Source organism: Vicugna pacos, chromosome 17 (genome assembly GCF_048564905.1).
Source record: "Vicugna pacos chromosome 17, VicPac4, whole genome shotgun sequence".
Lineage (NCBI taxonomy): Eukaryota > Metazoa > Chordata > Mammalia > Artiodactyla > Camelidae > Vicugna > Vicugna pacos.
Genome location: NC_133003.1, coordinates 20,569,860 through 20,845,783, shown reverse-complemented (window position 1 = coordinate 20,845,783; position 275,924 = coordinate 20,569,860). Strand labels below are relative to the sequence as shown.

General features: G+C 43.6%; 6 protein-coding genes, 1 long non-coding RNA gene and 2 pseudogenes across 18 annotated transcripts; 5 read left to right on the top strand and 4 right to left on the bottom strand.

Annotated features, from left to right (window-relative positions):
• LOC140686568 (protegrin-2-like) overlaps positions 1-473 on the top strand; it is a 1,966-nt pseudogene extending 1,493 nt beyond the window's left edge.
• A 13,312-nt stretch (positions 474-13,785) lies between these two features.
• Positions 13,786-15,643, top strand: LOC140685424 (cathelicidin-6-like). The gene is made up of 4 exons (XM_072940794.1): positions 13,786-13,983; positions 14,619-14,726; positions 14,863-14,934; positions 15,542-15,643. Exons 1-4 carry the CDS (start codon positions 13,786-13,788, stop codon positions 15,641-15,643), a joined length of 480 nt encoding a protein of 159 aa, XP_072796895.1.
• A 4,411-nt stretch (positions 15,644-20,054) lies between these two features.
• Positions 20,055-21,910, bottom strand: LOC140685367 (protegrin-2-like). The gene is made up of 4 exons (XM_072940864.1): positions 21,713-21,910; positions 20,952-21,059; positions 20,737-20,808; positions 20,055-20,141 (listed from the first exon to the last, which is right to left on the bottom strand). Exons 1-4 carry the CDS (start codon positions 21,908-21,910, stop codon positions 20,055-20,057), a joined length of 465 nt encoding a protein of 154 aa, XP_072796965.1.
• An 18,931-nt stretch (positions 21,911-40,841) lies between these two features.
• CDC25A (cell division cycle 25A) lies at positions 40,842-61,238 on the top strand. Of its 4 annotated transcripts, none has more exons than XM_072941194.1 (15): positions 40,842-41,303; positions 42,300-42,373; positions 43,529-43,571; positions 44,067-44,103; positions 44,593-44,691; positions 46,942-47,061; positions 49,345-49,479; positions 49,988-50,062; positions 51,040-51,213; positions 54,417-54,515; positions 56,033-56,095; positions 56,190-56,288; positions 56,746-56,876; positions 58,974-59,085; positions 59,310-61,238. In XM_072941194.1, exons 1-15 carry the CDS (start codon positions 41,134-41,136, stop codon positions 59,448-59,450), a joined length of 1,572 nt encoding a protein of 523 aa, XP_072797295.1. In that variant the 5' UTR covers positions 40,842-41,133; the 3' UTR covers positions 59,451-61,238. The 4 variants fall into 4 exon arrangements, with proteins under 4 accessions (XP_072797295.1, XP_072797294.1, XP_072797297.1 ...); XM_072941193.1 differs by having other exon boundaries at positions 44,590-44,691; XM_072941196.1 differs by lacking the exon at positions 46,942-47,061.
• Positions 61,239-88,556: 27,318 nt separating this feature from the next.
• Positions 88,557-94,329, bottom strand: LOC140686745 (uncharacterized). Its single transcript, XR_012060634.1, has 3 exons — positions 94,244-94,329; positions 89,658-89,829; positions 88,557-88,703 (listed from the first exon to the last, which is right to left on the bottom strand). It is a non-coding gene; the product is annotated as an uncharacterized lncRNA (long non-coding RNA).
• Positions 94,323-240,763, top strand: MAP4 (microtubule associated protein 4). The gene is given in 20 exon segments (XM_072941191.1): positions 94,323-94,550; positions 150,104-150,345; positions 161,214-161,282; positions 189,924-190,046; positions 191,646-191,759; positions 194,482-194,616; positions 195,179-196,276; positions 196,967-197,093; positions 199,100-199,112; positions 199,114-202,450; positions 225,473-225,579; positions 226,422-226,637; positions 228,691-228,892; positions 229,421-229,480; positions 229,602-229,894; positions 231,360-231,473; positions 233,342-233,434; positions 236,971-237,052; positions 238,626-238,738; positions 240,536-240,763. Coding segments are annotated over 19 exon segments (6,732 nt in total). The 5' UTR covers positions 94,323-94,550; positions 150,104-150,122; the 3' UTR covers positions 240,749-240,763.
• LOC116284062 (U6 spliceosomal RNA) lies at positions 147,869-147,961 on the bottom strand (annotated as a pseudogene).
• LOC140686631 (uncharacterized) lies at positions 214,294-216,121 on the top strand. The gene has a single exon (XM_072940837.1). It carries the CDS (start codon positions 214,544-214,546, stop codon positions 216,119-216,121), a length of 1,578 nt encoding a protein of 525 aa, XP_072796938.1. The 5' UTR covers positions 214,294-214,543.
• Positions 240,764-243,650: 2,887 nt separating the features above from the next.
• Positions 243,651-271,599, bottom strand: DHX30 (DExH-box helicase 30). 9 transcript variants are annotated; one of them, XM_072941184.1, is made up of 24 exons: positions 271,362-271,598; positions 269,411-269,592; positions 268,619-268,725; positions 267,619-267,673; positions 263,088-263,183; positions 261,982-262,010; positions 256,058-256,188; positions 255,317-255,427; positions 251,155-251,456; positions 250,577-250,697; positions 249,721-249,870; positions 247,943-248,095; positions 246,830-247,666; positions 246,480-246,555; positions 246,289-246,393; positions 245,861-246,036; positions 245,474-245,680; positions 245,305-245,386; positions 245,044-245,237; positions 244,764-244,923; positions 244,491-244,648; positions 244,293-244,396; positions 244,075-244,214; positions 243,651-243,977 (listed from the first exon to the last, which is right to left on the bottom strand). In XM_072941184.1, exons 3-24 carry the CDS (start codon positions 268,641-268,643, stop codon positions 243,724-243,726), a joined length of 3,666 nt encoding a protein of 1,221 aa, XP_072797285.1. In that variant the 5' UTR covers positions 268,644-268,725; positions 269,411-269,592; positions 271,362-271,598; the 3' UTR covers positions 243,651-243,723. The 9 variants fall into 9 exon arrangements, with proteins under 9 accessions (XP_072797285.1, XP_072797284.1, XP_072797288.1 ...); XM_072941183.1 differs by having other exon boundaries at positions 269,411-269,505; XM_072941187.1 differs by lacking the exon at positions 261,982-262,010 and having other exon boundaries at positions 269,411-269,505; positions 271,362-271,599.
• Between the last annotated feature and the right edge of the window lie 4,325 nt (positions 271,600-275,924).

Sequence of the window (275,924 nt, the reverse complement as noted above, 5' to 3'; positions counted from 1 at the left end):
CCCATCCAGCTTTGCTGGGATGGGCTTGTGCCCCTGGGAAGGCCCTTATCATCTCTGGAACCAGTGTCCTCATCTGTGCGTGGGTGAGGTGATATGCTCCTAATGTCACAGGCAGAGGTGAACTGGGGACCCAAGTTTCCTGGAGTCCACCTGGAAAGTGGTTCAGTGTAGAGAGAAGGGCCTTGTGATTGTGGCCCAGTTAGTACAAGAAAACTTTCTTTTGATCCACAGGCCCGGAGATCTCGCCCGCTACCCTTTCTATCGCCGAGGATACCACGGCAGAGTTTCCCTCCGCCAAATTTCCCTCCGCCAAATTTCCCTCCTCCTGAGTTTCCTCCACCAAATTTCCCTCCGCCAAATTTCCCTCCTCCTCGGTTTCCTCCGCCAAATTTCCCTCCGCCAAATTTCCCTCCTCCTGAGTTTCCTCTGCAAAATTTCCCCCCACCCATCTAATTACCCCTGCCAAATTTGCATTCCCATTCAGCCCTCCAAGATTTGCTACAAGAAGGTGAAAGATTTACAGATAACTCGTGTATAAGGGCATTTAGCGAATCAGAAGCCCGGGGAGACTCCTAAGGGTCTGCTTTGCCCTGGGTCAGGATTTGAAGAATAAATTCCTGTGAAAACACTTTGCTCCAGGCTTCAGTTTTACTTTTCTCCCCTCCTCCGACTTACCAGGACCAAGTACTTAACTGTGGCAGGCCGTGGGCGCTCGCGCCTGCGTGCGTGTGTGCATGTGCGTGCGTGTTTTCATGAGGTGGGAAGCCCATGAGAAAGACGGTAAGACCCCCAGGTAGGGGCACTACCCTCCTGCCAGCACAATTCAGTTCCCTGGCCCAGTGGAATTATCTCGCTTTTTGAACTATGAAATGGCTTACTTCTAGGAACGGAACTTACCCGTTAGATTCCACTGGTTCTCTGAGCTAACTCCTGATTGATCCATTTCTCTCATTCCTGATTGGTCATTTCTCTCCCTCCTGATTGGTCCATTTCTACAAAGCTTGTTCCTAATTAGTCAACTTTTGTTATACCGTATTCGCATATGATGTTGCAAAGTGTAAACTGGCAGCCTATAAAAGCCTGTGTAAACCTACAGACGGGGTCCAGAGCTTGGAGCGTTAACTCCTTTGGGCCCACTGGTGTGATAAACCTGAGTTCTCCAACTCTCGTGTGCTGTTTGGTCTCTTGCCCAGATCCAGGTTGCTGTCACAACTGAGATGTAACACCGAGCTGTAACACTTTTCCTGCAACATTTCTGGAGGCCCCAGCAAGATTCCAACCATGCCAGCCCATTGAGTGGCCGCGGTGGCGGAGCAACCGCCTGGAGTTCGGGAACTCTGAAAGCAAACGAGGAGGCGCACCACCCAACAGTATCACGGGTCCTCCTTTGCAGAGGTGATCCAGTCCTCTGGATGGCTGTGCCCCAATGGGACTCACTAGAGGGACAGACCAACTCACCAAACAACACGACCGAGCAAGGTAGGAGCCCTGGGAAACATCCATATTTAGGTAGGGTATTCAGATTCTGTAAAAGTGAACAAAAGAGGAGACTGATCACCTCCTCCAGGCTACCCATCTGATGGTATTCTGAATAGGGAGATCAGGTTATGCTCCCCGTGTGATGGTACTCTGGACAGGGAGATCAGGTTAGATTAGGTTAGATTAGGGACACCCCGGTGATAGGGAGGGAAATGTGCAAGTAATCTGTGTTTGTGTGTGTGTGTGTGTGTGTGTGAGAGAGAGAGAGAGAGAATGTGTGTGCGGCCTGAAAAACATGCAATCAGGTTCGAGTTTGTAGCTCCATGGCATTCTGCTGCGGAGTTCGAGTGAGTCCCAACCTGCAGTTCCGTGGTGACCTCATATGGCTCGTGGTGGTATCCGCCCCTCGCTGTATCGATGGAAGTCAGCGGCTTATATTGACCCGCCAAAGCTAAGAGGCACCTTCGTCCTCATGAGGGGAGCGGCCAGGCGGACTCAGCAAAAACCCTCCCTTTGTCTCGTTTGCGACACTGGCACGGGGTGGCTACACAGGGAGGGAAAGTGACGTAGAACAGCCTATGAGTAAATGACCCCTGTGCCCTCGGGAACTAAGACGAGATTATTTTTAAAAGTTTCAGACACGACCTTGTCACCAGTCCCCCAGAATATCCTGTCGCAGTTAATAAACCAGGCTCAATACTACCTTTCTGTCTAAAATTAAGACCACAAGACCTGAGCTAGAGGGACCCACCCCAGGACTGGCTGGAACCCTCCTTTGAGGTCCTCCTTTTTGGTCCATTTATTCTGCCACCAGCCAGCCATCCTGGCCTCATATTTTGTCAATTCAGGCTATAGAAAACACTTTATGCAGGGACCCCCCCAGAGCTCATCCAGGCCCTGGGGAGTCTCAGGGTTACTTGCCTAACGTGGAACCCTGACTCACTGGCAGCACTTGCAGCCAAGCAGATAGGTATTCGGCCCAGTGAGGCAGCGAGGTTTTTGAGAACTCCACAGTTTTGAGGGGTGGAAAAAACAGAGATACTGGGGTCACAGTCCTCGGTGCCAGGAGCAGACCCACACCTATAGGCCATAAAGTCTGTCAACTAATAATAATGGGAGCCTCAAAATCAAAGCTGACAGTTCTGGACTGCATGATTAAAAATTTCAAAAAGAGTTTCTCAGGAAACTATAGAATTAAAATGACACCAGAAAAATTGTGCATGTTGTGGGAGTCAGAGTGGCCCGCCTTTGGATGGGATGGCCCCCGGAAGGCACACTCGACCTGCCAGCTGGCGGGGCCATATACTGGATAATCACCACGCCCCCAGGGCACCGCGACCAAATCCCATATATTGACTCTTGGCTAACGATCACCCAAACCTTGCCTCCATGGGTCCAGGTCTATGTGAATGATCAAGGACAATATAAGATCCTCGTGGTCCCGACGTTAAAGATGAAAAGGAAGGACACAACGAGGCCAGTCCTTCGTGGGAACCCTGAAGGACTGCCAATGCTACCGCTGCCATATGTTCCTCCTGCTTCTGCGGCTCCACCACAGCTGCCTCTCCAGACGGTCCACCGCCGCCTGTACCACCACGGTGGCCCTGGGCTCTGGGCCGGGAGCCCAAGGGGTGGAAACTCCATTCGGCCCTGCAGGCCGCCCAGCCAGTGGCTACCCTCCGGATGCCTCTCTGGGCGACACAGGGACCCCAACAAGTTAATGATGATGGCTCCGTGCAGCCCAGCCACTCCATCCTGTACTACCAGCCTGTCAGTACAACGGATCTCCTGAACTGGCGACACCACACTCCGCCACATTCAGAAAAACCCCAGGCCATGATTGACCTCCTAGAGTTCATCTTCCAGACCCACCAGCTGACTTGGGATGACGTTCAGCAGCTGCTCCTGACACTCTTCAATACTAAAGAAAGAAAGCAGATCATAACAGAAACTAGAAAATGGCTACAAGAGCAGGCCCCAGAGGGAACTCTGGATGCGGAGGAATGGGCCTGGAACGCAGCCCCAGACGCAAGACCAGAATGGAACTCTAACTCCCAAGCCGAACGGGAGGCTCTGCGGACATATCCGAGAGCCCTCCTACATGGGTTGCGAGCCGGGCCAAAGAAACCAACCAACACGTCTAAGATCACCATAATCCAAAAGCCAGACAAGCCCCCCATGGGCATCTATGGGAGACAATTTGGGAGCCCACAGAGATGTCATTCATCCGCTGTAAAGGACACCAAAAGAGGAAATGACCCCATAAACAGAAGAAACCAACTAGCAGATCAGGCTACGCAAAGAGCGGCAAGTCGATCATGCCATGCCAGAGATCTTGGGGCCATCTCAAAGGTTCGACTGGCACCCAAACTGCTGCCAACATCTGCAGCATACAGCCAAGAGGAAAACTCACGGGCCAAAACTAGAGGAGCCAGCGGAAAGGAAGGATGGTGGGTGATGCCTGACAAACGGATGTATATACCTGAACGATTAGCCCACCAGGTGGTCCTTCAGCAACATGAGCTCACCCATCTGGGAAAGAATGCCTTAGAGGCCCTGCTGGAACGGTACTGACTGATCCCTCGGCTTCCATCCCTCTGTGCCTCAGTCTCACAGTGCTGCCCCGTATGTGCTCAAACAATGCACACCAGGGGTCAGCTGGACCAAGAGAAATCCAGTGGTGTGGCCAGGCTCCTTTTAAAGATATGGAAATGGGTTTCTCAGAAATGGGGCCCAGCAGCGGATACAACTACTTGCTGGCTGTTATCTGCACCTTTTCAGGATGGGTAGAAGCATACCCAGCACGGACTGAGGAAACAAGAGAAGTAATAAAGGGCTTACTCACAGACATTATTCCCAGATTCGGGTTGCCATTAACCGTAGGGTCAGACAATGGACCCGCATTCATGGTGGAAATAGTACAACAAGTGGCAAAAACACTAAACGTCCGCCGGAATGTACATGAGGCCTACAGGCCCCAGAGTTCAGGCAGGATAGAGCGCATGCGCCGGACCCTAAAACAGGATATAACAAAGCTCAGTTGAGAGACTCAACTACCTTGGACCGACACCCCTCCCATGGCTCTCCAGTGGGTACTCTATGCCCCTTGGTCCAAGATGGGATCCTCCCCTTTTGAAATCCTACATGGGAAACCCCCTCCCCTAATGATACTGGGAGAAAAACTTAGAGACGTGGGAAGCTTAGAACTTCATAAGCAAATGCAGGGCCTCGAAAAAACTATGCAGAAAGTCCATAGGTGGGTAACTGACAGGATCCCAGTCTCACGGGGAACAATGTTAAACCCATATGAGCCTGGAGATCAAGTCTGGGTAAAAGATTGGGAGAAGGAGCCCCTCGAACCCACTTGAAGAAGCCTCTACCCAGTTTTGTTAACCATTCCAACAGCTCTTAAAGTTGCAGGTATCACCCCGTGGATTCATCACACCAGAGTAAAGAGGGACGCGCCACTGCGAGACGAGGACGCCTGGAGAATCAACCAGGGCCTCGAGGAGCCACTTGAAATGAGGACCAGAGACACCCGCCTCACCTGCCAGAGAGCTTGCTCTAGCCACACCCAGAAGCTGGCTAGTGAACGCACGGCAGAAGCCCGAGGCACCACCGATCAAGACATAAAGTGAACTGCCGCCCCGACTTTATTTGAGTAATGAGTATTGCTATATTGCTAGCTGTAGGACTGATAGTCACTGCACTCCAGGATTGCAACATAGGCCAGAATCTAATACTAGCTGTACCCTATCTCTCTACAACAGGAAGCCTAATGGTCCGTCAGTGTCTGTTGTAGGAACCATACCTCTCTGTTTAAAACAAACAAAAAAAGAAACCTCAGTCCCTCCTGGTACTTGTAAAAATAGTTGCTAACATATCTGTTTCAATGATGGGGGTTCCAAAGGGACCCGTTCACCGATTTGCACTTGGCAGGGACCTTCTTCCACCCCCAAAATCCCCGGCCCACACGCTCAGGGCTCTTCCATAGACCTGGTAAGGACTGGGGAAAAAAATAGACATAGGCCCACGCCTTATAACCGGAACCCTCAGTTAAGTCCCTTATTAGGCGAGGTCCATTACCATATTAATACTACTAACCCACAACTAGCAAGTGATCGCTGGCTCTGCCTGCGGCCTGGTCCCCTGCACCATGTAGCCAGCCTGATGGTCTCTCAGATCTAATCAAGTTTAATGGTCAGCCTGGGTAGTCCCCAGACTCCGCAGATGTAAGCCCTAAGTCAGTTAATGTATGATTGGCCCATACAGCTCTTGACTGCATCTACAACCCAGGGACAAAACATTCAACGAGAAATCTAGCCACTGCCCAGTGTGCCCAAACCCATAACTGCACAGCTGTTTATGGTTGTATGTCTGTCAAACCCTGGTGCACACTGAGCCCAGGAACCTTTTTTGTATGCGGGACACACACCTAGCGGTGCCTGCCAGCCAGTTGGACAGGTAGTAGCACATTGGCCTTCCTTACCCCTCAGATGGACATAATACCTAATAACCAGAGGCTTCCCATACCCCTGATGGCCCATACTCAATCAAAAAGGGCCATCCCACTGATACCACTACTCACTCGGTGGGAATAGCAACTGGAGTAGGCACAGGTACAGGAGGAATAGCCTCATCATCCTACTATTACCAGCACTTACCTGCTGAGGTCACTGAAGGCTCAAAACAAGTGGCTGAGTCCTTAATGTCTCTACAAAACCAGTTGGACTCCCTAGCAGCAGTAGTCCTACAGAACAGGAGGGGTTTAGACTTGCTCACTACCGAAAAGGGGGGACTCTGTCTCTTCCTAAATGAGAAATGCTGTTTCTGTGTAAATCAATTAGGAATTGTCAGAAATATGGTCCAACAACTACGAGATCGAGCTGAATGCAGAAACTAGGAATTAGCAAATTCCTGGGCACAATGGAACAACCTCTGGAGTTGGGCCTCCTTGCTCCTCCCCATCCTTATGATTCTTCTAGCACTGCTGTTTGGTCCCTGCATCGTTAAACTCGTTACCCATTTCATTAGCTCACGAATAGAGTCACTAAGGCTACAGCTACTAGTTACTCAGTATAGGCCTCTGGACCAGGAAGAGCCCAGTGATGAATCATGGGCACCACTCTAAAGGGTGATGCTCAGTACATATATTAGAGAGCATCGAAAGTGGAGAATGGCTGGACCCCCAGGCAGGGCCACTACTCTCGTGCCAGCACCATCCGGTTCCCTGGCCCAGTGGCTATACCTCACTTTTTGCCTCTGAAACAGCTTACTTCTAGGAAAGTGGAACTTACCATTAGATTCTGCTGATTCCCTAAGCTAACTCTTGATTGATCCATTTGTAGTGCTTCATTTGCATGAAGCTCACTCCTGATTGATTATTTCTCTCACTCCTGATTAGTCCATTTCCCTCAATCCTGATTGGTTATTTCTCTCACTCCTGATTAGTCCATTTCCCTCACTCCTGATTGGTTATTTCTCTCACTCCTGATTAGTCCACTTCTACAAAGCTTGTTCCTAATTAGTCAACTTTTGTTATACCTTATTTGCATATGATGTTGCAAAGTGTAAACTGACAATCTATAAAAGCCTGTGTAAATCTACAGACGGGGTCCAGAGCTTGGAGTGTTAACTCCACTGGGCCCGCTGGCGTAATAAACCTGAGTTCTCCAACTCTCCGAGTGCTTCTTGGTCTCTTGCCCGGATCCAGATTCCTTTCACAACTGACCTGTAACACTGAGCTGTAACACATTTTTCTGTAACACCACCACGTCCATCCCAACCTCTCAGGCCCCTCCGAGCCTCTGCTCTTCTCCCATCTCTGCACCTGATCCCTCTGCTTGCCGTGACCTTTCACCTTATGAAATCTGTGACTCCAAGCAGACATGGCACTTCCTCTCAGGGCTCCCACAGCCTCAGGAGGTCCATTCTGACTTGACGTCAGTGACTCCCTGCCCAGGACCCTGGCTGAGACACCAGCCTGAAGTGGCGAGCATGGGAGGAGAAGAGAACCCAGCTGGGAGAATGAATAAGCCAATGAGAAAGAGGAATCCAGAGACCATGAAGTTAATTCTAATCTCGTCTCCCATGGAATGGCTCTGTGTCTGGAGGTGTAGTTCTTGTTCTTGGTTGGCCTGTGGGTCACTGGGAGATTGGATGGGGCACCTCGGAAGCTGACAGCCTGGACAGATGGTGCTGATTGCACACTCAACCTTGGAGAAGGAAGGAGAGAGGGGTTTCTGGGCAATCTGGCATCACAGTTCAGTTGTTGCCCCAGTAGCCTCTTGGTCAAGCTGTATCCTTTGCCTAAGTCAGAGGAGGAAAAGGAGGTGATTACAAGGAGAAAGTCACTACTTACCCACGGTGACTAGATATCAGGTCCCCCTGAAATCCTCCCTGTGCTTTCCTGCCTCTGCACCTTTGTGTTTCCTAAACCTTAGGACTGAGGTTCCCTTCCCCATCCTTCCACGGGGACAGGTGGCTGATTAAGGAAGAGGTCTGATAAAAGAGTCAACCCAGAGAAAGAAGTTGGGAATGAAGGACCCAGAATTGCCCCATAAACAGCAGCTATTACTATGAACAGGGCAGAAACCTGCCTCCAAGTGCTCATTGGGTCCTTAGGCTCTAGAGTCCAGCAGTCTAATCATTGGTCGGCTTCTCACCAGCTGTGAGTTCCTTGGGAAAATTCTGCCCTGGTAGGAACTCTCAGCAGCAATGAGCTGCATTGATTCCTGTACTATGTCCTTGACCAGCCGCATGAGCTGTGTACTTTCTGAGGACAAATTTACAGAGAGGAAAATGGAGGCACAGGGAGGTTGGGAGCCTCTTGCCGCAAAGTAAATAGCAAGCGAGTGGCAGGGCTACGGCCGGATGTTGGCCACTGGCTTCAGTGTCTGTTGTGTAGGCAGTGGAAAGAGCGCTGGCCTCGGAGTCCAGCCCCAGCCCTGCCACTTCCACCTCTGAGGCCTCACTAATCCCCTTCTCCCGTGTTCTGCTGGAGCCTGGTCACCCCTTCTGAACAATGGGAGTTGCAACAGTCAGCACTGATACGTGCCTGTATGAGCGTGTGTTTAGAACTCTTATTTTTTTTTATACAGAAGACTTCAGTGAACCGGTAAACCAGGGTCGTGAGTATTGTACTTCACAGACTATTGAAACCTCCACTATCTGAAACTCCTGAAGCAGCTCCTTGGAGCCCTTCTTGCCATGACTGTATTTGGGGGGCCAGGGGCAGGGCCAGCGTCATGACTGTGTCACCAGTGCAGTCACACAGGCCCCCTGTGCACAGGAGGCCCTATACTTGGTTTAATGCTCTGTTCTTGAGGTCTTGAAATACTCCATACTATTTGAGCAAGGGGTCCTGCAATTTCAATTTGCTAATTATGTAGCCAGTTCTGGCCACTGGTGATGCCACACTTCCCACAACACATGCAGGAGGCGCTAGAAGCTGATTTCCCTGTGTACTTGCCTAAAAATCCTTGAGACCTTGCCCGCAGCCTTGAGCAAGCAGAGGGCAGGGGAGGGCCCAGGAAGGGAAGGAAGAGAGCGGGAACACAAGGCAGAAGCAGACCCCAGAGCAGCCCTTGGGTGCCCAGAGTGCTGTTGGACTGAAGCCCAGAGTTAGAACTGAGTCTCCAAAAGCAATGGGCTGCAGGAGAGATGCAGGGCTGGCCAGGGTTGGGGGTGGTGGGGTCAGAGAGCGGGGACCAGGGAGCTAGTCTGAGAGAGAGGGAGGCCCCAGATGGGGCCATGGGAAACTCCACACACGAGCCAGAGCTCTGGATCCTGCCATCAACCCTGACTTGGTCAAGACCTCCTCCCAAGGCCACACCCCAACCCTGCCCTGGACCTGAGTTTCCTCCCTGCCCAAAGGAGACTGGGGGAAACCCTGGCCGCCCTGCTGACAAGAGTGCTGTGAGCTCAGAGGAGGTGGATGCTTGGGTGTCCTTTGTGCCCTGAAGGACCACATGCACAGGCCGCATCCTTGGACTCAGGTGGCCAGTCCTTGGAAAGAAACACACTTCAGTGAGGTTTCTCATGGCACACAGGTGACCGTCATGGCAGGACCTCCTTCCGCCATGGAGGGACCCCCCTGCTTCACCAGCTGCACGGACAGCAGGGGATCAGGCTGGTCTCCTCTTCATATCTTGAGTTTCACACCAACGCAGCATGGCTCCCAGCAGCCCCAGCTCTACCCTCCACAGTCCCTGCCACCCACCAGCCTTCCCAGTCTCCATCCCCCTCCAGCCTGCAATCTCAGCTCCCCAGACTCTTCCCTTGTTTGTTGTTTTAATCCGAGCTCCGTTTCACAAAGGGAAGAAACTCCTAGGGAGGGAGGTTTTGCTGGAGACATGATCAGTGGTTCTCAGCTGGTGTGGAGTGGTCAGAAATGTGCCTTTAAAATCTCCTAAATTTCTTTTTAGAAATAAGCAAAAGCAGGTGAGACCTGGATCTGCTGAGTTGGACCTGGGATCCATCTGAGTGGTGGGACGGGGAAAATGAAATCTGTGGAAATTATATTCTGATCTCCAGTTTGTCCCTCCCCCAGGAGTTGGTCCCTTCTCAAGTCACTTTACAAAGTGCATGGTAGATGTCAGAGCTTCTGGAGGGGCTGTTTCTACCTTCCCTAGGCAGCACGAAAAGACTGATTGATCTACACTAAGAACAAGCCAGGCTGTGGGGAAGGACCACAGAGCCACCTGGGGAGATGGAGGGGGTGTGCGCCTCGTGTGAGGTGCCCTGTCTGACTCCGTCCTCCTGGAATTTAATGTCTGGATAGGCTTGACCTGCCTCCTGCCTGAAGCACACGGCCTCCAGGAGGCTGACCTGAGATCCTGGGCTTTGCAGGTCCTTGTCCTGGTAGAGGGGTGGGAAGGAGGTGCCCTCTGTGATGTACTTGAGGCATCCAGATCCTCAAAGGGGAGAGAATACCCTCTTAGGCTCTGGAAACCAGCCTGGCTTCTCTGCACCCGTGTCCCCAGTAAAAACCCACTCACAGGAATGGTACCCATGCCCACCCGTCTGCCCCACATCTGGGGCTGGGAGCCTGGTCTCTTCTGCAAAGCTGGGCATCCTCCCACTCAGCCTGCACCCTGGCCCAGCTCAACGTGTCATCCTGCTGGGACCAGTTGGTTGGATGTTTGCCGTCCTAGTTGATGGTGAGATCGAGCCTGGGCCTGGCTCAAGCTGATGTCTGTGGCCAGGGAGGTGGGTTCAGCTCAAGCCAGACTCTGGAACAACAGCAGCAGCAGCAGCAGCAGCAGCAGCAGCAGCAGCAGCAGCAGCAGCAGCAGCACAGCCCCGGATGCCCGCCGAGTCTCCTGGCTGCAGTGTGGCGGGTGCAGCCTCTGCTTGGTCTCCTGTCCTCCCAGGGTGGAGTAGGGCTGCCCTCCTGCCGGCTGCCTCCTTCTCCAAGCCCCAGGCCTGGGACATCCCAGCCTGGCTGAGGGGTTTCCAGGATGACTTACCCTCGTGGTTCTCCCCAGCTCCTCACTTCACGTGAAGTGGTCAGTGGGAATGAGGAAGCTGACCCTGCGTGGAGGGTCCTGATACTTACCCCCGGCCCAAGTCCCCACCCTCACAGGGCCCTGGGGAGGGCAGGGGTGAGCCCAATCCCTCCCCTTGTGCCCGTGAGAGGGACAGCATGGCGGGTCAGTGGGAGGCATCGGGTCCATGTCTTGAATTTGCCATTTTCCGGGCAGAGACTCCTTGTTTGAGTGATTTACTTGGGTCTCATTTTCTCCATCCACTGGCCAACTCAGAGAGCTGGCAGGTGTTTCCCACAGTTGTAGGAAGGGCAGACTGGGGTCCAGCTTTCATTCCCCTGGAGTCTCGTGGACAGAAAGGCTGAAAGGGAGGAGCAAAGGAGCAGTGGCCATGGAGGACCAGTGCTCACTCCTGGAGGTTGCTGGGGTGACGGGTGCATGAGGATTTCTCAAGGACCAGATGTGGAGTCAGGGGTCAACCCTCCAGGAGACAAGAGCTGTGGGGTCTTTCCAGAGAAGACCTCCACTCTGATAGATGTGATGAGAAACCAGGAAAGCCAGACGCTGGAGGCAGGGACGGCACACCCCCATCCAGGGAGTTGCACCCTGAGAACCTGGCAGGGGACACTGCAAGGACGCAAGGAAGGATCGGGAAGGGGACTTCAGTATGAAGTCTGAGCAAATGCAAAGGTGCAGAGGAGGAAAGCACAGGGAGGATTTCAGGGGGACCTGGTACCCGGGCACTGTGGGTATTGCTAGGTATTTTCTCCTTTAATCACCTCCTTTCCCTCCTCTGACTTGGGAAAAGGACACAGCTTGACCAACAGGCCACTCTGGCAACACCCAGACTGTGACACCAGGTTGCCCAGAAGTCCCTCTCTCGTTCCTTCTCCAAGGCTGATTACCTAAGTAGCAGCATCCACCACAGCTGTCACTTTCTGAGGGGCTCCGCCCACTTTCTGAGGGACTCGCTCCACGAGTCCCATAGGCCAACCAAGTCCCTGAAATATCCCAGTCCTCACAGCCACAGGGTCATTTCATGGCCTCTAGATGCCTTTATCATTTTGACTTATTCTCCCAGCTGTGCTCTCTCTCCTTCCAGCTTGGCCACCCCAGCCTAGAGTATCAACCAGACCCCTGACTGGCTGTCAAATCAGAAGAGACTTCCTGAGGCCGTGGGAGCCAAGAGAAGGAGGTCGTTGTGTGGTTGGAGGTTAGATAAGGTTAGGAAGGTCACGGCAAACAGAGGGATCAGGTGCGGAGATGTGAGAAGAGCGGAGACTTCAGGGGCCTGAGAGGTTGGGATGGATATGGTGGCCTGACACAGGGTCCTGCAGGGCTGGGGCTGCGGTCCATGGGGACATCCACATCTAGACCCTGACACAGATGTCTAAGGAAGGAGATGAAATGGCCAAGTCAAAGGTTTGATGGACCCTGGACAATGACAGGGAACATGGACTGTGGTGTGCGTGGAGCCTGGAGCCAGAGACGGTGGAGTCTGGAGGTTGTGGCTACACTTCAGAGGAGAAGGGGGTGTTGTAGGACAGGACAGGGGTGACAGGGGGACAGGGAGTGCCCTCAGAGGAAGAAGGAGCAGGTGGGGGCTCCCAGGCTCTCAGCGCAGGGCTCCTGTGGGGGCTACCAGCCAACAGCTCCAGACAGCCGTATGCGGACAGCCAGGTGTGTTCACGGGAGTCTTGACTCAGAGACACAGACCAGTGATGTGTGTCCCTGATAACTGCTATTTGGAGAAGGGATGTGCCCAGGAATGTGTGAGGACTGGGAGGAGAAGCAGCTCAGATGCACCTGTGGAAGCCCTGCGTATTATGAGGAGGGTCCTGGAAGGAGTCAGAACAGGAGCTGCCAGGGAGGTGGGAGGGGACCGAGAAAAGCAGAATTGGGGGAGAAAGGGAAAGAGGGCTGGCTGTTCAGGAGGGCTGAGGGATCCCCAGCACCTGTGAAGATAAGGAGAAAGCTTCAGCACTGGCCACTGGATCCAATGAGGCATGGCCAGACTGCAGTGGCCTTGAAAGTGAGGGAGGGCAAAGAAATGGAGTGAGTAGTGTAAGAGACTTTCCTGAGGCTGGGCTTGGAGAAGTGCCAGGGCAATAGGTCAGGCCTGGTATGGGCTAGAGATGGGACATTTTAGACTGAGAAAGGCAGGGGAGAGGGGACTGATGGGGACTGATGGCAATGGCTGAGGGCTGGGTCCACAGAACAGGATGGTGTGGCCTTGAAGTATCCCTCGGGAGTGGGTGAGTGGGACGGGCACTAGATGGGGGTGGTGCTGTTATCAGTTCATCAGATGATAGCTGAATACCTAGTGGGTTCCAGGAGGGCCTAAGGCTGGAGGTTTAGTAGTGAATAAAAATCACATGGGAGGGGCTGTTGAGGGGGCTGTACTGCTTAGGGGCAGGGAGACAGATCAGACAAGGAAGCACTCTTTCACCCTGATTCTGAGGAGGTCACAGTGAGGAGGCAGAGAGGGTGTAGGACACAGCCTGGTCCCTCCGTCTCCTGGAGGACTCAACCCTCCTGAGCAACCCTGCCCATGACACTCCCCATGGGGCCCAGGAGAGGCCAAGAATTTTCAGGGAGATGGAGAAACCATTTCTTCACCTTCCACAGGGGGCAGACCTCACCCACCGCCCAGCAATCCCCTGAGGCAAGAGCGGGGCCTGAGGCAACTCCAGCTCACACCCTGGCCGGGGACAGGGATGGGGCAGGTGGGGAAGGCTCCTGCTTGAGCAATTGCATCAGGCCCAGGCTGAGCATAAAGGAGGGTCCTGTGGGCTGGGACGAGGCAGACTCGGGGACCATGGAGACCCAGAGGGACAGCCTCTCCCTGCGCCGCTGGTCACTGTGGCTACTGCTGCTGGGACTAGCGGTGCCTTGGGCCAGCGCCCAGGCCCTGAGCTATAGGGAGGCGGTGCTTCGAGCTGTGGATCGCCTCAATGAGCAGTCCTCAGACCCCAATCTCTACCGCCTCCTGGAGCTGGACCTGCCGCCCAAGGCTGTGAGTCGGGGAGGGGCTGGGGAGGGAGGCGTCTCCCGCCAGGCTTGGCCACACTGTCCCTCCCTATGCTCACGCTGTACCTCCTGTCAGGAAGGCACCTCTCCCTCTAAGTGGGATCCCAACTCTCACAGAAATCCTCCCAGAGCTGGGTCCCCTCCCGTTGTGAGAGCCTTCTGCCTGGCATCTCTGCTGTGGGAACAGAGCCCTGACAGCCCGCTCAGGCTCCAGGGCCTCCTGGGGGCTCCAGGGATACGCTGGGCTCACTGGCTCTGGGATGTGACTTCCCTGCTTCCAGTCCCCTGTGCACCCCATTGTTTCCCCAACAGGGAAGGGCTATGCTCAGCCTGGGGTTCCAGTGACAAGGTCTTTCCTTGCAGGTATCCCCTGACTTCCCTCAGCCCCTCCAAGAGGGAGGTGCCCCTCAGGAGAGCGGGTGTGAGGTCCCCTCCTGCTCCCTGTGTACCTGGGATCCCAGGACCAGGCTGTGTCCTCCTCCCCTCTGCACCCAGCCCCCAGCCCAGGGCCAGGCACATGGGACAGGCTCTCAAAGGGGTTTGTCCTGCTGGGGACAGGGAGACAGGTCACCCAAGGAAGCATGAGCCTGAGCCAGTCTCCCCACTTTGATCCTTGAGCAGGACGAGGACCCAGATGCCCCGAAGCCTGTAAGCTTTATGTTGAAAGAGACCATGTGTCCCAGGAGGACACAGCAGCCACCGGAGCAGTGTGCCTTCAAGGAGAAAGGGGTGAGGCTGGGGGCGCTGGTGGATGCCTCCCAAGGACCCAAACAGGAGGCTCCAGGAGAAGGCTTGCAGCCCCTGGGGTGAGGCTGGGTAGTTATGGCTCAGGGGTTCCACTGTGACCTGGAATATCCCCTTCCAGCTGGTGAAACAGTGTGTGGGGACAATCACTCTGGACCAGGTCAAGGGCCAAATGAACATCGCCTGTGATGAGGTGAGTGAGTCCTTCCGGGCTGCAAGGGCTGCTAGTGGAGGTGGTGTGTGGAACAGCCTTTGGACCAGTTCCCCTCTGTGCCATCCCTGTAGCGGCAGGAGAGCCCTCCTCCCCTGGCTCCCCCTCACCCGAGCCCCAGATCTCCAGGCTGGGCTCTGCAATCCCTTAGAGCAGTGGTTCTCTCAGTGGGCTCCCCACCCAGGACTTGTCAGAAAGGCAGATTCTGTTTCCACTGAGACCTACTGAATCAGAGTCTGGGGTGGGACCCAGCAACTTGTATTTCAACCAGCTGAAGGGGATTCTGACTGTGCTAACATTTGAGAGGCACTGACTAGAGTAATGGGCTTTCAGCCCCTGCTCCCCTCTGGTTTGCTGGGATGGGCTTGCGACCCAGAGTAGCCCCTTGTCATCTCTGGACCTCGATTTCCTCATCTGTGTGTGGGTGTAGGGACTCAACCACATGCTCCAAAAGTCACAGCCAGAGGGTGAACTGGGGACACAAGGCTCCTGGGGTTACCCAGTTAGGGGAGGTGCCCAGGTGTGGAGATGTCTGGTCTCACCTCTGGTTCCATTCCCCATATGTAACCCGGTTCTTTCTACTTCACAGCTCCAGAGTATTGGGTTTTTTAAGAAGGCACGTAAAAAGCTTAAAAACGCCTGGCGGAAGGTTGGCCCAATAGTTGGCCCGTTACTCAATGTATTTGGGTAAATCGGGAGCCCATGGAAGAGCCCTAAGGGTCTGCCGGCATTGCCTCAAGCTACTGGACTCTGAGAAATAAAGTCTTGTGAAAGCAACTTCCTGCAGACTTCAGTTTCATTTGTCTCACCTCCTCCCATTTACTGAGACCAAATCCTTAACTCTGGAGCTGTCCTGCGTATGTGTGTGTGTGTGGGCGTGTGGTCACTCGAGTGAACACAGAGATGGGTGAAGCAGTTGTTCCTTCCAGGAGGGCAGTGGGGGAGCCACCAGGGCCAAAAGGTCCAGGAGAGCATCTCCATTCTCAGGGCCCCCACATCACAAACCAGGACATGAACATGCATATATGAACACTGATACCAGAAAAAATGGAATATATTTCATCTCAACCCTTGAGAAGGGAGCTGTAATGGGCCCATGGCTGGGAAGTCTGCAGGCCTTATCAGTGCCGTCTAAATTGATTCACTGGTGAGAGTGTCAGATGTTGGCCCATGAGACCTTCTAATCTTGTGACAACAAGTTACAGAACCTGTCATGAATGGTATTGAGCCTTAGGCCACTGCACCCTGGCTTCTTAGTTTTCCTTGACAGTAAAACTGGGTTGTGAGTTCCATTGGGAAATGATGCCTACAGTGTTACAGGTGTGCAAAGGAGGGGGCCTGAGTCCAGCATGGGGGAAAGGAGGGTGTTTTGGCATGGTAGGAGTGAGGAATGACACTCTGCTCAGTGTTCTAGGTGGGCATGCAAGGGGTGGGCCTGGGTGGGATTGGAGAGATGGACAGACCCAGGTCCTACACTGCAATAGGGAGCCAGGGATGGTTTTAGCAGGAGAGTCAATCTTTCTCCATTTTAGCCGCCATCCTGACTTCTGTGTGTGTGTGTGTGTGTGTGTGTATTCATGTGGGGTAAGTCGTGAAGGAGCCCAGAAAGGACCTGTCCCCCAGGACAGTGGCCAAGAGAGAGGAGAAGAGACAATGGAAGGAGGGTTGTACCAGAGGCTGACAGTGTCAGGCTGACTGGGGTGGGGTCACTGCAGAGAGGATGAGGCAGGTTGATTCTCTGACAGGTGGACAATGGGGGGCTTCCTAACAGCAGGGTCACGGGCTGCTCAGTGTCCTGGTGTAGATATGAGATGAGTGTGGGGGGAGGTGACAGTTCAGTTTTGACCCCATTGGTTCTGAAGTGCTCAGGGGGATACTGGTCCCTGTGCAGGGCACTGGGTAGTAGGTGCTGTGAGCACCCTGCCCAGATCCTGCTCACTGGGCGGTGCTCCATCCCCCAGCTGATTGCAGTGTGGGACATGGATGCTGATGGCCCCCAGGTGCCCCCTTTCCAGCTTCCTTCCCAGCTTCCCCAGGAGGTGCCTGGGGGGTTTTGTCTCCTCTGCCCTCAGCCTGTGGGTGGTGACTGACTATGAGGGGACATCAGAGCCCAGCCCCTGCCTCAGTCACTCCTAAAGCAGGGGTGCAATTCTGGTTCCTGGGCTTTTCTAGGTGAGGCTGAAGCTGGGCTAAGGGGGGATCACCTCTCTGCTCAGCTCCTTCCTCTGCCCAATCCTGCTCTCCTCCCCCTCCTCCTGACCACACCCCTCAATGAATCACATGACTCTGAATTCCCAGCTCAGGCCCTGCTTCTACAGAACTGGCCTAGGATGGCGGTGGAGCTGTGTGGAGCCCGGCCAGCTCATGCCAGGTGGTTCAGGTGTGGGGCCTGACGTGGAGCTGAGAGAGAGGAGGGGCGGAGGTGTGCAGGGTAGGGGTGCGGGAGAGGAGTTGGGGCGGGGCAGCGCTGGCAGCCAAGGGGCCCTGAGGAGTTTACAGAGTGCTCAGAGTAGCACAGGAGGCCGAGAGCCCAGGGCGATGACTCCTAGTGGTTTCCCGGTGTTTGTGCAGATGTGGAGGCCACGGACCTCAGTGGGGGCAGCCTCAGAGATTTGGGGGCACAGAAGCCCCACGCAGTGAGGGCAGGAGAAGCAACAGGTGAGGAAGAGGGGAGGCCATGAGTGGGGACACATAGGGGCTTCTCCTTCCCCCAGACCCCCGCTGTGCCAGGGAGGGACACTGGGCTGTTATCAGGCAAGGTCCTTGTGGACTCAGTGCTTGACTCCCACATCTGAGGTCTCAGGAGTTAGTTTGGGCTCCACAGGGGGAACAGGGCACTGCACTTCACTCTCAGTGGGGCAGAAAAAGAGAATTCTGAGGAGTCTAGACATCGGAAAGCCATTGCTCTTCTGCCTGTGTGGTCTTGCACTGAGAACTGACCTTTCTGGGCCTCTGCCTCTTTATGTGTAATTGGGAACCACATACTTTCAGGGGTTGTCAATGGTTTAGGTAGAGAAACAAGGTCAAGGACCTCACAGGGGCTAAATCTGAATAAGGGAGGGTGAGGGAGTCAAGGAGACCATAACCAGTCTGGGTCAGTGGCAGGGCACAGAGCTGGGTCATCTGTCAGAGCAGGGACCCAGAGAGACACCTGGAATCCCCAACAGAGCAGAAGGAGATGAATAAAATGCAGCCCCTGCACCCACAAGACTTCTCTGAGAACAGGAACTGTCCTTTCCCTCTGCACTAGCCTTTCCCATGAGGCCATTAGAAGGTCAGCAACTGGCATAGTACGGGGAGACCCTCCAGACTTCCTCCGATATGACTGAATGACTCCCGTGGCAGTGAGAGCCCAAAAGTCCTGTCCCCTGGCTGGTACCCTAGGTATCATGCCTACTGTGCCTAATGGATAAGCTGGTCCTGGGGAGGTGGTTTTCCTGGTAGCAGTGTGGGTGCCCTGCCAGGGAAATAAATGCTGCTGCTGTCTAGGGACACTGGGCACTTGCTGGAGCTGCTCTGAGATCACCCCAACTGGCCGTCTGTGGGTACTGCAGGGCAAGCAGGAAGGCTAATGCGGGGACCTGGAAGGCACTGTCCCGGCTTTTTCTTCCTGCCTTGGTGCCTTGGCCAACTGCAAGCTAGCAGCTGGGGCTTGCCTGGGAGACTCCATCCTCTCATCTCGGTTTTAATTGGATCTCACCTCTATTGAATGGGATTTTGTTAAAACTAAAATCAGTTTTCCAGAACATTGCCACCCTAAATTACTGTCAGTAAAACTGAGAACTAGCGGTTACATAGACTTGTTCTGTGCTATGACACACGGGAAACTGAGACACAGAGAAGTTATTTCAAGCTGAGATCGTAGAGCTGGCTCTTTCCCCTTAAATAATTCCATTTGTCTTTCTTAAGACTAGGGGTAGCCTCTTGTATAACTCCAGAGCAGTTATCAGCTTTACATGTTCACATGGACACAACACTTCTTCCTTCGTGCTGGCCCAATCCAGTTGTGTCAGTTGATAAAGCCATGCACTTTACAGTACTTTGTCACCATCAGTACAGAATCCAGCCTAGGGTCAGGTGTTTCAGGAATTCGTAAGTTCCTATTAGCCTCCCTTACTCTGGAACACTTCCACAGCCTTCTGAATATTTTACTCTAAACATGTTTGTGTCTGTGTGGGTGTATTTGTGTATGTGCGTATGCAGAGTGGGGTTGTTGGGTATTAAAATGTCACAGTGTCTGTAATGTGTGAGGTGTTCTGTGCAGTGTGTGCGGGTGTGGGTGTGTGCAGAGGTGTGTTTGCTTGTGTATGTGTGATGTATATGGTTCCGTGTGGGGTGTATGACTGAAGCAGAGGCTGGGCTCTGATGTCCCCTCATAGTCAGTCACCACCCACAGGCTGAGGGCAGAAGGGACAAAACCCCCCAGGCATCTCCTGGGGAAGCTGGGAAGGAAGCTGGAAAGGGGGCACCTGGGGGCCATCAGCATCCATGTCCCACACTGCAATCAGCTAGCGGACGGAGCACCGCCCAGTGAGCAGGATCTGGGCAGGGTGCTCACAGCACCTACTACCCAGTGCCCCGCACAGGGACCAGTATCCCCCTGAGCACTTCAGAACCAGTGGGGTCAAAACTGAACTGTCACCTCCCCCCACGCTCATCTCATACCTATACCAGGACACTGAGCAGCCCGTGACCCTGCTGTCAGGAAGCTCCCCATTGTCCACCTGTCAGAGAATCAACCTGCCTCATCCTCTCTGCACTGACCCCACCCCAGTCAGCCCAACACTGTCAGCCTCTGGGACAGCCTTACTTCCATTGTTTCTTACCTCCTCTCCCTTTGGCCACTGCCCTGGGGATAAGTGTCCTTGCTGAGGTCCCTCACCATTCACCCAACATGAATTCACACACACAGACACACACACACACACACGCATATCACAAGGCCTCCCAGAGTTAAGGATGCAATCTTGGTAAGTGGGAGGAGGGGAGAAAAGTGAAATTGAAGCCTGGAGGAGGTTGTTTTCACCAGAATTTATTTCTCAGAGTCTAGTAACCTGAGCCAAGACAGGTGGACCCTTAGGACTCTTTCCTGGACTCACAATTCACAAAAACCAGCTGGCTATACGGATGACTGTCGGGACATACTTGATCGCCTTTCTTACTATCCTGCCAAAACCGACACTCTGGAGCTGTACATGGGAAGAAACAGGTCACTTGTGAGAAATGAACCCAGATGTAAGAACAGAATCTTTCCCATTTACACACCTCCCCTACCTGGGTGACCCCAGGGGCCTTGTGTCCCCAGTTCACCCTTTGGCTGTGACTTTTGGAGCATATGGTTGAATCCCTACACCCACACACGGATGAGGAAACCAAGGTCCAGAGATGACAAGGGGCTTCCCAGGGTCACAAGCCCATCCCAGCAAAGCTTGACAGAAGCAGGGGTTGAAAGCCTTTTACTGTGCTCAATGCCTCTTAAACTTCAGCACAGAATCCTCAGGACGACTTCTTAAAATACAAACTGCTGAGCCCCACCACAGACTCTAATTCAGTAGGTATGAGTGGGGCCTGAGAATCTGCTTTTCTGACAAGCCCTGGGTGGGAAGCCCACTTAGAGAACCACTGCTCTAAGGGATTCCAGAGCCTGAGTGGGAGATCTGGGGCTCCAGTGAGCGGGGTCCAGGACTTGCCCTGCCCTGGATGGGACGTAAGGTAATTGGTCCAAAGAATATTCCACACACCACCCCCACCAGCAGCCCTTGCAGCCCAGAAGGGGTCACTCACCTCATCACAGGTGACTGCCAATTGGCCTGTGATCTGGTCCAGGGTGACTATCCCCAAACACTGTTTCACCACCTGGAAGGGGAGACTCCAGGTCAGACTGGAACCCCTGAGCCATAAACACCCAGCCTCACCCCAGGAGCTGCTAACCACTCCCTGAAGCCTTCTGTTAGGGTCCTGGGGAGGCACCCACCAGTGCTCCTAGCTCCCAACCTCACCCCATTCTCCTTGAAGTCACACTGCTCCGGTGGCTGCTGTGTCCTCCTGGGACACACGGTCTCCTTCACCATGAAGCTCACAGGCTTCGGGGCGTCTGGGTTCTCGTCCTGCTCAAGGATCAAAGTGGGGAGACTGGCTAAGGCTGATGCTTCCTTGATGACCTTTCTCCCTGCCCCCCGGCAGGACGGCCCCCTTGACAGCCCCTCCCATGTGCCTGGCCCTGGACTGGGGGCTGGGTGCAGAGGGGAGGAGGACACAGCCTGGTCCTGGGCTCCCAGGCACACAGGGAGCAGAAGGGGACCTCAGACCCTGAGTCCTGAGGGGCAGCTCCCCTTGGAGGGGCTGAGGGAAGTCAGGGGACACCTGCAGGGAAAGACCTTGTCACTGGAACCCCCAGGCTGAGCACAGCCCTTCCCTGGTGGGGAGACAATGGGGTGCACAGGGGACTGGAAGCAGGGAAGTCACATCCCAGAGCCAGTGAGCCCAGCGTATCCCTGGAGCCCCCAGGAGGCCCTGGAGCCCCCAGGAGGCCCTGGAGCCTGAGCGGGCTGTCAGGGCTCTGTTCCCACAGCAGAGATGCCAGGCAGAAGGCTCTCACAACAGGAGGGGACCCAGCTCTGGGAGGATTTCTGTGAGAGGTGGGATCCCACTTAGAGGGAGAGGTGCCTTCCTGACAGGAGGTACAGCGCGAGCAAAGGGAAGGACAGTGTGGCCAAGCCTGGCGGGAGACGCCTCCCTCCCCAGCCCCTCCCCGACTCACAGCCTTGGGCGGCAGGTCCAGCTCCAGGAGGCGGTAGAGATTGGGGTCTGAGGACTGCTCATTGAGGCGATCCACAGCTCGAAGCACCGCCTCCCTATAGCTCAGGGCCTGGGCGCTGGCCCAAGGCACCGCTAATCCCAGCAGCAGTAGCCACAGTGACCAGCGGCGCAGGGAGAGGCTGTCCCTCTGGGTCTCCATGGTCCCCGAGTCGGCCTCCTCCCAGCCCACAGGACCCTCCTTTATGCTCAGCCTGGGCCTGATGCAATTCCTTAAGCAGGATCCTTCCCCACCTGCCCCATCCCTGCCCCCGGCCAGGGTGTGAGCTGGACTTGCCTCAGGCCCCGCTCTTGCCTCAGGGGATTGCTGGGCAATGGGTGAGGTCTGCCTCCTGTGGAAGGTGAAGAAATGGTTTCTCCATCTCCCTGACAACATCTTGGCCTCTCCTGGGCCCCATGGGGAGTGTCATGGGCAGGGTTGCTCAGGAGGGTTGAGTCCTCCAGGAGACGGAGGGACCAGGCTCTGCCCTACACCCTCTCTGCCTCCTCACTGTGACCTCCTCAGAATCAGGCTGAAAGAGTGTATCCACCACACAACCTCCAGCTCCTGGGCCTCCTGGCCCCCAGGAGGCACTCAGTTAACATATGATGAACAGTTGGCAGCGCCACTTCCATCTTTGCCTTCCCACACAGCTTGTCCCCAGACGCCAAGGCCACACCATCCTGTTCTCTGGACCTAACCATCAGCCAGTGAGGGGCATGACTGCATCTGTCCCCACTCCTAGTCTTCTCTGCCTTTCTCAGAGTAAAAATGTCGCATCCCTAGACCCCAAGAGAACTGGCCTGTTGCCCTAGTCCCTCCCAGCCGAGCCCGAAGAAAGGTCATGTACACTATTGACCACACTTCTCTGTCCTCTGTCACACCCAGAACCACTGCAGGATGGCCAGCCTTCCCTGGATCCAGAGGCTACACTCCAATATTGTCCTTATCATCACAGGACTGTGGACTCTGTGTCCTGTGAAACAGCCCCCTTCCACTTTCTCCCCTGGTGTCCCTCTCCTGGGTCCCCTCCCACCTCCCTGGTGGCTCCTGCTTGGTATCCTCCCAGGACCCTCCTCGTAGTACACAGGGCTTGCACAGGTGCACACGGGCGGCTTCTCCTCCCCGTCCTCACACATTCCTGGGCACATCCCTTCTCCAGATGCCAGTTATCAGGGACACACATCACTGGTCTGTGTCCCTGAGTCAAGACTCTTGTGAACATCCTGGTTGTCTGCACGGGGCTGTCTGGGGCTGTTGGCTGGCAGCCCCTATGGGAGCCCTGAGCTGAGAGCAGGGGAAGTCCCACCTACTCCTCCTTCCCCTGAGGACACTCCCTGCCCCCCCACCCACCCCTGCCCTGTCCAACCACCTCTCCTCTGAAGTGTAGCCACAACCTCCAGACTCCACCGTCTCTGGTTCCAGGCTCCCGCCATACCAAAGTCCACTCTCCATGCCATTATCCAGGGCTATACCAAGCTGCTGATTCCAACATTTCACCCCCTGCCTTCAGGGGCCCAACACCTCCAGCAGGTTCAGGGCTGGAGTCTTGCCACCTCCCATCCTCCTCAGTTGCAGCCCTGCACACTCAGGTGTCAGGGGGCACATCCGCTCCAACCTCTCAGGCCCCTCAGAGACTCTGCTCTTCTCCCATCTCTGCACCTGATCCCTCTGCCTGCTGTCATCTTTCACCTTGTGAAGCCTCCTCTGACCTCCAACTAGACACAGCACTTCCTCTCTTGGCTCTCACAGCCTCAGGACGTCCCTTCTGAGTTCACCTCAGTGGTTCCCTATCCAGGGCTCTGGCTGAAACTCTAGGCTGAGGTGGTGAGTGTGGGAGGTGGAGGAGCCCAACTGGGAGACACAATGAGCCAAAGCAATAGAGGGGCTCAGAGACTTTGAAGCAAATTCTATTCCAGTCTCCCACAGAATGGCCATGAGGACTGTGGTGGTTCTTGGAATCAGTTTGCCCTCAGGACTCTTGGGGCCTTGGACATGGTACCTTACAAGGTGTCAGCCTGGACGGATGTGCTGGTTGCACACTCAGCCTTAGAGAAGGACGGAGAGAGAGGGATGTCTGGGCAACCTGGTGTCACAGTCCAGGTGTTGCCCCAGTGGCCTCTTGGTCAAGCTATATCATTTCCCAAGTCTGAGGAGAAAAAGGAGGTGATTATAGGAGAAAAATACCTAGCAATACCCACGGTGACCGGGTACCAGGTCCCCCTGAAATCCTCCCTGTGCTCTCCTCCTCTGCGCCTTTGCATTTGCCCAGACTTTAGACTGAAGTCGCCTTGCCCATCCTTCCCTGAGTCCTTGGAGTGTTCCTTGTCAGGTTCTCAGACTGCAACTCCCTGGATGGGGGTGTGCCGTCCCTGCCTCCAGCATCTGGCTTTCCTGGTTTGTCCTCACAGCCTGTCAGAGCAGAGGTCTTCTCAGGAAAGACCCCACAGCCCTTGTGCCCAGGCTGGCTGGCCCCTGAACCCACATCTGGTCCTTGAGAAATCCTCATGCACCCGTCACCCCCATAAACTCAGGGAATGAGCCGTGATCCTGCATGGCCCGCCTGCTTTTCTCCTCCCAGCCAACTTTCCTGTCTGTGAGAATCCAGGGCAAAAGGAAATGGACCCCGGTCTGCTGTGCCCCAAACCCACCAGCTCTCTGAGTTGGCCAGTGGATGAGGAAAATGAGGTCCAAGTAAATCACTCAAACAAGGAGCCTCTGCCTGGAAAATGGCAAATCTAAGACATGGACCCAATGCCTCCCACTGACCCACCATGCTGTCCCTCTCACGGGCACAAGGGGAGGGATTGGGCTCACCCCTGCCCTCCGCAGGGCCCGGGGAAGGCAGCAATGGTGCTGTGAGGGTGGGGACTTGGGCCGGGGGTGAGTGTCAGGACCCTCCACACAGGGTCAGCTTCCTCTTTCCCACTGACCACTTCACGTGAAGTGAGGAGCTGGGGAGAACCACGAGGGTAAGTCATCCTGGAAACCCCTCAGCCAGGCTGGGATGTCCCATGCCCGGGGCTTGGAGAAGGAGGCAGCCGGCAGGAGGGCAGCCCTACTCCACCCCGGGAGGACAGGAGACCAAGCAGAGGCTGCACCCGCCACACTGCAGCCAAGAGACTCGGCGGGCATCCGGGGCTGTGCTGCTGCTGCTGCTGCTGCTGCTGCTGCTGCTGCTGCTGCTGCTGCTGCTGCTGCTGCTGCTCCAGAGTCTGGCTTGAGCTGAACCCACCTCCCTGGCCACGGACATCAGCCTGAGCCAGGCCCAGGCTCGATCTCACCATCAACTAGGACGGCAAACATCCAACCAACTGGTCCCAGCAGGATGACACGTTGAGCTGGGCCAGGGTGCAGGCTGAGTGGGAGGATGCCCAGCTTTGCAGAAGAGACCAGGCTCCCAGCCCCAGATATGGGGCAGACGGGTGGGCATGGGTACAATTCCTGTGAGTGGGTTTTTACTGGGGACACGGGTGCAGAGAAGCCAGGCTGGTTTCCAGAGCCTAAGAGGGTATTCTCTCCCCTTTGAGGATCTGGATGCCTCAAGTACATCACAGAGGGCACCTCCTTCCCACCCCTCTACCAGGACAAGGACCTGCAAAGCCCAGGATCTCAGGTCAGCCTCCTGGAGGCCGTGTGCTTCAGGCAGGAGGCAGGTCAAGCCTATCCAGACATTAAACTCCAGGAGGACGGAGTCAGACAGGGCACCTCACACGAGGCGCACACCCCCTCCATCTCCCCAGGTGGCTCTGTGGTCCTTCCCCACAGCCTGGCTTGTTCTTAGTGTAGATCAATCAGTCTTTTCGTGCTGCCTTGGGAAGGTAGAAACAGCCCCTCCAGAGGCTCTGACATCTACCATGCACTTTGTAAAGTGACTTGAGAAGGGACCAACTCCTGGGGGAGGGACAAACTGGAGATCAGAATATAATTTCCACAGATTTCATTTCCCCAGTCCCACCACTCAGATGGATCCCAGGTCCAACTCAGCAGATCCAGGTCTCACCTGCTTTTGCTTATTTCTAAAAAGAAATTTAGGAGATTTTAAAGGCACATTTCTGACCACTCCCCACCAGCTGAGAACCACTGATCATGTCTCCAGCAAAACCTCCCTCCCTAGGAGTTTCTTCCCTTTGTGAAACGGAGCTCGGATTAAAACAACAAACAAGGGAAGAGTCTGGGGAGCTGAGATTGCAGGCTGGAGGGGGATGGAGACTGGGAAGGCTGGTGGGTGGCAGGGACTGTGGAGGGTAGAGCTGGGGCTGCTGGGAGCCATGCTGCGTTGGTGTGAAACTCAAGATATGAAGAGGAGACCAGCCTGATCCCCTGCTGTCCGTGCAGCTGGTGAAGCAGGGGGGTCCCTCTATGGCGGAAGGAGGTCCTGCCGTGACGGTCACCTGTGTGCCATGAGAAACCTCACTGAAGTGTGTTTCTTTCCAAGGACTGGCCACCTGAGTCCAAGGATGCGGCCTGTGCATGTGGTCCTTCAGGGCACAAAGGACACCCAAGCATCCACCTCCTCTGAGCTCACAGCACTCTTGTCAGCAGGGCGGCCAGGGTTTCCCTCAGTCTCCTTTGGGCAGGGAGGAAACTCAGGTCCAGGGCAGGGTTGGGGTGTGGCCTTGGGAGGAGGTCTTGACCAAGTCAGGGTTGATGGCAGGATCCAGAGCTCTGGCTTGTGTGTTTCCCATGGCCCCATCTGGGGCCTCCCTCTCTCTCAGACTAGCTCCCTGGTCCCCGCTCTCTGACCCCACCGCCCCCAACCCTGGCCAGCCCTGCATCTCTCCTGCAGCCCATTGCTTTTGGAGACTCAGTTCTAACTCTGGGCTTCAGTCCAACAGCACTCTGGGCACCCAAGGGCTGCTCTGGGGTCTGCTTCTGCCTTGTGTTCCCGCTCTCTTCCTTCCCTTCCTGGGCCCTCCCCTGCCCTCTGCTTGCTCAAGGCTGCGGGCAAGGTCTCAAGGATTTTTAGGCAAGTACACAGGGAAATCAGCTTCTAGCGCCTCCTGCATGTGTTGTGGGAAGTGTGGCATCACCAGTGGCCAGAACTGGCTACATAATTAGCAAATTGAAATTGCAGGACCCCTTGCTCAAATAGTATGGAGTATTTCAAGACCTCAAGAACAGAGCATTAAACCAAGTATAGGGCCTCCTGAGCACAGGGGGCCTGTATGACTGCACTGGTGACACAGTCATGACGCTGGCCCTGCCCCTGGCCCCCCAAATACAGTCATGGCAAGAAGGGCTCCAAGGAGCTGCTTCAGGAGTTCCTCAGATAGTGGAGGTTTTAATTGTCTGAAAATACAACAGGCCAAGCAATGATGAAGTCTGATGATGAGTTCTTGATTTGGCTTCTTAGCCTGGAGAGGTTATTAAAAGTTCAATCTGAGACTCCTTATGAAAGGTTCCAGCAAAGCTGACTTAAAAGAGCCTACATGGTCAGTCACTATTTTTGTAAATAATCAGGCCAGGTTTATTGAAATTAGACTTAATTTACAAGCATTAGTCTTACGATGCTATCTTTGATAGAAATGGCAGTAAGTCTAGAAAGTAAAATATGTTTCAGTACAAAATTTAATACACATTTGTGGATATTAAATTCCAGTTCTGTTAATTGTCTTTGAAGTTTGGTTTTTGCCTATAAACTGGTCTGAATATTCAGTTCTTCTCATTTCCTCCAATATCTGGCTACAACTCTCCAAACTAATGTTTCCAGCTTTCCTCCCATTCTTCTAACTTCGAGTCATTGCGACCTAAATAAAGGTGCCCTGTTCCTGAAGCTCTGTAGGCTAAAGTGGGACAACATCACAAAAATGTCAGAGAAATCACAACAGCTTGTGTACGGGAAATCTTCATGCCTGTTGCTGTGTGGGTCACTCCGAAAGATCGCTAGAGATCTTTCCTCAACCCAGGAAAATCTATCAGATTGCCACTGTCTACCTTCACTCCATTCGAAGAGGTTTCAAGCCCAACAGCTAGAAATCCGGCAGCCTGCAGAACTCAGAAACCAGGAGTATAGTCTACTCCAATCGTTAACCTTTGTTTGTAAAAATTTTTTTTTACTTTTTTGTTTCCATAGAAATGCCTCTCATTAAGTAACTGATTGCTTGTACTACATAGGCCTAACTTGGGATAAATCTGCATCACTGCCTCCTGAAATGAGACACAAGCCTTTAACTGCCCTATTCCCAGGACTAAGAGACTGATTTGATGAAATACAGGGCAATGTATCAACTTTGGACAGGCTCAAAGTAACTTCACAGGACGGCCTCAAATATTAACATTTTCCACAATATCATGCAAATCCTTGTACAGATTCCCAGGGCCCCCCAAGATCACTGACCTATCTTCATGGCTAGACTCTTCAAGTTTAGGACAATGGCTATGGACTGGATTTCTGACTACTGCCCTTATAATTATTATAAGATTTGTTACTGTAATCCTATTTAGATGTGTATTCCTGGATTACAACCCCTGACTTTTAGTGTATCAACTGTCCAGGTAGTTAAGGTCCTCACTATTGATTCTGATGTTTGGGAGTCACAGGGTGGATTGTAGTGTAAACCACACTGACAGTTGATTGCCCTTTGGGTTTTTTGGGGTTTTTTTTTTTTCCTTTTCTTTTTTGTAATGCAAGTGCTTAACAAGCTTTGACTCCCAGGCATCCATTTCAAAGAGGGCTATCTTGAATAAACACGTTGTCAGCCACATAACTAGATTTAAAAAGTCGGGCCACTTCCCCCTACTGAGGCTCCTTTGTTTCAGAGATCTTGGTTAATTTCTATAACTGACCATTGGGGCCACTTGTTTTTTTTCTCTTCCCTTTCTCTTTAAATTCCTGCTCTTATGGTTTGTTTGTTTGTTTAATTTTAATTTAAAAAAATTTGAGGGGTAATTGTGTTTTATTTCTTCATTTATTTTAATGGAGGTACTGGGGATTGAACCCAGGACCTCCCGCATGCTAAGCATGTACTCTACCACTGAGCTATACCCTCCCCCATCCTGTTATTGTTTAAATATAACCAATCAAGAGTGAGCCTTAGACTCCTACACTCAACCCCAAAAAAAGCAGGACCCCAGGCTCACACTCTCTTTCTCTCTTTACTCTAGACCTCTGTCAGGCCCCAGGCATGCCATATAATTTCCAAGTCCTATAAGTAATGAACTCTTTTTTTGTTTTCTCCAAAGTTCCTATTGCTGAATGGCATCTTGCAATCATAAGAACCCCAAGGGCTGGTCCTGCCACAACAGCGGTTATTGATAGGCGGAGACCTGCACACAACCAGAAACCTGGAGAATCCTGCTGAGAGTACTCAGCCCAGGGCTGCCTTCTTGGAGGCAGCTGGGCTCAGGCTGGAGGAGGCTGTGGCTGCCCCCAGGGCCCTTGGCCAAGAAGATGCTCTCATTGGCCTTGTTCAGTCCTAGGCCCAGGTCAGTTCTCCAATGTCTGACTCTCCCAGGCCCTTTGCACTCAGCAGAAAGCCCACTGCCTACTCCTCAAATAGAGTTCCATATCTTCCCAATAGCAAGCCTGCCCTTCCCACATCTGCTCCACCAGGCCATCTCCTTTTCCACCCTACCTCCCTCCACAGCCCCACTGAGAGCCAGAGCTGATCCCACACCTCCACCTCGGCAGGGCCCCTACCATGTCCAGCTATTCATCTCAGGGGCCATCCCCACCAGACAACCACAGGGTCCCTATGCAGCCAGCTCTTTCACAATGAGCTCTGTCCACTGGAGTCGCTGGGGTCCTTTTCTATAAGCCAGTTGACCTCCATGGGTCTACTAGAGACGTTCTAATAATGCTGACCCTCCCAAAGGGGAGGGTTTGGGGTCTCAATCAGACCCTTCTGTGACAAAGAAAATAGTCTACTACTATACGACTGTGCTATCCAATATGGCACCCGTTAAACACCCTTGGCGACTGAGCACTTCAACTGTGGCTAGTGTAACTAAGGAACTAATTTCTAAATTAAATTTCATTCATTTAAATTCACATAGCCACATGTGTATAGGACGGTGGTAGAGATCCTTTTTTCTTAGCCTCCTTGCAAAATTTTTCTACTCCTTTATAGCTCCATATTCCAAAGTGTTTATGGCCAAAGGATGGCCTTTGACAACCCCAGAAATGTTAGGTCTTGCTCACTCAGCAAAGGACCCAAAGGAAGTTCTCAACATTTGCAGAAATCATCTGTTGTCCTGTCCACATTGACTTGAGAGGGAATGGAGCTCTCAAAGGGAGGCCTTTTCCTGAGGACCACGTTCTGCCTCATAAAAACCACTGACCTTCGCTCCACCCCTCAGAGAACAGGCCTCTCACAGCTTCTAGAGATAACCCTTGCCTGTCTCCTTTCATCCAGAGAACACCTTCTGGAGCAGGAAAGGAGAGTTGTGGGGCTATTGCCATTTCACAGATGCGTAAACTGAAGCCAGCCCAGGGCAGGACAAAGCAACTTGCACAAGACACCAAACTCCTCAGAGACGGATGTAAGGCTGAGGGCCCAGCCTCTCCCAGCTTCAGTTCCCCCTCTCAACCCCTGTCTTTCCCCTGCAGATGATGGGAGAAGGACAACCAGGAGCCATTTTGAAAAGGGTAAGCTCCGACACCATACATATGATCAAGAAATGAAAACATTCCTCCACACAAAACCTTGTGCAAGAATATGCATAGCAACATCAAACTGATAATAGTCAAAAACCAGGAACAATCCAAAAGTCCATCCACAGGTCCATCAAACTGCGGACATACACACACACAAAGGAATGCTGCTTCCCAGTAAAAAAAGAACGCACTACCCATATACATATCACGGATGAACCTCATAAACAGTATGCTAAACATTACACTAAAGAAAAAAGAAGCCAGATGCAAAAGATCACATATTGCCTGATTCTATCTATATGAAATCTCTGGAAAAGGCAAAACTATAGTGATAGAAAGTAGATCAGTATATATAAAAGAGATAAACAAGTTTCTACCATATAGCACAGGCAATTATATTCAATATCTTGTAGTAACCTATAATGAAAAAAATGAAAAGGCATATATGTATGTGTATGTATGACTGAAACATTATGCTGTACACCAGAAATTGACACAACATTGTAAACTGACTATACTTCAATTAAGGAAAAAAAAAGAAAGTAGATCAATGACTGCCAGGGGCCAGGGTTAGGAAGACAAGATTGACTGCAAAGGGACATGAGGGAATGTTTGGGGTAATGAAAATGTTCTACATCTTGACTGTGGTAGTGGTTATATGATTGTATATATTTGTCAAAACTCATATAATTACACTTAAAATTGTGAATTTTATGGTAGATAATATACATGTCAGTTTCAAAAGGGGGCAGAGCAGGAAAGTAAGCACTGGCAATGTGTGAGCACTGTTCTGTCTCCCCAGCTGTCCGTGACAGCAGAGCCCAAGCTCACGTGAGCTGGCCCTTGAGCCACTGAAGATGAGAGAAAGGGGTGAAGGTGAGGAAGAGGAATAGCCCTGCAGCTGCCCTCTCGCTGCTCACTCCAGAAGGCTATGCGTGTGCCCAGGAAAGGGAGGCCCTAGCTGTGCTCAGGAGAGCACCAACCTGAGCCCTTTCCCCTCTCTGTTTCTCTTACTTCTGTGAAATGACTTTGGGGGCTGCATTGGATTAAGTGGGTACATCTCAAGAGTATGTTCCATAGACTAGGGTCATGCAAGATTCCCCATGAAAAGGATTTCACATTCAAATAAGGAAGTGAACCCTCCCTTACTGTTTTCTTACACATTAGCTTATTAAAGGCTCTGAGAAGTCCTGCAGAAAAGGAACTTGTTTCACTCTGATTAACCCCAATATCTTCAAATATACTCCTTTTTTCACAGAACACGTGAACATCTCAGAAGGCCTGGGGCATGCCTTGAAGTCTGGATTTTAGGCTCAAAGGATTGGAATGCATCCAGCCCCAACTCCCTCTAGGGCAGGTATTACTTAGGGCTAGAACAGGCTAGGCCCTGGAAACTGTTAATGAAAATAGTCAATAAGTGAACTATAATAAGAATAGAAAAGAGTTGCGTGGAGCCAAACTGAGGACTATAGCCCCAAAGCCAGCTTCCCAGATTATTCTGAGAAACTGCTCCAGAGAAGTATGGTTTTCACCACAGTTTTATATCTTGTCAGAACAAAGACTATTAAACAAGTCAGGGATACATTTCTTCAAGGTTTCAAAAAAAAAATCAGACCAACATGTACACAGTGAGCCAGTATGGCCTTGGCACCTAGGAATCACACCTAAGGAGGGAAGTCTTACCAACAAAAGAGGACCAGCATTGGCCTCCCAGGAAGGGAGGCACTGAAGCTTTATTTTAAACATGGACATTCCTTACTTCTGATCAATAAGCTCTCTTCTTTAATAATCAAATAATATGTACAATGTATGTTTGTAGGCCACAAAAAGGCTTTAGTTAGCATCAAATTCAAGTTACCTCATGTATAAGGCAGAATGAATTCCCCATACCTCATTAGGTGAAAATTTCTTTTATCAAAATCACAAGCCCTTCCCCCATCTGCCACCCCTCCAACAAGGCAGCTTGCTTAATGGGGGCATTTGTCAACCAACAAGCAGCAGGATGGCACAAGAGGCTCTAACTCAACCAGGACAGAGGGAGTCCCAGGAACCATTTCACCTCCCAGGGGCCCGGGGATTGAGAAAGACTGGGAGAGGGCAGTGTTACCACAGCTCCAGCTTGCTGGCCTCCAGATCCTTCTAGCCCCCAGCACAAAGCGCTTCCTCTCTTCCCAGGATACCTGTGGGGGCAGAGCACCCAGATACAAGCTGTAAGTAGGGCTCAACTGCCATCCAGACCCTCTGACTTCCAGAAGGAGGGCCTTAGGAAACCTCACAAGAAAACTCTGCCCTTTGGAATGAAGTCCTCCCCACTGCTCCAGAACCTACTGTGGCTCCCTATTGCCCCAGTGTCCTCCATTCCCTGCTCATTGCCTCTGACCTAAACTCAGACCTCTACCTTCTGAGAAGTCACCTCTCTCAAAATACCCAGGGCTGGACACTCACTCGCAGTAGGGCACATGAGTGTAGGGTCTGTCACACACAAACTCAGTAGTGTTTCATTAGCACAGGGGCAGGGTGGGGATGAAGACCCGTGATTCTGTGCATTTCTCTGTACACTTTATTTCAAACTTCTGAAAAGTATTTCCACTACTTGCTTTGTTCTCCCTTGCTAAGGCCTCTGTGTGGTAGACTGATCAGGGGTCATTCTCCCATTTCCTGTAGGGGTACAACTGAGACCAAGAGCGGTCATGAGGCTGATATGTAAGATAAAGGGCCAGCTGAGACTAGCCACACAGGTTTGGGACTTCTGGTCCCAAACATGTCCCACCCCAAAAAAGGCTCTAGAAATAAATCCCTAGGGACAGGTATCCATTCAGTGTCTCACACATGCCAAGTCCTTCCAGCTGCCTTTTCTACCAACACACCTAGGTTCATTCCCAAAGACTAGTCTCCTAGGAAACAAGTGCCCTCTGGTGGCCTCTTTGGGTGCTACGCCAATGCCCACCAGAGGAAAGAGTGGCAGAAAAAGTCCTCAACATATTCAGAACAGAAAAGGGATCCTGGGGACCTGCCTCACCACCCCAAGTCGTAAGCCCAGTGCATCTTCCAAGGGTAGAGGTGGGGGGCTGGAGGGGAAGCATGGCTTCTTAGAGGCTCCACTGCCTTCAGATCACATTCCCATTCTTAGTCTTCATTGACTACGGAAACATTTTTCCTTCTTGCTATGAACCAGGCTCTAGGCTGCTGCTGCGAACAAGAGGCCTTAATGCCCTAGAAGAGCTTCCAGCTTATCCAGGAGGCCCCAGGCTGTTCTCCCTCCTTCTTGCCTGTTTCCCACCCTTGAGGGGCCAAATGGCTCCTTCCTTCACGACCTCTCTAAAGCATTTTTTTTTTAGGAGCAACTGGAGAGAGGAAGAGAATCTGGTGAAGGGTGTCTTGAAATACAAGTGCAGCAAATTCTGGAAGGCAGCTGTCAAGTGTATCCAGGGTTGTAATGGATGGCTGCGAGGCAGAATAAGACAAGGCGTGTGAATTGGTAGTGGGTTCAGCAAAATGAAAGTCCCTGGAGAGCTTGCCAGGGGCCATTTCCGGCGAGTCGGGAGGGTGCATGTCTGCTTGGAGTGGGTTCAAAAGAAAACGGGAGGAGAGAAATTAGAGACACCTTTTTCTGCATTTTACTGTGAAGGGAAGGATAGCTGGAGGGGAAAGTGGGGTATGAATAGTACATCATTGAAATATACTATTTGTACAGGAAGATGAACAAATCAGGAGTGAGCAGCCCAGTGAATTTCCACAAGGTAAGCACATTCACGGAAAGTCTTCCTTGCGGCCCCTTCTGGTCACCCCTTCACTCTGCAAAGATAACCAGTACCTTGACTTCTATCACCAAAGATTTAAAAGTAGGGCATTCTTTTTCATTGTTGTTAACTTTATGCCATGGAATCAAACACGTCCTCTTTTGTGTCTGCCTTATGCTCAACATCGATTGTAAGATCCATCTACTGCATGGGGAATTCTTTACTTTTCATTACTGTATGACAGAACCCCTAGTTACCATTCTATTATTGATAGGCATTTGGGTTGTTCTCTGCTTGGGGCTAAAATGAATAACATGGCTCTGAACATTTGTGCAAGTGCTTTTCGGTGCACTCGTGAACTGTACTGAAGGAGAAATGACAAGATGGCTGCACTTAGGCTAACTAATTTCTGGCCTTATACTTGCGGTTTGCTTTTAAAAGTTAGCAAATCTGACTGACCGGACACGGCCCTCAGCTCCAGGCCCATTGTTACAATGGGCCTGTTAGAGTTAGAGTTAGAAATTTTCCTGTTTGTTTTACCTTATTCTGGCAATTGAAATTTACAATCATGTTTGAATTCTGAGTCATCCCCCTAGAAAGGGAGTCACCAGTCGACAACCTCAGGAGAGTAACCAGACCCTCCGAAGTCCCTCCTGGCGCCTAATGAGTCTGATCAGATAAAGAAGGTGGCAGGCTGATGACCCTCCAGACCACAGGATGGCCCCATGATGCCGGACAGACTCGCCAAGATTTAGGAGGAAGTTTCACCAGAGACTCTTGTTGATTGATAGCCCCTTTTACTCTCCAATTTGTTCAGTAAATAATCACTAAGCCCCAACCCTAAGACAGGTTCACAGTTTTGAAGGCACTAGCCTGCTGTGAGTCCCCTTTGCCTGGCAAAGTAATAAAGCTGCCTCTTTTCTTCTAAGCTCCAAGACCCAGTCTGAATTCTTTGGCTAGTCAGGGATGGGGGGCTGATCTTTAGGCAATAGTACTATACCTTCTGTGCCATCTCTTGCTTTCCCAGAGCCTTCCTGTGGCTACTTCCTTACCTCCCACCTCTATCGCTCACTCACTCCACATGAGGAAGCCCTCCATCTGGCCCGTCAGTGAATCTCCTCAGTGCACATCTGAACCAGGGACTGGCCACTCCCTCCCTTGCAGTGACTTCTCCAGCCCCACCTTCCCTAGCCTCTCTTGCTACATCCAGACTTCAGAGCCGATGCTCCCCAGATCCAGTTCCTAAAACCCTCTTTGCACACCCTCAGTGGACACTACCATGCTTACCCTAATGAACACACATTTCTGGGGAGTGCCAACCCCCGACACACACAAGCACAGAACTGAGCTCATCGAATTCCTCTGTGCCTACTATTATTGAAATAATGCTATCACCCACCCAGGGGCTTAAGTCTTGATCTAGGAGTCATTCTACACTCCTCCTGTTCCCTCCCCCACCACAACTCTCAGTTATCCAAACCCACTGAGCTCCACATCCCCCCTACCCAACCCCTGCCCCTCAGCTCCCAAGGTCACTCACTCTCTTCCTCCAGTGGCTGAGCCCCCCACTCCGCCTTCCCGTCTCGCTTTAGATATGGCCCTTCCTCACCGGGACTATTCGGATGGCCTCTTCCTTGTTCCTCAGGCTTCCCCTGATCCACCCTGCAGCAATTCTGATCCACCCTCCACGATGAAGCCAATCCCTTCAGCAGGCTCTATATCCTTCAAGAGTTGTCCCCTTCCTGCCACTTGGGTCCTCACCACCACTCCCACTTGTCCATTCTGCCCAAGCAACTCAGAAGTCAGTCCCAGAAAATGCAATTCTTAACCTTCTGGGCTCCGAGGGCTCGTTCCTCTTCTTATAAAGCACCCCATCTCACCCCACCCCAGATTCCCCTTTTCCTACAGCCTACACCCTCAAGCTTCAGTAGCTTTAATCTCCTTTGGAAAGTGCCCCTCCTTCTCTCTTCCAATTTCCCCCGTCTCCTTCTCCACCGCTCCACGGCTGGCATCCATTAACATAATAATGCTTTCTTCACTATAAGGATGCCTCTGGGGGACTGTACTTGGCAGATGAAAGCCCCCTGAGGGTAGGGATTGTGGTGTTTTATTTGGAGCACAGGGTTTGAATAAACATTTGTTGAATGAATGAATACTAGAACAGGGTTGTTGAGCCAAGTATTAAACTACAAAAATGAGAGGAGTGGGAAGAAATTTTCCCCAGACGTAAGGAGGGAAATATTTGAAATGGTGGACTAGGCGGGGGAGGGGGTGGGTATAGCTGATACTGCAGTGCTTGTGAGGGGAAAAAGAGATGTAGCATTTTTTTAATAAAGCTTTTGAGATTAAAGGAGTCCAGCTGACACCATTATCAGCTTACTGAGCCTGTCAGCCACTGCTTTTCAAGCTACAGGTTGCAGGCCATCATAACGCATTAATTTTAGAGGCTCATGGGTACAATTTTTTTTCATAGCTAGGATTTTTCTTTAATTTTTTTTGTTTTTTTTTGGGAGAGAGGTAATTAGGTTTATTATTATTATTATCATTATTATCATTATTATCATTATTTTAATGGAGGTACTGGGGATCGAACCCACGACCTTGTGCATGCTAAGCATGCGCTCTACTACTGAGCTATACCTTGCCCCCTCATAGCTAGGATTTTTTAAGTGATATAAAATAAAATAGAAAATAGCATATTACAGGTAGTATTAGGTAAATGATGTGTTGAAAACTTTTTGATGTGTGTATTCTGGGTCACGGGTCCAAAATGTATGGGAGCCCCCGATTTAAGCAGTTGGGGGTGGGGTACAGGACGTGCTTCAAGCATAGGGTGGGAGGAGGAGATCAGATTTGCATTTAGAAAGCTTTTAGGGGTCAAGGGCTTGGGAATCCAGCCAGACCAGGTCAACTGTGGGGAAGAACAGGCAGATGAAGGTGCTATTTCCTGCCAAGGGCACTCGGGAGGGTCGTAAATTGGGTTAGGAAGGAAAGAGAGAAATAAATGGACTTGAACCAAGTAAAGTTTGAGTTGCCAGTGGGACATACTAAGAGAATGCAGATGAGAGGCTGGAATTCAGAGGGGATATTCCTATCGGTAACAGGAATTTGGGAGTTCTAGGTGATAAGACAAGAGGCTGAGAAGTACTGGGAGTGGGTAAAACTTCAGGAAGCGTCCTTGAAAGAATGAGGTAGGATCGAGGCGGGATGGGAGTGGGTTCTGCTAGAAAAATTTGTCATCCCAGAACATTTAGCCATAAGATAGCCTGTGCTCAGAATATCATCCTACAGAGCTTGTTACCCAGCACAATCCAGTATAAATACAAATTATGTATTAAAACAACGTGTGATCTCTGGAATTCAATGACCTTAAAAGTTAAGTGGTTCCCAAACCTGGCTGTGTTTCAGAACAATTCATAAAGCTTTCTGATTACACAGATTCGAGGCAGGGCACCACACCAAGCCTACGAAATTAAAATATCCATGGGAGACCAGAAGGTCTGTATTTTCAAAACAAACAAACAAACAAACAAAAAAACTCCCTAAACTGGTAACCACTTAAAAAAATAAAAAAGGAATTTTATCTGCTGATATTGAACCAACTCCAAGATATATTAAATGAAAAAAAGCCAGATTGAGGACAGTCTTTATAACATGTTGCTACTGTCTGTGAAAAATAAAGAGTATGTGTGGGAGAATATGTACATGCACTTGGTTATCATAGACAGACTCTAGGAGACAAAAAAACTGGTCACAGTGGTGACCAGGGAGGAAAACAGAGTAGCTTGGGGCAGGGTTGAGAGTTTACTCTAGGCCTTTTTTGGTATCACTTGAATTTGTACCCTATAAATGGATTGCTGACTCAATAAAATAAATAAATAAATAAATAAAAGTCAGAGTTCTCCAGGTAACTGTAATATAGAACCAGGATTTGGGAACCCCTGATTCTAGGTACTCCTCACCCCCACAGCATCTAAGACACTGTTTATATAGCCTCCTGGACTGCTCATTCCATCTTGGAAAGCTCTGTTAGTTCTCACTTTCCTTCTTAGTGTTAAACAGAAAACTTGTAGCCACCAAAGAGGTTCATGCTGTCTCCAGTAACCATGCAGAATAAATTTAATCCTGCTCCCAGCACAGTTGGGTGAAAGGAGAATGGAGGGGAACATGTAGAACAGTAAATCAGACAGGGTTATCTTTTTTAAATATAAATGTAAACCTTTCAATTATTTCCCTTGCCCTTGAGATAAAGTTCCAGAATGAGGTCTACAAGCCTCTGCAGAATCTGTGCCCTCCTCTTTCTCCCCTCCCACTTATTCTCTGCCACACACAGGGAGGTGACTCCTTCTAGCCTCAGAGCCTTTGCTTAGGGTTGGTCCCTCTGCCCAGAACACACTTTCTTCCACTTCCAAAGGACTTACCCTCCAGGGCACTTCCTCAGGGATTCCTGACATACCAGACCAGATCGGATTCCCCTCCTAAACACTCTCATAGTAGTCACGCTTTTTCTTTGCAGCAAATATTCAGTCTACATGTTCTGAGGGATTCCCTGTATCCAGCACTGAGTGATACTATGGTAGGGAAAAGGAAAGCTGGGATCTCTACCCTTTTGTGTTTATGGTCATTTGTTGGGGGACTCACCCTGATTAAATTATCATAGAAACAAATGTAAACTTGGTGCCTGGAAGATGGATGGTAACAGGGGAATCTATCAGTCAGGGTGTCTGAGGATACAGCTTTACCAAAGGGGTGAGTGTTAGCTGAGAAGGGTATTCCAGGCAAATCTCCAAGGAAGCATTAATCCTCTCTGTTTGGATCTAGCAAATTGGTAGGCTCTCTCAGTAGAGACTGAATGAATGAGTGAACAAAATTTGACTTGCCCCAAAGCAGAAGTGGATTAGAACTCAAATCTCCCAATTCACAGTGCAGGGCTCTTCTCTTCCCCTAGTGCAGCTCCAAGATGTTAGAGAGTATGCCTAAGTGAATGTGGAAAAGGGTTTGGATAAATTATTTTTTTCCTTTTGCTTCCATTTCATAATTGATGAATCCATACATAATAAAAATCAGCCCCAACACTTCATCAATTTTTTTAAAAGGAAAAAAATGGTTTTCTGACATTTCTGATACAGTTTTCATTTCAATATTTGGACTTGCTGGTGGAAATGCTTCAGTATGTCAACCTACTTGGGCAAATCCCATTCAGGAAATGTCTGCTCAGGCAAAGACTTTCCATTTATTGAACCATTAAACAAATATTGGCTGTATAATTATAATGCACACACATACAAAAAGTTCTAAATGTTGACAGTTGTTTCTCTGAATATGGTAGAATTACAGATGATTTTTAAAATTATACTTATCTGTATTTTCTAAGGCAGTAATTATTTTGTATTATTTGCATAGTACAAATCTTTGTAAGCAAAAGTTTTTTTAAAGAAACATTTAATTTTTTCCATTTTATTACTTTTTAACTGAAGTAGAGTTGACAATGTTGTGTCAGTTTCAGTTGTACAGCAAAGTGATTCAAAAGAAACATTTAATTTAATGAGTTTAATGGTAGGCCCTAAGCAGAGGTAGTGGTCACAGTCTCCACCAGACATCTGAAATAAATATACAATCTAAATAAGCAGAGTATTTGCTCTAAATATGCTCCCCAAGGACAAGTCCTCTTGCAGTCTGATTGCTGTACCTATGCCTTTCTCATAAAATCATTCATTCTAGGAGTCACTACTGGTGCAGGGTATATAAAAATAAATATGGTCACCTATAAGATGGGAATAATTCCTCTCTCATATAATTGCTGTAAGGATTGCATGAATTAATATAAAGCACTTTGGAACAGTGGCACATAAGCAAGCACTACACAAGCATTAGGTGTTATATTTATGGCATCGCTATCTAGGAGCTCCCAATAGGTAAGAAAGAGTGGGAGAGAAGGAAATAATTCTGAGAAAATATGTAAGAGCTAGAATGGAGGAGAGCAAAGGATGCTGAGGCCCACAGCCCACACCGGAGGGTTAAGTCTTGTGGACAGCGGCACATGGCCCGGACAGCCTGCTGGACAGGAGCACTAGCGCCCTGGTGTTTGGGAGGCAGAGCCCAGTCCTTGGGTCATTCGGTTCTCTTTCTCGTTATAAATTTGGGGCCTGGGCGCTCGGTGAGGGCGAGGGACCCGCCTCCTTCACCTTCCACATTTCCTCAGTGTGTGGGACGCGCGGAAGGGGGACCCAACGAGGGTAAGAGGCGACCGAATTACCGCGCACTGTGTGAACTACGCTTCCCAGCATGCAACGGGTCAAGAGAGGGCCTTCCGGTCTCACCCGGCCTCTCGCAGGTTCACCTGGGAGTTTTCATTGACCTCTGAGAGCTTCACGTTCGGAGAAGCTCCGGTCCCTTCTAGGCCCCGCCCCTTTCTGAGAGGTGGTGACCTCGCAGAGTCCCGCGAGCTGCTTCCTTCTCCCCCTCTCATTGGTCCAGCCTTGCTGCCATTCCTGTGCGAGGAGGAGAAGTTACTTACTGATTGGTGGACTCCGTTTGGCGCCAACTAAGAAAGAGGGGGCGGGGCAGCGGCAGATCCCAGTGAGTCCCTATCACCGCGAAAGACCACTTCGGCAGCGACAACTCCGGAGGGAAGTGGAGGTCGGCTTGGTTCTCTGTGTCCCCGGGCTGGGCAAGAGAGTAGGAGAAAAGTGAAGAGAGTGAACCCTGGCCGTTGCCTCTCAGCTCTGGCCGCTCTCCCTACTCGACCCACCCCGGTTTTTTTTTGGATTTAATCTTCAGGTTGCCGGCGCCCGCCCGCCCGCCGGCCTCGCGGGGGTGAGGGGAAGCACCCGTGCCTGTGACTGGCGCCTGCCGGGTTTGCACACCCGCCCGTCCACGCCGCTTTCCTGCGGCAGCCGCGTCCCTGAACCGCGGGATCGTGTTTGTGTTTGACCCGCGGGCGCCGGCAGCGGGGCGCGCGGCCCAGGCCAGTGCCGACGGGGCGGGGCGGGCGCGGCGGAGGCGGAGGAAGAGGGAGCGGGATCCCTGGGAGGCCCGGCGCCGCCATGGAGCTGGGCCCCGAGCCCCCGCACCGCCGCCGTCTGCTCTTCGCTTGCAGCCCTCCTCCCGCGCCGCAGCCCGTCGTGAAGGCGCTTTTCGGCACGCCAGCCGCTGGGGGCCTGTCGCCTGTCACCAACCTGACGGTCACCATGGACAAGCTGCAGGGGCTGGGCAGGTAAGGAGGGACCCACGAGCGGTGCCGCAGGCCGCTGGCCTCCCAGATGGCTCTTGGGAAAATCGGGTCGGGAAACGGGCTGAGGGAGGAGCGAGACCTGTCCGCCGCTCGGGACGGCCTCACCGGCGGGGGTCCGCCATGTGCACCCTCCCCCCAGGCGGAATGTTGGGCGGGAGGGGCCGTTCGGACTCTCCAGGGTTGCCCTCAGCCCCGAGCCCGGCCGGGTAGTGGGTGGGGACTGACCCGGGTCCCCACCTTCGCCATCCCTTTTGGATTGCCCTGTGCTCTTACTCTGTCCCTCCCTGTCCCAGGAAGCTCTTGGAAATCTACCCTACGGAGGAAAAGTAGGCCCTGGTAGGCGCTCGCTTCCACCCTTTGCTGAACCACCTCGCAGGCTCTTAGTTTCCTGTGAACTTTGTTTCCTTCTCAACAAAGGGACGTGGCATTTTCTTTCCTGGCGTTTGCAAAATCATCGCAGTCCTCGCCCCGTGCATATTCCTGATATCCACCCCGATGCTCTTCGAAGGCCAGGTCTTTTTACTCAATCTTCCATACTCAGAGACTTCGTGGACTCTGACTTATTGCAAAAAATGCACCCCACCGTTTTTCTGGTGAAGCTGCTTTCTCTTCGGTCTTGGACATCCCATTTTCTTAATAAGCACGTGTCTTTTCCAGCCTCTGAAAAGGAGGAACTCGTCCTCCTCATCCCTGCTCCTAGCTTGGTACCTAGAACACATGCTCTTATTTCAGGAAGTACTCCAATATTCATCATAGTCATTCTGTTCTACAGTGTGCCCCAGGCCATGCCAACCCACTCTTTTCTCATGTCCTTTTATGCTTACATGCTAACTGGGTGTTCTGGGTGGCTGAGTGTTCTGTGGCGTGTCCCATAAGTTGATGTTAGCATGGCTACTTGCCAGCCTCATGGCCTGTCTCCTGTATCAAACCTTTTAATTCTGTCCTAGAGCTATAGAGAGTTATTTCTGTTGGTTTCAGTGAGTATGAACAACCACTGGAGGTGAGAAACAGCAGTCTGCAGAGAATGGGCTCCTCCGAATCAACCGATTCAGGTATTCTTTTAAGTCTTGAACATTTATGTGTCTGCTCTGTGGGGAGCAGTATTTGGAATTTGCTGAAACATGTGCTTTAACCTAGAAACTTAGTTTGGTGAGTAGTTGAGACAGTAAAGGGAAAAGTCTGGTGCTGAGTGACAAACCTTCAAGGACAGTATAAAAGAGCCCCTGTGGCAGTTTATGAAGAGAGGAAGCAGCTGTCAAGTGGCTGCAAAGAGGTGGTGTGTGCTCAGTCTTGACGATAAACAGTAGAGGAAAACTAAGTGTTATTCAGGAAATCTTCCTGGTTAAAATGCTGGGTCAAATTATTGGAAGTGTAATGACATTATTTCAGTGAGCCTGCTATGGAGAAAATATGCCAGTGCATTTTATTCTAATCCATAAGTTCATGTTACTACAGGGTTTATTTGCACAGAAGCTTTAGGTTAGGGAACTGCAAGAGCAAAAGTTTTAAAACGTAGGCTTCTTATGAACCAGGGATAGAATTCTCATCTGTGGCAGTGTAGCAAGGGAGAGCATCAGTCAAGAGCAGCAACACCTAACTTCCTGTACGGTTATTTAGACATCATGGAGGAAAGGTGTGCACTCAGCAGGCCCTGGTGGGTCTGGGCCATGCTGAGCGGCATCTCCTGTATTCTGCGACCTTTGAGTTGAGCACCTCACTTGGTGTTATTTTGTTGAAGGCAATAACTACTTGCCTTGCTTGTCAGATGACATAATTGTATTTTCCAAACCCCTAATTTATGCACATGATGTGACAAGGTAAGATACTTGAAATGAAAACTACTTCAGGAAACTGGTACCTATTCTTTCCATGGTTGGAACTCACCAAAAGTTAACCTGGGTAACCTCTGTCTGAATAACCAAGAGGTTATGAGGTTTGGTTTAATTCACTCTCTCCTCAAGTCCCTGTTTCCTGTGATGGTGTGTGCAAGTAGGGAAGTATTAGTCGATGTACTATGGAAATACTGTGTTTTGGCAATCAAATAGACTCAGTTTCAGTTCTGGCTAAAGTCCAAGCCTTGAGTCTTTGTTGACTGCCTCAAAGAAACAGTACTAGTAGTTTTATTTATTTGTTTATTTATTTTAATGACAAAATGGTGTTTCATGTCCTGAGAGGTGTTTGTTTTGTTTTTTTTTAATTTCCTACAGGCTTCTGTCTGGATTCTCCTGGGCCCTTGGACAGTAAAGAAAAGTATGTATTTTAAATGTTTGTGCTTAGAAAAGACTTAATATTCTGGATGAAATTCTTTATGCTCTGGACTGGAATTCTGGATTTAGCTATCCCTATAATAAAGCTCCTAGATCCTATAAAGTCTGATATCTTTTGAGAATGAGTAGTTTATTTTTTATGTCAGCAGCTTTCCAAGCTTCCCTTTGTTCATTTTAGCTGTAATTTTGGTGTTCTGTTCCAGTCTCACCCAAACTCCTGCTCCTTTTTCTGACATCATTGTCTTAAGAGAACATGTATATTTTAAGAGAAGACCTGGGCTTGCTTTTTTTCATTGGAAGCCCAGTGGTGGGGATGCTTGTGAAATGCTTCAGAAATCTGTTCTTCCATCTTGCCTAAAATGGGAATATGTTTGAGTCTGTCCCCTACCCCAGCAAGCAAGGTTAGACACTATGCATCTGCTAATATGAATATCTCTTTACTTGTTTTATTCTCATTTACTTTCTGATCTCATTGCAGCCTTGAAAATCCCATGAGGAGAATAAATTCCCTACCTGTAAGTTCCCTTGTTTATTTTGAGTTAATACCTATTATCTGCCCCTTAGCTTCCAGGGTGACCTTGACAGTAGACTAGCAGATAGTGAAGACTGCTGTTTCTTACTTTGTCTCATAAGCTTTCAAGCAACTTCAATAATGGCTGCCTCTTGAGGGCTTTTTACTCTGTCTGTAACTCTGAATTTTATCAGACCAGGAAGGATTCTTTTGATGCAAATGATGTTACTTGGGGGTTGATTTGGTACCTAAATCCCTGCTGAGAGGGCTGGTGACCTTGTGAAGTTAGGTGTAAAGCCATGTAGTGGGGACTTCTCTGTCCTCACAAGGTAGAGCCCTAGCCACCTTTATTGGTTATTTACTGCAGTGTTTGAGAAGCTAGGCCTCCCCAGCCCACCACTACCATTTTTTTTTTCTTTTAGAACTGAGTTTCCATGGAATTTTCATTTATGTACTCTAATTCCTTTTTTTTTTTTTTTTACTTTGATAGCAGAAGCTCTTGGGGTGTAGCCCAGCTCTGAAGAGGAGCCATTCTGATTCTCTTGACCGTGATGTCTTTCAGCTGATCGACCATGATGAGAACAAGGAAAATGTGAGTGTGGTACTAACCCGGGGCAGAGGTAAAACCCACAAGTGTCCGTGTCTTACGGAGAAGTGGCTGGGCTGCTTTCTGAGAGACTTAACCTTGACCTTTCATGATAGTCTTTGGAGCCGGAGAAACTAGATTTGAATCTTACTCCTTGCTAGCTGTGTGACCTTGGCTTCTTTCAGGCTCCCTTGTTTCTTTGTGAAATAGGAGTAGCAGTTCCTCACAAGGCTACTGTGGGAACTAAGTAAGATAATGTAGATAAAGCATTTCAAATTGTTTCAGGCAGGTAGGAATTGCTCAGACAGTATCTCTTAGGAGTAATTCTATCCGTGAAAACTTCCTCTGGAAGGGTCTGGCTAGGCCTTCCTTGCCTCTTTGTGCTGACCCTGGGATAAGTTAGAAGTTTAGGAAAAGTTTTCTTGACAGTATTTGAAAGACCACAGCCAACAAGTCCCAGGGAATCTTAGAGTAAGCTAACTTAGAAGGTAAGTTGGGGCTGTGCATCCAAAAGTCCAGGATCATCCTGGCCTGGCTTTTCTCTCACCTGGTGGGGTGCCTTGCATGGGGTAGGCACCTAAAATAGTTCAGTGAATCAGCTCAGCATTTCCAGCATTTCTTTCTCACTGTATTTCCATAGCTATTTTCTCCCCTCCCCCATTTCATACTTCAGGATTTATAATCTTCAGGATTTAACACTTAATCCAGAACCTACTGCCTCCATGAACTCTCCCAGTGATTCCTTTGACAACTTACAAGATATTCCTGAGGGTGAATACAGAAATAAGAGAAATGAGTTCTTGCCTTGGGTGCTGAGAATACAACATCAGCCTCTGTAGTGCTTTTTGTAGGACAGTCCAAAGCTGTTGTTTCTTCTCCCCCCAAGCCTGGCTTCTCCCAGGATTGCCTGCTTGGGGCTTCATTCTGGAAGACAGGTTAAAGAGCTCTTGCTCTGGAGTTGTCCATTCTGTCTATGAAGCCAGATCTTAGGCACATCACTTAACCTGTAAGGCCTCTTTTTCTCCTCTTTTAAAATGGGGGTGATTGGGTTGTGGTTGAATAAATGAGCTAATGCACTGAAAGAGCTTAGCACTGTGTTGGCATTAAATACTTTGATATTAGCTGTGCGTTATTAACAACAAGTTCTTACGTGGCTATTTTAGGGAGGGGAATTATGAGTGCTTTTAAACTTGAAGTAAATGAATTTGTACAGGATGTGTTCTGTCATTTGGCTTTCACTCAGCATTATGTGAGGTTCATCCATGTTGAATGAACCAATAGGTTTTGTTTTTCATTTTATTAAGAATTGACATATTACTCTAAGTTTAAGGCATAACAGCTACAGTCATCATGTTGTCAGTAGTTTATCTCCTATTGGTAAGAAGAAGATGGAAAATAATAAAGCCCTCAAACACATAAATCTAGAGTAAAAAGTTTTGATTCTTGTTCAATTACATTGAAATGACTTTGCTTTTGACTTTTTGTTTTTAATTGAAGTATAGTTTATTTCCAATACTGTGCTAGTTTCTGGTGTACAGCACACAGATTCACTTTTATGTGTATATTCTTTTTCATTATAGGTTATTACAAGGTATTGAATATAGTTCCCTGTGCTATACAGTAGGACCTTGTTGTTTATCTGTTTTGTGTATGGTAGTTTGTATCTGCTAATCCCAAACTCCTAATTTATCCCTCCCTCTCCACTGTTGATTTTAGAAAGTTGGCTTTTTTTTTTTTAAATAAGAAAAAGTAGATTTATTCAGAGAGATACACACTCCATAGATCCAGTGTAAGCCATCTCAGAAGGCCAGAGAGGCCACGAGCCATGGGGGTGGCTGTTTTTTATTTGTTTTCTGGGTGTTTTAAGTAGATACATACTCCACTGACAGAGTGTGGTCCATCTCAGAAGGGAGAGTGGCCCAGAAAGTATTTTTTTTTTAATTGAAATATGGTTGATAGAAAGTTATTGATTTGGTTTTTAACTCAATGTTTTGTGTACCTGGTGGATACTCATGTTTTTGTTAGAAAATAGTGTTTTTGGTAAGAGAAAAAAGTGCTATATTGGAAGTTAGCTTTTGATAGTCTGAAATTCTTAGTTACATAGATCCAGTGTTAGAATTAGATCAGAAATGAGTTTGGAGGCAGCTATGAAGGTGATCAGTACCCACTCCCTTGCCTGTCTCCCCGAGCTATGACTAAGGCCCAGAGCTGGTTTTCATCGACAGTGGAAGATGTCTTGATTATACTGTCTTGCAGGAAGCCTTTGAGTTTAAGAAGCCAATAAGACCTGCATCTCGTGGCTGCCTGCATGCTCATGGCCTGGAGGAGGGTAAAGATCTCTTCACACAGAGACAGAACTCTGCCCCAGCTCGGATGGTATGTGCTCTGGCTTTCATAGGGGAGTTCTTGATGGGAAGAGAATTAAAGCATCCTCTTCAGCCTGGAGTTGAAGATACTACAATAGCTCTTGCTGTTTTTACCTTGACTTTGTCTTTTGAAACTAGACTCACATTTTGGGGTGTTTTTGAGGTGTCTGGAAAGCAGGCAGAAGCAGAGTGAGAAATACAGTACTTGAGCATGGAATATTTGACCTTGTCAATTCTGGGAAAATAGTCTGCAGGCATCCTGGGTCATTCTTCTAAACGTATGGTGGGATTATGTGTCTTACTTAAAACTCATCTTTTACAATGCGTCCTGAGTGCTAATAGGTACTTTCCAGAGTGGATTTGTTTGGATAGAGTACTTGGCTTCTTCCAAAGGTGGTTTGTTAAGAACTAATGTATTCAGGTGAACCTACTGCCTGTGAGGCTACTTGACAGTATTTGGGGCCACCTGCCCCAGGGTTATTTATTTGTCAGAGACTGTCATTACTTCCAAAGTTTCCTACTGGTGATCTGACAGACAGCTATGGACTAGAGAGGCCCAACTTGAACAAAATGACCTCATTAGGTTTCCAGGTTTTCCTGGGAACTTGTATCTGAAAATAGAGGTTTCCAGTTTAACATTCACATAAAGCACTTTTATGTTTTCTTGTCTCTAATCTTCATAAGCCTGTGACATAGCTGAAATTACCCCATTATACAGATTGGAAAAGCGTGGTCAGGGAAGTTAGGTGATTTGTCAAAGGACACAGATAAACAGAAGACGAGAATTAAACGGTCTTGATTTCCAAGTATACAGTAATCCTTTGAGAGCTGGGCATCCAAAACTGAATATCTCTAGCGAGCAGTGCCGGGGTTTCCTGTGATCACTTGGCCATCCCCCGTTGTAGGAGCTGAGGGTACAAACTGAAAGGAAGCCAGTACTTGGCTCAGTGGTTTGACTTTAGATCATGTCAGAAGGTGCTTCTTTTGTATCCTTGCTTTTAGTCTCCAGGCATCTGTCTTTCCTCATAATGGTTTCTTGGTGTAGGACTCATGGAGAAAGAATTAGGTCCTGTCCAGAGATTTGTCTGTCATTTTCTGTAGCACGTCTGCACCCAGGGATCCCAGAACCTAGGTCACAAAAATTGGCATTATACCATAATGTGAGTCTTCAGCGGGTGCTGCCCCGTGATTAACCTGCTTCTAGGCTCTGCTGGCTGAAAAACTGCTGAGGGGCCCAAGGTGTGCTCAGATGCACTTGTAGAGGATCAGAGACAGCCCAGGACTTGTTTTATATTCTGAAACAAAGCAAGCCTGAACCAGAGTACGCATCTCTGAACTTTTTCCTGGCTTTGGAAAGTACCTGGAAAAGAAGTAATTCAGAGTTAGCAGTGTTTGTATTAGCAGTGTTTATCTGTAGATGGTAGACTTATGGATTTTTTAATAAATTTTCTATATTAAATACATATTCATTTAATAATGGGGGTTTCAACAAAACAGAACAAAACAAAAAAAAACAAGATAAAGTTGCCTAATGAGATATACTCTATTTTTACTCCAGGAATGGCCTCTCTTACAAAGAGTATAGTATAGTGGGGAGAAAAAGTCTTGGGCTTTGTAGTCAAACAGGTGAGCTGTGTGATCTTGGTAACCTCTCTTAAGCATCAGTTTCCTGATTTGTTAAATAAAAATAAAAGGATTAACTACCCTTAGTGTGTCATGAGGCTTAAGTGGAATTATACATGGAAAGAGTCTATCATTGTGTTTGGCACAAGTTAAAACTGAGCAGCTGTCATTTAAATTCCAAGTCTAAAGAAGTAGGATGGACTCTCTAGAGCCAGGTCACCCTTTCTATCCCTCTGCCAGAACTGGAGTCACAGAGGCATTCTCTAGTCCATTTTGAGGTCTCCATAGAGACTTGGTATCTTCTTACCCTTCCTCATTTCAGCAGATTATCACACTGTCACAACCCTCACATTGATCTCTGTTCACGGATTACAATCCTCAGAAAAAACAACCTTGCCCTTCACGAGAGGCTAGCCTTAGATACCACTGTAAGGTGACCTGCTTCTGGGAAGTTCTTTATGACGGCTGCTTGGCCTGACTAATCAGAACTGTGTGTGGACATCAAATCATTTATTGTCTTCAAGTTTCGTTTTCCTTTGATTATTAGTAGCTGCTAAAATTTTATTTCTTACAACAACTATATAGTATGTGTTCCTCATAAAAACTAGTGACCCATCCAAGGAAACCAAATCTGATCATTTATTAACAAGCTATGAATTCTGTTTTGTAGTTTTCTTCAAATGAAAGAGATGGCAGTGAACCAGGGACTTTCATTCCTTTTTTTATACCCCAGTCACCTGTGACTGGCACTTTGTCTGATGAGGATGATGGCTTTATGGATCTTCTTGATGGAGAGAATCTGAAGGTACATGTGTGTTTGTGTTTTTTTCCCATCCATTACCACTAACTATCCCTGGAGAAAAGTCACCTGAAAAGGAGCAGCAATTCCCCAGGGCTTGAGTTGGCTGATATTTTTGTTTATTTGCTGGGAATTTATTAAGACTCTGCTTCTAACCTGAGTAAATCCTGCGGAGGACTTGAAGAGACTGGTGTGATCCTTCTTAGGCTGAAGGGCCTGACAGTCTATTTTTATGCAAGACACATGAAACAAGAACAGTAGGAGGATAGCTGAAGAGACTGAGTGTCCCACCTCACATCCCCTCAGGGGTGTGCCTTTAGCTATGTTCAGATAGTTGAATGGTTAGCTGGGTTAGCTGTGACTCTTCTGATTTTAAAATGCTGGGGGGAGGGGGAGGGGCAACATTAGATGCTTCCTATCCATGCCTTTAGAATGGTGTCAGACACCATTTGAAAGCACTTAATCTAGTGCTAGTCTCTCTTCGACCTTTATGACACAGATTTTCTTTGTTTAGAATGACGCCGAGACCCCATCCTGCATGGCGAGCCTCTGGACAGCTCCTCTTGTCATGAGAAGAACTGCAAACCTGGTCAGTTCCGTGTGTCTGCAGGGAGCCACAGGAATCAGATTTGTTTCATCAGAGAAACAATTCTCTGGTCTTGCTTTTCTGAATAGCATGCTGTTAAAATAAACTTCAGAAAAAACTTCAGGGAAAATCCTTAGTCTCTGGAAGAGCCAATGTGGGAGTGAAGCACTCGCTGAGGACTGTCAGGAACATTTCAAAGAAGAGGCAACATTGAAATTTTAGTGTCAGCTTGAAAAGAAGTAGTTTACTGGGCTATGAAGGGACATTCTGCACAGTAGGAAAAGCCAAGCCAAGGCACACTGAGTTGGCAGAGTGTGAGTTTAGAGCGCTGAAGTCAGGTTAGTGGCTGCTCTCAGACTCTGAGACATTAGTCCTTAAGAGATCGTGTACCATAGCACATCTTCCTGTACTTTCTTTGGCTTTGTAAGTCTTGAATTAAAATGCCCTGGTATAGTCCAGAAAGAAAAACAACCAAGTAGAGAGGACTTTGGAACACAATTTTGAAGGCACCCTTTCCCCTGCAAACTTAGACTCAACTCTTTCTTATCACCTTAACTGGCTCAGATTTATAGTATAACCCAGCTACCTCACTCCTTTTCTAGATTTAGATGCAGTGTTAAAACCTGTCAAACCGCTCAAGCAAGGTACAAGTAATAAAATAGAGGGGAAGAGGAAGGCAAAAATATGTTTCTGGCTGGAAGGTAACAGTTATTTCCCTCTCGGGACCTTGTGCAGACAGTAGGCTCCTTGAGGGCCCAGATAGTCTTCCTCATCTCCTTACAATGTCAGCTTAGAACATGTTTATTATCACCCACCAGGGGCTCAGCGTCTAGTATGTGCCAGGCCCTAGTTGCTAGGACTAGATAAATGGAAAGTGTCTGTTTCCTAATTTAGGATGGATGGATCTTAAATCATCCCAGGTCTGTTCTCTTTACCATTCAAGTGAGTGGGTTTTAATGGATCTCTTTCTTCCCCCCAAGGGCAATCGATGCAAGCAGTTTGACTCTCCTTCCATGTGTAGCTCCACCATCGGGTCAGTGTTGAAGAGACCAGAACGATCTCAAGAAGAGTCCCCACGAGGGAATAGGAAGCGGCGGAGGAGTGTTGTTGGGGCCAGTCCTGAACAGGCATCGAGTCCAGAGAAACCCCAGGAGGTTAGTTCTGCGGGGTTTTTTTATTTAAGGACTATGATATATTTTTCGGTTCTAAAATTTCCATTTGCTTCTTTTTCTTTGCTGAGACTTGCTGTTTTTGTTTCTCTTTTGTTTCAGTCATGTTCATAATTGCCTGTGGAAGCATTTTTATAATGGCTACTTCAAAATCCTTGTCAGATTCTACCATTTGTGTCTTAGTATGGGTTTCTGTTGGTTTTTTTTCCTGTTCAAACTGAGATTTTCCTGGTTCCTGGTATGCCAGTTGATTTTTCAATTGTATCTGTATGTTTTGGGTATTATGAGACTATATAAATCTTCTGTTTTAGCAGGGGAGGTGGAGACAGAAGTCCAGGATCCCCCAACACAGCCTCCCTTGATATGCCACCTAGGGTGGGGGCAAGCTGCATTACTGCTGGGCAGGGGTTGGACTTCAGGCTCCCCATAGGCCTTCCCTGACACCATCCCAGTGGAGATTATGACACTTAATTACAGCTGGGCAAGGATGGAGGTCTAAGGTCCCCCCCTTGCTTGACAGGCCATAATATTTTTCCCTTGGTGTTTGTTCATAATTTTTCTTGTTTCCTGATCTAGATCTATAAGTTTCCTACTATTTTAAGTTTGTCTCACAACTCTGTAGTGTTTTCCATTGTAACTTAGTTCTGGGTATTTTAGTTCTTTCATTTCCTTGCGATAAGAGCTCTTAGGATTTACTCTCAGCACCTTTCATGTATACCATACAGCAGGCTTAACTGTAGTCACCACATTGTATATTACATCCCCAGTACTTACATATCTTATGGCTGGAAGTTTCAATATTTTGACCACCTTCATCCAATCCCCCTCCCCACTTCTGGTAACGACAAGTCTTATCTCATTTTCTATGAGTTTGGTATTTGTTTTGGTGGCAATGGTTTGTTTGTTTTTTGATTCCCCATATAAGTGGTGTCATACAGTGTTTGTCTTTGACTTATTTCACTTGGTATAATACCCTCAAGGTCCATCCATGCTGTCACAAATGGCAGGATTTCCTTCTTTTTTTTAATGACTGAATAATAATCCATTGTGTGTGTGTGTGTGTGTGTATCACTATTTCATTGTCCATTCATCTGTCAATGAACACTTAGGTTATTTCCGTGTATTGGCTATTGTAAATAATCCTGCTACAGATACCTCTTTGACATAGTGGTTTTCACGTCCTTCACATATATTCCCAGAAGTAGAATTACTGGATCATATGTTCCAGTCTCGATTTTTTTGAGGCATGTCCATACTGTTTTCCATTATGGCCACACCACTTTACAATCCCACCAACATCATACAATGGTTCCTTTTTCTTCACATCCTTGCCAACACTTGTTTCTTGTTTTGTTTTGTTTTTGAGTAAAGGTAGATTTATTTAGAGAGATACATACTCCATAGAGTGCAGGCTGTTTCAGAAGGCAACACCCTGGAGGGGTGAGGGTTGTTAGTTCATATGCTAACAAGTTGGACAGTTATTCCAACCACTTTGGGGAAGGGGCTGGGATTCCCAGGAATTGGGCCACTGCCCACTTTTTGACCTTTTATGGTCAGCCTGGGATCTTGGTTTTCTGTTTTTTGTTTTTTGGGATGATAGCCATTCTAACAGGCATGAGGTAATATTTCATTGTGGCTTTGGTTTTCATTTCTCTAAATTATTAGTGATATTAATTACCTTTTCATGTACTTGTTGGCCATTTGTGTATCTTTGGGAAAATGTCTATTCAGATCCTTTGCCTATTTTTTATTTAATTGGGTTATTTGGTTTTTCGATATTAAATTGTATGAATTCTTTCTATATTTTGGATATTAACTTCTTATCAGATAATATGGTTTGAAAATATTTTTTCCCATTCTGTCGGTTGTCTTTTCATTTTGCTGATCATTTATTCTAATGTGCAAGAGCTTCCTAGTTTGATGTAGTCCCACATGTTTGTTTATTATTTTGTTGCTTATGCTTTAGATATCCAATCCAAAAAAATTATTGCCAAGACCCATGTCAGGGAGCCTTTTTCCTGTGTTTTCTTCTAGGAGTTTTATGATTTCTGGTCTCACATTTAAGCCTTTAACCCATTTTGACTTATTTTTTGTAAATAGTGCAAAATAGAGGTCTAGTTTCATTCTTTCATACATGAATATTCAATTTTCCCAGTGCCATTTATTGAAGAGACATCTCTTCATTGAGTATTCTTGGCTCCCTTGTCAAAGTTGTACAATTTTTTTTTTGGTAACATAAACTTCCTTCTGGATTGCTGAGCCCTAAGCTAGGCATTTGTTCAGCTTTAGTGAGCACTGCCAAATAGTTTCCAAAGTTGTTGTCCAAACGGCCCTCCATATCTGGGGTTCTGCATCCACGGATTCAACCAACTTTGGAACCCGTGGTTACTGAGCACCAGTTGTACTATGTACCATTTTATATAAGCATCCTTTTGTTGGGGGTGGGGTCCTGGAACCAATCTCACGAATACCGAGTGACAACTACTCACAGCAGCCTATGAGGGTTCCCGTTCTTCCAAATCCTTACCAGTATCTGGTCGTGTTCATCCCTTTTATTTTAACCAGTCTAGTAAGTGCGTAGTATTTGGTTTTAATTTGCATTTTCTTGGGATGAATGTGTATCTTCCCACTCGGGCTTGCCTATTCTTACCTAATCTTGTTCTTTTGATGAACAGAATTTCTTGGTTTTTAGACATGTTTCAATTTATCTGTCTTTTTATTTATGTTTACTGCTTTTGAGTGCCGCTTAAAAAATCTTTACCTCCCTGTGATGAGCCGCTTGACGTCCCCTTAAAAATACGAGAACTTCTTGCTGTGACAAGGTGTTCCAGACTTACCTCACACATTTCTTCTCCCAACTTGGAATCAATCACTTCTTCCAAAGGCCCTGGTTTGTTTTAGTGGAAAATATAGTTGACCCTTGAACAACATGGGTTTAAACTGTGCAGGTCCCCTTATACTCAGATTTTTTTCAGAACAATTCAGTTAGATACTGAAATAATAATATACCTAGTCAGTAACCCGAATTCTTTTTTTCACTCCAGATTCAGTCAAATAAGAAAAGTATCCCATTTGCTAAATACAGACGTTAACATCTCAGTCTCTTTCTCCTGATGTGTTCCAGGTGAATGTTTTTATATGTTCTGTTCAGAACCCTGAACTCATTCTCCACCTTTGATTTGTTGCAGATTCTACATCAGTCTTTATCCCTGGCATGTTCTCCAAAAGGGACCATTGAGAACATATTGGATAATGACCCAAGGGACCTTATAGGAGACTTCTCCAAGGTAATTGCAAGCAGACCTGCTCTGTGATGCAGGATTAGGGGTGGTTACCTAGAAACCCCCCTCAGCCCTGCCCCCTCCCTGAGGTGGCTCCTGGAGAGGCTGCCTGAGGGGATACAGTTTGAATTTTTTTTAAGATAAAGAAACAAAGTCATGATCCGGTGTATCTTCTTTTCTGTGGGACTGTAAGATTTCCTGGTGCTGATCAGGGGTTTCAAGCAGGGAGCCACCCACCAGCTGCCTTGATCCTAACTCAAAGACCAGGCCCTCTGGGAATTGGTGTTAGTGATTATTAAAGCAGTAATGCAGAAAAGTGTAAAGAAGCAGAAATAAACCTATTGCTTCAACAAATATATAAAAGTCTGTATATCAAAAGGCCGTCTTAGAAGGTCCAGGATTGAGACTAAATTTCTCCATTGTCCATGGAAGTGTGGCCCTCGAGGGAAAAGGTTCCCAGGGAGGCCCAGAAGATCTGCTGCTGGCCTGACACGGGGTGGCTGGCGGCCTCTGAGCCATGATGAAATGTGAGGGTGGGACAGGGAGTGTGTCAGTAGTAGCTTGTTCAGCCACATAGGGTTTGACGGTTCCCAGACCTATCTTTCTGGCATCGGTGTAGCTGGCACTCATGTGTAAGGCCAAGATTCCAAAACGAGACACAGTTCCTTCCCTCGAAACACTTAACGTGGTCAGTAGGACGTAGTGATCCACGTGTATCACACAGTAGACTGAAGAAAATGTCAGTGCAATGTAAGCAGCAGACTAAGAGAAATAAAGGGAGGGTTGTCTCAGGTAGGCGACGAGGGAAGGTGGGTCCAGGCTATAGATATTTCAGCCAGGTAGGAGAGGTGAATGAGCTAAAAATAGAAGACCCTTCTAGTCTGAAGGGAAGAGCAAGCAAAGACCTGGGTGTGGTGTGTCGTCGCTGGTAGAAGCTTGCACTTCAGTTGAAGTTGTTGGTTGTGTTTGTCTCAATGACCGCGCACTGGGCCACAGGGATGGGTGAGCTCCTGACTGCGCCATTGGCCCTGATGAGTAGTTGCTGATGTGCCCGTTTTCTCCTCAAGGCCGGGCCAGGTCTCACTCCCTCCACCTCCAGTGTCCAGCCCTGTGCTGGACGAGGCAGGTGCTCAGGAAACGAGTGAAGTCATTCCTCTCTCTGTCCTTTAAGTGCTCTTCACAGTCTGGGTACTGAGGTGGCAGTTCCTGACAAAAGCAGGAGAAAAAGGAAAGGCCCTGAGGCTTCTGTATTCAGATCTGGCTTACTAGCTGGCTGACCTTGCTCAAGGTGCCTAACTTTGATACCCAGAAATGGGGGTAATGTGCCTTCCAGATCTGTGCGAAAATCAAATGTCAGGATGTGAATGAAGTACCTAGACCAGGAACTAGTATGTACTATTATATTTGATTCATGTTTAGAGCTTCTTTTAAGCTAACTCTTACCAGAAAGACAAATGGTGTAAATGTTGCATATTTAAGCTTTCAGATTTGCTAAGTATCTCTCTCTCTCTCTCCTTTTTAAGGGTTATCTCTTTCATACAGTTGCTGGAAAGCATCAGGATTTAAAATACATCTCTCCAGAAATTGTAAGTCATCTTTTGGGACCTGCCACACATGGGGTATTGGAACCTGGTTGTTCCTGGCAGCCAGGGTTGATTCTCCTTGGCTTTCTCTCCACAGATAGCATCTGTTTTGAATGGCAAGTTTGCCAACCTCATTAAAGAGTTCGTTATCATTGACTGCCGATACCCATATGAATATGAGGGAGGCCACATCAAGGTAAGGATTCCTGAAGCTTGCAGGCAAGCCCTGCTGTCCTAGCGGGAGCCCTAGGCAGCATCTGTGATTTTTTTTTTTTGTAAGAGGGAGGTGACACCTGGCTTCTTGTTAAAATGCTCACGTGCCGGTTATGAGAATTATAAAAAGAAACAGTGGGCGCGAAAGGCATTTGACTTCTGTGAACTGAATGTTCCCTGTTCTACACTAACCTCTACCACATTGTACACCAAGTGCTCCCTGTTTTGTCCCTCACACCATCACCATCGGGGCATTTCTAGATGGTACCCAGTGATTTCTAAGCCATGCCTGAACATGAAGCCATGAGGAGAAACCAGTCTCGGCAACATGTCCGAGTCTGTGCCAGGTCTAGTGATTAGTGATGCCTCTTATGGTTGAGTTAAGCTGCCTGGTGATGGAGGTGTTTCACGTATGACATGCGTCTCTGGTGCCTTCACAGGGTGCAGTGAACTTGCACATGGAAGAGGAGGTTGAAGACTTCTTACTCAAGAAGCCTATTGTGCCTACAGATGGCAAGCGGGTCATTGTGGTGTTCCACTGCGAGTTTTCTTCTGAGCGAGGCCCTCGCATGTGAGTGCTGAGAGGAGGTGGCTGTTGGGTGTGGCCCCCTTGGTGCTTTTGTGGGACACGGGGCGGGCAGGTGGGGCTTGCACTTGGAGCAGCCCGTTGCACATCCCAAGTCTTTTCTATGCCTAAGCCTACGCACACAGTATATAAATACATGGTTTTGTAAAAGTATAAATTCACGTGTATCAGATGTTCTTCCAAATTCTTCCCTGTTTAGCAGTCAGTTGATTTTGTGGACAGCTTCCTTGAGTGTAGTTTATCCTTGAACTAACAGTTTCCCTCGGGAAGGGCTTTCTGGCTTCCCCAGCCCAGCCTGTCTATGACATACATTCTCCATGCAACGTCCCCAGGGAGCTGGCCTCTGCTCCATCACCCCAGCTCTGAGTTAGTCCTGACAACTGCTGGGCAGTGGCTCACTGTTCAGCCTTCTTTTATATTGAATTAAACTCTGCCTCTTGCAGTTTTCTCCACTCTCCTTAGTTCTTCCTGTGGGGCTGCTGTTCTCTGGTGACATCCTTCAAGTACAGTGTGGCTGCTCCGTATGCAAATACCAGAAAAATGTGATGTCCTCACTGCACAACTTGATGTGATGCTTTCAAACACTTATCAACTCTGTTTGCAAAGGAGTGGATTGTATTATCGTCACATTTATTGCCACATTAGGGGTGCACAGAAATGCCTCCCCCACACACACCCCTTATTAACAAGAACTTCTATTAGGGCTTTGGTGACTAAGGCCCTGTTACAATTTATTACAAAGATAAATTTTATATCAAAATAAGTAAAAGTACAATTACAATAAAGTAATACTCACTTAAGATTTAAAATAATACTCTGCTCTAACAGGGTCTGTTGGAGCAGTGAAGGTACAGCAGTGGGCAGGCCTGGCAGGGACCTACCGCTGGGGAGATCCCAGGGGAGAGTGAGGAGGGTCGTGACAAGTGCTGAGAAAACAGGGACAGAGGTGGGCAGGGAGCAGTGCAGCTTCCCTGGGAGGGCGCAAGAGAGACTTCTCACGGGGCCGGGTGCAGGTTCTTGTGACACCTATTTATTTGGAACCATCTCAAGCTCAGAAAAAGGTTATCCCTGCATATGCTTCACCTGCCAATATTCTGCCACGTTTGTGCACACATAACTCTTCAGGAGTGCACAGCACACTTTTGCACGCACACAACTACACAACTACAACAAGAACTTGGCATGTGTGACCATCTCCACATGTCCTTCACCACCTAGCTCCCGAAGACGAGGACTTTGTCCTCCATTAGAACAAAATCATGGTCACATGAAGAGAGACCTCATGGTCCTTCAGGAGTGGAATTAATCACTCTGCAGACACTGTTACCTCTCACGTCCAGATACTGTGCCAGGTACTGGGGGGAACAGCAGTAAACAAAACATACAAAAGCCCTGTCCATTTCAGCGTGGGCAGGAGGCAGACCAACATAACGTGTAAACTGTGCAGTGTGTTCAAAGGTGCTGAGACCAGAGGTGGGAGCTCCGGGCAGGTTGGAAGAGCAGTGCAGGGGCTTCTGCGGCTGGACTGCAGAGCAGCGTGGAGTCGGGGGATGGGTTGTGGGCACTGTGAGGACTTGGGCTTTTGTACCAAGGGTTGGACAGTATGGAGGCCCCAGCCAGCTGAGGATATCAGAGGAGAGTATTCAGTATTTATTCCAGGCTTAGGAGGCGAGTACATGACCTGAGGCAAGAGCAAAGCTCAGCCCATTTAAAAGCCACAGGAGGAAGCCCACTTAGAAGCAGGTGAGGGAGTCACTGGCAGAGGAGGAGGATGGAGACTGCCGTGGGACCAGGCTCAGAGGCTGTCCCAATGGATTAGGTGGTGGTGGCAGGGAGAGATGCTAGGGCAATTGAACTTGAAAATTGGGAAAAGACCTTCTACCTTCCAGCACAAGGCACTGGCCCTGACTGAACATATGGCCAGAAAATCACAATTCACTTGTTGCCAAGAATGAAGGTAAAGTTGGGGAGACGTGTGTAAGGAGTGCTTAAACCACAAGGGCTGCTTTCATGGTACAGTCATCTGCGTGTTTCTCTGCATTGGAAGAGCTCACCTTGCTTTGGATTTCGTCCACTTTACAGGTGCCGATATGTGAGAGAGAGAGATCGGCTTGGTAATGAGTACCCCAAACTCCACTACCCTGAGCTGTACGTCCTGAAGGGCGGGTATAAGGAGTTCTTCCTGAAATGCCAGGTAAGATGGGCTCTCTGGAGAGCTTGGTGCACTCCTCGTGCAGGTTGGACAGTTAGATCTGTCTGGTGGTCATGGCTGTTTCTTGCCAGGGGCCTGGGGATTTGCCCTGCACATAGAAAGGCCCTAAAACCCACTGACCAGAACCTTGAGCCCTAGACAGGGAGGGAGCAGGATTGTGAGTGTGAGGCAGGTGTGGCCTGACCACGTCCCGTCTTGTCTGCCAGTCTCACTGCGAGCCCCCCAGCTACCGGCCCATGCATCATGAGGACTTTAAAGAAGACCTGAAGAAGTTCCGCACCAAGAGCCGGACCTGGGCCGGGGAAAAGAGCAAAAGGGAGATGTACAGCCGTCTGAAGAAGCTCTGAGGGCGCTGGAGCAGACAGCAGCAGCCTGAGCCTCCCTCCCTCTCCCTCACTTCCCCTCTGCTGCAGAGACATTGAGGAAAGGGGCCAGCAGTGTGACTTTCCAAGAGAAGGCCTGGGGCTTCCACGCCTTCTTAAACCTACCTCCCACACTCCCATGGTTGAAGCCCAAAGCATCTTGCTGGCTCTTCTGTCCCTGTAAGACGTCCTTGTGGTCTGCTAAAGCTGTCACATGTCACAGCACAGTCCCAAGCGCCAAGTCTAGATGCTGTGACTCCACATCCCCTAGAGTTGGATGAACCGCCTGGGGCCTCGCTGGGCACTGGCCTTCTCCTAGGGGGAGGGGTGGGAGTGGAGAGAAGTAACACAAAGGGAAGTGCTGCTGGCCAGATACCAAAGACGCCCTGGGAAGGAGAGGTCTTTGTGGGGTAGCCCATTATCATTAATTTATTCAACTTCATCAATCACTTTATTTTCTCCTTCCTTCCTTCTTTCCTTCCTTCCTCTCTTTCTTTTTTTTAGTGAACTCCTGGAGACTTTTATTTAACTGTTTCTTTAAGTCACAATACTGCCATTCTAGGTAGGGTTTTATCATCCCAGGGACTACCTCTGCCTTTAATTTTTAAAAAAGAAAAAGGTAAAAAGGAGGGGGAAGAAGAGGGACATGCCCCGTGGGACAGAGGACTAGGGGCTGTGTCGCCCCCCGGGAGGCACTACAGTGCTGGGGCTGCTGCTGTTTACGGCCAAGGTCTGAGATCCCGGTGGGAGCAGGCACTGGACCCGGGCCTTGCTACAGGACATAAGCTAACCCTCCCAGACCTACCTCGAAGGCCCCTGCGATCTCTGGGGGTAGTGACCCCGCTCTTCCTCACCCCAGCTCCCCATGATGGTGGCTGGTATAGGAGTCACAGCAGGAAAGCACTTGAGGCAGCTTCCGTTGGGCCACCCCCAGGTCGGTGCTGGAACGTGGTAGTGTAGGTCTCCCAGCGGAGGGGGGCAGGGATGGGGGCTCTGCGGGACGAGGGAAGGGAGTATATATTGAGTGTCTTCCTTCTATTATTCTGATACTCTTTGATAGCTTCTATTTGAATTTTTAAAAACAGTCATTTTATGAGTTAAGGAGTATCAAATCAGTGTTGGCTGGGCCACCCAAGGGTGGGGAGAGGGGCTGGCAGTCCTGGGCATTAGAAGGAGTGGGTGCTAGTAGAGATGACTGGAATGTGTTTCTCAGGAGGCAGCGTGGTGGATTTTGAGGGTGAACTCTGAGTTTATCATGTTTTAATTTAAGGGACAGGGAGAGACGGATCATCACCAGTTGCCCCCCATCTCACCCCGCAGAAGTGGGAGTCTCAAAGGAGCACTTCCCACGGAGCTGGGGCTGAGGGTTCCTGCTTGTCCCCGTTCTTAGGCGCTGGCTTCCTCACCATCTTTGCTCCATTGGGGTGTAGCCAAGTTTTTATTATACAAGAGTCAGTCTCCCCTCTTGCCTCTGCTTCCAGTTCTGGGGGTGGGGAGGGAATCAGTGATATTGGAGATGACTGGTTCATATGTTATGGGTTTGAGTTGCATTTAGCTGTAAAACAATCTTGTTAGAAAAAGTATGTAGGGAGGAGAGGGAGAAGGCCTCTCCCCCCACACATTGAGACATCTCAGTTGGTCTCTAATCTTGTTTGTAGGGATTCTGTTGGTTGAATGGCTAAAAAGGGAGGTGGGATGGCCTTCGGATTGTACCAGCTTAGCATTGCTAACCAACTGTTGCAGGCTCTGAAAATAAAAACAATCTTGAACCCATGCTCTCTGCCTACTTCTTGATGGATTTAAAGGGAATTGGGTTTCTTTTAAAGTTCTAAGACCACACTTGACTGAAACCAGTGGCTGAGGCAGCCACATTTCCTCTAGAGGCCAAAGGGCTGTCATGTGGTTTGGCTTCAGGGGTGGCCAGATGACCTCCAGTTATTACCTTGAGTCTAAAAACAAACTTAAGATTCAGCCTGATTTGCAAGATGAAATAAGGATATCAAAAGCTTGCCTGAACCACTGACATTCCCTTACAAGATGTATTAATTCATAGGATTAAGCTACAGGCCAAAGGAGGGACCACCCTAAAGGAAATAGGAGTTTCAGTTGTCTTCTGAAGGAGCCAGAGAGGATACTGCAGAATGAAATCAGGCAGATGGTGAGTCACGGGCCCACACCCAACCAGAGAAACTCAGTTTCTCTCAGACACGTGATACTGGGGGCTATTGCCAGAAGGGGTAATTGCTGGAGCAAAAGCCTTACAAAATAGAATGGTGCCGGGATAGAAAGTAACTTGTGTTCCTTTATGTTTCACGCGTGTTCCCATTTAGACATTGTTCCTTTCTGATTTGCACCTCTAGTAGAGGCATTATTCCAGCCTTTTAAAAGAAATGATAAGGCCATGTGTGAAGAAAGCAGTCCCCTGTGGATCTGACCTCCAGTGAGTGTTACTGTTAATGTGTTCGCAAAGACGGAGGGGAGAACGCGTCCGCTGCGTACCAAAGTGTTTAAGCACTGGCTCTCCCTCATCTCCCTACGCTGGGTTTATTAATCAAAAGAGACCCTGCATGTCTAAGCACCCCTACCCTACTCTCCACTCAACTTTTGTCACTATATTTTTCAGAGTTCAGGGAGTATGTACATAGAAATGATTTTCAACTGCATATAAAATCACATGGCTGCGCTCCACTTAACCCATCCCATAGTTTTGATTAATTAGACCACATGCTGGAAATAACTATCTACTATACAAACATCTGTACACATCTAAAAGCACATAAAATATTAATTTTCTGCAATCTTTCAAAATGAAATTTTTTAAAACTCATCAATATCTCTGTACCATGTGCTGGTTTCCTTGAACCCATCTTTTATCCAAATTATTTGAGATGACACAGCACTTTTCTGGTTCATGTATGAAAAACTTGATGCCAAGACCAAAGATCCATTCTTCTAATTTTTTTTTTCATTTGTCATGTCAGTGTATGATTTCTACAAGTTCACTAAGTTTTTTAATTATGAGGAGCTTCAAACTTATAAATGAATAAGCAGCCCCTTTTCTGCCCATCACACAGCTTCAATATCTGCTCAGAGCCAGTCTTGTTTCTCTTCTTCACCCCACTTTGCTTGTTAAACTTATTTTGAGCAGGTAACACTTTTGGGTTACTCCAAAAGCTGGTCTCCTATCTGGCCTATCATTGCCACAATCACTGTGCTAAAATGAATTATTGGTCAAACCATTCTTCCTTGAGAATTTAATGGTTCTTTGTTTTTTTGTTCTTTATTTCCTGTATTTTTATTGAAGTATAGTTGATTTACAATGTTGTATTAGTTTCAAGTGTTCAGCAAAGTGATTCAGTTATACATGTATATATTCTTTTTCAGATTCTTTTCCATTACAGGTTATTATAAGATATGACTATAGTTCCCTGTGCTATAGGGTAAGTCTTTGTTGTTTTTAATAGTTCTTTGTTGCCTATAAAGTGAAACTAGAACTCTAGCCCATGTGCTAAGATAAAACCCCAACTATGTTCAACACTATAGTCCAGTTACAGGGTAGGACTCTGTTTCTAGAATGCACCCTGCCCTCTGAACCTTGCCAGCTTCCTTGCTGGAAACCTGCCATGCAGAAAGTTTACTTTTACTGTAAAAAAAGAAATAAAAACCTTATGGGCGCCCACAAAGTTGAGGGCTGGTTAACTGAGAACTTTGGGGAAGACTTAACTCATTAAAAATTGGGACAGTGGTGTGAAAGGCATGATCCCTTGGTTCAGATAAGAATTTTTAAAGTATGCAAGGATGTATAAAAAGATAATTCAGCATTCATACTCCACCCAGCTTAAGAGTAAACAGCGTGGCTGAAGCTATGCTGTTTCCCAAGCAAGAAGATACAGAACTGCTTCTCATATTTTAAAACTTAAACATCAGTGTCTCCATTTTGTGCACATTTATCTGCCACCCTGGTTCTCACACTTAACCACATCACAGCACTTGGCTTCAGGAAGGTCCAAACATGAGTCAATAGTGACTCACTGGGCCACCTTCTCCAGGGAGAAACCTGCAAGTAAGCCACATCTTCCTCTCTGGGGCCTTTTCTCATGGATAACCAAGGACATTTGAAGTAGATGTTTCCCTGTGGCCACCCCTGTCATTCTGTGGCTCAAGTATTCGGATGGCCCCAGTACTCACTTTAGATCTACTTGGAAGAAGGGCCTCTGTGGAAGAAGAGCTGTTTTGTTTTGTTTTGTTTTTAACATGTTCATTCAACAAACATTCAAATGTGCCAGGCACTGGGAATAAGGAGGCGTCTAAGATGCCAGCTTTCCCTCAAGGAGCTCACCAACTAGCGGGAGAAACAGTGAAAGATCAGGAGCCCTTGGTAGTAGCACTTTGGTGTAACAAGCTAGGATAAAGACAGACAGGTCCAGAGGAAATGCACTCAAAAGGAGTGGCAAGAAGCTGACCACAGAGGACGTGACCTTTAAGCGTAATCTTGAGTAAGAGAGGGTATTCCAGGAAGGAGGAATAAACGGTACAAAGGTGAAATAGCACACTTTCATGAACTACGTGAGGTAGGAATGAAGCTCCGGGGTCGGGGTGGTAGAGAAGGACACTCCAAAAACCTTGAATGTGGAACTGAGTGGTGTGGTTCAGGGGTCTCTGAGAGCAGGGCTTCTCAAAATTTACAGAAGAAACGCTTGGAGAACATGTTAAATTGCAGGTGCTGATTCAGTAAGGGTGGGGCCTGAAGTTCCCTACTAACAAGTTCCTGGTGCTGCAGGTCCTTGGACCACAGGGTGGAGGCGGGCTGGCTGGTGAGGAATGATGGCAGAGGAGAGGAGTAGTGGGCAGGAGGACCTGGTGAGGGCTGGGGAGAGGGAAGGAGGCGGTGGGGCGGGGGGTGGAGAAGGGACCCAGGATAATGTCCTGCCTCCGAACCTGAGGAACTGGGTAGACCAGTGGCACTTGGCGCAAAAAATACAGGAGGAAAGGAAGTATTTGCGTTGAGGAACTTCATAAAATCACTGGCCTGTGTTCTTCATAAATGTCAGTGCAATACACCACAGGGAGGCTAAAGAACTGTTCAGATTAAGGAGACTCAAGAGGGACATGACAAGAAAATGAAATACACCATCCTGGATGGGATCTGGGGCCAAACAAAAAGACAAAAAGTGCTATGTGGGATATTTTGGGGACAACTGACAGAATTGAAATACGGACTACTGATTAGGTTAAACTATTGCCTCTGTGTTAAATTTCCTGAGTTTGATAATTATATAAGGATATCTTTATGCTCAAGAAATAACGTACTGAAGTTAAAGTTAAGTTGGTTTAATAAAAGAAACTGTGTGTGTAATAGAGTCAAAGAATAGAAAAGAACAAATGGGGCAAATGTTGCAAATAAATGACTTGGTAAAGGGTATAAGGGAGTTCTTTGTACTATTCTTGCAACTTTTCTGTAATTATATTATTTGGGAAAAAAAAAAGAGGCGGGGACAGCAGTGCTGAGCTGTGTGGACAGGGAGGGTTTGGAGAGTGGGCAGTCCAGATGCCTAGGTGGTCAGGGGATGAATGTGAGGGGGTTGCTTCGGAGAATAATATCCAGGCTGGTGACACCAGTTTGTCCCAAGCTTGCAAGTGGCAGCTGAAGGGACTGGTGTAGAAGAGAGGTCTCGTTGGGGGCAGACCAGATGGGAGCAGAGCCAGAGGCAGAAGGAGGTCAGCTCCCAGGGCAGGGAGGTGGGGAGGGAGAGGGTGTGGGGCCACAGGCCAAGTGCCCCAGGGAGGACTAGAGAGATAAGGTAAACTACCTGTGGCTGGAAGGTCACTGAGACCTTGGTGAGCAAAGGCTGCCCACACGGGGCGGAGTCGGAGGCAGGCACAGCGGCAGGGGCGGGCGGGGCGGGCGGGGCGGGCGAGCTCAGCCTCTACGGCTGCAGGGGTGGGAATGGGATTACCTTAATGATTCTAAGATCTTAAGTCTTTGGCCTTTCTGATTTCCTGGAAGTCGTATAAAGCCCAATCTAGGGCTCCCTGCCTGCACACTCGCAGTTCAGGGAGCTCAGGCCTTCCGGGATGCAGCCCCTTCCAGGGATGGACAGAGCCGGACAGCTCTTCTTTGAGCAGTCAAATAGCCCAGCAAGGCGCCTCCACCCACAGTTCCTTTGTTCTCTTTAGCTCTGCTGCGCTTGCAGGCGCAACCGCTGCTAGAACTAGGGTAGGCCACCAGGTGGCGCCGGTCCCCCAGGATTAGCTTCCTCAGGCATCTGCCTTCCAGCCTCTCTTCCCAAGAATCAGTAATTAAGAGGAGTTGGGAGGCTGCAGGAGGCCCCCACTGCGCCCTGGCTTCCTGCCACATTTAAGGACATCCTTCCTGTCCTGAGTGCTGGCAAAGTTGTGGCTGTTCCTTCTTCAGGCTTCAGTTCCCAATAGCTTAGTCCAAGCAAGTGCTTCATGTACCACAAAGCACGGGCACCAAAAGGGGAAATAAAAAGAGGAGAATGTGGGTGGATTGTCAGTATATATTTTTAACAAATATGTCAAAGGAGTTATCATGGAAAAATATCAGATCTTTTGTTGGCTTTCTTTATACTTCATTCAGAGTTTATTTTGGACGACACGGGGTGGAATCCATCTCAGTCTTTTCAGTGTCTAATGTCTTCCCCCTTTGATGGTCTGGACGTTTTGCTAGACTCTAATCAAGAAATAAGAAGGCCTAAAAAGATTAAAAAAAAAAAAGAAGAAAGAAGAAGGCCTATGTTCCATTTTCTGGCTCTGCCCCTAACTAGCTGTCTGACTCTGAGCAAAACACTTACCTTCTCTGGACTTCAGAGGTCTCATCAATAAAGAATGGGCTCGGGCAACACACCCATCCTTCTCTCCCAGGGCTCCTCTCCCATTCCTGCATTTGTATTCTCACCTTTGCTGACACCTCCAGGGAATGCCTTTCTCCAGAAAACTCATTTATTCCTGTAAAAATGAATAATATAATTATTGAAATCCAAAACTCAGTTAATGGGTTAAACTATAGATTAGACCCAACTGAAGACAAAATGCACTGAAGAAATATAATAAGAAATTACTTAGAATGCAACAGTGACAGATACTAACCATACTTCTACTTAAAAAGAGAATATGAAAGAGGTGGAAAAAGAGAAACAGAATGTAATGAGAAGATCTCCCTCCATCAAATTTGAGTCCCAGAAGGAAGGAATAGAGAAAATGGAGGAAAAGCAATTTTTAAAGAAAGTGCCTGATGAAAACTTGAATCCACAAACTTGATGAAAATCCATGAATCATAAGCAGAGTAAATAAAAAGATGTCCATAGCTGGGCACATAATATAGACAGAATACCAATGACAGAGGATCTTAAGCACACGCTGCATTGAAGGCCAGAGCACTTGACGTGGGCAGCTGCTAAGCAGCAATAATGGGAGACTTAAGACTCTGGGAGGCTATCCACGAAGTGCAGAAAGTCTCTCTCAATTTAGAATGGTGTCATGCAAACCACTTTGCAAAGAATGAGAGTAAAACAGAGAATCACAGATAAACAAAAACAGCAAGTTCCGCACCAGGAGAACTGAACTGGATGAACTTCTAAAGGATATACTTCAAAAGCATGGGGAAAAAAAACCCCAGAGGGGAAGTCAGTAATGCCCTAGGGGATGGGAAACAAGCACAGTGGTAAACAGACAGATGTCAGTGTGGGAACAGGGTAGATGGGCCTCCCCTGCTCAGATGTCCCCTCTATCCCCTGTGCTCCGGGAGACAGGGACCATGAATGAATAACAGACAGACTAACTCGGGGGTGCCCCACAGCATCACATGCTTCCCTTCCCTTCAAAATCTGCCCCAGAATCTGCACCACCCTCTTCGTCGGAGGTTATTACTAGGGTTATTTCCAGAGAGAGGACTGGCCAGGTTAAGGAAGGTAGCGCTGACATCTTTCTTTCAAGACATTTTCTAAGTGGTACTGTTATACATTATTGTGATCTTTAGTATTTTTCAAATACAAACAAGCAAAAAGGAAAGAAGTGATTTTATTTTGAAACCAAAGACAGTGAATCTGGGAATCTAACAGTCATTCAGTGCTTATATTTGTAACAAACACTCATGGCTTTGGGTGGCTGACAAGCAAAGGCTTCGAGCTGGCTATGAAAGAAAAACCATCCTCCTCAGCCTAGTTTTGGGTTTAGTGGTTTTTTCCTCTGAATTAAAAGACATCTTTTTCAAAATTTCAAAATTCATTCATGTTGACCATAAAAAATTTTAAAAGCATGGAAATATTGCAAGGCTCACTGTTCTTCGACCCTTCTTCCTAATCCCACATCCCTTTGCAGAGATAGCCCCTGTTAACTTTGTCATGTCCCCTTCTGGACACTTTTCTATGTATTTATAAATATGTATAATATACAGTATGAATATTTTGGATGTGTCATTTCTGTTTAAATATATATACACACATATATCTTTGTATAAATACGTGTTTGCATAGCTGTATGTGTTTACATAAATATTACATATGTGAATATATACACATTATGTAGATATATGAATATATACCTATATATAAATATAAAGGTATATATAAATATAAAGGTATATTTATATACCTTAAAGTATTTGTTTTAATCTGGCAATTTCCCTTCTAGGAATTTATCCTATGTGGATACTTACATGGGCTCTATGTACAAGAATGTTCACTGAGTGTTATTCATAAACAGAGAAAACAAGACATACATATTACACACTATGTATGTATATGTGTATATACATAACCGAAAGAGGGAAGAAAAGGCTATGTTTCACGTCAGTGAGAACGTGCATTTGTGCTGAAGCACACATGCCCCGAGTCTTGCAGGTCAGAGCGCCCCGACGTGCTGTACTGGTCTCAGCGGCCTAGGCTGCGTGCACAGTCGTTACTTCACTGCTCCCCTAGGGCTGGACGTCTCGGTCGTTTCTTTCTTTCTTTTTTTTTTTTTCTTTTTATATTAATAAGTAATGCTTCAGTGAACATTCTTGTGCACATATTAAGTGCAAGTACTTATGAAGGGTAAGTTCCTAGAAGTGAAATTGCATCTTTAATTAATCCAACTACATTTTAATCAGTGTGGTCCTATTGCCCTTCGATCCAGCCACGTCCACGTCTGCTTCCAGCCACAGGGGAGGTATGTGTTGAAGGCCCACTCGGTTTGCAGGCTGCCATCACCCTTCCCCTTAGTGGAATCCTCTCGCCCACAAAAGTGGACTATTTGTCGTTTTCCAAACACCCTGGCCCCCTCAGAGCACCACCCCCACAGAAAGCTTCTTTCCTGCGCCAATTTTGGGAAACCCTGTGTTAAACAATTTCCACCTGCTTCCCTTTTTGCAGGGCTTCTCCAAATCCTTGACCTGCCGGCACACATTTCAAGAGCATTTTCCAAACCTCTTTGCCTACAGAGCCTTTTTTTCCATGGAGATGGGTTCCGGAGAACTGACTCTGGGGACACAGGTTTCTCTTCTCTGCGGCCATTCTCGCTGGATTCTCATGCAGTGGGGTTACCCCCGTTTCAGGGATGAGAACGTTCACTCGTGCTCCTTGAGGCAGATGAGTCACTTCTGGTTACTCGGTCACCAAACAGCAGAGGTGAGAGAAGACATTTGCTCTTAAGATTCCAAGATTCTTTCCTGACTTTCTCCTCCCACATTCTAGCCACCTTTCTAAGACCTTCAGTTCTGGATTTGGGCTTCAGATTCTTGAGCCCAGAAGCCACCTCGGGGGGACTGCCACATTGCTCAATTCCTGAGAGACTTAATTTGTTAATTTATGCTAGGCAGCCCCGCTTTCCCCCTCTTCCCTGGGCTTGTGGTGGGTCTTGAACAAATGGTTCAGAACAGGGGAGAAGTTGGGACCGCATGGTTTAAGTTTGAAGATGGAGGTAAATTGTTCCTGCACCTGGGTGGAGGACACCTCCTGTCTACTCCTGGTCCAAGGATGCCGGATCTCCCTTTATCCAGCCAGACACACACAGGTGTTTTGTTGTCCTGAGTCCCAGTTCTGGATGAGTTAATGCTGTGATTCAGGCATAGTCCAGTCTCAGCAATTCTGAGTCTGGGAGACACCCTGTCTCTCCCCTGCTCCCTGCCCTCACGCCTACCCTGCACCTTGAGGGCAAGGGCAGCTGGGCCGGTGGAAGCTATGGCTCCTCATCTGCCTGGCATTTGCCGGCACCCAAACAACTGGGCGGCAGGAGGAGAAACGACAAGACTTGGCAGCTGCCAAGCTACCCAGCTGGGTAGGGAAGGAGGCCCAGTGGGGCCGAAACAGGGCGCGGCGACAGGTCTGGGAGCTCCAAGGCCTGCCCAGACATCTGGCTGGCTCCGGAGGCCAGGTGTGCTGACAAGTGTGGGCTGACCCAAAGCCCAGGCCACTGGGCACCCAGTGAGTCAGGTGAGGAAATGGGTGGATGGAAACCTCACATTCCTCACCTGCAAAATGCGGATAATTGCAGGGTGCTTTGACAATTAAATGACAATACGTAGGACTTAGAACAGTTCCAGAAAGTGCTCCAAAATGCCAGGTCTGACTGTTTGAGTCCATCAGACAGGGGACAGCAGGCTCAGTATCTGGTTCATCTCTTATCCTCCATGTAACTCAGAAACAACAGACAAAATCACGAGAGCAGCAAAAAATCACCTCACGCTGAGTCCTCAGAAAACCCCATGATTGAACCCACTTTGTAGTTGGGTAAACAGGCCTGGAGGGGCTGTGAGTCAGCACCAAGGACAGCTGAGGCTGACACAAAGCGAGGAGGCATGGGGACCGCCCAGCAGAGGACCCAATCCATCCTGGCTCAGGCAGAGCTGGTTCCTTCCGTCCCTCCACCCTCTCCCGACACCCACCACCTCGGGGAAGGCTGCTCAGGCAGGTATGAGAAGATGGGGAAACAGGGCCTTGAGAAATGGGGTGCTGACATCGTTCCAGGTGGCCTCCACCAGCCCCACAGTCCTCACTCTGGAGCCCACCTCCCACTGCCCCCTGTGCTTTTCTCACCCTCCCTAGTGGGGGCACCCAGGCCTCTCACTCCGGAGGTCTTTCCTGCACCCTGACTCTGCTGCCTGGGGGGCTGGGGAAGTACTGTTGCCCTGGGCAGCACCCTGGAAGTGGACAGAGCCCCTTCCTCTTCCACATGATTTTGGTGAACCGAGGAGACTGGGAGTTACTTCCTGAGGTGTCGGCCACAGCCAGGAGACAACCAAAAGAATCATTCACAGAAAGCTCCATCCAACAGCTCTTACTGAGCATCTGCCATACATCAGGCACGTGGGCCCTGCCACTGAGAAGCCTGGGTCTGGGGGCTCCCTGACACGCGGCTCATTCAATATGTTAGGTGTGGTGACCTTGGGTGGTGCTATGGTGACCCAGGTTTCAGATCTTAAGACCAGAAGAGCAAACTTTGATAAGCTCCACCTTGCTTCCTTCCACGGAAGGGGGTCCTCACCCTCAAGGAGTGGGTATGGCTCTGCTGGGGTCCCTTCTGTCCTGCTCCCTCCTCTCTGGGGGCTCATACCGTAGAAAACCATAGCTCTGTGTCATGTCCCCACCGTAAGACGTGCACGTTGCACAATGTGGGAAAAAATGCTTGTAAAGCCACTGGGCACAGAGTTGGCACTCCTACACAGCCTTATTTCTCAGCACAATCATTCACTTTCCTGTCAAATGCAAAATGGCTCAACCTCCCAGCACTTTGGTTTCTGTCTGAAGGTCACAGCAAGTTCTCATGTTCTGGTTTGCCCTGCCGGCCTTTCCGGCCTGCTTCCTGCAGCCACACTTCTCAGCCATCCTCAGCGATTTGCCTATTCACAGCTCTGTGACCCTGAACATGCTGTTCACTCGTATGACACACTTTTCCTTCCTCTCCTTGCACAGCGCTCTCAGCCTGCCCTCTTCTTCCACTCTCCCAGGGGCTTGTCCATGTGATTATTTCTCTTGTTCTCGTCATGTTTCTCTGGCTCTTCCTATTCTTGAGAGTTTGCCTTGGAGAAACTGGACTGGGTAGAGGAGTGAAGTACTCTTTAGGGTGTTGGAGCCTGGGGAACGGGGTCATCCCTGGAAGCCACAGCTCAGCTGGGTACTGTTTGTTGGAATGCTCAGTGTTGGGCTCGAAGACTCCTCCCAAAGCTGGTGACCAGGCAGGAGCCACCTAGAGCTTCTCAGTATTGAGGCTCCCACCACACCTGGGGGTGGCCAGCTTCCAGTGAATCCTGCCCTTGCAGCTGGGTGGGGCGAGGCCAGGAGGCCATGTGTCTCCGTGCTTGTGCAGGGGGAGGCCCTCTGGCCAGGACCAGCTCAAAGGCCTCCTTGGCCAGGAAACCATCCCAATACCTTTGGCCATCAGAAGTCTTGGATCCTGGCTCTGAGCTCCCTGAGGGGCATTGAGGCTCTGCTGGATGGATTCCTTACTTTTTAATTAGGGCTAAATGTATATAGGTCTCCCCATCCACCTAGATTCAGATTCAGGCTGGGACATAGCACATGGGGCGTTCTCTTTGCTTCCCAGAATCTTTACACCCCCTTCTGTGCTGGGGACACCCCCACTCTCGAGTCCCACTCCTCTAGGAAGAAGCCAGACCTCAGTATTCTCAACTTCTTTACAGCTGGGGCACTGTCCGGGCCCTGGGCCCTGCCCCACAGTTGGCAGCTGAGAACCCAGCTGGATACCAGCATCATCCAGATGCTGTACTATGTTCTGGGCAGGCGGCTAGAGTTACCAGTCCTGATTCACCTCCGTCCTGTAACAGGGCCCTGGGGAGAAGACTACAATGGGGGGAGGTGTCCCTTGTTCTGGGAGCATCAACGATGGAGACTTGCAGGGAGGGGCCCCATATTACTCATTTATTAATGACCCTGTCGTTCTGGTAGTGAGGTGTCCTGTAAAGTAAACTGGATCGAATGTCTGAAAACATCATTTGGAGACTGTGGTGCCACTTTTTAGTTGGTTCGTTGGGCAAATCACCACATCCTCAGAGCCTCTGTTCTCTTATCCTCACTATGTAGGAAGGTAAAACAAGGCAGTCCACGTAAAAGGGCTTTGAAAATGGCCAAGTGCTGCCTTTTTTTTCCCCCTAGCGCATTTTATAGGTCTGGCACACTGTTGGCATTTGAAGGTTTCAGCTGAATGGATGAACAGACAAATGAATGAACAAACCAATGGATGACTGAATGGAGAGCAGGCACTCAGGAAATGTTTTATTAAAAATAAAATATAAACAAGAAAATTGCCACTTTGGGCACACTTACTATCAGCTAATGAGCTGAGAACTTCACATATGTTCTCTCAATTTTCACAGTAATCTTCTGAGATGACTACTCTTATTTTATAGATGAGGCAACTGAGGCTCAGAGATGTTAAGTAATTTGCCTAAGGTCACACAGCTGTTAGGTGGCAGGGCTCAGAGTCACTCTCTATACCTTCGTTCTCGACCATTTGTTATAATTCTTTTTGCAGTATAAGCACAGGCATTTCCCTATAGTGTGGGCCTACGTCACCCAGTCTCTCATTACTCCATAAAAACACGACAGTATTCCGCCACTTTTATGCACCTCTTTAACTCCTGGCAGGGCCACCGTTTGACTTGGCAAATCTAGAGAGCAAGTCAAGGATGGCAGTTCCTGAGAGGCTGTTTCCCTGAAAGGGTCCTTGTTTCCACCCTCACTGGTACCAAGAGTGTAGTCTTTCTGCTCTCTGAATCCCTTTGACCTGGGGCTTGCATTTTCCCCATGAGTTTCCAGGTTAGGTGCACCCACCCAGTCTCTTCCTGTTATCTGTACCTGGAGGCTGGTGGGATGGAAAACATCACCCTTGTGCTAGGAAAAGAGCCTGAGGTCACTGCTGCCACAAGTCCACACAGGAATGCGAACTCAGCTGTCTGAACAGGGAAGCCAGAACCTCCTCTACCAAATGGCATGCCTTCAGATTTGAGCCCAGAAACTGCCTGGAGAAGGGAGAGGATCACTGGAACTGGAGAGGGGAACTGGCTCAGGGCAAAGGATCTTAGGCAGTCAGCCTTTGCTCTATGCATCCCTTTGGGGCCCTGGCAAGGGACAGTGTATGTGTTCCGATAACAGCTTTGGTGCTCCCCTCATGTGGCAGATGGAAGGGCTCGGAAATGGAGCAAGAAAAAAACTTTCCCTTACAGCAGCTGGGATGCTCCCAAGATGGAAGGAACAGCCTAAGTGTTTCAGACATGAAGTCAGCCAAGCCAGGGAGCCGAATAGCAGCAAGAATCAGGAAGCTTTGTGGGTAGACGACCAGTGTTTGGGTCCTCAGTTTGTTCTGACTGCTGTGCTCATAAAGCAGATGCTAATTTGGACCAGACAGAACTTCATCCATTGGGGCATCCAGGCCTAGTGATGCTCAGGAGGGATGAGAAGCCCCAGGACTTTCAAGAGATCTGGGTCAATCCTGTTTTCATTCTCTTCCCTGCTGGCTGCTTTGAGCAGTTTAATTTAACTGAAAGGCAAAATCCTTTAATCGCCAGCTCTAAATCGAGGCATAACATTTGGGGTAATGAGGAGGAGGGCGAAGACAAGAGGGTAAGGTGAAGCTGCAGGGTGGCAGGACTTGGGGAGGGGTCCGAGTTTGATTTCTACTGCTTGGCTACTGGCAGAAGAGCCTGGGTCTCCTATTAACTCTTAGTCTTTAGAAGCATTGGCTGCAGATGCCCTGAGGAGTGGGGAGGAGAGATTTGGTAAAATTATGGTTTACCTTTAAAAGCAGCATTCGAAAACACCTGTCCACCCAGGGGCTCATACGTGAATGTTCATAAAATCATTACTCATCATACCAAAAACTGGAAACAACTCAGGTGTCCATTAGTGGTGAGTGGATAAACCATTGGATACTCCCACACAATGGAAGGGTACCTGGCAGTAAAGAGGGGTGAACTCTTGACACATGCTGCAATGTGGATGGACCTCAAAGATGTTATACTGACCAAAGAAGCCAGACACAAAAGACCACAAATTGTATGAGTCCATGTATATGACATTTCTAGAAAAGGCAAAAGTTAGAGGCAGAAAACAGACCAATGGCACTTGGAGTGGACGTGGATTGCCCACAGATGGCTCAAGGGAAACTTTTGGGGTGGTGGGAATGTTCTAAACCTGGATTGTGGAGAGACGGTTGCACAATACTGTAAATTTACTAAAATTCATCAAACTGTCCACTTTAAATGGGGGATTTTTTTTATATGTCAATTATACGTAATAAATACTTGTTGAAGTCCTTCACTTTTGACAAGTCCATCCAGGAGCTGCCCTGTGTACCAGGCTGGGAGTAGAGACCCTCCACCTCCTCGTCACAAGGGAGATGAGGGCTGTGCACAATGGTTCTCAAAGTGTGGCCTCTGGGTCACCCGAGCAGCAGCCCCTGGGGGCTTGTTAGAAATGCAGATCTCAGGACTGGGCGCAGAACTGCTGAATGGGAAGCTCTAGTGGTGAGAGAGTGAGGACTGTGGTCTAATGTTAGGAGGAGGGGCGAGCAGGACGCTTGTAGATGTGAAGCGCCTACTGTGTGTAGCCACCTGACATGCTTGGAGTCGCATAATCCTTCAGCACCCCTGTGAGGTCAGTATTATTGGCTCCGTTTTGTAGAGGAAGAAACTAAGGTTCAGAGAGGCCAGGAGACTCAGCGGTTAGTAAGAGGGCAGAGCTAGGTCAAACCACCGAGGTTCTGACTTGAAACCCAGCTGCCCCACTACCCCAGCAACCTGGTGACCGTGAGCCCCATTCTTGGTGGCTGGAAGCCCAGGGCAGGGGCGGGAGAGTTACAGCGAACACAGCCCCCTCAGCGCTGTCTTAACACACGGAATGAGTAGGCAGAAATAAACAGTAATCAGGGCACTCAACATGGCCCAGTGTTTTCCTCAAGGCTGAAGCAGCAGTCTTTGTTTAAAGTTGTATTGTTTACTCCCAAGGGATGAGGGGGTGGGGGAATTTAGAACTAGCCGCCTGGACAGAAGCCCAGGAGGTCCTAGCTCAGTTCCTTGGGAGCCTGGAATGTGCAGGGTGGGGGATATAGAGAGAACTGAACTCAGGGATCCTGGCCAGAGAGCAGGAGAGCCACTGGGGACCCGGGAGGGCGGGTCTGTGGTTGCCAGATGCAGGGATGACATCATGTCTGCCTGGCTTGCAGACACCAGGGCTGCTCGGAGTGGCCCTTCCAAGCAGCAGTGCCGGAGGCCCTGCACCAGCTTTGTCCTGGAGCTGCTCAGGACACTGAGCCTGAGCCAGGCCTCCCTGCTTAAACCCAGTGCTGTCAGAGCAGGGCTCATTGCCGTACCGCCGGCCACCCTGCATCAGGCCACTTCCTGTGTTCACACAACACTGGTTGCTGCTGTCTGTTTGCCTTGCCTGGCCCTCCCACTCAAGGCTCACATCCCCTGCCTTTCCTACCGTGATCTCCTTGACCGCTAGACTCGATCAAATAGAGAAATGCTTCTAGCTCAACTATTTAAATGGGCAGAGAGGGTAGGGATTTACTCTAGGTAAGGGCAGGGCCCCATCCAGAATCCAGAACCTGTGGCCATGGAGCTATTTAATAATAAAAATCCGTATCATTCGGGTAGAGTTTGATCATTTACAAAGCATAAAAAAATGTAGGAAAGTACTGAAAATAAATATCAGAAAATTCATAGTAGATAGCATTCAGGCAGTAACTCTTTTCCGGCATTAGTCTAAATCAGAATAGTATCGAAAATGATCCAAAGTTAAAACACTTGGAAAAATTACTTGTCAGTACGGATCATCAAGGGGATGGATGTTGGGACAGGTATAATTAAAGTGTACAGAAGATCATTCTAAATTTTAAATAGTTGTGCCAATTGCTTTTGAAGGATAAAGAGCTGTGGTTCACTGAAATCCTGATGTATCTTCATAATAGTAATAGAAGTCATGAGTATTAGTTGACATGGTTGAAATAAAGACATCTTCACAGATATTCAAGAAAAGTATAGGTAACCCTTCAGTAATAGGTCGTAAAATTAATTTCCATCCATGTTTACTAAATGATTAGCCTCAGTTTTGTAAACAGTAAAAATCACAATTCTCAGATCATTATATCAGAAGGACAAGAATGTTTCTGAATGCTTGTAATCTGTATTTTGATTAAGGATCCTACAATGGATTTGGAAAGTCTTCAAAACCTTGAGTACTTTCTCCCTGGACCCTCTCACTAACTCTGTGCTTGATTTATAGGTGATCAACTTGGGGTTTATGGGGTTTAACTGACTTGCTCAAGTTCATGCGCTGCTAAGTGACAAAGCCAGCGCTCACGGCCACACGCTTTGGCCCCAAACTGCTTGCACAGGGCTTCTTTCTTGATAATGTGAGCCACATCCCCAGTGCCCAGTGCCCAGGGCCCAGGGAGGATAGGTCTTTTTTTTGCCTATTGGCTGAACAGGGTCTTCTCCAGTGACTGTCCAGTCTACACTGGGCAGGTGGAGCAAGTGATATGGGCAAGGGCTGCTTCTGACTGCTGAGAATGGGGCTGGTGACTGCATGACCTGCCCCTTAGGTCCACAGACAGCCTGGAGACCACCCTCTACTCCTGCCCACTATGTTCCTTTCCGTTGTTCTTCTCTGTTTTTCTGCACGTTGTAGATGACAAAACCCACAGCCTGTCATGGTCAACCTACTGTCCCCTCCACTAGAGCTGAAACATGATAATGATGATGACGATCCTTGAGCCCACTTACCAAGGGCATGCTAGGTTCTGGTATGTTTCATACATCACCTAAAGTCCTCACAGCTCATAACTAAGGAGCCAAGCTGGAGCCCAGATACAGGGTGACACTGAAATGTACAGCATCATACTTCTCATGCTTTTAAGGAAGGATGCTGAGCACACCTGTAGGTCTCAGGCTTGGAACAGGAAGGTACAGAACCTGGCTGCTGCATCCCCTTATGGGATCTCAGGCAAGTTCTCTGGGGTGGGGGCTTCCTTCCATACATAAACCATTAACCATGCCTCTAAGCAGTGCTTTTCTCACCTGGGTGCCCTAAAGAGCCAGACCAGGCTGCCACGGCCCTCTCTGCAGGCTGGGTCTTGGGCAGGAGTGCCTATTGCTTGGGATTCCCCACTGACATCAGTGTTGATCTCTGGCTGGGTTCCGGGCTGTTGTGTGCCAGGAGAAATGCCTGGAGGTGGTTTTCACCCAACCAGCTTGAGCAGAGATGGGAGTGGCCTGTCACAATGCTGGAGTCAGGGGTGTATTCTTAGCTATGGCTTCAGACTCCCTGAGTTCATCTCCTTTGACTTACCTATCCCCCAATCCTTCTATTTTTATTATTAAAAGAAATTTTAACTGAATAAATTTGACGTGTCACATTGTTTAAGGTGTACCACACATGATATATTCACACATTGTGATATGATTGCCAATATGGCAGTATTTATCACACATTAATAATGACAGTACAATATTATTGTCTATATTTATTACACTGTGCTTACCTGTCCCTGACAATGGGCTTTCCAGGGCAAGAAAAAGTGCTGACCGAGGTCCTACCCTTTCTCTGTTTAGAGAACACATAGCCCACCCACTCCTGCCCAAGCGAGAGCTGGAGTCAGGGCCAAAGACTTCAAGGAAGGCAAAAGCCACAGTCATAGCCATAAAGAAGACCCAAGTGAGCCCTTTCAACGCAGAGCAAAGCTGAGGCATTGACAGAGGTAGGAGTCAGAATGTCAATACTGACGTATAAGAAAAACTCAAGTAATGTTCAAGGCAGGTATGTTCATGAAATATTCATTTTCCTTTTTTTTTTTTACAAAATGTTTTTATCAAAAAGTGTTAAACACAATGGAATATTTTTCAGCCTTAAAAATGAATGCTATTCTTGGGGGAGGGAAATAGCTCAGTGGTAGAGTGTGTGCTTAGCATGCATGAGATCCGGGGGATCAATCCCCAGTATCTCTATTAAAAATAAAAAGACCCCCCCCAAAAAATAGAATGCAATTCTGACGCATGCTATAACACAGATGTACCTTGAAGACATTATACTAAGTGAAATAAGACAGTCACAAAAAAACACAGACTATGTGATTCTGCTTATGTGAGATACCTAGAGTAGTCAAATTCATAGAGACAGAAAGTAGAACAATGGTTACCAGGGGCTGGGGCTGGGGGAATGGGGAGTTAGTGTTCAGTGGGTACAGAATTTCAATATGGGATATGATGAGAAAGTTCTGGAGTTCGATAATGGTGTGAGTTGCAGAAGAATGCGAGTGTACTTAATGTTACTGAACTGTACACTTAAAAATGATCAAAATGGTAAGTTTTATGTTGTAAGTGCTTTACTACAACTTAAAAAAATGTGTTGTGAGGGAGGGCATTACTCAGTGGTAGAGCGCCTGCTTAGCATGCACGAGGTCCTGGGTTCCATCCCCAGTTCCTCCATTTTAAGATTAATTAATTAATTAATTAATTAAACCTAATTACCTCCCCCAAAACAAAGTGTTAACAGAACTTAATGCTTGAATCCAAACTCTCCCACTGAGGAAGCTCAGAAAGGTAAGCTGTTTCTTCATCAGGTAAAAGTTTGGCAAGTAAAAAGCTGCTCTATACTTGTTTGAAATCCTACCTCCCACTGAGACTCTTCACTGTGATACTGTGATTTGTAATGAATATATATTTGGTCTTCATCTCCATCCCTGGTACAGAGTTCCTAAATCCCTTGGAATTTCCTAAGAACTAAGAGCAATAAAGTTATCTTTTTTTTTAACATTTTTAAATTGAGTTATATTCATTTTACAATGTTGTGTCAAATGAGGTATCTTGATATAACAAACTCTGGTCAACCACACCCAAGGAGTTTAGTGAAGTGACTTTTGGAAAGCACCTACAGTTGGGGGCTGGTTGCCAGGGAAACTAAGCAGATGATTAGAGTTAGAGGGGTGGAACTTTCAGTCCCACCCTCTTGACCTCCAGGGAGGTGTGAGGGGCTGAAGGTTAAATCAATCACCAGAGGCCAGCGATTTAATAGATTATGCCTGTGTAAGAAAGCCTCCATAAAAATCCAAATGAGTGGGGTTCGGAGAGCTTCCGGGTTGGTGAGCACGTGGAGGTGCTGGGGGAGTGGTGTCCTCAGAGAAGGTATGGAAGCTCAAGCTCCTTCCCACATACCCTGCCCTAGGCATCTCTTCCTCTGGCTGTTCCTGAGTTAGATCCTTTCATAATAAACCAGTCATGTAGGAAGGAAGATGTTTTTCAAGGTTCTGTGAGTGGATCTAACAAGTTAATCAAACCCAAGAAGGGGATCCTTGGAACCTCTGATCTATATAGCTGGTCAGTCAGAAACATGGGTGACCACCTGGACTTGGGATTGGTGTCTGGATAGGCTAGGGGGCAGTCTTTTGGACTGAGCCCTTAACCTGAGGGATGTGTTGCTGTCTTGCTCTAGGTAGATAGTGTCAGAATATCTCCAGGTAGATAGGTCAGAATTGACTTGGATTGTAGGACACCTGGTATTGGAGAATTGGTTGATCATGTGGGGTGGAGAGTGGGGGGGACATATATGGGAATTGTGTCAGAATCAACACACTAAACAGGTTGAGGTCTGTCAGTTGGTGTGATCTGATAAGGTTACTCAGCATGTATGTGCTGTTGGTCTCCTACGATTTCACCCGGCCAAGCTCACACCTACTAAGGTTTTATTTGTTTTGTTTAATTAAGGTATAATCTACATTCAATAAAACATAATATGACTACAGCTCAATTAATGTTATTTACATATACAACCACCAAGAAAGTTCAGCACTCCAGAAAATTCCCTCACACTCCTCCAGCCTAGGGAGGGAGGGAATCCTTAGTTCTGCTGGCTTTGAATGCTGTATAAATGGAATCACTTATTATCATATTTATGTGTGTCTAGCCTCTTTCATTTAACACAATGTTTCTGAGATTTATCTATGTTACTGCATGTACCAGTAGTATGGTCTTTTTTTAATTGCTGTATATCTTCCCTCTATGACGGTACCACAATTAATTTACTCATTCCTCTTTTGGACTTTTAGGTTAGTTCTAGCTTTTGCCCATTACAAATAAAGATGCTCTGAACATTTTTGTACAAGTCTTTTTTTGGACACATGCATCTATTTATCCTAAGTACATGCCTATGAAAAGAATTGTTGGATCATAGAGGTGTCATATGATGAGTATTATTAGAATCTAATAGAGAGTTTAACTCATGCATCTTTCCTGCTCTTTCTCCCAGGGACATGCACTCTCCTCCCTCCCTCCAGGGCATCGCATTTGTTTCTCCCTGTTGGGGTTTAACTTGTCTTTGTTATATTATGGTCAAGTCATTCACATGCTTATTTGCATAATGTACATTTCTCAAATGCTAACTAGTTACATGGCACTTTGTACACTAGCTGTGGGAAATACAGGCATGAATAAGACATCCATCCCAAGGAGACTACAGAAGCTAGTACAGGAAGTTATAAACATAAATAATCATAGTACCAGGAAGAAGATGTTAAATGGACAGGCTGAGGTTGAAATAAAAGCTTTATAGTTCAGAGATGAGAAAGATCATTTCTGCATGAAGGCCACAATGTGGGCCAAAGCACATTGTGTGGCCCACACAAAGTAAATGTGTGGCCCATTAAGATCATGAGGACAGTGGCCACGCTGGCCTAGCAGGCTCATTGCCATACCCCTGCATCTGGCCTGGGCTGGCACACAAGATACTCAACAAAAATGTGTTGCTTTGAAGAGTGAGCGGTTTGATTTGGCTGGAGTATAGGGAGCTTGTTGAGAGGCAATGGGGAGAAGGATGATGTCTCAGTTATCCACTGCTGTGCAACAAATTACCCTAAACTTGGACTTAATTCGACAAGAAACATTCATTATCTCTCACAGTTTCTGCAAACAGGAATTTGAGAATGGCTTGGCTCGTGGTCCTGGCTTGGAGTCCAAGCACTGCAGCCCGTCTGAAGGCATGACTAAGGCTGAGACATCCTCTTCCACGGGACTCACGCACTTGCCTGGCAGCCTGGCGCTGGCTTTGGTGGGACACCTCACTTCCTCCCCACAGGGGCTCCTCCACGGGCTGCTGAAGTGTCTCAGAGATTGTGTGTTTAAACTTCTTTTGCCCATTTCCCCGATCAAAGGCCCTTCACCATCGTCAGAGTCCCCTCTCCTTCTCTGCTCCTACTTCTCTGAACGTGCCTGCCCTGCAGGTGCCTTGCCAGCTCTCAGCTTCCTGACTCCCTGATCCTGAAAGCCTGGAAGGTCCTCCCTGCCAGTCTTTCTCCCACCAATAGTCCACCCTCAGGTCAAGTTTCAGCATTTGCTCAGTGGCTAGGTGAGTCTGGGAAACTCCTACTGTCCCTCGGGAAGCAGCAAATGCCACTTCTAGGCCTTTTCCTTTTGCTGCCCCAGGCTGGTGAGCAACCCTCCCCACCCACTTCTCCCCACTTGCGGCCAGGACCCTGGGGCAGGCTCCTCAGGGCCTGCATGGTCTCCAGCTGTAGATTAGGGGATGAGAGGATATATTGTTAAAAGTCAGTCCTCAGCGTATAGAACACCATGCAATAGTTCCTTTTGATACGTTGATTGTGAATTTCTTGAATCTGGCTGTGTGACCTTGGGCAAGTTGTGTAGCTTCTCTGAGCCTTCAGTCTCTTATCTGTTCAAGGGGGAACAAATACCAACCTCATTGTGAGAATTAAAGGAGACAATGTGTTTTAAACTTTGAGCTTTTGACAACTCAGTAAAGGTTGGAACAATGGGGCATTTCTTGCAGGATTGTGTGAGGATTGGAAACAAGTGGTGTGGGTGCCGGAAAAAGGAGGGCTCTGACTGTCCTGGTGTCCTTTTCCAGTAAATCACCACCTGTCCTCTGTGAACGTGGGGAAACGGAGCCCCAGGCTCCGTTTCACCATCACTTTCTTCTTCTTCACACAATCAGGAATTGTTACTCCAACCCCTGAGGCTCAGAGGCTAGCAGGGCTCTTTCAAACCCCAGGCCAGATCAGCCAGGAGCTGGAACTGGGCACTGCAGTGATGCCCTGGACCCTGGAGGAGAGATGTCAGACAGGTAAAAGACAGCGGGAGCTGTGATCAGAAAGACACCTGCAAGTCAAGGGGAAAATGAACATTTGAGAGAGAGCCTGGGAGGCTGGTGGCAAGGAGACTGGAGTAGAGAAGTCCTGAAACTGGAAGGAAGCACGAGGACAAGGGGTCCAACACAGCCGATTCACAGGGGAGGGATGTGGGTGGCTGGGAGAAACAGTGGCCACAGCAGGACTGGAAAGCGGGTTTCCCAACTCCCATAGTGTTCCTTCCAGAGGGTACTGAGGGTAAGTCGCAGCTTCTGGGTCATGGCTGAGGGCCAGAGGGGAGGTCAAGGGCAGTCTTCACCTTCCAAGGGACCAGGGAGTCTTTAGGGAGATCAAAGTTCCTAGAAAGCTGGGAATTAGGACAAACTGAATACTCTCCCTGATTCACTTACAGACTTCTCACCTCTGGGAGGGTCATGTCTTGACCATTTTTCTGTCTTCCTTGGCAGCTTGCTAATAAAAGCAAGGGAAAACTTTGACCACCAGCCTTGCTGTTTTTCCCATGGCTGGCTCTCTCCCTGCCTTCACCCGCTCTGGCTATCAGATGTCAAAGCCTTACATACACGTACACACGCACACACGCAGGCACGTGGCCTGCTTGGTGGCTCCCCATTGTTTACTGAGTCAAAACCAGATGCCCTTGTCTGTCTTTGAAGGCCTTCCCATCCCAGCCTGAGCACAGTCCAGCTCATCAGCCTCCTCTTCTGCCACTCTGCCCCAAAAGTCTCCCTGCTCCCTAGCAGAGTCCCAAAAGGGCCTGGCATTTTCACGCTGTTTTATCTACTGGGATGCCCTTTTCCCCCTTTCCCTCCTCTGCCTTTGCAATCTTATCTTTCAGTCTCCTTTCCTCAGACTCCTCCTCTCTGAGACTCTCCTTGACCCCTGCCATGCTCCATCCCCAGCAGAAATAATCACTTTCTCCTCTGTGCTCCCACAGAAGAGAAAGCTGGTAATTTCTCTACCATACTATTTATCAAAGTCTGACTTGAGCTACACGGCAGTGTCTTTCCACCCCAACATTTCATTATGAAACATTTCACTTGTACAGCAAAGTTGAGAGAACTTCACGGTTAACTCATTTCTCTCTTGTTTTTACTGTTAAACACTTCATTATCCTTGTTTTATCGTGTCTGTCCATCTCTCAATGCTGTTATTCATCTATTAATCCATATTATTTTTGATACATTTCAAAGTAAATTCCAGATATCCATACACTTCTCCCTTAATACCTCCAGAAGTATTCTATTAATCAGAGTTCAATCTTTTTTACAGCTTTTTTCTATTTTGATGTGAAATTTATAGACAATGAAATACACAAATCTTATGTGAGCATTTGCTGAATTTGGACAAGGGCCTACACCTGTGTTATCCAACCCCTATCAATATGTAGCATTATCATCACTCAGAATGGTCCCTCCCACCCCTTCTCAGCCTCCTTCCCAGACAACCACTCTTCTGATGGTTTTTCCTGTTTTGGGGACTGTTTGTTTTTAATGGAGATTGAACCCAGGACCTTGTGTCTGCTAAGCATGTTCTCTACCACTGAGCTATACCCAACCCCATGTTTGGCTTCTTTCACTCAGCGTGTTTCTCAGATTCAGACATGTTATTCCTCTTTATTGCTGAGTAGTATTCCATTGTTTGGATATACTATACTTTCTGTTTATCTCCGTCTTTTGATGAATGCCTGAGCTATTTCCAGTTTGGGGCTATTTAGAATACAGCTGCCATGAACATTCTTGAACAAATCTTTGTGTGGGTGTATGTTTTAACTTGGACGGTTAAAAACTAGGAGTGGAATTAAGTTTGTCTTTCTTTCTATGAATTGCGAGCTTTTTTTTTTTGTAATGGAGGTACTGAGAATTGAACCCAGGATCTTGTGTATGCTAAGCACACACTCTACCACTGAGCTGTAAGCACTCTCCCTAGCCCCTTTCACCCTGGCTTGTGAGCTTTTTGAGGGCTGATTTATTTAGTCTTTAGGTCCAAGCACAGTGCTTTGGTACATGGTCAGTTCTCAGCAGACATTTGTTGAAAAGAAACCACTTAATTTTCCCATATTCTATGTAATATGCACCTCTCCTTTGGCACACTATGGGCCCAGTAAAATGAGCATTGTTTCCTTAATCGTCCCAATTAGCCTCTAAAGTAAGAATGATCCTTTATTACAAGTTAGGAAACAGAGGCTGAGAGAAGTTAGGTGAGCTGCGGAGGTCACAAAGCAGGTGAGAAGAAGGGGTAGCATTTGGAACTGACACTGTGAGAAGCCCCTGCATATTCCTCTGTGCCACTTTACTTCTCTGAGCGTCTCAGTTCCTTTAGCTGGAACCCTGGGAGTGACTGTCCCAGCTCACCCTTTATCTGCTTTCAAGGGCTAGGCAAGGTAGGCTATATCCTTTCCCTCTCTTGCCATTAGACATGAGTGACTGTTTTCCCGTGAAAGTCCAGATCTGACTTTCCTTGATAGCAATCAAAACTGCACCCCTCCAAAGGGAGGGATATAGTTCACAGCAAAATGCTGAGTGTCACCAGGTGCCTGTGGAGGGAGAGATGGAATGGAAAATACACCACTGAGCAGTCATTGTAAGAAAGGTTGGTTTAGGCAAGATTCATCAGTGGATGGTGAATCTGGGGAATAATTTTGATGAGAAGCAGGATCCGAGCAAGTCTTAAAGTGTCTCTTCACAGATTGCATATTAGTTGCAGGGGCAAAAATAGTAATGATACATTGGAGAAATCGGAACACACCTTGTCTCAATGATCAAATTAACATCACCAGTGAAGGACAGATGGACGCGGCATGCCTCCTGGTTTGGTGTCCTGAGAAGGACATGCCATCGCTTATGCAGTGTCCTGACTGGGATGTATAAGCTGAGTCTAACCATGAGAAAACAGCAGATACTCCAAATGAGACACATTCTAATAAAAAAGGGGGAGCTATATTCTTCAAAAATATTAATGTCGTAAAACACACACATACACATACACATACGCAAAGGCTGTGGAAATATTTCACATTATTGGAAACTAAAGAGACGTGACAATTAAATGTGACATTTGGTCCTGGACTGGATCCTGTTCTGGGGAAGGAAAAAATATACTCTAAGGGACATTACCAGGAAAATAGACAAAATTGGAATATGAATGGTAGATTAGGCAGAACTCTTGAGCGAACTTAAATTTACTGAGGTTGAAATCTGTGTTGTGGCTGTAAGAAATATCCTTATTATTAGGAACACACGCTGAACTATTTAGGGCTAAAAAGCCATAATGTATGCAAGCTACACTCAAATGGCTCCAAAAAATTGTGTGGGGGGGTGTGTGTGCGTGTGCGTGTGCGTGCAGCACATAATCAGGCAAGTGGGAAAAAAATGAAAAAGAGGTAAATTTTTGATAAAGGGTATAGGAAAGTGCTATGCACTATTTTTTTTTTATTCTCATACATTTATTAAGCCATACTGAGGGCGCATTCTCTCACTTCACTCTCTTGCCCCGTCCTTACTCTTTTTTTTTTTTCACATTTTTTTCTCTGTGATTTATCATAACATTTTGTGTATATTTCCCTGTGCTATACAGTGTAATCTTGTTTATCTGTTGTACAATTTTGAAACCCCAGTCTATCCCTTCCCACCCTCTACCCCGCCCCCCACCCCGGTAACCACAAGTCTGTATTCTCTGTCCATGAGTCTATTTCTGTCCTGTATTTATGCTTCGTTTTTGTTTGTTTGTTTTTGTTTTTTAGATTCCACATATGAGTGATCTCATATGGTATTTTTTTTTCTCTTTCTGGCTTACTTCACTTAGAATGACATTCTCTAGGAGCATCCATGTTGCTGCAAATTGCATTATGTCGTCGGTTTTTATGGCTGAGTAGTATTCCATTGTATAAATATACCACATCTTCTTTATCCAATCACCTGTTGATGGACATTTAGGTTGTTTCCATGTTTTGGCTATTGTAAATAGTGCTGCTATGAACATTGGGGTGCAGGTGTCGTCCTGAAGTAGATTTCCTTCTGGGTACAAGCCCAGGAGTGGGATTCCTGGGTCATATGGTAAGTCTATTCCTAGTCTTCTGAGGAATCTCCACACTGTTTTCCATAGTGGCTGCACCAAACTGCATTCCCACCAGCAGTGTAGGAGGGTTCCCCTTTCTCCACAGCCTCTCCAGCATTTGTCATTTTTGGATTTTTGAATGACGGCCATTCTGACTGGTGTGAGGTGATACCTCATTGTAGTTTTGATTTGCATTTCTCTGATAATTAGTGATATTGAACATTTTTTCATGTGTTTTTTGATCATTTGTATGTCTTCCTTGGAGAATTGCTTGTTTAGGTCTTCTGCCCATTTTTGGATTGGGTTGTTTATTTTTTTCTTATTGAGTCGTATGAGCTGCTTATATATTTTGGAGATCAAGCCTTTGTCGGTTTCACTTGCAAAAATTTTCTCCCAGCACTATTTTTTTTTATTGAAGTATAATCAGTTTACAATGTTGTGTTAGTTTCTGGTATACAGTTATTCTCGGTCATACATGTACATACATATATTCATTTTCATATTTTTCATTATAGATTACTATGAGATATTGAATATAGTTCCCTGTGCTATACAGAAGAAACGTGTTGTTTATCTATTTTATACATAGTAATATCTGCAAATCTTGAACTCCCAATTTGTCTCTTCCCACCCATCTCCCTACCACCCCTCTAGTAACCATAAGTTCTACTATGTCTGTGGGTCTATTTCTGTTTTGTAGATAAGTTCTATAGTGTATTCTTTTTTAGATTCCACATATGAGTGATATCACATGGTATTTTTCTTTCTCTTTCTGGCTTACTTAACTTAGACTATGCACTATTTTATCCTTGCCACTTTTCAATACATTTGAAATTATTTCCAAATAAAAAGATTAGAAAATGCTCCCCTGCAAACTCCCTGGAATTCTAGTTCAGTCATTGTGGACTGTGCCCGCAGGAATTCCATGAACATGGGCAGCTTTTCTTAAATGTTAGTTTGTCCCAACCTGCCAAATGTTTGGTCCCAAGCTTAGTGAAGAAGTGCTAAGGGGGAGGATATAGCTCGAGTGGTAGAAGTGCATGTTTAGCATACACAAGGCACTGGGTTCAATTCCCAGTAACTCCTCTAAAAATTAATAAGTAAACCTGATTACCTGCCCCCCCAAATTAAAATAAATAAATAAATCTCAAAAAAAAAAAAAGAAGTGCCAAGGAGCTAAGGCAGGCATCTTTTGAAAGAATCCCTTCCTCTCTGTCTCCTCTCAGAACATCTTTCCTAGGGCAGTCTCTCACTAGAGGCTTGTTGAATTGGCCAGAGTTGCTTTCCAGCTTCTGAGTGACCAATGGTGAGCTCTGAATAGAAGGTCTGAGGTCTGGGTCCTGCCTCCCTGTCTCCAATGACATAGGCCTCTTACCTGTGGAGTGAAGGGTTAGGACCAGAGCAGAGGTTGTAGATTGGCAACCCAGGAGCCACTTGTCCACAGATGGGTTTGACTGACACAGTACTTTTTTAAAGATTTAATTAGTTGTTGACACTCAACAATGAGGATATCTATGTAAAATTTTGACTCCATCGTCTCTAAACACATTGGGCCACCATTTCCAGCAATTGGCAGCCACTGGCCAGAGTTGGGGCATGTGCCCCCCGCTCCTCACAGTCTGCACCCCACTCTTAGATTATAACTAATCAGCTTCCTCATTTACAATTTCTGCTTGGCCTTTGGACTGGAAGATCTCAAAGAGCCTTACAGTTCACATCTTCTCTGACCATGTCTTATCTCTTTAGGGACTTCAGATGGTGAACAAGAGGTTGGATGGAATGAACCAAGATGAGCGTTGTCTCAAGTACCTTGAGACAAAGGGCTGGACTCTGGTTCAACATGGTGATATACCCAGTGGAACTCTAGATGGGGTGTGATGCTTGCAATCAGAGTTGAGAAGAAACTAGGAGGTTTTATTGGGCATGAGGGATTAGAACAGAGGATGGAAGAACTGGGAGAAAGCCAGGTGTCTGCTGAGCCTGCCAAGTGCCTGGAACTGAGGGTATTACTGTGAGCAGTCACAGGAATGAGGTCACAGCTGAGAGCAGTTTTGACTTGCAGTCAGGAAGTCAATCCTGGAGAGAAAAGGGAAAGAGGAGAAAGAAAGAAAAAAAAAATCAAGATGTAGTGGCAAGAGCACTGAGCCAGGAATCAAAGGATAAGTTTTGTAGTTCCAGATCTACCACTTAACTAATTGTGTGATGGTGGGGATATCACTCCACACCCAGAATCTGTTTCCTCAACTTCAAAATAGAGATGATAATACCAGCTCTGCCTATCTTAGAATTACAGAAAGCTTAACTGCAGTACCAGAGAGCAAATCACTTAGCAACTGGGGAAGCACCGTCCCAAAGTGAGGTGAGTTTCAGAAGGTGTAATGTAGTCTTAGAATGCCTTTTGAGGTTCTACAACCTTCTCATTTCACAAACAACGGATTTGAGGCCCCAAGAGGAGAAATTACACAGCAAGTTTAGGGCAGAGGTGGGCACAGTGTTTTGTTAGTTTTAGAGTAGACCCCACTTTGTGCTCCCTCTAGGGGTAGGTGAATGAAACTCACCAAAGGAAGAGAGAGCAAGGACTTAACCTAGGGGAATTTGGTGTTTAGGAAATACACCAAAGGTCTGTGTTTCATCACATGCACTCAAAAGGGACAGGTCCTAGGAATTACCCTAGAGGTCACAGGAACAAGGAAATACTTAGTGTACCTTGAAAGAAGCAGTCTTATTTCAAGGGAGAGTAAGCCCCACCTTGCACATTACGCAGCATGCAAATTAGTGAGAGCATAGAGAGCGAGAGGTGAAGAGACCATCTTGTTTTACTTCCCCTGATGGAGAAGTGGCTTGCCCAAGGCTACACAGCTTGTTCCTGGCAGAGCTGGGACTGTAATGGGGTTTCTTAGTTTGTCATCCAGGGCTTTTACTGCACCTACCATTTGGGTTTGCATTTCGCTGCAAACAGCAGAGAATAATGGTGGCTTACACCAAATGGAGATTTATTGACTGATGATGGCTTTAAGAGATAGTGCTTACTTTTCTCACTTTACAGGAAGCCCGAGGTGGGCGGTCAAAGAGGAGTGTAGCTTCTGGAGGGTGTTAAGGACCTCGTTTCCTCCTGTCTTCCTACTCCTCAACTTCAGCTCATGGCTTTTTGTCCTTATTGTATTAAGATGGCTGCTTCACCCCTAGGCATTTTGTCCATATTCTGCGCAGGTGGAAGAAATGCAGCTGAGTTTGTCTTTTTATAAAGGTTTACCTGAAAAGCTCCATATTACATATGTAATATATATAAAATGTAATCTTACATCATAATGTCATGCTATACATTAATATATTATATATAATACATTAATGTGTTAGGTATATGTACATATACATGATATGTTATATATTACATGCAATACTGAGGCACATAGTCATCCCAAGTGCAAAGGAGTCTGGATAGGTAAGTGTTTTAAGTGTCTATCAATTAAAGTCAGAGGTAGCAGGGGGCTTTTGAGTTGTTAGTCCATAATGTTTGCCAAGTCCTTATGCTACACCATTTTAAAGAAGAAAGAAAGGGTAGGGGCATCGAGCACCTGCCTGAGAGTCAGAAAATGGGTTCAGGTCTGGATTCTGCCACTCTTTTGTGGATCTTTCATATCTCAATTACCTCACCTGAAAAATATTTGGGCAAAATGACCCTAAAGACCTTCTGGCTTTTAAATTCTATGACCCTATCCTATTCAAATTCTAATCCATAAAATTGTATTTCCCTCTCCCCATAGAATGCTAATACAAACATTATAGATTATGATTAAAACTGGTATGTGAAAATTGTGTGTTTATCTGACAAGTGTTCCTACCAAGAAATCTCAGCCAGAGATTCCTTCTTGGGAACATCAAGATATCTTTCCGTATTTTCTTCTAAAAGTTGTAAAGTTCTTTAATGTTTTTCCATAGAAGTCTTATAACCCTATTGTTAGGTTTATTCCTAGGTACCATATTAATGTTATTGTTTCACTGTAGTGACAGATTTTTTTTCTATCACCTTTTATACCTGATGATCAATGGTATTTAGGAATGGTGTTCCTTTTTGTATGTTAACTTTGTATCCAGTAATCTTGCTGAATTCTCTATTAATTCTAACAGTATGTAGATCTTCCCAAATGTTCTATGCAGAAAATCATATTACCTACAGATTAGGACAGGCAGAGAAAACAGCCTGAGGAAGTTTCTGAGAGGAGGAGTTCAGGAAACAAAGAAGGTAGATGATACTGGGCACAGTGAGAAATAAGGCAGATGATGAAGGGAGACAGAAGCATCATCAAACAGGGTCTTGGAAGCCATTTCCAGGACTGTAATGCAATGGAAAGCCACTAAAGTAGTTTAGATTAAAACTGGAGGGAAATCTCTGTGGTAAGCCATTGGGCTCTGCCCATGTTTGTGTCCTGGCCAATATTTTGATCAAAATTTGGATGAATAAATATAAAGCGTGTTTTTCATGAATACTAAGTATATTGGATAACCCTAAAATGTCTTATTGTGAACTTGTAGAGCCTCAAGACTATATCCTTGGACATAGGACTGGATGTTTGCTAAGATTCCTTCCAACACAGAGGTGCTGGGGATCTCCTGCATTTTATCCTGGATGCCCTGGAACTGGAGGGAACATTCTTTCCCATTGGAGGTGGGGAAGCAGAACCTGTGCCTCGAGAGAGAAACAATCTTTTAGGGCATATCTATGTTTACAGGAACAATTACCACATATGTGGTGAGTGCTGTTAATAGAGAGGATCTAAGGGGTGCAGGAGGGTGTGTGTGAATCGGAGGGGGTGGTGCAGAAGGCTGTCAAGCTTGGACTGAGGCAAGGATAGAGGGAGGGCTTGGAAGTAGCTGTGGCAGTATCCAGGAAAGAGAACAGGGAACAGCATCTTTGTTGATGGAGATGTTGCTGAGACAGAAGGAGCATCTGGTAGACCTGAGTGGGGTGAAAGAAGGGAATAACTGCGATGACTCCTGGGTGTCTAGCTTGGGATACACATATCACGGTGACTATTATCGTAAAGAAGCGAAGGAATCTAACAGTTTTGAATTTTCCTAGCCACTTGACTTCTAAGGAGCTCAAAGCCAATTCTACTCATGAAGCCTGCGACAGGCCTAGAGGCTGGGTACTGCAAGCAGCAGGAAAAAGGAACAAAGTAACTTGTTAGCTCCTACCTATATGTTTTCCTACAGTAGAAATTTCATACTTAGGCAAAGCCTGTGGGCTTTGGTGTTAAGTTGTGCTCATTTCATCAGGACAGGAATCCTGTTTTATTAATCTTTGTACATATGCCCCTTTCCTGACGTGCAGGTACACAATCAGCATCTGTTGGGTGAGTGAATTCAGGCTTGCAGTGGTAGTTCCCCTATATTGGAGTCTGGGTAAACGTGAGAGAAGGGGAAAGCTCTGGGTCTGGGCCCAAGACACCTGGCTTGTTAATTGGAATGTGACCTAGATCAGTCTTTTCAGTTCTCTGTAATTGGCCTAAAGTCCTTTCCAGGGCTCTAAGTTCATAGTTCTCTACCTTTCCCATTTATCCTTTTAAATTAATTATTTTTTATTTAAGTATAGTTGACATACAATATTGTTAGTTTCAGGTTAATGATTCAACATTTAATACATTACAAAATGATCACCACAATAAGTCTAGTAACCATCTGTCACCATACACAATTATTACAGTATTATTTAAAACAAAATTTTTGGGGAAGGGGTAATTAGGTTTATTTACTTACTTGTTTTAATGGAGGCACTTAGGACTGAAACCAGGATCTTGTGCATGCTAGGCACACACTCAACAACTGAGCTATACCTTCCCCCTACAGTATTATTGACTATAATCCTTATACTGTATATTATAGCCCCATGACTTATTTATAACTGGAAGTTTGTACCTTCTAATTCTCTTCAACTATCTAGACCCTCCTCTCTGGCAACCACCAGTTTGTTCTCTGTTATCTATGAATCTGTTTTGTTTGTTCATTTGTTTTGTGTTTTAGATTCAACATATAAGTGAAATCCTATGGTATTTGTCTTTCTGTCTGATTTTACTTAGCTTAATACCCTCCAAGTCATCCATGTTGTTGCAGATGGCAAGATTTCATTCTTTTTTATGGCTGAATATGCCATTGTGTGTGTGAATACATCTTCTTTATCCATTTATCTATTGATAGGCATTTAGGTTGCTTCTGTATCTTGGCTATTGTAAGTAATGTTGCAATGAACATAGGGGTGCATATATCTTTTTAACTTAGTGTTTTTGTTTTCTTTGAGTAAATACCTCCACTTGTCCTTTTACTCTTAATCTCTTCATATTTGTTTAGACTCTTAACACTCCTTTATAGTCATTATGTTATTAGTAAACTTTGTACATGCTTGTTAAGTATTAAGCACCAATCTAAGCACTTTACATATATTAACACATCTGATCCACATAGCAACCCTAATTAGGTAGGGATAATTATTATCCATTTTACAGTTGAAGAAACTGAGGTACAGAGAGATTAAATATCTTCTACAAGCTCACATAACCTGTTAAGTAGCAGTGCTCAGATTTGCACATGGGGAGTCTGGGTCCAGGGTCCAAGTTTAACTACCTTAGTATGCTACCTTTAGGTCACCCTAATAGTAAATATGAGAGAGTATGGTGGTATATTATCTTATTTTTATAAATAAGGCAACTGCAGCTTAACTTTCCTAAGGCTTCCCTAATGCTGCACAGCCAGAAAGTAGCAGAGCTGGACCTCAGAGCCTGGGTTTCAACCAAGTCCAGTGTTCTCTCTGGTAACCAGCCTGCTCTAGGGGTTGAATATATGGCCCTAGTGCTTAGCTGCCTGAATTAAACCTCACTCTACCTATTACTGGCTTGCTGACATTAGGTAAGTTACTAAATTTCTTAATTTGTTTTCTCATCTGTAAAATGAGATGCGTTATCAACCATATAGGATTGTTGTGATGTTTAAATGAGTTATAAGGTGTCACACGAGTGCCTGGAACACAATGAGCATTCAGCAGAAATACAATGTGAACCAAACAGTAATTCTAGTTTTTCTAGTGGCCACATTTTAAAAAGTAGTAAAAAATAAACACGAAATTGTTTTAAATATATTCTATTTAACCAAAGATATCCAAAACTGCAACCAATTTTGTAATGGCCTAAACTGTAATCGATATAAAATTATGAATGAGCTATTTTGTATAATTTTTGTGTGAAGTCTCCGAATTCGGTGTATATTCTACACTTATGCACATCTCAACTTGGACCAGCCACGTCACTTGTGGCCGGCAGCGGCGCAGCCCTGGAGAGGCCCCCGCTAGCCGCGCCCTGGTCCCCCTACGGTTCCTTCCCAGACCAGCTGGTCCGCGCCCCGCCCCACGCCCCTCCCAGGTTACGTCATAGAGCCCACGGCCCGGCGGCGTGGAGACCTGGGCCTGGCTGCGTGTGTCCGGCCACTCGCATACTGCCCGCTCAAGGTACCCAAGTTCTAAAAGGAAGCGACGACCCACAGAACAGCAGGAGAGGTCAGTCTGCCCTACGGCCGCTCTGGCCTCAGCGGGCAGGAGACAGGCTGGCGTTTGAATACCCAACACGTACCTCGCCCTCAACGGCCCTCCCCCCAGCGGCTACCACGCCGAGGTCCGAGCGGTGGGGCCGCTGCCCATTGGTCCGCTGTGTCCCTTCGCCCGCCCCGCCACCGCCCTTATTGGCCTGAGCCGCGGCGCCCGCAGGATAGGCGGTGGCGGCGCCCCGCCCCCGCGCCGGCCCTCAAGAGGGCGACGAGGAAGCGGCCGCCTCCCTGTGTCCCGCCCCTCGGGCTCGTTTGCTGGCTCGCGGCTCCTCCCTGCTCCTCCCGGCCCTCTCCCGGCTCCCTCCGGCTCCGGCTCCGGCGCGGCGGCGGCGGGTAGGTGCTGTGGCAGGCTTGGCCAGACCGTAGGGGCTACCTCCCCGCTGTACCTCAGGCTGCCTGAGCCTCGCCCCGCGGCCGCACAGGACCCCGCCAGACCCTTCTGAGGCGGGGAAGGGCGGTGGCCTCCAGCCTGTGGGGCGCGGGGGTGGCCGGGCGGGGGGCCTGCGGGTGTGATCTTCGGAATGTTCGAGGCGCGATCCGGGGGCCTGCGAGGCGGGGCGGGCTGATAGGTCCGGCAGCGGGGGTCTGGAGCGGTGGGGCCGAGCAGCATGCCTTGGGCGCGGGATGGGGCTGAGCCGGGCGAGCGAGGGTCGGCTGTAGCCTGGGGCCTGGGTGGGGCTCGGGGGCTTTAGGGAACTTCCAGAGGTCATCCCGGAGGCTTTTGGGGGTCAGTTGAGGTGGGGCTGAGGCGAGCCTTAGAGAATGTTCCCGGTCAGGGGTTGCGGGAGGGGTTGAGGGTGGTCGGGAGAACCGGGCCCCAGGCGGGGCTCTTCCTGCTAGCGTCGGCCCTGGCGCTGTTTGGGGACTAAGCGTGGGTCTGGCTGTGGGAGTGCGCAGGGGTCGCAGCAAGGGTAGGGGTGCGAGGATAGGACAGGGGCCCGGAGGGCCAGTTGGAAACGTTACAGAGGATTGTGACTTAGCACATGGACTAGGTTCTCCGCTGGCGTGTTGCCTGAGCTCTGATTTGGTGAAATTACCCGTGGAGGGGAATGTTAGGATTCTGCTTCCAGGAACGTATAAATTAAATGCATTTGCTGCTTTGGGGAGGAGGCAGTGAATACGCTTAGATTTATGTTTTAGGACCCAGACCCACGGTAAAACGTGCTTCTCAGGAAGCTTAGTGTTACCCAGCTTTCTCCTGGAAACTCCCTTTTCTTCTTTCCCTCCTCGGTCCAGTTACAGTATTGCTCCCCCGGGCCTCTCGATTCCCTCTCCCTGACTCCATAGCACTGCAGTGCTTCTTGCTGTACGTGCGTACGTGTGTGTGTGTGTGTGTGTGTGTGTGTGTGTGTGTCTGTCTGTCTGTCTGTCTCCCGCCCATTTCCCTGCTGCTGCTCTTTTGGCAACTGCCCCTGCTCTTTCCCAGGGATGGTTGTGGCATTGCATCAGGGGATATTTGTGCTTGTAATTTGCTCACTCAGCCCAGGAAGAGGGAGAATACTATGCTGCAGAGATGGGGGCGGGGGGTGCCGTCAGCTCGGCTGGGCAGACAGAGAAATGGGTGTGGTGAGGGAATACAGCTGCTCTCGGCCTATAGGGTAACACTGCTCAGTCATCAGCTCAAAGAGATTCAAAGAGCAGCAGCAGCAGCTATTTTTATAAATCAGTTCTGAATCCAAGCTGAGCACATGGATTTAGAGTGAACAGTTGTCATGCTCTAACTATTACAGGCTGGGTGTTTGGTAGACAACATTAGAGTTGCTAAGCAAGACACTCCATTTGTACAGGGCAGTGGTACTTAACTTGTAACGTTTTAACTTTGCGCTTCTCAACTCTCTAGCATGGGATATCTCTCTTCAGAGGGTGACTTCTAAATTGATGTCGTTTGACGGTCCCTACCGATGATTTCCAAAGCCTCAGTTATACATATTCTTTCAGATTTGGCTTAAAAATAATAAAGCTATACCTTTTTGAGCACTTGCTATCTTCCGAGCATTAGTTGTAGGTATTTATTTACAGATGAGAAAGTTGACAGGAATAAAAGGTCACATAGATCCACAAATCCACACCAAGGTCCCTCTGACTCCTACCCAGTAGTTCAGAAACTGGAAAATTTTGGTTCACACAGAGGTGATTCAAGCACTTGAGAATTTATTCATGCAGAGTAAACTCACTAGAGACTGATAAGCCGCATATCAATTTATTTATGTTAAAAGTATTCAGTGCCATATGCACAATTGGAATTAATTATCCACTGGCTGGGATACCTCCTTTGTTTCTGGGCAGCCAGATCAGTAATAAGAAGGCAGTTGATTTTAAATAAGAAGGCAGTTGAATACAGAATTGGAACTACAGGCACTGGATGTGCTTAGTGGGTGTTCTAGTCAAGTTATAGAAGCCTAGTGAGTAGCCCTTTCCTCATGGTACAAACACATACTAATATTTCACGGTGCTGAGGCGATTCTTAACACATTTTCCCACTGTCTCAGTTGTATTTTTAAGTGATCTCTTCATATATTTGTCATCCCAGCATATATTTATTTGAGTTAAAATTCCCAAATTTACAAATAAGTTTACATTACATATTAAAAAGTAATTTTCCATTGTTTGCTGACAGTGAAGGAAGCACCTGGATTTTCTAGGTGGGTTGGCTTTATTTTTGTTTTTTTGAGGGTATGAAAACTTTTATTAATTAGCTTGCAGGGTAGAGAAGGACAAGATCAAACTTTTTCTAAATGGCTTGAGAACAGGGAAGGATACTTGCTTGTGCTTTATATTTTGGTTGTGGGGTGGGGATGGGAGTGAGTGTTCCCTTGAGGTGGGCTGTCGGGTAGGCTGTGTGGACTGAATCTCTGAGCTACATCAAGATAGGTGGCTTAGTTTAAGAGAAGTGGTTCTTAGGGACCTCAGTGTCTTTTTGTTTTTTCCGATCTTGTTTCTGAATTTGATGGTCCATCCTTTGACTGTAACTTTTGCTGTTGACATTTCAAATTTTTGCTATTGTCTTTCTCCTCCTCTTCCTTAAATACTAAACATGGGTAGTTGATATGTCAGTTTTATTTTTCCTTAAAAGGCAAGAAAATCTGAGAGGAACATTTTGACTCAATGGAAGTCATCTTAGTGGTTCATTTGATTTGGTCAGTTGGAAAAATAAACTGAGTAAATATCACTGTTTTCATTTTGTCCTTCTAAATGGCACTTTTACAACCAGGTTACTGTGGCCTATTGCTTGGAGTGAGTGTGTTTAGGACAGTTAGGGTCAAGAAAGGCGATAAAGCAAACTGATACATGTGAGGGATTTGTTCTCACTATCTCTTAGAGCATACTAACTAGGCTAATCTCTCAGTGCAGACCTTAGGGGAACAATTTTTGTTTGTCATTAAAATTTTAATCTTGAAAGTCAACTGAGTTTACTTTTGTGATTCTTTATAGGTTAAAAAGTTAAACTTCTCACCATAAAGCCAATTTTATTGGTTTGTATTTATCTTTTAAAATTTATTTATAATCTTTCCTCTTTCTGACTTAACAAGGAAAATGCAGTTAAAAATTATTTTGAAATAACTTTAGATTACAGAAGAGTTGTAAAGATAGTACACAATTTCTATATATCCTTCATCCAGCTCCCCTTAAAGTTTACATCTTATATAACTGTGATAGTTATTAAAATTAAGCAATCAACAGTAGTTTAATGTTACTAAATTACAGACGTTGCTCTGATTTCCCTAGTTTTTCTACACTTTTTTTCTGTTACAGGATTCAATCCAGGATACCACATTGCATTTAGATGTTTTGTTTCCTTAGTTTCCTCCCATCTGTGACAGTTTCTTGGTTTCTTCTTTCCTTTGCCACTTGATCTCTTTGAGGAGTAGTGGCCATTTGTAGAGTGTTCCTGAATGTAGGTTTATCTGCTGTTTCTCATGATTAGTCTCAGGTTAGGCATTTTAGGGATGAATACCCTAGAGATATCTCCTATCAGGTTATACCTGATACCACCAGTAAGCTTATTACTGATGTTAACTTTGGTAACTTGATTTAAAGTGGTGTCTGACTCTTTTTGCTTTTCCTTACTTCATTTGTTTGAGTCACCAAATCAAGCCCACGCTTCAGGGCAAGGGAATTAAGCTCCACCTCCTGAAGGGATGAGTATCCGAGAATTGTCATCATATGTTTAAACCACCCACAGAAATCAGTAAATATTTTGGGGGAGATTCTGCAAGGCTGTACAAAGGTGATTTTTCCTTAAAGTTTCATCCACTAATTTTAGCATTGGTCAGTGAAACTTGCCTGCAGCAGCAATTATTATTGTGTTAGTCTAGTGGTGATTTTCTATTTCCCTCATTCCTTCTACGTTTATTATTTGGAATTCTTCCCCCCAATTTTTTTAATTAAATAATTTATATCAGTATGGATTCATGAATATTTTTCCCTCTTTGGGTTGTAATCCAGTACTCTGTTTTGTTGCTCAGATTCTTCCAGCTTTGACCATTTGGCATTTGTGTTCTTTTGACATGTCCCCCTTTTTTTGGAGCACGTTTTTACTTCCTGGTGCTGTAAGATGCTCCAGTCTCATCTTGTATTTTCCCTGCCCTAGCCCCAGAATCAGCCATTTCTCCAAGGAGCCCTGGTTTCTTTTATTGGAGAAAAAATGTTTAGAAGCCAAGATCTGGTTTCTAACTGAACTGGGTATACTCATTGCTTGCTGGGGTGTCACTGCCTCTGGCCCTCGTAGGGAACAGAGCTAGGAAATATATGTGTTTACTGACTCAGGTGTACACAATCTGTGTTTATTTCTTTGTCTATCTTTATGTAAATATAAACATGAATTCGTACTGGTCTCTCTGACTTTAATCTGGCACCACAAAATTCATTCTAGCATTCCCCATCCTTGCTTTTTTGTAATTCCTTTCTCTGACAGTGAGAAATTTGGCTCTTGCTATTTATAATAGATTTACTTACTTGTTGAACCATAGTATGTATGTAAAGTAGGAAAATGCAGTTTTGTCGCATAAGATAAAGTCCAAAGCATTTTACAGGTAACTAATTTAAGTTATATTCCTGTAGTACTGGTATTTTAAATGACTTTTTCAGTTCAAGGGGAGAGGTGGAGTCATTTGCCCCTGGCCAAACAGGAAGTGTGTGAATGTAGCTGGAATTGGTGACCTGTTCTCCCTCCCCATGATATGCTTAATCCCAAGCAAAGCAGTCTCTTCGTATCAAGTGTCTTGACTAACAAGTCAACCTTTGTCCCTTCTTGGTGGGATTGTTCCTTTTGATTAAAGAAGTTCCTGAGTTTTAGATATTTAAAAAAAAACTTTGGCAGTGTTGACAGCAAGAATTCCTTTATTGGACTTCTTACTACTTACAGAATCATAGTCTTGGAAGAGACTTTAGAGATAATCGAGTGCAGTTTTTCACACAATGTAAGTGATTCTTTCAGTCCTCTCTTCCAGCACATATTCCCCCAGAAAGGGCCTTCACAGTTGGTGGCTGTCAATTCCAGGTTTGCAAATTTGTCATTTTTGAAAGACTGCCCCAATAGTGATCTCAAACCTGACTCCTGCAGTTCTAATTTTGCTGTCTACAATTATTCCCTGTAGCTCCAGTCTCCACTTTACAGCTATTCAGTGACAGTTATTTTGCCTCACTTAAGTTTTTTCTTTTCCAGACTAAACAGTTTTTTCTTTTAGTCACCTTTTATGAAATGTTCTTTCTAAATTTTTCACCATGTTGGGTATCATCCTGTGGACAGACTAGTTTGTCAGTTTGTCGCATATGGTCTGATCCAGATACTCCTGTAGTAGGCCCTGAAAGCAAAGTGATTAAGGGATTAAAAGTGATCCCTGCCCTCGGGGAGCTTACCACTTTCCAGTAAATTAGGTTCTTTTTCCTTTCAATCTCCACTTTTCAGTGTTAGTTTATACTTTTCTGGTAGTAAGCTCACCTCTAGGTCTTTTTTTCTCTAGAACTGTTAACCCAAGTCTTTGTCCTTGGTTGGTAGATTTTCTAACCCTATATGTTGGACTTTTTTACACTCTTATTTTTCTCTCTGTAACTCCTGATTTCTGTCCATTGTTCCAAAGGATACTGTTTGAATCCTGATTCTATTATCCTTTGCCTTTGTTTCTTTCCTATGTCTATGATTTTTATTTTTTTGTGTGTTTTTTTACTTGAGTAGATTGAGAAATACTCACCTAGATGCCAAGGTCAGATCCTAGGAATCTGTAGAGGCAAAACTTCATACTTTGTGTATTTGCTCCTAACTTCTGACTTTATTACTTAAGTATTTCCAAAAGAGATCTTGGTTCTGATTTTCTTATGTAGTTTGTGTGTACACTTGTAATTAAAATGTTTTACATCTTACCACGCTGAAAGGCACAGCTGGTTTTTTCTAATGATAGTTATTGATTATTGATTGAAGTTAGGTTATAAGATTGTTTTTTATTATGACAAAGTATAGGTTCTGACATGTAAAATAGTTAAAGTGTCTGTCTACTCTTCCCCTCTTTCCCATGTTGAGACTGCTATGGAAAAACTTAAAGCTTATAGAGGAGATGATAGTATATTCTAAATAAGGAAAAATTGAAAAATTTAGGGGAGGCTGGGGATAGGTAGTGAGTGGGAGTGGAGGATAGAGACCCTTAATCAAAAGGTTGCTTCCTGTAGTGACTCCTTTCTTTGAGCTTTATTTTTGTCAAAGTGTCTGAAATTTTCATTTCATACTCATTTGGGTTATGACCCATTTTCTCTTTTAGGAATAGAAATACACAAGAGGATTCAAGAGGACTCTTAGTCATTTTCTTCTAGGTAGAATGTATTTTTATGGAAATAATTTGTATTGGGAAATAAATGTTCTGGCAGGTTTCTTTGGAGGACAGATTTCTGAGCTTAAGGAGGATTGGGGAGGGGAGAGGGTGGGTGATAAGGCAGACTTAAAGACTTGAAAACTTTCCTCCTTAGTATGAGCTTAAGGGTCACCTTTAGATGGCCCTTCTGACCTCTTCCTACCCTAGTCTGTGTTAAGTACTTCTCTTTGGTGTTTTCACCAATCCTTGGGTGTATGTTATTCTGTAGTTCAAAAAAAATTAAGATATAATTCACTTTCCATAAAACTCACCATTTTAAAGCATACAAGTCATTGTGGTTTTTGATATATTCACAGTGTTGTGCAACCATCACCACTATCTAATTTGAGAGCATTTTCGTCATCCCCAAAAGATATCCCAAACCTATTAACAGTCACTTCCAATTCCCCAGACCTCGCCCACCCTATGGCACCCACTAATCTATTCTCTGCCTATGAATTTGTCTGTTCTGAATATATCATATAAATGGAATATGCTATATGCTTTTTTGTATCTGGCTTTTTTTTTTTCACTTAGCATTTTGTTTTCAAGGTTCATCCATGTTGTACCATGTATGAGTACTTCATTCCTTTTTATGGCTGAATACTGCATTGTGTAGATATACCACATTTTGTTTATTCTTTCCTCAGTGGGTTGTTTCCATTTTTAGCTACTATGAATATGCTACTATGTTCATTTGTTTTTTTATTTGTATACACGTTTTTGGGTGGACGTAAGTTTTTATTTTATTTCTCTTGGGTATAAAGCTAAGAGTGGAGTTACTGGGTCCCATGGTAATTCTCTTTACACTTGTGAGGAACTGCCAGTCTGTTTTCCAAAGTGCTCACACCATTTTGTTCCCACCAGCAGTATATGAGGGTTCCAATTTTTACATGACCTCGCAAACACTTGGTATTATATGTTTTTTTGATTCCATTCTAGTGGGTGTGAAGTGATATCTCATTGTGATTGTGATTTCATGGTGACTATTGTGCTTATTGGCCATTTGTATATCTTCTTTGGAGAAATGTGTATTCAAATCCTTTGCCCATTTTTAATTAGATTTTTTTAATTGTTGAATTGTAAGAGTTCTTTATATAGTCTAGATACAAATCTCTTTAAGATATATGATTTGTGTTTATTTTCTCCATTTTGTAGGTTGTCTTGTGTATTCACTTTCTCAGTAGTATCCTTTGAAGCACAGAAGTTTCTAATTTTGATGAAGTACACTTTATACTTTTTTTCCTTGGTTGCTTATGCTTTAGGTGTCACATCTAAAAAACTGTTGCTTACTCCAGGATCACAAAGATTCTACTTGTGTTTCTCTTAAGAGTTTTATAGTTGTAGCTGTCTCATTTAGGTTTTTGATCTATTTTAAGTTAATTTTTATATATGATATGAAGTAGAGGGTCCACATTGTCTTTTTTTTTATTTTCTATTTTTTGCACGTGGATATCCAGTTGTTCTTGAAAAGACTTCCTCGTTCATTGAATTGTCTTGACACTCAGGTTAATAATCTGTTGACCTTAGATGTGTTGGTTTACCTCTGGATTCTCAATTCTATTCCATTGACCTACATGTCTGTCCTTATAAGCCAGTACCATGCTGTCTTGATTACTGTAGCTTTGTAGTATGTTTTGAAATTGAGATGTGTGAGTCCTTCAACATTGTTTTGGCTATTCTGGATCCCATGTATTTCCTTATGAATTTCAGATTCAGTTTGTCAGGTTCTGCAGAAAAGGCAGTTGGAATTTTGATAGGGACTGCACTGAATCTCTAAATCAATTTGGAGACTATTGCCATTTTAACAGTATTAAGTCTCCTAATCCATGGACATGGAATGTGTTTCCATTTATTTATTTATTATTTAATTTCTTTCAGCAATGCTTGGTTGTTTCCAGTGTACAAGTTTTGTAGTTCTTTGGTTTAATTTATTCCCTGAGCATTTTATTTTATTTTATTTTTTTGATGCTGTTGTAAATGGAATTTTTTTCTTAATGTTATTTTTGGGTTTTTGATAGTGCATAGAAATTTTTGTGTATTGATCAGGTGTTCTGCAACCTTGCTGAACTTATTTATTAGTGCTAATACTTTTGTGTGTATGTGTAGATTCCTTCAGATCTCCACATTTAAAAAATTATAAATGCCTTTTCATTGGACAGAGATCCTCCTTTTTTTAAAAATTGAAGTATAATCATTTTATAATGTCAATTTCTGGTGTACAGCATGTTTCAGTTATACATATACATACATATATTCGTTTTCATATGCTTTTTCATTATAGGCTACAAGATATTGAATGTAGTTCCCTGTGTTATACAATAGAAACTTGTTGTTTATGTATTTTATATATAGTAGTATCTGCAAATCTCAAACTCCTAATTTATCCCTTCCTACCCTCTTCCCCCTGTAACTTTAAGTTTGTTTTCTGTTTCTGAGTCTTTCTGTTTTGTAAATAAGCTTGTGTTTTTGGGGGTTTTTTTTACATTCCACATGTAAGTAATAACATGGTATTTTTCTTCCTCTTTCTGGCTTACTTCACTTAGAATGACGATCTCCGGGTCCATCCATGTTGCAGCAAATGGCATTGTTTTTTCTTTTTTATGGATGAGTATTATTCCATTGCATATATATATACATATATATACCACAACTTCTTTATCCAGTCATCTGTTGGGGACATTTAGGTTGTTCCTGTTTCTTGGCTATTATAAATAGTGCTGCTATGAACATTGAGGTGCATGTATCTTTTCGAATTAGATTTCCCTCTGGATATATGCCCAGGAGTAGGATTGCTGGATCGTATGGTAAGTCTATTTTTAGTCTTTTGAGGAATCTCCATACTGTTTTCCATAACGGCTGGACCAAACTACATTCCCACCAACAGTGTAAGAAGGTTTCCTTTTCTTCACACCCTCTCCAGCATTTATCGTTTGTGGACTTTTGAATGATGGCCATTCTGACTGGTGTGAGGTGATACCTCATTGTAGTTTTGAGTTGTATATCTCTAATAATTAGTGATATTGAGCATTTTTCATGTGCCTATTGGCCATTTGTATGGACTGAGATCCTCTTGAAGTCAGAGACTGTATCTTGTATTTCATTTTTCTTTCCCTACTGCCAAATGTTTATTTCATTAACCCTGAGGTAAAGATGCCATTGTAGTGGACTTTAGTACAGTGCCACAGAAAATGGCACAGAAGGGAAGTGGAGTATTGTAAGACTATTTTTACTTTATAGAATGTTTCCTGAGGTCCAGGAAAGTTAATTCTCATTTCTATCTCTGCTTTTCTATACCATTTGCCCCTAATTAGCCTTAGTTTCTGGAACTCAGAATACTTTGGATCATAAACTTCTGTGTGTTAGAAAAGTAACTTTAATGTGATTTTACGTATTATTTCTCTAGGGAAATGTGTTCTGTCCAGTCACAAAGTAATTCTTTTATGAACCTGGGAGTACTTACGATAATGTGATTGGCTGTGTTGATTGTTAATTCTGTGTGCACATTTTTTCCTAGGTGCTCATTTTCTTTTCCTTCTTGTTTACTAAACCATAGAGACAGGGGAGACAAAAGAGCAGGATCTCATCTGTTCTTTTGTTATTGTTTTGTTTGCCTTTCATTACCAGACATGAAGAAATGCTTTTAAAAAATATCTTATTCTTCAGAAAGGGAAAGAATTAGAGAATTCACAGTTCCCTTTAATCAGATAATAATTAAAATGATTTCTTAAAAAATGGACTCTTAACCTGATAGGTTGGTGAATAATATGTGTAAATTCTGGCATCTCTGAAAATTTCTATATTTGTTTTAGAAAATTCAGCACCATCAGCAATCAGGGTAACTATGGTAACTTAGATTATTCTGCCAATAAATAATTTTCTCTATTGCTTTTTAAAAATTTAAGAATTTTCTATGTTATTAAAAGCTATTTTAAAGGTAAGCTTTAATGGCCACATAATGTTGCATCATATGGAAAGGTTTTGATTTACTTAGTTTTCCCTTGCTACTATGTATAGGGATTTTGGTTTTGGCTATTATTTTTATTCATAGGCCCTTTATATTTCATATTTTTATGAAGATACATTCCTTTTTTATAACAGATTCATTGAAGTATAATAAATATACCACAAAATTCACCCTTTCAGTGGTGTTTAGTATATTTCCAAAGTTGTTCCATCATCACTGCTATCAGATTTTTGAATGTTTCATCACTCCAAAAGAAACTTGGTACCCATTAGCAATCTTTTCCTGCCTTCTTCCCTCTATCCTTTGGCAACCACTAATCTACTTTCTGTTTCTATGGCTTTGTCTTTTTTTGGCAGTTTCACATAAATGGGATTATTCAGTAGGTGGCTTTTTGTGACTGATGTCTTTCATTTAGCATAATGTTTTCAAGGTTCATTCAAGTTGTAGCATGTGTCAGCACTCCATTCCTTTTTATGGGTACATAATATTCCTTTGTGTGCATATATTACATTTTGTTTATCCGTTCATAAGTTAATGGACGTTCAAGTTGTTTCTATTTAGCTGTTGTGAATAATACTGATAAGAATGTTCATATACAAGTTGTGGATATGTGTTTTCATATCTTTTGGTTAAGAGTATATGGGTCATATGGTAATTCAGTTTTTAACTTCCTGAGTAACTATCAGACTAAAAGTGTTTACAAAAATGACACTGTAATGACACCAGTAATACATGAAGGTTCCAATTTCTTCACATTATGATACATTCGTTAATTTTTATTTTTTGAGGGAGGGGATAGGTAATTAGGTTTATTTAATTTTTTAATGGAGATTGAACCCAGGACCTCATGCATGCTAGGCATTCACTCTGCCACTGAGCTGTACCCTCCCCCCAGCCATGGTAGATTCTTAAATAATATATTTAACTATTGGGTCAGAAGTGTGTAAATTAAAGGCTTTTGATAGGTGTTGGAAAATTGCAGGTAGATTATACATCTTATCAAAGCCCATCTCATCATACCCTTGCTAGCAGTGAGAATTATTAAGAAGATACATTATCACAAAAATTGTCCATTAAAAAGTTGCTAATTTAATAGATTAAAAATGGGAAAATCTCACTTTAAATCACATCTGGTTTTTCTAAACAGTGACAAAAAAGTATTGCATAGTCATATTCCTAATAATCAAAGGTAAGATTGAATTGCCAAGAATGAGTTTCTCTGATTATAGCCAGTGCCTTGTACTCAGTTACTGTCCATTTTAGCATGATTCTCTTGAGTAGGGTATAATTTAAAGTGAATGCCAGCAGGCTACCCAGGCAACTGTTCTTTAGCAAACTAAAATGAGGGTAACATTAATAATAGGGGCAAAAGAAATGTTTGAAGAATATTCTGAACAATTTTATATGCTTATTATAGCAGAGGCTTGCTGAAATGCCTCAGGGGTGAACCAGCCAGTTCATCAGTCAGGAATAGGGATGGCTTTCAATGAGTTGGTCTAAAAGTCTAAAGTATATTTGCCAAAATTAACACACCGCAGTTAGCAGTGCCAGTGCAATTACCAGCTGTAGTATAGCAGTATTAACATTGGGCCAGGTGTCAAAAGACCAGAGTTCAGGTCCCAGCCCTATCACATAATAGCTATGAAGTCTGGGGCAAATTAGTGAATCTGTTTCTTTATTTACAAATGTTACAGAGTGCTGAAAATACCTACCTCACAGGGTTGTTGTGAGAATTAAGAGATTTGTGAATGGGAAAGGTACCCTTTAAAATGCTAGTAAACTTGCCTAGTGATCCAAATCGAAGTGTAATCTTGGTAGGTGTGAAATTGGTGGTGTTTGGTGCTTTCACTGGAAATTGCATTGCCTCTAAGTTTCATTGTACCTGTTATGTGGTAAATTGGCTATGAAACATGAAGTTCATGGACTCACGAAACCACTTTGAGACATAGAACAATTATCTTCCTTGAGGTCACATACCACATTTGTAGCTGATTCAGGACTTAAACTTTTTTTTTTGAGGATTCGAACTTTAATCTCTAGTATTACTATGTTCAGTTTAATACCACGGACATTTACGTATCTTCTTTGTGCGTAGCACTGTGATAGATGCTGCAGGTGATTTTTTAAAGTAAGTTGTGAAATGAAGAAATGACTGACTACATTAATCGTAGTGTCATGATATAGACTGAATGCTATATAAATTGTGCAGTAATCTGAATGAATCAGTGGCTTCAAATGAATGTCTTAAGTAGTTCAAGGGTGCTTTGTTGAATTGACTTATAACCTTTTCATTAATTTTTAATTAGTAGAGCTAAATACTATTCTTTTTTATTGAATTATAGTTGATGTACAATGTTGTAAGTTGCAAGTATACAGTATAGTACTCCATTTATAGTTATTATAAAGTATTGGCTATATTCCCTGTGTTGTACAATATATTATTGTAGCTTATTTTATACGTAATGGTTAGTACCTCTTAATCCCCTATGTTGCCCTTCCCCCTTTCCCTCTCCCCACTGGTCACCACTAATTTGTTCCCTATACCTGTGAGTCTACTTCTTTTTTTTGTTATATATACTAGTTTGTTGTATTTTTTAGATTTCACATGTAAGTGATATCATACTATTCTTTAAAACATTTCTTCAGATGCTTCTTTCTTGACCTTGAGATGGTAATGAGGAGATAGTATTATTCAGGCAAACAGAGGCATCAAGATTATAGATTCTTAGGATGAAAAATCTAACAACCTTTAGAGAGGAACATAATACTTCATATCTTAAGTATTGTGTTCAGTTTTAAGAATCACATTTTCAAAGTCATGGATAATCTAGAGCCTATCTAGAAGAAAACAGTCTGGCTAGTGATGAAAGTAGACATCAAATGATTTGAGATACTTTTTAAGGATTTAGAGATGTTTCCTTTGGAGAAGAAATAGATGGGGTTAGGTAACTATTTTCAAATATATCAAGATAACGGCAAGTGGAAGAGGGGTTAGATTTCATATTTTGTTGCTTTGACAGAACAGAAGTGTCAAGTAAAAATTAAGGAAAAAAGTGAATTGGAACTTCTTTAGGAAGACAATTTCCTGTGACTACTACTGTTAAAGCAGAGCCTCGGTGGTGGTACTGAGAAGGTGGTGAGTACCACTCTGTGAGTAAGTGGTTCTTAATATTATTGAGTACAGATTCCTTTGAGAATCTAACAACAAAGACCCTGTACCCAGAAAAACCTTCTATATATGCATATGTATATTTTGCTCTCATACTTAAAAAGCCGTTTTTCTGGGTATAGAATTGTACGTTTGCTTATATTTTATTTTATCATATTGAATTTTTGGCTTACACTGTAGCTATTGAGAAGTTAACCTTGGCTTTCATTTCTGTGAAGTATTCTATGGCATTACTAGTAGTTGATTACCTAAAACTATGTTTATAGTTTGAGGGTTCTTGGCTTACCCTGATTATGAGAACCTTGGGTGCCAGTGCAAATGAGGGGCATTCTGTGGCCATAATTTCCCAGGACTTTTTAGTTCTTTTGCCACTAAAAGGAAGGCTTCTGTATCATCCCCTGGGGTTGTGGGAAATTGGGTTTTGGTTTAAATCTGCTTCATCTTGAGAGAGGTAAAATGAAGTGTATCATTATAAGACTTAACCCTGGAAGGCTGGTTTCTGTCCTCCTTGCCCTGTGTGGCCCATGAAATGAAGATCTGATGAGGGCTTCTCAGATTTTAGTGTGTGTATAGAGTCTTGTTATAATAGAGATTCTGATTCTGAGGAACCAAATTCACCTATTTAAGAATATCTTGGATAAACAACAAGGTCCTACAGTATAGCACAGGGATCTGTGTGCAATATTTTGTAATAACCTATAATGAAAAAGAATATGAAAAGGAATGTATATGTATAAGTGAAATACTATGCTGTACACCAGAAATTAACATAACATTGTAAACCAACTATAATTCAATTAAAAAAGATTGTGGCTTCAAAGTTTTGACAGTTATGAATAAAGCTGCTATAACCATTAATGTGCAAGATTCTTCATGGACGTAAGTTTTCAACTCATTTGGATAACTATCAAAGAGCATGACTGCTTGATTGGATGGTAAGGGTATTTTTTTGTTTTATACGAAGCTGCCCAACTGTCTTCCGAAGTGGCTGTACCATTTAGTATTCCCATTAGCAATGAATGAAAGTTCTTGTTGCTCTAGTCCTTGTCAGCATTTGATGTTATCAGTGTTTTGGATTTTGACCTTTCTAGTAAGTATATGGTGCTGTCTCATTGCCGTTTTAATTTGCAGTGCCCTAGTGACATGATGTTGACTATCTTTTTTCACTCTTACTTGCCATTATGTCTCTTCTTCGGTGAGGTGTCTGTTCGGATCTTTTGCCCATTTAAAAATGCATTTGTTCATTTCTTATTGTTGAGTTTTGAGAGTTCTTTGTGTATTTGAATACTAGTCCTTTATCAGTTATGTGTTTTGCAAATATTTTCTCCCAGTTGGTGGCTTGTCTTTTAATTCTCTTAACAGTACATTTTACAAATCAGAAGTTTTAATTTTAATAAAGTCCAAATTACAATTTTTCTTTCGTGTATCATGCAGAGAAGTCAGCACCAAACTCAAGGTCACCTTCCTTTTCTTCAATGTTATGTTTTAAGACTTTTATAGTTTTGTATTTTACGTTTAGTTCTGTGGTCCATTTTTCTTATCCGTTACTCTTTTAATCTTCCTTAGTTTTGATAGGTTCTCTAGGACTTTATTCTGTAGCAGTTTTTGTCAGCGTAAGTTGCCTTGTGTTCTATAATGGTCCAAAAGAAATGTATCAGTAATGTATGAGTGAGTGAGTTTGTACTAGTTGGGATGTGGTCCAGGTACCTTTTGGTGATGGGACTATGTATTGTTTGCTGCTGCAGCAAACTGACAATTCTTGGAGCTATATATTGGGATTTTAAAGCCCAGAGGTCTGAAAGAGATGTTCAAGTAGTTTAATTATAAAATAACTAAGACTTCATATGTCCATAGACTTAATGGACCATAAAGAGTCAAAGTAAGCATTGTTTATCATTATTCTAATGTTAATATCCTAGGTGGGGTTTTTTTTTTGCTTTTTTTTTTTTTTTTTTTTTTTTTTAACCATCAACTTAGTTTATATAGTTTTGGCTGTTAACTCTGTACTTCCACTTGAAGTATTCAGTCATGAATTCTGTAAACTGGCTGTTAACTCCACTTTCAGTTTCATTATTCATGAAGGCTGCTTATACTACACCTAGATTTTCAGATCAGACATCCATGCAGGGGAACTTATGTCAGAAAAGACAGTTGTTTTACTGATTTTAAATGAAATGTCAGCACAAGTTCCTGTATGATTTTTTCCCTTTAATTAATGAATTGCTTGGGTCTTTCTGGTAAAATAAGAGACTGTCTTATTATTGAACACAACCTTGTCAGGTAGAAGGGACTGGGTTCATAGACGGTGGAGATGGTCACCAATTATGACAGTGAGGACCTCCTATTGAAGGTACATCTCAAGATCCAGTTAAATTCAGACATACTGACAGAAAGTTAGGCAAGTTGAATAAGATTTTTGACTTAAAAACCATTTGGAAGTAAGTGGGTATACATAGTATTTATGTGTGCTTCTTGGTCCCTAAAGAATCTCTGCTATATGCTAATTTAAAATTTTCATACATGGTACTTTCATACAAGATACTTTCTAGCTCATTGTAATCTACGAGTGAGTCACTGTTCTTGTGGAAAAAATTCCAAGATACTTTATTTTCTTGAAAACAGCTTTTTTTTTTTTTTGCATTTGTGTTAAGATGGTTTTGTTTAAAGCCAATGAAAATGAAACTGTTAGGTTTGATAGCATCTTATTTTTGAAGTGCTGATTATATTTTTCAACTAAACTCAATACATGTTTCTTGAGTGTCTGATGGTTCTCGGTTTCAGCCTAGATACCAAGGATATACAGATAAATAAGTCCTGCCTTAAGAAGTCCAAATATTTAATATATTTGCCAGTTTTTTACATAATTTTTAAATTATTTTCTTTAAATTAAGCTTTTAACTTGGAGGTAATTGTACATTCATATGCAATTGTAAGAAAACAAAACAGAGAGATCTCTTGTACCCTTTACCCAGTTTCCTGCTGTGGTAATATTTTGCAAAACAATATAACAACCAGGGTATTGACATTGAAACAGTTAACAGTACATGGTACAGCCACTCTGGAAAACAGTTTGGCAGTTTTCCTGGGAGTGCAATTGCTGGATCATATGGTAGTTGCCTGTTCAGTTTTTAAAGAAATGCTATTTGTATTGATATAATATGGTGGCAGTCCAGGCACCAGAAGTGATCTTCAGTGATACTGTGGTTTCCCTTTACCCAACTGCAAGGGTGAAAGTCCTGACTCCTCCCTGGAGAGACGGTTTGGATGCCTCATTCCAGCCTGGAGAGGTTGGAAGGCTCCCCACTGGACCTTTGCTGTATAGGTGGTATTGGGTCCACTGTGTTTTCTGTGGTGTTTGACTGGAATAAAATGATTATCTAAAAGTTTTCTGTCTTGCTAAGCTGCCCCTTCCCTGGTCCTTTGGCTGCAGTGAGCAGACTTGCTTTTCTTGTCTGCACTCTTAGGTGTTTCTGAGTTGCCAGCCTCGTCAGTTCCAAGAGTGAGATGTATAATGCAAAAAGAAAACCCAGGGAACTTGTCACTTTATTGTTCCTCCGTTCCTCAGGTCCCTTGCCCTTCTGCCTTCTCTCCATGTTTCAGAGTCTTCTGCTTGTTTTATATGCATATAATGTCCAGGGTTTTTAGTTATACCTAGTGGGGAATATAGAGAAAAGTAGATCTTCTCTATTTTCCTAGAAGCAGAAGAGTTTTTACATTGTTTTTTAAATGACATTTATTTTTCTACTCGTGAGAATATATATTTAATGTAGAAAATTTAGAAAATACAAAAGTGTGAAAGAATAGCAGCACTTTGACATATTCTTTTAGCTGTTTTCTGTGAACCTATACATATTTTTCTTGCTAAAATAAGAACTGTTTATACTGTTTAAGAACTTTCCATTTAACTATTATAAGCATCATGCCTTGTCAATAAATATTTACGTATAATACCATTTTTTTGTGGTATCAATTAAGCTGTAATGTGTACATCCAGGAGATGAACGGTATGTGTTACTCCACTGGGTTAAGTGCCTGAAAGAGAGTTTCCATATAAATAAAGGATGTACTGTTTCACATGAATCTCAGTGTTTAGATATTGCCTTTTTACTAAAGGGAGTCTGAAGTAAACCAGATTTAGCATTTAGTTTCAGAAACTCTGTGTGTTTGGGTAGGTATTTAGATTTTAAAGTTTAAAAGTATGCACATCTTTACAAATGCTATTTTGGTTAAAATTCTTGTTCATATTTTCCATCATATCGTAAAAGGGATCATTATACTTTCTAGAAGAAAATCAGAGATAATAATGGCTTTCTTGTTTTTTCTTGGAGGAAATAGGAGATACCAGCAGTGTTTGTTTCAGCGAACCCTAGCATTAGTTTTCTGCTGGAATTTGCAAAACATAAGCCAGAATGACTTAAATCTTTTTCCATAGTGCAGCTTTTTCTAATCGCTGTGCAGTATACTTCCAGATGTTCAGATTTATTGGAAAGTATAAATTTCACAGACTGTGATTTTTAGTATTAGCTATTCAGACTCACGTAGTAGGTCTAATTAAAAATTAGTACTCAATTTCATTTTTTTCTACTTCATATAATCTTTTTCTTGTATAATGTGAATAGCTGTACTGTGTATCAAATCGAAACTGGTGAGTTTAAAACCACTTTACAACTGAGCACAGATATAGAAGTATATAATATCTGGAGTAATTTTAGTTTCTATTTCTTGAAAAATGAAGGTGCATATGTCATAATTTGCTTAGGAAGCTATCCTTTCAACTTAACGTGGAGTCAGTAGTTAGACATGAAATTGAAGTGTTACTGATCATATTTTAAAAACTTAGTCATAGTTATTTACTTTTTTCCTTTCTGAAAGTGGTAAGTAATGCTATGAAAAAAAATTTTAATTTAGAAAAAGGGAAAAAAAATCAAGTTACAGTTTTCATGTTCTGTTAACAAGCTGCTAACCGTTGAGGAGTGCTCAGCAAACTCTGTTTCCTCTGCTAGTCCCTGCAGCTTGTGGTTTGGAATGTTCATCACTATCTGCAGTGAACCCGGTGTCCCAGACAGACCAGCTTCTTTGGGATTGCCTGGAGAGTCTTTTAAAATAGTTTTGGCTTTCTGCCTTTTATTCTCATTCATTAGATCTGAGGTAGAGTCTAGAATCTCAATTTTAAAAATAACTTTATTGAGATATGATTCATGTACCTTACCAATTCACCCATTGAAAGTGTACATTTTGGGGGTTTTTAGTATTTTCACAGAGTTGTGCATCCATCACCACAATAATTTTGGAATATTTTTGTTAGACCCCCCCCAAAACCCTGTCCCCTTAGCTGTTGCCCCCGTAATTCCTGTCTACACCCCTCTCCTCCAGTCCTCCACCCTAGGCAACCACTAATTTACTTTCTTTTTTGGGGGGGTGGGGAGTAATTAGGTTTATTTAGCTTATTTGTTTATTCTTGGAGGAGATACTGGGAATTGAACCCAGGACCTCATGCGTGCTAAGCATCTGCTTTCTATCTCTAGCTTTGTCTATTCTGGACATTTCATATAAATGAAATCATGTAACATATGGTCTTTTGTGACTGGCCTTTTTCATTTGGCATGTTTTCACAGTTCATCCAGGTTATAACATGTATCAATGCTTCATTCCTTTTTATGGACATACAATATTATGTGACTGTACCGCATTTTGTGTCTGTTCATAAGTTGATGGACAGTTGGGTTGTTTGTACTTTTTGGCTACAATGAACAATACTATGAACGTTTGAGTACATGTTTTTGTATGGACATTTGTTTTCATTTTTCTTGGATATATGCTTAGTGGTGGAATTGGTTGGTCAGATAGTAACTCTAGGTGTAACCTTTTGGGGAACTGCCATATTGTTTTCCAAAGAGTTCGTACCATTTTTGGGTCCCTTTAGCAGTATATGAGGGTTCATGTTTCTCTACATTCTCATAAACACTTATCTGTCTTTTGATTATATACATCTTGGTGGGTGTGAAGTGGCAGAATCTGAATTTTAAAGTTTCTCAGAAGATTTTATAAAATAATGGTTCTCAGTGGGGATGGGGGCTGAGATGTGATTTTTGCCCCCTAGGGGACAACTGACAATGTCTGGAGACGTTTTTTCATTGTTACCACTGGGAGAGTGCTTTTCGTATTTAGTGGGTAGAGGCCAGGGTTACTGCTAAATGGATCTTAAAATACACAGGGTAACCCCTACTACAAATACTTATTTAAAAATGTTAATAGTACAGGGGTTGAGAAACTCTGGTCTAGAAGAGAATTAGATTGAACAATTGCAAGACTGAATTTTTTAGCCTGCGCATTGGCAGTAGGGTATTATTTTCTATGCTACATGTATAATTTATATCAAATCTTTGAGTTCATTGAGGATACACAGATTAACAGAAAAAGGAACTTTAGGAACCTAAGAGCTACAGTCTAGTTTAGTGTAACATAATATATGCTCACTGAGAGCAGTGGGTCCTAGCCCAGAGTCTGATTTGGTACATATTTGTTGAATGAAAAGATATGTGGTGGTAGTTTTTGGTCATTTCATAATGAATGTCTAGATTGGTAGACTCCACGTGGCTGTGTTACTGTGTTCCCTCTACTCCACCCCAGTCAGTGGTCACACAAAAGAATATGCAATGGGGGTCTGATTTTATAGTTTATTTCAGATAAATTATTTTAATGAAAATCATTTAAAAAACCACCAGCCCTATAAATGAAGTTGGAGACTGGCTGTGGTATGGCTCATTGACAGAGGATATGTGAGTGTATTTTGAAATTTTGTACTTGTCAGAGGTGGTGCTGTTTAAATTAGACCAAAAGTGAATCCAAATCTGTTTGTCTTCCCTCCACTCATGTCTCCATTCTTTTCTCCTTCTCTGTGTTTGTCAGTTTTTCCTCTGTGTTGTGTGTGGTGATATGGGGGATTAAAGAAATGTAGAAGTTATCATCCCTTCTTTTAAATGTGTAATAAATACTGTTGAGAAAAATCAGACATGTAATTTGTGGCTACTGTAACAGTTTATTTTCTTGTAGGAAAAGTAGTACAGTGATTTATTTAAGTGAATTTTTCAGTTAAACCCATATTTTGAAGTCTTCCCAAATACGAAGTTTTCTAAATTTGCAAAACATTTTCTAGAATGTGACACTTGCTGAGTGTTTTTTAAAAATCTTTATGACTAGACAAACAATACAAAGAAACTAAAGCTGTACAGGAGTATTAAATGAAGACCAAAGCTTTCTGACAAGTGAAAAACAGTGTCTTGTTGTTTAATCTGTATTTTTTGTAACAAGAGAGATGCTGAATATTTTTTCATAAATTTATTAATCATTTGAATTTCTGTGTTTGTATCCTGGGCTCATTTTTTCCTGGGCTTGTTGATATTTTTCTTACTTACTTGTGAGAGCTCTGAGTATATTATAAAAATTAGCCCTTTGTGTATTATTTGTATTGCACATATTTTCCCCTTGTTTGTTGTTTGCCTTTTGACTTATGTTATTTTTTAAATGAGATTTTAAAAATATTTGCAAAATCATATTTTTCAATATTGTACTTTGATTTCTAGGCTTTTGAACTTTAATAATAAAGTATTTCCTCCACACGCACACGAGCGTAGTAAGTTCCTGAGGGCGTTCTTCATAGGAGTTTGCATTTGAGAAATTTAGTACGACTTTAGCAATTACCCTCTTTACATAGTTGAGGAAACTGAGGTGTAGAGATCACCGAAACGTAAACACTTTTAACCGTTATATAATGCTTCTCAGTGGAACTTGGAAATGAACTCATGAAGAAGTGAATCTACAGAAGCCCTTATTTTTTAACTTTTCATTTGGAAATATTTTGGACTCATAAGTTTAAAATAGTATAGAGTCGTATGTACCCTTCACCCAGCTTCCCCAATAGTGACATCTTAAATAGATGTAGTATAGTATCAAAACCAGGAAATTGGCATTGATGCATTATTGTTAACTACAACGCAGGCCTTATTCAGTTTTCACTTTTTTTTTTTTAACTTGCATTCATTCGCATGTGTGTGTGCCCGTGTGTGCATGTGCGTACGCAGTTTTTGTAAACCCCTTCCCCTGACCTGTCTCTGCCCTCTGGCAACCAGTAATTTGTTCTCTGTCTTTATAATTTTGTTATTTTGACAGTGACATAAAGTTTGAATCATACAGTATGTGATCTTTTGAGATTATCTTTTTTTCACCAAGCATAGTGCCCTGTCTGTGGCCCATTGTTTGTATTAATAATTTCTTCCTTTTTATAGCTAAGTAATATTACATGGTATGGATATCCAGTGTTTAGCTTTACACTGTGGAAGGCTATTTGGGTTGGTTCATATTTTGTTATGAATAAAACTGCGATGAACATTTGTGTATAAGTTTTTGAATGAACATGTTTTCTTTTCTTTGGGATAAATACCTGAGTGATTGCTGGGTTGTGTGGTAAGTGTACGTTTAATTTTTTAAAGAAACTATCAAAATATTTTCTGGATTGGCTGTACCATTTACATTCCCACCAGCAATGTAGGAGAGATACAGTGTTTCTGCATCCTCACTGGCATTTGATCGTCACTGTTTTTTATTTTAGCTATTTTAATAGATGTGCCTTTATTTTTTATAGTTCCTTAAAAAAAAAAAGAACAAACAGCTCTTAGTAAAATGACTTCACATACCTTAAATTCAGAATTTTTTACTTTCAGTGAAGTTTTATAATTTCTCTACTTGCATTTAAAATTTCAGTGTTTTATTGCATGTGTGCACACTGAGGTTTTTTTCTCTATGGTCTTACATTTAATTATATTAAACTACATTTAAAATTTGTTGTTTCTTAACCACTGTCTTCTTTCCTGAATGACATCGATAGGGAGGTACAAAGTAACTTGGATTCTTGAGACGGATGAAGCATAAATTAAACCCATTACTGAGTGAATCCAAATGTACTCTGGGATCGTATCTCAACTTTCCCCACTTAATATATTACATAAGACTTATGACCCATACTAATTTCTTTTTTACAAGAAGGTAATGATACTGAGCTTGCATTGTTAACTCTATTTATTCACCTCTTGTTCCTGTGGAAGTGCAGTTCCACAGCTAGCTGGCTCCATCTCTTCTAAGAGTGCAGTAGAAATGGGACTTCTGCTGTGTTGTCCACTTGTGTCTCTTCTTTCTCCAATTGTCCGGTTTCTTATTTTTAAGTATCCCAGTAGAAATGACTTATTGCTTATGCTTAAGTTGAATCTATTTTAGTGAGTAAAATGTAATCTATGTATATTTGAATTTTGCATGAAAGGAATTCGTATATAGGAAGTGATCTTTAAATCCCAAATATACATTTTTTTTCCAGTGACTTGTTAGTCATCATTTCCTACAGCAAATATGATGGATTGTATTATAGAATCATATCCTTCACGCTTGGTGAATTGTGTAGGTTTTACTCCTTGGCTCCTCACATGGCTATAATTTTGAGTGCTTGCTTTATACTATTTCTGCCTCTGTACAGTGAGGCAAAAAAAAAAAAAGCCTTTGATTCTCTTTTCTAATTGTTTTCTTCTAAACTGCTGTGGCTTAGGAAGCTAGATATTAGAATTGAGTTTAATATAAGTTTTGAGGGTTTTTTTTCATGCAGAGGTTTTATGACATACTTTTGGCTGGTCCGAGGCAGGCTTGTACTGGCTATTTCATATACTGTTTCATTCAGTCCTTATAATATTTATGTGTAGACATTTTCCTTATCTGTATAGTTGGGGATGACAGATATCAAAGAGGATAATGCCCAAGTTTGCACAGCTAATGGGTAGATTCGGATCTTGGATCTCTGTTGATAAAGTGTGAATTCTTACAGGGCCATGCAGCTTTGCCTGGTTAATTCCTTTCAGGCCTTTACTTGGTTCTTAAATATTAGATATTGCAAAGTATATGGTACTACTTGAACTAGGTGTTGTTACGAGGAACAGCATTCAAAGCAGGTGTGTGAGATTGTAGTCCGAGGAGGTGACTGCTTGGTCCATTACCCTGTGGCGTTTGTGTGCTGGTGTAACGGGAGAGTACCAGCGCATCATGAGCTGTTTACAGCTGGGGGAGTAGCTCAAAGGCCTGTTTTAGTTTCAGAGTTATTATTGTCTCCCTTCTTCTTTGTTCTTGTCTTTTTCTTTTCTCCTTCATCCTTTTCTTTTTTAACTTTTGTATTTTCTTTTCTCTCTCTGCTCTTAAGAGACAGGAAAACCAGGGACGTGTTGTTCAAGACCCAGCATTTTAAAAAATACCTAATACTTATGTAGCTGATGATTAGGCTTCACCAGGAGTTTCCTTTTGTTAACAAGTTCAAGAGAGACCATCATGCCAAGTGGAATTTTATTTTGAAAGTGAATGTAGTGAAAATTGGCCCTGAGAAAATAATAAAATGAACAAACATTGAAACGCCACCCTATTTCTAAGGAAACAGGGTTACATGTTGTGTGTTGTCATGTCTGCTTATGATAAGTTCAGTTTCCTTTTTAAACTGAAGCTTAATTATTCTCTCTTGGACAATTATTTACGTTTCCTCAGTTTTGAAAGTTATTTAATCTTTTAAAATGGTAGCTATCTCCTGATTGCTTTTAAGTTAAGTCAGTTGGGCCAGGCCACCTCACCGTATGAGTTCCTGCTTTACCCTGCTCGATCTTTGTCACCTTGCTCTGGGCCACCATGGCTCCCTCCCCACCCCAAAACAAGGACTCTGACTTTGCTCCACGTTTCCTAATGGCTTTAGACTGAATTGTTTGGCAGGGGGAAGAGGGTCAGATTGGATGTTTGGGAGGATAATTGTGATGACCATGTGGAGAGCTGGATGAGAGACTGTCACCTGTGTTAAGAGGCTGGTGCAGAGTTCAGACAAGGGAGAGGGTTTGAACTAAGGCACAGAGGGGTCGATGAGGAAGATCAAGCACTATACAGTTCATGATGGTAATATGATTAATTATAGAGACTGTCATTTATTGAGCATATACTACGTGCTAGAATTAATAATCACTCTCCACGGATTTATCTCTCATCTAACTCTTGTAACAACTCCATGATTGCTGGTCATAACATTTTTATATTACAGATGAGGAAACTGAGTCACAGAGCAATTATGTAACTTGCCCAAGTTTATCTAGCCTGACAGAGGAAAAGCCAGAATGGGAAGTCAGAAAGTCTGATTCTAGAATCTATGCTTTTGACCATTTAGGGGTTTATTTTTCTAAGCATTAGAGCTGTTCAGCAGTGGAAGAGCTACCTGTGAAGTAATGTACACCACATGTTGGTCATCAATTGTCTACATTAAAGGTCCACATATACTCTGTGATTAGCTTAGATTACCCTGAAGGAGCTTCCTAGAAGTGCTGAGATTCTGTGATTAGATATGCAGGGAGTCTTTGCTTTGTGTGGTTCTTCAGATTTTACATTATATACTACCAGTAATTGCATAAACTACAAAATGGCTGGTAGCTCTTCTGTCTGCAGATTACTATGTGAATAGCAGGTATGTGTCAATATCAGTGATCTTTCAAAGCCTGTTGGTGACTGGTCACTGCACCTGTTGCTCATTTCATGTGCAGACAGCAAAGTATGCGGTTGTGTTGCCTCCTTGTCTCTCAGTGATAAACCCATGTGACATTTTACAAAAATGGATAATTGAAAGAGGGAACCGGTCAACAAAGATGAAAGAGGGAACTGGTCAGCAAAGAACCAAAAAGTTCACTTCCAGTGTTGTGAGATTCAAATCAAACGTGGATGGAGTTAAAGAAGAAAAGCTCACTGTGGGAATTTTGACTCTGCCACCATCCATAAGACTCTGGATATGCAATTGGAGAAACTCAGTGAAAGGTGAGCCTATCTTAACTGAGGAAAATGATTTGGTGAGAAAGATGAAGCTGTCCCAGAGGAAGTGATGCAGGCAAGAAATTTCATATTAAGTGAATTCTCCAAGGTACTTTGTGACTTGAAATCACAGCGGATAGATGAGATGTGGGGAACTGATCCAGACTTAGGAAATGTGACAACCCCAAAGCATAGGAGAGATACCCATTCCACATCATATGGGCCACATATCAACTACTCTTGATAAGTGTTTTCAAAGAAATTATTACACATTATAATTTTCAGTGTTTCTAATGTTTTACAGCACACTAAGTAAATAATTTTTTGTTTTCTTATTCTTATACAATTAAAAATGACAACTTTTAATGTTTTGACAAAAATTTTTAAAGATCACAGACCAATTGTAACTTTTCCCTTTGAGTATTAGTATCATTTTCGTGGTTTCAGCCTGCATTGTCACTTTTCTGGTGTCGCACTACTATGCAAAACAAAGACTACCCATACTTAACTGTTGAAAGTTTATAGTTTTTCTCTTCATCTTCTAGTGACTACCTCTAGCCTTTTCCTGAAGTTTTTGTATATGCATCTAACAACAAAGCATGTTTCTTTTAGCAAAGCTTTGCTTTAAAAAAAAAACTTACTAATAAAAGAAATAACATATCTATCTTCTGATAATAACAAGAAAGGAAATAGCCTTGAAGCTGGTATTCGGGTAATCTCATAGGAAAGAAGATGTTAGTTTCATGTGTCTGGTGCCCTGCCTGCCTGTCTCTCTTTGGGGAACAGTTTTATTGAGATATTATTCACATACTGTACAATTCACCCATTTAAAGTGTACGAATTTAATTTTTTTTTAGTATATTCAGAGATATGGGTAACTATTACCACAGTTTTAGAATATTTTCATCACTTCCAAAAGAAACCCCATGTGCCATCACTCCCTAATCTTTTTACTGCCCCCCCCCGCTCTCCAAGCTCTTGGGAAACACTAATCTTTCAATCTCTCTAGATTTGCCTATTCTGTACATTTCATATAAATGGAGTGATAAATATATGCAGTGTTTGTGACTGGCTTCTTTCACTTAGCAAAATGTTTTCAAGGTTCATCTGTCTTGTAGCTTGTTTTAGTACTTTTTTTTTTAAATTGAAGTATGATCGGTTTACAGTGTTGCGTCAATTAAAAAAAAATTTTTTTAAATTGACGCATTCCTTTTAATGGACACATAATATCCTGTTGTATAGATATACCACATTTTGTTTATTCATTCCTCTGTAGGTGGACATTTACATTGTTTCTGGGTTTTTTTTAGCTGTTATGAATAATGCTGCTGTGAACATTTGTATTCAAGTTTTTGTGTGGACATACATTTTCGTTTCTCTTGGGTTTAGACCTAGGAGTGGAATTTCTGGGTCGTATGGTAACTCTGAGTTTAACCTGTTGAGGAATTACCAGACTGTTTTCTAAAATGGCCACAGTGTTTTACATTCCCATTAGCAGTATATGAGGCCTCCAATTTCTATCCTTGTAATTATCAGATATTTGTTATTTGTAATTCTGATTATCATCATTCTAGTGGGAATGAAGTAGTCTCATTGTGATATTGACTTTCATTTTCCTGATGGCTAATGTGCTTTTTGGTTATTTGTATGTCATCTTTGGAGAAATATCTGTTCAGATCATTTGCCCATTTTAAAATTAGGTTATTTTGTCTTTTTACAGTGTTGTAAGAGATGCAGGTTCCTTATCATAGCTACATGATTTGTAAATATTTTCTCCTATTCTGTATTTCCACTTTCTTGATGATGTCCTTTGAAGTGGAAAGGTTTTAAATTGTGATAAAGTCCAGTTTATTTCCTTTTTCCTTTGCTTGCACTTTTAGTGCTAAATTTAAGAAACTATTGCCAAACCCAGGGTCATGAAGATTTATTCCTATATTTTCCTCTAAAAGATTTATAGTTTTAGCAGTTAGATTTAGGTCTTCATTCCATTTTGAGTTAATTTTTGTATATGACATGAGTGGGGGATCCAATTTCACTTTTTTACTTGTGGATATCCAGTTGTCCCAACACCATTTGTCAAAAAGACTATTCTTTCCGTGTTGAATGGCATTGACACCTTTCTTAAAAGTTGACTATAAATATTAAGATTTATTTTTGAACTTTCTATTCTGTCCCACAGATCTTTATGTCTATGCTTATACTAGTACAATATTGCCTTGATTCCTGTGACTTTGTAGTATGTGTTGAAATGAGGGATTGTGGGTCCTCCGACTATGTTGTTCTTATTTCAGGACTGTTTTGGCTATTCTGGGTCCCTTGAATTTCCATGTGGATTTTAGAATTAGCTTCTCAGTTTCTGCAAAGAAGCCAGCTGGGATTTTGATAGTGATTGCTTTGGACTAATCATCATCTGTAGATGAATTTATGGGGGAAGTAGGGAAGTCTTGCCATCTTAACAATGTTAAGTCTTCCTATCCATGAATTTGGGAGTTTATTTTTTGTATTTTTTCAGAGTACTATAAGTTTTACACTTCTTTTGTTAAATTTATTGGTAAGTATTCTTTTTGATGCTGATGTAAATGGGATTGTTTTCTTAATTTCATTTTTGTGTTGTCCATTCCAAGTGTTTGGTGCTATTTTTAATATTGACTTTGTTGAATTAAAACTTTCAAGAATCAAGAGTTTTCTTTTTGGCTTGTAATTACAAGGAGTGGAGGCTTGTAGCTTTCAAGCAGTTTGTAGTCAGACTTTGAGCTGTTTAGTGATCACTTTTGTGCTATAGGCCACTTGTACTCAGGAGTTCCAAACTGATGACTAAATTTGCCACTTATATGGCCAATGTGACTGGTTTTCAAAAGCCCTTTCTGTTATAAGTCAAATGACTTGGCAACAAAAATGCCTTCCATTCATATCATTCTTTTGTTTTCTTGGTGCGAAGAGCTGTAGTTAAGAGGAACAGTTAGATTTTAGTGGTTTACCAAGTTGCTTTAGAGGAAGTCTATAAAAGGATTGTTGAGCCAGCCAGCTTTCAGATTAAAAACCAATCTATTAGCAAGGCAGGAACTTCTTGCACATACTTTGGTTAACCTGTAGTTCAGTGTAAGAAGAGTTGAGACTATGACTTTTGAGATTAAATCTTAAATTACATGGGCATATTTCTGATAAGTATCTTCTACATCAGAACCATTTGGGGGTACTTTGAAAGGCAGATTCTTGGGCTTCTACCTTGAATCAAATTCTGGGAATAGGACTCTGTAATCTATTTTAAACCGTCTTCCCAAGGGATGGCCATATAAAAGTTTGAAAACTTGTAATTGTGTACCTCTTTCTCTTAAGAGATTGTTTTTCACCAGAATTGAAAATTTCAAATTGTGGGTCACAGGCAACCCTTAAAAAATCTCGTGCATGCTAAGCTTACCCTCTACTACTGAGCTGTACCTTCCACTGACACTAACTTTTCAAATGAGACTAACTTTCAGTGATTAGCGTGTCGCTCCTACCACCCCCATCTTGGTTTATTCTAAATGGGAAGGCTGCTGGGTGAGAATGGATTTAGAACATGGAAATGTAGTTTGGAGCTGTTTGCTTAGCTCCTGGAGAGCCAGACAAAATGTCTCTTTCCCCAGTCAGAGAATGCTTTTTAGGTGTCTGGATTGCTTATGCTCCCTAGATTTTTGGAGAGTTAGTGCTGTAGTACTAAGATACTGTTTTTCTAAGCTCCCTCTTTCCCTCTTTTTTTTTTTTGTGTGTGTGCTAATCATTTCCCATCTGGAACATCTGATACCACTGGGCAAGAGAACTCCTTATGTTTATTTGTCTGTGTACTAGCCCGCTCATTTTCCCATTCCTACTAGCCTCTACCTCCCTGTGTTGGAGGTGTCTCTGTATCTGTTTCTGGGACCAGGAGTTGAGGTGGAAAGTTGTAGGTGGAGGTGGTGGGAGACATTGTTTATATTGCCTCTGACTTTTAGTGTATTTGATGACCTTTTAAACTCCATCTAGAGCTTGCTATAAAACTTGCTGGGAGAGGCAGTGTGGGGTAGCAGTTAAGAGTTGGGGGTCTACCACTTAACTAGTTGAGTAACCTCAGGCAGATTATTTAACCTCTAAGAGCCATGGTGTCCTCATTTTAAATGGAGATAATAATATACCTACACTCTAGAAATGTTGAACATATTAATTGAATTTATATATGTTAAGTGATTAGAATAGTATCCGGAGCATAAGCACTCAGTAACTGTTGAGGTGTTGCTGGAGAGGAATCCTTATTTTTTCATACACATCTAGGGGGGAGGGTATAGCTCAGTGGTGGAGTGCTTGTTTAGCATGCATGAGGCCCTGGGTTCAATCTCCAGTACCTCAAATAAATAAATATATAAATAAATCTAATTACCCCCTCAAACCCCAAAAAGACCCCACAAACAAAATAAATAAAATATTTTAAAAAATCTGAACCAAGGTATGTTCAATATTTGGACTAGAATATGAAGTTTGCTTTTTAAGTATGTCACAATAATGATTTTTTTCTGGCATTAAACAATTCTAAAAGTCTTTTTGTTCACTTGCAGCCAGACACCAAAGAAAGGGGAAAATTCTGTAGACTAAGTGATTTTTAAAAACGATCAATATGTGAGCTGTTTTTTTCCTTATGATTTCTTCTTTTCCTTTTCCATGCCTAAACAGTAAAAATAGATCTGGTTTCCTGGGTTATCACAGCTTGTAACAAAAAGCTTTTTGATGAAGTTGGCTGTTGGGTCAGTGGGATGAGATCATTCCTTCCTAAGTAATTTGCAATGTTCTAAGTATTTGCTGAAACAAAAGCCTCCTGCGTAGGCTCACCACACAATAAGCCGGACTTTGTGGTTCTGTTCAGGGCAGGAGTGTGTGATAGAATACTACTGATATGTAGAAGAAGGTGAAAGGTACTTGGCAGCAGTGTGGCTGGCCACGTGTAGTGAGAGATTAGAATGATAAAAGGGCTCAGGACACACTTAAGGTTGGAGCTTGGGTTTAGGCCTTTCTTGGGATGGGATGAATTGATTTAAAACAGAGTAGCCCTTTTACATTTGGATTTGTGCATCTCTAGTTAAAAATATTAAAGACATTTTGAAACTAGAGAAAGAGAGATGCCATGGAATTGTGTACTTAAAATGCTAAATTGTATGTTCTGTAAATTTCACCTCAATAACAGAAGAAAAAGGAAAATGATTAAGGACAACTGGGAGGAAAACTAACACACTCACTTTTCTGTTTGTACCAAATTACATTGTACACTCAAGAGCTTTAACTAAGGCTTCAACTTTTACTCCATGGGTATTGACTGCTGGCACAATCCGAGAATTGATAGTTAAATAGGAGACAAGAATATGTATCAGACAGACATGCCATTTAAATGAAGATAGCTGTTTGATGCTGTTTTTGATAGGTATATATGAGTGGGCTTATTTTATTGACCCCCTAAGAAAACTAAAGCTTGTAAGCATAAGAAATGGTCAGAGTTATAGTACCCCTTATCTTTCCCTTGTTTTCTGCTTTGGAATAATACAGGACTTGAGAGGAAATCTGATTCTAGTTGAAACTCGGATGACTTTGAATAAGTATCTTTGTTAATCCCCTTACCCTTTTCTCACTTATGAAGTAAGGAGTTGGATTCAAATGCCCTTTTTTGTGTGTGATTTGGTTGGAAATATTAGACACACATTGTTAAGTTGTTCTGTTTCTGTGACTATAATAAGTCCTTATTAGAATTGGTCACTGTGAATCAACAAGTGTAAGTTTGTTTTCCAGAGCACCAGTGGTAGAGCTTCAAATATGAAGATTTAATGGGGAGCCAGCTAGTTTTCAGTATTAGAGACTTGGATGTTACTTATACTGACTTTTTTCCATAAATTTCTCCAGGGAATTGTAGATTGTGTGAGAGTGCAGTTTTAGGTCATGGATCAGATTTAAGTTGGAAGTGAATTATCTTTGTTACTAGAATGTTAAAGAAGGGTATCATATACAGTTGCCCCTCAGTGTCCACAGGGGGTTGGTTTCGGGACTCTCCTGAACGCCAAAATCCCCTGGTGCTTAAGTTCCACAGCCAGCCCTCCGGATCCATGATTCCACATCCATAGATGGATATTCCGCCAACCACAGATCATGTAGTATTGTACTGTTCTTTTCTTTAGATCTGTTTCTGAATACCTGTCCTGGGGAAAATAGGGGATATATTGTGGGCAATTTATTTTTTTCTGTTTCAAAAATTTCTGTTAATAAGGTCCAGGATCATGATTTTTGGTGCTAAACAATGTTAAGTACTGAAATGGTACTAGTTTTTCAAGTGCTTGATTCTAGCCATGGAGCACTCCCTGAACACTTTGGAAGTATACATTTTGACCATATTCGGAAGTAAAGACAATTTATAATTATTGTGTCAATATTTTTACATGGATAAGTCCATCTAGATATTTTTAGAATTTTTTTTTAATTAAAAGTACTGGGGATTAAACCCAGGACATTGTGCACACTAAGCATGTGCTTTATCACTGAGCTATACTCTCCCACCATATAAATATTTTTAAAATTAATTTTGTAAATTATAAAAAACAGATTTAGATTTACAGAAAAGTTGTTAGGATGTTACAGTTCCCCTATAACCCAAACCCAGTTCCCCTGTTAGTTACATCTTACATTACTGTGGTATATTTGTTATACTTAATGAATCTGTGCTGATGCATTATTATTAATTAAAGCTCATACTTTGTTTGGATTTCTTTAGTTTTACCTGTCAACCTTTTTCTGTTCTAGGGTCTCATCCAAGATACCATATTATATACATTTAGTTGTTACTATTAGGTTTCTCATGGCTGTGACAGTTTCTCAGACTAGATTTTTGATTACTTTTTTTAATGACCTTGACAGTTTTGAGGGGAACTGGTCTCATATTTTGTAGAATGTCCTTCAGCTGTGATTTGTCTTTTTTTTTTTTTTTTTGTATGTTTAGACTGGGGTTATGGTTTTTGAGAGGAAGGCTACAGAGGTAAAATGCCGTTCTTATCACATTATCTCAAGGGTACATACTGTCAACATGACTCATCACCGTACCTAGCTTAGGTAGTGTTTGTCAGGTTTCTCTTTTGTTTCCTTTTCATATTATACTCTTTGGAAGGAGGTCACTATGTGCTACTCACACTTAAGGAATCAGGGTTAAGTTCCACTGCCTAGAAGGTGAAATGTCTATGCTAATTCCTTGGAATTCTTCTTCATGGTAGATTTACTCTCCCTCACTAATGTATTTATTCAGTCATTTAGTTATATCAGTATGGATTCATGAATATTTATTTTGTATTTTGGGTTACAATCCAGTACTGTATTTTGTTGCTCAGATTGTTCCAGCTTTGGTCATTGGAAGCTCTTTCATTTGACACCCATGTTCCTTTCACACTCCCTCATTAAATCAATTCATTAATATTTTTGTAGCATTTCCTAGCTTTCTAGCATTGCAAGATGTTCTAGGCTCTGCTTGTATATTTTCTGTCTCTGTCCTAGAATTAGTCATTTCTCCAAAGAGCCATGGTACCTGTATAAGAGAATGGTATTAGAAACCAAGACCTGGGCACTGGGTATGCTTGTTGTTTACTGGAATGCCCCTAAAGATTTTAAACTTGTGTTTGAAACTAATGGAAACATCATATTTAAGGGAAAAAATGTAGGCTTGTACCTAATTTATAGACTACTTTTTCCCATTCTTTTTTCTGTTTACCTCTTTTTACTGTGGTTTTATTTGGATATTGTACTAAATCTTAAAAAATGTATCATGTAAAATGCCATTAAACTGGTAGTCTGTAGCTCTAATATATAGCATTTTAAACCACTGATATTACTACCTGAAGAAATAAATATGTATATGCTTTATTGCTCTTTCCTTTAAGCAAAGGACAGAACTTTTCATGTCATTGACTAAAACTTGTGAAAGATGAGTTAGTAGTTATTGCTTCCATGAAAGTAAGACCTTTTAGATGTGTAAATCAAGTTCTGATTATGCTCTGAAGGAATTACCACTGATTTCATGGTGTGTATGTGTGTGTGTGTAGTTTTTTCTTTCCTCTCCCTCTCCCATCTTTGCTGTCTCATGACTGTGTAGTAATTTAGTTAAACCTAGCCTCTAAAACACAGTCAAAATTCTACAACCATTTGGAACTGTTTAGAATTAATAATGATTTAAATAGCTCTAGAGCAGAAGTTTCTTAAACTTCTACAGCATCCTGACAGTTTAAAGTGAATCAGTGAAGCTGGCTTAGAATAAGATTATGCTGCATACACTGCCTAAGAGAGTGTCTGTAAAGCCAGTTACTTCTTAGTTCCAGCATATTATTGCTGACTGGGAATGCATACTAGTTGTCTGATCTTCTGATTTTTGAGAGGCTATAAATCTGTATCTTCATGCAAAATTTTCTGATTTTTGAGATGTTGGCACAGTTTTTCCAAAATACTCTGAGGCCTCCGCAGCGTGGGCCCTGTTTGACCTAGGATCACTACTTTATGACCTCTGAACTAGTGCTTCTCTTGTGGGTTCAGAGAGCACTCACTTTGAGGAGGGAACTTTGGGTCGGGTAGGAGTTGGAAGACCTTGATTCTGATTGTAGCTTTGCCACTAACTAGTTGGTTGCCTTGGGACAAGGGGAATCCTCTTTGGATCTCACCTTACTAGTTGTAAAATATGATAGTAAGCTGGATAATTTAAGATTACCTTTTACTCTTTTATTATTTTATGCTTTTGTACATGCGTCTCATGTGAGCTGTGTACAAAGACCGTTCATGACATGGGGACATCAGGAAGTTTTACCAGTCTAAGCACTTTAGCAGTAGAGGGCACCATTATGTTTCTCCAAATGTAGCTTCTTATAGGCTGCAGTGGAGTCTTGCCTGCTTTTCTGAACTCTTAGCATACTTGCTGCTTCAATGGCAGATGTACTCACATAGTGATCGTTTTAATGTTTCTCTTTCTTCAAATGCATAGTAAATTGATTCTTACGTGTTGAAAGCTGTATTCATAGGCAGGGTTTTCTTGGGGGTATTTATGAGGAGTAGAAACAGCAAAGCCGACAATGGACAGTGTTTTATTTTGTTTTGTTTTGTGGGGTGGGGCGGAGGTAATTAGGTTTATTTATTTAATGGAGGTACTGGGGATTGAACCCACTGAGCTATACCCTGCCCCCTGGACAATATTTTCTTAGTTGTGAAGAACATAGTACCATTTTTATAGTTTGATTTGTTTCATTATTTTGCTAATCAGTTGGTGGCAGTTGTGTATGGGAGTAATGATGTATTTGGTGTTCACTGCTTCAAATTAATGGATAAAATTGCAGAATGACATACGAATTAACAGAAAAACTGAAACCTGAAAAACTACATTCTGGAATTTAGTCTGCAGAGATAAGAAGAAACCTCCTTTGACCGCAGACTGCTTTTTATTGGGAAGGTAGTTTTATAGGAAGATTAAGATTCTTCTAGAAAAATATTGAAGACAAGGGAAATAAAATTTTCATATACTTTAAGAAGGAATTAATGATACTCACTTGGTGTACTTAGATCAGCTGTAGCATTTTTGTAAAAATATGTTCATTTGGTTCTTGGTATTGTCTTTGGAATAAAGTGTCTTGATGTAAGGTGATTTGGTAAGAAACATACCTCTGTTCTGAGAGCTGATCTAAATTCCTGTTCTGTATAGATTGCCGTAGTTCTTAGAGAAACCTTTGTATTTGATTGGGATGTAACATGAGCATTCACAATTTAGTCTTTCATGGGAATGGCTAATTATTTACAAGTAATTTAATCCTCTGTGTGCCTGACAGGGCAAACTTAATCCTAAATCTTTAAGTCTAAACTGATGGAATAATAGATAGGTGGGATTTATGTTTACACACTAACTGCAGCAGTTTTGGCCAAAACATTTGAATTAGTATTCTGATGCAGTATATTAATTTGTGGAAATTGTGTAGCTTCTGTGTAAATAGCCCATAGCCGTAAGTACTCAGGAGGAGAGAATGTGTAAAAGGTTTTCTCTTCAGATGTACAGACTTTTCTCTTTAGCTCTAATGACAACAGTTAGGAGCCCCTAAATCAACATACTAGTTTTTCCTCCAAAAAGTGTGCATTTACATACCTGAAAAAATTACTGTTTTTGAACACATTGCATGGCACATGGTACTAGATCAAGCCATACGAAAATGCAGTTTTTATAGGGCAAAAAACAATCAAATATCAATAATTCTGTGTGGTTCCACCTAATAAGTAAGTACATTTTTTTGACCTGAATAGAGTGAAGTCATAGTCAAAATGGTAGGCTTCTAAAAGACTTCGTGGATAATTCTTCTCTTTTTACAAATAAAGTGAGGTGACTTGCCCAAGATCTTATATGCAGATTATGGCAGGGGAAAAGAGAGGCCAGATGATCTGCCAGTGATGATGTTACATCTGACTTGAAATATTGTTAAATGTTTGGGTTTTTTTCTGCCCTTCTGTAGAAGTAAAGGCACAATCAGAAGCTATGTATTTGACCAGGGACCTGATGCTTATGGTACTCTTCATAGAAATGATCACAAATACAATTTTCACATGATATACTTTCATAGTATAATACTTAAAAATTAGTCCTTAGAAAACAAGGAGTAATAAATTATATAAAGCTTTTAATTTCAGCCATATTTTGTGGTACAAGTCAAAATGTGAGTCAGTCTCAATCATGGTGTTTGTGGGTATTTGGGGTGAATGCCTCTGAGATTTTTATATGCTTTTTTTTTTTAAGTTTACATTTCCTCTTTATATACCTTACAGCTTTTTTTGTTGGCTTATAACAAAAGAAGAACCTGATTCTTTTAGCAACTAGAATAAGTTTTAGAAAATCTCTATCAGTTTCTTTATTTGTAAAATGAGGATGTTAGACATGTAAGATCCCTGTATTAGTTAGGGTAGTTAATGCTGTCTGCTTTAGTGTGTCTAGCATTTTAGTGGTTTAACACAATTAAGCTTTATTTCTTGCTTCTTGTGGTGATTGAGGAATTCCAGCTCCTTCTAGTCTTCCACCGGATCCTTTGTATTCATTTAGTTGATAGCAAACAGCACCAGCAAGGAAGATCTCATTCAGTGTTTTATGGAAGACATATTACTTCAGCTGGAATCCCATTGACTAGAACTCAGTCATACGGTCTCAACTTGTAACTGCAAGGGAGGTAGCAAATTTCCTTCTGAGTGCCCAAGAAGAAGAAAGGGGATTGGCTGAGCATTGAGCACAGCTCTGCCACATTCCCAGTCAGTTTGTACATTTCTTTGATTCTGTAACCACAAAAATTTTGTCCTATTGCATGTTATTTTTTGTACCTTTGCTTACCCAGAATTTACTTCCACATTTCTTGGAAGAAATTAAATTTGGAAGTCTTTGTTATTTTTATTTGTAAACTCTTTGGTGCTTGCTTTTGTCATTTCATTTCTGGTTTAAACTTTTTTTTTAAATCTCATTATGCCTTGCTCAGTTTTGAAAGATTAAAAATGCATCTATGCCAAAAATCTCTCATTGCTTGTACAAGAAATACACTAGAATATTGAACACAGCCAACATCAGAGCCACCAAGTCTGTCCACCCATGTTCAGTCTGCCAGCCAGCCCACTAGGAGAGCGGAGAACAGAGGAACCTTACACTGTCTTTTAAAGGTCAGGACATGCAGACTTGCAGACCAATAGAGAAGCACATTCCAGTGAGGAGGCAAAGTTCTCTTTGCCTTCTGCCCACTTAAGATTAAACTTAGAGAGTCAGCAAAAGCTTTTCAGGTTTGATTTCAGCTGCTATTTTAATTATCATCCCCCCTTTCTTTCTGTGATTCATTATATATATCCTTTTGAACCTAAGTACAAAACATATCATTCCGCATGGATCCATCTGTTGTTAGAGCCAAAGTATTAAATTCACTTTTTCTTAAACTATATCATTAGCTGAAAATAATGCCATACTTCAGTTTGCATTGTATTTGAATCAATAGTTTCTTTTGTAGTTCCCCCTCTGGCAGATCTCTCCCTTCACTTTTAATTGCCTTTTTTTTCTTGTTGGCAGAAAAATATAGGCTATCTGCAGCACTTATCTAAGGTCTTTCAGCTTTGTACAGTTATACTGTTTTTGGAAAGATTCATTTTGTACAGAGTTGTTACAGATCCTAGTGCATAACCACCATCATCATAGATTTCTTTTCATTTCTCTTGTAGGTTAATTGTACTGTTACTTGAATATTGTGGTTTTCCTAGGATGCTGTGTTCATTTGTCATTTGTAATTTTCCTGGAGACTGTGCTGAATGTTCATTTTCAGAAAGGATGTCTGGAAAATAAACTTTTTGGATTTATTGCATGTTTGAATTTCCTACTTTCGTCCTGACTTCTTAGATGGGTTGGATATAAAACTTTAGGTTCAAAATAATTTCTCTCAGTTTTAAAGGCATCTCTCCATTGCTTTCTAGCATCCAGTGTTGCTATTAGAAGTCAGAAGCCAATCTGTTTCTCATAACTTAGTAGATATTGCTTGGGAAATTTTCCTTTTTTTCTCTTTTCCCCTTATGTCCCTGTCTCTCTGTGCCCTCCACCATCCCTGTCTCCCCACCCCTTTTTTTTTGCTGTGATACATTATATGTACCTTTTTGTATGTAAAATAGATGCAAGTTTTAAAGAATAATAAAAAGATAAATATCCATGAATCTAAAAGCTAACAAAATCGGACTTTTCTAAGCCCCTTATTTGTCTTTTCCCTATTGATTTTCTTGTATCACTGTCCTGAATTCTGTGCCCTTCTTTGTGTTTATTTCAACAGAGTACAGATATATGACTCTTTAACACTGTGTGTTGAAATTCATACACGTTGATGTGTATATCTATAGTTAATTCATTTTCAGTGCTATATTGATTTCAGTATGTGTATAAATAAAAATTTATCCTATTCTCTGTTGATGTACATTTGAATTGTTTATATTCTTGTTAGAATAATACTGCTTTGACATTCTTGTACATGGCTGCAAGAATTTAACTAGGATATATTTCTAGACATGGAAAGCCTGGGTTTAAGGATACACAAATTCTTGTAAATAATGACATACTTTAGTCTAAAATGATTGTGTCAAATTATAACAGTATGTGAGAGGTCCCGTTGCTGCTCATCTTTCCTAACACTTAATATTGTTTGTCTTTGCAATTCTGGCAGGTACTTATTGGCTCTCAGTGTAGTTCTGATTGGCCTAGTCTGATGATTAGTAAAAGTAAGCACTTTTTCATGTTTATTGGATTTTTGAATAGTCTCCTGCAAGAGATGGCTGTTTCGTTTCATTTTTTGTTTGTAGAAGTTCTTCATTCATCCTGTATATGAGTTCTTTCTTTTTATGTATTATGTATATGTTTTTCAGCTTTGATTTGCTTCTATTCTCTTAATGGAGTATTTGGATGAACATAAATTCTTGCCTTTAATATTGTCCAATTTATCACTTTTAGCCCTTTATGGCTAGTGATTTGTGTGACCTGTTTTAAGAAATCTTTCCATACCCCATGAGCATGAAGATATTCTTTATATTATCTTTCAGAAGCTTTGTTGTTTTATCTTTCACATTTAGACCTGCCATCTGTCTGGAATGATATTTGTGTATAGTGTGAGGTAGAACTCAAGATACATTTTCCCCAGTAGTTGGATATCCAGTTGACTCAGCACTGTTTATTGAAAAGACAGTTCTTTCCCTACTGCTCTGCATTGTCACATTGGTTATAAATTTTGTCCATATGTAGTGGTTCTGTTTTAAAACTGTTCTCTGTATTGGCCTCTTCCTTGGTGGTTATGCCAGTACAACGTCTTCATTATTGTATTTACATATATTGGGTTGAAACGTGAAATTGCCACATTATTAGGTCATCAATTGTCAGCAGTTTCATACGGTTCAATCCAGAAGTGAGTTTTGATATACAGTTCTTTGTTTTTTCCCTAACATTGTCTTGGTTTTTCTTGGCTCTTTTCATTTTCTTATACAATTTAGAGTTGGCTGTTCGGTTTGAATTAAAAGGAAAAAAATCTATTGGGATTTTGCTTGGAAATGTCCAATCTGTAGATCAGTTTGGAAATAATTGACATTTACAAAATTTTGAGTCTTCCAGTACCTCGTACATGTTCATGCTCTATCCTGCCATTTATTTAGGTCTTTAATTTCTCATTTTTTGGTTTGATCACGGATGTCTTTTCTATGTGATGATCATAGATATGTCTTAGTCATTTTTTAAAAGATCATTTTAAATGATATTTTTGAAAAATTTTCCAGTCATTTTTGTTAGTATGTGAAAATATAGTTGGGGTTTTGAAATTTTACAGAATTCAGTAACCATGCTAAATTCATTTACTAATTCTAATAGTTTATTTGATTTTCTCTATATCTTTATAGTTATGTTTCCTGCAAATAGTGACAGTGTTATTTTTTTTCTTTATAACCCTTATACTCTTTTAATTTTTTTTTCTTGACTCATTGCATAATACTGGTTGGAAGCGGCAGTAGACATTCTTATTTCTGCCTGATCTCAAGAGAGTTATGTTTGTGATAGTTTTTTCTTTTTGTTTTCATTTTTTGATAGATACCTTTTGTTAGATAAGGGATGTTCCCATCCTAATTTGCTTCTTTCCAGAGGCTTTTGATTCTGTTGAGAGATGAACTTTTAGTTTCCCTACTGTATCTGTTGATGTGAATTACATTAATAGATTTTCTAGTGTTTAATTAGCCAACTTGGTTCACAATGTACTTTTTTAAAACATTTTTTGTTGTTGGGGGAAGGTAATTAGGTTTATTTCTTTATTTATTTTTAGAGGCAGTACTGGGGATTGAACCCAGGACCTCATACATTCTAAGCATGTGCTCTTCCACTTGAGCAATACCCTCCCCCCCAAAATGTATTCTTTATACATTGCTAGATTTGGCTTGCTAATACTTATTTTATGGGTTTTTTTTCCATCTAAGTCAGGGGTCAGCAAATTATGACTCACAGGTCAAAATTCAGGTTGCTTTGCTTGTTTTTGTATAATCCATGAGCTAAGAATGGTTTCCACATTTTAAAGAATTGACAGAAAGTCAAAAGGACAAATAATATTTCATGACAGGTGAGCACATGAAATTCAAATTTCAGTGTCCTTAAAGTTTTACAGTAACACAGATGCACTCATTTATGTGTTTTCTGTTGAAACTTGCACACTGTAATGGCAGTGTTGAGTATAGGCAGTTCTTGCTGTGCACAGTCAGTGGGGACCTTGTTTTTGCGCAGTAATTCAGGACTGTAAAAATGCCATGCAGAGTGAAACTGTACAAAGTAATGTTAATAGTCAGTGGGAGAAGTTGTGATTGTTTTGTGACCTTCAACAACTTTAGAAGCTCTCTTGTTGCCTGTTACATGTGCATAGGGAAATGAAGAGAAAAACAGGAAAATTAATATTTAGTACACTTTAATAAAACATTAGAAACATTGAGAATTAAAATGTTTTATTTTTTAGTAAAAAATGTGTCAAGAGTAGTTTCTTCTCTTCTTATAACCTGCAGTGTGGAATGGGCATGTTTCCTATGCTTTGGCGGTTGTCATCCTCCTTTCTAAAAAGTTTGGATCAGCTTCCAGCATTTTATCCTTTGTGCTTTCAATGTCACAAAATATCTTCGAGAATTCTTTTAATGTGAAATTTCTTGCGTGCGTCACTTCCTCTGGGAGAGCTTCATCTTTTTTACCAAACCATTTTGCTCATTTATGTAGATAAGCTCACTGCCACCAAGTTCCTCTGGCTGCTTATCCAGTCTTTTGATTGGTGGTAGAGTCAACATTTCCACAGAGCTCTATTACCTCTGTTAACTCCATTCACATTAAATTTGAACTTCACTTGGTGGTGTCAGTTTTCTTTAGTTCTTTGCTGCACTTGCATTTTTGTTGGTCAGTTCCCTCTATCGACTATCCTTTTTGTAAAATGTCACATGGGTTTATCACTGGAAGGCGAGGCAACACAACTGTCTATGCATGGACCAAGTAACAGATGCTCAGTCACTAACAGGCTTTGAAAAAAGTGATGTGATAGGTCGCTGATCTTGATGCACACCTGTTATTTATGTAGTAGTTTATAGACTGAAAAGCTAGCAGCAAATTTTGTGCTTTATGCAATTACTCACAGTTAATATATTGTGGTGACTGAAACTTGAACCATGTTGTTGGAGGACTGGTGTTACCTAACTAAACTATGGTAGCTGAAATTTGTGCATATTAGAACTTTGCAAAACAAGGATTGCCTATTTTGTGACGGAAGTTATCCTATGGGCCACAGAGTTTAAACAGTTTACTATGGGGCTCTTTACAGAAAATATTTGCTGACCCCTGATCTAAGTTCATGAGTTTACTTTTGCTTAGAATTTTCCCATGTTGTATTTTTGTCTGCTTTTAGTTTCATGGGCATACTACCAACAATCATATTAATCAATAGCAAATTATCTAAAGCCAAACAGTGTTCCAGTCACTGTTTTAAATATTTTATGTATTAACAGATCCATAAGTAGTTAATACTGTTATTCCCAGCTTACATACAAGGAAACTGAAACAAAGCAGTTAAGAAACTTGCCCAAGGTCACATAGATACTAACTGGTAGAACCCAGATTTGAACTTCTTGTGGTCCAGTGTGAATCTGGGCCTCTAACTACTACATTCTACTTATATTAGTCTTATAAAATGAGTTGGGGAGAATTTCTGTTTTCTAGAGTTTGTGTTAGATCAGCGTTATCTGCCCCTTGAATATTTGGCACGACTCTTGTAAAGCCCTTAGTGGGGTGTATGTGTGTATATTTGGAAGATTTAGTTCAATTTCTTTAACTGGTTTAGTACTGTTTAGGTTTTCTATTTATTGTGTTTTGGATTTATTTATTTTTTAATGGAGGTACTGGGGATTGAACCCAGGACCTTGTGCATGCTAAGCACATGCTCTACTGCTAAGCTATACCTTCCTCTATTTATTGTGTTTTGGATGAGTTTTTGTACTACATACTCTTTTTCATCTGATCTTCAAATTTGTTGGCATAGTTTTATATTTTTTTTCCACTGCTTTATTTGTGGGATTATTCTTTTTCTGTCCTTAAATTGTTCATTTGTACCTTCTCTTCTTTTTTGGTCCATCTTCCCAGAGTTAACTTCATTAGTCCTCAAAGAGGGCTTTTGCTTTGTTGATTTCCAATCCTGTTTCTTTGTGCCTTTTTTTTGTTTATGATTTTATTTCCTTCCTTTGATTATTCAGATTTATTTTTATCTAACTCTTAAAAGTATATGCTTAACTAATTAATTTTATCCTTCCTTTTCTAATATAAGCACTCAAGGCTGGAAATGTTCCTTAAATTCACGTTTTAGGTATATTCCTCAAGCTTTCTTATATAATATTTTTATTATTATTCAGTTCTATGTATTTTTTCATTTTTGTTATGGTTTAATTCATGAGTTATTTGTAGTGTGTTGTATTTTTTATTTTTATTTTTATTTATTTTTATTTTTATTTATTTTTTTGTAGTGTGTTTTAAAATGTCCTAATATATTAAAGAATCTTCTAGGGTTTTATTTCTAACTCATTTATATTTCAAAAGTAGTAGATTATATAATTATTTTTAAAATATGAGACTTGCTTTATTTCCTAGTATACAGTTATTTTAAAAAGAAAGTTTCATGTGTGCTGGGAGAGAAAGTGTCTTCTCTGGTGTACTCTGTAGTCCAGTAGCTGAAACTTGTATATTGAGTTGTTCAAATCTTGTATATACTTGCTGATTTTTGTTTGCTTGATGTGTCAGTTGCCGGGAGAGGTATATTACAGTATCCCCCTTTGAAGGAGAGGGCTCACCTATTTTTCCTCATTACTGTCAGTCTTAACGTATTTTTGGTTAGCTGTGTTAGGTATATATAAGCTTAATATTTAATATTAGTAAATCTTAGTGAATTAACATTTTTGTCATTTTCTACAAGTGGGTTTTTGATTAGAGTCAACTTTCCTTGCTATTTATATACCTACACCAGTCTGATATTCCTTTTTGTTACACAGTTGAAGCTTCTGTAGTATATGATGCTGGTGCCCTGTGTAGGTCCCCTAAACCAGCCAGTGCATCCCTCAGCCAGTGACTGCCTGGTGAGGGTTACAGAAACCTGGCCCCTCCTCATGGTGGCACTGACTCTGTGGTGCAGCTGTACCTCATAGCTTCCCAGAGAGGAGATAGAGCAGCTAAACTTCAGCTGAAACCAAGTTTACTTCTCTTCCCTCTCCTACGGGTTTCTCCTGAGGGCAGTCCCTCAGTAAATCACATTTACAAAAATCTAAGGCTCTGCTTCTGGTAAACCACACTCCTGACAATGGGAGAACTTGATCTCTCTCTAGTGTTTAGTTTTATAAATCTTGCTATGTTTCATTGCAGTGAACTTTACCTGTACTGTGTTAGGTAGATGGTTGATTAATTCAGTAGCCCTCCATTGTGGCTGCTCTTCAGAATCAACTCTTAAAAACCGAAATTGCTCAACTCTTTCCCTGGTTGATTCTGTTCCACTGGCCTTTTGCTTTTTACTCAGATCTTTTCCTCTATTTTGGATAAAATGTTAAAAATTATGTTAAATAATAACTTGAAATATTCCTTTGACTTTTCACTTTGCTTGTTCAGTTTTCACTTAATAGTGTTATTTGTACTTCTAGGCTCCCCCACTCCCCTTTTTGAAAGCATCTGTAAGGTACTTTTATGTTAAAGGTAAGACTTCACCACCACTAAGGTTGTTCAACAAAATGCCTGATAAATGCTCCTGCAGCGTTGATGCTGTCCTCTTTTCCTGCTCAGAGGAGCTGAGCTGAGCTGAGCTGCTGTGCCCCAGTGCTGATTCTGTGCCTAGGACCAAGAGCCAGAAGGGTCCTTCAGCTGGGCAAATGTCAACCCCAGCAAGAGACGGCTGGTGTCATGATACAGAACAGAGCACAACCAATAGGATGCATGTCTGTTTAGTGAGAGCCTACAGAGTGTCACTTTATTATCCTATATGCTCACTATGAAAGGTAAAAAAGATGCTGTCCTTCCCATTCGGGAAGTCAGAGTCCAAGGCTGGCTCTGGAGGAGAGACACATAGTAAGTAAGTAATTACAGAATTATTAGCACAAATCCCTATCTCTTCTTAGTTCTATCTTTCGTTCTCCTTCACTTTCGCTGACATTTTATACAATAAAATATGGCATACTGTGGCTCTGAACTTCAGAGAGAAACTACTTCATGGAGAAGTTTTTCGTAAATGAAATAATTCTCAAAAGCTAAGAGCTGGTCAGGTGTTGTGACTGTCTTTTCTTTATCCAGTTTCCCCAGAATTGAGTAGCTTAAGATTGTGCAATACGTTTATTACTCCTTGGCAGAGGCAAGTGAGATGATAGAGATTTAACATTTTAGTAATTAGAAAAGTTGTAATATTTGTTCAGTGATGTTAACATGATGGTGGTGGCTGATCTGTTGAACAAAAAATGATTTGTTTTTGCCACACTGCATCATGTTGTGCTTTTCTAAAAGCAGAGAGCTATTTTTACTGCCCTGCCTAATAATGATAAGATGCCCAGCGTGGAGAACTGGCTTGTATGGTTACTCTCTGTTGGCTTTCTTTCCGTGATCGCTCTGGCACTAGCTATGTTTAGAAAGTAGAAGAAATGAGGTAGATAGTCTTGATTAGTGATGACCTTTTAATCTTGAATCTGTTTATTCTTTTTCCAGTTCTGAAGAGTTTTTGTAGCTTTGGCATCATGGATTAATTTCAGACTAGACTTAGTTTTTATTCACTTCTGTTATACCATTTTAGAACTGGTTGTTTAGGTAGCCCCTTTGTTTTGTTGGTTTTTGTTGTTTTGGCTCATCTTCTGTATAAAGTAATCCACCTAGAGAAGATATACACATCACTTAGACATGGTCCTTCCCCTTTGGGACTGAGTAGGTTCCAGGAGCTGGTGGTATATAAAGCTACAGTACAGATCAGACTGTAGAGTTTGTTTCAAGTATAGATGATGTGTTAGTTCTGAATGGCACTGGGAGAACAGATTCTAAAACAGAATCTCAGAAAGGTGATGGAATGCGGACCTGATTTGAAGGCTTTGACAAATGAGAAAGTGAAGAGAATTTGAAGTGTGGAGAATAGTAGGAGCAAGGTGTGCAGTGATAGTATCAGTGGTGTGTCTGTGAAATGGCAGCTGGTCCCATGTGACTAAACTGTGGGTCTTCCCCATGTGGAAAACTGCTGATGATTGTTGTTGGGGATCAGACTAGATTGTCTTAGGGTTGTGTGGCCTTTATATCACACTGAGGAGTTTAGATTTAAAACAAAACAAATCAGTTATTGGGTTTTTTTTTTTAAATCAACTGATATGTTTTCCTGATATTCAGAACTCTTCCCAACTGCCTTCATCCTTTTAAGAAAAAGGTAGAACAAAAAAACTGATTTTGAAGTATAGTGATATTGTGTCAGATAAGAGCAGAGACTATAAAATTCCAAGATTTGGTCAGTTCTGTCACATCCAGTATCTGGTGTTCTTTGGATCTCCTCTTAGCCTGACCCTCAGTCCCGGTATCATTTACAAGTGATTTGTTTTCTCTGATGCTCTTTTTATCATCTGTTAAAGTGAGGGAATTGGATTCTAGATTATCAGAATTGCTGTTTGTTTGTTTTTTAAAGCCTTTAGAGATCTTAAGTGGTTATAAATAATTTTGGGATGAGTTTCAGAGTTTTGTTTAAACTCTGAGTGGGTTTTTTGGGGGGAGGTGGTTTGGCCTGTTAGACTGAAGTAGACTTAACTGTAATGAATAGTAAAGTTTTTTTAATAAGTTTCTTTTTTTCAAAATTTGGGGGCATTAGGTGTTACTGAGAATCATTTTAAGGTTTGCTCTTCTATTAAAAAATTGAGATAAAGTTGAAGATTTGTTCTTAAGGATGGTTGTAACAGAAATGTAAGTGCTGTGTCATTGTCTCTTGTTTTGGCGAACATAACCAGACTGCAGCAGACAGCATGCTGGCTGTATCACATGGCTGACAGTGGGAGGTATCTAGTGTAGATTATTCTTCTTGGAGAAATAGATTTGAATTCACTTGGACAGAAATGTGGCAGGTGCTTGTTTAGAGATCCAAAATGCATTCAGTCAGGACCGAATATAAACTGCCTGGATAGTTCCCGTAAGTAAGCAAACTACGCTTTCAGCCTTGGGCTACAAGGTTTTATGTATGTGAATTATGTGTGCATGTGTATACGTGTTTTTATATTTACAGGACAATGCTCTCTAAATGGCAGTAGGAAAAGGAACTCTTTGTTTTGGGGACAACATGGAAGTAATATGTATCAGTGGGTTCTTTCATATAGGAATGTCACTGGGCCATGGTCTCAGCTATTCTAGTAATCAAGGGCTCTCTCCTGTTGCCCATCTTATGATGAACAGGACAAATGGTGGTGATGCACAGAGCCCTGCCGAGCCTGAAAATTCCATCAGTTCATAATAGTACAGCTGTTGTCCTTGTCGTGCGTAGGGAGGCACCTGGGGGTGGAAAGTTAATATAGTCTACAGGGGGTTCGGAGTTTACCGCTAGAGGATAGTCAGGATGTTGCCGAGCTATCTGTTGCCGTTTGCTGGTCTGGTTCTGGGGAGGAGCAGGAGAAATGCAGAGTAGCCTCAGGGATCACATGAGCCTGCGAGCTGTATAAGATGGTAGCTGATTTCCCTAGGGGTCCTTAAGAAAGATTTTGTTTTACTTGAGTGAAACACTGTTTTGATTGAAAGTAGAAATCAATGTTTTCAAGTTAAATAAATTACAAACAGAACACTGCCCCCAGACAAATAAGGTTCAGCTTGATATGTAATAGGCCTCTGAAAGAAATTCATTAAAAGAAATCTGAGGAATAAAGTCCCCATTTAGTAACTGAAAGCTTGCTAGGCAAACTTAACAAGTCTCATGTTGAATATGAAATCTTTACAATGCAGGCTATATCCCTAACCGTGGTAGATTATAAATGATTTCTGGGACTATCTGGGATGCTGGGTTTCTTCCAAGCCTGAGGAACAAATACTGCATTTTGGCCACAGCACTCTCCTGGGATATGTGCTTAGTGCTGGCTCAGAATTCTCTGTCATGCAAAAAAAAAATGTAGAAGAAAATGTTAGCCCACTTATCTGTACAGTTCTGTGTCTTGTCCATAACTCACTCCTCCATCCCACCCCCGAGAAACAGGAAAGAATATCAATCGTGGAGAAAATTTTGAGTATTATGAACAGTCTCCTACTTTTAGAAATTATTAAACATTTATTTATTTAATTGGTTATTTGGAACTCAGAATATATTTCCCTTAGATAAACAGTGTTATGAATGATAATTTTGTTTCCAAACTAGTCCAGGTTACTGAGAAGAAAGTTTCTTCCTTTTTCTAAAACCGACAAGAAGCATTGTTTTGAAAGGTGTTGAGCTTGCCTTTGGCATTATATCACTTACCCATTCCAACCTCCCCCTACTCCTTTTTTCAACCTCCTAGGGCCTCTAGGCCCACATACCCTCTCCCTTCTTTGATACTTTATCCAGGTCTGCTTTGTCCCCTGAAATGTTCCATGTTTCTCAGTTATGTTTATCCCCTTTTACTCTAAAACCAGAAACCCAGACACTTTCAATGGAATTTATCTCTGGGGTTAGGAGGAAAGCTGCTTGATAATTAAATTCACACAAGGTGGAATGATAGTCCTTCAAGGGGTGTATATCCCCTTTAAATTGTGAAATAGGATTTTATGCTTCTAAAAAGAGAATGCTGGCTGCCGCAAAGGAATCTTGGTAGAAGTTTGGCTAATGTGATAGTGAAGTGAAAATATTACAGTTGTTATGAAAAGTGTCTTGAGTATGTTGTTGGGAATTAGGCATCTGTTTTTCGTTTTCATAAGTTTTCTTCCTCCAGGTTAGTTTCAAAGCAGCACCTTTGGTCAGGGGTTGGGGTGAGGGGAGTTAAGTAGGGGAGGACAGAGGCAAGAACAGGCCTAGATTGCTAATTTCTCATCAGACAGAATCAGCACGGATCCCATCTAGTGACTGTAGATAAGGCTGACCTAAAATTTTTAAGAGAGCTTCTGGAAACTTGAAAAGTTGCCCATACTATCTGGGTTGATTTACAGTGTTGTGTTAGTTTCAGATGTACAGCAAAGTGATTCAGTTACATATATATATCTATATATATGTTTTCATATTTTCTATTATAGGTTATTACAAGATACTGAATATAGTTCCCTGTGCTATATAGTAGGACCTTATTGTTCATCTGTTTTATGTATAGTAGTATGTGTATGTCAATCCCAAATTCCTTATTTAGAAAATATTTTATTTATTAATAATTAATTCCAGAGTGTGATCTAAAGTAAACCATACAACAGAGAAGATGCTTGTGATCTCATTGTATATTCCTATTTGCTCTTTATGAGCACATAGCTATTAATAGTTAGAGCACAGTCAAGAGACCAAAATTCTCTTTTATGCTTTATCATCATGTCCTGTCATTTCCTCTTGCCTTGGTTTACTTATTTTCAAAACCCTCTCGCTGGATAGTTTCACTTCAGACATGTAGTCAGAGTGAAAGATCAGATGTCCAAAGTGCTATGCTTGAAAAATGTGTTCTCCTGGTGCCTGGTTAAATAATATGGGGCTTATTTTCTGGCAGAGAGGTGTCGAGTCTCCTTTGATGTTAGCCAGAACTGGGTGGAGTCTCTTAAGCTCTAGTCACATTTGCTCAAGCAGGCTCTGTGCACTGGGGAGTTTGTTTTTAGTCTCTCCCTTTGCAAAAAAGATTTTGCCTTTTAATAAATCTGAACCCAGTTATAATTGAGAGTACTTAATGTATAAAATAATTGTCACACAGTCACAATGAGTGCCTAAATGAAATTTATTTATTTCTAATTCAAGTGATGAAACTGAGTTATAAGTAGCTTATAGACTAGTCAACCCCAAGAATCATTTAACAACTACTCTCGTTTTACAGATTAGGGAATTCAGCCCCTGAGGGTGACTCACTCAAAGCTATAGTGGTAGTCAGGTTAAACTAATGCCTCAGTGAAGCATAGAAACTTCTATAACTAGCTTTCTTTTCTTGCCTCCTATTAAAAAATCCATCTAAAGTTAACTTTATCTATACAAATGGAAAAGAAATAGTATAGTCAATGAGAATTTTTTAAAAAGTAGATACTTCTCATTTACAAGGGAAAATTTGGATTCACAAGGGAAAATTTGGATCTTCCTGAATATCCAGATTTGAGAAGAACACTGTTGTATCCTTTTGTCCATAAAATACATAACTAGACATGTTAAAACATAAATACTAAGTGACCTTAAGTGAGTCTGTAAGTGTGGGATGACATTCATTCATGAATTTATTAAAATCGGTTCTGGAACACTTGCAGAATCAGCTTAACACATCTGTAGAGCACTTAAAGAATTTATTATGCTTGTACATGTTTTAGAATAGAGTAGCTATGAATTTGAATAATCTTCTCTTTAGTTTATTGAAGACTGGGGCTTTCTGCTTAAAAGCTAGTATTTTCACTTCCTTCACACTGGCATTGCCTTTACAGGGTCGTTTTCCATAAGTAGATTGTGAGTGTGCGCGCGTATGTGTGCTTAAATCATACTTCTATTTATAAGTGATGACAAGAAATTGTTGAGATGTAGATGCTGGGTGGTTGGCTACATGCACTCAGAGCCAAGTGACCCTCCCACTTTTTAGCTAATTTTCCATCAATTTTACCTTCTTAGGCTGAATTTAAGCTGCTGTTCATATTCCATGAACCACATGTCAGCTCAGAAAGTGGTTTGGGAGGTTAGGGTTTGGGGAGGGAGGGGAAAGATTACCATGGATAAAAGCTGCCCTTTGAGAATCTGTACTCAGATAAATGAGGTTTAAAAAGTATTGCCACTTTTGTCTCTGTTTTCACCCATGTCCTATATTAGGAAAATTTTGAGTAGATTGCATGAAATAAGTATTATAATTATATATTTTCAGGAAAAATAAATTACTGGGCTCTTATTCTATGTTGTTGAAGATGGTACGGATATCCTTTCAAGTTCTCTTTGAGTATGAAACTGTTTAATTATAGACATCCCTTATTGGTTTTGGTTCATAACAGCTTTCAAAGGCTAACTGGTAATAATAATCATAGCTAGAAAAAGGAAAAGCAGTTCCTTTTTATGGAACCCTTTGACATTTGTCGGACTTTTACAAAGTTCTTTAATGAGTCATTTTTCAGCATTTTTTCCTGACAGGATCTGGAGGGACTGTAATACTTAATATGTAAAGTAGTTTGGGTGGTGCCTAGAATAGGACTTCCCACCCATATTCATGTGCTGTAAATGAGTTATAGGTGTGCCCCTCATACCGATCGATGACTATGATAGGAACATTAAAATGCCCATTCAGATGTTTGTAACAGTTGAAATTATATTCGAACTCCTCTTTGCATGGTTCCCCCAGGAAGCCCCTGCATTCTGAATTCAGTAGTGGTTATTTTGGCTCTGTCATGCTTATGGGAGTTCTGCCTCCCACCCCGAATCAAGTCACCCCCTTTGACAGCAGAGTTGTCGGTTTTTGTCACCAGCCCCACAGTGGTAAGACTGTAATTCCCCCAGCTGGCGTAGGGTAGGATGGAGATGGAAGCAACTCCAGACAGGAGGGCCATAGACTCTCACTGATCTTACCCAAAGCAGATTTTAAGAAAAGCAATTTTGTCCAACTTTACACACATATATATTTATGGAGAGAAGTCACCAACTTGCATGATGTTATAACTGAAATCCCTCTGTGCATTTCTTTTTATAAACTTAATTTGTTCTCGGCACTAGTTTTTTACTAACAGACTGGCTAAATTAGATTTAACGTCACTGTTGTAGTTAGTAGATATTGCTAAATAGAATTAATTTTGTTAATTTTTCCATTATTATTTTTATATTTATTTTTGGCTTTAGTGTTAACAATTAACTAAAGTGTGATTTTTGGTAGAATCTTATGACTTACTTGTTTTTGGAAATTGAAGTTTATCCCCCTGCAAAAAAAAAAAAACCCACCTGTAATTTAATCTATTTATTAAAGAGTATTGTAAGCTTTACAGTTTCAGAAACTTGACCTTTCAGAATTTTGTTTGTACATGAGTATATAAATAATATTTATGTTGAGTTTTTAATAAAATTTAGTTGAATTCAATGAGTCAATATTTCATGGGTTTCTGTTTTTCTTACTGCATGGTTACTGAAATCCATATAATTTGTAGTAAATTCCTAAGACTGTACCAAATCTTGTTTGCTCTTGAAAGAATGATTTTAGTAAGCTGTACAAACCTACAGTGCATTTAATTTTTAATTATGCATTTTCGCACCATGATGGGCTACTTGCACAAGAAAAATAGTAATACTAAGGAAAAAATTTTGTTGTAATGATTACTGAGACAGAAGGAAGAAAGAAGGCTTTGCGTATATTTGTGTATTTGGTTTTTTTCTCCTTTTAGTTCTACCAGTTTTGTTGCATGTATTTTAAATTTAAAGCTCTGTTGTCATATGCATACACATTTAGATTGTTTTATCTTGATGAATTGACCCCTTTATCATTATGTAATATATCTCTTTATTGATGGTAGTATTGTTTGTTCTGAAGTCTAATTGGTCTTATATTAATGTAGCTACCCTAGCTTCCTTTTAAATAATGTTTGCATATATATCTTTCTCTGTCCTTTTACTTTCAAGCCCCTTTTTCTTTTATCTTAACCAATTTTCAGTGTATAGTTCAGTGGCATGAAGTATGTTCATATTGTTGTACAGCTGTCACCACCATCCTTTTCATCTTGCAAAACTGAAACTACCCATTAAACAATAACCCTCCCATAACCTTTCCCTCCCGCCTCCAGCAACTACCATTCTATTTTATGTCTCTATAATTTTGATTATCCTGAGTACCTCATATAAGTGCAATCATATAGCATTTGTCTTTTTGTGATTGGCTTATTTCATTTAGCACAATGTCCTCAAGGTTTATTTATGTTGTAAAATGTGTCAGGATTTCCTTCCTTTTCAAGGCTGAATAATATTCCATTGTGTGTGTATACCACATTTTGTTTATCTGTTCATCTATCCATGGACATTTTGATTGCTTTTACATTTTAGCTATTGTGAATAATGATTCTGTGAAGATAGATATACAAATATTCTTTGAGACCCTTCTTTCAATTCTTTTTCAAGTATATGTCCAGAAGTAGAACTGCTGGTTTTATGATTGTTCTAGTTTTAATTTTTTGAGAGACTGCTATACTGTTTTCCATAGTGGCTGTACCATTTTCTTCTCCTACTGACAATATACAAGTGTTCCAACCTCTCCACATCCTTGCCTTTTTTTTTTTTGTATTTAATAAAAGTGGACTTCTTGTAGACAATGTATAGGTGGATCTTTTTCTTGTTCAATCTGAAAGTCCCTGTCTTAACTGGGTGTATTTAGGCTATTTATATTTAATGGTAATTACTGATATGGTTGAATTTAAATTTGTCATCTTACTAGTCTGTTCTATCTGTTCTTTTTCTGTGTGCTTTTGGATTAATTGAATATTTTTTGAGTATATTGTCTCTAATATTAGCTTATTTTTTCTTTTGTATATCTCATTTTTAATGGAAAAAATCTAATTGTGGTAAAATACACATCATAAAATTAACCACCTTAACCATTTTTAGGTGTATAGTTAAAAAATGTTAAGTACATCTACATTGTTGTGAAAAATGAGGAACGTTTCACGAATTTGTGTGTCATCCATGCCCAGGGGTCATGCTAATGTTCTCTGTATCATTCCACTTTTTTTGGAGTGGAAGTAGGGGAGGTAATTAGGCTTATTTTCATTTATTTATTTAATGGAAGTACTGGGGGTTGAACCCAGGGCTTCATGCATGCTAAGCAGGTACTCTACCACTGAGCTATACCCTCCTCCCTCCTTCCACTTTTATTATATGTGCTGCTTTAAGCTGCTATGCCATTATTCTTATACTTTATACAACAGGACAGAATAGACTCACAGACAGAGAATACAGACTTGTGGTTACCAGGAGGGTGGAGGGTGGGAAGGGATAGACTGAGATTTCAAAATTGTAGAATAGATAAACAAGATTACACTGTATAGCACAGGGAAATATACACAAAATGTTATAACTCACAGAGAAAAAAATGTGACAATGAGTGTGTATATGTCCATGAATGACTGAAAAATTGTGCTGAACACTGGAATTTGACACAACATTGTAAAATGATTATAAATCAATAAAAATGTTAAAAAAAACATTGAAACATACAGGAAAGCTTTTTAGGTGTTGGGTTTGGGCATTAGGGATAGGATGACTTCTGGTTTTTCAAGAGTCTTGAAGTATTTGTTCCGTGTGTGTTTTGTTGTAGTAGCCTCACAGCTTCATCCTATGGAGGAAACTGAAAGAAAAAGGCCTATGAATTTCATATTTGTAGCACAGATAGTGTAAGTGGGAGGAGCAGAGTGTATAGGGACAAAAATGAAGATAGAATGACTGTATTCTTTGCTGTGTGTTACTACATTTGTTGGAGAAAAGTAGACAGTGGAGGGGAGTTTGAAAGGAATGCCTGGCCATTAAGTGGGTTGAATGACAGTAAATTTCGGCTTTTAAAAATTAGAGTTGGGGAAAGACTATGTATATTAGTTGAGATTCTTTGGTTGCAAGCAGCAGAAATGGACTGACTAAACAAAAGAAAGATTGGAAAGTTGCTCACTTAGATTTGAGAAAGAAGATAACCAGGGCAACTGAACAACTGCCACTTGTGGACCTTCCTTCTGGGATATAGTCATGAAATGGGCCTTTTCTAACCATTCACTTTGTCTTCTGATTGGCCATACTCTAGTCATGTGCCTGACCCAGCATTGGTGTGTATGGGGGGACATGAGGAAGAATAAATTTCTGAGTAGGCTGAAGCATAGTATACTATGCAGTTGAGGGTTGCTATTTGATTTACATTTACCGGGTCAAGATTATGGCTCACATGTCCACTCATCCTTTTGAAAGTATTTTAGGGTCTCTATTAAATTAGACTCTGAAAGCAGAGTACCCTGCACACTTTTTTTATTTTCTAGTGTGCTATATATATACTGAGAGCTCTTTATTATATTATGCATTTCTGTATTTTCTTGGTTATTCATTTAACAGTTTTGCCTGTAGTAGATTATTCTTTTTAATTTCGGATTATGTTTAAAAATCGAAAGTCTGGTGTTCTGTAAAGATGGTTGTCTTCACACAGAGAGGGACTGCTTCCCCTAGCTAATTCAGGGAAGTAATTCAGGTGTTCGTATTTTTCACGCCAGCAGGGCTAAGTGTAGTTTGGTTTACAGAGCTGTGTCCAAGTGATTCATGAAGAAACAGTACTTAACCTGTACAGGATAAAGCCCGTACTCCTAGTTGCTGATAAAGAAAAGTGACTTCATTTGCCGGATAGTAATGCAACCTTTTTTTTTTTTTTTTTTTTTTTTTTTTTTGGTTTTTTTGGTTTTTAAATAGGAATGTAATCTAACCTGACCTTTTTTGTGTATATTTTTGAGAATTATTCTGGGATATGATTTAGAAATGGATACATGGAATTGTTGAAAGGGTTTTAAGACTTGAAATCAAAAGACATGATGTGAGTCTTACTGACTATAACTTTGGATAAATTGATACATATATATATATATTTATATTTCATTTTCTTATTAATGAAAAGGGTGGAGTGGTACTTGACTCTGTTTTACCTCCCAGAGATGTGAGAAAATAAGTGTTTACCTTGGGTAAGACTGTCCATTACTCAACTTTAATTTTCTAATCTATAAAACAAGGAAGTCTCTTTTAGCTCTAAAATTTTGGATTTTAAATTCCTTTTTTGTGTAAAACAATGGCAAGAGTTTCTAGAAGTGTTTTTCCTTTTGCAGTGCTCATTACATGAAATATTTTTTTCCCTTAACCAGGCAGTTGCAGTGGTGCAGAATGGCTGACCTCAGTCTTGCAGATGCATTAACAGAGCCACCTCCAGAAATTGAGGAAGAGATAAAACGGGACTTTATTGCCACACTGGAGGCAGAGGCCTTTGATGATGTTGTGGGAGAAACTGTTGGAAAAACAGACTATATTCCTCTCTTGGATGTTGATGAGAAAACCGGGAATTCGGAGTCAAAGAAGAAACCATGCTCAGACACTAGCCAGGTTGAAGGTAAGTAATTAAGCCAAACTGGATGTATAAGTTCAGAAAATAGATTAGGGGTTATATTTTGGGTCATAATCTTAGAAACCTTTGAGGAAACAACTGAGTTTTTTTAGTATAAGCTAGTATCTTTCTCTTTATCTAAATTTCTTTGTTAGAAACCAAAGAGGTAGTAGGTTCATTATACTTCAGTTGAGTATGTGTTCTTGAAGTTGTAGATTACTCTTAGCCCTAAAATTTCTTCTGTAATGTCTCAACTACTGTATAATCTACCTCTTAATTTCCTAAATAAACTGTCTGTTGTGCCTTTTCTTTGAAAGTAGCTTTGTAAAGTTAGATACTTCAAATTCTTTGTTTACACCAAGACTGAATTTAGAATGGAGTCAGATGCCACTTGTCTTTAATAGTAATCCCAGGTCAGGATTAAAAAATGGATTAAACCCTTTAAAAGAGATTTGCTGCTTTTATATATTACTGGATCAAATTTGCTAACATTTGATTGAGGATTTTTGCATCTGTGTGCATGTGGGCTATGGTCTCTTGCTTCCTTGTGAGGCTTTTGTCCAGTTTTAGAATTGAGGTCATGCTGACATCATAAAATGAGTTGGGAAATATTCCCTCTTATTCTGTTTTCTACAACAGTTTGTGCAGAATTGATGTTTTCTTCTATAATATGTTTGATAGACTTCATCATGAAGCCATTTAGGTCTGGAATTTGCTTTGTCAGGTTTTTAGCAATGAATTTAATTTCTCTAAGAGATATGAACTGTTTAGGTTTTCTGTTTCTTCTCAAGTGAGCTTTGGTAGTTTGTATCTTTTAAAGAGTTGGTCTTTTTCCTCTAATTTGTTGGATTAATGGAGATAAAATTATAATATTACCTAATTCTTTAAATATCTGTAGGCTCTCTTGTCATGCCGTCTCATTCATTATACTGGTAATTTGTGTCCTCTCTTTTTTCTTGAAGAGTCTGGATAGAGGTTTATCAGTTATCTTTTTAAAGATCTAGCTTTTGGTTTCAGTTTTTTTTCTATTATTTTTCTGTTTCTAATTCCTGCTTGTATCTTTTAATACTTCCTTCCTTCTTCTTACTTTGAGTTGATTTTCTCTTTTTCATCAGTCACAGCTGTAGGAAGCCTGCTGTTTTTTAATTTAAAATTTTACTTTAGCTGTGCACTGCTTCCACCACCTGGACTCGGCTTAGGAGGGTGAGGATGATGAGATAGTAGCAGTAGATTTTCTTGTCGTTCATCTTGGGTGACTTGATCTATGTACCATTAACTTGACCCAAAAAGAGGAAAGTTTTTTGAAACTCTTTTGCTTATAAAAAATTATTAGATTTTCCCTGCTAATATTTAATATGTGAATAACCTGTAATTAAAAGTTCATTAGCTTAGAAAGGCTGCTCTCAAAGTTGTTAACAGTGATTTCTATGAAGAACTGGCTGGCTAGAATGTAGGGTTTGGGGGGAGACTTACTTTTGGGCCAGTTGGATTCACACACATGGATTTACCAACTGTTCAAAAAGAATAATACAAAGCTTATAGTTATAATTAACTAAATTATAAATTGCTTATTTTTCCCCCATACTACCTTGTTTATAGAAGGCTTGTCTAAGGATAAATGGGAGGAGGAGAGGTGGCTGTTCAGAGACATTGAAGAAGAAAGGAAAAGAACTTTCTTATTTGGTCTTGTAGAAATCTGGTGCAGTGAGTGAGTTCTCTGTGAATAGGGCCTTCTCTTATATGGGTCTGATTTTTATAGATTATCAAATGATGGTTTTTGACAAAATGATAGATTTTGTGCTTGTGTTTTGCCTGGGAACTTTCTAAATGAGATATTTTTTCTTCTGACTACTACTTCAGAAGTGATGGAAGGGCCCTAGACTTCCTTATGTTATTATACACCCAACTTCGAGTTTGTTGTTAGATGAGGTTCAGTAAGTCATCACCGGTGCTCTTGGTACAATTTTATAGCAGGCTCACTTAGGCCAACAGTGGAAATTATCGGGTTTCCGAGTCTAGATATAGAAAGGGCAGTTAATTGGGTTACATGTAATAGCACTCTTTGGATAGTGATGTTTCTATTTTATTTTATTTTTTTAACTAAGTCAGTCCTGGCAAGGGTGATAACCAGATACTGCAGAGCTTTTCCTTGTCCAGCTGACTGGGGCCTTCTCTTGCAGAGCTTTGCAACCAACTTCATCGGCCACCAGAGGGCGATGTCGGCACAGGCCTGACTTGCACAAGGAGGCGGCCTTGCATTGAGAGCACAGTGAATTCTCCCCATTTTGCCCAAAGCTGACTCACTGTGGCTGTCTTCTTTACAGTACACATAACCTCTCAGCTTCTTGCTACATCCCTTCTCTGCCAAATTGACTTGCCAGCTGTGGGACTCTGAGATCTTCTTGTAGGGGAAGCGATTAAGAAAACAAAGTAAATTTTAGTATCTTTATATCTCAGAACATGTGACTAGTTTTAAAACTTGTCTTGTTTTCAGTGCTATATGTATTTCGCTGAGAAAGTTTTCACTGTTCTCTCAAAGATACTTTATTGTTTAGTGATCTACAGTTGATCTATAGATAAATCAATTAGTTGATCAATCTACAGTTAAATAACAAAGAAACAATAATAGTTAACATTTACTTAACACTATGCAGTTGCCACAGTACTGCCTCCAGTACCACTGCATTTAGTCTTCATGATAACCATGGGAGTTAGGTATTACCCTCTCTTTCAGGTTAAGTTATCAAGGCTTTGAAAGCACAAGGGAATTGCATTTGATCATTTAGTTAGTAGTGACAGAACCACAACCTGAACCCAGATCTTATGATTTTAAACGCCATGTTCTTTCTATGAAACCATTCCATCTTCATGAATGCATACTTTCTGCTTGATTTCATGTCTCATAGATACGTTTTTCAAAACTAAATATCCACTTATTTAACTCAAAAGCCCAGAATTATTAGACATATAAATATTATGTTCAGGAAATGTAAATGAGACTCTTACTTGCATTAAGAGCCTGAACTTGAGAACTCTGCTCTTTCCTAACAACTATGTCACATCTTCTCTCTGTTCAAACCCCCAGCACTTGCTTTCCTATTCATGTTCTCAGTTGATGACATTTAGAACAGATAATCAATAAACTCAATCAGAAGAGAATTCATGCATAGCACCACCCCCTACCTCCATCCCATCTGCTCCTGACCTGCTTTTGTCTGTGCTCCTTTCTCTGCTCTTATTCTTACTGTTGTGAGTGAACTGCTCATGCTCTCACTCCAGGGCACTACTGTAGCAGTGGTCTCCTCTGCCACCTGCATTATCAGTTCCTCTCCTGGGTCATCCATCAGCTTTAAACATACCGCAATATTTCTCTCCCCTAAGGAAAAAAAAAACCTATCTCAATCCCATGTCCATCTCATTTACTTTTTAAATTCTGCTCCTTCTTTGAAAAAGATGTGTCTACTATCTGATTCCAATTCCTTTCCTCTCATTCCCTCTTGAACTCACTTCCATCCAACTTTAACCCACACTACACCAGCCAGCTGCTCCTTTTAAGGCACAGGACTTTACATTGCCAAGAATGAGTCCAGGATGACTCCAAAGGTTTGGGCCTGAACAACTGAAAGGAAGGAATTATCATCACATGAGATTGGGAAGGCTGTGGAAAGAGTAGCTTTTGAGGGAGAGGTAATGAATTCAGTTTGGGACATGTTGCATGTGAGTTATGTGACAGTGGAGAAGATAGTGGTGAAGAGCAGTCGGCAGCTAGGTAAGAGAGTCTGGAGTTGAGAGCAAAGTTCTGGCTGGAGATACACATCTGGAAGTTGATGATAATTTTGGCTGAAGTTGGTGTTCTGCAGTCCTTCAAGATTGGGTTTAGATGTAATCTTCCAGGAACATTCCCTGACTTGCATCCCCGCCCCCATCTGCACATCAATTGCACCCCCATCTCTGTCTTTTCATCTTCTCTTTGGTAAGTGCCTTTCTCCCCTGAATCATTCTTTTTCATGGCACTTGTAAGATCATAATTAAACTATTTGTTGTCTCACACTTAAGTTACTCTAAAATAGGGATAGCATTTTGTTTATTTTTATATTCCTGCAGAATGACACAGTTAGCAAAAGCAGAGAGGCACAGAATAGTTCAGAGTGTACCAGCAACCTCAGATTGCTTAGTGGTAAGAAACCAGAGGTCAGAGTGACAAGTGAGACAGATGACAAGATGGAGCCATGGAGAAGCACATGCAGTGAGATCATGCAGTCTCACCATCTGTGGGGGCTGAGGAGGGACTGGGAATCATGGTTAGATCTGCGTTAAAGAGAGAGTGCTGCTTGTGGCACATGGTAAATGTACAATCACTGCTTGTTAAACTGAATTGAAATCATTTTGTTACTGTATTAAAATCATTTTGTTCAGGATTAGATTTTGTTAATGTGCAGACTAACAATCGTGTCTGCAAACTAAAGTAGTAGGTATTCATTTAGGAACGTGTAAGTGTCTAATCTTAAACCCTCGTAATAGTCTCATAGTCTCATTGACCATATTTGGGGAAGTTTATATCTCATGCATAATCTATGCATATTTTATGTGCATAAAACTAGAATGGTATTTTTGCAAAAATAATTGCTGTCTAACTTGGATATACTCTACCTCTTAACTGAGTTTCTTTTTGGAAAAGAAAAATAGTACTAACAACTGTAGTTTATAATAATGTACCCTAGTATAAAACAAAAGCAGAGATCTCTTAAGAGGTTAATCTGTCAGGTTCTTTCTGTAGCTGAGAAACTGAGGGCTGCATAGGGCAAAGATACCAAAAATCTTTACAACATCCTACCCGGAAACACAATCCTAACCCAGCTATCTTCTATGTGCTTTTTTTTTAAAAAACCCTTTTCCCTCAGATGGAAAAGTTCTATTGTTCCTAAGCATAGACTCCAAGTGGGTTGGAAGGAACATTTGTTCGTTATCATTAAATTTCTTATTCTGGAAATGGTGCAGACATCTTTATGTCAAGATTGCTCAGTGAAACCACAGCAGTATTCCTCCCTCCCCTCATGTAGATGGCATCTCCTGGTCCTGAAAAAAAGGAAATAGTAGAAGTGGGGGGGATTGTAGCTCAGTGGTAGAGTGCCTGCTTAGCATGCATGAGGTCCTGAGTTCAGTCCCCAGTGCCGCTACTAAAAATAATTAAATTAAATTAAATTTAAAAAAAAAAAACAAGGAAATAGGTGACTTTGCACATGACCTGTGGTCTCTAGTGGTGTTCTTGTTTGAAGTCTTCTGTTAATAGTTTTATTTCCCTGATTATAAAACCAAAACTTCACAGAGAAGAAAATCAGAAAATTCAAGTATTTTAAAAATATACTCTCATACTTTTTGTTTTTAGAAATTTAAGATTAACTTATAGGACTTACTGCATTTGCACCCTCCCTCCTTACATCACATTCGGCCACCTTATACACACGCTGGCAGTCACATTTATTCCAATCACTTATTCATCCCTTAAGCGAATATTTATTGAGAATACTGTGTCATTAAGGAGAAAAAAAATGAATCCCTAACTCAAGACCTCCGGGAGTTTACAGTTCACTAGGGAAGATAGCTAAGTGCCAAAAGAAAGGAGCAGATGGAGAGCTGTGCGGTTTAGGAGTGGGGCAGGAGAGGGCAGAATACCTGACTTCAGGAATAGAGGGAAAACGAGAGTCTTGTCTTTGGGAGGAAGGGATGGGATCCAAAGCACAGGTAGAGACAGGAGCGTTTTGCAGCAGATGCTTTAGGTTTAGGTATGTGGTGGTAGAAAGAGCAGGAAGTCTCTTCTGATGGGTTCATATCTTCTTTGAAAGGGGTGAGGTCGTATGCTGAGAAATGAAGGTGGGAGGGGTTGAAGATTTGAAGAGAACAGGGATGATTTAGAATAGACATTGCAGAGAGTAAGGAGTGAGTGGACAGGGAATGTTTGGGCAAGTAAAGATTGGTAATGATAATTTGTAGTGGTGCATTGATTTGCCTTTGCTTTGGAAACAGCACAGCTGTCTTTTCCTAATAGGGGGAACTGGGTGTGTGTATATGGGAATCTCTGTACTACCATCACAATTTTTCTATAAATTTAAAACTACTCTACGATAAAAATTTTTGTTTAAAAAATTAAAATTTAAATAAGTGAAAATCTCTTGACTCTCACTTACCTATTAATTTCTCAAGAGCAGTTAGAGTTTTTAGCATTATATACTATGTATTTACAAACGTATAAACATTTACAAGCAGCCAGAAATTTATGAGCTTTAGTTTTAAACAAACGGGATCCAACTGTATGCATTGTTTTTATTTTTATAACTTGCTCTTTTTACTTTATATCTTGGAAAATTTTCTCCCAGAACATACAAATCCTTTGTACACTTCTGCATTGGTCTAAAGTAGCTGTCTTGAAACTTCTTAGTCACATACTCGTAAGAATTTTGAAAAGTTTTGTGCCTTTTGTACAGTTAAGTTGATCTAAATTTTTCAGCAGAAGTTACAAAGCATGTACTTTTCAGAATGTTTTCCTTTTGCCACATAAAAATAATAGTTATATCACTCATTTAAACATACCCAAATGCTTCTAAATATATAGCATTTTGATTCCCATTGCCATTTATTTAAAAAATGCATGAACAAGTTGTTCTTTGCCATTGGAAATGTAAGTCCTTCTTTTGATTCGCTCCTCTCCATGTCTCAGACTTTTATCGTAGTTGAAAACATTTTTACACTTGAAAGGTTTTTCTTTCTTGAGTTTTTCTTGACTTTTCTTCTTAAGTTGTCATGTTTCTGTAACAAATGTGTATGTAAACTTAAATTTTAATTTAAAAAATTCCTGTAATCATAAGACCCTTAAGTGTTAACTTGGTCCAGAAAAAATTTATCATTACAATTACTAGTAGTATTCAGTTGGTCACATATATCACAATTTTTGATAAATTATTCCCAACCGTGAAAGTTGAATTTGATTGGAAATATTTTTATAATAAGACGATGGGTCCTATTATTTTCCTTGATTAAACCATAAATCTGTGAATAACTTTGCTAAGATGAAAAAGATTTGAGAGTTTTTATGCCTATTATTTTTATAGACAATAATAGCCAAAAAAACCCTATTCATGTAGCGAAGTATGTCAGAATGGAAGCTTTATTATGGCAATGTCTTGAGTTCTTTGAGTTATATGCCAAGAATTCCACAACTCAATATTATTAAAAATTATTTATGTCCTATCAGATAACTTCATTATGACCTCTTTCAATTGTTTTTCTTTAATGAAGTGTAGTTGATTTTCAGTGTTTCAGGTGTACAGCAGAGTGATTCAGGTACACATATACTTATTGATGTCTTTCAATTTTGATGAAAGCAAAGAATTGGAAACCATCTAACTTGAAAAAGGATTTGTTAATCATTAGATAACTCACTTCATTTAGGGGGTTGCTTTTGTTTTTCAGATTGTGATATTTTTTATACTTTTGAGGGAAGTGGCATATTTCTTTTTTTTTTTAAACAAAGCATTTTATTTGTTTGTTTGTTTGTTTGTTTATTTTAATGGAGGTACTGGGAATTGAACCCAGGACCTCGTACATGCTAAGCATGTACTCTACCGCTGAACTATGCCCCCCCACCGCATATTTCTTTTGAAGTCTCCTATTTGCTATATCAACATTGTTTCTCTGGGTGGTTATTCTCTTTGAATGTGAGGCCCTTCTTTTTGGTAGGAGGTTCCCTTAGTTATTTGGCAATACCATCTATTGAGGTTCCTGGTGATACAAGACTGTTTGGTACCAGCTGCCTCTGGCAGGGATGTCACAGTGCTGTCAGGTGCGATGTGGGGCTCCCCGCCCCTCTAGATATCACCACTCACCCAGTGAGATAGCATCCTCTTCTTCCATCTTGGGTCTGGCACAAAGCTGACTGCTATGGGGTGAGGGAAGGAAGGTGTAGGGGGAGTGGGGACTGGCCTGGAGGCTTTTAACGTAGTCCTGTAGTCCCTGCCGTCTCTGAGCGTAGAGTGCTTCGGAGTCCTGTCTTCCTGTGCCCTCTTTGTGCTGGGTTTCTCCTTCTGTGTGGTCTGTTTGCTACATTTTCTTGGATATTCGTTGTAATTTCTGGTCCACTGGGGTCTATCCTTGATTTCTAGATCTTTTATTACTTTACTTTAGCAATCTCTTCTGCCCTTTCTAACTACTTGTGGTTGTGTGTTGCGGCTGGCTGGTGTGCTTCAGTTGGCTAACTGCCCACTGTTGAAGGTGCTCAGTTAAAACAGGACTTTCTGTCTGTGAAAGTCTTCCTTTTTATCCCCAACTCTGATTCCTCACATTTCATTCCTTACCAGTGGTTACCAATGGTGTTTGGTATATTTTTTCCCATATTTTTTCTGGTTATTTATGTATATTGTTTTTTATAATGCTATTATGTCATATTTGCTTTTTTTTTTCCTGCTGTGTCTTTGACATCTCTCCATATTAGTGCACTAAGAGCTACTTTATTTCTTTTAATGGTTGCATACTATTTCACAGTTCAGTGAATCTACTGGTGGGCATTTGTTACTTTTAAAACAATACCATAATAAACATCCTGTTTACATTGATTTTTGTGTACTTTCATGTCTTTTTGTGAACTGCGTATCTAAAATGGATTAAGCTGATGTTTCAAAATTTGATAGGCTACCAAATTTTCTCATAAAGAGGTTGCTTCAATTTATATTCCTCCAGTGGTTTATGAAATAACCTACTTTCCTACACCTTTGCCAACGCTGGCTGGTACCAAATTTTAAGAAGATTTTATCACTCTCATGGCCAAAATATGGTAGTATTTTTGTAATTTGCCTTTTCCTATAGTCTTCATTTTATTTTATTTCCAATTTGCATTTTAAAGTGAGGCAGATTTTTTAAATTATGCATTATTTCTTGAGCTAGGAAAAATAAATTTTATAAGCTTACTGTGTAGGGGTAAAAGGGAATTTATTTATGCCAAATATGTATGGCCATATTTACATCCCAAATACGGGGTAGAACATATTTGGCATCTCTCTGGATCAGTAAAACACAATATGTGAAGCCCTAGTTTGGCGCTTGGTGCAGGCTGGGTATTTAATAAAAGTCTGTTATCTTTTATTCCTTTATTTTCCTCTTCCTCTTCCAGTTAATAGACACTCTCTTTTCAGTCTGTCTTGTTCTTTTACATTGTTCCCTTTAGTTGTTCCTCTGTTATCTGAGATAACAGAATGAATGATCTTTTCAATAAGTTTATATGAAAGGTTTCTGCCATGGATTTGTGGGACCCAGAGGGTAGGGCTTTGTAGTTTGCTATCTTCCAAAGTAAAATCTTGCATTTGACATTTTAGTAGCATACGTTCTGGATTTTTACTTGTCTTATGAAAAATGTCTATGAAGTTCTTAAGAGTAATTTGTAGAAACCTCTTGGCTTGGTAGACCATCTGCAGAGCTGGGCAGGTTGCTGAAATGTTAGATGTAGTCAGAGCCTTTTGGAAAAGGTTGTACGTCCTTGAATTGACCTACTGATAGAGTTATTGCAGTCGCAATCAAGATCTCATCAGGATTGTTATTATTATTATTTTTGGTAAATCAACAACTGATTCTAAAATTTATATGGAAAAGCAAAGACACTAATATAACCAAAACAATTTTGAAGAAGACCTAATTTGGAGGACTCATGTGACCTAATTTCAAGACTTTGTAGAAATACAGTAATCAAGACAGTGTGGTACTGGCACAGGTCAGTGGAACAGAAGAGAGAGTCCAGAAATGGACCCACATGTGATGTGGTCAATTGATTTTCAATAAAGGTGCACAGGAATCAGTGGAATAAATGAACAGTTAAATGTCTATGTGCAAAAATATGAACCTAGACTCATATCTTATACCACATAAAAAATTTAACTCTGAATTTATCATAGGCCTCAATATGAAACCTAAATTTGAAAACTATTGAACTTCTAGAGGAAAATGTAGGAGAAAATTCTGTGACCTTGAATTAGGCAAAAAATTCTTGGAAACCCCACCAGAAGCGTGAAATCATGAAGGAAGAAATAAATTAGACTTAATCAAATTTAAAGCTTTTGCTGTTGAAAAGTCAGTTAAGAAAATGAAAATACATTTCTTGGATGTATTTTCTCATACATTCATGGGGGAAAATATTTGCAAAATTTGTAAGGGTTGATATTTAGAAAAATAAAGAATCCTCAAAATTCAGTAATAAGAAAATAAACGATGCAATTAAAAAATAGTCCAAAAATTGACCATTTAACTCACCAAAGAAAATGAAAGAATGGCAAGTAAACACATGAACGGTTGCTCAACATCCTTAGTTATTAGGGACTGAAAAACAACCACAGTCTATTAGAATAGCTTTAAAAAAAAAAATCTTTGCTTCCAGAAGTGCTGCTGGTGACCTCCAGGTAACCCTCATGTACAGGAGCAATGATGTGGACTTTTTATGTGGGGGTTGTTTTAAATGGCCCTGTGTCCTTGCAGCATTTGAGCTGAATCACAGGTTATAAACCTGTGCTGCTTCATGATGGTTTTATTCAATATAATGGTGATCTTTGGCAATTTACAGAGCAGAACAGATTTCGACTTGCTATTTATTGTATTAGGAAGGGCTCTCCTGTAGTGGTGGTGTTTATCAGAGTTTGGATTAGAAATTAATGACTCAATTCTGTTCTATGTTTCTGGGTTTCCTTTTATTGGATCTTTAAATTTTGGATAGATTTTATCTGCTTTTAGCTAGTAAACTATGAAGTGTGACTGGAATCCTACTAGTTATACAGTAGTTGGATCTGTTTTTCATTTGTCTATCTGTCACAATGGGTAATTATTTTTTCTGGTTGTTTCAGGTGCTCCTTCTTCTAAACCAACAGTGCTAGCCAATGGCGACCATGGAATAGAAGGGAATGATACCACCGGTAAGTGGTTCCCAGGATCCCCCAAATGTGTGAGTGAAACACTCAAAACAAACACCTTGATAAGTTCCTTTGAGGAGGCTCGTTAGTGGAAGCACATGGATGATTTCTAAGGGTACTCCTAATCTTGTTGGTTGTATTGAAACCCAGGGCACCTGCCACATAACATTTCCAACAAAAGAAGGAGTGAATTTCATTTGATATTCCTTGAGTATCTGTTGCAGTTGTACCACACAGGCTGGATCAATCTTAACACTATGCCTATAGCTGCAGAATAACCATCATCAAAATACTGGAGTCCTTCAGCCACTGCAGCTCTGGGCGGATCTCTTCCCTGAAAGCACGCTGCACTTAGTTTGCTTTCCAAGGCTCAGTGTTAGGAAACTTGTGAGCAAGATATTGGAAGTTCTTTCCTTTCTCTTTTGCCCTCAGTCTGTTTTTCATTTATTTTTTCCCTTTTTGAAATCTGTCTCGAACGCCTCTCCCATTACTAGAGTTAGTGCTGAGTTCCTGTGGGTTCCCACCTCATAACTAGCGCCAATCCCCCACCCCCAGTGCATTTGTAGTGAGCAAAATTCTTGAAGCAGTAGCAGGGTCCACAGGGCCATACTACAAAAATCATTTCTTAAGTAGTTGATGTGAGAACCATAGTTGAATTTTTATAAAGAACTGCACATAATTTGCTTAAGTGCACAACCTAAGTTGTGATCAGATTGACACCGTTGACCCAAATAAAGGCTATTAATGATCCGGCACATTGTCCTCTGCAGCAGAGTGTGCTTTTAACTGGGGCGTAAGATTTGCTTCACATTACTGCAGTGGCGGCGAGTGCTAGGCATGTCTGTGTTTCTTTTCTTGCACGCATACCTTAGCCTTGAGAAGCCTTTCCTTGAGCCACCATAGGATTTTTTGGTTTCTAAAACTTCCAGAAAGCCTTCTTTTAGCAGTAGCAGTTATTCCAGGATTTATTCTTTATCCTGTGGCCTTTAGAAACATTGTATACATCTTTATAGCTTATAGATTTACTGATGACTAGGTTCTATTTGTTGTGAATGTTTGTTTTACCCAGTGACAATGTATCTTTATTAGCCACTCATAAATTAGAAACTCTTTAATTTGAAAGCTGGAAATAGCCAGAAGTGCTGCCTTACCTTCCAGTTTCGTGAACTGAAATTTTTGTGTTTCTTTGATAATCTTAGTTTGTATGTGGTATTGACTGTTTCTGTCTGCTTTGAAAGCAAATTTGTCTCTGTAATTTTGGTTTTAAGAAAACATTTATAAATCCCCATGATTAAAGGAGAAGAGGCTTGAACATGAACTTTTAAAAAAACAAATAGATTCAGCTTTCTGTAATGAGGAGGCAGTGTGGGGGGAAGGCAAGGTTTGGAGGGGATTTATTTGATTAACCATTTGTGAGCGTGATTACCATTTTCATCCAGGAAGCAAACAACCACTACAACTAGAGTAGGTTTCTTCTCCAGCAGGGTGTAAGCTCTGACCAGAAGAGACTCAGACTTGATGTAGTGGTTGTTTCCCACGGCCACGGGTTAACAATGTGGGGGGGAAAGTTCAGGAAAACAGGCAGCCTGGCCCTTACTGTTTGAAGACCTATGTTCCCTGGTGGCAAAAAAGAACCTAGCTGTTGATGAACTGCCCAATGCTGTGGGAGCCCATGATGGGGTTAACAAATTATAACAGACCCCAGCCACTTATCTCTTTAAAGAAGAGCAAACGTGGTTAGTAACCGCCTTGCTTGCATAGTTGAGGTTTTAGCAGCCACCCAGGCCTTTGGCTATAAACACTGGGCGTGCCTGCTGTTAGATAGTCTTCTATCCCCAAAACAGCCTTTGGCTGAAATGATAAACAAGTTATAAAAAGCTGCAGACTCAGAGGTGAGAAGGCTGGTTAGCCAATGGCGATAAGATCCCCTGAGGGGGGCAACCTAAGACAGGCACAGCCACCTGAGTCCGAGAAAAATGTTGTTAAGCAGCTGTTTCTTGTAAGTTCTGCCCTAATTAGCTAAAAGTCTCAACACTAACATGATTCACCAAAAAGGGTCTTCTGACCTTGAGCCAAACACCAACAATAAACAAAGCCTTTGTACTCATTGTGATCCCACCCTGTCCTTCCCTAAGTTCCTGCATTCCTCCTTTGACTGTACACAATAAATATGGGAGCATTTGAGAGGCTCATGGAGTTGGCTCCAGACTCCCTCTCGCTCTCTTGACTTTTTTCCACAGTCTCAGTGGGACTTCTGCTAGCCAGAACCCACATCTGGTGACAAACCCACACAATGCCATTCTGAGAGCAGGCCTTCCTCCTCTGGGACATCTCTCCACCCTTGTGTAGGATGCAGTTTGCGCACCTGGGAAGATATTTGTGTTCTGAATTTGATCTTTTGACTATATTAAAGCAGGTGCTTTACTGAAAATATGCATGTTTTATTGGGGGTGGGAAGGAATAGGGGGTGAACAGTGCATGTTTTTGGAGCATGTTGTGACTGCATTCTAATTTGGCCATCTCTAACTGGAGCATATAGCTCTGGGCCATTTTGAAATTTCCCATTCCTGTTTCATAGTGTTATCTCTAGTCCTAAGAGCAGACCAGCTCTGCTGATAGCGTGTAAAGGGTTTATGAGCATCTTGCTGTGTTGAACTTGCTGTTTACTAATGACCTGTGCTTTTCCGCCCTTTCCTTCCCCTTCCTACTTCTTCCTCCCTTTCTGTTTTTCTCCTCCTAGAAGCCTAGCGTGTCTCTCAACACTGGGGCTGCTGCAACACCAGACCAGTGATCTTTCCTAAGCACCGTTATACTTGTAAAACCTTCAGCATTTTGCAGAGCTTTGCTTTCCTTCCTGGACACGATAAAGAAGCTGAGGGTAGTTCTTCGGGGCCTATTCCTGCTGATGCCTGAGCAAACCACCTGCTTCCTCTTGTGCTCCGCAGGGCTTGATGGAACCTCCTTTCCCTTTGTGAGCACAAAGTACCAGAGGAATCCTTTTTAATTTTAGTATTTTTATGAAGGTCAACAAATGCCTTTTATTTCTTGTTCTCGTTTAAGTCTCATTTTATCATTTAATTCAGTCTCGCATTTTTCTTTTCTTTAAACATTTTTAGTTGGCGTTTTCATTTGGTTTTCAGATCTTCAGCCTGAATCAGGGTGTTGTGATGGCAAATGAGAATGTGTGCTTCCATAAAGGGACTGAGTCCACCAGCCCTGCTGTGAACCTCCCTTTTCCCCTCCTTCTGCTCCCCTGTGTGAGCTTGCTTTTAGGGTAGAGTCATCTTTCAGGCTACCTTTGTTTCTCTCCACCTTACTAACATCTGAATAATGATAGCTGTTTTCATTTAAAGTTTTCTAATTTAGAGTAGCTCTGATTAAACTTTGAAAAAAATATTTCTCAAATTAAATCATCCTTTGTTATTTGCAAGTTGGGCTGAAATTGTTTCTATTATGAAATTATGATCTATTTGTCCAGGCTTAGATTTTCCTGAAAATTTGACAACCTTATTATGTATGGAATTTCATATCCCAGATTTCTTTCTTATTATGATTGTAAACTATCAACATAATAATTGAGGAGTTAAGGAGAATGGAATCCTGTGTTGTTAAATACTGGGGTGTGGATACAGATAGAAAATAACTTCTTCTGTAACAACCTGAGAATGAAGCTAAATTGCAACACATTGAAGAATGACAACCAATTACTGGATTTCTATTGAAATGTTACCTGACTAGACTTAGACTGTTCAGGCTTAGTCTCCCTTTGAACTCTGGCGATACCTTTATGATGCTTGTAGTGGGACTGATGGTCACATATGAAGACTTGAGTGTCAAGCCCTTTACCATGAACCTGAGCATTTACCTTCACATATTCTGAAGATTGTCTCAGTGGGCCTTTCCTTTTCTCATTTCTCATTTTCCAAACTAATAGCTAAAAAACTCTGAAACCATCAGGGATAAGTACTGTGGAACTTTTCAAATGATAAGCTTTGATCGGATTTTTAGAAATAGAATACAAAATATGGGCCATGTTTTGAAATCATAGAGGAGTTCTGGTTTAAGATCTGGAATGTGAGATACTCTAAAATTTTCTATCCTCTTACTGACTACAGGTTTTTATAATCTGATTGTTTCAGATTAAAGTAAGTATCTGGCACCATGTTCTGAGGAAGATTTCGAGATGTGTATTGTTTTAGATCCTGTGATACAAAGCTACTTTGGGGATGGTAAAATTAGAATATTATGAAAGTTTAAACTGAGTCCCTGCAATGACTTCAGGAATTTAGGAAGCATTCCCTGTTGTGGTCACCAGGATTGGTTCCTTTGCCACGAATTGCTTCTGTGGGTTCTGGAGAGAAGACAAAGGAGGCACATATTAGGGGAAGAGCTTACCTCCTAAGCAGTTGATAAGTATGAAAACTCTTACCATAGGAGAAAAATATGAGAAGTACCATAGGAGATCACACCACTGAATAAAACAGCTCTTTCCCTTTGGTGTGTTATTGATTCGTAGGTTTCTTTGTGCCCTTTTTTTTTTCGGCCGAGGAGCTTTTCACAGCTGGGAGTGCTGACTTGCCATCCTTTTGTGTCTTCTAACTAGTCTCCGCAGCTTGTCTAAGTGATGCATGGGTGGAAAGCCTGGCTGTGACTCCTATGGGATGGCTGTGGTCAAAACCCCACACTCACACTCCATTATTGACATTGATTTATTCAACTTTAATTTGTTTTGTCATGTTTATTTTTGTTTGAAATTAGTTTTTTTTTCCAAATATATTTTCTTTTTGAACTTAGGAAATTGGTGAAATTTTCTACTGACAGCCAGCTGAAGTTTGGTGTATATGTAGCTCTGTTTCACTTGGATGTTTCATTTGGAAGGAAATAAATGTAATGTTTCACATACAGCTTCATGTGAAGTAGCCAGTCCTGTAATGAAATACTGTATGGCCATGATGGTCACCCCCAGTGGCCTGGTACCTCACTGGTGAGGCAGCCAAAACAGTCAGGGTTGCTCTGTTGGAATGTGTTGTTTCTTACATGCAATCTCTTTCTCTATCTCTTTTTTTCCACTTTTTTTTTTTTTTGGCCCAGTGTTGAAGATGTAGAACTTTGTTTTTAAAATAATATTTTTATAACTTTATTCACACACCTAAGTTTGTATTTTTTGTGACTTTAGACTTCAACAGTTTTGTATATTGGGACATTTTAATGTGATCATTGTGCTAAATAAATTACACTAATAAACATCTTACACTAACACTGTATGGACTGGATTTTGGTTGGGTGTTAATTATTGAAGTATAATGTGGCCAAATATGACTTTTATAAATAAAGACACTTGAGGCATGAGCTCTCAGTCTAACAAAGCTTCTAATCCAACCCATAATTACATGGGCTTTTTACTTTTTGCCAGGCTTTGCCACTTATGTTGTCATTTTGGATTATCAGAGTGAACTCCCTTTTATCCAGAATCTGTAAGAGTTAAGAAGCCCATATGACTATTTGATATTTTATAGCATCTGGTGAGAAAGATAGTTGGCCGAGTGACAGCTTCCATGGCATATCAATTACTGTTAGGTACTTTGTATTACTATACTTAGGTTTTGTTTAGTCTAATTAAAATTCACATTCACAGACTTCCTAAAATGCCTTCTGAATTAATAAATAAAATGTGTTACATTAGATTTGATAATCTAGTATGCTGTATCCGGTAAGAATTCAGTGGAATGTCCAGTTCTGTAACCATTCTGGGTTAATTTTTCTCTACAGTAGATAGATTTGCAAATGCAATGTGTTGATTGAATTAAGAGTATATATAAGGTGATTTGCGTGGCATAAAGAATTTTTTCTAGTTTGGCAAACATTTCTTTTTATTAAGAAAGTTCAATTTAATGTCTTAGGTTTCATTTCATTAAGAGAGCTCAATAATCTATTCTTAGGTTTGAAGTACAAGAATTTAAGTACTATAAAGAGTAATTCACAATCCTATCTAACCTTCTTATAGGTAGCCTAGAATTAAAGCTTTGGGGCAGTTCTTGGGTTTTATTAGCATATTCATTTTGATGAAAGTAAAATGAAACCTGGCTACAGTTGAATTCTTCCTCCTTGTTGACCTGATTACATGGTAGGGCTGGGGAGAGGGTTCCGGACAAAGACTGGTGGGTAGGCACAGAGTGATTTCATTTCTAAATCTTGCATGGAACTGGATTATCCTTCATTTTATATTGATGCTGTTTCCATTACATGAGGGCTTAACGAGATTTAACCACAAATTATTTGTGGAATAAGCTGTGCTGCCTTGGAGGCAAATTACTGTTATTTACACTGTTTGGGTCAAGCTGCAGTAAACTAAGTGCTCTACAAATGGCAGTGTTACTGGTGGTTTCCATTGTTAATCATAGTAGGTGGCTTTTTATTGTGATAACTGTTCTGAATGTGATGTGATATCCTTCCCTCAGGTCATCCCAGCAGGGAAACAGTAAAACTGATTTGTTAGAATGTCATGACACAGAAAGTATCCTAGGTGTTTTATCACTGTCACTTGTATCATCAGGTGGAATGCAAAGGATTTACTTTTAGAAAAATTCGGAGGCATCAAAAATGTGAAATCTTAAAAATAAATCTAATGTTAGAGTTTCTGAACAGCTATTATAACCAACCCATAAGTTGGCATTATAGCTCATAAATGAAGCCTAAACACAAAGCTGCACACTGTGTTCCTAGATGTAGACACAGCAAGACAGCCATTCCCATTAACACAGCACATTACATTTACTTTTAGGGTATTTGAGACTCCCTTGAAGCCAGTTCAGGGACTGAGCTTAAGAACCTTCATCTGAGCAAAGCATTTAATTATACTGTGAGCCATTCGTTTTCAGTTTCTGTTGAAGTTTATGTTAAATGAAACAAAATAGCTTCTTCCTGAGCTTTGAGTGAGTCCATAATTCTGATACACTTTTTAAACCATAAATTTGCTTATATGATTTGCTTTTCTTTGTGGAATGGAACGCCACCCTATGCCAAAAGACATATGTAGATATAGAATATTTTCATTTTTAATTTGTAAGCCTACAAGTAGTAAATGAATACATTCTCCTTTCTAAGAAAAATTGAAGCATTATAGAAAGAGCCACACTCTGAGACAGGAGAATTTTTGTTCCCCCAAAACTACTAACTTGCATACATACCTACTATAAATTGATCTTGTATTTTTACCTGAATCTAAACTTGAGCAGATTTTTCTGTCTGATACATCTCATTAATAATAAGGGTAACCATCATTTGTATAACACATTGGAACTTGTAAAGGGGTTTTGAATGTATAACAGTATCCAGTTTTCATTTGAAGAAGTTGAAGTTAGGTTAATAACAAAGCTCAGAATTGAACCTAGTCTAGTAAGAAGCACTGTGCTCTTACTGCCACAACATGTCATGTCTCAGTGGATTTTCGTGAGTGCTAACTAATCATCAGAAAGGCAGTTAGAAGGAAAGGACCTTTGAAGACCTGTTTTAAGGCTTTTCTTAGGCACTACTTTCTGGAAGAAAATGTAGACTGAGGTAAAGGTTTTGCATGTAGGTAGTTTATTTTGAGAAGTGATCTCAGAAAACCAGAGTAGGAGATTGGGAAGTGAGATTGGAAAGATGAAAAACCAATACAATGAAATATTACTAACTTAGTCACTGTTGTGGACAAAGGGGGCTTAATCATGTTGGGTGGGATCTTTTGAGGAACTGTGTAGAATTCATCTCAGAATTTTCCACCTGAATGCTAGAATTAGGTAGCATTTATTCACCATTTGCCTTCTTCCATTGGCTAACTGCACATGTGCAATACCATCCTGCAGCTGTCTTGTGTCTGGCATCAGAGATGGTGTAGGACAGAAAACTCTGGTTTGGTGAAATAAAATGCTATCAAATCACACCAGTATGCAGCTAGATGCTGCAGCTATAGTTGGAATAAAAGACAGATTTCAAAGGGTGAGAGGTTGGGGCACAAGAGGTGTCCAATTAACCAAGGCTAATTCAACAAAAGATTGTCTTATACTTTATCATAGAGGATGAGATCCTTGACTTCTCTATAGGGAAATTTGACAGAATTCCATCTATCATGGATCTAATTCCCAAGCCTAATTGTTAGAAACTGTAGAACTAACCATAATTTTAGTTTTTGAATTTTCCATCCTAATGTTTTCTTCATGAATCAGCTTAAGTAGTGTCTGTCTTTCTAGGACTTTGTCCATTTCAACTAGGTTATATAATTTGTTGATATATTGCAGTTGTTTTCTTTTTTTTTTAAACATATATAATCAGTTTACAATAGTGTATCAGTCTTTGATGTATAACATAATGTTTCAGTCATACATGTACATACTTATATTCCTTTTCATATTTTTCATTATAGGTTACTACAAGATAACTGAATATAGTTGCCTGTACTATACAGTGGAAGCTTGTTTATCTTGGTATTCTTTTATGAACCTTTTTTGTTTCTGTAATATTGGTGTTGTCTCCTCTTTCATTCCTGAATTTCGTAATTTGAGTCATCTCTCTTTTTCAAGAGATCAGTCTAGCTAAAGGTTTGTCAATTTTGTTGAGCTTTTCAGAGAGTCAACTTTTGGTTTTCTCTATTTTTTTTCTTCTCAGTTTTATTTACTTCCACCCTAATCTGTATTATTCCTTACTTTCTGCTTACTTTAAGTTTAGCTTGCTTTTCTTTTCCTACTTCCTTAAGGTGGAAGGTTATGTTATTGAATTGTGATTTTTTTCTTCTCTTTTAATATAGGTGTTCATAGCTATAAATTTTCTTCTGAGGACTTCTTTAACTGTATCTCATACGTTTCAGTTTGCTGTTTTCATTTTCATTCATCTCAAGATATTTTCTTGTATCTTTTGTGATTTTTTTTGATCTATTGGTAGTTTAAGAGTGTGTTGTTAATATCTCCATATTTATGAATTCCCCGAAGTATTTAATGTTGTCATTTCCTAATTTCATTCCATTCTGGTTGGAGAACATACTTTGTATGATTTCAGTCCCTATTTATTTCAGGCCTGTTTTACGGCCTAACCTGTGGTCTGTCCTAGAGAATGTTCTGTGTGTACCTGAGAAGAATGTATATTCTTCTGTTGTTGGATGGAGTGTTCTATAAATGTCTGATAGGTCTGCTTGGTTTATAATACTATTGAGGTCTTCTGTTCCTTGTTGGTATTCTTTCTAGTTGTTCTATCCATTATTAAAAGTGGTGTATTAAAGTCTCCAACAATCATTGTTGAATTGTCTATTTCTCAGTTTTGTTAGTTTTTGCTTTATAAATTTTAAGGTTTTCATACTAATGTTTTAAAGGAGATATTTGAATAACATACTTAACCTTTATGTGTTTTTTTACATTGTTCAAGGATTAATTCCTCGTGAAAAATTTGGAGGTATGTATAAAAGGATGTATACAGATTACCGCAGCTATGAGCTTCCAGCAGCAGTAGTGAAATGTTAGTCACTGGTAGGAAGATTCAGAGTGCTTTTTCAAAGGATGATTTTTTTCCCTCACAAAATACCAACTACCTTTTTTGTAGACATAGAAAAAATCTATCCTAAAATACATACAGAATCTTAAAGGACCTTGAGTAACCAAAACAATCTTAAAAAGAAATAAAGTTGGAGATCTCAGTCTTCCTAATTTCAAAATTTACCATAATGCTACAATAATTAAAACAGTGGTGGTACTGACATAAAGATAGACATATAGACCAGGGAATAGAGAGCCCAGAAATAAACCCTTGCCTATATTGCATATATAGTCATGATTTTATACCAAGTGTGCCAAAACCATCCACTGAGAAAAAGATAATCTTTTCAGCAAATGGTGTTAGGAAAACTGGCTATCCACATGCAAAAGAATGAAGTTGGGCCCTTACTTGACATCACATAGAAAAATTAACTCAGTGGATCAAAGACCTAAATGTAAGCCCTAAAACTATAAAACTCTTAGAAGAAAACATATGGCGAAATCTTCATGACATCAGATTTGACAGTGATTTCTTGGATATGATACCAAAAGCAGAGGCAACAAAAGTGAAAATAGATAAATTGGACTCCATCAAAGTCAAAAACTTTTTGTGCATCAAAGGACACTATCAATAGAGTAAAAAGGCAATTCACAGAATGGGAGAAAATACTTCTAAAACATGTAATCTGACAAGGGATTAATATCTAGAATATATAGAGCACTCCTACAACTCAACAAAATAGCACACAACTTGATTAAAAAAGAGCAAGGGACTTGAATAGACATTTCTCCTAAAGAAGATATGTAAGCCAATAAGCACACAAATAGATGCATAGTACCACTAATCATCAGGAAAATGCAAATCCAAACGAGAGTGAGATATGACTTTACACCCATGAGGATGGCTGTTACTAAACAATCAAATAGAAAATAACAAGTATTGGAGAGGATGAGGAGAAATTGGAACACTTGTGCACTGCTGATGAGCATGTAAAATGGTGCAGCTGTTATAGGAACCTGTTATAAACTCACTTCTGGATATATACCCAAAATGAAACAGGGACTCGAGCAGGTATTTGTACACCCATGTTCATAGCAGCATTCTTCACAATAGCCAGAATGTGGAAGCAGCCGAAGTGCCTACGACGGATGGATGGATGGATAAACAAAATGTGGTGTATTCATATAGTGGAGTGTTACTCAGTTTTTAAAAGGAAGAAAATTCCAACACATGCTCCAACCTGGATGAATCTTGAAGATGCCATGCTAAGTGAAATAAGCCAGTCACAAAAGGACAAATACTAATGCCACTTACATGATTCTACTTATATAAGGTACTGCACATACGTAGTCTTATTCATAGAGACAGAAAGTAGAATAGTGGTTGCTGTGAATTGGGAGGAGGGGGAAATGGGAAGTTATTTTTTCAGTGGGTACAGAGTTTCGGTTTTACAAGGTGAAAAAAGTTCTGGAGATGGATGGCAGTGACGTTTGCATAGTAGTGTGCATGTACTTAATGCCACTGAGTTGTACACTTGAGAATGGTAAAAGTAAATAAGCTAGCTTATTAAAAAAAAAAAAGATGATTTTCAAGTTAACCATCATGTTCACCACAAACCTCTTTAGAATTAAAATGTTGCTTTATATATTAACTTGTGGGTTTGTCCTAATTTGTCCACTTACAGAGGGAAATGCACAAATATATAAACATTATTTAAGTGCTAAATAGTTTTAAGGAACATTTGGTAAGAACAGATGTAATATTGGTAAGAGTCCATGAGGAGATTGGATGAGAACTAGGGAAATGTGAAATTAGAGCTTCAATTCTCCGTTTAGATGTACAGTTTATATCTGAAATTCGAGGTGCCCTAAGCTGAACTTTGGATTCCTCCCCCGCTCCCCTACCAAAACAAAACAAAAAACAAAACCTTCCCCATCTCATTAAACAGAAATAGAGTGTTCTTCTGCTTGCTCAGGCTAAATGTTTGGCTTCCCCTATTCTCTCTCTCACATCCCACATCTATCCTGTCAGAAAAATAGATCTCTCTGACCACATCTCCTAATTCTCCCTTTTGCTGACTTTGCTTCACTGGTGTTCTTGCCACTGTTGCTGGACAAGCCAGGTGGGCCCTTGCCTTGGGCTCTGAGCACCAGATGTTTTCCATCTGGAATGCTCTTCCCGCAGACAGACCCATAGTTCACTCTCAACCCGCTTAGCGAGGCCTTCTCTAGCTTACCTAAAATTGTACCACTTCTGTTTTTCTCCCCTACTTCTCTACCCTAATTTTCTCCCTGGCACTTGTTGCTTTATCATTGGCACAGTTTATTGATTTATCTTCTTTATTGTCTGACTTTGCCCACCAGAAGATAACTGTTGAGAGGGGCGGGGGTTTTGTTCCGGTCACTGCTGTGGCCCAGCACCTAGAACAGTGTCTGACATATAGTAGGTACTCAGTAGCTGTTGAGTAATCTCGTTGAACTTTTTTTTTTTAAAGCTGAAAGAGGGAGTCTGTTGGAAATTGGCCGTGTTAGGTCTGTTGAGATGAAAGTGAAATAGGTGAAGGGGAGGAGGCTGGGAGGAGGCGCCGGCCGGGCACTGCCTGTGGCCAGTATAGAGCCCTGGCTATGGAGGAGGGCTGTTTCTGCTGATGCATATTTCCTGGTCATTCTACAGCATATCAGGACTTTTTCCTGTAGATCCCTTGCTAGGTTTCTGTAGCATTTAAGAGAGGTGTCAGGGGATTTAAAATTATCCTTGGTATAGACATCCCCCTTCCCCTCTCCTGTGACAAAGCCTGAGTATGTGCCACCTGGCCCATTTGCTCTGGTGCTACTCCCATATCGCTGACAATGTTAGTTTTATGATGATTTTCTGTCTCCCTCTTTACCTAACACATTTTCGTGGCTATAACATTGTCACTGAGGTTTAGGAAAAAAACTTTTAATTAATAAAGACTTGTGCTCTGATCTTTCTGTGCTATTGAGAAAGTTACAGACTTCTGTCTAGACTGTAACAGCTGTTGTGTTTAATGTTGAAGAGGAATGGGCCACTTGCTATCTTGTGTATGAACAGATTATCTGACTTAAATTTCTGTGTATCATGAAGTTGTGTAAGCTGTTTGGTTATGCTTCCTTCCTTCCTTTTTCTTCACCACATTTTTCTCTGAGTAGGTGGTTCTTTCTGTTTGTTTCAGACCTCATGTAGAAAAAGAACGTTAAGAACAAGGCCAGATAAAATTGCAATAATTTTTGCCAGCTTATTAGTACATGCCTTTCTGGAAACAAGTCTCCCTTAGTGGTTTGTCTCAATCTTGGGAACATTGTGGAAAAGAGCAGGCCTAGATCTATCATCTACTAGCTTTGGTCTCTTAGCCAAGTAATTTGCCCTATTTAATCCTGAAGTTCTTCCTCTATGAAAGGAAAACTAGTAATAAAAGAATTGTTTCGGTTAAGGAACAGAAAATACTTTCAGCGCTTTGTAACCTGGTTGAAGGGGTTAATAAATGTAGGGTGATATTGGGATAATAATTAATGCCCACATAGAAAGTCCTTACAGCTTCGACCCAATAAATGCTCCTGCCAGTAAATCATTCTTTTTGGCCACCAGCCCCCTTTCCTATTTAAATGATTGTATAACAATATTTTAACTGGATGTAACTAGAGCGTGTCTGGTATCCATTGTCTTTGGAGATTCTCTATTTATAGAGGACAAAATTGAAGGTGAAACTTTAAAAGGACTCTAGGCAAACTGAACGAAGAGCTTTTGCTTTGTTTCTCATGAAAAAATTAACTTAGAACTTTGCCACTGCAAAAACCTGGCAAGGCTGATTCTCCAGTGGGATCTCAGCAATTTAAAATGAGATGAGAAGATGCTAAGCTGTGTGAATGGTGAATTTAAATACCGACATTAGACTTCTTAGAAATCCTCATTGATGGGTTCTGCTCTCTGGTCAATAAAAGTTAGTATTTCTGGTCTTGGGTTTTTCCGTGTAAAATGAAGAGCTATTCTACTGTGGCTGTCATTGCTACTGAGCAGCAGAGAAACGGTATGTCCTCTCATGCACAGGATAGACTTTATGTTAGAGATAAGCGTGTGCCTTATGGTTTATTCTCCTCGGATTAAACATCTCTTGTTCTTTCCCCCATTTTATCTGTAATGTGGAATTAAGCTGTCTCACAGTTTTTTATTTTTTATTTTTTATTGAGGTATTGCCATATAAGTGAGTTTATATTAATGATTTCGTATATTCTACATATTGTGAAATAATCACTGCAAAAAAATCTAGTTAATATCCATCACCACACTTATTTACACAATTTTTTTTCTTATGATGAGAAATTTGAAGATTTTCTCTTAGCCATCTCACTGATTTAATTCTTGGTATCTATCAGTCAGGTGACAGAAACCGTGTCGTAATTTGAGCAGGGAGTTAACTTCTAAGCGATAGAGAGAACTCTAGAGGATGCAGGAATGATAGATAAGGGGAGCCAGGACTGCCCCTAGAACTGAGACAGACTACAAAGGAAAGAAAAATTTGGAAGAGTGCCCTCTTCCTCCAAAATCAGATTCTTATCATGAATATCTTCACTGGACAGTAAAGATGTTTGCTGAGGAGATTGTATGTTGGCAAACAGGAAGTTGTACACAGAGGTACTGCTGAATCACCAGGAAGCAGCAGTGGCCACTGGCAGGACTTGCCTGGGAAGATTCTCATGAGAGTGCCCACTAAAACATGTCAGGATGAGGACCGGTGGTGTTCTGCACCAGCGGAGCAGCACAGGAGCAGGAAGATGGGAAGCCATGCTGGAAGCAGGAAGAGAAACCTCTTTCTCTAACACCCTCTGCTAACCTTGGTATCATGCCAGCTGGCAAAGGAGAAGCGTTTACAGGGTTCAGGTCCGTTATCACAAGTGAGGCAATAAAAGGGGGATTTGGAGCTGAGAGGCAATAAATTGAAACTGGCATAGTCTACTCCTTTGGCTACTTAGTGTCCATATGTACTTTCCTGCATATAGTTGAACTTTCGTGTATCAGCAGAACAACTCTTACGTTTGCATCTAACAAGATACAGCTGTCTCTCATACGATGAAGCAGCTTTCGCCCTTTTCCCGAAATGAGATGCTCAGTACCTATAGTCATGCTTTCCATTGCTGGGTATATTAATCACTCCCCAAGTCACAGTTCACTGAATATTCTCTTATCAAGAGGTTGATTGTAAAGTTAGCCTTTCACAACTTATAATAATGGCAAGAAAGAAGAAAATGGTTAGAATATGCAAATAAACACAGAGTATAACAAAGAAAAAATATCCAAAACCCTCAAAGTTCTCATTTCTCTAATTACCCATAAGACCAGAATTATGTCTGTCAGTTGCATCTTCAACTACCCATTTTAAGTTTCCCTCGCCCTCAGCCAGAACCTCAGCTGGTTGAAATTCTTTACGTGGAGAAATGACCCAGAATTTCGAACTTGCTTTTTCCTCAGTAGTCTGGCCCTTTTTTAGTTGCTCTAGTTTTCCATGAGTCTTTATTATTGGCATGGAAGTATTAAGAGTTACCTCAGAGAAATCCCTTGGGTTCCAGACATAGTCCTCCTTGCTTTCATTGTGTTGTAGTAACCCAGTTTCCCCTTGATAATGAGTCTCAGTCATTCCAGCCAGTAGAGTAACCTTCTTTTCTGCCTACTGGTTCAGTGGAATAAGGAGTCCCAAATGGCCAGGTAGGAGTTTCATTTTCTAATTCAATTGAATTGTTGTATATGCTGGTAGGTATATTTCCTCCTTGGGGACTAAGACCTTCAAACTAGCAGAGCTCAAAGTTGTCAGGAATGGAAGTGAAAATTCTATGAGAAATTGGATATAATAGTGATTCCCCTTGATTCCCAGACCCACATATTCTGGCTCTAGGGGAGACAGCATCCTGTAAGGGTCTCTGATTCAAAACACTATCCCATTCTTTCAAGGTATCATCTCCCAACTGAAACTGTAACTGAGTTTTCAGTAAGTATTACATCTTTTAATTAGGCCAGCCATCCTGGGTGATGGGGTGTATGATTAATACCAACTGATTCCATGGACGTGAGCCCATTTTTTCACTTTGCTGTAAAATGACTTTATTAATTGGAAGTAGTGCTGTGTGGAATGTTATGATGGTGGATCAGGCATTTTATGAGTGATAGACAAAGTATTACAGGCAGAGAAGGCGAATCTATATCCAGAATACATGTTTGGACATTGAGAACAAATCTCTGCCCCTCCTAGCCACTCCTACATTCCCCACCATGATGCATGTTTAGTGTAATTAACTTGCCACCAGGTGGCTACTGGTCTCACTGGGAGTGGTACCCTATAGGGTACTGAGTTTGGGTCTCTGCCATTAACAGCTTAGACACACTTGGCAGTAACTTTAGCCAGGTCAGCCTTGTTTAGGGCATGTCCATGTTGCCGACCCCATACGTAGCCTCTCTCCCTGCCATGATGGCCACTTTTTCCTGGGTCTGTTGAGGACACACTGTGGTGGCTGGGGCAAGAGATTGCCTCGCATCCACAAAGTATGTATTTTGTCACCTAGTTAAGAGCTTCCTTTAAAGTGAGTGCCATTTAATGATTAGTCACATGGGGCACAAATAACCAGTGTAAATCTGTGCTCTGCCCATCTTTCACTGCAGGCAGAGGGGCTGCCAAATGTGCTGCTCAAAGTTCCACCCACTGGGAGGATTTTCTTTCGCCACGTCTTTTGTCCTTCAGCGTTACCTTTACATGGGCTATAGTACTGCATCTGTACCAGCATATTGGGTGGATCCACATGAAAAGCAGACTTGGGTTTTTTCTTTCCTAGTCAGCTGGTCATATGGAACTCTCAGGAGGCTGTTAGCATAGGTTGAGGGAGAGGGGGCTCAGAAATAGAGGTCAGAGTGCAGGGAATCTCAGCCACCTGCTTATGCAACTTATTCTTATCTTTGGACCTGCTTGAATTTGGTCTCTTACATGTTTCCACTCAATGCTAGATTGGTGCTGTGCATGCCCACCTTTATGGCTCGGTGGGTGAGGCAGCATCTAGTTCATGATGAGGCCACATGATCACGTTATAATACATGGTTAGGCATTTAGTCTCTACCAAGGCCCAAGAGCAAGCCTGGAGCTATTTTTGAAAAGGTGAATAGTTGTCTGCAGAATAGAGTATAGATTTTCTCCAAAAATACGGAGATCTGGTCTCTGATTCTCTTATTCTTGGTTGTTAGAGGCCCCATTTAATATCCCTATTCCATGGACACTTCAACTTTCATTGGATCTGCTAGATCATAAGGCCCAGTGGTAAAGCAGCTTGAGCTGCAACCTAAACTTGCTGCAGAGCCTTCTCTTGCTCTGTCGCTCTGCTACACCATCAGCCTCATGGGTAACTTTGTAGATGGGTTAAAGATGGACATTGGAATGTGGTATGTGTTGCCCCCCAAATCAAAAAAGGCCTACCAAGCATTATACCTGTTTTTTTCATTGTTGGTGACGCAAGTTGTAGCAATTTATCATTCACATTGGAAGGGGAATCTTGACATGTTTTGGGCTGTTGGTTCCAGACCCTCAATTGATGTGACAGGACCTTGAATTTTGTGGTTTATCTCCCATTCTCTAGTTTGCATATGTCTGACTAAAGCATTTGTATTTGCTACTTTCTACTCATCAGACCCAATTAGCATAATACTAATATAGTGGGCTAGTGTGATATTTTTTGGAATGTCATGATGTTCAGCATCACTATGGGCTATATTATAAAAGAACTGATGTAGCCCTGAGGCAAGACTCAGGCATATAAAGGGCTGGTAAAAGTAAAGTGCTTCAGGTAGTCTCACTTCCTGAGATGCCACAGGCTGAGCCTGGCAAGGGTATCAACAAAACTCTTTAGGAAACTCACTAGGAGTTGGCTGGAGTGGCACAGCCAACTGTGGGGTGCCCCTGAACGAAGGTTGGGGGTGAGCATCATTTGATGTCCCACATACCAGCAGAGCACCATAGAAGCAAGAAGAGAAGAACACACATTGGAGCCAGGCACATTTTATTCACTGCTTTATCCCTGGAACCTCCTGTAAATACTTGAATGAATAAATGAGTACAGCTCAAGAGAGCATTAAATTGTTGATATCTTTGTTATGTTTGATCCATTCAACTTAGTTAAAGGAAAACTGCAATTTGACCTGGTCCACCAACTGAAATGGATAAATGTGAAATTCTGAATGGTTGAGTAAAGGATACCTTCATTTGCATTCAAGAAATTTGATCACCTGCTAGGGCACTGGTGGACCCCTCTTCTGAAGATCTGGTGTGTGTTTGAATGCACTGTTAACACAGCCTGCTAATGAATGGTCCACGGTGATGACCAGAAGGTGCAAAAGACTTAACACTTGAGTTTTCATTGCATTTTTTCAGAGCAGAGAGAAAGCTATTGCTTCAAGTGCCTGCCATGGTATCTTTTTACTCAGCATTAGAAAACCAGCAAAGCAGAGGTTGATCAGTTCTAGGAGGATTCTGGCAGATTTGGTCTTGCCTCCCTCTTGTATGGTAACAGGATGTGAGGCAGAGGAGGGAAGAAATGTGCTTCCGGCTGTGTGTTGAGAGGAGATGGGATTGAAATTTAGCTGGACTAGGGTGGAAGATGTCACTACACATTTGGCTCTAGGTCAGGGGGAAGAAGGGTTCAGAAGGAGTGGGAAACCAGACCCTTCCAGGGACACACTCTGCTGACAAACTTCTTATCAGAGTGTGAAGAAATCCTTCATAATCTGAGGAACTAGAAAAAGAAAGGGAATAAATGTTTGGACATTAATTTCCTTCTTGATTTGTGTGTGTTTTAGTGTTCCAAATCAAAATTCCTTAATAAGAATGTTAAATACCTATGAATAATTTGCCCTACTTGGGAAAGTGGTTTTTGCATCTTCAGTTTAGAGCTGGAATGTCAGTTATCCATAGTTGTCTGAAATAAGTTGGTAGAATGAGTAGAATTCATTGAAATAGGATCTGTGGACATGAATGCAGTTTAATGTTCACATGTGGTTTCTACCACAGTTGAATTTTGGTTATGGTTACTTGTAAATTGTTTTTATGGCTTTAAACTAAAAACTTAACACCTACCAAAATTTGAATACTGTCATTTATATACCTTGTTTAATAGAATGTCAACATAGAAATGGGGTTTATTATGAGTTATTGACATTCTGAGGGAATGTTTTAATTCTTGTTTTGTCTGAAAAGAGCCAAATTTTTACATCTCTCTACTTAGGGTGGCTAGTTATATCTCATACCACAGGTACATGACAGTCATGGTTTATTATGCTTGTTGTCTTGACAATATTATTTAAGACTGGCTTGTATAAAATCTTGTGTGATAAATTTGCTCTGTAATCTGTAGGTCACAGGGAAACACTGAAGAGTTTTAAACCAGGGAATAATGTGAACATGTTTTGTGCTAGTAAGAAAGTCAGACTAGAGGCACAGACTCTAGTCAGTTGTTTGACTTGTTGAACAGATGGGCAATCTGATTTCATCTATCCCACTCTCAGTCCCTCCACCCAACCCTAGATGTTGTTTTTTGAAGCAAATCTCAGACATCATATTATCGTCTTTATTATCAGTCTGCATCTCTAAAAATGCATTCCTTTTTAAAACATGATTGCATTACCATTCACACACACCCACACACACACACACACACCAGTTCATATCAAATGTCCAATCAGTACGCAGTTCACCAATATTTCTTCCATTATCTCATTTGTTTTTAATAACTGGGTTGAAATCTAAATTTCCTTTAATCCATAGATTCTTCTATAGGGAATTTTTTTTCTTTAATACAGTTTGGATTTTGTTTGTTTTTAAAATGCTGAAACTTAATTGTGCTTATAACCAGAAGAGGACAAAAGGGATTTTAAAAAAGCAAGTCTAGGAGGTTGGAGGACTGGATGGCAAGGGAAATGATAAAGGGCATACTTGTATAAAGGCTGCTCTTAGAAACGAGAATGATGCGCATTTCTCATGTTCTCTAGTTGGGCAGGCTCCCCCCATCCCAAATTAAAAAGAACATAAAGGTGGAGGATTATACCTCCCTCAGAAATAGGAAACAAGTAATGATGGACTCACGTAGGTCAGTTTGCAGTAGATTTATTTATTTTCTATAAACTAAGAGTTTGTATGTTGGGATGAGAGGATGCTGGAAAAGAGAGTATATGTAACAACCTCTTTGGAGAATGAGAAAGAAAATTGTATAGAGACACATTTTTTTATAGGAACAATGTACATTTCAGTATGATAGTAAGTCTAGTGTCTTGAGAGTTAGAAGGAACAGCTGAAAACAGTGTAGTGTTTATAGCTAAACTGTTGCTGACTTAGGCTGGATTATGGCTCACAGTGGCATCCTTCACCTGTGCCCACTCTGGGGCGCATCCTGCAGGATTTCTGTTTGAAGCAAAACACGAAGAAACTGTTAACTCAAAGTCATCATCTCTTTCCTGGTTGAGATCTTCAATGCTTCAGTGTTTTCAAATATTGTTAGAACTTGGGAAGTCTTTTTTTTAAAAAAAGTCTCCAGCCATTTTAGGTGTGGTCAAGTATGATTAATTTCAAATCAGGAAGGTTGGTGGAATTTTTGCCTATGTAGTACGAAGGAGAAAGACATCCTAATATAGTCGAACATGAGCATTTAAATCTATTTTATTTTATTTTTGATTTTTGCTTTGTTTTTCTGTGGGTTTTTGTTTTATTTTGGTTTTGGTTTTTTACAGAGAGAGGTAATTAGGTTTATTTATTAATTTTTTTCAATGGAGGTACTGGGGATTGAACCCAGGACCTTGTGCTTGCTGAACATGAACTCTACCACTTGAGCTATATCCTCCCCCAGTTTTATTATTGAAAGTGGACTTGGCTTTGGGAACTTTTGGGGGGGGTATAGAAAAGGAGTTAGCTTTCTTTTGTCATTTTTTCCCCTATTTTTAGAAAATTGAACTAGAAGTACTTAAATTTTTATTTTGAAATAATTGCAGATATGCAGATAAATGAAGAAAAGAATAAATAAAACAAAGAACTTCTGTATGTTTTTTCAGATTCACCAATCAATAGCATTTTGCCACAATTGCTTTATCATTCCATAATCAGTATATGTATTTCCTGGTCAGTTTTGTTTCATCTTTGTAATAATAACCTAAGACATTCTGACATGTGTTACTTACAATGTCAACAGTAATGGAAAATATCATATTTAAAGATTGCTCCCTATCTTGTCCGTGAAGCCCTCTTGCCAGCATTCATTTTCTTACTTCTCTTTCCATGTAATTTAAACATCTTCATCATTCGGTTTAGTCCTTAATGAAATATTATTATTACATGTTTTCTCATTTCTCAGATGGTTAAATTTCTGTCACAGAAACATAGTGAGGCCTGAACTTTGTCTTAGACTTCTTGACTCTGGGGGAAGGAGGGGGAGGTATTGGGGGAAGAGGCTAGAAGTTTGATAGTAACACATGAGGGTAGAGGTGTGGACTAATGGACATATTTTATAAGTGGAAGGGAGCTTAGGTACCAGATACTGGTACAATGCTTTGATGATATAGGTGAGAATATTGAGGTTTGAAGGAATTAAATGAGTTGACTAAGGTCTCTCCAAAGAGCTGGATTAGGACCTTAGTCTTTCATACTCTTCTTTGCTGCTTTATATTTTTACTTGACGCTGGATAAATAGCAGAATTCTCTAGAGGGAAAATATCTCTAAAATACTCTTAAGGCATAGTCCTCAAACTTTTTGGTATCAAGGCCACTTCTCATGCTTAAACATTGGGAAACTTTTGAGAGTGATGGATGTGTTCTCTGTCTTGCGGCAATGGCATACATACATAGGCAAAATGTATCAGATTGTACACTTTAAATATGTACAGTACTGCGTATCAGTTGTACCTCAATAAAGCCATTTACAAAAGTATTAAGGACCCCAGAGATCTTTTGTTTATATGGGTTGTATCTTTCAATATTGATCAAAATGGATATTAAAACTGAGAGATTTCAAAATATTTTAAAATAACAAATTAATTATATGTTAATGTTAACATTTTTCATAAGTATACTTTTCTAAAAAAATTAGTAAGAAGGCTAGTGTTGTTTTACATTTTTCTAAATTTCTTTCATGTCTGGTTTAATAAAAGACAGCTGCATTTAATCTGTCACAGTATGTTTGAGTTGAAGTATATGAAAAAACATATTTCACAGATAAGAGGAGTATTTTGATAGTCTTTTTTCAGGTAACTGTGGATATTCTTTGATTTGACCTCAAAACTTGACTTGACAAGTGGTTGTTTCTTACAGGTTTTTTGCAGTGTAGAATCTGAAACCATATTGATGAGCTTCTCATATTTATTAAAATTCATTGGTCTGTCGTGCACCTGGAGTGGATCTTACCTGATAGAATTATTCTGGCTTTGATATATAGATATTACTCCTTGATTAATTGCTACTTTAAATATTTAGCCATTTGCCTTTTCTGTTAAATACTTCCAATTTCACAAAAATAAACACTGGTCACTGTTTTTTCCCATTTTATTTTATAGGAGAACCAAGGTATCTAGGATTGTTTCCATTGCATTATATAAGTTGCTTCTTGTTTTAAATTTCAGTTTTCATTCTTTTACTGAAATAGACTCTCTGAGTAGATTGTAATTATGCTAAAAATATTTTTATTCTGAAGGCTGTTGTTTCTGCAAGAGAGTTTTTTCCTGCTTTTGCTGTGGAATTTTAGGAAGGAAATCTAGGTCAGTAATACCGAGTGAAGATGTGGGAGGGATCCTCTGCGAAACATGCTCATTAATGACACTGTTGGCCAGAGGCTGTTCTGAATGTTGCTCATGGGCAAGCCTGTCTAGGCTGGGCTGCAGCACCAGCGTGCAGAAGAGGACCAGACATGCATGTTCCTTCTGCAGAATGTGTGAGGAAAATGTACCCACTTCTCTGATTAAAAACTGTGCTTTTTAACCACAGAGTAAGGAAATGTAAGTAGAATCACAGCCTTTTAAAGTTTATTTTAGAAATGATAGGCTATTGCTTAAATTTTTCTGGGGTTCTTTATGCTTTTTATACTAAATGTAAATCACTTTCCAAGAAGTTTTGGTGTATACTGTGAATTTATTAATTTAACCATGCAGTCCAGAATAATACCTTGTGATAATTTTGATAGTGACTTATTTATTGAATACTATTCTGTGCCATGCAGTGAGCTGGGCATTATGAAGAAATAAAATCATCAAACCACAGTCTTTGCTTTTTAAAGAAACATTAATGATGTGGAAAAATAAGATTTATACATATTAGGGAAAAGGGTATAGCTCAAGTGGTAGAGCACATGCTTAGCATGCATGAGGTCCTGGGTTCCATCCCCAGTACCTCCTCTAAAAATAAATAAAATAAGCCTAATTACCTCCCCTGCAGCCCCCCCCAAAGATTCATAGATGTTAAATAATGAATTTTTAAATGATGAACATAGAATACTTAAAGGTTTAAGAATTTTTTTAAAAAAACTAATAAGTATGTGTTTAAGGACCAGATTGTTTCTTAGGAACAACAAATGTTGAAAGAGTTAAGAAGAGGAAAATGAGCATTAAAGTTCTGAGAGAGGCTCTGTGGAAGCTTTGACCTAGGTCATGGCTTTGGGATGTGGGGTACACAGGCAGGCGTTCAGACAGAGACTGATCACGTGAGCAGAGGCAAAAGGATGAAGAAGCACGGGCTTCAGGGGCCACGAGGGGACTAGCCTGTCCCCAGATACGGCTTTCCTGTTAGAGTTAGGGAATAAGCCCAGTATGGGTGCATTTCAGTAGATGAGGGACGGGTATTAGATCAGCACCCAACATTCGCATTATTATTTCCTGAGAGGCATTTGTTGTATTGAAGCCCTAAATAGATTGTCTTCATTAGCTTTGAAATAACAGATGGTAGGTACACCTTCTCTAACTAGGCAGTAATTCAAAGATTGAAGTCCTAGTACTTTCCTATGGAATATAAAATTATTGATAAAATGTTTTTTTATTATTGTAACTCTAAACTGAACAGATATGCTTAGAGGTCATTACTGAGACCAGGAGAGATAAAAAGGCTGTCCTAAATTCACATGGTTAGCCTTCAGCAGAGCAGGGTCAAGAACTCAAGAATCTTGGCTGGTGTCCAACCCTTTGCTTGCTTGTTTACTCTGCCTCCTTCCCTGTATCCCTCCTTCCCTCTCTTCCTGTTGTTATTTGAACACTGCTACAGACTTACTAGAATATTTAATAACAATTAAGAAGGGGAAAAGAAAAACTATTCTTGAAGCTAGGCGAAGATCATGTTTTGAGACTGTTGCTCACAGTACTACTGAATCAGTTAGAGGGAGTCCCAGCTTCAACCTTGGAACATCAGAGAAATCTGTTTTCTGGTTGATTTCTCTTTAATAATCCAGAATGGGCTGTATTACTACATTTGTGTCTTTGTTATTTGAGAACTGAGATAAATTAATCCTACAAAAATCTTACTGTTTTAAAAATATATTTGCTAATTTTAAGAACTATTTATTTATCTTTTACTATTTTTTCTTCTTTCCTCCTCCATATGCCATTTGTGAATCTTCCCAAAGACACAAAAAAGAAAGGTTTGTTCTTTGAGTCACTGCAATTTTTCTGGCTTAAGCAAATGACCAATACTTTCATTTATCCAGTAACTACTGAGTACTTATGTATAAGTTGTATTTTACCAGGATTTTGAGGGGTATAACAGTGAATAGATAAATGAAAGGTCTCAAAATTTAGAATTAAAGTGCATTTTAAAAATTATGTAGCCCAACTCTAGTGTGTGTGTGTGTGTTACTATAGATGAATAGTTTGTGGCTCTAAAATTCTCAAGTTTACACCCACAGTTAAGTGACAAAACCAGGACTGGAACCTAGATCTCTTGAAGTCCAGTTTCCTTTCTTTATATCGTATTTTTTTTTTCTAATTTAGATTTCTTTTCTATCCTATGAAGAAACCTTCAGGCAGCTCTACACAAAATGTATATTTCTTACTTTTTAGGTTATTTCCTCAATTTATCTACCATTATAAGAACTTGACAATGCAGTTATATATCTTTGTTGGCTTCCTACAGGTAGATTTTTTTTTTTAATATGTAAAGCATTTAATCTTTGGCTCAAAAGTCTTTCTTTCTTGCTCTCTCCTCCCCCTTCTCCACCCTCCCACCTTTCCTCCCTCTTTTCTACTCTTCCCTCTCTTTCCCACCTCCTTGGCTTCATTCTCAGGCAGGTTCTTTCAAGGTGGGAAAAATGGCTACCAGCAGTCCAGGTATATCCTTATGGCTCAAGATCCAAAATATCTATATATCAGATTTCCCCAGAGGACTTTGGGTCAGCTTGAGTTACAAGTGTACTTGTTTGGCCAGGAAAGCAAAATACCACTATGAACAGCCACACCAGGACCACCTGGAAGGGACCACGGTGGTTCCCTTTAGAAGGGATGCAGACAAATCTTGGAGGCTACTCTGTTTGGCCTTTGACACCTTAGCTATGCTCTAGCTGCCCTCTCTGAAGAACTGCTGCCCCCCGTAAGTGTGTTCCAGCCAAGTTGGTGTGCTCCTTACTTTCCCATTCTTACACCCATGGTCTTAACTCCTGTTTTGCTCTACTGGATATCTTCTCCACTTTGTCTCTTTCTCAGTCTCCCAACCCTATTTAATTACATCCTCCTAACTATCCTTCCAGGTCCAATTAAGTTCTAATCTCATATGGTAAGTACTCCATATCATCCCATGGCCATGCTATATGATCTTTCTTTAAACTCCAGTAGCAACACTTACTTGAGTACTTGCTATTGTAGACACTAATCCTACAGAAACCAAACCAGTGGTTTCTTGGTTATGACACCAAAAGCACAAGTGACCAAAAACATTAGATAAACTAGACTCCATCAAAATTAAAAACTTTGTGCTCATCAAGAAAGTGAACCTCACATTTCAATGATTAAAAAAAAAAACAAGTAGCTCAATTTAAAAATGGGAAAATTATTTGAATAGACATTCTTTGGAGGGAAAACATATACATGATCTTATATAAGCACATGAAATAATACATAACATCATTAGTTCTCAAGGAAATGCAAATCAAAACCATGATGAGATACCACTTCACACCTTTATCTAGAATGGCTAAAAAAGACACATAATAACAGGTTTTGATGAAGCCATCATACATTGCTGATGAGATTGTAAAATGGTACAACCATTTTGGAAAAGTTTGGCTGATCCTCAGAATGTTAAACATAGAATTGCTCTATCACCTAGCAATTCAACTGCTAGGCATGTGTACCCGATAGAATTGAAAACATATGTCCACACAAAAACCTGTACTTGAGTTGTATGAACTATCTGTATATTCTGGAGATTAAACCTTTGTCAGTCGCATAGTTTGCAAATATTTTTTTCCCATTCCGTAGGTTTTCTTTTTGTTTTGTTTATAGTTTCCTTTGCTGTGCAAAAGCTTGTAAGTTTTTTTTTAAATAGCTGAAATTCTTTTTTTTTTTTAAGCTTGTAAGTTTAATTAGGTTCCATTTGTTTATTTTTACTTTTATTTCTATTGCCTTGGTAGACTGCCCTAGGAGGACATTGCTAAGATTTATGTCAGAAAATGTTTTGCCTATGTTTTCATCTAGGAGTTTTGTAGTGTCTTGTCCTACGTTTAAGTTTTTAAGCCATTTTGAGTATTTTTGTGTATGGTGTGAAGGGAACGTTCTAATTTCATTGATTTACATGGGGCTTGTCCAGCCTTTCCAACACCACTTGCTAAAGACTGTCTTTTCACCATTGTATGGCCTTTTTTATGTGTTGTCGGATTCTGTTGGCTAATATTTTGTTGAGAATTTTTGCATTTATGTTCATCAATAATATTGGCCTGCAATTTTCTTTTTTGGTAGTGTCCTGTCTGGTTTTGGTATCAGGGTGATGGTGGCTTCATAGAATGAGTTTTGGTAGAGTTTGGGAAGCATTGGTATGTGTTCTTTGTGTGTTTGATAGAATTCCCCAGTGAAGCCATCTGATCCTGGACTTCTGTTTGAAGGGAGGTTTTTAGATGCTGATTCTATTTCACTTCTGATGATTGGTTTGTTCAAATTGTCTGTTTCTTTTTGATTCAGTTTTGATGGACTGTATCTTTCTAGAAACTTGTCCATTTCTTCTAGGTTGTCCAGTTTGTTGTCATGTACTTGTTCATACTATTCTCTTACAATTTTTTGCATTTCTGTGGTGTTGGTTGTAATTTTTGCATTTTCATTTCTTATTTTCTTTATTTGTGTTCTCTCTCTTTTCTTCTTGGTGAGCTTTGCAAGAGGCTTGTCGATTTTGTTTACTCTCAAAAAACCAGCTCTTGGTTTGATTGATTTTTTTTCTTTTTTTTTTTTATCTCCTTTTTATTTATTTCCTCCCTGATCTTTATTATTTCCTTCTGATGACTTTAGGTTTTGTTTGTTCTTCCTTTTCTAATTCTTTTAGGTGGTAGGTTAGGTTGTTTGAATTTACATTTCAATTAACCTGTTATTTTAAAAAAGCAAAGAAAGCTGTCAAACTATTTTTCTGAAGTAGCTGTACCATTTTACATTCTCTCCAGGAATGAGAGAGGCTTTTGTTTCTCTACATCCTTACAAACTCTTGGTATTTTCAGGGCTTTTGATTATAGCCATTTTGGTGGTTCTGTAGTAGCATCTCATAGTGATTTTAATTTGCATTTCCCTAATGATTCATGATGATGAGGTTTTCATGTGTATATTACCCATCTGTATATTTTCTTTGATGAAAATTGAGTTGTTTGTCTTATAATTGTTGTGTAAGAGATTTCCTTATTACAAGTCTCAACTTTTTATTACTAAAATCAGGGAAACAGGAAACAAAAACTGTACCCATTGTTCATTGCAAGTGTAAATAAAACTAAACAAAAAGGGTGAAATAGCTATTTCCCCACATTAAATGCCTATACACTGTTTTGAACAAACACTGTATGTGCCAATGTTTCTTCTGTGTATAGGTCCTTTCTTAGATTGATGATTTGTAAATATTTCCCCCCAGCCTGGCTTCTCATTTCATTTTCTTAATGGTATCTTGGGAAAACAAGAGTTACACATTTTGATGATGTTTAGTTTATCATTTTTTTCCTTTTATGGATTGTTTTGGTGACATTTCCAAGAAATCTTTGTCTAATCCAAGGTCACAGAGAATTTTCTCCTGTTTTCTACTACAACTTTTTTTGTTTGTTTATTTGTTTTTTTGTTTTTTTGTTTTTTTTAGTTTTAACTCCTTACATTTAGGTCTAATCTATTTGGAGTTAGTTTTTATATATAGTGTGAGTTAAGTGTCCAATTGTTTCTGTACCATTTGTTGAAAAAAGTATCCTTTCCCCCATTGAAAGGCACCTTTATTAAAAATCAATTGACCACAACTGTGTAGGTTTTGTCAGAATTCTGTTCTGTTCTATTTATCTAATGTTTGGCCCTTACCACAATGACTTGGTTTCTGTACATTTATTGTAACTTTTGAAATCAAGTACTCTAACTCTTCCAACTTGATTATCTTCAAAATTATTTTAGCTATTCTGTTTTTTGCACTTCCATACCAATTATGGAGTGAGCTGATATCTTTCAAAAATTCTGCTTGGATTTTTTAAAAAATTATAATTGCCTTGAATGTATTGGTCAGTTTGAGTATAGCCATCTTAACAATACTGAGTCTTGCATTGATGAACATGGTATATTTCTCCATTTATTTAGATCTGACTTTTTAAAAAATTCCAATTCCAAAAAATTGAAGTGATTACCTTTGACAGTTTGTCCAATTTTATACTTATATTTTGGTGGATAAGATTCATCAATTTTTTCATGTGTACGTCACCAGAAGTCCTTCTGCAGTATGTTTAATCTTATGGCAACCTTAATGCTTCCAATTCTTTGATTATTTCCTTCTATCTTAAAAATTTTTTTAAAAAGGTTTTCTTCAGAGGCACTATCCAGGTATGATAGTGTTATATTGTAGTAGCTGTAATACTTGTAGAAACTCAACTCTAGTGGAGGGGAAAACAGTGGTACCTTATAATTTTTGTTTCCTGTTTCTATTTGAAGGGTCTCCAACTGAATTCCTTGAAGAGAAAATGGCCTATCAGGGCTATCAAAACAATCAGAACTGGCCAGAAGATACAAACTTTTGCTTTGAACCCGAGCAGGTGGTGAATCCTATCCAGACTGGTAAGTGGAAGGCTTGCTCATGAATGCTGAATGTGAACTATCACATAAACGTGAAAAGGCCACAATCACTACTCAAGTAAAACATTTCAACTCAGTAAACACAACCAAGGTATAATTATTTCCCCCGAACATTTAGTTGACCCTTCTCTCTAATTTGTCCCTTCTTCTGAGACAGGTACCCCTCTATTCCTCTCCCCTTCAGAACCTGTTTTGAGTACATTAACTGAAATTCATTTAACTCTGCCACATATATATTATCCTCATTTGACAAAAGGGAAAACTAATATACACAATTTCTATAAAATTCAAACTAGTTTATAGAGACAAAGAAAAAAAAAGCATAACTGTAGTTGCCTAGAGCTGGAAGTGGTGGGATGGCTAGATTGCAGAAGGACCTCAAAGCAGTAGTAGCATTGATACCTCCATGTCAGAGGTAACCTAGTTGAGAGCCCAGGGTATTTGTTTCCAGTTGTGTATGGCTTCTTTTTTGCCATCTAATTTATAAGGTGCTCATAACTGGTTCCAAATGATCTAATACTTGATGCTTTGTACCATTCTCCAGTTATTGGCTATCCTAGACATACGTAATTTTTTAAAAACAGCTTTTTTGAAATATAATCCACATATCATACAGTTCACCCATTGCAAGTGTAAAGTGTACAATTTAGTGGATTTTAGTGTATTTACATGTATATATAGCCATCACCAGAGTCTATTTTAGAATATTTGTATCACCTCAAAAAGAAACCCAGTACTGTTTAGGTATATCACCACCTGTCTCCTTATCTGCCTCTCCCCTAAGCAACCACTAATCTACTTTCTGTCTCCATAAATTTATCTATTCTGGAAATTTCATATAAATGGAATCTATTTTGGAAGTATTTATGAAGTATTGGTTTTCATTCTTTAAATGTTTGGTAGAATTTATCAGTAATGCCGTCTCGGCCAGGGCTTTTCTTTGTGAGTAGTATTTAATTACTAATTCAAGGCAGGAAGAAGAGGAACCAGCAAGGGTAATGTCACAGGAATGACCAGTTTGGGTTGGAGAAAACCCAGATGAGTATAATGTCCTGAAAGTCAGGCATGGTAGCCAACCTCCAAGATGGTTCCAGTGATCACCACCTCCTGGTATTCACACCCTTCTGTAGTTGCCTCCCATGTTATACCAGGCTTGGTCTGTGTGACCAATAGAATAGATGACAGAAATAATGGTATGCCATTTCTAGGATTAGGTTACAAAAGACATTGCAGTCTCCATGTTGACCACAGTGGGTTTACTCACCCAGCTACTGTGGAAAGGCACACATGGGGGAGGAACAGAGGCCTCCAGTCAACAGCCATGTGGTTAAGCATTATAGACTTGAGCATTAGTTGTGCTTTTAGTTTTTGTTGGATAATCAAATCTTACAGGATGTGAGATTACTCATTTTTAACTTGTAACAAATGAATTAATGACTGTTTGGTTTCTTACCATGTTCAGCCACACGTTATCTCAACTTATTTAACTTACTGTTGACAACACACATGTAACTCATCATTATTCATCATAAGATAATAAGGAGTGCTAATCTTCTTAGTTAAATTCCTTCCTTATTCCAGATCCCTTTAAGATGCACCATGATGATGGCCTGGAAGATTTGCTCTTTCTCCCCAGTGGAACAACCAGTACTTCATCATTTACAGAACAAAATGATCCCCTGAAAGACAGTTATGGTATGACTTCTCCAGCTGGATTTATTTCTTAACTCCGAACAATTAATATTGCCTTTCACCTATCACCTTTGAAGTTAACCACTAGGCAAAACCATGTTTAGGGTCTCTGGCTCTGATAAGGCTCTTCCTAGATTAATCACAGGAGAGAATTCACAATTGGGCTGCTCGGGGTCTGCTCACCTCCTCTTATGGGATCTTGAATCCTATATCCTAGGCCAGATTCTCTGTCTACATTTTACTAGCTCATGGCCTTGGTCAAGTTATGTCCTCCCTAAACTTTGGTTTCCTTATCTATCAAATGGGGCCAACACTGGTTCTTACCTTAAAGATGTGGTGATGATTAAATAAAATTATGTAAAAGCACGTAGTGTCTGGTACATAGTAAACATTTAACAGATCTTAGTTATCAACTAGTAGTATCCTCATTCCGGGTTTTGTATAAGTTTTAACATGAACATGGCCAAGATGCTGTCTGGCAGGCAAAACTTTACCTCTGCCTTCTTAGGTTTTCAGTTGAGACTCTAATAAAAAGACCGATTAATAAGGGGAAAAAAACAAATAGTTTATTAACAAGTGCGGCATACGTCACATGGGAGGAAAGTAAGTCAAAGTGGTAGCTTAGAAATTCGGTTTATATAATATCCTCAACAAAGACTAATAAATTTGTAGAAAAATGACAGGACAGAGGAAAGCAATTTTATACTTCCAAGAATCATACTGTGGGAAGGTAAATGTATGGAAGGAAACTGCTGGAGTCAGATTTGTTTGCAGATTCCTCTGGCGCCCTCTCTGGCCTGATAAGAGTCTCCCTCCAATAAAGGGAAATTTATATCCTGCCTTTAGGCAGAAAAGAGGGGAAGCTTTTTCTGGGTTTGCTGTTCGTTTAATTGCCTTCAGCTCGAAATTTTTATGTCAAAGAAATGTATTTTGGGGTGACGTAGTCTGCTTTCCTTCAGTACACATCATCAGTAAGTCTCGCTTCAAATAATGCTTATGATTTTGTATTTGTAAAGATCCTGGCTAATAATATGTTTCATTTATGCTTTTCTTTGGACTAAAGTTCTCTTTGGAGAAGGATGTTAAGTGAGTTGACTTTGATGGTATCCACCTAGTCTCCTCATATTTTGAATTTTGGCTTTGACGCCTGTTTTTTCAGCTCACTAGCTAGTCAGTCATTTAGTTGCATTGATTTCATTCTTTACAGCATCTTTTTTCTCTTCCTTTATGCTCCCTCTGCTTTACCCCAGTGCAAACCCCTATCACTTCATACCTAGACCACTTTCGTTGTCTCCTAACAGACTTCCTACTCCCTTTTAAAATTAATTCCAAACATATGTACTGTACTGATCACCCTAAGGTGATCCTTTTTCTGCATTCATTTTCTCATTTTCATGATGAAGACCGTAAGACAGCCTAATTTTTTCTCCCTTCAAGTCCATTTTTCTCTGGCTTTCCAGATCTTTCTTCTATTGTTTGTTCTAATCCTGTTCCCTCTCTAGTATACAGGATCTGTTTGATCTCATAGTCCCAGAAACGTTCTTGTTCTGTTGGTATCTTCATACTTTTCTTTGCTCAATAGTCTCCATCCTTGAAAGTGACTACTTTCTTCTCTCTTCCTGCTCTCACTTCTCCTCTGAACCTTCTGTAACTATTCTTTTCCTCATGGTGGTTTTTAAACTTCTTTTTCTTGGTAGCTTTTTTTTTTTTAATTGTAGTATAGTCAGTTTACAGTGTTGGTCAATTTCTGGTGTACAGCATAATGTTTCAGTCATACATATACATACATATATCCATTTTCATATTTTCCATTAAAGGTTGCTACAAGATATTGAATATAGTTTGCTGTGCTATACAGTATAAACTTGTTGTGTTTTTGACCTCTTGTAGCATTTAGTCCATACTGTACAGTTTGCATTATTTGATATATGTCTGTCTTGTTTCTCTAGCTAGGTTGTAATAATCTATTTTTTTCTTTTCTTTTCTTTTCTTTTTTTAACATTTTTTATTGAGTTATAGTCATTTTACAATGTTGTGTCAAATTCCAGTGTAGAGCACAATTTTTCAGTTTTACATGAACGTACATATATTCATTGTCCCATTTTTTTTGCTGTGAGCTACCTCAAGACCTTGTATATATCTCCCTGTGCTATATAGTATACTCTTGTTTATATGTTCTACATTTTGAAATCCCGGTCTGTCCCTTCCCACCCCCAAGGTTGTAATAATCTTGATGGCAAGGACCATGTGATATTAAATCTCATATGATATTATGCCTGGCAGATGACAGCATAATAATAATACTTTTTTACATTTGTCTAGTTCTTAATAATACACAAACCATTTTCACAAAATTGTATTCTAATGTTGGAAGGGAGGTGGTAATCTCATGGTACAAATGAGGAAATGAAGACTCACAATCCCTTACTATACATTAGGTTCTGTAGGTTGTGATCTTAGAGCTAGAGCTCATCCTTTTGTATTTTGAATCTTTGTAAAACCTTATAGAAGGTGGCCAGTCAGTGTTGACTAATGGCATGACAGCCTGACAGTTAGCCCAGACCTAAGAATGTCAGTGGTTTTTTTACTGTGAAACTTTCTTGCTTTGTTTCTCATTGGTCCTTTTGGCCTGTGTCTTTATGGCAATATATAAAGCTGATTTGAAATATTGTATGTCCTTTTCCTCCAGGGTTGACTGAGTTTCAAAAATGTGTTTTAATATTAGGTCTGTTTCCCTGCGACACGTTTGCTCCTGCAGCTGTTGCCCCTCAGGGCTGGTCTGTGGAAGCTCCGAATCCTCCACACTTGGAGTCCCTCATTTCCCTGGAGGCCATTACACAACCTCTGCAGCCCACAGCAGGTAAATTATTCGAATCCCTCCTTATCACTTAATAGTTACAGGTTCAATCATCAGTATAAATCATCAGACATTTTTTAGCTATGTACAGCAGTATAGATAAAAATTTCCAACTATCACAAATGTTTTTAAACTTAAATTACTGATCTCACAACTGAAGGAATTAAATTGTAGTTGAAGTACAACACTTGGGGTTAATGGGCAAAAATAATCCCTTTGTAATTAGTGCAAATTTAGAACTCTGGGGAGTTTTCTTGATCTCCCACAGATTCCCTTTCTGACACTAATTGTGTACCTGAGTTGTTTGTTTTTTAGACTCATGGGTTTTTTTCCCTCTCCTATGCCTTTCCTTCTTTACTGTTTGTTCTGCCATCAATTTATTCTGCTAAGTATTGAGACTGTCAAAGAGTAGGCACAAATGCATTAACTGGACGACTTCTTAGTTAAATTTACAGTATTATGATCACAAAAGCCACACACTCTTGTGTCTTAAGCAAGTGAGTTTTGAATGAAGAGCTATGAACAGACAGTGATGGATCCTAAACTTTCAACTTACTTTCCTTAGAGCCAGCTGATATAGAAATGACATCAGCAGAAGAGAGAACACCAACAAAAGCATTGGAAGTAATAATGGGACTGAACGCTTCTGACGTGGCACCATCTAGAGAATCAGAGATAGTCCCAGCCAAGGACGTGGCCCCAGCCTCAGAAACAGAGGTGGCATTGACTAAAGACATGGAACCACCAACCAAATCAGATACAGCCCTAGTCAAGGACATGGGAATGGAGGAAGCCCTGGTTAAGGATGTTGTATTGCCCACAGAAACAGAGGTAGCCCCAGCCAAGGACATAACACTGATCAAAGAAACAGAGAGGACACCACCTGTAAAAATGGATTTGGCCCCAGCTGATGGTGTGGCACCACCCACAGACAGAGAGATGACCTCAGCCAAGGATGTAGCATCACTCTCAGAAATAGGGGTAGCCCTGGCTAAGGATGTTGTGTCATCCACAGAAATAGCCTCAGCCAAGGAGGTAGCCTTGTCCTCAGAAACAGAAGTGACCCTGACTGGGGACATGGCACTACCTACAGAAACAGAAGTGGCCCCAGTCAAGGATGTGACTCCAACTCCAGAAACAGAAGTCACCCTAGTCAAGGACATGACTCCACCCCCAGAAATCAAGATGTCCCTGGGCAAGGATGTAGCTCCACCTGAAACAGAGGTGGCCCCAGTCAAGGACATGGTTTCACCTCCAGAAACAGAGATGGCCCTGGGCAAGGATGTGGCTCTGCCCTCAGAAACAGAAAAGGCCCTGGGCAAGGACGTGGTTTCACCTCTGGAAACAGAGATGGCCCCAGGCAAGAATGTGGCTCTGTCCCCAGAAACAGAAATGGCCCTGGGCAAGGATGTGGTTTCACCTCCAGAAACGGAGGTAACCCTGGCTGAGGATGTTGCTCTGCCCCCTGGAGCAGAAGTGACCCTGGCCAGCAATGTGGCTCCAACCAAGAATGTTGCAGCATCCTCAGAAGCAGAGGCGGCACCGGTTCCAGTCAAGGACTTGGAAATTGCACAAGCACAGGAAGAAACAAGTGAGGATTCCCAGCTGGAATCTCTCCAGGTCGAGGGACAGTCAGCTGCACCTACTCTCATGATTTCACCAGGTATGGGCTGGAACTTACTTGCAGTATTTCTGTCTACCAAGGTGTAGTCTCCAGAGGGTAAGGGACAAACATCATGCCAGGTAAAATGAGAGTCACACTAGTAGTTTGAAGGTCTCATTCCTACTCTCCTTGACAATTCTTTCTTACCTTCACCTTCCTCCAGCCTCCAGCCCCTCCATCCTTGTTCTCTACTTATCTTCCTGTTTTTCTCATAGATAATCAAAGCAATAAAAGAGAACATTCACAAACTTCCTCTTCCTCGTCTAGCTAGCTCCTTGTATCTGGATCCATCCACTCTGCCTCTCTCCTGTTGCTAAGTGTAGACTGTCCCTGCTCCTAGTCATTAAGGGCGGCATTTTGTCTGCACTAGATCCAGTCTGTCTGGCCTACTGAAGCGTACTGCCCTAGCCATTCTGTCTTTTCCTACTTCTCACCGATTTTTCCCCTTTCCATTGGATCATTTCCAGCAACATACAAAACGTTTGGGGTTTTTTTCTGTCGTTAAAAAAAAAAAACCCTCTCAACCCTTCTTCCCTTCCTCTACCAACCAGCACTCTTATTTCTCAAAAGCGCTCATAGGTGCATCCCTCATTCTTCCAAAACTATTCTCATTTCTAATTTCTAGAAGGTGGAAAAATAGCTGAAGTAGTGCCTCTCTGAAACCTGTGTGGTTTTTACTGTTACCTTTAGAACCAGCCACAGCCACGGGCCAAAAGTACAGCTTGCCAGCAGGTGAGGATTCTATGTTCGAGAAACTAGAGCAAAAGAAACTGTTGAGTAGTCCACCTTCTGAACTTTCTTCAGAGACCTCAGGTAAGTTACAAAAACAAGTGGAGTCTTTGAAGCCACTTAACCTGGAAGAGATGGGGTAATGGTAGAATCCACTGATCCTGGTTATAAGGTGGTCGTCTGCAGGATTGTTTGTGAAGTTGGCCCCTTTCCTTAGACAGATTTTGTCTTGTTTAGGCAGAGAGTCAGCTTGTTACATATTTAAAAATCATCACTATACCAACCTAGGAAATCTAATCCAGCTCACCTTGTCACTCTTCTATCCTGTGTGGTCTGAGGCAGGTTATTTAACCCTCCTGTATCTGTTTATTCAGCTGTGAGGTGAATGCATTGGTCAAATGTTCTGTAACTACTGCTTATAGTGAGTTCCATGGCCCTACAACATCTGCATTGCCTGGGAGCTCATTAGAAAGGCAGGACCTTGGGCTCCACCTCAGGCCTTCCACCAAGATACGCATTTTAACAAGTTCCCCAGAAAATTTTCATATACATTAAACTGCCCTGATATTTTCTAACTTGAAAGTCCAGTTAATCAGTGAACTTTCCACATTTTTGATGGTAAGCCAGAAACATGGGCATATGAGTAACAACTTAGTGATTCTCTGCTTACTTTTCTATGACTTTGATCAGAATGTGAACCTGAGGACAGGAACCAAGACACTTAACTTCAAATCTCTAGCACTTTGCATATTGTCTAGCACCACATAGGAGCTAAATAAATACAGGATGTTTTAAAATGTTGTTGTAGTGAATCAACACATCAATAAAGATATATCAAGTCCTTATTGTGTATAAAATATACTATGATGAGCACAGATATTTAACCTGGGTCCTAGCCCTTATGTTATCATATTACAGCCTGGATAGTGAGAGATATTCCCAGGCATAAACTCTGAAACCAAAGATTTCTCTAATAATTGAATTAAATAGTATAAGAAATGGCATTGAATAGCTGCTGATTAATTGCCAAAATAAATGTTATACATGCTGTGAGTTGTTAAAGCCCAACTATTCTTTGAGAGAAGCAAACATTGGCCTGAGATGTTCAATGAAGAGTAGGATTTGGAGGACATTGGAGGGGTAAAGACAAGAACAAAAGTCACATTTATATATTTTAGTATTCTTTGAAGTCATTTATTGGGTCAGACTTGACAAGAAGTGTCCTAGACCTGCTCTGAATGAGACTCTTTTTCCAGGATCTTAGATCCATACTGCATTGACTTAAAGGCAGGAGGTTGGACCAGTTGACTTCCTGAAACTTGTCCAAGAGTTTTATTCATTGTTTAATTGTTTTAATTAATTACCCTACTTGGCATTATGTATGTATCTTTGTCTTTTGGGAAGTACTTTTAACAACAGAACATTGAAATCTAACACATTTGTCTTTCAAAGTAGGAGGCTCTGGTTCTAGAATGTGAATTTCTGGTTGGTCAGAATATTAATTCAGTTTTTTTCTTTTTCTTTTCTTTCTTCCTTTTTTTCTTTCTTTTTTTAAGTAGCATAATTTTGTCCTTCTGGTCTGCTTCCCAAAATGGATCTGGTTAGTTTAACAAGTAATAGTGTAATATTGGTGACAGATCCTTAGAATTGTAATTTCTTAGAATAGTAAAATCATAATATTAAATTCAATTAACTAATCAGTGTCCCCAAAAAGAGATAAGAGCTTACCATGTTGTTATTCTCTTGGGAATTACATAGCTATTTAAAATAAAAGCAAATATAAATAAGTATCAAATGAGATTTATAGGCAGGAAGTGCTTATTATACAGATTAGAAGATCTCTGTTTGAATTTCTTTTCTCAAGTTTCAAATATTTTGTAAATATGTTTAGTGAAACTTCTTTACCTGAGATGAGGATCTTTGTTAAATAGTTGCTATTCCCAGTTAAGAGTGAGAAATGTTTCAGAAAAAATGTTTTCCTAAATGAATCAGTATGTGGGTTGGTGAAAATAGACTACTTAAATGAGTCACTAAATGGATTTTTTTTTTTAAAGAAACAATAACAAGGAGTTTTCTGTTTGGAATTTTAGCCAGCTTCATGTATTGCAGGTACCCCTCCCACACAAGCCAAACAAGCGTGCAGACCCAGTGACCGCAGGTCCACTCGGCCCAGGCCTGCCAGGGTCCCTCCTGAGCTGCTGGGAGGCTCTTCTCCACGGAAGACTCTTGATCCTGGGCTGGGCCTCTGCCCTTTGTCTGAGTTGGGTTGGGTTTCTGGTTCATCTTCCTGTAGTGAGCCTGGGAACCAGAGGAAAACTATTCACGGTGGCTTCCTTGAACCCCAGAGGGATCTTGGCAGGGAGGCCTGGGATATATATGAAAGCACACCAATGATGATGAAGAAAAAAAAGAAGAAACCAAAGCAGAAGAGATATTCTCAGCCCCGGGATGGGGGTCCTTGGGATGATGATAATGCAGGCATGCCTAAAGGTCATCCCTTTGCCACTGACCCACAAAAATCAGGTGTTCTTCCCAGCCAGCCTACCATGGTGGGCACAGAACATGGACTGGTGTCCAGAGAAAACTTGAAAAAGGAATGTGACATTGACTCCAAACCAGCCAAACTGGCAGCTGAGAACTTGTCCTCAGAGAGCATCAGCACTCCTTCATGTCCTTTGCAAGAACTCCTGAAAACTGCAGGGAATTCTCAGCCCAGACTGAGCGTGGCGGCAGAGGTCAAAGATAACAAGTCAATCCTACAGAGCCAAGATGAGTGCAGACCACAGCCTGCACCGCCCCTCCAGACTCCTGTGGGTAAAAGCCAGGCAGTAGGTCCCCGCAATCTGAAAGGACCTCTGACGGAGGTTTCTGCATACAATGTAGAAATTCCTTTGGAGATCAGACCCAAAGAGGGTTGTTTTCCTCTCTTGGACCAAAAGCCTATGGGTGGAGTCTCAAAATCCACAGAAGCAAAAGAACTGCCTAATTTGATACCCACTTTGACTACAGATAATCCATTAGAAAGCAGTCTAAAAGAAGTAAATGATGAAAATGAAATGACTAAACAGCACAATGACAAACAGAAAGAGTTTTCTGAAGGAGGTGAACAGGTTAAAGAACTAAAAAAGGAAGCTATTCCCAAGCAAAGACACGAGAACAGCATCTTTGCTTCCGAGCAGCTGCAGGACAAGGTGTTAGTTCAGGGTCCAGGGCTAGGGAATGAACCACTAAAGAGAATGGCAGGTGATGTTAAAAGCAGGAAGGGAAGGGGAAGTTCTACAAAAGTGAGAGCAAGTTCTGGAAAGGAGAGAGCGAGGTCTGAGCTGCCGTTCCATCCAGACAGCCAGAAGGACAGTGGGGCTGTTCTTGTGCCAGAGGAGCCAGCCCCTAAAGCTGAAAGAATGACGGCTGAGGATAAAAGTGAGGAGCTAGGGCCGGATTTCCCAAAGCAACCAGGGACCCTGGCTGATCTCACTGAGGGGGTGGTGGCGGGGGAGCCTAAGGAGATGACTGACCTGAGGGTGGCAGGCCCTTTGCAGCCGTTGACTCTCTGGGGACATGGGTCAGATGTGATTCAGACTTCTGTTGTTAGGACAGAAAGGGGAGCCATGGCCACAGGTAGGGGTATCGGCAACCAGAGCGAGCAGGAAAAGTGTCCTTGGATGGATCATGAGGCAGCTCCCTGGATTTCTGAAAAGCCTAAAAAACGAAGCAGTGACGGCAGAAATAAAAAGTTTAAAAATAATTATTCCACACAGTCCACTAGAATGGAGAGGAAGGAAGAACTCCTCACCCCACCTTTTGTAGGGAAGGATGGAGGGGTCGCTAGCACTCACCATCAGAACAGGCAGGCAGAATTCCCTCTCCCCATCAGTCCTGACCCTTTGTTCTCAGGTACATCAGGTGCACCGGCTGGGGAGGTTGTTGACCGAAAGGGTGGAAAGACTAAGGCTGATCCTTTTGAGCTTGGGGCTCTTGGCGGGAACAAAACAAATACAATCAAGAATTCTGCTATTACTGAACCAACTACCAAGGTGACAGATTTGAGCTGCCAAGACCAAATCCAGGGAGCAGGACTTGTTCTTTCAGTACTGTCTGAGGAGAATAAGATAGATGCAGCGAAGGGACACACTGCAGTGGCTGACAAACCAAATGCGAGGAGTAATGATGGAATAAGCAAACAGGTTAAAAATAGTTTCCCCGAGGAACACGTTCTGGAGAATAAGAGAGATGCAACAAAAATACTTGTTCCCATGGAAACCATAGGGGACCACAGAATTGAGGGAATGAGCTATGTGGATGAAAATAGAAATATCACATTCACCTGCCCCAGAACACCAGCAGGGTTGATGAATAAGTCAGTCCCTCTAGAGGCTCAGGAATCAGCAGCCTGTGGAAAACTTCCCACTCCTCCTCAAGTAGTAAAGGAAAGTGATTCACTTCCAGACACCTTGGCAGAAAGTAGCCAAGAGACAGCTCCAGCCCAGATTTCCACAGTTGTAGTGGTAGATAATTGGAGCAAAGATGGAGCTGCAGATGAAGAAAGGCCCAAGGCTCCCTCTGCTGTTACACCCTCTATAAGCACGGGAGGGGTTGCCCCAACTTCTACAGCAGCCGAAGAAACAGTTAACAGTCACGGAGGTAATTGTCTTAAGAACAAAGGAGAGCTTGCTGACCCAATGGCAGATGCAGCAGGGGTAGATAGAGGGCATGTAAGGGGAGAATCTGAGTCTGTGGTGCCCAGTGCTGCGTCTCAGCACTCAGCAGAGAAAATCACAGAGCCGGCAGAGGGGCGCCTTCCTCCTGGAGTGCCAGTAGGAGACCAGAGCCTGGCAGGTGAAGTCAGGGTCCCACAAGCACGTGCAGATAGGAGTAATTTCCCAACATGTCCAGTAAATAAAAGGAAAGAATCTGAGGAAGGTTCTGCTGCAGTTCCAATTCCTAACTTACTGGGAGACAAAACACAAAAGCCCCCTTTCCGTGAGGACCAAAATGCTAGAGAGAGAGAGTCCAAGGGCCCAGATAGTTTGATTATGGAGGTAGGTGGGCCTCCAAAAAGTGAAAAAGCTAAATTGGAAGAAATCAGTCTGGCTTCTGAAATCACAGAATTAGAATCTGTTTCCTTGGCACCACCAGAACTACAGTCTAATGTCTTCAGTGGCAGAGTTGAAGCAACTCCTTCCAGGGTGGTAGATAAGTTAGTAGTGACTGCTTCCAAGTCTCCTCAAGTGCCAGAACCTAAAGATAAGACCTTGGAGGCGCCTGAGAAAATGACAGAAAAATCTGAACCAAAGGCACCGGGAGAAGGGAAGAAGGAAGATAAAGGCAGAATGGCAGAACCGATGAAAGGCTACATGAGACCCACCAAGTCTCGAGGTCTTACTCCACTTTTGCCAAAGTCTACAGTCCAGGAGCGAGAGAGATCCAAGCAACTCAAGTCCAGTGGTATGAACCTGCCATGCGGAAATGTGTGTGCTTGTGGCTTTTGGTCAGCATCAAAAAGGCAAAGAGCTTGTGCTTTGGTTCCATCCAAACTCTAATCATCCTTGTTAACTGTTGGTTTGTTGGCATGAAAACCGTAACTGCTAATTATGTGTTTCCTGCAGCCAAGGCATGCCTTGTGTCCAGTTTGGGAGGCTGGTGACTTGGTTGCATGCCTTTTTACCCAGCACTGAACCTTGACTTTCAGGGGAAGTTGAATTTCAAACAAGAAATTGTTTAGCAGAAAGCCTATGACCATCCACGAAAATAGTTACTTTTAAGTGTGCCTCCTATGTGTAAAGTTTACAGCCAAAATGTAGTCATTATTTTGTATAAGAATTAATAGGAGGAAAGAAGACATTTCACGTCCAACCGTGTGCATGCTATTTTTTTTGCCCAGTGTATGTATACATTTGTAGCTTGTGTTGGTGGGACTAAGTATCCAAGTTGCCTTTGGATTAAATGGAAATAGAAGGCCCCTTATGAGGAAATGGTAGCCTCCAGCCAGAGTGGTAAGCAGACTTTGTGTGTGTTTCTAGTACTGGGAAATGATCCCTCAGCAGTGCAGCTATGTCTTTTACCAGTTTGTTGCTTACAGCTTTGGCCCACAGTTGCATATGGGTTAGAGTTTGGGCATAGCCTGTGTCCATAAAACAGCCTGTAAAACTTGCAATGTAGGATTCCTCATAATTTTGCCCTTTTTGGCTCTGATCAGTCTACTTGAAATGAGATTGAGATGATTCCTTCAAGATTTATAAATGTCAGCCTCCCCTTCCCCACCACCCCCAAAAAAGTGTTTATCTAATGATGGCTTCTTTGAACCTGACCTTCAAAAAACGTTTCCTAGCCTTTGAGGTTTTTCACCACCTGCAAATGATGCTATTTCTTTATCACTGTTTCCCAGCTTGCATGATGCAGCTACTAACTCCAGAAATGAAAAAGCACTGGTTGGCCATAGCGTAGCCAGTTAGACTTTTGGGCTTCATTATGGGATGGTGTCCTGCATGCTGTGGACTTCTTGTTTTGGGTACAGCTTGTGCTGTGCATGAATTTGTACCCAGTAAGGAACGTGTGTACAGTGTGAATAGAGAATGCTAGAAGTTGTTACTTGAGTAAGACATTCTGAACTTTTCTGTTTTTAATCTTCCTTCTATTAGCTACCCTATTGCAAAGGCAGAAAAAAGATCATATGTAAAGGGCTTTCCAGCTTTCATTAAGATGTCCAGCCCTCTATCCAGTTCATTCGTTTTAGCTTCTAGGCCAGTTCTTTAGTTTCAGCTGTGATACAAATGATAACATGTAAATTTTCTGAAACTTAGGCATCTCTTTTAGGTCAGTATTACTGGAGAAATGTTCTGATTCTTGAGGGAGCAAGGCAGATGCTACAGAAATTTTAGATCCTTGAGTGGTTGAGGAAAGGAGTGATGGGTTTTGGACAAAATTTTTTCTCTAAGTTCTATCACATTTTTTCCCTAAGGACAATCTGTACTTTTTTTAGTAATTAAATTGTTTAAAATTACTTTTGGAATAGATTAATACATTCACATGATACAAAGAGATATGCAGTAAAATATAAGTCTCCCCTCCTCTGTTAACCCTCATCCTTGTTTCCCTCTCCAGAGGCAACCAATGCTAACACTGTCTTACTCGTCCTTCCAGACAGTTCACACATAAGTGATCAATGAGATATGTATTTCCTGATTTTATAAAAATGAGAAATATCATGCATATTGATGTGTACCTTGATTTGTAAAACTTAATTATTTTAGAGATCTTTACAAATCAGTACAAAGGAAGGGGCCCTCGTCCTTTTTTAATAGCTGTGTAGTATTTCATTGTATGGAGATACTCTAATGTGTTATGCCACTTCTTTATTGATGAATGTTTAGGGGTTTTCCTTTTTCTTTTTTTCCTATTAGAAACAAGGTGCATAAATTATCCTGTGTACACAGAACATCGAACTTGCATATATACTCATACAAGTATCTGTATAATAAAAAAGAGCTCTGGAGCAGAATCTGTGGTTTGAAGAATATGTTTGTAATTTTGATAGATGTTGCCAAATTGTCCCTCACAAGGCCACAGAGATGCACCAGGGCTGCACTCCCACCCTAAGCATGGACCAGTACCTGTTCCTCTGTACTTTCTCCTCCAGTGTGACTTTTCTTTTTTGTTATATGTGCCAATCTAATAGATATAAAATTATTTCTTGATGTAAATTTTTTTTGTTTTACTTATTAAATGACTTCGTTTAGTATGAAGTTTATACAAAACATCCTTACTCTGAGTTTATGAAAATATTTAAAATTTTTTACCTTTTGAATCTTTGCTCTATCTAGAATTTGCTTGTTTCTTTCTGTATGTGTGTATGTTTTGTTTATGAAATGTGAGATACAGTTACTTGATTGTCCCGCTATATTTGTGTAATCTGTCTCCCTCTGAAATGCCATCTTTTTCATGCTCTAAATTCCTATATTTGTTTGGTCTATTTCTGGACTTTCTTTTCTGATCCATTGGTCTTTCCATTCAGCCTTCAGTAACATAGTGTGGCTTAAGAGTATATTTTAATATCTAATAGGTCTAGCCCCACACCTCACCTTGTTATTCTTTTTCAGAGTTTTCATGACTATTCTTGCTGGCTTATTATTTCAGATAAACTTGGCAATTGGCTCTTAGTTTTTTGGGCAAAAAAATCCAATCAGTCTTTTTCTTGAAATTTCATTAAGTGTATAGGTTGCCCTAGGGAGGGTTGTTGTCTGTGTTGAGTTTTTCTATCCAAAAGTGTAATAACATACCATGTTCAGTAATATCACATGTTCAAGTTTTTGTGTCTTAGACCCTTGCTGGTATTTTGCTGTTTTCTTCATGCTGATCGTATATATTTCTAATAAGGCTTATTTGAAAGTGTCCAAAATGCAGGTGAATGTGCACGTGCAGAGCTTCAGGCAAGCCTGGGCTCTGAGTCAGAGGACTGAGTGGAATAGGACGGATCTGGGTTTGTGACAGCGAACTAGGCAGGGTAGCCCCGTATGCCCAGCCACCATTGGTTCACGTGGGCTCTGATGTTTCATCCATCGCTGGTTCTAGACCTGGCCTTATTAAATTTTATTTGTATTCTTCACTTCGAATCATTCATGTTAACTCTCCTGTGGTCAGACTGTGTTACCCATGGCTTTCAGGGTGTGGACAATAAAGACATTATTAGTGGTGTTAATAAAAATAATAGCAGTTGCCACCTACTGAGTGAATATTAAGTGCCTAGTTGTCTGTAGATAGGTAAGTAGGTACACACACACACACACACACACACACAGCACTTTGAAGGGTTCTCTTCATTTTACAAGTGAGAAAACAGAGGCTCTCCGTGTTCTCCAAGGTCACACAGGTAGTGAAGTGGCAGAGGTAGAATTTGAAACAAATCTTTCTAACTCTTAAGGCCCATGCTTTCTCCATTCTTGCCTCAGAAGAACCTTCCAGAAGTTTTAGGTTCTTAAAAACATAAAGGTCAATGACTAGTAATGATACTAGTTAAATTTTAATATGTAGGCACTTTTCTGTTAGAAAATGGAGACACATCATGAGGGCATAAGCTGAATCAGAGGCTAATTTAGGATTAGAATCTAGGCCTTTCAAGTCTGTCCAGTATTTTATCCTCCAGGCAGAGACTCTGATTTATTCATGTGTTCTCCCTAACACCCAGCATAGAACTTTACTATATGTGATGTCTAATGACATTTTCTGAATTATAAATGAGTTGTCTTCTGCTAGTCTGATCCTCTTTGGAAGCAGGGAGAGTGAATACGCTGCTGAAGTCTCTTCTAGCTTAATGTTTCCTCTCCTGTTATTTTTTTCATGCCTAAAGTTTAGGGAAACTTTCGCAGAAGATTTCTTCACATAATTATGCATGTTGTTCTAAGCAGGGAACATTGAGATACTTCAGGAAATCTGAGCTCAACTGGTCGGAAAAGGGCTTCTTGTGGGACTGTGTGTGGTGTAGGGCACAGCAGATTGGAAAGGCTGGTCCCTACTGCAGTCTGCTGTGTGCAATGGCTCCACCATAGTTGCTCCCTGGAAGGAAGCCAGGTAGAGCTGAGAGTGACAGTGCACTTGGCATGTTCTGGGAGTGGCACAGCCACCACGATTCGCCACAGATGGCCCTTCTGTTTGCCGTAGTGGGAGCCTTGTCTCCTTGTTATCTGGCTTCATTTCCTTTTCTTCAGTTCATTTGAGCCTGTCAACTGTCTTTGAACAGCTGGGAATATCAGTTTATGGTGGGAAGTTCTCTTGGTGTGAAACTTGAAGTCATTTATAAACCCCAAATCCTAACAGTTTCAAGGCCCTTGTACATAAATAAAATATGCTGAGCATAAAAAATCATTTGTAATCTGCTCTCGCTACAGTCTTCCAACTGGAGAAATGCCCATTTGGCAATAGTTTTTCTTCAGTGTAGTGCCCTTTGTGAAGTTGCTTCCGATTTACCTCTTACTCTCTGGCTGCTTCTTACTACTTGTATATTAATGACATTTATTGGGAGGTTCTGTATAATCCATAATTAAAAACAGCTACCATTTATTGAAACTGTCTTAAACTCTATGAACCCTCAACAGTGGGCTACTATTTGCCTTATTTGAGCCAAAGCATATAAATGTTCTTTGAAATGAGTCTAGTAAATACTGGTTATTCTATTTTAAAAGGAGTTTTTTCCCCTCACACTCCCTCAACCCCTATCTTTTACCCTCTGGCTGACAGTAGCACTGGATGATTTGGAAAGCAAATGATAAACATCTTAGCTTCAGGCTTCTCGTGTTGCAGATATATTTACTTTTTCTTTCTTTTCTTTCTTTTTTTTTTTTTTTTTTGAAGTGGAAGTACTGGGAATTGAACCCAGGACCTTGTACATGCTAAACATGTGCTCTACCACTGAGCTATACCCTCCCCATTATGTTTACTTCTTTAAAATATGAAGTGGACAGTAAAGAGGACTTCTGTTCTTATTTTTACCTGTGACATAAGTAGGTCATCTCAGCTATAAATATATTGAAATTGTCGGTTTTTAAACTGCTTAGCAGAGATGGTAATTTATATAAGTTTAGACAAAAATTTGATTGTCATATAAATGTTATCTCTGGCCCTGCAAATAGTGGGCACTCACCATGATTTGGACTTTTTAGTGTTTAGTTCATTCATCCATTCAACATACCAGGCAACAGTGCTCCCACATTCTAGGGATAGATTAAGAAGACACATCCTTTACTCCTCAAGGATTCCAGAGTGGAGATAAACACATAAACTGGTCATTTTACTCTAGTGAGAGAAGTTCTATAATAGAAGTATGAGCTCTATGCTGTAGGAGTACAGAGCAGAAATTAAGTCCTCCTCGGAAAGGAAGAGAAAGCTTCATGGAGGAGGTGACGTTTGGTGGATCTGGAAGTGAGGCTGAGTGTTTGTAGAGCTAATAAGCAGGGTAAAACATTCTAGGGAATAGATTGCATAGAGGTATAGAGAAACACTGGTGCATGGAGTACTTGAGCAGTAGCAAGCATGTGGGTGCAACTAGCGTATACATCAAGTTTGGAGAGCAGGGAAAAACATTTTGCGATGAGACTGGGGAGAAAAGTTAAGCTCATGAAGGGTCCTGGGAGTCGAGGGTGCAGAGGATCTTAGACGTTACCCAGGAGGTAGTTGGGGAGGGGATGGGCTTTAACTCGTTTCCTTGAATGATTCTCTTTTCATCAATAAGTATTTTCATGCTTTAGCATGTCAAATGACAAAAATAATACAATTTAGTCATGAGTTTGATGTTCTGTACTCAAGGAAGAACCATGCATGGATTGGGGGAGTACAGGGGAGAGCAATGGACCGCTCTTCCCGAGGGGTTCTTGGCAAGTGCGAGATTTATGGAGCATTTGAAGCAGCACTGCGGGGAAACAACAGCATGATAGACTAGGAGGCTGTGGGGTTCTGTATAAGGCAGGCAGGACCTGTTTCCTAGGGTGAGGTGAGCTAGCTAAAGCTGAGATGGAGGATTGTGTTTGACGTGTTTTGGGGTTCCTTGACAATGAGGCCTTTCCCCTAAGGGCAGGCTGACTCAGGTTTAGGTCTGTAGGCCAGGCCGCTGGGGTAGCCTCTGTTGTGTGGGTCCTGGTGTATGAATTACCTTTATCGGGGTCACAAAATCAGATGACTAGCTTCACTTGCTTCATTCTGTCTGTTTACTTCCCAACTTTTGAAAGTTCATCAGGAAGAATCACTATTTTCTTGAGTTAAGTGCATTAAGAAATGTTTCTAAAATTCAGTAGAATATGGTTTTGAATTTTTTTTTGCATACATGTGTTTATATATAAACACAATCGTTATTTACTTCCAGTTAAGAAGCTAGATTGCAGCTTCATAATCTTCAGTTTTTATTGGTAAAGAGTGTCATCCATCATTGTAATCAGTAGAATTGATTGACTTTCTTTGTAACGATAATTTATTAGAATTTGTTTCCCAGAGATAGTAACAGGGAACATTTGGTCAATCTGGAAAGTAGCTTTGTTGCTTGGTAACTGAAAGAATACAGAGAAACCAGTTGTGGAACATATCAGAACCAAGGCCCTGAACAGATTGAGTACTAGCTCAAAGCACAAGGCAAAACCAGAAACATCCGCTGGTACATCTGCTGAGATCAGAGACCTGCAGGCCGTGCCAGCACCCTTAGGAGCGTGACATGTTGTTAGATGGTCCGATCAGAGATCCTTAGAGATCACCTCTGACCAGACACATGGGAGTCCATGCCCTCTGCTCAGACTCAGACAGAATGGAACTGAAAAATCTTTAGCCCAAAGGACATTCCAAATCAGCACCTGTCTAACAGGGAACTATGTTCAATATCTTGTAGTAACTTATGGTGAAAAAGAATATGAAAATGAATACATATATGTTCATGTATGACTGAAGTGTTGTGCTGTTCACCAGCAATTGACTCAGCATGATCAAATGACTGTACTTCAATAAATATAAATATATATATATATATTTTATATATATATATATAAAAACAAATCAGCACCCATCTAGATGAGTTTAATGATGGGAGAGATCAGGTCAAATGACATAAGTCTGTGAAAGGAATCCATCCATCCTTCCCTGAGCAGAGGTTTTTTGAGAGCCTACGTAATGTGGATCAGGCACTGTGCTGGGCACCTATGTAGCAAGATAGACAGGTAATATTCCTGCTTTCTAGGAGCTTCTAGGAAAGACATGTGAGGAAAAGATTGTGGTGTAGCTTCCAGATCCTAAGAAGAGGTAGAGCAAGATAGTTCTGTGAAAACAATAAGGATTAGCTTGGGAGTTGGGGGTCCAGGAGACTTAACAGAGGTGGAGACATTTGTGTGAGTTCTGAATGAGTAGGAGCAGAACCTAGAGGTGAGGAGTTCTAAAGGCAACTGAGTCTAGAATTTCAGTCTTCTGTTTCTGAAGTGCATTTCTTTTTACCTAGCATGCTCAACCTTTTAAGACTTTAAGACTTTAAGTTCCTCATCCACCAACTTGATAAAATGTCAATGTCAGGAACTGGGGAGAGTTGAATTCCTTGATGCAGCTGTCTCCTGTGGGTGAATGTGGATTCCTAGGGGAGATTATGTTTGTAATTCTGAATGGGACTAGGGCACCAACAGGGCCATCCTCAGATTTTACTAATTATTCCATACTAGGTTTTTCTTATTGTTTGCCATCCAGGTAGCAGTCACCTCATGTGCAGAGAAATAAACCCTTAATTCTTATTGAATATGACCTCTTGGCGTGGTATGTGTTGCAAAGCAAATATGTAACCAAACTATTAGCCACTCTGGTCCCTCCCCTCTGTAAAAGCCTCTGGGATTCCACCTTTTCTTAGTGAGGCAGGAAGCTCAGGGTGCTGAAGCCCTGTAACAAGACAGTAACGTAAATCTAAGTTCTCTTGAGAATGGAAAATAGTAAGAGAAGATTGCTGAGAAATAAGTCGCTCACACCTTCCTCATTCTTTGCATAATTAAAACCATATCATGATTAATTTATAAGGTAAACCCTTAAACTAAATGCATTGCCTCTTTTTCTCCTTTATTTCAAACTTACTTTTGGTTTCCAAATGCACATCAACCAGTGCACACATGCACACACTGTGTATTAACTTGGGAGTTTGAGTTGGTCACAGAAAGATAAATTACAATGGCAAATTAAAGCTTGAAGCACTTTTATTCACCAGGTGAAACAAAAGAAACATTAAAATGGAGAAGCATCTCTTGACTAAGATTAATTTTTTGTCAGTGGTATGGGAAGACCAGTAGTCAGAGACCAGCATATTCTATGTGGCTTTTCCATTAACTCATCACTTGATCTTGGACAAGCCATTTCCTTTCCTTCCCTCTGTGTCCCATTTGCTCTTCTGTAAAATGAGAAGATTAAGTTAGAAGAGCTCCAGCATTCTGATTTTGTCTGTGACATATACTTCAGTGTCTTCATAGTACTATTTTTATGGAGTAACCCTTGTCCTAAAAGACACTTGGAGAATGAGATATAATTTTCTTTAGGCAATTTCTCAGATTTTGCGAATTAGCTTCTTTTTTTCTCTTGTCTGTTACTGAAATTGGGGTTTGTGTGGTGTTTCTGGTAGTCGGTGGTTTGTTCTGTTTTGTTTTTGTCTATGTTCTTTCCATGCAGTAATTCTCCAGCCCAGGGACTTATGCTTTATTGTTTCACATCAAATTCCCTACTGGGAGTAGTAAAACCTACTTCATGCATAAAGATATTTTCTTAGGTGTGTGGGTTTTGTTTTTGTTTTTATTTTTCTCCCCAAAGCCAGCATCAGTGGGTATATTCTGTGTGCTGGCTACCTTGTTAAATAATCTTTAGATATATGACCTCACACCTGTAGGAAGAGTGGATTCGGTGGGTGTCCCCATATTATGCCCTACGTTCTGATGTGGTACTCAGACCCTGGGTGACCCCAAGCTGATGTGCTTGCCTGAACGTCTAGCTGACACGTGTCTTGGGCTTCCTGTCTCAGCTTATACTTCTTAGCCACTGACCCACCGGTTGCCTCCTCCAACTCGTCAACTCCTGAGCATTGTAGCTCCAAGGCCTCTGCTTGGGGGCAGCAGCCAGGTGCCAACCTATCATCATCTTCCTTCAGTCTGACCACACTTCTGATCCATGTTATGAATTATGTGTGGAATGTGTGTTCCTTTGAGACTGGCCAGCTTCATTCTCCTGTTCCTGCCCTTGACTCACATTTTGCAGTATGTGTTTTATGGATAGAGTCGTTGAGAATAGGATATGTGGGATTTGAAGGTAAGGGGGAATTGAAATTCTAGTTGTTGCCTCAGCCTTTTTTTTTTAAATTAAAGTATAGTTGATTTATAATATTGTGTTATTTTCAGGTGTACCGTGATTTGGGGTTTTTGTTTTTGTTTTTGCTTTATTTTGTTTTGGCTTTTTTGGTACCGATAAGGAGGGTCTGGGTAAGCTGGCTAGAACTAAAAACATCTGATTCTAGGGAACCAGTGTCCGTGCTTGTTCTTCCCTGGGGCTCTTTTTTGCCCCTTCCGAGTATGAGGGTCAACTCAGACTGTGGCTTTCTTCAGACGCTGCTCCATTCCCCAGTGCCTCAGCCAGCGCAGGCAGCGCCCTCACATGGGGAGATGGAGGGTGGAGCAGTTTCTGAGCATACTGGCCCTGGAGCCCCATGTCGAAATCACACTGTGAAATGGACACAGCAGCAGACCCGTAATTCCTGGGATGCATTCCAGTCTTTTTACTGAGATGTAACAGTGTTAAAACCATAAAACTAGAAAGCACCTTAAAAAGTCCCCTTCTGTTATAGAGATGAGGGAACTGAAGCTACGAGCAGTTAAGTGAATTGTTCAGAATTGTAACTGTTAAGTGGCACAGAGAGATTTTAAAATCTGGTCTTCTGAGCTGAATTTTTTTCCCCACAAAACAAAAATAGAAAATTAAAGGTGTGTGTATATGCGTTTGGGAGGAAGTGGCTGGTTTCTGAGTGGGTGGGGTTGCTGAGGCATACCTGACTTCTAAGGTATTTTCAAAAATTTTGCCTCAGGCGTGTTTGGACTGCATTGCAACAGTACACTCCCCCTCAGACTTTCATAACATTCATCATATATGTTGTACATATTAATTATATTGGTCGGTTATAATATATGTATTTTTAAAGGAAAGCCAGAATTTGACCATATTTTATCACCAGGCCTTTCTGTACCCAAGACTCTCTTCTTACTTTTTCCATTGCTAATTAGAATCATGACCTTCCTGGCACCACCTTCATTTTTCTTTTCCTTATACATCTCGCTTTCTTTTCCTTAGTGAGAGCTTTGCTGTAGAGTAAGGTGACCCTAGTTCCTTGCCAGTGAACCTTTATTGCACTTTGACATATACTGCTGCTGAGCTCCTTAGGGTCAGAAGGAAGGAGAGGTGTGTATGAGTTCAGTTTATGTTCAAGACAGGGGTTAAATTCACATTTTTTTCAGCATTACAGCACTGCCATTCCTGACCTTGAACATAGGTCTGTGTTCAGTACTGAAGTTAATGGAAGAAGCATAAAAGGTTGGTTCCTTTACTCTAGTTGGGGACGTAAGTAAATTACATGCATAGTGTGAATAATAGAGAAGGTGAATATTTGGAGACAGAAGCTCCAGTTAAGGAAGCTTTCTTGGTCTGGACCTTGGTAGTCTCTTCACATTGGATAGACCAAAGATAAAACAATCTTAACTTGCCCTTTTTCCCTAAAAGCATTATTTTAAACCTGTAATCAGATCATTGCAGTTGATGGCAGATGGCTTTTTAAAAACTAAACTAACCTTTTTTCATCTTGGAAGAAGACATCTTGTGTATTCTTGATAGAATGTTTCAGAATATTCTGTATTGGTACAAGATAGTGACTTACAGGTCAGCCAACAAAAAAATCAGCTTTGCTCAAGGCAGAGTTTAACCTATCCTTTCAGTTGACTTTTTTGAGAATTTTCTCTTATGGATCCATCAGTCCTGAATGTAGTTTGTAAACTCAGGGCAGTAAAGGGCCATGCTGAATTAAATGGGGCAGTGGGCTCTGGCGGTCGGAACCCTGAGCCACAGATTGCCAGGGGCCCTGAGTCCCAGAGGTCAGAGGAAGATGAGCTTCCCCAGTGTGTTCCCATGGCAACTGAATGATCTGTAGTCTGGAAAGAGCAGGGCTGGTGCAGGAGGGAGAAACCCAGCTTGTCCAAGGAACCAAAAGGGAGCAGGGGCAGGAGTAAAAGCAGGAGGGATATGTTGTCACACAAGCATCTTAGGAGTGGGATACATCTTCCCAAAGCGCTGATCAGTGAAATCTTTAAATGAACCACTTACTAAACTCTTTCACTATGCAAAGCTACAAACGGAGCTCACTGGGCTTTGGGGACTCACTCAAGTCACTTTTCAAGTGAATTTGATAAGTTGTTATGACAGTGAACCTACTCTTCTTCTGAGAAATGAATGTCTTCAATTTTGATATTACATTAAGTGTTCCTTTTAAGTGAAATTTTTAGCATTTTTCTGGAATCATCATTCTTTAAGGGTTGTGGCTGAGGATTTGCAAATGAGTCTTATTTTTAAAACAGTTTTTTGAGTGGGTAACTGTGGAAGCGTGGGCATAGTATCAGATAAGTGAATGTGTAGATATGCATATTATCTATATCAGCGAAAGTCTGGATAATTACTATCTATGGTACCCAGATTAGCACCGTCCTGTGTTTTAAATTGCAGATCTTAACAGAGCTAGTTAATGACGTTTTCAGTTTAAAAGTGGCATTTGTGCAGAAAGGAGCGAGTTCCTTCCTCTCTCTTTTTTCTCATTTGTCCCTTCTTTCTTTCTTCATTCCTGTCACACTAGTAAATACATTTAGCACCCAACTGCTTGAGGAGAGAGGAGTGTTGGGAGAAAGACGGTTTTGTCATGAGCATGAATGCTGGGGACTTGGTGTGATGTCACTGCCAGCTCTGTGTGATCGGAGGTGGTGTTAGAGCTCCAGGAGCGAGAGGGGGAGAGCAGTGGAAGAGACAATGTCGCTCTCACACAAGCAGCCAGCCTCTCGCGCTGCCGCTCACGGCCAGCTCTGCCCAGGCAAGCCTGCCGAGTGCCGGGAGGACCCCACAAAAGGAATGAGTCAAGCTGGGTTTGAGTGGCAGAGGACAGAGGGCAAACTGAATGAAATCGGGCTGCATGTCAGCATGGACGGGCAGCTAAAAGACGGGCTTGTGAAGACTGCCAGCTTCCTGGAGCAGAATAAGCTCTGCTTCTTTGAGGGGAAGCTAGACAAAGAGCTCGGCGTTGAAGCGCAGGACAAGGGGTGTCAAGCCACCTCAGGTCACCTTGAGAGCAGGTGTGTGGTTGCAGCCACCTGCCATCCCTCGGAGGGGAACTCAGTTCACCAGAAGACGGCCGAGGGCCAGCCGGGACCCGGAGAGGGGCCAGACAAGGACAAAGCCTCTCCAGTTCCTGGGACAGTGGCAGGGAAGAATGCACCGGAGACCAGTAGCCATCCAGATCTGGATTTCCCTGGGGCTGCTGACATCCCCGCCCAGTATGTTAAGGAGCAGGAAACCAGTGTTTGGAACCCCAACTTCCATCCAGTGGCAGTGGCTCAGGGCCCTCACCCCTCAAGGGATACAACTCCAGCAAAGGACAACGGCCTCCCCTCTGGCTGCCGGGTGACAGGGTTGGTGAGTGACGATGCTGGGCAGCCCATCGCGGTGGCCCGGCCAGCCCCTGCTGTTGAGCTTTCACCCACTGCCATCCCACCAATCACCATGGTTGAGTTCACCCCAGAATGTTTGAGTGCCAGCTCTCACATCAGAGACTGGGATAAGGAGTCAGAGAAATTAAGTTCTCCCAAGGAGGGGGCTTTGCTTGACCAAGCTCCCCAGCAGAAGAAGTCCATGCGCCGGGCCCTGTCCGAGTGTGCTCACCTCTCAGTCCCCTCACCTATCAACCTTGCAGATAAGTACCCTGAACTCCCTGCCCGAGAAGAGCTTGCTCCTGGCCTGCTGCCTCTCCCCAGTGGCCCAATGCCGAGCCCCACACCCAAAAAACCGGGGGCTCCTGCCGTGAGACGCTCCATGACGGTGGCTGAGGAACAGACAGCTGGCCCCACGTTGAGCCCTGGGGAACTGCCCATTCTGTCTACTAAAGAGATACCTCCTTTCAGCTACGAGGAACCAGTGGCCAAGAAGAGAGAAGAACTGATCCACTTCAGCAACAGCAGCAGCAGCAGCAGCTCTGGGAAGAAGGAACTGGGCACTGCTGGGTTATATCTCCATGGTAAGCTGGAGCAGATTCCTGAAGTAAGCAGCAAGGAAAAAGGACAAGAAGATACTAGTGACACAAGAAGAGATTCTTGCTCCCAGTTCTGCCAGGGAGGTGAGAAACAGCCAGGCCAGACAGTTCTGGCAGGGAAGAAAGAAATCGAGGTCACTGTAACCCCGAGCGCTCCCTTACTCCTGTGCGAAGAGACCCCACGTGATGGTATGTTTCTAAATTTTGCCTCCACGGGGAACAGGCAGAAGCAAGGAAGGAACCAGAGTGACAGATTACCGGCAGGAGTGTCAGGCAGCTGGGCTGATTCCTGCTGGAGTCTGTGACTGCCCGGGGAAAGCTTCATTCCCTACATTGGAGGGGTGGGGGGAGTGAGGCGAGGGAGTGAACAGAGTGAGTCTAGCTGGGTCAGCCTGCTCAGCTGCCGGCAGTGTGACAGATGGTGTGGACTGAGGGTGTGGGCCGATTGCGGTCAGAGAGTGGTGGACATAAGACGGAGAGCTCCTTACTTGACCTCAAGTCACCCTACCCACCCCATTCCCCATCCTTCCACCCCTCAGCTTCCTTTTGGTTTGAACCAGATGATTCCTGAGTCCTGGATCATCCAATCACAACTGATTGATTTCCTTGCTTGAAAATCTGTCACTGTGTGGGTTCACAATGGGTTTATCAGCACTAACCTCCTCTCACTAAGTAGCACGGTCTGGGTGCAAGCTCTGTTTTCCGTTGCACTTTCGAGAACATTTTACTTTTGTTTCAGCTGAAAAAGAGCCTTTTAAAGCTGGCTATTTAATATTCTTTTCCTGTTCTTCATGTTTGACCCAATCTTGCTTCTAGTTTTCTCTCTGTGTATGCGTGTTGGGAGAATTTGTGAGGAGAAGGGGAAGAAAGGGAAGGAGGAGAGAGGAGGGACTTGCACTCACTGGACAGCTGAATGTTGCAGTGGTCTTTGAGGTCGCCCCTGTGTCTGTCTGCCTGGCCCTTTCTTCTCTTCCCCACCCCCGGCCCCCGTGGGTCTTATTGTTTGTGGTCTACAAAAGCTTGTTTTCCTGAGTCCAGTTTGAGCACAGAGGACCATGATTCTCAAGCCGGTTAAATGATCTAAAACATGGGCTTTGTTTATTTAAAAAAAAAAAAACTTTTCCTCAGAACCGTTTTTTTTTAATGTTTTTACCTCTCAGTACATTTTTATAAAATTTTTTAACTCATTTTTTTTTAAATTAGAAGTGGTGTTTTCTAAGGGAAGGGTAAGTGGAAAAGGACCCTTGAAGACTGACAGCTTTTTTGTTTGTTTGTTTGTAAATGGAGATGGGCCAAGAAGCTTACTCTTTCCTCTCTGATTTCTAATGACTCCAAGATGACAAGCTCCCGGGTGTTCCATGCTGCTTGCTTCTAGCTGTGGCAGAACTGTCAGGGCCTCACGGGTAGGATTATGTCATCTTTTTATTGATCCCCAGGTGCCCAGTTCAGTGCCATAAGCCTTCTAGGTGGTAATGAGTGAAGAGTTCTGTTTATTTCAGAACGAGTTTATTCTGGTTCATCCTAACAAATTTATGCTGGTAGGAAAAAATGTCAAGTGACTGACAAACCTCACTGATCATTTTATCTAATGAATGTTTGAATGCTAACTGCTAAACTCTGTAGATCAAACTCTATAAAGATTCATTAGTATGTTCCTGCCATGTGCCAGTCACTGCCTAGGCACTGGTATTGTCCTTATCCTCCAGCAACTGGTGATTTAGTTGAGGTGGCCGGGGGTAAGGGGGTGAGAGGGTTGTGAGTCACAGAAACTTTGGAGGAGGTGGCCTCGGAAACCTAGGACACCTCACAATATGGAGGGAAAGCCTTCCAGCAAAGGTGTGAAGTGCAGACAGCTCACATTAGGTGAAAGAACACTGACAGTGACGAGTATCTGTGATGCACTCTCTTCAGGATTATTTAATTTCAAAGAAAGGAAACACACTCACATTTATAAAACGGAACTCAAATTTATAAAAAGGTATTTATTGTCAGGGAATCCAACTGCAGGAAGTGTAGCCAGGCTACAGCTGTTGTATGTCTCTCTCAGGCTCTCTGCTTCACCCTGAACATGTGCTACATTCCCTTGCCTTCTGGACACTGTTCTTTGCCATCTCTTTTTGCTTCCTTTGTGATGCTGGTCTGCACAGGATGTTGGGTTGTCATGGTTTGGGCTCTGTGCCCTACTTTATGCTACCTTATATCTAAGGAACTGAACGCTACTTGACTACAGTTTTCATGTTTTCTTTCTTTAGAGAAAGAGTGAGTGAATATATCTTATTCGTTCAGCTTGGTCCAGTCATTTGTGTGCCAGGTACCAAAGCTGCCTTTACCACTCATAGCCATTTTGACCTGCCCACTTCATCTGGGGCTCCTGTGGAGAAGGATGTGGGTTGAGCAAACATGCCAAAGCCATTTGTATATCTGTGGCGAGAAATAATGGGAAACAAATCTAGAAAGCTGATTGAAAGCCAAGCTTCATATATCCCTTAAGATGTTTAAACCTTACTCCCATGCTCAGAAAACGGTTCTGACTGTCTATGACAATAAATAAAGTGGCCCAAAGTTGGCTTTGAGAAGACTTACCTGTTCTCAGTAGATAAGGTAAACGGGAAGACAGAGGAGTGAAGGGAAAAAAATCCCATGATGACAGTTAGATTCGGGCAGTAGTAAAAGGTAAACTGCCAAGGACATACTCAGGAAAAGTGTAACAGAGGCAAAATCAATGGGACTTGAAAACTGGGTGTGGAAGGTGAGGCGGGGGGTGGGCAGGAGGGGTCAAAGGTGATGCTGTGACTTCGAGCCTGAGTTTTCTAGCAAGTAGTGGTACAAATAATGGAAAGATCCAGCAGGGAGCAGTTATGTCCTCTGATTTGGACATTGTTTTGGGAAACTACAGGGGCCTTTGGGTAGTGGTCTCTTAACAATTGTCTGGTATAAATCTGGAGGCAAAGGAGGAGGGTCATGTTGAGAAGCACTATCTGGAAGGGAGACGAGTTTCTGCTTATGCAAAGGTCAGGTGTTTTGCACTGGGTGACATTTACTTGTACAGGTTGACATGCTGCAGATGTATATCACAGGCAGTGAGACTCTTGTGTTCACGTTGTTTGCTGAAAGATCCTGTGCTTATTGAAAAATGTTCACGGTGGTGTGGGGCCTGTGGCAAGAAGTCACACATTCGTTAAGATAGTCTTTCAGCTGGCTTTAGAACAAAGGCATTACCAGGACCTTCCATCATGGGGTTGTTTGTCTTTTTCTTCATATCTTTAAAAAGGAAAAAAAGTCTATTTTTGACTAAAAATACATACGGTTTCAAACATCAAAAAGTACAAAATGCTAAGAAAATCTCCCACCGAGAAGATGACGTTGGTTCCCTTTTTCCTGCTCCTCTCTTACAAATACAGCTGAATACTCTGGAAGAAAACGCAAAGGATAATTATAAAGGGGATCTGAAAGGTGGAAGGGAGAGGGCAGACTGGGTAGGGACCTGAGGACTTGAAGAAGGACAGCACAGTGTGTTCCCTGGCTTTCTTTTTATTCTCCCATTTGTCCCGGTTTGGGCACTGGAGAGTGTCTACAACCTGAAATCGCCAGCAAGCCTAGATTAAAGAAGAAGAAAAGGCACAAAGAAAGGAAGAAAAGCCTACTCCCTTTTGCCAGAAGACCAGGAAAGGGAAAGCCTTACTTCCCTACCCATAGGGATTGAGCAGCAGTGGTAGCCTCGGTTCTCCTGCAGGTACAGTGTCAGCAGAGCTCATCAGGGCCTTCCTGTTGTCCACTCCATACCTGGTTGCAGGCCTGACCCACCCGCACTGCAGGGACACTCATCCCCTGTCCCCACCACATGACAGCATCAGCAGCACCTATGTACCTGATGTCTTCCAGGCTTCTGTCCAGCAGCAGAGGGGATGGAGGTAGGTTTCCTCCTATACTCTTTCCTCCAGTAGCAGAAGACCAGATAGGTTCTTTCTGCTCCCAGCAGCATCAGCAGAGATCAAGCAGGAAATCTGGCCATTGAACAGGCCAGGAGAAACCCCGCATCCCGTGGCCCAGCATCACTCAGCCCCCAGCCAGTGAAACGACCTTGCCTCAGGAAGTGCCTTCAGCTCTTGCAGGCAGTGCCAGCAGTGACTTAGTGACAGCCTTGTGGAGCCAGAAGAACACAGCAGGGCGGAATTTTATTACAAAGGCCCTGAGAATTAAATTGTTACTGACACTACAGCCAGCACCTGCACACTAAATTTAAACAGGGATTACCTGCTAACATACAAAAAGAATTTTGAAATGGACATCATAATTGCTTCATTAGGCAATTACGAATTCTCTTGAAACAAATAGAAAACTAGCAAATCTCAGCAAAGAAATAGAAGTTATAAAACAGTACAGCTGGAAGTTAGAGATAGGAAAAACACAATAACCAGAACTCAAAAAATGTGTCTGATGGGCTTAGTATAGACTAGAGGCAACAGAGAATACAGTCAGTGAACTTGAGGACAAATCAGTAGAATTTATTCAGTCTGAACAACAGAGGAAAAAATAAACTGGGGGGAAAAATACAGCTCCTCAGAGACTTCTGGGACAATAACAAAAGATTGAATGTTTGTGTTGTTGGAATTCCAGGAAATGAGCAAGAGTGGGAGGCTGAACAACTATTTGAAGAAGTAATGACTGAAAACTTACCAAATTTGTAAGAAGACATAAACCTACAGATTCAAGAAACTGAACTGCAAATAGAACAATGCAAAGAAATCTATGCCACTACCTATCATATTGAACTTTTGTAAACTAAAGACTAAATTAAAGAAGAAAAATCTGAAAAACAACCAGAGTTAAATGATGCATTATCTATTGGGGAACAGCAATTTAGATGACAGTATTATTCTTATCAGAAACCATGGAGGGCACAAGAAAATGGCATGACATTTTTCAAGTGCTAAAAGAACAGTCAACTGCAAATTTTGTGACGTTCTTAGAGGAAAACTAAGAGAATTTGTTGCTAGTAGATGTATCCTTATAGAATGGCTAAAGGAAGCTCTCCAAAAAGATATGGTATGGTAACAGAAAGAGGCTTGAAATTTCAGAAATGAAAGAACATTGGAGCAGGTAAAAATAGGGCTTAATTTAATGGACTATCCCCAGGAATTTTTTAAATCGTATTTGATGGTTGCAGCAAAATTTACAAATACTGTCTAATGAGGTGCTCAGTGTAAGAAAAGGAAATATTTAAGACGATAAAAGCAGAATGGGTAAAAGATCCTAAATGGAAGTAAGTTTTTAGTAATTCGCTTCGAGTAGGAAAACATTGATTTCGTATGTTATATTACCTAAAGCAATCACTCGGGAAACTATGCATAGCAGTATTTTCAAAAATATTTTAAAAATCAAATGGAATTCTAAAAAAGAAATTTAACCCATAGAAAGGCAAGAGAAACAGGAAACAAATAAGAATAAAAAACAAATAATAAAATGGTAGAAGCTCTAATATGTCAGTAATTACTTTAAATCCAGTCTATATACTACACTTAAAAGACAGATTGAAAGGGTAGATTTTTTTTAATGATCTAAGTTTATGCTGTCTATAAGAAATGTATGTCTAACATAAGGACATAGAGGACATAGATAGGTTGAAAATAAAAAGATGGAAAAAGATATATCATGTTAACATTAATTTTTTTAAAAGTGGCTGTATTAATAACAGACCAAGTGGAATTCAGAGCAGAGAATAAAGGATTATTCCACCAAGAAGATATAGCAATTCTAAAGGTACATACACCAAAAAACAGAGCTTCAAAATACAATGAACAAAAAAACTGATAGAGCTGAAAGGAGAAATTGACAGATCACACTTACAATTTGGGATTTCTACATCCCAATCTACATCCTAATCTAATTGACAGAACTGTTGGGCAGAATATTAGTAAAGAAGAATTTAACAATAATGTCAGACAGCTGAATCCAGTTGACATTTGCAGAAATTCAACCCAGCAATAGCAGAATATATATTTTTTTCCATAGTGCCCATGGAACATGCACCAAGATGGATCCTGGGTCATAAAACAAATTTCAGTAAATTTAAAAGCCTGAAATCATGGAGAAAACATATTGTCTAACCATAATGGAACAAGTTAGAAACCAATAATAGAAAGACCACAGGAATATGTTCAAACACTTGGAAATTGAACAGTGCACTTCTAAATAATTCTTGGGCTAAAGAGGAAGTTTTCAGAGGAAATTTTAAAAATACAGTGAACTGAATGAAAATGAAGATACATCATATCAGAATTTGTCAGATGCAGCTACAGCAGCACTGAGGGTTATTTATGGCACTAAATGCTTACATTACAGAAGAGAAAGGCTGTTAAATCAACACTCTGAAAGTAGAAAAAGAACAGAATAAATCCATAGCAAGCAGAAACGAGTGAAGTTATAAGCAAGAAAACAAACAAACAAAAAGTTATATTAAACCAAAATCTAGTTCTTAAACCAACACAAATGATACAAACACAACAAAACTGACCAAGATAAAAGCCACCAATAACAGGAACAGGGTGTAGCACTACAGCTATTAAGAGGCTAATAAGGACCTAGGAGCACCTGTACCCTCACAAATCTACAACTTAGAAGAAATGGACCAATTCCTTGAAAACCACAAATTACCAAAACTCAACCAAGATGAAATAGATAACTGGAATAGCTATTAATGAAATTGAATTTTTAATTGAATAGCTTCTGATGATTTCACTGGAGAATTTTACCGTGCATTTAAAGAATAATTAACACCAACTTTATACATTCTTTGCCAGAAAATATAAGAGGGAACACCTTCCTAGCTCATTTTATGAGGTCAGTATTACCCTGATAAATCACATCCAGTAATATATGACATATATGTATGAAAATGATAATACACAACAGCCAAGTGGAATTTATTTCAGATATGCAAGACTGGTTCAATAATCAGAAACCAATTAGTACAACCCATTTCAAAAGTCTTAAAGAGAAAAAATCATAAACACAAAAAACACATTTAACAAAATCCAACACCCATTCATGATAAACTTTCTCAAAGAACAGAGGGAGTTGTTCCTCATCTTGATAAAGAGATCACCAAAAAACCTACAGCTGATATCATAGTTAATGGTGAAAGACTGCATATTTTCACTCTAAAATCAGGAACAAGACAAGGAAGTCTATCTGCTCTCACCACTCTTACTTAACACAGTCTTGGAAGTTCCGGTTAGCACAACGAAGCAAGAAAAGGAAACCAAAGGCATATATACTAGAAAGGAAGAAATCATTCTGGCTGTATTTGTAGATGACATGTCTGTATAGCAAATTCCAAGGAATCGACTCCAAAACCCCCTAGAACTAATTAGTTCATTAAGGCATAGGTACACTATCAACATATAAGAATCAGTTGCATTTCTATATAGTAGCAATGAAACTACTCAGAATCCTATATATAAATGTTCAAAGCAGTTTTATTTATAATAGCAGTCAGCCAGAAACGATCAAAATGTCCTACAGTACATTAATGGTTAACCTGTGGTAGGGCCACACTGTGGACTTCTCATGCAACAACGTGGGTACACCTCACAAGCATTGTCCTGGGTGAAAGAGGCCAGGCACAACAGGTAGCAACACGGAATGATTCCTCTTACATAATAGTCTTGAAATAATAATATAGAGATGGAGAGCAGATTAATAGCTGTCAGAGATTAAGGGATTGGAGAGGGAAGGGGCGGTAGGGTGACTATAAAAAGGGAACATAAGGGAGCTTTGTGGGGCCAGAACGATTAATGTGTCTTGATTCTTAGTAGTGGTTACATAAAGCTACATGTGTGATAAAATTGCATAGAACTGCTTACGTGCACATGTGCACGTGCACACAGACACACACACACTCATGAATGCATGTAAAGCTGGAAAAATCTGATAAACTCTGTGGATTGTACCATTATCGGTTTCCCGGTTTTGATAGTGCATCCTGTAGTTATGCAGGATGTTGATACTGGGGGAACCTGGGTAAAGGGTACTCAGAACCTCCTTGGACATTACTTTGTAACTTCCTGTGAATCTTTATTTTAAAACAAAAAGTTTTAAAATAAACCCTCCTACCCTCCCTAGTTTTGTGCCCCATCCCAAAATTAAGTCTCCGTTGTTTTATTTCATCATGATCTTTCTAAAAACTTTTTAAAATGCATGTGCAAATATATTTGCAGTAGAAATGCATTGTCTTTTCTAGACAGTGGTTTCATGTTATACCTACTGTTCTGTGCCTTGCTTTTCTTTTCACTTGATCATGGTTTATTTTTTCAGATTAGAGGTTACATTGATATTTCTGCCATCTGCTTTACCCAGTTTTCTGTTAGCAGACTTCTGGGTTGTTTCAGTCCTTTGCTTTTCAGTGCTCTGGTGAAGACCTTACACACTTGCTACTTTGCAGGTGTGTGAATATATCTCTAAGGTAAATTTCTAGTAATTATATTTCTGGATTAGAATTTATCTACACTGGTACTTTTCAGAGATGGTGCTAGACTGCTTCACATGTGCGTTGTTCTTTTTCACACACTTCCCAGTAGTATATGGTTTCATAGATACCCCAGCAGCTACTTCGAAATTTTAGGACTTTCGTTGGGTTATTATGCTGGCTTAAAAAATAGCATCTCAATGTAGTTTTAATTTTCATTGGACATATTTTCAAAAGCAATTTTTACTTCTTTTTCTGTAAACTGTGTTCATATTATTTTGGCTTTGTTTCTAGCAGGTTGTTGGCTTCTGTAGGACTCATTGATTTGTTGGAGTAATTTGTGTAATAACCTCTGTGTCTTTGGTGTGAGGTGAGGTGCAGTACTTTTTTCTTGTTTGTCATTTGCCTTTTAACTTTTCTTATTGTTTTGGCAGGCACATTGAAGCCTTTTATTTTTCTTAAGTCTAGCTTATCTTTTGTGGCTTCTGGATTTTATAGCAGTTAGAAAGGTCTTCCCCATACAGAGGTGATAAATTTCATGGTATTTTAATGCTTTCAGGTGTAGCACTATTTAAAATCTGGAGTAACCACCCCATCGTCGTGCTGCTGGGGATAGCTTTAGGCAGTAGACTTTATTTCTGGTCCTGGGTCTGATTTCCTGGGTCTCCTCAGCCTGGCTGGAAATCTGGGTCACTGCTAGAGCTAGATCAAGTTAATCTCACATCCTCCGTAAAGTGGTGCTTTAGAGGGAAAGGAAGTAAGGAGAGGACACTGGATGATCTTCTGGCTCTTATCCCATCTCTCAGCAACCTTTATTCCAAGAGATAAACTCTAGTAGAAGTGGTTTTTGTCCCCTGTGTGCTCTGGGAGTTAGTGGTTGGGTGACAGAACCGCTTTGCCAGTCTCAGGGGAAGGGAAACAAAACTTTAAGGGCCATTTTCTTCCAGTGACCATTTGTGCAAATCCCACTTAGGTTGCTTCTCCACAGGGACAGGCTGCCTGAATCTGTGGCATCTAAAACTGTCCTTCATCACAATAACTGGGACTTGGGAGTCTTGTCCACTTTCAGCAGAACAGCCCTGTGGAGTTTTTCAGAAGGAGGTGCTCGTTAGTGGTCTGTCTCCGTAAAGGCTTGCATTTTCATGATGGGTGTGAGAAACATTTGCTTAGCATAACTTTCCCCTCTTAGGAACAGCCAAACCAGAAGAAGGACGGCCTCCTGTGAGTGTGACCGGAAATGACATCACTGCCCCTCCAAACAAGGAGCTCCCACCAAGCCCAGAGAAGAAAACAAAGGTAGGTGCCAGAGTGCTGGGCTGTCTTCTGCTGCCGTAACTTTTAAAAATAGTGTCTTCTGCTACTATTGCTTGAATCAGGCAGATGAAATTTCATTTTTCTGAGCTATTATGAGTCCTTCCTCAAGTATGGACATGCTTAGAAAATATTTTATATTCTCACTTTACCTTGGTATTCTGACTCAGACCTTAAAAATCCCTGCTTTGGACCCTATTTTTGTTCCTATTTTTGACTTTTTTTTATTCCTATTATTTTGAATATCTGCAGAAATATTTCTGTAGATGTTGTTTCTGCTTCCCTTAACAATAATAGTAAGCGGAATTGGAGAATTGTTCAGAAATCCATGCTGAAGTCTTTGTTCATGGAAAGGGAGCACAGATTTTTAAGGTGGATCATAGCTTCAGACACTTACTGCAGGGTACAGATGCCACATTTTAGTGTGATCTTAAAGCAGGATGTTAATACTCCCTCATGGAGGTACAGATAATAAATAGCTTAATCACCAGCTGGTGACTTTCTTAATAGAATTATTACAACCTTCAAAAGTTAGTTAATTGTTTAAAGCTATTACTGAATTTAAATCTTCAGGTACCAAATTACTGGAATTTGTGACACTGGAATTTGTGTCATTAAGAAATAATTCCCAATTTTCTTTATCTCCATCCTGCTGTCTTTCCACTATTTACTGAGCTCAGAAGAAAGGAATGCTAATTTTCAGTTGCATCTATTCTCACTGCTTATAATTTTACTTTAAATTGTGCAATTTATACTTTTTTTTTTAATTTGTTTTTATTCTTGTCTATGTGTTTGATGTTGGCCTTTAAAAAAAAATCAACTTAAAGCCTTTGGCCTCCACTCAACCTGCAAAGACTTCAACAACGAAAGCCAAAACGCAGCCCACTTCTCTCCCTAAACAGCCAGCTCCCACCACCTTTGGTGGGCCGAATAAAAAACCCATGAGCCTTGCTTCAGGCTCAGTACCAGCTGCCCCACCCAAACGCCCTGCCGCCACCACTGCCAGGCCTTCCACCTTACCTTCAAAAGACGTGAAGCCCAAGGTAAGTGGTCACTGAGCACCTGAGCACCGTGCCAGGGAGAAGTTTTCCCCTCTGAGCATCAGATAGTCAGGCTCTTTTTGCTGCCGGACAGTGAGGGCAGGCTGGTGGAATAGGTGAAGGGAAGGAAGAAGGGGTGAGGGGGACTTCAAAATCAGTTTGGGGGCCCATGATGCAGTTACAACATTTGAAGTCCTTTTATACTTTGAACCTTTTCTCTGCCCTGGTTGGAGGCAATGCTACATCTACTTTGGTTTCTTCTCTCTCCCAACTCCTCCTTACTCTTCATCTACTTAAAAACTTAACTAGTTTCCCTACATACCAATCAGATGTTCATTTTTGGTAGAATTCCCACATCAAGTTCTCAGTCAGATTCAGTTCTTTGTCTTTCTTAATCATCCTGCAGAAGTGAGCTTTCCCCATTGCTTTTATTATTTGCTCTTCCTGCTTACCTCGGCGGGTCCCAGCATCATGTGATAACTTACTTTGCTTTTGGCATTCTGCCAACTCTCACTGGGCTCCTAGTTAAGTTTTTTTTTAATTTTTCCAGGTCACCCACACATTATTGCTTAGAAACTGGTCAATTTGGAACAGCATTAGCTTCACAGGATTGTTATAGGAGGAGTGGGTGGGTGGAATCTGTGGCTGCCTTTTTTTTAACATCTTGTTTTCTTTGAGAGGGGCCTGTGGGTCAGCCTGATATTACCCTTTCAATTCAGGGTTGAAAATAGTTTCCCATGTTAAAATGTCAGTGTTTTCATGTAATCTTGTAAAGAAAACTGGGGGAATCGAGGAGCAGTAGGCTATGTTTTAACCCTGACCAAGAAACTCCAAAATTCTGTCAGCGGCGATAAGATCTCATGAAGCGTTCTGATCCTCATTTACCCTTGACTGCTCCTCTTGATCTTTAGAAAACAATTTATTTGCATAAGAGGGCAGAGGGGGACAGTGGCTGGAGCCATGGTGTCAGCTTCTCCCTGACACTTCTCCAGCAGCGAATCCTGGGGAAGACGGGAGGGCAGGGGAAGGAAGGGGTGCTGTCTAGTGAAATTTCACACTGTGATAATGACAGAAATGAGGCGTACTGTGCTGGTTTCTTTATAGACATGGTGTTGGTATCCTCATCCCATAGCTCCGGTGAATAACCTCCCTGTGGTTCTGCGCTAGTGAGCCACAGATCCTGGGTCCGAACTTGGGTCTGACTCCCGTGCTAGTTCTCCAGGCCTCTCTCAACACCCTTGTTTCCTGGCTTTTTTCCATGCAGTTTTTTAGACAGCATTCTAAGGTATAGCTGACCTGAAGAGGTGATGTGGCTTATAATTATCACTGTTTCTATTTTAGATAAGAAATAGATGGAAACATTTGAGAGATTGATAAAAACTAAAGTGATTTTTTTTCTTTAATTTGGTAGGACGATTTATAGGAGCAAACAAAGGGGGAAAATTATTTAGAAAAAATAATACGATTCTGTGATTCTGGCAGAAGAGAAAATAAAACTTGAGAAACTGTGAGAGCAGGCTGGTTCTGTAGCTTGCTGAGGCCAAAGAGCCAGACATCTCAAGAACATCACATCCTTTAGAGATTTCTGTCCTGAGTAACTTCTTTCTAACTTATTTTATCATTATTACTCTTACTAGCAAAGTATAAGACTCCACTAGATTGACTGAACATTTTTAATTTTTTGTTTTGTTTATGTATGTATTTATTTAATCTTCGGTCAAGTGTTAGTACACTAAATGTGTTAATATGTAAATGCAGTAGCTCTTGAGGCAGATGTGGTTTGTGGTGTGGGACACTTTCCAGGGCTGTCTATTCACACTGGTTCAGGTTGGATTAAGGTGGTTTGACTCCCCATTTCTGGACCCCAGATCACGCAGCACTGTACACGGCCATTTCTCACGTTGTCTAGAGAACTTTGATCTTTTCTATCAGTAACTGCCAAACCCACAATACCCGTCGTGTTTTCTGGTGTGTGCTTATATGGAACTATCCTTCACTTTGACTTACTGGGACTGTTACTGACCTGGAGCTCTTATTCCCACTTTTCTATTACCAGCCTGTCGCAGAGACAAAGATTCCTGAGAAGCGGGCCTCGCCATCCAAGCCGGCCTCGCCATCCAAGCCGGCCTCTGCCCTGGCCGTCAGGACCGGCTCCAAGAGCACCCAGCCTGTTCCAAAAGCCACAGCAGCCGCCACTCTTGCCTCAGCTGGGCCAAGCAGTAGGAGCCCCTCCATGACCCAGCCCAAGAGGCCCCCTGGTGAGTGCTGTCACCCTTCCCTCCCCGGGAACCAATGGGGAGGAGAGTGAAGCCTTGGCTTTGCCCCAGCAGTAGCTCCAGCCAACATCACAGATGGCTGTGCAGACCTGCTTGTGCACCAGTCCTTAATGGGGTCCATTGAAAAGTGCAGCATCAGCCTCCATATGAGATTAGCAGGGATGTGTATTCAGAAAAACCTTAAGTGAAGAGGCCTTATGAGTCTCCAGACAGTATTTACTGTTCATGTCTTAACTCCACAGCACCCAGCACATTGTGGTCCTGGGCTTTCTTGATAAGAAATAGGCCATTCAAAGAAAGGCCAAGTGGAGGGCATTGCCCAGACTGTAGAGGAAGGAGTAAGACTCACTGCCTGGCCCTGGGCACTCCATCAAGGCATGGTAGTTACATGGCTGTCTAATTCACTACTCAGTTCCCAGAAACAAGCACAACACAGTGTCAGTGCTGGATGAGCCCTTCAGTAGGTCAGTTTATTTAACGTGATATTAAAATAAGCATACATTTGTGCAGCTGTCAAGACTGAGGGGAAGCCTGCGGACATCAAGAGGATGGCTACAAAGTCTGCACCAGGTGAGACCCCGTTCCCCACCTCATGGAAGCCTGATTTAAACCCCCACCTCTTCTATGGCTTCAAGGCTCGCTCTTGCTCTGTCCCCTGAACACTGGTTGTCTCTCACTCCTGCTTTTGCAGCTGACTTGAATCGCCCAAAGAGCACCTCCACCAGTTCCGTGAAGAAAAATGCAGCTGTCCCTGGGGCGGCTCCCCTGGCAGGGGCGGCTCCCAGTCGAGTCAAGCCCACGACCACGCCACCCCGGCCGCCCGGGACTCCTTCCACAGACAAGAAGCCTACGACAGCCAAGCCCAGCTCCTCTGCCCCGAGGCTGGGCCGCCTGGCTACCAATGCTTCTGCCCCTGATCTGAAGAACGTCCGCTCCAAAGTAGGCTCCACGGAAAACATCAAGCATCAGCCTGGAGGAGGCCGGGTGAGTCCAGGAAACTTGGGGTCCTCAGCATGCTGGCCCCTGCTTCCTTCCCTACCACATCACCTGTTGTTCCCCGGGCATGTCCTCATATCAGCCCAAGGGGCCCAGCAAGAAAGGGGGAAGTCAGTCAGGTCATGGGATTCAGTGTCAGGAATTTCAGCCCAGGCTCTGCCTCCTGGCAGCAGGGAGAAGAGGTGGGCTGAGCTCTGGGCTTTCTCTTCTCACTTCAGTCAGAGGTGCTGCTGTTCTGCATTCTGGAGTTTAAGCTTGCATTTTTGTTTGGAGGCAAAAGGGTTCTGCTTTACAAAACAAACAGGAGGCCTCTGAGGCTTGCAGAGGTGTGAGACCCTGGGTGTGTACCTGCTTTGTCATGGTTCTTACCTGGCACTGTGAGTCTCAGGATAGGCAGAAGGTGGACCACCTCCATCCCAAAGCCACACCCAGGGTCGAGAGTCTTGTCTGCAGGAGGACTTGGGTGTCCTCTTGTGGCCAGGGTGACTTGCTGCTGCGAGTCTCTGGCTTTCCTAAACAAAAGGACCACGACAGAGTGTCATGATGGAGAAGAGTGGCAGGCCACAGTGCTTCACTTTAAGGATTTTCTGGGTGCAGCCACCCTGCAATTATCTGCTAACTTAGCAGCCATGGGGATATGGTGTGTGAAAAACGTGGTGGCAAAAGTCCAAGCTGAAGTCCCTGGAGCAGTAACTTGTCCTCTCCTGCATCATTCTCTAGCATTAAACCTCCACCACCGCTGCCCCCCACTCAGGGTAAGGTACCTAACTTGCTTCAATCCAGAGCAGTTAAAAAATTGAAGAGGGCCCAAAATGCGGCAGTCCTGGTACTGTTGGAAGACAGTGAAAGAAAGGTGGAATTAGTTCGGGATAAAGGCCTTAAAATTGCTTTTGCTAAGAGATTATGGCTCTAGTGTATCAACCAGGTGTCTGGGGCTACAGTGCTGCTGGCCCCTCCCTGTCTCTGTGTCCTTCTTAGGCTTTCATGGTGCCAGGGCTGCAGGAGGTCTAGGTGGTGGGTTGAGTAACTCAGTCTGGTGATGAAAGTATTTTCTGTTCCAGCATACCTGAGGGTGTGACACTCTCCGTCATCAGTAGTGACTCGTGGTGACCACGCAGCTTGTTTGGGGCTTGTCAAAACATTGTAGGGGCAGGGGGTTGTGATTGGAGAATGACAGCCCCGGTGCCCCCTCAGAAGAGAATCGCTCACTTAGCCCTCCTTCCTGCCTTTTCTCCACAAAGCGTGTCTTGACCTCTTCCTCATATCGTCTATAGCCCCCCTCCCTCCGGCTTGGTCTGCCCCGTGTAAGGTGTTTTCTTCTAGGAGCAGGAGTGACCTGCCTCTGCGTGGTACCCTGGCCTGGATTGCAGTCCCTTGCAGCCTCCTTCCTGTCTTAGCATTTGGGCTCTTATCCTCTTGATTTGAAATTTGCACTCCCTTTATCTCCATCCAGGCCAAAGTAGAGAAAAAAACAGAGGCAGCTGCTCCAGCTCGAAAGCCTGAACCTAACGCAGTCACTAAAGCAGCCGGCCCAACGGGCAGTGCGCAGAAGCCGCCTGCTGGGAAAGTGAGTTTTATTTAGACTTTTACCTCTTGAAGGTAAAAGACAGTAAACTATTTCTTCCAGCCTGAGTCACTTTCCCTTCTACTGCACTTTTTTCCTATCCTTAACTAGTTTCTACTTTCCTCCCCATGTTCTCTCCTCTGTGTTTGATGATTCAGGCATCAGAAAATTTTCTCTGTTAACCCCAAAAGTTAACAAGAGTTGGGAGCCCATTAGCCCTGAAAAGAATATTTACTCACTGGGTAAAATGGATCCAAACACTTGCACTCACTTCCTTCACATTGACTTTGATCTGAAACCCACCCGTTATGCACACAAACACACAGAGCACCCAGCTTCTTCCTAAGACCTGGAGCCCCTGTGCTTCAAGTTCAGCTGGAGGCCCCCTCATGACACTGCTGGGTGTGGAGACAGTGTCATTTGTCCTGGATCCCCAGGGACCTTTATACTGAAAGTTAGGGTGCTCATCCCCAAAAGAAACCTTCCTAGGCACAAGGATTGTGCATCACGTGGACAGCAGAGTTGAGCAGAAACTCTAGGTCCGTTTCCTCTTGTGTCCACACCATGGAGCCAGGCCCCTCCTCTTCCCCTGGAAACTTCTGCTCTTAGCTGGAGGGTAGGTGGCCAAGGGCTGCCAGAGAAGCTTGAGCTCCAGCCCTTAGGGGTCAGGATGGGAGGTCTTGGCCCAAGGACTTTGTTCAGCTGGCAGTTCAGGAAGACTGCACCGTGGCTCCCGGGGGCTTGTAGAGGTCCTGCAGGTCTCTGGTGTAGACCAGGTTTCCCTGGGAAGTGGTTTGCTCACCAGTTATTCATCGTTGACATAAAGAAGGCAAGAAATGGTGTGGTATTTGGGTTGGGGTTTCTGCAAGTAGATGACCGTGCAGAACTCTTTAGTTTGGGACTACATCATTTGTGAAGGGTACTATGGAAAGGAAGGAAGAAAGCTGGCCACTGTTCTGTCTTGAGAAGGCTCACAAAGAACTCTGTCCCGGGTCTTAGAGCCTGGGCCTTTGTGTTGCTCCGTTCCTGGGGGAGCTTTTTTAATGCAGCAGGAGTGCCCCCCAGATTGTGCCTCATCGCGCCCTGCCCAGAGCCTGGTCTCTTTGCATGTGAAACTCAGGGGGAACAAGATAGGGCATCTAGAGGATTGAGGAAGGGATTTTACCCTCGAATCAAAAAGACTGGACCTAAACCTTGATTTCACTGAGCTTTCTCGAACCCTGAGACCAATGGGCTACTCGTTGAGGTGTGGAAGCTGCTGTGGCTGTGGCTGTGGCCTGCGCCCCCTGCTGCCCAAGGATTTGCACAGCAGGTCCGGCAGCCTCTGGTCCCTTCCTGTTTGCATCAGATCTGTGAGCCAGCTGCCCGTGCTTCTCTGCACAGCCTTTGCCTCCCAGAGCAGGTCTGGCTGCAGCCACTCCAGGCTCCAGATTTAAGGGAAATGCCATCCTGGTGTGAGGGTGGGTCCTGGTGAGCACGACCCTTGCAGAGAGGAGCCACGGGCTACTGTGGCCACTGGGAGAGAGCAGGCAGGGCGGTCTGTGCCTTGGTGGGTGTCCAGGCCCGCTGACATCTGGGCCTTCCTCACAGCCAGCCCCTAGGAGCAGTGAGGATGACTGTGTAGCACTTTTGCGACATCCGCTTCTGTCCTTGTGTTTGTTGTTTGTTCATGTTTTCAATTTCCTTTCCTGCGCCCTCCAGTTCCTTCCCCTGTGCTTTTCCACAGCTGTTCGGCTGAAGGTGGGGGCGGAGTTCTAACAACACTCTTTGTTGGTCATTGTGATCACGTTGTGGACTCACAAACTGCCCTGTGTCAGTTCTAACCAGCCCTCTCCCTTTGTGTTGTTTTTTTCTGTTCTCTAACACTCCAGGTCCAGATAGTCTCCAAAAAAGTGAGCTACAGCCATATTCAATCCAAGTGTGGGTCCAAGGACAATATTAAGCATGTCCCTGGAGGTGGTAATGTAAGTATGAGCTCTGGGCAGCTGGTGTCAGAGGCACAGCCGGCTGTGGGGTACGCCGGGGAGAGGGCCACCCACCCGTGCTGGCAGGACCATGCGGCCTGGCCCCGGGCTTCCTCCAAGAGACAGGCTGGCGAAGTGTGGGGAGACCCCACTGCTCAGGTGTGTGGTCACACCAGGTGTTTCTGATGAGCCCAGAATTGACAGCTGTGCGACGCCCACTTAGCATCTTTCCCACCGTGGGTGGGAGGCCTTAGTGGTTCCTCCTGCCATCAGAGACCTGGTCTGAACGCCCCATCGGCAGCAGGCCTGTCATCTGTCTGGAGTCCGCTCCTGGGGACGCACACTCCGCCTGTGTGTGCACTGAGCGTGGTGGTGTTCCCACCCTGACACTGGAGCCCAGGTTTCTCCTAAGCCCATCCTCAAATCCTTGCTGTTGTAGAACCAGGGGATTCGTGACCACTTCCTCCAGTCCCGTCTTCATCTCCATTACTCTTTCCCTCCTCCTCCTCCTCATCTTCTCTCCTTGCCTCCTTCCCCCACTGGTTCCCTTTCCAATCCCTTCCTCTTCCTGTTTCCTTTTCCTGCCTTTTCTTTTTGTCCCCTTCCCTCTCCTATCCACACATCCTGTTTATCATGCTGCTCTCTGTGCCACCCTTGAGATATGTGTTAGGGCGACTGGAGCTCACAGGGAGGTCCTGGTCTAGGGAGAGGCCAGGCAGAGCCATACTGTCATTTAGCGTGTGAGAAACACCCTGTGCGCTTTCTGTGTGTCCCTGCGATAGTGCCCGGGAGGGCGGGGCTCTGCGGCATGTTGGGGAGGTGACTTCGGGCAGCTTCTCTCCTACCTCCAGAACAGGAGAGCCATCCTGTCCCAGTCTCCCTTCATTCGGTTCCTTCTTCTCACTGTCCTGACCTGGATTAAGTCCCATTCTGCCTACTCTCTTCTTTTTTAGGCTCTGTCCCCCTACCTACTCGGTAGTCAGACTGTCCTGTCGTGGCCACAAACCCCTGCCCCACCCCACAGCTCTGCTGTGAGGATGCAGGCACAGAGCATCCCTTTCTCGTACCACCCGACTCCCCTGTGGCGCCTTCTTCCTGTTCATCTCCCAGCCTGGGCTCTTCCTGGCGTGGGCAGAAGCTTCATCATTTGCACTCAGGTGGCCAGTGCTTGACCAGCTGGGTGTTGGCCAGACATTAGACCACCTGGTGTGGGACGGCTGAGGTGGTAAATCTGTGAAAGGCAGTTTCTGGTTATGGTGCTCAGGATCCCGCTGTGAGGGGCCCAGGGAGGCACCGGCCCTGGCTTTTCCTCTCAGGGTTTGGCCTGGATGAAAACAGGTGAACAGGGATTCTGAGGGAATGGGGTCGCTTGTGTGTGTGTGTGTGTGAGAGAGAGAGAGAGAGAAATAGAAATGCACTTACGTGTGTTGTGTGGTGTGTGACAGAGCTCTGGAAATAGTCCTCATTTATCTTTCACCTACTCTGGTCCTTTCACACTGCCTACACATGACTCCATGCAAGAGTTTTTTGGTGAGGAAATGTATTTTTTTGAAGCATTTTCATTTTAGAAAGCTTCCTTAAACAGCAGAGCATTAGGAAACTACCTGTGACAGCGGTTCCAGGTGGGAAGACCAGGGTGAACAGCCCGGGCTGAGGCCCTGTCATGGCTTCCTCAGCCCCTCCATCAAGCCACAGCTGAGTGAACGTTTGGTGTCAGTAGACTGAGCCCGCCGGCCTCTCACAGCACCCCCTTCCTCCCTGAGACACATTCTGGAATTAGCGCAGGGATGAGCCACATGGGGCGGGATCCCAGCCAGTGCTCTGGGCAGGTCCCACGTCCACACAGACGTGTCCCTGTTGAGAACTGGGAGGACATCAGAGTTGGGAACGTGGCGCCGCTGCCATGGCTGATCCCAGGGTAACTTCTGTGGCTGTTTTAGTTCATTTCGGCCCCGAAGAGGGGTGTACGGGTTAGTGGGCTCTGAGGCCCATCGGCAGTGTCATTTCTGTAGCCATGTCCATGCTGCTGTGGGCGGTTGTGTACGGAGGGCCCGCCTCAGGCTTGTGCTCTGCCGGGCTTCACCAAGTCGGGGGACTTCGGGACCAGCCTTTGAAGCATGAGAGACACATGTCCTAGACCGGGGCAGCAGAACTTGGCTCCCTAATGGCCGGTGGGGCGGGGTGGATCTTTTGGAAGCAGATTGTGGCTCCTCTGTATGCCTGCCTGAGGAGGTGGAGTCGCATCTCAGAGGGAGCGGGCTTTGTTAAGTGAATGAGATGTAACTAAGGTTTCTTAAACTTTTAATAGTAGAAATTTTCAAACACATAACAGAAGTAGAAAAAATGGTAAATTGAACTGGATGTACTTTTTACTCAGCTTCATTTATTATCTTTGTAGTCAGTCTTATCTGTGTATACCCACCCCTATTATTTTGAAGCCAGCACTAGTTATATCTTTTATCTGCATATACTCCAGTATATAAGTTAAAAAAATAAGAACCCTCTAATATACATACATATGTGATATAAAACTCCATAACATGTTAAACAGTCTTGCTTATTTGAATTAAAAAGCAAGTAAGGTCCAAATACTATGATAGATTTGTCTCTTTTACTCTGTAAGTTCCCTGTCCTTTTTTTTTTTCATAGTAATCTTTTTCATGAGTAAATGGAGTGGCTTGTCTTAGAATTTGGATTCTGCTGATGATGTCCCCATGGTTTCATCTAACGTATTTCTTTGTCCCACAGTTTTCTTTAGGTTGATTTAGGTTTGGTTCCCCCCCTCCACACACACACACACGCACACACACACACATTTTTGCAAGACGTTCATAGGCAATGGTGTAAGTGTTTCTGTCAGGAGGTCCAGGATGTCTCACTCATGTAGTCTCTCCCCCTCTGATGCCAGCAGCTGGTGATGCCCCAGACCTAGCCCCGTGCATTCAGGGATGATGCCCCACTCCCCACTTTCCGGTGCCGCCTCCACGGATGGGCTGGACTACATCTGTAAAGCGAAACCTGCCCTCAGCAGCTATTCTTTCATTGAGATCTAGGCTTCATGAGTGGAACTCTGTCAAGAGGTGTGTGAGTTCCACAGCCTGGCAAGAGCCTGGCCTTCACAACTGACCTCTGTTTGACTCGTCAGGGGTCATCTCGGGGTTGGCACAAGATTGGTCACCACATGGTGGCTTGTTTTAAGCAGCTGCCTAATGTGTGGCTGGGAGAAGTGCCCGTCCCTCCGCTCCAGTCTAGGGAGAGCCATAGCCTTGTGAGAGAGATGAGGCAGAGTGGAGGCTGCTGTTCTGATGGACATAGGTGCTCGGTAAGGTTATTGAACACATGTAGTGACTCGTGTGCAGCTGGTGCTGATGTCCCTTGAAGAGATGGTGTAAAGAAGAGATGGAGGGAAGCTGGAGCCATGGAAGGTTTTGGAGAAGGTGGCCTTTGAGCTGGGTTTCATAGACCATAAAGAGAGTGTGGGCTGACAGTACACCTTCTGTCTGAGGCAGTGATTTTGTGTGTGTGTTTCTCCTCAGGTTCAGATTCAGAACAAGAAGGTGGACATCTCTAAGGTCTCCTCCAAGTGTGGGTCCAAAGCTAACATCAAGCACAAGCCTGGTGAGTGGTGTCACTCGTGCCCTGGTCACCTGGGGCGGGTGGGCCGCCTGGGTTTCATCCCTGTCCCTTTGTCTTTCCACTCGCACCCAGGACCCAGCAGTGGAGACAGTGCAGCCCTCAGTCCCTGTCAGTGAGGGGGAATTCGGGGCACTCACCTCTTAGTTGCAGGGGGGACAGTATGTAAAAGCTGCCACTTGGACGGGCAGCGCTATGAGGACCTGCTGTGCGCAGAGCACCGTTGACTAGGCCTAGGGGAGGGCTCGGCCTCCCAGACAGCATTCCAGGAGCCAGCGCTAAGGGAGCTCTCGAGCGCACTGGCCGGGCCTCGCCTGTCAAATCCGGAGCGAAGGCTGTTCCCAAGCAGTGAATCATCAACCACCAGCTCCAGCAGGAGATAGAGGCCAATAGAGCCCCCTCGGCTCACAGCTGTGGGTCAGACCACAGTGATGTCAGCTGTCCTTCCAACAGCACAGGCAGCCTGGCACCCGCACAGAGGCCTCTGAGCAGCAGGATGTTGTCTGAGCAAAAGTGCCGCCTTGTCTTGTCTGTGCCCAAGAGCCTCATGTGTCCTGGTCCCCAGATGTCCTGCAGCAGGTCTGGGGCAGGGCCATTCTTGCAGCGGCAGGCACACTGGCCGGCAGGTCTGGGGCCAGTTAAGGTGAAGGCAGAGAGAACTCCCCTCCATCTCAGCAAAACGTATCATCCATTTTAGAAGGCATTCTATTTAAAAAGATCAAAAAGTTGGGTCCTTAATAACTTTCATTTTTCCCTTCTGTCTGGAAAATACATTCTTGTGAGATACCTCCTTCCCTAGTGACCACGAGTGACCTGAGGTCCAGTTTTTGCAGGGGCTGGAGCGCCAGTGGGGAGGACACGTGGTGAGCTGGCAGGAAGCTGGGTGTTGCGGTTGGTGGTGTGACCAAGAGGTGATGGAAGAGTGAAGAAGGGCTCAGAGGGAAGCTGTTCTGAGGGGCCGGGTGGACGGTGACCGTATTCTGACCCGTGAGCTCTCAGTGTTGCCCGTGTACAGACTGCTTTCCCTCCGTGCCCTCCTCTTGCCTGCCTTTCTTTCACGATGGTGAGATCCAGTTCAGCGGCTCACGCAGACCATACTTCCATCCTGCCTGTCAGTCACAGGCTTGATGATGACTCAGGGCAGGTCCCTCCTCTTCTCCAGTACCGGTGCTGACCGACAGGGCGCCCGGGAGATGAGGCTGGGCTCCTGCCCCGACGGTCAGTTAGAGGAGTTGTCACACCTCCGGAAGACCCCGAAGCAGTCCCGCACCTAGGCACCTTTAGAGGCTGGTCCGGGGGAGTGCACGCTGCAGGTGGTGAGAACTTTCCTTCTCTCTGGCTGCAGGGAGAGATTGCCTCACCCTGACCTCTCCAGGAGCAGCCCTATTTTGACAGGCCTGTTCCCTGTGCCTTCTCCTTTTTTCTTAGCCACCAGGAGCAGGTCGTGAGTTCCCCATTTCTGTCGGGCATAACATCCTGTTCCTTGGCCAGCCTCCTGGCTTTGCCTATACGAGTATTTCTCTGCCATCTGTAGTGACCAGTTTCTTTTTGTTTCCAGGTGGAGGAGATGTCAAGATCGAAAGTCAGAAGTTGAACTTCAAGGAGAAGGCCCAGGCGAAGGTGGGCTCCCTTGATAACGTGGGCCACCTGCCGGCAGGAGGTGCTGTGAAGGTAGGGTGGGTCCCCAGGTGGGAGGGAGGCTGGGCGTGTAGAGTCTGGGTCCCAGCAGGTGGGTGCCTGTCACCGCCCCTCAGTCTCTTCAGGAGCCACGTTTCCCCCACTCCATTGCTGTTTCCCATTGTCTGTCATCAGTCCTGAGCGAGGCAGGAGAGGTGAAGGGGCCCCAGCCTGGTCACCTCTTACCTGTCCAGATGGAGGCAGAACTTTCTTCTGAGAGGCAGGGCCTGCTTTACTTTTTGAGCCCATCTCAGCCATTTTCAGGGGGACAGGGCTGGGGCTCGGATCCCCACGAGGCCAGGAGTCTGTGTGGTACGGTTCTCGCAGCTACCTTGTAAAAGGGGAGTGTGGGGACCTGCTCAGTGTCAGGCTCTGCTCCGGGCCTGGGAGCAGGATGGCACATTTCAACTGCCAGTGACAGCAGGCCTGGCGTCCACCTCCTTGGGAAGGGCTGTGGGACAGCACTGCCGCGCAGAGCTTCCATCCTGGGCCTGGCTGGGCCTCCTCCCTGCCCTCCCTCTCCTTCCCTCCCTCCTTCCTTCCACAGTACCGTGATCCTCTGTGTGCCAAGATGCTGTCTTGTCCTTTGTTCTGTGTCATTGGTGGGTAGTGGGTCCTGTGAGGTCAGCATCTTTCAGGCCTCCAAGCTAAGGTTGGCTGCAGCTGCTCAGGGACAAGGGGACAAGAGCGGTGCTGGGAGCCTTCCCTCCTGCATCCGACTGCCCAGCATGGGTCCCTCCCAGCCCTTGTTTTGTCTTGTGCACCGTCAGTGCTCCAGTTCAGGCCCTGACCAGCTTCCGTGACATTTTGGGGGTCCTGCTCTGTCCCAGGCTCTGAGGTCATGCTCTACACCTCGGGGGCCACTCTCTGGTCTTACTCCCCAGGGTGCTCACTCAGGTGTAGTCACTTGTCCTTGGTCACATGGTGAGCGTGTGCAGACCAGGGCTCACACCTGGGCTTTTCTGACCCCAAGTCTTGTGTTCTTTTTTTAATTTGCATTGTCTCCCTTTCTTTCATATCATTTCTGGAACGATTTTTCTAACACAGAGGTCTGTTTCTTTCACTCTTCTGATTAAAAACCACAGTGGAGTGGTTGTCACCTTTGGGCATTCCGGACACAGGCCTGCCAGCTCACCAGTGCCTTCCCTCTTCTGCTGGTGATTCATACTGAGTGTTCACCGTCCCCACGAGTCCTCTTCCCTCCTGTAAAGCCCTCTCAGCCCCCACAGTCTCCCTGGTCCCACTTCCTTGGACCTCTTCCTCCCTCCCCTGTGCCCCCAGGCCCTGGAAGGGTGCCCGGCCCAGAAGAGGCCTATGGCAGGGGTTTGTGGATGATGGGTGAACAGGCAGGGCTGCCCCTGGCATGGCTGAGGAAGCCTCTCTGAGCCCATGCTCACGGTGCCCCTTAAGTCCGCAGTGGTGGCCTGCACCCCTTGGGAACTGAGTTCAAGGTCCTGGAGCTCCCCAACCAAGTCCAGACTCCCCATCTGGAGCTTGTTACTTGGATTTTTGCTAATGATCGGCTGTCATAGCTAATTTTATGTGGCTTCAGCCTTGTTGAGAGGCCTGGCACTTTTCACTTCCCAGAGGAGTCTCCTAGAGCCTGGCATGAGCCTGGAGTTGGTCTTGTGGGTGGGGGTGGGGTGGGAGCACCTGCTCTACCCCTCGAGATGCCTGGACATTAATCCAGTGGGATGGCGGGGGTGGGGGCTGCGTGTAAAACCCACCACCATCACCATCCCACTCCCTCCCCACTGACCCTGCACTGTCTCCCCCACTGTTTCATTGTAGACTGAGGGCGGTGGCAGCGAGGCCCCTCCGTGTCCAGGCCCCCCCGCTGGGGAGGAGCTGGCCATCCCTGAGGCAGCGCCCGAAGCAGGCGCCCCCACTTCAGCCAGTGGCCTCAGTGGCCACACCACCCTGGCAGGGGGTGGTGACCAAAGGGAGGCCCAGACCTTGGACAGCCAGATCCAGGAGACAAGTAAGTGGCTGGGCTTGGCCTGAGGGCCAGCCAGGGGCCCTGCCACTGGCTGCAAATTGAAACTCCTTTGTTTCCTGACTAGAGTGTGGCCTGAATTTTAACAAGGCAACCTTTTATTTTCCAGGCATCTAATGATGACATTCTGGTCTCGTCTTCCGTCCCCTCTGTCCCCCCTTTTGTCTCCCCCATCACCCTCTCCCTTCACTCCTCCCGTGTCACTGCAGATTGAGACCTACAGGCTGACGTTCCGGGAAAACGCCAGGGCCCGCACCGACCACGGGGCCGACATTGTCTCCCGCCCCCCCCACTTCCCTGGCGGCCCCAGCTCAGGCACCCGGGCCCCTGGCTCCCTCTCCCGGGCTGCCCTCTAGGCCCCTCCCTCCCTCCTGCCTGGCTTGCCCAGGGTGACAGTCCTACCCCCACTCCTCCTTCCTTCCTGCCCCGCACCCCCAGCCCAGCCCCCTGCTTTGCTCCTGTCTCAAAGCGCCACTGCTCCACCCAGAAGGTTGGGAGGGAGATGGGGTGGTGGAGGCTAACATGGGATCTCCTGGGATTGGGTTGGGATGGTGGGGGGACCCAGATTCCAGCCTCCTCTGTTTGTTTGGGTTTTTGGACCAAACCCAAGAGAAACTGACATACTGTTCCTCCTTGCTGGGTCCACCTGGAGCAGTGGGGAAGAGGGTGTCCGTGTGATGGCTGGGCGCTGACTGCATCCCCTGGAGCCTGCTACGCCCCTGGCTCTCCCTGATCCTACACTGGTGCCCACTGTGCGGGTGGTGCCAGGCGCCTCTTGCTGCCCTGCCCCAAGTTACTCAGGGGCAGTGCTGCCTTTCCCCGCTGCTTCCCATGCCTGCCTAGCCGCTGTCACACTTTGTTCTTTTATCCTTTTTTTTTTTTAAATAACATAAAAACTGATGGAGTAGTTTTTGCAGGTGAAGCCATGTGTAAATGAAAGTCCTCAGTAGGTGTTAAAGGAAACAGGGAGGGGAGATCCTGAAGCCTCCAGCCCGGAGGTCAGGCACTGGGGGCTGCCCTGGCTTGGGCAGCTTGGAGCCCCGGAGGTGGTGTGGGCAGGGCAGGCACGGTGTATGGGCTGTGGCCTGGAGCGCAGACGGGGCCCGCGTGGGGCTGGTCGCAGTGTGAACTGGTGGTTCTGGCATTTTGTGTGTATGCTGCTTTTCTTTTCTAACCAACAGGCTGGTTTTTGCATCTGTGTCTGTCTCATTCCCTGGGATCTGGTGGGAGATACAAGGTCAGGGCTGGAAAGGGCCATGGAGGTCAGATGCCTCCAGGCCTGCAGCCTGGGATGCTCGAGCCCTCAGTTGCCAGGGAGCATGAGATGTCCAGAACTCAGGTGGACAGTGGGGAATCAGGTCTGGAAATTTAAAAATAAGGCCGTGAGATGGGCCGTTCCACCTCCCTTATAACCTGACTGGAGACGGGAGGGAGGAGAGGCAAGGCCAGCCTGCGGAGGGGTGTCCCGGTTAGGCCTGGCTTGAGATGGCTGCAATGATAAGTCCCGGGAATTGCATTGACACGAAGATTCTTATTGCACTTGTATTTTTTGTATTAAAGTTTGCATGGTTTCTAATAAAGGATTAAAATGTAAGAGTTTGTAGTGAAATGGCCTGGGAGTCACCAAGGCTTCTCCTCTGGAAAAGCATCTTCTGCAGCACAGACTTGGCCCCCGCGCCCCCTACCCCGGCTTCTGGTGTCCCTTGTTGCTGAGAAGGTGGAGGGTTCTTGACCTAGGTTGATTTGATGCCCATGTAGAGAGAGGGCATCTGGGCTGGACAGTTTCTAAGATAGCATTTTCTTTAGGGGAGATTCTACACCATATCCCCAGCTCCCCAGGCACATACCAAGAAAAGGCAGGGGTCTTGTGGAGAAAGGGGTGCCAGGGACATAGGGGCATGTCTGTCAGCAAGAGGAAGGGGCAAGATGAAACTGGGAGGGTGCAGTGGGGGGTGGGGTGCCAGGAGACGAAGTCCAGGTGGCAGTGCTGGGCCTCAAGGTACCTGCGCCCTCCCGGTGTTGATCCTGGAGGCACAGGGATGCTGAGGTGGACAAAAGGCTCTGGTCCTTTTACTCCCTTGGTCAAGGGTAGGGGTGGGAGAGGTGATCCCAGTCGGGAGCTCTCTAATGGGGGCTGAGGCGGTCTGGTCACAGCTCCTTTGAAGGGTCCCACAAGCCAGAGAAGCTGAGAAGGCAGCCCTGACAAGTGGGACCAGAGGCCGTGTGTGCTGTGTACTCCTCTGCAGCCATTGGGAGTAGGGCATTTCTGTACTTTCTGATTTGCTTATGGCTCCGCCATCACCTGTGTCAATCTGTGATTCTGTTGTACCGATTTCAAGAGTAAATAAAGCTCTTAAGTCTCAGTATGCAGGTCCCCTGTCTTCTCTAAGTCCTGGTACTCTCCACCTCCAGCCCCCAGCTCGTGCCCTTGCATCAAGGGACTGGTGTGCACTGTGCTGGCTTGATGACCTCACCCCTTGTTTGTGGTGATGTGTGAACCTGTGGGTATGACCAAGGGTTTAGATGTGAGTGGGCCTCTGCTCCCTCCCCTGCCTGCCTGGGCTAGGTGGTAGCCAGACGACCAGGCTAGACACTGTGGGCCCTGCCTCAGGGAGCCAGACCTCAACACTTGCTGTCCATACCTACAAGGACAGTGCCTGTGAGAGCAGCTGTGACAGACTAGGCTGGGCCAAGCAGCACAAGCCGGTTAACCGCACAGGTGGTTGAAGCTCCTGAGGAGAGGTAGGTCCTATGTCCTTTCCTCCCGAGACTGGACCACAGCCCCATCCCCGGCAATAGGCCTAAGTCCCTTCCTCCTGCACCTTCACTCTGCCTCTTGCTTTAGGGAGCCGTGGCCCCCAGCCCAGGGCACTGAGGCCCTGAGAGAGGAGCCCCAGCGGATAGCAATGCTCACAAGGGATAAATAGAACTTTATTTTAAATAAACATTTGCACTCTGTACACAGCCCCAGCGGTCACGGGGCTCAGTCGTCAGCTGTCTTGCGCACATCAAAGCTGCCACAGGGTCCACGCAGCAGCTCTGCCAGCAGGGCAAGCAGCTGCCCGTGCTCCTGCTGCACGCAGGGTGGCAGGGCGGCCAGCTCGCTGCGCAGGCTCCGCTCCACCATGCGGCCTAGGGCCCGGCGCAGCTCCCTCAGCAGTCGCACGGTGCGAGAGTCACCCTCCAACCTCAGCAGGTCGCTGTCACTCAGGGAGATGGTGGCCCGGCGCCCATCATCTAGAGGAAGGGAAAGACGGGGAGCCCGGGTAAGGCCAGGCCCCGGAGGAGACAGCAGCCAGAGAAGCGGTGGGGCAGGAGGTCTGCAGGTACTCACCACGGACGTGGACGTCCCCGTCGGTAAGTAGCAGCACAGCTAGCGGGTGCACCTGGGAGGAATCCCGGACGAAGACGCTGCCATTGGACTTAACAGCCATGAAATACGTCAGCCATCGGCTCCGGAGCCGTGTGGCCTCCCTAGGAACAAAGGGCTAGGTGAGGCCCCCCTACTGGACCATCCCAGCTGTCCCGCGCCCCCACTGACAGCACCCCCACCTGTTAATGGTCGACTTATGCAGCAAGATGTTGCCGGATTTGGTCCTGTATGTGACACTGTTGGGCTTGAACTTGCCCTGCCTGGTCACCTTTCCCTGCCTCACCTGCCAGGATGAAGGAAGAGGTGGGTGGGTTGGACAAGGAGCTGGGATGGGAAGAGAGGCCAGGGCCCGGTACTCCACCTCCCCAAGGCAGCACCTGGATGAGGTTGGGGTAGAGACCCGCCATCAGCACGCCCTTCACCAGCTCCTCCTCTTCACTGTACTCGTTGCACTGGGCAGAGGCCAGGGTGCAGTCCGAGGGCTTCCCCACAAGGAAAGCTTCATAAATGTTCTCCGAGAACTGCTTGATGAGTCCTGGGGAGGCAAAGTCGGGGTGAACCCAGGACCCCTGGTTCTCAGCTCACTGTGCATGGGGTCGGCATGAGTGGGAAGGGTGGAGGGACTCAGAGCTGCACAGGGCCCCGCTGACCGTGGATGAAGCGCAGGCTGGGAGCATAGAGTAGGTTTTCCTCCAGGTAGTTCTCACGGGAGCTCCGGTCCTGCCAGCGTAGCACCTCTTCCCAGCCAGACACAGCCCGCACAAAGGCCAGGTGGTCACTGCCACTGTCGTGGCTCAACAGTGCCTTCACCTGGGAGAGTAGGGGGGTGCTGCAGTCACAGGGCAGGGACCAGAGGAGGCCACCTCAGGACAGGAAGTGGCAGAATGGCACAGGGAGAGCAGAGGGCTACGCGAAGGCTCCGGGTCTGACCTTGTCCACCTCCGCCCGGTTCTGCAGGCTGCTGCTGAAGGGGTCCCGGGTGAGGCAGGAAACGACCACCAGCAGTGGGTGCAGGCAACGGAAGATAGCAGCCAGCACTATGGCCTTGGCCAGCCGTGGGTCGGTTGAGATGTGGGCCAGGCGCTGCCCCAGGGTGGTTAGGTACTCCCGCTGGTCCAGCACCCCTGCAAGCTCAGCTGTCAGTCCCGCCCTTAGCCACTCCGCAGCCCGGCCCGGCCCGGCCCCACTCACCAATCTCCTGGAGCAGGATCACAGCCTCATCCACTGCCTTGATGTTTGGACTGTCCACGGCCTTGGAGAGGAACTCCACTGCCTGCAGCACAAACGAGCCAGAGCCCCCATTAGCCTGCACCCTGCCTGCCTGACCCCAGGGCCAGCCCCCCACCTGCCTCTGCCGCACCGTCTTCTCGGGCATATGGATCTTGGCTTGCAGCACCAGGTTCTCAAGAGGCGTGCGCAGAATCTCTGGCACTTGGAAAGGGGCCATCTTCTCCAGCCGGCTCCGTGGGAAGAGGTGGTAGGCAAAGCCTGACTGGCAGCGGCCCGCCCGACCCCGGCGCTGGATCACATTGGCTCGAGACACCCACACAGTCTCCAGGCAGGACACCTGGGGGAGGGGGCAGGTGAGCAGCCACATGGACACCACAGGCCTTCCTCTGTGCTCCCGGACGCCTGGCCTTCACCTCACTCAACCCCTCTACAGCCCTCCCCAACAGGGACACTGAGACCCCACAAGTGTGGCCTTCTCCAGACACACACGCAGGTCCAGGGTGGATCTAGGTGCCACCTTGGTCTTCAGGTCGTAGCGTTCCTCCTTGTGCAGACCGCTGTCCACCACATGCACAATGTCATTGATTGTGATGGAGGTCTCAGCGATGTTGGTGGCCAAGACAATCTTGCGCACCCCAACGGGAGGCTGCTGGAATATGGCCTTCTGGTCCATCATGGGGATGTTAGAGTGCACTGGTGGGCGGCAAGAACACACTAGTTATGGGTGCTGCTCCCACCAAAACTTCCCCTGATAAGGGCAGGCAAGGATTTTGACCCTACTTTGATGAAACAGGCCCAGATCAGTGGCATGCCCAGTAGAAGTTGCAAAGCCAGCAAAAGCAGTGCAGCCTGGTGAGAAACCCACGGCCCTTGAGCCCCAGGCGAGTCTAGGACAGAGGGCAAGCCTGATGTCTGGGCCACCATCCCCGTCACACAGGCTCTCACCTGGCAGGATGAGGTACTTGCTCTCATGCATGCCCAGGGCCTCCTGCAGGCGTTGCTGCACTCCTTTGATCTCCTGCCAGCCAGGCAGGAAGCAGAGGATTCCACCTGTAAAGGAGCCCCGAGGGTATGAGCCAGTGGCTCCTGGCAGATGGAGGGCAGGGTGGGCATGGGGCAGAGGAAAAAGCACCCACCTGGTTCCCCCCGGGCATCGATGTGCAGAACCAGATCAGTCACGAGGTCCAAATCGAGAGCGCATTCATCCTCAGACTGGGGTGGGGGAAGAGAGGCCACAGTCACAGCCCTGGGGCCAGGGGTCGTGCACAGGACACGGCCACCAAGACTCAGTGAGGCCGAGGCACGTGAAACATCACCTGCAACCCTCACCGCACCCTTGTCAAACAGGCCTGATCATTCCCATTTCTAGCAAGGAAACCAATGCTTGGGAAAGTTAACTTGTCCTCAGCCACCGGGCCACAGGGACAGGAGGAGGGGAGTCCACGGAGGAGAGCATGGGCAGGACGGGGCAGGAGCATCTCCTCACCTCATGGTGCCGGTGCCGGTGCGGGTACTGGTGCTTGCCCAGCTTGGCCAGGATGTCCTCCAGGTAGTGCTCCTTGACGGGGTACATGAAACCGGGCACCTTGATGACAGGGCAGCCACCAAAGTAGCGAGAGAAGCGCTCATTATCGCCGGTGGCACTCATGAGCACCAGCCGCAGGGCCGGGTTGAGCCGCTGCAGGCCCTTGAGCAGGATCAGCAAGAAGTCCGTGTTCACGTCCCGCTCGTGCACCTCATCCACGATGACATGGCTCACGCCCTCCAGGCTGGGATTGCTCTGCAGCTTCCGCAGCAGGATGCCCACTGTGCAGAAGAGCAGGGCCCCACCTCGGGCCGGAGGCTTGCTTTCCAACCGTACCTGGAAGCCCACATTCCGGCGAAGGGAGGGACCCAGTTCGTGGCTGACTCGCTGCGCCACGGACACAGCCGAGATGCGGCGCGGCTGCGTGATGATCACGTTGCAGCGCGCGCCACGGCCCTCGGTCACATAGCGCTCCAGCAGCAGCTGCGGGATGCGCGTGGTCTTCCCACAACCAGTGTCCCCGGCGATGACCACCACCGGGTGCTGCTCGATGGCATTGAGAATGGTGTCCCGATGAGGGTCCACAGGGAGCTGGGGGGCCTCCTGCCAGACTGGCCCTCGCCGCCGCCACAGCTCCAACAGGCTCTGGCTCAGACGTAACTCCTCTGCCTCTGACAGGGGCATGAACGGCTTGCCTGTGATAGGGTCGCTGAGGGGCCCTGAGTCCTTGCCCAAGGGCAAGATGTCATCACTTTGCAGCCGGAGTTCTGGGGAGATCCACGAACTATCCACAGGGTACTGGGGGACAGGAGAGGCAAGCAACATGGTGAAAGAGAAATACCTTCTCGTTTACCCAAGATTCACCTGGGCCAGAGGCTGTGGTCTAACCCACTGCGCATGACTCAGTCCTGACCACCCCAGGACCCTAGGGCAAGACTGGACTGCTAGGGGCAAGGGTGTTCCCAGGCTCCGTCCCCAGCAGGGGAAGGGAGGAGTTACTACGCCTGCTGCAGGTGGAGGCTTTCCATCTGGGGAGATGAAGGCATAGGCACAGTGGATGTAGGGGACTCTTACGTGGTTCAGGAAGGTCTCTATCTTGCGGAGGATGGGCTCCGGCACCTGGATGGTACATGGCCGGCGCTGGGTCTCACCCAGCTCGCGCAAGGAGGCCAGGTTGTACATGGCGTGGGTGAGCGGCTCATTGTTCCTGTCCACCAGGCCCAGACTCTGCAGAGGAGACACGTATAGCTTGGCCTACACCCATCTCCCCAGAACTGGCCCAGACTGGCTCAGGAGCTCCAAACAAGTTGTACAGAGCAACCTCTTTTCTGAGAGATTCTGGGTTTTGGCTGAGACAATGCAGGAAGGAGAAATTAGGAGCCAGAAAAATAAAAATCTCCACCAAAAAAAGGGGGGGGGGGATGGGGTGTTAAAATAGTTGAAGAAAAACAAGACCTGATGTGTCTTAAGTAAAACAGGGTGAGTGCCCCTGAAAAATCTCTTCCTCTTCCCTTAACACACCTCACAGGCTCCTCTGACTTTGCTGCCTCATCAAAGCCCACCCCAGCCCCACAACCTTTCAGGTCCAGCTACCACACCACCTTCTCTCTCTGCATGACACCCATCCATCTGTGATCCCATCATACAAAATGTGCCTGGAATTTCTGTAAGCATCTACTTCTGCAACTTGATCAAATAAGCCACTGGAAGGGAAACTGCATCTTATTTCCCTACATACCCAAAGGCATTCCCACACACTGGGGAAGTGTGGAAAACCAACCAGTTTTCCGGACGGTCTGTCACATCTGGATTGGGCTCTCCCTCCAAAGCCCAAATCAAACACTCCCTCCTCTAAGGCGGCTACCCCTGCAGGGACCAATCCCCTTCCTCTGGCCTCCTGGCAGACAAGGGCAGGGATTATAGTCCCTAGAATACAGGAGGTGCCAACAGGGTCACTAAGCTGCAGGAGAGGCCTCCGTCTTTTTCCAGGACTGCGAGAATTTACCTTCAGCCTCTCCGACCGGGGCAGCCAGCTGTTCTGGGAAGCTTGCTCCTTTCCGAGACAGACCTCTACCATGCGGGGGACCTCTCATCACTATTTGTTGTCTATCAAGCTAAAATTCAGACTTCAAGTTAAAATTCAAATTTCTCCCAATAAGCCCTAGCTCTGCCCTCTTGAGCTACAGGGAACACATCATTCTCTCTTGCCACTTGCTCCTCTACAGTTCTCCAGGATCCTGTTACCTCTCACCATCAGCTGTATCCAAAATTCACTTTCCAGAGCCAAACATGCACCAAAGGTATATCTGACCATTCCCTCTTGTTCTGCAAACCAGACCTCCATTGGGTTCAGGTTACTAACTTCTCCCAAGTCCCAGCACAATCGAACTCCCACTACTGGGGAGTCAGCTGACCTCCAAAGCCTCTTCAAAACAGCTGCCAGCTCTAAGCCACACCGCCTTTGCCTTGAAATTGATCCCTTCGGTCTTCAACCCAAATAAAGAATTGTTTTGGCCACAAAGCCCAGGTTATCAGTATCTTACTAGACAATTCCTCCAGCTGGACGCCATTCAAAATGGTGAGCATGTCTCCTGGCTCCACCCAGGTTCCGGCCCCCAATGCTGAAAGGCTGAGCTCACAGGCAAAGCACCTCCAGGGGGACTGTGGGGGAGCCGTGGAAACAGCAGCCCCACAGCCTGATGAGCAAGGCTTGGACACCAGATATTTACGTACCCAGGCCAAAGGCCTGGTATGGTGGATTTCATCTCCTGGGAAAGTGGATCAATTTGCCAAGGGTAACAGGGAACTCCAGGACATCTAATGCATCACACCAGGGACCCTCCTGCACTCACCTTCAATTTCTTACAAGCCAAGGCTGCCGCCTTATTCTCAGCCTCTGCTTTGCGACGCCCTTTGGCGACAAAGGTCATGGGACATGGCCAGAGTAGGGTGAGGGTGGACAGCTTGGTCTTCGTGCCCACGGTGTGGAACTGCATGAGATTCTATGTGAAGGGCAAGAGAGATGGTTACATAAAGGTAGGGAATGAAAATATCTGTGGTGTTCAGAACGCCGAGGACCCAGACAGGGAATAAACCCCCATATGAGCAGGCCGCAAACATCAGCCACGAAAGAAGTGCCACCGTACAGGCAGAAGCCAGTCCCCTGGGGCTGCACCTCCCACACCCGAGCCTGGCTTCTCTACTGTAACATGATTTCACAGCATGAGATGGCATCTGGGCAACTTCACTCCCTGCCCTCTTAGCCCACCGTCCTCTCAGCACCTTCCAGGCAACCAGGTAGGATGAAGCTGTCACCATGAGCTAAAAACCAGGCACATTCTGGGGGAAGGAAAAGGTCTTCCTTGTACCTTAACCGAAGCCTCAAAGCCTGGCAGCAAAGACGAATTCATGCCTCAGCAAGTCAGCCACCCACCCTCCATTCCGGCCCACCACCCTTGAACAAACATGGGTCTTCCACTCCTAGTCCCCAACCTGTCCCTGGCGCCTGTGTCTGACTTCCATTCTGTCCCTACTGCTTCACCCACCAAGGACCTCGAGTTCCCCCCAGCTGGCCTGGGCTGGCTGGAGGAGCAGGTATCCTCGGCCGTCCTGCACACCTGTGGGCTCCCTCCTGCCTGGTCTTGGGGAAAACCAGGCTGGACCACGCCAGCTCCCCACCCTCACACACTTCTAAGAGACCCAGCTCACCTTAGCCGTGGAGGACGATGTCGCTATCTGAATCACCTTGGCCAGAAGGTTCTTGGGAAGTGGAAACTGGGTCAGAGCCCTAATAGCACTGTCGTCATCTGTCATTTCAAAGGAGCCCCCCCTGGGAAGACCAAAAGTTGAGGTGAAAAAGTGCCCTCTTCCTGGGCCACTTTCACCAGGGGCAGGACACGGCGTTGCTGCAATGGGCAGTCCGGAGGCATGAAAGCAGCAGCCGGCCAGGCATCTTAGATCCACAGATGCCTGATGCTCCCTCAGTCCCCCAGATAGGAGGGAGGGGCAAGGGTCAGGCAGAGTAGTTGCTGGGACTCTGAAAAGACCCAAGCGTGAGCTGGAGGGAAGGTCCACGCTGCTGTTTTGTGAAAGCCCGGCCATACAGTACGAGGCCGCAGCTGGCTCTCCCCAAGGACAGGCAGGCATACCACTGAGTAACTGGACACACGGACTGAGATGAGGGGCAGGGGCCCTCCCATCACAGAGAAAGCTCCCAGAGAACATCCCCCCTCATCCCCATGTCGACGTGTGGCCAGCTTCCCTGCATCCCCTGCCTCCGGCTGTACCTCGAGTCCCTGAGTGGGTTGTGGGAGTCCTGCTGGGTCATGGACAGAAAGTCAGTGACATCAATGGTCCCCTCTTCTAGCTCTTCCTCCTCATCCTCCTCTTCCTCCCGGCCCAAGGAGCGGGATAGGCCCCCAGGTCCCCCTGGTCGGATGCTCTCAGGATTCAGCTGCCGCCAGGAAGTGGGTGGCATGGTGGGTTCTGGGCGCCACCAGCTGTCAGCCGGAGAGCCAAAGCGATCTGCTAGCACGCGGTATTTGGCTGCATCAAACAGCTCGTTCCGGGGACCCAGCAGACCCCAGCCCTGGGGGAGAAAGGGCGTTGTGAGGGCCCATGCCAACCTCACATGTCAAGCTGCCTGGAACCTGCCCGGTTACACTGTAAGTCCCTCGTGTGAAAGCCAAGCCTGTTCACCTGTCTGCCCGCCTTAGCCCTTAGCCCTTAGCCCAGATCTGGGCAGGAAGAGAGCACTTCACTTGTCTAGTTTCAACAGGTAAAAATGACAAAGCAAATTCTTACACCTGTTCTTATAAAACTAAACAAAAACCCCACGGGGCAATGGAAAGCAGACGCACTCGCCATGTGATCTGGGAAGCTTCCTTGAGTGTAGCAACTGGGAGACATGCTGTCTATACCATAAAACAGATACACCTCTGACACAATAATCGTATCCTCGGAACATACTCTAGAAATAACTTCAAATGTTTTTCAAGCCTTGTATACAAAAATGTTATTTTAAAATGTATCACAGCTTCATTCTTTTTTAGAGAAAATCAAATAAAACATTTGCTGAGAATGAGGAGCATATGCAAAGCAACATGCTGGCCACTCTGGGCACCATCAGGAGAGAGACCTGGTCCCTGCCTTCAAGAAGCTCAGAATCTAAGAGGCAGAAGAGAAATGCAGACCAGGAACAAAAAAGTAAGTAAGAAACTAGAAGAACAGGAGCAGAGCGTAAAGGTCAAGGAATTCAAGCTGGCCTTGCGCAGGGGGACAGCAGGCTTTTCCTCCCCACCTCCACTCACCCCCCGCCGGCGAGGTGCCCTGAGGACACCCCTGTGCGCCCCCCTGCCTGCTGCTCTTCTCTCCTCAGAAACCCTTCCAAGCCGCTTCCCTCCCAGGGCTCCCCTACCAGCTCATGCTTCCCCACCAGCCCACCCTGCCTCCCTCCTCCTCCATCTGGCCAGCTCTTTACGGCGCCCTGAAGAGAGCTCCTGCAGCGATGCTCCCGGCTCCTCCCTCTCCTGTGCCGCCTCCTGTCCGACCCTCCCAGCGTACTGCTGCTAGAGACTGCCCTCCATCAACTACCACCAGCCAGAAGACCCAGCACCCAGGGTCAATCAACACTCCTGGCTGACACATCTAAGGCCTTGGATTTCTGGCTTCTGCCCACCCATCGGCACCATCACTAGGCACTCAGATCCACACTGGCACTCCTCTCGGTTGTGGGCTCACACCCTCTTCCATGCCACGGGGCCCTGGGTCTGGAGTTCCCTCCCCATCCCTGTCCTTGGCAAACTTCTACTCATTCTTCAAGAGTAGCCTATTTTATTCAGGAGGCTAGAGTGCACTTCCTCAAGTGGGTGCCTCGCCTCCAGGCTGTGGCTTCTCCACGAGCAACCTGAGTCACCTGTGTTTCCAGCACTTGCTCCAAGCCTGAGGGTGATGCGGAATAAACACACATCCAGTTTGGGAGGAAGAGAGAAGAGCTCAAGAATGCTGAGTACAAACCCTGAGGAATGCAAAGGCTGTGAACTCCAGAACACATAAAAAACTCCTATAATTCAACAACAACAAAAATCAGATGAAAAAATGGGCAAAGGACTTGAATAGACACTTCTCCAAAGAAGATACATATAAATGGCCAATAAGCACAAGAAAAGATGCTCAACATCACTAATCATTAGGGAAATGCCAATCAAATCAACAATAAAATACCACTTCACACCCATTAGGATGACTACTATAAAAGAAAGAGAAAGAAAGAAAATAACAAGTGTTGGTGAGGATGTGGAGAAACTGGAACCCTTGTAAGCTGTTGGTAGGAATGTAATGGTATAGCCACTGTGGAAAACAGTATGACAGTTCCTCAAAAAATTAAGAATAGAATTACCATATGATCCTGCAATTCAACTTCTGGGAATTAAAAGCAGAGTCTTGAAGAGGTATTTGTACACCCATGTTTGCATGAGCATTAGTCACAGCAGCCAAAAGGTGGAAGCAACCCATCGATGGATGAATGGATAAGCAAAATGTGGAATATCCACACAATGGCATAATATTCAGCCTTTAAAAAGAGAGAGATTCTGACACATGCTACAACATGAACGGACCTAGAGGACTTCATGCTAAGTGGAATAAGCCAGTCACAAAAGGATAAATACTGCATGACTGCGCTTACATGAGGTACTTACAACAGTCATCCTTAGAAAGTAAGATGGTGGCTGCCAGGGGTTGCGGGGAAGGGGAGACTGGGCGTTGATACAGAGATTTCGTTTTGCAGGATCCAAAAGTTCTAGACATTGGTTGCACAACAGTGTGGCTTAATTCTGCTAAACTATACACTTGAAAACAGCTAAGATGGTAAATTTTATACTTTGTGTATTTTACCACAGTTAAACAAACACAGAAACAAACAGAAAAGGCTAAGAGCGCAGACAGGGAACAGACCGTGCTGGGGAGGAAGGTGATCACACCTTCCAGAGACCAAACAGTCTCTGTTCAAAGTGCCTTCAACATCCAGCCAGAAAAGAATTTCTCACCCTCGGCACTACTGACATTTTGGGTCAGGAAATTCTTTGTTGTGGGGACTGTTCTGTGCAGGATGTGTAGAAGCATCCTTGGCCTCACCCGTAGCACTCCTCCAGCTGTGGCCACCAAAAATGTCTCTAGACATTGCCAAATGTCCCCTGAGGGGCAAAGTACCCCCAAGTTGGGAACCCCTAAGGTAGAGATGCTCTATGGGAAATGGGGATTTCTGAGACATTAAACCAGAACCCGCTGAGAGATGTCCCCAGGGAGGAACACAGAAAAAACAGATGTTTACAGAGAATGGGAGAGGAGGAGCGTGGAGTGACCCAGAGAGGTTAAGCCAGGGGCTGAGGACGAGATGCCAGGCAGTGCCAAGGCCATAGAACATTCACGAGAGTGACGACCTGAGATGAGGCTGACGAGCCTAGCAAAGCGCTGCTCCTATCAGCGAACAACCACCCGGTGGCCACTGCTACACATGAGGCGCTGTGAAGCTGCGAAGATAACCAGCCACCACCACAAGAGCTGTGACACTGAAGTGGAAAAATGCAAACCACAAGCACAGAGAGAGCTGTGTGCAGGGGAAGCAGGGCCTGGGGAAGGGATTAGCACACTGACGGATGCCTACAGAAAAGGAACAGATGAGGAAGGATCTGAAAATTAAATAAAAGCGTGGGAGAGGAGATGAAAGAAACACACAGAAAGGGGACAGAGAAAAGAGAAGGGTCATGTTGGGGCCCAGGATAGGAAGAGGGACCTCTCTTCCTGAGATTCTGGAGGGAGGCAGGGACGATGAAGGTCTGGAGACCATGAGTGGAAGAGAAGCTGAAGGTATATACGTCCTACAGCTCTGTCTTTGTCAGCAGAGACGAAGACCTAGGAACGTGAGGAAGATTCAAGGTTGGCACAGCCACAAAGGGAGTTAATTAGGGATGGAGAGAGAGGCTAGGAGCAACAACGAAGGTCTACAAAATGCTGGGTAACCAAGAACTGAAAGCAACCCATGTCCAACCACTGGGAGGTCAGAGAAGTGAATATCATGCTTCCATTCTAAGTGAGAGAGGACTACGTGGCTACAAGGAAAAACCTATGTGAAATAATGGAGAAAGAAAAACAGAAACCAAGATAGAAGTCTATCCATGCTGTTGCACATAGGGAGTATTTTGCCTAAAAGGTTCTTCTCTGTGGTTTCTGAAACCACAGAAAGTAGACAACTACAGGAATAAAAAAATAAGTATCTATTCCCTCATCGCCTGAAGCAAGAAAGGAATCACAAAGCTGGCAGGGCTTAGGACAGGTGTGTGGCTGAACATCCTGCCAACCTAAACCTGGGTGTGCCTGGCACCAGAGAGACCATCACAGCAAGGTGCTCCCAGGAGGGAGGCGTGCAGGGCTTGTGCGGGGCGGGGTCACCTTGAACAGCTGGCAGGCCGCGGCTGCAGCCTGCCTTTCAGCGTCGATCTTCTTGCTGCCGTAGCCTTCTACCTCCACGCTCTTGGGCCATTTGATGTGGAGGGTGACTTTCTGAGGAAGACAAGAGAGAATCAGGACCCTTGCCTCTCTAGACAGCAAAGCTACTCCAAATCATATGGACAATCAACAGCAAAGCTGTGGACCTCACAGCAGCAGAGCTATGTGCAGCACAGACCCCCAGCGACGACGTTAGCTCCTTGTAAGCCTCTGACTCCCGCACCCTCAAGCCCCTCATCCCACCTCAGGTTGTTCTGCTGCTTCCAAGTGCCATGTCCTAGCCAGAGACAGGGCAAGATGGAACCTAATTTATCCTTAAAGTCTTCATTCAGAATGGTTTGCCTGCATGCGTCTGTGGGTCCCAGGACCAACATGACTCTGGCAGCAGGAATTATTGTCAACTCTAACCCTCTGCAATCCCAGTTAGTTGACGGGGAACCAGGGATCCGTGCAGAGGCCTGTCTTACACAAGATTAGAATGCCTCCCTTCACCTGCCCTGTTCCATTTCCCTAAACCAGGCTCTTCTCCAGACCTAGCTTTGCTCTGAGATTCTCCACTGACTGTTCTCAATTCAGAAAACCCACTCTATGGCCTCCTTGACAAGAAAGCTGAGGGAGAAAAGGGCAGCCAGTCTCCTTCCTGGGAGTCAGACCAACACGTCTCCCTGCCACCAGAAGAGTTACCTTTTTCTTCGGTCCATTTGTGTGCACGTAGACCAATTTGTCTTTTGCGTGTGAGATGCCAAGGGCTCTTCCAATCACACTGTTGAGAAGATTTTTGGGCTGTGGAAATTCTTTTAATAGGTCCCTAGAAGCTAAGAAAATAGGAAAAAAGTATTACAGTTGCTCTTTCTCTTTTAAAAACTCCATGGGTTGTGTATCAGGGCAACCCTGGTCTGGATACTGAGGATGTTGGCTCGTGACCCCAAACCACCCAGAAGCATCTTAGAAAAGGAGGGAGAAATGGCTTCTGGGTTTACAGGGGAACATGGGGCTAGACCCACTGCATGATCATCTCCTGAAAGAGAAGGGACAATGCCCTACACACCACAGGGGAACCAGCCAGCATCCTCTTCCCCACCCAAGCTCATGACTTAACGTATCAGCTACAGAAGCCTACATGGTAACAATCCCCTAGTCTGATGTCTGAAAGAAGGCACTCAACAAAAAGCAGAACAAAATTAACCACATATGTGCACAAGAGATCAAGACAACGCGAGGCTCCCTTCTAAAATAAGACACACAAAAGGGAGGATTGGCTCCAGTTCTCAACTGTACTTCAGCACCCTGCAAAAAGCCTCCCCAGAGCCAGATTATGTGTAGGGACACTGATTAGGGCCTTCCATAGCTGAGACACAGGCATGAGCTACGCCTCCCCGGAGTTCACTAGAGTGAATCAAGCGGAGGCAGTATGCATCAGACACCACGAGAAGTACCTTTTTAAACGTGTACTTTGGATCAATCTCAGAGCCAAATAGGTTAAGATATCCACCTAGGGGCAGCTTGTGCCAAACACAGGGCTTAGCCAGACCATGAAGAAGCCTGCTGGGAGTGGCTGAAAACAAGGAAGAGCCCCAGAGAACAAGAGTGGACCAGGGTCAGAGACCAGCAGAGGAAACGGGAAGCTTTTTCACTCTCCACTCACAATCCCTGGCATTATAATTCAACTTTAAACCAGCTCCAAAAAGGAATCTTATAGGGAATACATATATGCACCTGTGCACCTGCATGCATCAATCGTAAGTCACCTGGGAAGCACTTCAAAGCACTGCACTCCCTGGTCCCCACAGAGCACTTGAGTATAGCGGTGATGTTGGAGAAGTCTATGTATTTGGAAAAAGCTCCTCCAGGAGTTCTGATCCAACCCTGCTGCTGGGTTGAGGCTCTTTCCTTGGAGCAGACTCCGGTGTCAACTGGCCAAGAGGATTCTGTCTGGCCCCGTCTCCCTCTAAGCAGTAACTTGTAAAGCAACTGAGAATCGAGTAGTCAAGAAAAAACATCTCAGTAGACTCAAAGGGGTTCCATCCCACAGGGAGACCCAACTTTAAGTAGCCCAGTAGGCCCACATATCTAACAGCAGATGTGCAGTGGTACCCTCTCCAGCTCTACAGGGCAGGGATGCTCTTATCAGTTTCATTTCTTGCACTATTCAGGAGGCACAGCGCTGGGATACACTAAAGCAATCATTCTGTCTCTATTTGCAATCCTGGAGTCCCAGGTGTATTTTGTATCTTTCCCTTTCCTGCATCGGTGAGGATGTGTTTACCCTTAATGCTCTAACCCTTGACCACCATCCTGGCAGGAACCGGACGTTTACCTGTTTTCCCCCACTCCTTCGAGGTACGCACCTCTCACCTGTTCTTGCCAGGTGCAGGGGCTCCAGTCCCAGAACCTCTGCGCTTGGAGTCCGTTTGGGCCTGGGCTTTACAAAAGCAGGGATGGAGCCCGCCATTGGATGGCGGTCTCGACCACCACCGAAGAGGGCCCCCGCCCCTAGCTCTGCCATCCCCAGGGGTCAAGGGCGTCCCGGCCCGACCGCCCCCGCCACTGCCCTCACCATTCACCATGCTTCCGTCGCCTTCCCCGGGCCCGCCGGGGGCCACCCCCGCCTCGGCCTCGGCAGCCTCCTTGGTGCGGTCGGGGCGGGCGCAGCCTGTCGAGAGGCCGCGCGAACGCCCCTGTCGCCCGGTGGTGTGGGGACCCAGCGGCCGCAGGCGCGGAGAGACGCCGGCGGCCAGCGCCATGAGCCTCCTGGCGGCCGCCATCTCGCTCCCACCGGCCCCCGCGACCGGGGAGCTCGGCAGGGACAGGGCATAAGGGCAGGAGCGGGCGGCCGGGCGCTGCGCGCCCCCTGCCGGACGGGCGGACCCGGGACGGAGCTGAGATGGCTCCCGCCCCACACAGCCCAGGGGCTCCAGAGCCCACGCTCCATTCAACTGGTGGGCAGACCGGGCGTGGGCGGGGACCCTGCTGAAATCACTCTTCCAGTAAATCCAAACCCACAGTCTCGTCGTCTGAATCTGAAGCAGGAAGAGAGAATGGGGTTTTCTGGAAAGCAGGGCCAGCTTCAGCTCAATGTTCATTGGAGGAAATGAACTTGGAGTTCCCTCCAGGTCCTACCCATGGTCCCTAAATACCTCTCACCCCGCGACAAACTGGCTACCACTCCAGACGGCAGAGTGAAAGAGAACTGCTGCACTGCCGCACTGCCATCTCATTTAACGGCTTACAAAGTAACCCTGGTGAAGAATCTGGAGCCAGGACAGGGAAGACCTCTTGAAACTAAGCGGACCAGATTTAAGCTCCAGGGCTGGAGTCAAAAGGGGAAAAATACCCAACTTGGGCACTGTGCCCAAGAACTGAGCTAGTCCAGCACTGAAAGTCTGAAGCTGCTTGTCCTGTACTTGTTTGAAAGCCAGATAGGATTCTGTTTCCAAACTACTACGCCTGGGTTCTAGCCAAGGCTCGTTCCTCTCCGGCCTCTCCTGGCACTGAGCAGCAGGGTTTTGGGTCAGCTGCAACTCAGACTGAATCTGTACCTTGGGGTAGTGGCAGTGGCAATAAGGACCTCAAGGTCTCAGTCCCTTGGAACCAGGTTGGCAATGCAATTTGTAAGCCGGGAGGCAGGGTTTTGTTGTTTGTTTTATAATTCTAGATCTGATTCCCATGATCCATTGGAGAGCTTGTTAAAAACGCTGCTGGGAGCCACCTCCACAGTTTCTTATTCATTAGTTATGGAGTGGGGCCCAAGACCCACATTTACAACAAGTTTCCAAATAATACTGAGGTTGCTGGTCCGGGATCAGATTCAGAACCGCTGGCCTATGGCAAGAACATGGGATTTGAGTCCTAATACTTAGTCCCAACTCTACCACTTGCCAGCTGTGAAACTTGCGCTGTTTTATCAATTGAGAAAATTAGGAAAAACTGGCTCTGATCATTTGGTATGGCTGTGCTTAAGATACAATGGGAATGTTTGGAAGGGCCTTTGCAGAGGACTGTTAGAGAAGCCCCTGCCCACTGAGGTCTCAGACAACAGGGGACAGGTCCCTTAGAAGTAGACCCAGGCAAAAAAAAAAAAAAAAAAAAAAGACGTAGACCCAGGCAGGATGGGACAGCTTCAACCCACTCCTCCATTCCCTCCTCAGTGGGTTTTTACCAGAAAAGGGGCAGAACGGAAGGTGGCCTTGGCAGCAATGGTCTGACTCACAAGAGGATACCATCTGCATCAAACACCTCTACCCGGATCAGCCATACTAGGATGGCAGGACCCTTGGGGCAGAAAATGATTCTACAAGGACTTTACATTTGGCCAAGTGGAACTTTAATTTGCCAAAAGCCAAGGCATCTACCCGGCTTCAGGAGTAGGCAGCCCAAATTCCCTCAAAATAATCCAGAAGCTTACCAAATCTGGGGGTGGCAGCAGTAGCTGAAGCCAAATTTGGAAACTGTGGTATCTGAAAGCTGAAGAAGGCAGAAGCCTAGACAGAAAGACTTCACCTGGAAAGCAGGGCTTGGGCCCGTCCTAGCATCTCAGGACCCTCAGTACAGCACTATACACTGACAGTCACTCAGTCAGGCTAAGGTTGAAAAGCTATCATTTCATGGATTTGCTTCCAAAGTGGAAGGCTATACACAAAACAAGATTGGCCATGAGTTGTTCATGTTCAAGCTGGACTACAGGTACACAGGGGATTATTATGCTATCTTCTCTATATTGGAAAACATATTTCAAGCAGACGTTTGAAATTTTATGTTAAAAAAAGAAAGTCAGATGATGCCAACCAACTAACTGGTTCTCTGAGAGCTCTTGTTCTCCTCTTCCTGTATCATTTACTTCATCTGGGCTGTAACAGTTGGTGTCACCTTGAGCAAATACTTGATCTACAAAAACTTCATCACCTTTTGTAACATGAGGGCAACTCTTAGATCTGCTCTTGGAACCCTTCTGGTTCTGTGATCTCCTCATTGGTCTAGAGCAGGGGTGGCCAAAATGTAGCCTGCAGACCAAATCTGCCCACTGCCTGTTTAGATAAATAAAGTTTTATTGGAACATAGCCATGCTCATTTGTTTCTGTATTATCCATTACTGCTTTCATACTATAATGGCAAAGTTAAGTAGGTGCAAGAGAAACCCCATGGCCTGCAAAGCCTAGAATGTTTGCTCTCTGATCCTTAAAGAAAATTTGCCAACTCCTGCTTTAGAAGACCTTGAAGAAAGTTAGTGGGGCTCAGGCATACCCCCCCACTTCCTTTCTATGAACATTGAGCCTTCTCCTCCACTCTCCATTCTTTGGGGAGAGAAAGTTGACTTCTCTGCCTATGAAAAAGGAGGGAAGTTCTGAAAAAAAGGGAAGAGATTACTGGCTCAGAGACCTCCCCATCTCTTCTGTATCAAGCATGACATTTGGTACTTAAAAGTGCTAAAAAAAAATGACATTCAGAAGCTTGGAATTAAGGTTAAAGGATTTGCTGAATACACAGGATGTTTTAGGATCCCAAACATTGAAGGCCCCAGGAAAAACCAAGAGGAGGAAGCCCAAGATAGTCTGGACTTGGGCAGGACAGAGAACTTCTGGAGGCAAAGTGAGTGGGACCACCAACATCTGAAGAAACCAGGGGTCTCAGCCAATGTTCTGTCAACTTAATCATAGTTAAGTATTTTACAGATGATCAAAATGGCAAGAAATGGTCCACCTGGCTGGCAACAAAAAAGGTAAGGAGACTCACAGGGGCTTGGTGGCCCCTCTGACCACACTACCCATTCTCACGGCTTTCCCATCCATGTAAAGCCACAAGGGCCCTTGAGGTAGACCACCACACCAAGAGGTGACATGCCTGTACGAGGGAATGGACAGGGAAGACAAGTCCCATGGTGCCCAGGATCCTGCCAGAAGGCATGTTATCCCATGTTGCTTTCGAGCGCTCTACGTCTCAGAACTGGGTGGGTGGGGAAGACATGTAGGAGAGGTTTGGGGGGCAAATTTCTTAATTTATTCACCCTTTACTTTGGAAGGAGGCCTTGCTAAGAGGTTGGCAGTACAGTAAGGGGTAGCTTGGGAAAGGAAGTCGTAGTTTTTTCCAATTCCAAATCTGACTCTGCTGGGCAGTGTAACCTATTCAACTGGCCTGTTCACTGTTTTCCTGTTTGAACACCAGAGACTGTTTCTGCCACACTCTTTCTTCTTAAGAGTTGAGGCACCAGCAAAGCCTCTAGGGAATCAGAAAGCATGGCAGAAAGGTCCAACAGTCAATGCAGACTAAGAGGTCTTTTGCTTTTGTGATAAAGGAACAGAGGCAAGAACCCTTTCTAGCTAAAGAAAGAGAGCGAGAGAAAGAGAAGGCAGATGCAGACACCCATGGATGCCTTCTGGAGACGCAGCTGTGAGGAGACAGTCAGGCTCAGGGGGTCTGTCCCCCTCCGGGGACGACGGTGCAGGGCCTGTTGTACTGCCCCACACGGAGCAGCTGCCCAGCCAACAGCACCAGTCTTCTCCTCTGCCCGTGCTCGAGGCCGTGCCTAGCCGTGCTGCCTGGTGCCTGGTTAATCCCAACTAACCATCTTAAAGCTTAGCCAAAGCACATCTGACACTCTCAGAGCCACTCACCTGCCATGTTGGAAATGTTAACGTTCAGCCTTTTCGAGTTACAGGGCATTTTAAGAAAGAAAAAAAAAAGGGCAATCAACTCTTGTTTTGGCAATAGTAGGGGGTGGCATTTCTTCAATACCTAAGTCAAACGGTCAGAGGGGCCAGAAGTACTTATTTCTAAACTGCTGTGTGTAGTCAGGGCCACTGCAGTAGGAGGGCAGTGCATGTGGAAACCTCATGGGAACAGGCAGCAGTGTGTGCTGCAGAAACTGAACTGCTCCCCACGCCCTTCCTGAGCTCTTGACCTTCAAAGCACTTTACAGACAGAGCCTAAAGTGGACATGTGGTCTCCACATAAGGCAAAGACTCTGTGAACTATAATGGTGTTCTTCCACTGGAAAACTGGGGGAGGGGTGTGAACAGGCAGCCAGTGGAGTGGGGAGGGGCAGCTGTCAGGACAAGGAAGAGGCTGCCAGGAGGACTGGTCTTAGCAGACCTGGAAAAGATCTAAGTCTGAGGGAAGAGAGGAGACACTCATGGGCAGAGATGCTTCTCTGGGTCCTATTACTGGCCCTGTCCCTGGGTACCAGTGGGACCTGAGGTGAGCTGTCACCTGTCTGGGTGCCCTGGCATTCTCCCCTACCAAAAGGAGAGCCTACCTTGCCAAGTGGACTGAGAGACAGATTTTAATGTCAGTAAAGTGCTTTGAGGTGCTGGGAGAGACAGGGAAGTGATTTGCCCGGCATCCCCAATCCTCCAAGATGGGGGGCTCTGGACAAGCATCCTGCACTTTCTGAGCCACCTGAGCCAGAGACTGCCTGGAAGGTCCAAGCCCTCCAATTCTCCCTGCTGGTGCCAAACACCCAGACTGAGACTACGCTCTATTCCTGGTCACTCCAGGAGGCCCAATGAGACTATAGGATCTAAGCCAAGCAGCCAAGGATCATGAAATAACCCAGTCCTTTCCATGATCTCTCCCTGAGGGCTGTGAGAGCTCTGCTAACCCCACTCCTCCTCACTTGCTTTCCAGAGGCCTATGGCCCTGGCACCTGGGCTCCCACTGCCATCCACCTCCCCACAGCCCCTGATCCAAGTTGGTGCTGGAGGCACGGCTCCTCCCTTACCTCGAGAGATGGTCCCTCCAGGGGCAGGGTTGACACACATGGGTGGAAGACGGGGTGGGGGAAGTTTGCACTGACGCTGCCTGTGCTGGGCCCGATCTGGGGAAAGAGAGAGGCATCAAGGTGATGTGTTCTCCCCCCTCACAGTTACAGACCCCTGGACTGACTCACCCCAGAGGATCTGCGAGGAGCTCTGCTGCTGGATGGTCTCTGGAGCCAATCACAGGTTCTGAGAAACAGCGCCGCCAACGCCACACAAAAACAGACGTGACACATCATAACCTCGGAGAGGCTCTCAGAAGAGCCTCAACCTCTCCCTGTTCTTTTAGCCACCCTCCATGAGTGAAACGCCATCCCAAGTACGTCTCTATGGTCCCAGGGTACTATGTAAATCCCAAGTTCTTCCACTATGGAAGTTATCCCTGTGTCTGCTACGGGTTCCCTGGATGAGCCACCAGATCTCAAATTATTCTCTCCAAGAACTGGGCCAGAGAGGAACTAACTGACTGCCAGTCCTCCTTAAAAGCCAATATCCAGGCCACACTTACCAGCCTTCTCCCTCTTTCTAAAAGTTAATGATTTTCCATTCCAAATATTTCCATTCATTCAGAGACTAAATACTACTTATCAGTGACCTATAAGGACATTTTTAAGAAGTTCCAAAAATTTGATATACATGAACTAAAATTAAGACACTCACTGAGTCTTCCCATGGGAAGGTAAAAATGTGTGGCTAAGGAAAGTTTAAAGTCTTTAGAACCACCAAAATGGTGAAAACACCAGAGAATCACTGGTCTAGGGGAAAAGGTGCATAAACTCTTTGCTCTCTTTGCCCCACTTTTTGTTAGAATGGGGCAGGAGAGGAGCATGGAGTGAGAGTCTCACACACACTACATACCTGGAAACATCCTGTTCTGCTACAGTGATGCCCTTTCCTATAATGCAAATCAGCTTCTGTACAATGGGGAAATAGGGGAGTGATATCAACAAAACATAAGAACCCTTAATTCAAATCTAATTTTTCTACAGCAAAGGAACTGAAAAGCAGGAGTAAAATGATAATCTTCAGCTAAAAAGCAGAAGCCCCTTGAGCTGTATTTTCTAAAAATTAAAATCGAGTGCCTGTAGGGAATCGAGGTGGTAGACACATGGTGTTCGCCACACAATTTCTTCAACATTGCAGTATTTCGGAAATTTGTCAAAATGAAATGCAGAGGGGAAAGCAGGTACTTGCACTCAGGTCCCCCTGCCCCCACTCCCAGCTGCACAAACTCCTAACAGCAGCTGCACTGGCTCGGAGCTCCACTTCCACCTGCGCTGTCTCAGCAACTGCCAGCTCTGTTCTCATTAGAAGGTTCAGTGCACATTTTTAGCATCACACCGAGCTGCCTGCCTCAGTGGTCCAAAGTATCTTCCCAGGTACCGATGACAGTTTTTGTCATCCTCTGGCCATAAAGTTGCAGTTGTATTGCCTCAACTCTATTTTCCCCATAAGCCCTCTTGTAACATTACAGGTGTGTGACTTTGCAGAAAACATATAGAGTGTTACAGTACAAATGCCTGTGGGGTCTTCTGGAACAAAGGGCCTAGGATCAAGGTTTGTCTTGGAATTAATTCCAGCTCTGCCTTGAAGCTAAGGTTGACCAGCTCAACCTCTCCATTCCTGTTTGAGGAAGGTCCTCATTCATATCCAAGGATGCTGGCTTAAAAAAAAAAAGAATACATGATTTGATGATTATTTATTTATTATTTCATTAAGCATTTTCAGTAATTGAGGGAAAGTTGTAACAGTCCCACTACAACATCACTGAGCCCTCTTCTAACCACTGGAAGTGGAGGAAAATTGCACTCTTGCCACTGATACAGTGTTTTTCAAAGTTCTGTGTTGATTGTAAAAGACTCAGCTTGCTCTTTGTGGCCTGATTCTCACAGCATTATAGCTGGGAGACAAGAAACCTGTGTTAAGATGCTAGCAAAGACAATAACAGGTAGCTCAACAGGCACACAAGCATCCTAGCTGAGAGGTGCTGGCAGCTCTGTTTAATTACATGATAGGAAAGATGGTAACCACAAGACCCAGTGGGCCACCACCCACAGTGCTGCAGGGAACTGTCAGGTCATTACCTTCAGAACCATCAAATGGCCCATCCCACTGAGACTGTAAACCCCTGAGTATCTGAAAGCATCTCTGAAACATAACTATCTCCACCCTAGTGGCTCATACACAGTAGGTGCTCAATCTTGGAGCCACAGAGCACACTGCACATTGAGGCCAGGCCTTCACTCTCCAGCAAAACACGGGCTATAGGGCTATACCCCAAATAGATCAACATACTCACATTTATCAAGGGCCTGCCAACCCATGGATAAGCACTGGGGACAGACCACAGCCAAGTACTTCTCCTGTATCATCTCTAACCTTGACTATACATACCCTGAAGACAGAGGCTGGAAAAAAGGTAAATTAATACCTTGCTAGTATTAGTGGGGACCAGATTCAGACTCTAGCCAGTTGACCCAAGTTTTATAACAAGTTAAAGTTTCCTCTCAAGACTCATGATGTCCTAGGGAGCTCATAATCTCACCATGAGGAACAAAGAAACACATAAAAAGTCTGTAAGTGATTAAAAAAGTCCGATACACCAATAAAATGTCACAAGGCCACACATGACCAATAGCCAAGGTCATGATGCAAACCACAAGTGAGACCAGCATTCAGAAGACAGGAGAAGGCACTGAGTCTTACAGACATGAAAAGACAGGTCTGCCTGAAGTAAAATACTTAAATCAGTGACTCTTTCAGATTAATGGGTTTCCCTGAGACCTTCAAGTATAAAGCAGTTCTTGGTTAAGAATACAGCACTTACCTGTGTGGAAAGCAAGGCCCCAAATCAGACTATGTCTGATTGTTATGTCTTGAAGCTACTTAATACCATGGATTGTGAATTTACCAGGTGTCAGGCCCTGTTCTAAGCTGTTCACATGTATTAACTCATCTGATCCTTGGAACAATGCTATGCCCACTAAAATAGTGAGGAAGGAGGCACAGAGAGACTCGGTCACCTGCCCAATCCCCCTGTGGGTCTGGAGCTTTGGCTCAGTGAGGGTTTGCTGTCTCCCATTAAGCTGAGTGCTAACAATGTCACCTCTGAAGGGAAGCCTCTTGAACAAATTAATTTCCATCCTAGAAAGCAAAATCACAAGTGCTAGAAAGGAATTTTGTCCCGAAACTCCCTCACCTGGTACCATCTCCTTGTCACATAAAACAACATGGGAAAACGAGGGTTGTAATTTTATTGGGCTCTCCATCTCTTTATGAAATCAGTGCTGTTAATTCAGTCACTCCCACCAGGAGAGAACCAATTTTCACCAAACTTTTACGAGTGGGTGTACAACAAAGCCCACTGATGAGTAGATAAACACAAAAGCAATTAAACGTACTAAATTTTCAGCTCAAAATGTGCTGTCCACACTAATCTCAAGTTCAATGATTCCCTTTTCAGACACAGTTAACAAACACAATGAGGATGACGGAGATTAAGTTTTCATGCAATCCAAACACAGAGTGACTGAAGACAAACAAGGAGGCAGGAAGAGGCTGCTCTGAGCCCTGGAACATCCAGTCTCCTTATGGCCCATTCAGAAGATTTTCCAGGCCTCTGGGAACATAAGTTGGAGAAGACACAACTGGGAGGATCTTTTTAATCCTCATAGGAGGCCTGCTATGGTTCTCATTTATTTGTAAATATGCTCAGACAGGAGCCTCATGGTCAGCTTCAGTACAGCTGACAGGCCTTTTACGCTTTATTTCCTTCAAGGAGAAAAATCACACTCTTGTCTAAGATATCAAAGCCTTCGGGATCTGGCCCCTTGAAGTTTTCACCAGCTGCATCACTTCCTGTAAGCAGCCCTTGAACGCTCCCCTACAGCCCTGCCGTGGCTCAATTCTGCTACCGCTTATGCAGTCCCCTCACCACATCTGCTGGAGAGCACTGATTTCAAGACGTGCCACGATTTCGCCGATCACTAATACAGCAATGACTTAGTTCACTTCCACCAGCTGTTACTGAGGTCTACCATGTGCAAAATACTGTGCAAGGTACTATGGGTGATAAAAGAGCACAACAGGGAGTTTCTAATGTAGTGATGCAATGAGTAATTCAGATGGACTAAGCACAAGAAAGTACAGATATGGTGCTGAGGAAGTCAGAAAGGAGACAGATTGTATTTGGTTGATAGAATCAAGAAAGGTTCGGAGGAAATGGTGTAAAACCCTGGCCTAAAAAAATAATAGGATGTCAATAAGCAGTGAGTACGTATGAGAGGGCATTCAGGGAGAGGGGTGGCAAAGGTACACAAAGACCTCGACAAGGGGCTACAAGCACCATGCAGGAGGAAGGCTGAGAAAGGACTGTGGAAAGTCACTCAAAGAGGGGGTCCAGGCACCACACACTGGCAAGGGAGTCTCACAGCTTTCACAGCTGCCTATCACAGGGATGAAGGGCTTGAGGTCACAGCACGGTTACATTCTTACCTTTTCTGAATGAGTCCAGGCTGAACATTTCTGGCCAGGAGGGAAAGCTGGAATCCTAAGAAGGAGGGTGGAGAGGCAATGGTTAATATTCTTGGTCCAGGAACTCAAAGAAAAGACTTCAGTAACACAGAGAGCACTGTCCGGAAGACAAGAAAAATGAAGCTCTTCACTAATGAGCCCCAACGGCTGCTCCCAGTCTTAAGGATGGAAGGGCCATCTCCACCATAAAGTAACAACATATCTTTGTTTCTAACTGAGAGCTTTCTTCTCTTCCCTGTCCTAAACTCCCTGAACCCTGCTAAACAGAAGGAGATGCATTTCATCATAAGAAACATATACATCCATCTCAGCACAATACTTGCAGTTATCCTGGGACTTGTAGGAAGCAATGAAATTCTACATGGACCCCTGTTCTCAGGTGGCATCAGGATATGGGACTGATGACTATCTTATGGACAAACCGGTGTACTGGGCTTTCACAAAACCTAGCCAAGCCCCTAGGAATGGGACTTGACTAAGAGTATCAAAGAGAAACTGTAGAGTGATTCAAAATAAAAAGCTTTTCATACCAAAAAAAAAAAAAATTAACAAAATAAAAAGCTTTTCATGGCAGAACCTCTATGAAATAACAAATATTAAGTTAAAGTTCAGCTGTTGGCCAAAAATTCTGCTGCATTCTGCTCATTAGTACACTTAACTGAGGAATATTATCTAGAGACTTAAATATACACACACATACACAAATAAGCAACACCTCTGGCTTAAAAGTTTTGTTTTTAACAAACACTCAAACTCAGACTTACAGATGTTTTTAATGATGTACTCCTGGGTTGGTGCAGTAACCCTATGTGGTCTTAGTTTAAAAACATCTACACAATATTTTAGCAAATCGGGATAAAGTCCAACATTACTAAAAGTCTACTGGGGCCTATACTCTTGCTCCTGACTGCTATTCCCTCTCAATTCTCAAATGGTGGGGAGGCGGGGGTGGAGGGCTGACCTGGGGACGAATCTTTCAGGTCCATAGCAGGTCTGCCCTGATGGCCTCCTCTCCCCCAGGGATGCCGGAAATTTCAGCCGATAGGATATGGTAGCTCAGAGAGAAAACTTCAATACAATATCAACAATGATACAATTTACTTTAATAAGTTACATTCTACAGACTCCTTCTATCCAAATTAAAAGAAAAGGGTATAATTTGAGATTCTGATTTTAAAGAAAACTTTAATATTATAAAATCTAAAACATCTAACTGATTATTATTTAAGAAACAATACTTTCTTGCTAAGAAATTGTACACTAATTTGCCTATAAATAGACTCCTGGTTTTGCTTTTAAAAAGTTCCTGATCCTCTCCATGCCAACCAATGCTCACATAACACTATCTTTTCCTTTATCACTCTTTAAAAATATACTATGAGATTCTAGATAGGGTCTTTCAGAGATATTTTATAGAGCTCTAGCACATTTCACAGAGACCTTAGAGAAAACTACCTTCCCTGTTATACAGTATTACGTTGGAAACTTTTATGGTCCAGTGTTTTGCTTAAAAAATCCAGAGATAAGTAAAATAATATTATGTCAAGATTTCTTGCATAATGAAACACCACTTAACTCCAGATATAGTTACTATGAGATGATTCAAGGACAGAAAGAGTCCATAATGACAAATTAAAAATTATACCCTTCTTCCAAGACAGTCACAAATGGATTTAATACATGCCTTTTGCTTTACAGTGTGGCTGTGCATGAGACCCACCACCACTTTGTGTGCATGGCTAAGTCAACTCACCTTACAAGAGCAATGACAGTCTCAGATTTTGTAGGCTTTTTAACTGGAGTTGAATTCTCTCTTTGCTATTCCTCATCACGAGGCTGGGCCTCCTCCTGGGAAGTACAATGCTGGGTCACTAAAGTGATGGCCCCCGCAGGGAAAGAAAGTTGCTCCGGACCACTGAAATTCATTTACTAACTCTAATAACAAGGACAAGTTTTGTTAGTGGCATGAAACATACAACTGTACACACTGGCCTCACTTCAGGACCTGCCGTGACCCACTCAAGACCCATCAAATTGTGAGCTGCCCTACATCAGTGCCTATAAGATACCAAGAAAGATATGCTGTGGTGAAGAGGGACATGTAGTTCTGAAAGCCCTTTCTCCAAGCCCAGAGCAAAACGTGCTTCCATTCTGAGTTCTACTCCCCTATGACTATAATAGGAACCTATCTAAGATAGGTAAAGAAGCTCTTCCAGATGGGGATAGCAACAAGACTAAACATTAAGTATCATTATTATAGTTTACACAGGACTTCTACAGACTTTATCTCAATCTATGCAAATACCCCATGAGGTAGGAAATATCTCTTCCAGAGAGCAAAACTGACCAGATTTCCCCAGAGAGATTTACACAACTTGCCCAAGATACTATTAACTGCCTCAGGGCAGAATGCAAATCTGCAGTTAAGGTATTGGGCTCCAAAGGTTACCATGCTTATATTACTCCTTATTTTCACATCATGCTGTTCCTAGATATCCCATGGTTCATTCTTTGAAAGAATATTTTATACTGAGATCTTCAAAGGTTGAAAGGGGCAAGAAGGTCCAATTGATAAACTGTGGACAACAATTCCATAAATTAAAACACTGGAGACGAATTATCTTTTGGAGGTAAAAGGACAACCTACACAGGTAGAAAATGCAGCAAAGAATGTATTTCCTGCACCTGAAACAGCTACACAAAGAGCACTATATAAATACCAAATACTATATCAGAAAAAGAGTCTTCCTTCCTGGAAATTCCAAGACTCCAAGATTTAAGTGTAAGTTATAAGATGTAGTCAAGTCCCAAATGACAGCGGGATTATTGCCTTCAAAGAAACTGCAAGGGAAACCATCAAACAATGTCTCATTTCACTCCGGCCAGTAAGTTGCAACCAAAATCAGGTTGAGAATCTGCAACTGGTCATCTATAGTCCACCTGCTACAGAGTAGGACAAGCCCCTGTGGATGGAGGTTGCAAAGTGAGACAATCTCTGCCTTCAAAATCACAATTAAGGTGAGCAATGTTGCTACACGAGGACTAGCTAGACTGCATGCTAACGCCATACTCCTGGCTCAAGGGTTCTGAGGACCCCTGGGACTCCAGTTCTCTGCAAACAAAGGACCCAACATGCATTAGGTCTTCCCCCGCGAAATGGGGCAAGTCACCACCAGCAAACAAAGAACACCTCACCCCTTGGCCTCCCCCAGTGACAAGGTAGGTGCAAAAGGGGGCAAACCAGGGGGGCCAGAATGCACCAGGCCTCCCTTTGGACGAACGGTCCAGGCGGCACGGGGCCAGACAAAGGTCCCAGGGCACTCCGGGGGCTTTCTCCAGGCCCTGCCTCGGGAAACAGAGCATCCACTGAGGAGGAGGCGTCGTTGCGCCAATGAAGCGGCCTCTCCCGCGGCCCCCGAGGTGCCCCTGGCTACGAGGCCCGCCCCAGAGGACCGGTCTGGCCCCCGCCCCCGCCCCGGCTCCATGGCAACGGCAGGCCGAGGCCTGGCTGCCCACGGCTCGGCCCGACCGGCTTCCCGGGCAGGCCTAGGATGCCCGGCCTGCTCTTCGGGCCCGCCCGCTTCTCCGCCCCACTCTCCGCCAAGCCGGGGGTCGGACCCGGGCCCCTCCTCGCGCCGACCACCCCCGGCCACGGCAAGCTCCTCAAGGGGGCACGAAAGGGGAGAATAAAAAGCCCAATTCACCTGTTGTTACAGATGTGAAACAAGCCTCGGTGCACCGCGCATGAGCCGCGGGCCCCCCCAACCACGGCCGGACTACAACTCCCACCAGCGGCGGCGCGGGCCCTTCCGGGTCCCGTGACGGAAGTCCCTCCGGCCACCGGCGCTCCCCGGCCCGCGCCCCCGGCCCCGCCTCGCGCTCGGTCCCGCGTCTTCTCGGGTCTTGAGCGGTCCCCTGCCTGGGGCCCACAGTGGCGGCCAAGAGCTCACGCCGCCCGGCGGCCAACCCGCGGCGAGACCCTGGCGCCAGGCCCAATGGAGGACGGCCGCGGCGAGCGAGGCGGGACTTCCGGCAGGGTCGCAAAGCGGGTGGGCGCGCAGGCGGCTCTGTGGGCGCGGACGGAGCGGGTCTGGGCGTCCCGCCGCCCCTCTCGCAGCGCCTCAGCATCCGGAGTAGGAGAGCGGGAGAGCCTCGCGTCCTCTGAGGGCCGGCCCTGTGCCTCCCGCTGCGAATGAGGACACAGGCCGGGTCAGGGCTGAGACGGAAACGAAATCCAGCTCGGGCTCCGGGCTTCCACCCGCTTTGCCCGCCACGGCTCGTTGCCGCGCCTCTTCTCTTCTCCATCTCCCCAGATGAGAAGTCCTGCCTCTCGAGACTGTTAGGAGAATGAAATCAACGTGATGGCGCGTTGTAAACGGCACAACGCTAGGGAAAGGACAGGGTGGCACTTGCTGGTCGCGGGGAGGCGGCAGGTCAGAGTGTTGCTGGGCGGGTCTGGAGGTCCCGCCCCCCCTCCGCCCCTTGGCCTCAGAAGTAAAGGGCATCGTCCCTATTCTATGCGGCAGTCCTCCAGATGAATCTCCTGCGTGAGTTCAGTGGAATCCAACTTCAAAAGGAGAGAACTCAGTAGGGGTAGCTTTGAAGCCGGGTCAGGATTTTATAGCGCTGGAAAGACCTAGAATATGCTTTTAAATTGTGGCCTTTCAGAATATGTGAAGAATTAGTACCATAGCCCGTCATTTTTGTCCAATTACATTCAACAAGTATGTATTATTTTCTTTTTCTACATTGGACAGAAGGGTGAGGGAGCAGAGCGTGAAACTTCATCCATTCACTCATTCAAAAATCATTACCTATTTTGAGCAGGGCATGGTGCTGTGATGTGTGGGGAATGATCCCTGCACAGACACTGATAATATAGCAATTGCTAAGCAGGTGTGGAGGATACAAAAACCCTGCCCTCAAGGGGCTTAGGGCCTAGTAAAGATGAAAATGTGTGAAGCAAAAAGTGACAAATGCTGGAATGGATGTAAAAAGTGTTCCTAGTAGAGGAACCACTGCAAGAGGCACAAGTGGAACATTTCCCTTTTGCACATTCTGTGTTTTTAGTTTTGCCCCTGAAGGTCTTTTCCTTATTCTTGAGCCTTGAACTATTAATGAATGGTTGTATCTCGTGAGGCTGATGAAATGATGCATTTTATATCAAGGTGAGTGTCTGTTGGTGTTTCTCCCCTTCCCTCCTGTGTATTTCACTTCTTGTTTCCTAGTCATTTCCTACCACTGTCTTATTTTACAGTGCCCAGTATGTAGGTTTCATTCTTTGCTAACATCTCTGTCTAGAAACTCCACTTCTTCAGACAGTTTCCTATTCATTCTTCAAGGCCCCACTTTGAACTTCTATAGCAGTTTATTCTTCCCTGTGTGGTAGCACTTAAAGTATTTTTATGATCTGTCTCGTCCAACTAGAATACCAGCCTCTTGGAGTTATATCTGTGTCCTCAATGCCACAGAAGTGTTCCAAGGGGGCCTTTGATAATGGCTTCCCGCTGTTAGATTCTTGTCTTGTGGACTCATGCCACTTGAATTATTTTTCTTTGTTTTTTTAGGGTTGAAGTATTGGTGGAAACCAGTTTTATTTTACATCCTCTAGTAGAACTCATCAAGCCACAAAAGATAGAGTAGAAGAACATAGTTTTCTGTCATGGGGTCAACAGCCAGGAGAAGTGGGATCTAGGACCTCTCACATCTCCAAGGTACTATCTCCACCTGCCTGGAGGAGATTCTGACTCCCACTGTTGCTCACCCACAGTATTTCTCAGATTTCCGGAAACCTGCCCACATTGTCCATAAATAGTCCCATTCACAAACTCTGTTTAGCTGTCTAGTTTGAATGTGTCCTTTTTCCCCCAGATGAAGGAAATCTTATAGGTACTTCAAAATAGATTTTCATCTACTTTGTGTTAAATACTCCCCATTATGGGCTTTTTTTGAAGTCGAAGTGGACCAATTGGCAAGAGGTACTATAGGGTAAGGATTCTTAGAACAATCGGATGACTTTTAAGGCCATTTCAGTTCTGAAATTTCTTTACTCTAGACAGAATTCCTTTTAGTGTGAAATGGTGTTTTTTTGGGGTCTCTTTCTAAATATGAAATATTCCTTAAGTTCTATGGTTTTAATTAAAGTAGGGAATTAATGTATTTAATATGCAAGGAGAGTTTACAGATTAACTTTTTAAAACCCATGAATCAATAGAAAATGGGTACTAGGTGTGAATAGGCAGCTAGCAAAAAGTATGTAACATATGGCCACTAAGTTTAAGAAAACAAAGAAGTTGAACCTTGCATTTTTTCATATATATGCAATCTTTTATTGTGGCAAAATACACATAACATTTAACATTTTGACCCTTATATATATACTTTAGTATACAGTTCAGCAGCATTTGGTATGTGTTTATGAAGCCATCACAATCTAGTTCCATAACATTTTCATCAACCCAGAAGGAAACTCCGTATGTTCTCTTCTCTTCCTCCCCAAGTCTCCCACTGCACCCTCCCTGGCAACCACTAATCTGCCTAGTTTCTGTGGATTTGCCTACTCCAGATATTTCATATAAATGAAACATACAACGTGTGGCCTTTTATATCTGGCTTTTTTCACTTAGCATAATGTTTTTGAGATTTATCTGTGTCATGGCATATAGCAGTACTTCACTTTTATGGCTGGGTAATACTCCATCTTATGGATATACCACATTTTGCTTATCCATTCACATGTTGATGGACATTTGGGTTCTTTTCACCTTCTGGCTATTGAGAGTAGTGATGCTGTTAACATTGGTGTACAAGAATTTGAACACCTGTTTTCAGTTCTTTTGGGTACATCCCGAGGAACAGAACTGCAACTTTGCTTATTGTTAAAAGACAGTTAAAACCTTGAAGCTTTCTTAGTATTCTTCCCTCAAGTATTGGTAAGATTAGTTTGCTCTCTCCATCTGGTCACTACTTAGATGTTATCTCAGAGACAGCTTACCTCTCCACCTTGTGTATTTATGTGTGTACCCTTCCTAACCACCTGTTTCCCCGCTAGAATAAAGATCTTTGAGAGCAAGAACTTAATCCTTTGTCCACCACTGTATCCTAAGCACCTTACACAGTGCCTGGCACTATTCAGAAATAGGTGCTGAATAAGTGTTGTTGAATGAGTGAACATTTTCACCTGGGAGACTGGTTCCAGTTTAGGGAAACAAGCCCTCATATTGGGGGGACAGTGAATTGGTAGCACTTTTTTTTACAGGGTGGTTGGCAGTATCCAATTTAAGATGTGCATGCCCTTTGACCCGATTTAGTTTATCTAACCATACTCCCATATGTGTGAGGAAATTCATTTCTGCATTATATGTACTGTTTAAAAAAAAAACAACCTATGCATTTCTTATTAAGGGACTAATTGAATTAAAGAATGCATCTGTATTAGTCTGCTTGGGCTATCAGAACAAAATACCACAGACTGGGTAACTTAAACAGCAGAAATTTATTTCCATAGTTCTGGAGGCTATAAGTCCAAAATCAAGGTGCCGTCAGAATTGGTATCTGGTGAGACCTCTATTCCCAGCCTGTAGACTGTGTCCTCTCATGGCTTTTCTTCTGCAGTTGCATGGAGAGACAGAGGCCTCTGGTGTCTCTTCCTCACATAAGGACACCAGTCCTATCTGATTAGGACCCCAAACTTAAGACCTCATTTAACCTCGGTTACCTCCCTAAAGGCTCTATCTTCAAACAGAGTCACATTGAGGGTTAGGTGTTCAATGTATAAATTTGAACATATGGACACAATTCAGTCCATCACACATTAATTGAATGAAGGAGTATGCAGCAATTTAAAAGAACGAGTTAGAGCTAGTGTGCAGACATGGAAAACATCCTGGAAATGCTTAGTAAAAAAAAGCAATTTTCAGGTCTTTCCTAAAAAGCAAATTTGAGGAGGGTATAGCTCAGTGGTAGAATGCATGCTTAGCACGCATGAGGTCCTGGGTTCAGTCCCCAGTACCTCCATTAAAAATAAATAAATAAGCAATCTTTATACACAGTGTGCTTATGATTCCAAGTGCATTTTTTAAAAGATCATGTGTTCTGACATGCTTATGTAAGCATAGGACATTTTTGAAAGGGTGGATCAGAACTGTTAACTGCAACTAGGTCAGAGTCTCTCAGGTTTCAGTTTATACTCTTCTATGTGGCTAGATTTTGGGGAACCAAAAGTATATATTCCTTTTATGATAGTAAAAAACAGAAATGAAGCATTT

Coding starts and splice junctions, on each gene's coding strand:
- LOC140685424 (XM_072940794.1), top strand. CDS start 13,786: ATGGAGACCCAGAGGGACAGCCTCTCCCTGCGCCGCTGGTCACTGTGG. Junction 13,984..14,618: donor TGGACCTGCCGCCCAAGGCT/GTGAGTCGGGGA, acceptor ATCCTTGAGCAG/GACGAGGACCCAGATGCCCC. Junction 14,935..15,541: donor TGAACATCGCCTGTGATGAG/GTGAGTGAGTCC, acceptor TCTACTTCACAG/CTCCAGAGTATTGGGTTTTT.
- LOC140685367 (XM_072940864.1), bottom strand. CDS start 21,910: ATGGAGACCCAGAGGGACAGCCTCTCCCTGCGCCGCTGGTCACTGTGG. Junction 21,060..21,712: donor TGGACCTGCCGCCCAAGGCT/GTGAGTCGGGGA, acceptor ATCCTTGAGCAG/GACGAGAACCCAGACGCCCC. Junction 20,142..20,736: donor TGGCAGTCACCTGTGATGAG/GTGAGTGACCCC, acceptor TCCCATGTACAG/CTCCAGAGTGTCGGTTTTGG.
- CDC25A (XM_072941193.1), top strand. CDS start 41,134: ATGGAGCTGGGCCCCGAGCCCCCGCACCGCCGCCGTCTGCTCTTCGCT. Junction 47,062..49,344: donor ACTCTGCCCCAGCTCGGATG/GTATGTGCTCTG, acceptor TCTGTTTTGTAG/TTTTCTTCAAATGAAAGAGA. Junction 51,214..54,416: donor GTCCAGAGAAACCCCAGGAG/GTTAGTTCTGCG, acceptor GATTTGTTGCAG/ATTCTACATCAGTCTTTATC.
- LOC140686631 (XM_072940837.1), top strand. CDS start 214,544: ATGTCGCTCTCACACAAGCAGCCAGCCTCTCGCGCTGCCGCTCACGGC.
- DHX30 (XM_031686646.2), bottom strand. CDS start 258,138: ATGGCGGCCGCCAGGAGGCTCATGGCGCTGGCCGCCGGCGTCTCTCCG. Junction 244,924..245,043: donor ACCGGGCGGAGGTGGACAAG/GTCAGACCCGGA, acceptor CTACTCTCCCAG/GTGAAGGCACTGTTGAGCCA. Junction 243,978..244,074: donor CGGGGACGTCCACGTCCGTG/GTGAGTACCTGC, acceptor CCCTTCCTCTAG/ATGATGGGCGCCGGGCCACC.